General features: G+C 43.4%; 1 protein-coding gene across 1 annotated transcript; it reads right to left on the reverse strand.

Annotated features, from left to right (window-relative positions):
- Positions 1 to 31,766: 31,766 nt before the first annotated feature.
- CACNG6 (calcium voltage-gated channel auxiliary subunit gamma 6) lies at positions 31,767 to 208,265 on the reverse strand. The gene is made up of 4 exons (XM_077457417.1): positions 207,334 to 208,265; positions 53,955 to 54,029; positions 47,131 to 47,268; positions 31,767 to 32,865 (listed from the first exon to the last, which is right to left on the reverse strand). The coding sequence occupies exons 1-4, from the start codon at positions 207,650 to 207,652 to the stop codon at positions 32,639 to 32,641; spliced, it is 759 nt and encodes a 252-aa protein (XP_077313543.1). The 5' UTR covers positions 207,653 to 208,265; the 3' UTR covers positions 31,767 to 32,638.
- Positions 208,266 to 288,358: the final 80,093 nt, after the last annotated feature.

The raw sequence follows: 288,358 nt of genomic DNA on the forward strand, positions 1-288,358 counted from the left end.
CATGCTGACACAATCATCCTCCTCCTCCTCTTCTTCCTGTGTGCTTGGCGGGCCCGAAGGAATGCTATCTGGATAAAGGGGGCCTTGAGAGGTAAGGAAGTCCTCCTCTTCCTCCCGCTGTTTTGCCTCAAGTGCCCTGTCCATTATTCCATGAAGCATGTGCTCCAAAAGGAAGACTAGAGGGACAGTGTCACTAATGCATGCATTGTCGCTGCTCACTCACCATCCTTGTGGCCTCTTCAAATGGTGACAGGACAATGCATGCATCCTTGATCAGTAGCCACTGGCGTGGCAAAAAGAAGCCAAGCTCTCCTGACCCTGTCCTGGTGCCATACTCACACAGGTACTAATTGATGGCCCTCTGCTGCATGTGGAGCCACTGCAGCATTGCCAATGTTGAGTTCCACCTGGTGGGCATGTCACAAATGAGACGGTTGGTGGGCAGGTTGCATTCCCTTTGAATGTCAGCCAGCAGAGCACAGGCATTGTATGACAGGAAGAAATGACCACAGACTTTTTTGGCAAGCCTCAGGAGATCCTGTAAGCCTGGGTACCTGCTCAAAAACTGCTTCACCACCAAATTCAAGACCTGTGCCAAACATGGAACATGGGTCAAGTGTCCCTGTCAGGGGGCGGAGAGATGGTTGGTGCCATTGTCGCATACAACCATTCCTTGCTGAAGCTGGTGTGGGGTCAACCACCTCTGAGCCTGCCCCTGCAGAGCTGACAGAATCTCTTCCCCAGTGTAGCTCCTGTCCCCTAAGCAGACCAACTTAAGCACCGCATGGCATCATTTTGCCTGACTGCTTGTATAGCACCTTGAACGCCTATGGCACACCACTGGTTCAGAGGACAAATCTGCAGAAGAGGCCATAGAGGAAGAAGAAGAAGAGGGGGTGGAGGAGAGAGCTGTGGCAGAATCACCACGAGGCGTGGTGGCGGAACAAGCTCCAACAATACTGAACCCTGACCTGCATCCTTCCCAGCTGCCAGCAGAGTTACAGAGTGTGCCGTGAAGGACATCAGCGGTAATATGCACCTTACTGCTGACCGCCCTGTCCAACGAGGCCAAAACATTGCTTTCCACATGCCGGTAGAGAGCCAGAATGGCCGTCCATGAAAAGAAATGGCGTTTTGGAACCTGACAATGAGGTACAGCACATTCCACAAATTCACGAAAGGGGGCAGAGTCTACCAGCTGAAATGGCAGCAGTTGCAGTGCTAGCAATTTGGCCAAGCTAGCATTCAGACGCTGAGCATGTGGATGGCTGGGACCGAATTTGCGACAGCTATTGCTATACCTTCATTCCTCTCATGTTTTTGAGAGGACTGCAGGTCCCAGATAAGGAGCAAGGAGAAATCCACCTTTTTCTTTGATATGGTTCTTTCAAGTGCAGTTGCCAGTGGACTGCATGGCAGGTCGACATATGTCTGGTCAAGCATGTGGTGCCCAAGCGGCTGCTGTTCTGGGCATGCTTTATCCACTTCAGACAGGTTGCAAAAAGTAACAGTGCGATCTGCTGCACATGTGTCAAAAAAGGTCCACAACAAGTCAGCAAGGAGTCAGCAGCGCCTTGCACCTGCGGAGCTCGGAAGTGTAATACAATAGCTGCCCTTAAGCTGCCCCCTAGAGGACATCCTGCCTCGGAGTTGTGCCTCCTCCTCTCTTCTCTCAGGCACCCACGTAGAGTTAGTGACCTCATCATCCTCTCCCTCCTCATCACTGGAGCAGTAATTGGCAGTATGCTGCAGCTGGGGGAACATGACTGCCAGTTTCTTTTCCTTCTTGGATACCCCTCTCTCTAGGCTCACGTTACTCCCTTCCTCAACATAGGAACCAACATTGGAGCCTTCAAAACGCTGCGCATCCTCTAGCAGCATGTACCCAACACTGTGGTTGAATAATTCTGGGGACTCCTCCATGCATGATGGTGGGTCTTTGGAAGGAGTGACTGTGGACAAGGAGCCGGTGGAATAGGCCACTTTGGCAGCTGCATTGGAAGGCAAACTACTCTGAGCCTGGGTGATAGAGGATGAAGAGGGTGACGACTGTTTTGTTATCCACTCCACCAACTCCTCTACATGTTCTGGCTCAATAACAGGGCCAGCAGCAGAAAAAAGGGACAAGCGTGCCCCACGGCCACCTGCAGAGGACGCACCATGTCTACGACCAGCACTGTTGACTGTAGACCCAGAGGCTGCTTGCCCTCTTTTAGTGGCCTGTGAGCGTCTGTCTCTCCTTGGTGGCCTTTCGGACATGATGTATATTTTATTTCGCAACACTACACTACACTTTATTAGATACTGTGTACACCACCAGAAGTGTAGTATAAACTCTACACACTGTATTAGATACTCTGTACACCACCTGCACTGTATTAGCAACTGTACTGCGGCTGCACTGTATTTTATACTGTGTACACCACCAGAAGTGTAGTAGACACTGCACACACTGTATTAGATACTGTGTACACCACCTGCACTGTATTAACAACTGTACTACAGCAACACTGTGTACTTTGTACACCACCAGAAGTGTAGTAGAAACTGTACACAGTGTATTAGATACTGTGTACACCACCAGAAAAGTAGTAGAAACTGTACTATGGCTGCACTGTATTGTGTACTGTGTACACCACCAGAAGTGTAGTAGAAACCGTACACACTGTAGTAGATACTCTGTACATTGCCTGCACTGTATTAGCAACTGTACTATGGCTGCACTGTATTTTATACTGTGTACACCACCAGAAGTGTAGTAGACACTGTACACACTGTATTAGATACTGTGTACGCCGCCTGAAGTGTATTAGAAACAGTACACCACAGAATGCACTATGACCGATACGTATCCGAACAATACAAACTTATCATGAGATACCCTATATGAAATGGACCTGAAAGTGTGCCCTGGTCTAATGGAAGGTATACCAAAATAAGGGGGCATACCCAGTTATTAGAAATGAATGTGTTTGAAGAGAAATGTTTTCATAAATGCCCTAAAAAAGGGGATGGGAGGGTGGGTATTGCGCACAGGAAACCGACAAAGACCACAGGCGAGTGGGCTGGTTAAATACCCCCCGGGCTCCTCCCATAAATTCAGGCCACCATACTGGCCTTCTTACTTATGGCTGAAGCCCTATGACCGATACCTATCCGAACAATACAAACTTATCATGAGATACCCTATATGAAATGGACCTGAAAGTGTGCCCTGGTCTAATGGACGGTATACCAAAATAAGGGGGCAAAACACTTAGGTAGGGATAAGAGAGTTTTATTGTTTCCAGCTTAACCTTTATTGAGCAAGTTGAGTAAATGCTCGAGACATCTCTACCTGTGGGTTAGGGATGTACCGAGTGAAGCAGGCCGATTTCCACCTGCCCAATCTTTTGATGACGTGGTCCGGGACCCCATGTCGGGATGCGGATGAAGCTGCTCCGATGCGGAAGGAGTGGCCGGAATACTCACCGGGATTGAGGAGCAAGTTGCGGAGGAGAATCCTAACATGTTTAATGAACTGGCAGTTCGTTAATGGTTTGACCGGGAAGGGCAAAAGAGGGCTAGAGTCCGGGAGCTCGGGTAGCCGAGAGAGTAACTGTGTAAGCACAGCGACCGGGCACCAGGCGTTGTTGGTTTTGTAGAGGTGGATATCTACGCCGGTGCCTGTTTGCTGGGTCTTGGTTACCGAGAGGTGGAGGATGAAGTGGTCCTGGTGACGGAGCAGATGACGTCTGCGAAGGACTGGAGTGTGTGGGCTGTTATGAGTGAACTCGCTGGGCCGTAGGAAGCCATAGTAGGCCAGGTAAATGGCTGCCTGTATGACCAGACTGGGGAGAACACCGAAGGGGTAACTGGTAAGCATGGTGGACATGTCCCTGAAGATGGAACTGGTGATGGGGAGCCGTTTGACTTTTATTGGCGGCTGTTGCTTCTGGATGCCGCGCAGGATGGCTCGGATCGCGTGGGACGAGAAGATGGACGGTTTGGTAGGATCCTGAAGTGAGAGGAAGTGCTGTATGCCAGCTAAGTATAAGCGGATGGTGTTGAATGACAAGGCCAGTTGATTATGGCAGTATGAGGTGAAGGCTAGTATGTGCCTAGCATCTGTGGGGGTGCCTACTGTGGAGGCAAGCAGAAATGTATTGAACGCCTTCCAGGCTACCCGGTAGGCTTTCAGAGTATTGTCCGATAGTGAACGGTTGATGAGCTGAGCGGCTCTATGTAGATGTGGCTCTAGTCCAGGGTCAACTGAGACCAATGCGGGATAGGGGCTGAGACCGTATCTGCACTGGGAACCTGCTGGAAGAAGGATAGGAAATTAAAGCGGGACAAAGCGTCAGCTGCACAGTTGTACTTTCCTGGGATGAACGTGCAGTAAACATTAAACTGATGCTGCAGAGACAGCTGCACCAGCCTGCGTAGGAAGGACATCACGGAGAGAGATTTGGACCTGCCCTTGTTGACAATTTCGGCTGTGGCCTGGTTGTCGGTGGTGAAACCTACAGTTTGTCCTGTCCAGGTATGACCCCAGAGCTGGGCGGCTGCTACCATGGGGTAGAGCTCGAAAAGGGATGAAGACTGACTAAACCCAGGGATCCTGAGTATTTGAGAAGGCCAGGGTCCGGCGAACCAATGGGGGCCAAAAATTGCCGCAAACCCTGTGGAGGCTGCGGCATCTGTCACTACCTGTGGCGAGAGAGGTGAGATATACGGGATGAACAGAGAGATACCGTTCCAGGTGGACAGGAACTCGTCCCAAATCGACAGGTCTGCTAAGGCTGCGGTATCTAGGCATAGGATTTGATCCGGGTCTTGTGCCTGAGAAAGGTAGACCAACAGGCGTGAGACAAAGGAGCGACCTTGTGGAATTATACGCATGGCATAGTTGAGCATGCCCAACAGCGACTGTAGCTGCCTCTTTGTACATCCCCTGGTGCGGGTGAACTCGTGGAGAACTGCCCTGATGCGGGTCAGTTTGTCGAGGGGCAGGCTGGCCTGCATGGAGCTGGTGTCTAGATTGACTCCGAGGAAGGTGATTGATTGCGCGGGCCCGTCCACCTTATGTTCAGCGATGGGAACATTGAGGTTCCCAAAGACGGTCCTTAATTTGTCGAGGTCCCTTGGAGGTGTGCCTGGCTGTTCGATCAACAGGAAGTCATCCAAGTAGTGGATAACTTGCTGACAACCAACTTTGTGCAAGAGAATCCACTCGAGAGACTGCGCGAACGTGTCGAACAGCCACGGGCTGCTTTTAGAGCCAAACGTTAACTTCGTGGCAAAATAATATTGATCTCTCCATTTAATTCCGTGCCAGCACCAGAGGGACGGGTGGATAGGCAATAGTTTAAAGGCGTCGGATATGTCGGCTTTGGCCAGCCACGCACCTGTGCCTACTTTAAGGATGGCCTAAATCGCCATGTCCACAGAGGCGTATTTTAATGAGAACTCTTCGGAAGGAATCAAGGAGTTTAAGCTGGGAATGTGGGAAGAACGAGGCGCAGACAGGTCGTACACCAAACTATTTTTATTAGAAAATTTGCCCTTGACAAGCCCAATAGGGCTAACTCTCCACGTATTGAAGGGGGGCTGTGTGAAGGGACCTATGACAAAGCCTCGTTCCACCTCGTTCTGCAGCAGTTGGTCAATGGCTTGCTCGTCAGAGGCTGCTGAGCGGAGGTTTCTGCACTCGTAGCTCTGGTGGGGTAGGGAGATGAGGCCGGTGTGGAAGCCTGTCGTGAAGCCACCGATAAGGAAGGTGGCTAGTGAAGGAGTGGGGTGCATAGTGAGGTAGAAGCCCAAGCATAGGACGTCTATGCGGCTCAGTCATGAGCCCTTGTGTGCTTTGACCTCGCACAAATTTCTGGGGTGCGTTCTGTGACATACGACACAGATGTGCAGTAGGCGGCACTGGCTAAAATTGCACGAGCCATAGTTATAATTATTGCAGATGGCCGCTCCCCCTACGGTTCGGACCGTACGTCCAAATTTGTCTACTTGATTCTTTGGCGCAGGGCCTGATTGACCTAGGGCTGCACTAGAGGTGGAGGGGAACTCTACCGGGCGACTAACCGGTATGTTGGCGCACCAGGAAGCGGTATGGGTGGAGGACTGGCAGATGGCACACAGGGGTGAACGAAGGCATGCAAAATGCCGGCAGAACAGCTCGGTGTCCATAAGGCTCCAGTCTGTGGGTGACTGGAACTGTGCCAGTTTAGCGGCTGCCTTGGCTGAGAATGACCGATGATAGTCGTAAAAGGAGAAGCCTCCGTATTTGTATCCTAGGTCCACTACCGTGTGGAGGTACAAATCTAGCTCTTCCCTCCTGGCAGGGGATGCTGAGCAAATGACGTCTCTCAGCATCCCAAAGGCTAGGGCAAACTCTGGGATGGAAAGTTTACGATTCAGCCTGGGGTCCTTAGCTTTGAGGACTACGGAGACATCTCCCCAGGAGTAAGCCTTGTTCTCTGCAAGGTCATGTACCGAAATAAGCAGGGAGGCCAGGTTGACATCCTTGCCGTCCAAGATGTCCTTCCTTATGCCGGCCGGCACCAGATGTGCTGGACAGACCACGGGACATGTTCCTTCGTTACCTGTCGGCAGTGGTGACGGGACTGTAACCGGAACAGGGGTGGTTGTGGCTGGGAGAGTTTCTAGGAGCGTCACTCTGGCCTGGAAGTCCGTGACCGTATTGGTTAGGGACGACACCATAGCATGCAGTTGGCCTATAGCCGCTGAGATGGACTGGAGCGTAGCCTGAGGCGGGGTACTAGGCCCGGCCGTAGCTGGTGGGGTAGAGAGGAGCCTGAAAAGCTCTGCCTTCCTAGCCGTAGTGGGGAAGGGAATGCCCCTGCGTCTCAGCTCTGCCGTCAGCCTGGGGATAGTCCAACCCCTGAAGGACTGTACGCTGCCGCTCACTGAAGGCGGGCGAGGAGACAAGGGGGCGGTAAGGTCTTCGCTGCCGAGTTGGGACGTGGCTCCAGGTGAATTGTGCCCTAGGAGTGATGTCCTATCTCTTTGGGGACGAAGGATGGACGACCGGAACCTATAGAGGGTGACATAAGTCAAGACTGTTTCTCTATTTTACCAAGCGAATCCACTTATTGCTGAGCACTAAGGCGGGAGCGAACGTGTATACATATATATATATTGTCACAAGCCTTCACATACATATATATGTATGCCAGCATGGTTGCTGTCGCATATTCCACGCCTTCCCTTCTCTCCCCCTTTTTTTTTTTTTTTTACCTGGGAAGATAACGTCCAAGCTGGTGCAGGGTGGACCTACTGAACTTGACTGACCTGGAGAGAGAAACAACAGATGACAATTGGTGAGGAGCCTAACTAGTAAACTGAAGAGTGACGTAAACGGCTGGCTAACACGACCGAAGTGCACCGTTGAGTAGACATTTTTTCGCCACCACTCCTTTTTTTTTTTTTATCACCGCCATTTATTTATCATCATCATTTTTTTTTTTCCTTTTTTTTTTTCCTTTGCTGTCCCAATCCGACGTATCATTTGCGTAAAGGACGAAGTGTGAGATGACCCGTGTCCAATGCGGGAGCGTGAATAAGTGCTGTAATTGCGACCGTACAATAAGGCAACCTGTTGGAAAAAGTGAAATGTGGCCGTTCCCTCTGGGGCACGCCGAACCGAATCGATGCATCACGGATGCTACTGGATTCGAGTCGGAGTGCTGTAAGTGACAGTGAAATGAAGCATGATTGCCATGACAGAGGCACGAAATGGTCATGTCGCAAGTGCGACTGACAACAAAGAGGACTCTGGAGCATGTACTGAAATGTGGGAAATAACCTGGGGCGAACCGGAACGAATCGGTGCATGTGTATGTGCGACTGGATTCGAACCGGAGCGCGGAGCGTGACAGTGAAATGAAATGAACAACTTCTGTCATGACAGAGGCCTGGATCGGCTGGCCACGAACTGCGACTGGAACCGACCAGTCTCTGGAGCATGCACTGAAATGAGGCTGAAAAATACCTGGGGCCGTCCGGACGAATCGATGCACAGGGATGCGACCGGATTCGAACTGAACGCACTACGTGACAATGAAATGTTTCCCATGATAGAGCTACGAATCGGAGAGGACGCAGCCTGCGACCGTCAACGAGCGGGCTCTAGAGCATGTACTGAAATGAGGCCAACGCAACTGGGACACGTTGATCGAACCCGTGCGTTTTGAGAAATGCGACTGGTTTCGATTCGGAACGTAATAGGTGACAGTGAAATGATTCCCATGACAGAGACCCAAACGATTAGCAACGAGCGGGCTCTGGAGCATGTACCGAAATGAGGCCGAGCAACTGGGGCACACCGGAACGAATCGGCGCATTTAAGCAAATGCGACTGGATTCGAATCAGGGCGCAGTGAGTAACAGAAATGAGTGAAATGATGAAATGACCTACGTGAGCCAGCTGTGGCAGAGGTACGAATCGTTGTGCCGTGTGATGCGACTGGCAATGATTTGTCTGTGGAACACGGTGATGAGGCAGATAACACAACAATTTACGAAAACAGTGCAGATTTTTCTTCGAGCAATTCCTACTGAAATGAGGCCCGTGAAATGAAGGGCGCTGCGAAAATGGTGCGTTTTGAGTGATAAACGACCCGGTTTCGTAACGAACGACTCGAGATGTTTCAAGTTTTATGATACTCAACAATGAAACGTTTTAGTAAAGGAAGGTCAATCGAGACCCTTACCTGCGGCAGTCGAGCCAGAGACGTTGTACAAAACACGAACGGTAATGAAAACCACGAGACTTCTGGTAGAGAGAAGTTTCCGAACGGCAACGAAATTCGAGTAGTCGGCCTAGTGACGTAGTATTGCGCACAGGAAACCGACAAAGACCACAGGCGAGTGGGCTGGTTAAATACCCCCCGGGCTCCTCCCATAAATTCAGGCCACCATACTGGCCTTCTTACATATATATATATATATGTGTGTGTGTGTGTGTGTGTGTGTATATATGTATGTGTGTGTATGTATGTATGTATGTATGTATATATATATATATATATATATATATATATATATATATATATATATATATATATATATATATATATATATATACTAGACTGACTGTATATCTACATCAAATACACTGCCACTAACTGAATAATCTGCCTGCTTAATCGAAATTAAGCTATCTCTCCATCCACACCAAAAACACTACACAGGGCCGCCGTGTAGGCAGCCTTATATAGCGTGGGGCATGAACTTAGTCCCCCTGAGCCATGATTGGCCAAAGGCACCCTGCCTTTGGCCAATTATGGCTCTCTTAGCAGAGGGCCCTAGGATTGTCATATCATCATACAGCAATGCACTGCGATCTCGCAGTGCATCATGGGGCATTGCTCAGCGCTCTAATTTGCCGCTAATGCCCCATAATGGTCTCTCTTCGGGGAACAGGAAAACACCTGATGTTTGAGTCGAAATACACAATCAGATGTCATAGTGCATCTTTATACAAGTACATAGGAGGGAGTGGACAGAAACATTCAGCTGTCAAGCACCTTTCACATCTCTGCAAAGTGGGAACTCGCATTCCCAACATGTGTTTTTTTTTTCTTTTTAGTGAGGGGGGAGGTGTTTTGGAGCATTTTCACTCATCACACATAGGTCAGCCCATCCACCTGATTTTTTTTTAGATTGGAGTTTAGTGCATTTTTTACTGTGATTTTTGGTACAGCGCGTTTCTGAAATGCAAGGAAACACACAGATTCTTGTGTTACTGCACCAATTTCACTTCCAGGTCCTATTCACATCTAGCATAGTGGGAGCGCACATTTTGTGTCTTGTTTTTCCTGCGACACAATACTACATGTAGTTAATAGGAGATTTTGGCGTTTTGTGGGTTGCGTGTTTTGCAGCATTTGCCCCTCATTTTGTTCACATGGCAAAATATGTGTTTGCTTCTGTGTTTGATGTTCTGTTAACAATTAATGGCACTGAAAGCACAACTAGTAATTTTAGGTGAATAAACATGGCCATACACTATACAATCTGATTGTATATTGTGTATTTAGTGAGAAGGGTGATCACTGATTGATAGCATTTCATTTAAAAAATGTGCACCTGGGAATGGGAGGGTGGATGATGCAGGGTGTTTGGTAATGAGGTAACCAGGTCAACTTCTTCCTGTGTCATGACCTACAGTCTGATCAGGAGGAAAGACATTACTAATGAAAATGTGGATTAGTACAAGAAAAGTAAGTGACTGTAGATTTAATGGAAAGTGTTGATATTTTTGCAAAAAAAGTACATGAGTGCTATATTGGTGCACAGGGGAGATGGAATTTAGAAAAGAACAAAGCATACAAAGGTGAACTTACCCTTTAAGAGCTAGTTTGAGTGTAGAGAAGAACAAGGAGTCCTGGAAGTGATGGGTTGGCCCCCACAGAGCCCTGTTCTCAACATCAACAAGTCTGTCTGGGATTACATGAAGAGAAAGAAGGATCTGAGGCAGCCTACATCCATAGAAGATCAGTGTTTAGATCTCCAAGATGTTTGGAACAATCTGCCTGACAAGTTTCTTCAAATACTGTGTGTAATGGCGTGTACACACGATCAGAATTCTTGTTGGAAAAAGCTCTGATGGTTTTTCCGATGGAATTCTGCCGGAATTCGGCTGAAGTTGTCTTGTCTACACACGGTCACACCAAATTCCGATCGTTTGTAACGCGGTGACATACAAAACGTATGAAGCGACTAGAAAAAGGAAGTTCGATAGCCAGTAGCCAATAGCTTCTGTCTCGTAGTTGAATCTGAGAATGCGTGATTTTTGGCGTGTCGGAATTGCATACACATGATCGGAATTACTGATAGAAAGTTTTTCTGTCGGGAAAATTGAGAACATACTATCAAGTTAGTACGCAGCATAAGGCCCCTTTCACACATGCGGACAGTATGTCCGTATTTCATCCATCCGTTTGCGGATGAAATACGGACATACATGCATCCCTATGGGATAGCGGGTGTCTGCGGATGAACATCTGCAGACACCCACTATTGTCCGCCTCCGCAACTGTCCTCAGACGGAGGAAAATCCTATTTTTCTATCCGTCTGCAGAGCGGATCGGATGAACACGGACAGACGGTCCGTGCTCATCCGATCCCCCATAGAGGAGAGTGGAGAGCTGACAGGGCGGTCCCTGCACAGTGTTCCGGGACCGCCCTGTTATCCGCCGGCTCAGCGGGGACAACGGAGCGATCCCCGCTGAGCAAGTGGATCATCACGGGGCGGATCATTACTGATCCGCCCCGTGTGAAAGGGGCCTAAGTGTACCTTGAAGAATTGAAGAATCAACACCATTGGAAGGCAAAGGGTGGTCACAATAAATATCGATTTGGATTTCTCTTCTGTTCATTTACTTTCCATTTTGTTAATTCATAGTTTCATAGTTTCATAGTTAGCAAGGTTGAATAAAGACACCAGTCCATCCAGTTCAACCTGAGTGAGTGGCTACAATTGTCCCTATCCCTGTACATTGGACACTCACATCAGTCCCTACCCTCAATGAGCCCACAATCCAAGGTCCCCATTCATATACTAAGGCCAATTTTGGACAGAAGCCAATTAACCTGCCTGCATGTCTTTGGATTGATAATTGATAAAAATAAACTATTAACACTTTTATTTCTGAAATAATTCCTAATTTACAGCATTTTTTCACACCTGCTTAAAGACCTTTGCACAGTACAGTATGTTAACATTGCCAAAATAACACTTGTCATTTGTACGTATAGAGCCATCTAAATAAGTGATAACGCCTAAAGTTGTCACACTAAATAGCCTCTCACTAATCCCGCATGCTAACACCAGTTAGTTGTTGAAAGAATAACCTATAGAAAGTGCAGCAACTCTGTATGGTTTATTTACTAAAGGAACAAAAGCATATCTTCAAAGTGGTTGTACAGTGTTTGTAAAGGCAGAAGATTTTTTTATCTTACTGCAGTCTATGGAGTAAGGTGAAAAACATTCTGCATGCAGTTTCCCTGGGAGCCCCCTCTAAATACTTACCTGAGGCTCTCTTGGCTCTCTTGCTCCTCCATTGCTCAGATACAGCAGCCGGAGCCACTGGCACTGGCTGCTGTAAATCAAAGCCAGTGACACTTCCGGTTCCGGCGCCGCATGAGCTAGCTGCGCTCCCGCCTAGCTCCCGCTGCAGAGCCCCCCAAATCGGCCTAAAAGACCTGCCACAGCGGCCCCAGTGCCCCACCTTGGATCCGGGTACCCCCTCACGATCCCCGCTCCTATGGATCGCTTCGTGGAGAAAACGGGAGCCCGTTCGCACGCGGCCGCGGCGGCGCCCGCCGAACGGCCGCAAATTGAGCCCCCGGCTTCGGCCTACTCCGCTCCAGCTTTGCAGGCCTCTGCCACGGATCATCCGGAAGCGGCTATGGAGGTAAGCGGGGTCGCCTCGTCAGCTTCCCCAGTGCATCCCGGACCCCCCCACTCCCGTGGGCACGCTATAACCGCCCCTCACAACCAGACTGGGGATGTTCACCAGCCATCCCTTGGGGATGATGGACACACGGACCGCATAGCACAAGCGGTGGCGGCCCTGCTATCTCCCATGATCACAGCCTCTGTGGAGAAAGCCATTCAGGCCGGGATGAAACAAATTAAGACCCAACTTACAGAGCAAGCTGCAAGGCTCAATGAACTGGAACACAGAGTCTCTGAGGTGGAAGATGACCTCTATCAGTCCCAAGCCACAGAGCAGTCCTGGGAAAAAATGCTTCAATATGCTCTCCAAAAGTTAGATGATTTGGAGAACAGATCCAGACGCTCCAATTTGCGATTCGTTGGTGTCCCCGAATCACTACCCAATGCTAATTTGAGTGACTTCTGCGCAAAACGCATCCCGGAAGCCCTGGGTCTCACTGGCCCCTTCACGGTGGAAAGGGCCCACCGCATAGGTTTATACAACTCAGACCGCAAGACCCCCCGCCCCATCTTTGCCAAATATCTTAACTACGCGGAGAAAGCTGCTATACTACAAGCATTCCGGCAGTCTCCCCCTGTGCAAGTCGATGGGGTCAAGATTTTAATCTTCGCGGACTACTCTATTGAGGTTTCAAAAAAACGTAAAGCCTTTCAACCGATATGCTCGGAACTGTTTAAACTACAGATCAAGTTTTCACTGGCTTTTCCCGCCGTGCTTCGTCTTAAATCCCCCAAAGGGGAACAACTCTCCTTCCAAGACCCATCTGAAGCGGAAGCATTCTTACGCTCTATTCGTTCAGACTCCTCACCGGCTACACCTTCCAAATCTGCCTCTACCCTTAGAGCCCTGGATCAAAGGAGCCCTAGGAAAGACTCCCCCAAACGCTTCCGAGCTTCGGATCCAGACCACAGGCACCGTACCTTTCCTCACTGAGAACTCTACTGTCTTCCTATGACGGTTCTGTGTTCTTTTTCTTTTTTGCTCCCTCCTTCCACCTGGCTTGCCAGCTAGGTTGCACCGAGTAGTGGCTCTCCGCTGCCATTACACCCTTGGATTTTCACCTCATCTCTCCCTCCCATCTATACCGGCTGCTCAGTTTTCGCCACCAGCTAGTACCGGGAGCTGCTACTCCACCGGACTCGGAGGTTCTGGACTACAGATGCCGTAAGCCTTCAGTATTTGTCTATCTTCTTTCAGGTTACACGCCTGTGTCCACAGACAAGTGTTCAGGTTTCTTTTTTATTATATTTTATTATGCTGTGTTTGTTACGTAGGCTCGGCACAATGTTCTGAGTTAATGTTCACAATCTTATTGCCTTGCCATGCTTTATCTTTGTTCCTACATTTTTTGTCAGGTCTCAGCATGACTCCACTGTGTACGTTACCCCCCCTTCCGCTGACTAATCGTTATGCTGTGACGCATATCCTAGCCCGGCGGGCCCTATAGGGTCTCACGGCACTACCCGCTATTTCCTCCATCCCTCGCGGGGCTCTGCTGGGGAGCCCCCCCTCTACACAGTGAACTCATGCGGAAAAAAGAGAAGTATATGCTGTTTTTTTCTTTGTTTGGTTATTTATCCTCTATTTTTATTTACCCCTCATGTCCCCCCTTTCCTGCCCCCCCCCCTGGCCCCCCTCCCATGCTCCCCGGGGTTCTCCCCTTTGTAAGTCAAGGATCTCTGGACTGAACCCCATACCTTATACCCCTACTGAGCTCGGTCTAAGCCATCTAAAAACTCACGCCATTATATGTCTCACACCCGGTCATTTACACCCACAGATTCCGCCCCTCTTAGAGTAATCTCCTGGAATGTCAAGGGTCTTCGCTCTCCTCAAAAGAGAGTGAAGGTCCTTTGCCATCTTAAAAGGCTCAAGGCGGACATTGCTCTATTGCGGGAGACCCACCTACATGCATCCGATTTTCCACGCATGCAAAAACGGTGGGTGGGATCGGTACATGGAGCCGCATCAGTGGGTCGTAAAGCAGGGGTAATACTCCTAATTCACAAAAACCTTCCTTGTACGGTCCTATCCACTCTCTCAGATAATATGGGTCGTTTTTTCACCGCAACGGTACGGATAGGCACTAAAGAAATTTATATCTCCAACATCTATGCCCCTAATAACCCCACTAAGCAATTTTACTCTGAACTTTCGTCGTGGCTGCTTCAATCCAACCACTTGCCTCACTTGGTAGGGGGGGATTTTAATGACGTTATGCATCCCTCGGTTGATAGATCCTCCCCCAACAAACATTCGCACAGCGCCACCACTCCGAGCCACACTACATTTGCCTCCACTATGAACTCCCTACATATGACGGATCTATGGCGTCTCGCTCATCCTACAGACAGAGAATTCACATTCTATTCCAACCCCCATAGATCCCTGGCCAGACTTGACCATTTTTTTGGTTCGGATGATTGTATACCCCTGGTCTCTGATTCCGAGATACATGATATAGCGGTCTCAGATCATGCCCCAGTAGCTATCGCCTTGGACAGACTTGACCTCCCCCTCACCCCAACCTTTGGCACTTTCCAGCCTTTTTGGCTAATAACTCGGATTTTATTACATACATGGAAAAAGCCTGGGCGGAGTACACCTCCACGAATGCCATCCATGCAACAGAACCCAACCTATTCTGGGATGCAGGGAAAGCGTACCTTAGAGGTTGCATTATCTGCTACGCCACATCTTTTAAACGTAATGCTCTCAAGCATTACAAATCCGCTAGCGCCAGACTACACGCAGCCCAACGGCAGCTCTCCCTATCTGACTCCTCCATTCATCATGATGAATGGGTTTCAGCCAAGGCAGCTTTCAACAATTGGGCCGACACCCTTGAGCGTACGAAAAAGGCTTTCTTGGATGCTACCCTTCACAAGTACGGCAATAAAGCCGGAAAAATTCTCTCCAGACTGTGTAAAGGGGGCCATCGCCCCACTCACATCACCTCCCTCTGTGATCACATGGGCCACACACACTCTTCTCCGCAAGCCATTAATGAGACTATGTTGAAGTATTACACAGATCTCTACGCACCAGACCCCATCATACGAGAAAAAGCTTGGTCCTTCTTAGACAAAGTGTCCCTTCCCACCCTTTCAGCGCAGCAATTAGAGTCCCTCAATGCACCCATTTCTCTAGCTGAAATTGAAACTACCATTCGCCATCTGCACCCTCACAAAGCGCCGGGCCCCGACGGCTATACTAGCGATTTTTATAAAAACCTCATTCACCTCACAGCACCCACACTCCTTTCAGTCTACTCCTCTATTTGGGCGGGGGGCCCTTACCTTCTTTCTGGGAATCAAGCTATCATTAAGCTTCTCTCTAAAAAAGGGAAAGACCCGTTACAACCCGGTTCGTATAGACCCATATCCCTCCTCAATCTAGATGTGAAAATCCTCTCAAAGATTGTGGCCTCGAGATTAGCCGATATCCTTCCCCACCTAATCCATCCAGCCCAATCGGGATTGGTCAAAGGTCGGACAGCCACACTGAACATCCGCAAAGTTCTACTTGCTCTCGAATCTGCCAAACAGAACCCCAAGGGTACCTATGCCATCATCACCTTAGACGCTGAAAAAGCCTTTGACAACGTCAGTTTCGATTGGCTATCCATGACCCTCTCCAAGTTAGGATTTTCAGGCCCATTTAGCCACCTCATATCTTCGATGTATGCCTCCCCCACCGCCCGTCTAGTAGCGGCAGGCCTTCTTTCACCCAATTTCCCCCTACCTAAAGGTACCAGACAGGGTTGCCCCCTTTCCCCCCTCCTCTTTAACATAGCCTTGGAACCCCTCTCCAGATACCTATCCCTCTCGGCTCCCTTCCAGGGTATAAAAATAGGAGGCGTGGAACTCCGCACATCCCTATTCGCAGATGATATCCTTATATTCTCCTCAAACCCCCCATCAGACATTCTCACCATCAAAAATACTTTCGATGAGTTCAGGTTGTGCTCAGGGCTACGCATAAATTACTCTAAAAGTGAAATTTTACCTATTGGCTCTCACTTCTCCCCTTCCTGGTTTGGTGACTCCCTATTCTCTGTAGCACCCTCATACATCACCTACCTGGGAATTAAAATTGGGAAACTGCCTTCTTCTTTGTATCAGCTGAACTATCCCCCTTTGTTGACTAAGATATCTCAAGAATTGACCAACTGGATGGATCTGCCCCTCTCGCTCCTGGGAAGGTGCCACCTTATAAAAATGGTCAGCTTTGCCAGACTTCTATATCCTATGCAAACTCTCCCACTCTTGCTCAAGCACAAAGATGTTACTTCATTAGAATCTGCTATCTCCAAATTTTTATGGCACGGCAAACGACCACGTATTGCTCTTAAAAAATTGCACCTTCCTAGGGGTGACGGTGGCATCAGTTTACCTAATATTAGGTTATATAATTTAGCTTGTTTACTTAGAACCAGCCTTGACTGGATCACCCACTCGTCCAGGTACTCTAATTTTGATTTGGAATCCGCTATGGCCCACCCCTTTTCGTTGTCTGCTCTGCTGCATTCCCGCTGGAAATCGGTACCCCCCCCCACCAACACAATCTTGTCTTCAGAGACACTGCAATAGCGTGGAGAGAGTCCAGGAAACTGGCCGGACTTACCCCTTTTTATCCGTCCATCTACCTATCCAAGGAAATCCCTGTTTCCTTCCAGGACTTCACTGTAAAGCCTTCTCTGAGTGGTCGGCACGGGGCCTGTCCCTTTTTTCCTCCCTATGCGACCCGCTCACTGGCAAACCGCTTCCCTTTCAAAAAGTGATGGACTCATTCTCAATCCCCTCCTCTCACTTTTTTCATTACCGACAGTGCATCAGTTATATCACCCAAACTTGCAAGGAGGACTCCCGGCGATTCCGAACCAGCTTCATGGATCAGCTGATTTGCGATGAAGGCTTCAAGATCTCAGATATCTATAAACCTCTTCTGCAACGGTCGAAGACACCTGCCTCCTCTACCTCCATTGCAAACTGGTCCTCAGCCTTCCCGGACACCGATCTTGTCTATAAGATTCTGCACGGTCTCCACAAGGTTTTACGCCTGACGCCTAACGAAATTTGGAGGGAAACTCAGCTTAAGATTGCCCACAGGGCCTACATTCCTTTCCTTTCTCCTAAATCCAAGTGCGATGGAGCCTCCTGCCCTCACTGCCATCACTCGAAGCCGCCCCTCTCTCATCGATTATGGTCCTGCCCTATAATATCCACCTTCTGGGACCAGGTCTTGGCCTTCGTCTTCGACGTCACCTTGCTGAAATTACCTAAGGAACCTCTACTCCTCATTTTTGGTTATTGGGACCCCATTCTGTTACCATGGTCTATCTCTACAGGCGCTGGACCCTCTCCAGGGTCACCCCCAAGGCGAGCTATAGTGGAATGGATCCTGTTATGTTTACTTGTGGCCAATATACTATATACCTCATACTACGATTCTGGCTACAGCCGTCTGGCCCTCCAGCCTCCCAACTACACAAGGATCTTCTATCCCTTCTACACACTGAGAGACTCACGACAGATTTCTCCCATGCTAAACAAAAAGCAGCTTTCCTCGCCAGGTGGCAGATGTTCATGAACGCTACCATGTCGCTCCAGGATCAACGCGCTTTGGACCAACTCTCCTTCATCTACGATGATTCGCTCCACTCCTGATACCACTTCGTGACTTTTCTACATAGGCCGACTCTCCTCAACTCTCCTCCTCACCAGGATCCTTTTATGTGGACATTACCTTTGTACCCCCCCTTCCCATGTCCCTCCCTGTTTTTTGCTCACCCCCCCTTCTTCTTGTTCTTTTCTTTTTTTTTTTTTTCACTCTTTCTTAGTATTGTATTATTATACTGCTTTGTTAGTTACAGCTAGGCATTTGGCCCTTAGAGAGCCGGATTTATCGTCTGTTCTATCTGAGGTTCAAAACAGTCGCTGATCCATCCAGTATGGTCTTTATTACCCTCGGTTTTCATAATTTTACTGTCTTTGTACGTTCCTATGTCCTGCGGTTCTCATTTGCCCCAGGGATTTACCTGGATATATACCTCTTCTGTACTGAATGTGCCTTATCACGAGACTATGTATCTTTTTTCTTTTCCTAATAAAATTTATCTTAAAAAAAAAAAAAAAAAGCCAGTGACGAGGGAGCAGGGTCCGAGTCCAGCTCTGTGTGTCTTATGGACACACAGAGCGGGGGATTCGGGAGAGTGTGGCACGAAGTGCCCGAATTGCAAGCAGCTTGTTATGGGGGCACTCAGCAGGGGGTGGAGCCAGACTGCCAGTGGGGGACTGCAGAAGAGGAGGATCAGGACTTCTCTGTGCAAAACCAGTTACACAGGGTAGTTCAGTATGACATGTTTGTTATTTTAATAGAATAAAAAAAAGCTTTACAATCAAGTAGTATGTAATGCATTTTATAAAACGCCAAATTTCCATGCAAAATAATTGTGCCGCTTTCAGCACCTAAAACCAGAACTAATCATACTGCCAGGGAGGTTAATGTCAAATCTTTTCTCTCTATGTAGAATAATCTTGCACTAATAGAGCAAAGGTTAGGCACATTCGACCACAGGTTCAATGGACACAGATCGCTATTGTCAGAATCACGTCGAATCTCTTATCTATAATCAAACTTTTGTCCCAACGAAATAAAGCATTTGTTTATGTCGGATCTTTCAGTTTTTGGATTCTGCACAAAATACCCAAAATTCGGACAAAAATGCATTCAGACAAAAATGAATGCACATGTCTATAAGGTATAATCTGCATTTTTTTTATATAACACAGGCACTGGGACACATATTGTTATGGGAGGTTTTTTATAGTAGTGGCTTAATGAGTTTAATATTAAACAATATTAAGTAAATAAATATTATTTATGTATAAAGTAAAAATATACATAAACAATCAATAAATAATATAAATAAATATTGTTTATGTAAAAAAAAAATGAAAAATACAATAAAAAATGTAAATCTGTAAATACTATTTAACAACTTGCCTATCGGCCAATTCTGACAATTCTCTCATGCATGTAAAAATCTGTATTTTTTTTGCTAGAAAGTTATTTAGAACCCCCAAACAATATTTTTTTTTTAACCAGAGGCCTTAGAGAATAAAATGGTGGGTGTTGGAATTTTTTACTTCATACAGTATTTGCACACTGGTTTTCAAATGCAATTTTTTTTTTTGAAAAAATACGCTTTAATAAATCTTAGTGAACACAAACACAACATAATAATCCATTTTCTTGTAACATTAAAATTTTGATGTTACACTGAGTAAATAGATACCAAACATTTCACGCTTTAAAATTGCTTATGCTTGTGAAATAGTGACAGACTATGGTACATTAAATTATACATAGGCAAAGCTTTAAAAGCCTTTACAGGTTACCAGTTTAGAGTTACACAGGAGATCTGGCACTAGCATTATTGCTTTTGTTCTGACGTTCACAACAATACCTCACATGTGTGGTGTGCTCACTGTTTACATATGCGTGCAGGACCTTTGTGCATGTTCGCATTTGTGCGCATGGGGGGCTCTGAACAACATCCCTTGTCATACCATGGACTGTGATGGGTGCTAGTTTTTTGGAGAGATCTGGGGTCTATTAACACTCTTTTGTGTATTCCTTTTCTGCCTCCTGTTACCTCAGTGCATTCCATATGCCGTTTGAAAGGTAGGGATGGCCTTATAGGCAAAAAAAACACTGGAGAGAGAATGACCTTCTGGCAGGGCCATCTTTAATACTGATTGGGCCCTGGGCAAACATTTTCTTGGCCCCCCTCCCCCATTCTGAGACATACAAAAAATAGCAGGTGGACTCAGAATCAGTTTACTGCAGAAAATCATGCAGCGATTGCAATTGGTTGCCAGAGGTTATAGCCTATCCTTACTGCTCACTAGCTGGTTGCTAGAGGTTACAACACATAATTTCTTCTTGCCAATTGGTTTCTAGAGGTTATTGCTCATTATTAGTGCCCACTGATCTGTTGCTAGGGGTTACAGCACATCATTACCACTCACTGATTGGTTGCTAGACATTACAGCAGATCACTATTGTTCACTGATTGGTTGCTACAGGTTAATGCACATTATTACCACTCACTGAGAAGTGGAGAAATCCCAAATAATTGAGCAAGTAAAGCGACACATTAATATATAGACTACATGAGATTATCAGAGACTGCAAATATACTGCAGGAGGGCATCAGAGACTGCAAATATACTGCAGGAGATGACCAGAGACTGCAGACATGCTACAGGTTAAAATCAGAGACTGCAGACATGCTACAGGTGACAATCAGAGACTGCGGACATGCTACAGGTGACAGTCAGAGACTGCGCACATGCTAGAGGTGACAGTCAGAGACTGCGGACATGCTACAGGTGACAGTCAGAGACTGCAGACATGCTACAGGTGACAATCAGAGACTACGGACATGCTACAGGTGACAGACAGAGACTGAAGATGTGCTACAGGTGACAGTCAGAGATTACGGACATGCTACAGGTGACAGTCAGAGACTGCGGACATGCTACAGGTGACAATCACAGACTGCGGACATGCTACAGGTTACAATCAGAGATTGCAGACATGATACAGGTGACAATAAGAGACTGCAGACATGCTACAGGTGTCAGTCATACACTACGGACATGCTATAGGTGACAATAAGAGACTGTGGACATACTACAGGTCACAATCAGAGCCCTCAGATGATGTTATGTGATGATGAAACACGTCTAAATGTGGCTATACGACTACCAGCTTTTGATGTGATCTTGCCATCTGGGGATAACGCTAACGTTTGTAAGTTGCACTGCAGTGGGCAGGAGACACCGCCACGCTCCCCGCTGGCCCTAAAGATCCATGTTATATGCCAGTCTTTTAGGCTATGTACACACAATAGGATTTTCCAACAACAAAACGTGGATTTTTTTCCCAAAGGATGTTGGCTCAAACTTGTCTTGCATACACACGGTCACACAGATGCCGGAAATTCCGAACATCAAGAACGCGGTGACGTACAACGAGCCGAGAAAAATTAAGTTCAAAAGCCAGTGTTGCTTTTCTGCTTGATTCCGGACTTTTGTGCATCAGAATTGTGTACACACGCTTGGAATTTCAGACAAGTCTTGTGGGAAAATTTGAGAACCTGCTTTCAAACATTTGTTGGCGGAAATTTCCGACAATAAATGTTCTATGGAGCATACACACGGCAACAAGCTCACATCCAACATTTGTTGTCGGAAAATCCTGTCGTGTGTACGGGCCTTTATTGTATTTCTGTAAGTGTATGTCCTACAGGGGGGAATTATATTTAATACATTTATTTGAAACGGAATCATGCTATGGAGCTTCTTTCTTTCCCTACATGTGTATGAGCTCATGAGTGGATGACCCGCACTACCGTCTGCTAAAGGCTATGTGATCAACTTTCCAAGGTGAAGATTGAAATTACGATCGGGTGCTTTGTGCTTGTTATCAGCACAGTCTGGTAAGAATCTGACCTTACCTTGTCTCTTTACCCCCAAGTCTACACAGGTGGAAGTGATTATGTGAGGATTTTTTATCCGGGATGTAATAAAGCATTTTATCTTTGCTGAACTCTATTCCACCTTGTATGTGAACACATTGTTACAACATTGTATCTTTGACTCACCTTTTTATGATAACACATCCGTAAAAGCTGAAGTGTATTCATTAATGTAGTGCTGCCTGGATGAATTTTTTTGGCTAGTTTTGATATATTTTAGTCTGCCAGTGGTAGACTTATGTGGTAGCTGCTTCGCCCTTAAATTGGACATTTATCCATGACTTATTTATCTATTGTATTAGTCTCCCTTAATCCATAAACACAGTTGAATAACAAAGCTTAAGGTTTCAGCAGTCAGGCATTTTATGGGTGTAAGGACATACCTTGCCAGCCGAGCTCACTGCATACATTCAGAGGTCCGGGGGCGGGGCTTCCACTCTCTACTCTAACTACAACTGCTCCACCCTGAGCATACATGCATGGGGTGGGATTAGAACATCAGTGGAGCTCCCGACCCCATCCCCATCCCCTGACCTCTGTATTCCCCAGCCAGTATGGAGGGGGCAGGGCCTGAAGCTTCACTGACGCTCCCACTCTGATCACTGCCCTCGCTACAGCCGCTGTGCTCTTTTCCGAGCATACAGGCTGCATAGGGCTGGGTCAGAGCATCAGTGGAGCTTCTGGCCCCGCCCCCTCTCTGCTGGCTAGCTCAGGAATACAGCCTCCCGTGTCTTCTGTGCACTCTGCAAAGGATCATCGGGCCCCAATTCGTGGGTAGGGCGGGCTCAATGCTTTTGGCCCTCCAACAAATATTGGGCCCACAGCAGGTGCCCCATTTGCCCTGCCTTCTGATGCCTGGTGTAGAACAGGCCATAAACTTGCAGAATGAGGTTATTCCATGAGCTAGATTGGGAGCAGTCACAAAGGCAGCAGTTTTGCCAAGCTAGCATTATGATGCTGAACATAGGGGCGATTTGTGGGTGCTTTTTTTCTTCTGCTACTTTTCTGCAAAAGTATGTGGTTGTGCACTGCACACAAAGAGCAACTTTGCCTTTGTCAGTAAAAAGCTTACCTTGCTTTTGTCCTGAAATAAAAAAAAGAATACCTTAGTGTAGCACCCTGGTATTAGGCAGGGTTGCTAACAAAGTTAATTATGCTAGGCAGTAATTAGCCTGGCTAATCCACTGATTTTTTTTTGTCCTAAGCCTGCTGCCTATGACATTAGAATGACAAGACCAGAGCGATTTCAGGTTGTGAATAGACATAATTTCTCAGCCAATCGTATTTGTGGCTCAGCATGCTGGAAGAGTCTATTTAAGGGGAATGAGCCAGGTGATCAGAGTTCTTTTAGCCCCAGGCTGAAGCCTGGGGGCTGTATATTAAGCAGCAGCTGATGGTTAGGCCTAAGTCTGAGGCCTAGCCATGTGTGTAGATGCTCATCCTGAGGGGAGCCTGATCATTGCAGAGGTTCAGGCGGACAGTGAAATGAGTGTTGCCAGAGGTGAAGGAGAAGCAATTGCCACATGGGACAACCACTCCTGTTAACAGAGGCAAGTGAGAACCAGAGGTCAGAGATAAAGGGGACACCATTGCCAGTAAGGGATAATTATTCCTGTTATCAGAGGCCAGATTTGTGAAGTCTGAAGAAGTACCAGAGTAGCCTTTTTCACTAGCCGTGGACGGTGAACATGTCAGGGACCCAGCTGGTGAGCGTGGTTGACACTTTCAAAGGATTTGGTGAGTTAAACCATAGCCAAGCCAGGGACCTAGCACGTAGCGTGGATGACACTTGGAATGTACAGCGGGCTACCTGTGGAAGAGCTCAGGGGATCCAGCGGGCGGCTGGAATCTGAAGGTCTGGTGAGAGTACTGGGAGCTCAGTGAGAAAAAACTACATCGGGAGGCTGTGAGATGGAGGCCAGATCCTACACAACATGGATACCAAGTCTGGTATGTGTATAGATCTGTTGAAGTCAACCTACAAGTTCAGTTGCCATAGGAGACAGCCGTTCTACAAATACAGTGCTACAACCAGCTTAAAGGCCCTCAACCTGTATAGCTGTCTGCCTATTTTGTCTCAAAATCTGCCAATTGCAGAAGGGTGTTTAGGCCCTAACCCTCTCTCCCCCAGTTCACATTTAAAAAGTGACTGGTGCCAAATCATTCTATCTTGCATTACACCCACTATGCCTAGAAACCCACTCTACAAAGAAGGATGTCAGCTCTCCCTGACTCTGGAGGTCACCATTAGGCCTCTAGGGGTCGGGGGCCCTTGCTACACTAGTAAAAATATACCTCCCAAAAACCATAAACCCTAATTTAACCACTTGTCCACCAGCTCACGCACATACACTGCGCGAATCGCAGAACCTGTATGGCTGCTCGTGCAGGCACAGTTGCGAGAGCACGCCGACGGGTCGCCTGGACTTTATGTCCGCTGGTGACCCGCGATTGCTAAGTACAGAGGCAGAACGGAGATCTGCCAGTGTAAACAAGCGGATCATCGTTCTGACAGGGGACATGTCAGAGATCTTCTGTTCCCAGTGATCGGGAACTGTGATCTCTGTCATGTCCCAGTGAGCCCCTCCCTCCTACAGTTAGAACACACCTAGGGAACACACTTAACCCCTTCATTGCCCCTAGTGTCCCCTTCCCTGCCGGTGCATTTTTATGACACTGATCAAAGTAATAATGTCACTGGTCCCCAAAAAGTGTAATTTGGGGTCAGATTTGTCTGCCACAATGACGCAGTTCCACAAAAAATCGCAGCTCACCACCATTACTAATAAAAACAATAAAAAATAAAAGTCAATAATTCTATCCCATAGTTTGTAAATGCCATAACTTTTGCACAAACCAATCAATATACGCCTATTGCAATTTTTTTAACCACAAATATGTAGAAGAATATATCGGCCTAAATTGATGAATCAATGTGTTTTTTGTTTTTTTTTGGATATGTATTATAGCATGTATTTATAGTGCAAAAAAAATAATAAAAGCACAGAGGTAATCAAATACCACCAAAAGAAAGCTCTATTTGTGTGAAAAAAAAGGACGTCAATTTTGTCTGGGTGCAGTGTCAGTTAAAGCGCTGCAGTGCCGTATCGCAAAAAATGGCATGGTCATTAAGATGGCAAATCCTTCCATGGCTGAAGTAGTTAGACCCCATTCACACTGAGGGCATTTTGCAGGCGCTATAGCGTTAGAAATAGCGCCTGCAATCCACCTTCAAACTGCTGCACCATTGTCTCCAGTGTGAAAGCCCGAGGGTTTTAACACCGGAGCGATGTGCTGGCAGGACGTCAGGAAAAGTCCTGCCAGCAGCTTCTTTGGAGCGGTGAAGGAGCGGTGTGTTTACCGCTCCTCCACCGCTGCTCCCTATTAAAATCATTGCTATTGCAGCGTATTGCGGGCGGTTTTAACCTTTTCATGGCCGCTAGCGGAGGTAAAAGCGCCCCACTAGCGGCCGAAATGCGCTGCAAATCCGACGGTAAAACGCAGCTAAAAATAGTGTGTTTTACCGCCGACACTATGGGCACGGCAATGTGAAAGCCCTCTTAAAGAAGGATGGGCATCATATGGCAGTAAGATTATACACTTTTGCTGCCTACCCTTTCCTCTAGCTGTAAGATTTCCCCTTCCATTTGCTGTTGCCTGTACTTCCCTATAGGAAAGGTTTCAGCACAAAGCGCTTTGACAAAGTACGGCTCAGACTGCCGAACTTGGGGCTGGTTATAGTGTAGCTTTTTTTGCAGGCCAGATTGCAGCTGATGCCTGCTGCCATCTGGAGCAGCATTGTCCAGCCTCTGTAAAACATTTGTGGCTATTGTCTCTCAAATAATATATTCTAATGTTTATTTATTTCAAGATAAAGCCTGTCTCACCTCTCCCTCTTATATTGGAGCTTAACCAAGATGCTTACAGTACGTACTACCTTAACACTAAACAATATTTATGTCTATGGTCTCTCTAATTTTCATTTCAACATAAAACTTTGAATTTCTATTTGTTGTCTATTCAAGTGCATACGTAGTGTCCTGACGCTTGCCAGTTTATTCAAAATACAGGCTTTAGGTATGTGTTTGGTAGATTTTGGGAATAATTAGGGACAGGGGTTGGGAGGGATATGAAGGAATGTGGGGTTGTGGTTTAAGACAATTTTTCCACACCCTGTTTGAACATTATTATTATTTTTTTAACAAAATCAAAGTTTGTCATAAATTTAGGCCAAAATGTATTCTGCTACATGTCAAATTCCCAATAAGTGTATATTAATTGGTTTGTGTGAAAGTTATAGGGTCTACAAACTATGGTATATATATTTAAAAATTGATCAGTTCTGATGTACTGACGGCCTATCTCACTTCTTGAGGCCCTAAAATGCCAGGACAGTAGAAATTCCCCCCAGATGACTCCTTTTTGAAAAGAAGTCTGAGGCAATTTAGTAAGAGGCATAGCGAGTTTCTTAAAGTTGTAATTTTTTTGTCAGAATTCTTTTTAAAATGAAGAAAGAGAATAAATGTGTTTTTTTTTTTTTTTACATTTTCTTCTTCTTTTTTTTTTTTTACATACTGTCACTTGTGTGTGCAGTACAGTGTCATCATATGACTGATGTGGTGGTGATCAGGGACACTGACCAGTGACAGTATGTTAAAAAAATAATAATAATTTTTTTATAAAATTTTTCGAACCTTTAAATTTTTTTTACAAATTTTCTTTTTTCAGATTTTCTTTAGAGTAGTTCAGAGTCACCATAGAGGCAAAGGATCGGGGATTTCTTTTTAGCATAGACATTCAGCTTTTATGACAAAATTCATATGAATATGAAAATGAATGCATAGCCCTCAGATGAACACCAGGCCCCGAGTACCAGACACATCGGTCGCAGAGGGGCTAGAGAGGTATGTATGCAGCATGCCCCTAAATCAGAGCAGGCAAAATCACGTACATGTATGTAATTTTGCCTGCATGTGCCCCCCCCCCCCCCCCGCAGTATGTGTACTGCATCTGGTTGGCAAGTATTTACAGACATTATACTAATAAACGGTTTGCCACTGATTAAATGAAGTTACTAAGGCTTTGGCTTTTTTTGGCTTTTTTAAACTTTTATAAACTTTCCATAGCTTTTGATTTGCTGTGGCTATTACTTTCACCATTCAATTCAGGCCTATTACCCTGAATACATTTTTTTTTTCCAAAATTACCTAAATAAGCATTTTTTCAAGTTGATTTGAAGTGGATTTAGGTGTTACAAGGGGCATACCTACGGGGGTCACATGGGTTGAAATTGCAACCTGGCCCCATGCTGCGGTGGGCCTGTGTGGCCCCTTTGTACGCCTGGATAGGAGGAGCGGTGTGGGCGGCTGTATAGAGAGGAATCGATCTCTCCATCAGAATGTCCGCTCCTTCACCTCTCCCTCCCACAGGAAAATGGAGGGATCAATTCCTTTCTTTACAGAAATTGATTTTCAAGTGCAAAAGACAAAGTCTTCCTAGCAAATGGGAAAAGTAATACTGCAGAAAGTAATGGTCAAGGGTTTACAATTTACATCACACCATCGGGGGATAAGCAAAGCATTCCTGAGAAAAATGTAATGTATGTGCTAGACCTTGAAGGAAGCCTTCTATCAGTGAAAACCCTTGCTAACAATGGTCGCACAGTTCAATTCCAAGATGATGAATGCACAATGCGAAATAACAAGCAATTCCTCAGAAAAGGAACACCTACACAGACTCATCGCTGCAGACAAGCAAGCCAAGACTACCACTCAGAATTCCCACAATCAATGCAGAGACACATGTGGCACAGAACATTGGGGCACCAAAACCCAGAAAAACAAAATTAGAAAGAGAGGTTTATCAGAAGATATGACAATGCTGCCTTGCAAAATGCTGATAAAATGAAAGTGTTATATGGAAGAAAAGGCTACACATGCTACACTTTCACGGAAACACTCAATTAATACTCCCACATTAGGTGGGAATAGATATCTTCTGACTTTCATTAATGATTATTTCAGGTACACAATAACTTATTTGATGAAACACAAGAATGAAACATCAGAAAAACTTTAAGATTTTGTAGCCATGTCCAACAACAAATTCCAGAGGAAACCAGCGCTAATATGCACCGACAACAGAGGGGAATATATGAGTAAGGAAATGTAATCACACATGAAGATTCAAGATATTGCACAACAGACAACTACAATATAAACTCCCAAACAAAACAGTATAGCTGAAAGGGAAAATAGCACTCTTATTCAAATGACCAGTTGCATGCTGTAATATGTCAACCTACCTAACAAGTACTGGGAAGAAGCACACATGACTGCAACATACCGGCAGTATGGACTATCATCAAAAGCCATTGAAAGCATCCAATTTGAAATGCTGTATGGATCAAAGCCTAGCAAAGGGCACATTAAAGTGTGTAAAGCATATGCTTATATCCCAAGCGAGAAGTGATCCAAGTTGGAGAGCACAGCCATGCAGGCATTTTGGTGGGCTACAGAGACAAAGTAAAGGATATAGAATCCTCGATTTAAAGACTGACAAAGTGACAATAAGATGCATCGTTTATTTTAATGAGAGCCCATTATGAGAAATAATGCAAGAGAAACTGACCAAAATGAGGCCACGCAGGAGTAAGAATAAGAGGTGGAACTCCTAATAGATAAGTTAAGTTCCCCACTAGATCCAACAGGACAGTCTGAAATTAGAACATCCACTTTGGAAGACAAAGGGATACCACCCCCCAAACTGTTATATGCTGCTAAGACACATAACGTACTTAAACCAACATCCTGGGAAGAGATAAAAAAATTACCAAAAAGCAAAACCAATAAATGGAAGGCAGTGGAAGAAACGATATTATTGACTCAGGGAAACAAAACCTGGACACTCCTGGAACTCCCCCCTAACCACAAAACTATAGGAAGCAAGTGGATTATTAAAGTGAATCTCAATGCTAAAGGAAATATCCACAAATATAAAGCCAAATTAGTTGCCAAGGGAAACTCCGAGAAATTTTAAAAAGATTACAATGAAATATTCACTCTTCTCATAAATCACTCCACCATCAGAACGTTCCTTAGCATTGCAGCTGGGAAGAACATGCGAGTGAAGCACTTAGCACTGTTACAACTGTGTAACTGAGACACCGGATGGACACGTCACCAACTCTTTGAAAAAGTCACGTTGGGAGGAGCTGGTGACGTGTCCATCCGGTGTCTGTTACATGGTTGTAACAGTGAAGAGGAGAGCAGTGTCTCCCTGATTAGCCTTACATAATACAAGCTATATACAAGATGATGTAACATGTGAGTGGGATATCGCTACCCTGTTTCCCCTAAAATAAGACCTAGCCTGATTGTCGGTGTTGGCTGCAATATAAGCCCTACCACCCAAATAAGCCCTACTCTGTTTCCTCAAAAATAAGCCCTACCCTGAAAAGAAGACCTACAAGGACTTTAACTAGGGCTTATTTGGGGGGTAGGGCTTTTATTGCAGCTATCACCGACCATCACACTAGGTCTTATTTTAGGGGAAACAGGGTATATGTTTTTATCTATGGCCCTGATGTAATTACACTGCTGTGCGATGAAAGGCTGTTTTTCTTTTCCCAAGTCATCCTAGAAGCCGGCTGGACCATCTCTTAAACGTATTATTTAGCTTTGCATGACCCTAGGGGGGTCTCCTAAGGAAATGTTTGGACCACCTTAAACTTTGTCTTTAAAGAGCTGTATATGACCCACGGGGGTCACCTCCGTAGGTGAGCAGGCATTGCACCTGGTAGTGGAAGTGGTGACACAGATTAAATAACCGACTATTACACTTTGTGGAGGAGCACTTTTATTAATATTTATATTAACTATAATTTTGGTTTTATCATTTTTTTTTCTATGTTTGAAATTGTTTCTGTATGTATTTTTTGATTGAATTATGCACATTATACACAGAGCAAGCGCTCCAATTTTATACCTTCATGCTTGAAATCATTTGACTGGATCAGCTGCTTTGTGTTTCACCTTATTAGTCTTTTTACACATAGCAGCGCTTCTGTATTTTTGCATATATTTTTGCATCTAGATAGCGCTGTTTATGTATTAAATTTCATTGGTAAAATAATGAATTAGAAAGAAAAGAAGGATAGGAGTGTGGTCATGTGGGTAACATAGCAGAGGGACAGCTATCAGCATAAAAATCAGGCTGTAGGTCATTTAAAAAAAGACAGATTTTCAACTGGCAAGTGGCATTTTTTGCAGGTTGAGACTAAATTGTAGACGTTTATCACAGAAAAAAGATGCTGAAAGGTTAAACTTCAAAGTTTCTGCATTATTCAATGGCTAAGGCAGGCCATACATGATTCATTTTTTTCATTCAACCAGCAAGTTTAAGGAAAAAAACTAAACTGATTCTCCCTTCCATACATTCAGTGTGAATAGGGGAATCGGTCCCACTGAGATCTTGTATTCTCCGGACGGGGAGCAGAATATAATGATCAGTGTTGCTGGCTATAACTGGCAGCACTGATTGTTCAGAGAAACCTGGCAGGCCATCAATCCACTTGTGTACAAGAAACTAGCCCATACATGGATCAAAATCTGTCTGGTCGCTGCTGAACTGGCTGAATTTTTAATCATGTATGGCCAACTTAAAGGAGAAGTACAACCAAAGCTCGTTTGGCTGTACTTCTCCTTTGGATCAATGGAATACAGTTCATTCTGCCCTCCTGTGACCCATTTTCATCAGGCAGTTGGCTAAAGATCTCGGCGAGCTGCTGAAAGCCTGAGCTGGCCACTTCCACCCCTTCCACAGCCCAGCGCCCCAGCGAGTGTGGGAGGGAGGGGGCAGAGCAGAGAGCTGGTGACTGACAGTCACCAGCTCTCTGCTCAGGAAACTCTGAGAACCACATGATCGGCATTGTTTGATCGCTCAGTTCTCAGTGTTAGAGCCAGCAGGGGGCCGATGCTGCACCCAGTTAGGTAGGTATGAATCTGAAAAAAAAAAAAAAACTAACCCCCATACTTCTCTTTTAATTGTAAAGAAGATAAAGGAGTAGTAACAAGAAAACAAATATATTGGTAAAAATGTGATTATGTTACATTTATTACTGGACATATCTTCAAACTTTGATTTACACTTTACGCTTTGGGATAGATATTTTTGAGGCCTTTAGCTTTGCATTATAGTTTTATTAGCAGTTTTTATGTTAACATACCATTTAAAGCTGAACTCTGGCCAGGTGTAAAAGACCCACATTAAGGCAGCTCTGTAATATAATATCATTAAACATGTTTTAAATAGTGTAAGAACCTGAATTTGGCCTGGTATCAGCCGTTTCCGTCCCCTGTACATCAGCGCTCAGGGAAAAGTAGCATAATAAGTTGGTCAATTGTGATGCGGTGCTCAGGTGCCAACAAGGGGTATAATGGTAGGTAAGCAGGAAAATGCAGGCAAGACAGAGATGAGTTTTTCAGTCAATTCTACTCTGATAGACATGAGTGTGCTGTGCTACATAGCCCAGCCATTACCTTCAGAATTGACTGAAGAACTCAGAGCTGGATGTATAGAAATGTAAATCATTTGGCAGTTAAAAAAACTCCTATATTTGTATTCCATTTGTGTTCTTATCTGTTTGCATGGAGTTCAGCTTTAAGAATTTTGCTTCTGCTTTTCCAATTGTTGCATAAAAATAATTTGTATATTTAATGAAGAAAACCATAAAAGAGAACTCAACATAATTAACTTTAATTTCTGAAATACACTTCAAGTTTTGGCATAGGTATGTTGGGGGCTTATAGTTTTGCCTCGTGTTGATTTTTTAGGTTAATGTACCATTTAATTAACCTTTTTTTCAGATTTTTTTAGTTGTTGGGTTCAAAATATCTTATATATGCAATGAAGACAACTGTAAAAGAGAATTAAATAGAATTGAATTTGGGGTCATCAAATTGTTTTTAACATTTAAAAGAGGTACTTTTGTTGCTTATAAACCCACAATCTATGCACTTGACATGCACAATGCGTAGCCAGTCCACAAAATCATACTTTTTTTCTTGTGATTTCCATACAAATTGGCTCATAACATCCATTGCAAACAGCATCCTTGGTCAGCTTTCCATAATGGATTTTCACAGTATTTGTGATTCAAAAGTTACAATGCCAATGCATGAAATATTTTTTTTTGCACGTTCAATGCAAACACTCACCAGAATAAAAATAACCTTTAATAGCACAATATAATATAACACCAAGATAACATTTTTTTTTTCTATACAGTGGCCCTCCCCAACCCCAGTAAAACACATTAACAGAGTTCTGGATGCTACAAAGCTTATTTACAAAAGGGAAAAAACATCCGGTCCAAAATAGGATATAAATAGGTTGTCCATATATCAAAGCTTATTCCTTTGCAAGAATCGCCACAACTTGTAAAGTCTAAATACTGACTGTAAATCTGGATCAGGTGCATAAAATGACAATGACGTAAACAAATTGTCCTCATTTTGCAAAGGACTTCAGTGTTGAGAGCCCGGCCATGTTTGATCGGTCTCCAGTTGACTGGCTAGAAAATTAAGCGCCAACGGTCTGCACTTTTTTTTTTTTAAGAACTGCTTCCCTTCTTCATGCAGTATTCCCAAGGTTTCTTGGGCAGAGATGGCAGTACCAAAAACAAGCAACATATTCCTCCAAATACCAAGATGGTTCCTGCTGCTGCTGCGCATGCTAAAGACCATGAGTATTCATATTGTAGATGTATGTTCTGATTACTTGCCATGAGCAAAATGACTGCCTGACGAAATACTACCATGGTGACCATGACAAACACACCTGTGGAGAAAAATCATAAGAAGGAATTAACAAGGGCTTTCATAAAACTCATCTGACCTATGACTAGCATAGAATGCGTCTGTGTACAGTGAAATATGTGAACCAAAGTCCTGTGATTTACAATCCCTTATGTTGGCCTTTTAAAACTGAACTACAGCCAAATATTAAAGAAAATGTAATGTTGTTGTATATTGCTTTATATAGCAGAGTACCTGAATCTGTCTTGATATTAACGTCCTGTTATAACTTGTACAGCAGTGCTCAGACCAATGGAGAGGGGGCTGCATTAGGAGCAAATAAGCCCTGCTAAAATCCAAGTAGTTCCCTGTAAAGAATAAGTTCCCCTCCCGCTGCCTGTGCCAATAAATGTAGAGAATGTTAGGAGTGGCAAGATTGACCACTGGGAGTGGTGGGAGACCAAGGGATTGGAACTTCTGGAAGTGTCATTTTCTGAAGAGTCTTTAGACAGTGCTTGGGACATAAGCAGTGGGAGAGATACGTTTTATTATCTCCTTTACTGGGAACAGTTTTTTCTCCCACTTTAGCAACCTTTAATTTAAAGTGATATTAAAGTCTGTTTATTTATTTTTTTTAATAAATAACAAACATTTTATACTTACCTGCTCTGTGCAATGTGTTTGCACAGAGCAGCCCGGATCCTCCTCTTCTGGAATCCCCTGCCTGGCTCCTCTTGCCTTTGAGTACCCCCAATAGGAAGCCACTTGCTGGGGGGTACTCATGCAGGCTTGCTCATGAGCCGCATTGTGTGCATCTGTTGAAACACAGAGTGAGGCTTGGCCCCACCTCCGCCCCACTCCCTTGTCACTGGATTTGATTGACAGTAGCGGGATTCAATGGCTCCCACTACTCTCAATGAATCCAGCAAGGAGGAAGAGAAAGAGCAGCGCTGCTGCTCTCGGGCTCAGTGCTGGGCCGAGATTGGGCTTAGGTAACTAGTTGGGGGAGGGGGAGCTGCACCTAAAAGGTTTTTTACTTTAATACGGAGAATGCATTAAGGTAAAAAAACAAAGCAAAAAAAAACCTTTAGCCTTTACAAACACTTCAACAGAGAATATGGGGGTTATTTACTAAAGGCAAATCCACTTTGCACTGCAATAAAAATAAAAAACAGCATTTTAGCTTGCACATGATTGGATGGTAAAATCAGCAGAGCTTCCCCTCATTTTAGATCTACTCTTTAGATGTAGAGCGACTGCACTTCCAAGTGCACTTTTAGTGCAAAATGGATTTGCCTTTCGTAAATAGTGATGGACGAACTTCCGACGGGACGTTTCGCAAACGCGAACCGCGAACGTGACGGTTCGCGGCGGACCCCATTGACTTTAATGGCAGACGAACCTTAAAAACCTCCAGGTCATATTTTCAGCCACAAAATACTTACTAGCTGTGCACACATAGTCCCACAACATGGACACTGACAAAACAAAAGTATTAAGTGAATCTGGGATCGACAACGACAAGCATTCTTTTTTTATCTGTGAAATTTTGACAATTCAGGAGCGCATGAAGGCCATGGAGGAGAGGCAAGGTCAGGCAAGGCTATGAAGGGGGTGCAGGAGATGATCAGTGCCACAGTCAGGGCAGCACAGTCCTGTGCCAGTGTGCCAACCTGTGCTTGAGCCCCTGACCCCTCCTTCTGCCTGGCCCTTACCCCCACCTATGCAGGGCTCCACTTCGGTGGTCCGGAGGTGCCAGTCCAGTGCTGATCCTCAGCCATGGTGCTGGCACTGCCTGCTGATTGGCTTCTCCGCTGCTATCTCCCTCACTGACACCAGCACTGAGATAGAACACTTACACCAGCACCGTGATAGAGAGCACTGACACCAGCACCGTGATAGAGAGCACTGACACCAGCATCAAGATAGAGAGCACTGACACCAGCACCGAGATAGAGAGCACTGACACCAGCACTGAGATAGAGAGCACTGGAACCAGCACCGTGATAGACAGCACTGACACCAGCACCGAGATATAGAGCACTGACACCAGCACCGAGATAGAGAGCACTGACACCAGCACCGAGATAGAGAGCACTGACACCAGCACCGAGATAGAGAGCACTGGCACCAACACCGTGATAGAGAGCACTGACTCCAGCACCGAGATGGAGAGCACTGACACCAGCACCGTGATAGAGAGCACTGACACCAGCACCGAGATAGAGAGCACTGACACCAGCACCGAGATGGAGAGCACTGGCACCATACCAGCACCGAGATAGAGAGCACTGACACCAGCACCGAGATAGAGAGCACTGACACCAGCACCGTGATAGAGAGCAGTGACACCACACCAGCACCGTGATAGAGAGCACTGACACCAGCACCTTCTGCAATTTCCCACTTTAGCTCAAGCCGGTTGCTCCTGCCCTACCCCTACCACCCCTGCGGAAGGGCCTGCCTCTTCCTCTGCCTGTCATTTTCTAAATGACCCTGTGACAAAAGTCTCTAGAGAAGTGCAGTATATGTGGAAGAAGGTATATAACACCCCGCTTCATTCTGTCGTTTTGGGGGGCCACTGGTCTATCACACCAGTTATAATACTTTTTTCTAATTGCGTTTGTCACTCTTTGTAGTATCGCTGCAGAACCGCTCAGCAGTCACAATGCTGCACAGTGGAAATGCACTATACTATGCTTTCTATATTTGAAAGTATTTTATACGTGTATTACACCCCTATATACTGCACACCAAATAGTACACCTATACCAGTCCTTAAAAGGACCTTTGTGGACCTAGTAGTAGCTAGCTAGTAGCTAGTGAATTGCAGACTGTCCCTGCTCCAAACACCAAACTGTCCCTCCCTACAATGAGAAAAGACAGCTGCAGAATCGGTCAGCAGCACTGCATGCAGTGCACTATAATATGCTTTCTATATTTGAAAGAAAGTATATTATACGTGTATTACAACCCTATATACTGTACACCTATACCAGTCCTTAAAAGGACCTTTGTGGACCTAGTAGTAGCTAGCTAGTAGCTAGTGAACTGCAGACTGTCCCTGCTCCAAACACCAAACTGTACCTCCCTACACTGAGAAATGACAGCTGCAGAATCAGTCAGCAGCACTGCATGCAGTGCACTATATTATGCTTTCTATATTTGAAAGAAAGTATATTATACGTTTATTACAACCCTATATACTGTACACCTATACCAGTCCTTAAAAGGACCTTTGCGGACCTAGTAGTAGCTAGCTAGTAGCTAGTGAATTGCAGACTGTCCCTGCTCCAAACACCAAACTGTCCCTCCCTACACTGAGAAAAGACAGCTCCAGAATCGGTCAGCACTCAGCTCAGCAGCACAGCAGTGCAGTATAATATGCTTTCTATATTTTGAAAGAAAGTATATTATACGTGTATTACAACCCTATATATTGTACACCTATACCAGTCCTTAAAATGATTTTTGTGGACCTAATAGTAATAGATAGTAATTAGACTGACTGTCCCTGCTCCAAACAGCGTCCTTTCCCTACACTGACAAAAGACAGAATGTAAAATGGTCGCCAGATCAGGTCTATTTATAAGTTGGGGGCATGTCCATGTGCTGAAATGTCTCAATTGGCTGTCCTGTACCCCATGATGGATGTGTCATGGGTCAAAGTTCTTCACAATGTAAACGCATATGTCCGCCGTGAACAGCGCCAGAAGTCTGCCAGTTTGGCGAATCGCGAACGAGCAAAGTTTGCCGTGAACCGACTGCCGGGCGAACTGCAAGGCCATCTTTATTCGTAAATAACCCCCATGGTGTCTCTTCCTAGCTGATAGGCAGAAGTATATGTATTGTAAGGCCTCATGTACAGAGGACAGCAGTGTTTTTGCAGAAAAATTCCTGACACTTGTTAAAGTATCTAAAGCTTTTACAAGCTTTTAGGAGCTTTTACAGATGTCAAGCCCTTGAGCGTTAATTAATTTGATTGGCCAGAATAAATAATTTATTCTGGCCGTTGAAATGAATTAACACTCAAGCACTAGCGTTTGGGCTCATTAAGGCCCCTTTCTTTCACACTGGGGCGCTCAGCGCGCTGGCGGTAAAGTGGAGCTATATTTAGCGGCACTTTACCGTCATTTTAGTGGCGCTGATCGGCCGCTAGTGCGGCAGTTTTAACCCCCGCTAACGGCCGAAAAAGGGTTAAAACAGCCCGTAAAGCGCCACTAGAGCGGTGCTTTGCGGGTGGGTTTGGAGCGCTGCCCCATTGTTTTCAGTGGGAAGGGGTGCTTTAGGATCGGTAAATAAACTGCTCCTACAGCGCTCCAAAGATGCGGCTTGCAGGACTTTTTTAACCGTCCTGCAAGCGCACCGCTCCAGTGTGAAAGTCCTCAGGGCTTTCCCATTGGAGTGCACTGAGCGGCTCTTTCAGGGCGCTTTGCATGTGCTATTTTTAGCACTTTTGCTCCTGCAAAGCGCCTCAGTGTGAAAGGGCCCTTAGCAGCTTCTAGCTGCTTTCTGTAGCTTCAATCATTTTTTCCACCTAAACTCTGCTCCTGGATGCACTGGCATTTTTTTTTCCTGCCTCTAAAAGCCTTTAAAAGCTCCTGCCATTTAACACTGCTAAATGTGTATGTGTGCATGGACACATAGGCTAACATGGAGGGGAGTTTAAAGGCAGGAAAAAAAAAACCCACTAGATTCCCCTAGAAGCAGCTGTAAAAACGTCCAGTGTGCTTGAGGCCTTAAAGTGACCTGACAGAATTAGGCTGGCATGCAGATAGACGTATTAAAATAATCCCATTTATGCTGGATTTTTCTGCCAGGAGCTGCCAGGAAAAATCCGGTGTGTAAAATGCTCAATTTGGGGAAATTTTACATGCATACATGTGCATTAATGCCCACTTGCTGTTTGTTCTAGCCACTAGAATTAAATTTACATGCATACGAGGGTGTTATGCGTGCAAGCTGTCTTCAGATTCATAACAAAAAAAATAAATAAAATTGTTTCTAAAAGCAGCATTTTTTCTGCCCATTTGCAGGAGGCCTTACAGTTCCTTTGACAGATAAGAGAGTTCACTAATACTGTATTGATTTCATATGGGTATTTAGCTGATTTCATGGAATTCAGCTTTAATGTAATGCATCTAAAGCTTTTTATTGTTTTTATGTAAAAGTGACAATCTTCCTTTGCAACACTAATACCAAGGAAAACCCTTAGAGGACAGAAGCCACTGTAAAAATAGGAGCGGCTCAGAACAAGCCCACAGTGAAAGTTAAACTAGGCATTAGCATTAGATCAAATGCAGATTTACAGGTGTGATCCAATAATCTTTTCTGGAAGGCAGTACTCTTGTATCACCCTAGCCTGCATGTATATTCACTATGCAGACATATCCAGAAACAGCCTACACTGCAGTTATTCAATTACTGTTACTATCTCAGGAGAACAATAGAGATCAGTCTAATATTTTTTTCCCCCATATTACGCTGCATATAATGGCAATAGTAGTGCCATTAACAACTTTCAAGCAACTAGCAAATTTTGGGACTGGCAGCGCATGGTCACAGTGCGCACCACAAAATGGCCCCTGTAAATGATGTGGTCGCTGCTGGTGCACCGATTCATGTGCTATCACGGATGGGGTAGACACAGTCATGGTCGGATATCACTTCCTACTTAATGGTGTCACCCAATGCCGGGATAAGGTCATTCAGTGCCCAGGATGAATATGTCATACTGTGCCCCCCCCCAACAACAACCAGGATGGGGAAGAAGGATGTGGGATACAGCACCCTGCACTGAAACATGTACCATTCTATCCCACTTTAAAATATAGAGTTATGATAAAAGAATGTAGAAAATAAGGGGCCCTGTGTCCAGGATCCTAAATTGGGCCCTTCTGGGCAAGAAAAAGAATGTGTGGCCCAATTGGGTGTGGGTTTTATTATGCTGAATATTGGCCATGGTTAAAATAAAAGCAAAGAACAGAGGATCAGTGAGACGGAGTTCAGAGGTCAGTAGTAATTGAGGCAGAGTTCAGAGATCAGCAAGGCATGCCGCAGCAAAAGTTGGGTGGGGTTTTTATTGTGCTGAATATTGGCCATGCCTAAAAGGGATGCAGAGTTTAGTAGTAAGTGATGCAGAGTTCACAGGTCAGTAGTAAGTGACGCAGAGTACAGTAGTAGGTGATGCAGAGTTCACAGGTCAGTAGTAAGTGACGCAGAGTACAGTAGTAGGTGATGCAGAGTTCACAGGTCAGTAGTAAGTGACGCAGAGTACAGTAGTAGGTGATGGAGAGTTCTGAGGTCAATAGTAAGTGATCTAGTGTTCAGAGGTCAATATTAAGTGATGCAGAATTCAGAGGTCAATAGTAAGTGATGTAAAATTCAGAGGTCAATATTAAGTGATGCAGAGTTCAGTAGTAGGCAATGCAGAGTTCAGTAGTAGGCAATGAAGAGTTCAGAGGTCAATAGAAAGTGGCGCATTCAGAAATCAGTAGTAAATGACGCAATATTAAGTGATGTAGGGTGGACGCCGGCAGGGCATGCACACGCCCGTCGTGTACAGAGTGACTGTGCCCGTGGGTCCTGTGGAGTCAATGCCCACTGGTGTCCCACGATCATGTCACTGAGAGGCAGAATGGGGAGATGCCTATGTAAACAAGGCATTTCCCTGTTCTGCCTAGTGTGATCCTAGTGTCTCTGACAATTCCCAGAGGAAGTCACGAGATTGACCAACTGTTGATGTGGAAGAAAGCAAGGAGTCTCTTGCAGCACAGGCTTAGGACGGGGTGAATGCCGGGAACCAGGGCCGCAGATTTGGCCTCCAGGTGATGTTATCACCTCTCTGTCTATAAGTATACCAAGGCGTGTTTTTATCATGAAAATGTGAGTGTAAATATATGTGGAATTTAAGTTGCAATAAACCTGTTTTAAAAACATGATCTCACTATTGCAAACCTCTATTGTTTCCGGAGGAAGCAGTGGCTTTTGATCTGCACTTTAATCAGGAGGAAGGAGTGATCCTTGTATCAGCATTTAAGCCAAAATTTGCCACCACAGTAAAGAGGAATCACAGGAGGATTTTTCAAGCTGATAATATTTACTACAGGCTTTTATATAAAGCTCTTAAAGAGAAAGTAAACCCTGATGAGTTTACTTCCTCTTTAAATCCCTTCAAAGGTAAAGCATAATGGATTACTATGGGTCAGTGGGTCTCGCTGCTCTGCCGCTGTCATTCGACGAAGCCGCAATGACGTCACTCCCGCGCATGCGCACGGGAGCCGCCACTCATGGCATATCGCTGATGACAGCGGCACGCTCAGTGCGCCTGCACGCCGCTGTCTACGGCGCATGCCTGTCTTTCGGCAAATATCTCCTAAACCGTGTAGGTTTAGGAGATATTTCTTGGACCTACAGGTAAGCCTTAATCTAGGCTTACCTGTAGGTCAAAGTGGTTTGTAAGGGTTTACAACCACTTTAAGGTGAGGGTACATCTGGGGGAGGATGGATGCACACTGCATGAAGATATCTGCATATCTTATATATCTTCTGCATGAAGAAGGATTTTTATGCAATACACAGAGCATGTGCACTTTACTTATTTTTTGGACATTTATTAATTACCTTTGTATCACTGGATATATTTTCTAGTTACCTATTGTATTTGTGCTACATATGTTATATAGTTAGTTATATAGTTATTTAATCTTTCTTTTTTAGCGCCGCACGTTTAATATATCAATGAATGGGGAAAAGGTGTGTTAAATTTGGTATTATCACTGTCAGTCGCTCATACTGGTCACTGGAGGTTCAACATGGCACCTGGCATCAAAGAACTTTCTGAAGATCTGATAAAAAAAGAATTGTTGCTCTACATAAAGATGGCCTAGGCTATAAAAAGATTGCCAAGACCCTGAAACTAAGCTGCAGCACAACGGTCAAGACCATACAGCGGTTTAGCAGGACAGGTTCCACTCAGTACAGGCCTTGCCATGGTCGACCAAAGAAGTGGAGTGCACGTGCTCTGCATCATATGCAGAGGTTGTCTTTGAGAAATAAACGTATGAGTGCAGCCAGCATGGCTGCAGAGGTTGAAGAGGAGGGGGGTCAGCCTGTCAGGGCTCAGACCATATGCCGCACACTGCATCAAATTGGTCTGCATGGCTGTTGTCCCAGAAGGAAGCCTCTTCTAAAGATGATTCACAAGAAAGAATAGGGACATGGTTTACTGGAACCATGTGTGGCAGAAACCAGATGAGGATTACAAAGACAAGTGTGTCTTGCTTACAGTCAAGCACGGTGGTGGGATTGTCATGTTCTGGGGCTGCATGAGTGCTGCCGGCACTGGGGAGCTACCGATTTCAAGGGAACCCATGAAAGCCAACATGTTCTGTGACATTCTAAAGTAGAACATGATCCCCTCCCTTTAGAGACTGGACCACAGGGCAGTATGCCAACATAACAACCTCAAACACACCTCCAAGATGACCACTGCCTTGCAGAGGCTAAGAAGCTGAGGGTAAAGGTTATAGACTGGTCAAGCAGGTTTCCAGACCTAAACTCTATTGAGCATCTGTGGGGCATCCTCAAACGGAAGGTGGAGAAGCGCAAGGTCTCTAACATCCATCAGCTCCATGATGTCATCATGGAGGAGTGGAAGAGGACTCAAGTGGCAACCTGTGAAGCTCTGGTGAACTCCATGCCCGAAAGGGTTAAGGTAGTGCTTGAAAAATAATGGTGGTCACACAAAATATTGACACTTTGGGCCCAATTTGGACATTTTCACTAAGGGGTGTACTCACTTTTGTTGCCAGCAGTTTAGACATGAATGGCTATGTGTTGAGTTATTTTGAGGGGACAGCAAATTTACACAGTTAGACAAGCTGTACACTTACTACTTTACATTGTAGCAAAGTGTCATTTCTTCAGAGTTGTCACATGAAAAGATATAATAAAATATTTAGAAAAAAAGAGAGTTGTACACACTTTTGTGAGATACTGTAGACTCTTTATTTTACTGATCAGTAATGGATATCCATCATAGCCTACGATTTTTTCCTCCTGAACACAATTGTCCACAGAGTCTGCTGTAGTCATGAACTTGGAGAATACTTACCCAATCGTGTGAAAACTGGATGGATTGTATAAGAATATTTGAATGCAGTCTCTCACACCTTTAACCTTGGGGGTACACTTGAAATAATTTTTTCAGGCGTCATATATATATGATGAATTTTATATACATCTCACTGTATATTAGAGTGGTCAGTAAGATGTAGTTATAATAATACAACAAAGGAAAAGGAATGTGGGGCACCTAGCATATTTGAAACCCAGCATGCATTACCTCCTGATCTGAATGATAACATGATTTTAAATAATAATTGCAAAAAAAAAAAACTTATAATAAAATGGTGAAAAGAAAGCTGTATAAATTGTAGTATTCCTTTCAATTAGGGGTCAGTTGAGAAATGTCATCTTACATTAATGGTCAAGGTGGGGCTTTCTTTTATTACTGTTTAGTGAGTAAGTGTCCATGGGGGCGTCCGCAGGTAGGGGCAAGGGAGGTCAAGTGCCCCCCCCTGGAATCAGGGATTGGATCTTAAATTCAGCAGAGTTGCGTTGCTATCGGGGTGCGGGCAGCCCTCACCCGGGTGCCACCCGCCAGTGAGGTGACACCATCAAGGTGCTACCAAGCCCCCCATCAGTGTAGTGGGACTTTGGCTCTTTTCCCTGCTCAGTCCAGCACAGAAGTCTGCGGCATTGTGACAGGCGGGCTGCGGGCTGTCAGAGGTTTCCCCCGCTCGTTCCTCCTTTCTCCTGTCAGGGAGAAGAGATGGTGGCTCTCACCAGGTTCCCGCCTAGCTTCCTGCCCGCTCCTTCCCTACTGGCCATAACTGAGGGCCAATCGCAGGAGACTAGGAGAGGAGAGCATCATGAGACATGTAGTCCCAAAGATTGGCGGCCCCATTTTCCACAGGGAGGAGACTACAGCTTTATCAAGAGAGAGATTGAGAGACCGCAGCCTGGATAAAAGCTGAGGGAGAGAGCTACAGGACAAAGAATAAGGAGTGTGCTGGGCGGAAACCAGAGAGAGAGCCACACTGCCCAGCGCAACCAGAGAGAGAGCCAGACTGCCCAGCGCCACCAGAGAAAGAGCCACACTGCCCAGCGCCACCAGAGAGAGAGCCACACTACCCAGCACCACCAGAGAGAGAGCCATACTGCCCAGCGACACCAGAGAGAGAGCCACACTGCCCAGCGCCACCAGTGAGAGAGCCACACTGCCCAGCGCCACCAGGGAGAAAAAGGCTGAGCCACTACCAGGGTAATGACATACTAAACTACTGACCAAAGTCGCCCCCGGGGGGAACCAAGAGTGAGCGATCGTCCAGCCGGAGGGATCACTGCTGTAGTTTTGCTGGGTCTGGTAAGAGGGCCTGTTGGCCATTATCCATTACTTATCCTAAGGACTGTACTCTGTCTGCAGACTCTGACCATGATAATGTGATAATGACATTGTTGAAAAGGGGCTGTGCATGAGTGACCCTAAAATTATGCCCCCCCCCTAAAAAAAGTTCTGCGGACGCCCATGTAAGTGTCCCCTTACTTTGGGTGATCCGAGAAAGAAGGACCTCCCATATTTGTAATCAGAGAAAATGATGTCTCATTACACTTGGGGTGAAAAAAAAAACAAAAAACAGAATGCCCCTTACATGGGTGGTCATTGGGATAAATGCCCCCTTACAAACAACTAAAAAGATCATTGGTATCAGTGGTAACCTCTCTGAGTGTAGAGGCTCCACTAATCCCATGATGCTGGCTCTGCTGCATGACGTCAGTGCCAGAGCATTGTACGCAACACAAAAAAAGTCTCTAAAAACGTTTTAGGAACCCTGTTTGAGAAATACTAATCTAATGAACCTGGCTACCTTTATATTATAAGATGCTATCCATCCAAAAAATGTTTACATAGAAGACTCAAAAATAATGAGAGGTGAGAGATACAGTATCTGATCTGCCATCAACTTTTAATATTGACCTTTTTATGTTCAAATGCATTGCATGCACAATAAACGGAATCTTCCATTTTAAATATACAGATGATTAGTACTTTGCGATCACAAATTGTTTTCCCAATTTGCATTAAAATATCTGAATGCATTACAAAAAAATTCTTGCTGGGGGTTTTTTATTTGGCCTGCATTTTTTACATTTAGTTCAGTTAAGATGAGCTCCCGAAAACAGACCTTCACTTTATAGTGAAAGAAACACTAATCTCCTTCCCCAACATTTTGAATGTCTTTTTATGTTTTTGGGGAGCGAGTACCTCTTTCTGCCCTTCTCCCACTTACGCAATTCTTTCCTAGGCAAGAATTATGTAAGCTTGGTGAGACCCCACTTGTAGTAGTAGAAGGAATGAGACTCTAGGGTATGTGTGTAGATAGGGTAGAGATGAGAAATTCTGTGTGGAAATGTACCAACTTGAATCTACTAGCCCTTGTACACACGGTCGGACATTCCGACAACAAAATCCATCTGATTTTTTCTGACGGATTTTGTCTGAAACCAGTGTTGCATACACACGGTCGATCGTTCAGAACGTGATGACGTTCATTTGTTGTGATGGTACTATGTTGTGGCTAGTAGCCAATAGCTTTGGTCTCGTAATTTGATCTGAGCATGTGTAGCACTTTGTCCGATCGGAATTCTCTACAAACGATCAGATCATGTTGTCAGAAAATTTTATATCCAGCTCTCAAACTTTGTTGGTCGGACATTCCGATGGAAAAAGTCCGATGGAGCCCACACACACACAGTCAGATTATCCGACAACACGGTCCGATCGGACATTTTCCGTCGGAATGTCTGACCGTGTGTACAAGGGCTTAGAGGTATACAGTGCCTTGAAAAAGTATTCACACCCCTTGAAATGTTCCACATTTTGCCATGTTACAAGCAAAAATGTAAACGTATTTTATTGGGATTTTATCTAATAAACCAGCACAAAGTGGCACACAATGGTGAAGTGGAAGGAAAATGATAAATGGTTTTCAAAATGTATTACAAATAAATATCTGAAAAGTGTAGTGTCTGTGTGTATTCAGCCCCCTTTACTCTGATACCCCTAACTAAAATCTAATGGAACCAATTGCCTTCAGAAGACACCAAATTAGTAAATAATTGAATCTCAGTATAAATACAGCTGTTCTGTGAAGCCCTCAGAGGTTTTTTGGGGAACCTTAGTCAACAAACAGCATCACAAAGGCACAGAAGCACACCAGACAGGTGAGGGTTAAAGTTGTGTAAACGTTTAAAGCAGGGTTAGATTATAAAAGAATCTCGCGCTTTGAACATCTCATGGAGCACTGTTCAATCCATCATCCGAAAATGCAAAGAGTATGGCACAACTGCAAAGCTACCAAGACATGGCCGTCCAACTAAACTGAGAACCGGGAAAGGAGAGCATTAATCAGAGAAGCAGCCAAGTGGCCCATGGTAACTCTGGAGGAGATGCAGAGATCCATAGGTCAGGTGGGAGAATCTGTCCACAGGACAACTATTAGTCATGCACTCCACAAATCTGGCGTTTATGGAAAAGTGGCAAAAATAAATCCATTGTTGAAAGAAGGCCAAAGGAAGTCCCATTTGCAGTTTTCGAGAAACCATGCAGGGGACACAGCAAACATGTGGAAGAAGGTGCTCTGGTCAGATGAGACCAAAATTGAACTTTTTGGCCTAAAAGCAAAACGCTATGTGTGGCAGAAAACTAACACTGCATATCACCCTGAATACACTATCCCCACTGTGAAACATGGTGGTGACAGTATCATGTGGGGATGCAGGGACAGGGAATCTGGTCAGAGTTGATGGGAAGATGGATGGAGCCAAATTCATGTCAATCTTAGAAGGAAACCTGTTGTCAGAGAGGTTACCTGGCTGGACGACTTGCTGGCCGATGCGTCCTGTGGGCACTGGTGTGCATATTCTGGCTGACCCTGGTGTGCACGCTGGTACGCGGATGCGTGCGCGTGTGCATGATGGTGCACGTGTGTGCAATAGCGTGCGTGTTCCGGTGGACACTTGTCTGCATGCTCCTATGGGCGCCGGTACACGCACCGGTGTCCAGCGTGCGTGCATGCGGATGTGCGTGCCTGTGCGCATTGGCGCACACACATGCACACTGTTTGGTGCCAATCAGGCTATTTAGTTCTGCAGCACCCCTTGCTCGGTGCTGCCTGATCATCAGCTTCCCGTGATCTTGCTCCTGTACCCATATCTGTATTCTGATCTCCTTACGACTCGGCTTGCCCCTCGGACTTCCCGGATTTCTGCCTGCATCTGACCTTGGCCTGACTGACTCTGCTTTTGCCTACTCCATTGTACCTCGCTGCCCGCCCGTTGCTGAACCTGACCTGTACCCGGACTTGCCTGCTCCACTCCTGTTCAGCACCTGTTGCCTGTGTTCCTGTCTACCATATTTCTGTCTGAAGTTTCCCTACTTCCAGCATCAGGACCCTCATTACCAGGCTCTCATACCACTCTGTACTCCCGTGCTACCTGTCCTCTCTACCAGGGGCCGCGAGTCGGATACGTAAGGGAGACCACCCTCTGCCCATGCGGACTCACCGGTCTGATACCTGTCTGCAAAAGACTTGAGACTGGGGCGGAGGCTCACCTTTCATCAGGACAACGACCCTAAACATACAGCCAGAGCTACAATGGAATGGTTTAGATCAAAACATATCCATGTGTTAGAATGACCCAGTCAAAGTTCAGACCTAAATCCAATTGAGAATCTGTGGCAAGACTTGAAAATTGCTGTTCACAGATGTTCTCCATCCAATCTGACAGAGCTTGAGATATTTTTCAAAAAAGAATGGGAAAAAATGTCACTCTCTAGGTGTACAAAGCTGGTAGAGACATCCCCAAAAAGACTTGCAGCTGTAATTGCAGTGAAAGCTGGTTCTACAAAGTATTGACTCAGGAGGGCTGAATACAAATGTACTCCACACTTTTCACATATTTATTTGTAAAAAAAAAATTAAAATCATTTATTATATTCCTTCCACTTCACAATTATGTGCCACTTTGTGTTGGTCTATCACATAAAGTCCCAATAAAATACATTTAAGTTTTTGACAAAATGTGGAAGATTTCAAGGGGTATGAATACTTTTTCAAGGCATTGTATTTAATCAGTGTTTGAATCATTTCAGCATAGTCTACTAATAAGAGAAATATAAGCTTTGGGTGTACTGATTCTTTGAAATGCTCTGAGCAACAAACAGTCTATAAACTTTGCTTACCAGAAAGAATGAAGAAGAATGATGCCGGCTTAAGGAGGAATTCCACACCTTTGCTTAAAACCATTGTTATGCAGATTGATCCCATTACCATCAGAGTTATGCTCAGCAGAGAGAGAACAGCTGCTGTGATATTCATATCTATGAGAGGAACATATTGGTGAATGGCAAGAAGGAAAGCAGAAAAATCAAGGCTATCTGTAAATGACTAGACATGAGTTTTTATACACATAAATACACATATTTACAGCACCAAGGAATCAATATAACTGTTGTACATTAGAATCCAGGTAACAATAGCTCTTTATTCCACTCAATTTCTATTTATCATGTTCCCAATCCCACCTACCCCTGGTCAAAGTGCAAGGATTTTTGTTTTATATTTGTGCCTTCTAAGAACCTTAAAGTGGGCCTTAATGAAACAAAAACAGTTTACCTCATTGTATCAGACATTTTTTGTGTATTTACTTTTTGTTTTGCTCCCCCCGCCCTCCTGCTCCTGACAGTGATGGGGGAGGAATGGGCAGACCTTGCTCCACATCGGAGGCTGGCTACAAGAACCTCAAGAGTCAATCGGCTCCTAATAATGTTTGAGGAAAGAAGATGGCAGCGTGGGACCTGACAAGTGGCAGATCAATACTAGATTTGCTGGGTGGGGGCAGGGTTGCTGATAAGGCAGTACAACTGGTCCTGTTGTACTGGGCCCAGACCTTATCAGCTAAATAGGGGGACCCAGGACAACTTTATTGTTCATTTCTTCCTGAATGAATACATGGATTTTACTAGACCACACTCTCGCTCCTACTTAACCAGGGCTTAAATAAAATTTTCCTGGCCCCATAATTTCAACAGAGGGGCCCAGGAAGTGGGACTGTTTTTTTTTTTTTTTCAGGGTTTAGGGGGGTAAAGGCAGTGTCGCTGTTTCGCTGCATGGGTGGATTGTAGGTTGGGTTGGAGGGCCCAGTCAGGATAGCTGTATAGGGCCCCATGATTTCTATGAGAAGCCTTGGGTGGGGGAATATGTTTATTGAGCATAAAGTAAGAAAACATTGGAAAAAACATGACCAGGGGAGTGGCGTTCCTCTTTAATTATGCTGTTGATGTGGCAGTAATGTGACTATTACAGGAGATTGTTTCTGGCTGGGCTCTGGGTGGAGGGTACCCATGCTTCTCTCTCGCAAAATACTGCAGGGCACATTAGAGTGTGGATGTATCTGCTTTTAATTAAAAATATTAGGCACCTATGTGATGAGGACTGCAAACTGAATTACTGTTTGCAGTTCACAGCTAGAAATGTATACTATTTTGTCCCTATAAAGTGCATTCATGTGGGTGTATTTTGACCCAGTGGCCAAAGAACAGCTTGCTGGCTGATGCTAGAAATATTTTAACAGAACATCAATTCAAATAATTGTTTTGTGTGTAAGTAATGAGCAGTTATAAAACATCTTTTCCAAATGATAAATGTATTCAATTACAAGTGTGTAAAGGACTGAAATGCTTTACCATTTTGAATATTATCCTTTGTTTAAGGGCCTGAAGGCATCAGGGTTGATTTACTAAAGTCAAATAGGTTGTTTGCTTCATGAGGTGAAGCTCCACTGAATTCCATCATTCAACCAAAAAGCAAAAAGTACTTTTTTTTTAAAAATTTTCCTTACACATGATTTGCTACAGGCATACTCCACTTTTAAGAACACAATGGGGTTTATTTACTAAAGCTGAAAAGTGCAAAATCAGGCTCACCGCTACATAAAAACCAATGAGCTTCTAACCCCAGCTTGTTCAATTAAGCTTTGGTAATAAAACCTGGAAGCTGAGTGAGCCTGATTTTGCACTTTCCAGCTTTAGTAAATAAACCCCACTGTGTACTTAAAAGTGGGGTATGCCTGTACTCTTTGCAAGGTGAAATTGAACCACATTCACTAAGCTCTGGGACAAATTCTCCTGCAAAGTGAACAGTCCATGGGTTTGATTTACTAAAGGTAAATGGACTGTGCACCTTGCAAAGTGTGGTTGCACTCTGAAAGTGTAGTTGATCCAGAACTTGGTTAACCCCCCTGACGGTATTCCCGAGTCTGGCTCGGGGTGGAATTTTCATACCAAAAGCGGTATCCCCGAGCCAGACTCGGGACTGCATCGCTGGATCCAGGAGGACGTTTACTCACCTTCTCCCTCGGATCCAGCGTTGTCTCCCCGCTGTACGAGCGAGCCGTGTCTCGCTCGATGCATCACATCGCCAATCTCCGTGCCCTGCGAGCGTTGCGACGCACGGGGACAGAGATCGGCGACAAATTCAAAAAGTAAAACAAACAGTAAACATACAGTATAATGTAATCTTACAGATTACATTGCTGTATGTAAATATTTCACATCCCCGTTGTCCCTAGTGGTCTGCCCAGTGTCCTGCATGCAGTTTTATGTAATAAAAACTGTTCTTTATGCCTGGAAACTGGAGATTGTCCATAGCCACCAATACTGTCCCTTTACATCAAAAATGGTTTTAGACCAGCTAGAAAACAGCGATAATAAATTGGAATCACTCGCAGAATTGAGCGATAACGATTTGTGGGGAGATCCGTCATCAAATACTGAAAAGTAATGACAGTGACAATTCTGCAACTGAGCAAAAATCAGTGTTTTTGATTTGATTACATTATTGAATAATTTTTATTATTGTTATATTATTATTTGGTACAATTATTTATAATTATTTATTATATTATAATTTATGATTTCATTTTTCAAACTTTATCATACCCGGGATGTCTGCTAGACTCTGGTTTGGACAGATTTAAGTGAGTTATTCCTAAGAATTGCAGGACTACAATATAAAACGCCAAATTTTCATGCAAAATAATGGTACCGCTTTTAGCACCTAAAATCCGAAATAATCATACCGCCAGGGAGGTTAATGAGCAGAAGCTCTGCTGATCATCCAAATCATGTGCAAGCAAAAATGCATTTTTTTTCTCGCACATGATTGGGTATTTTTTGAAAAGTGAAGCTTTACCTCATTTAATAACTTTGCAAAGTGCACACTCTATTTGCCTTTAGTAAATCAACCCCAATGCAACTATGGAGAAAGCTGGCCAAGTAGGCGAAACAGACTTTAATCAACAAAACAATACTTTATTTAAAAACGGTCAAATTTCCTCTATGCAAAAGGTTTTGTATGGCAATTCTAAAACTGGACCAGAATACACATGTATGTATAAATTATGTTGCTACATGTAGGGGCTGATTTACTAAAGGTGATTTGGGTTTTATGTTGCAAGTGAACTCTGCAAAGGTATCTTCTCCAGAGCTTAGTAAATGTGATGACATTTCCAGTACGTTGCAAAGGGAGAAGTTTTTGTTTTTAACCTTAATGCATTCTATGCATTAAGATAAAAAAACTTCTGCAAGCAGCCCCCCCCCCCCCCCCCCATCCAGAGATGTGCACGAGAGCAGAGGTTCTCCCCCTCCTCATTGGCTTAGACACAGCATCGGGAGACATTGGTTTTTGTTGCTGTCAATTACTGTGCACACTGTTCTTGCACTTTTTGTTTACTTCCAAACTATGCTGTGGTGTATTGTGAACAGATGTCCCGTTACAGGTAGAAACTGCACCATGAGCATCCCAAAAGTAAAAAGAAAGGTCCTATCAACCTAAAATAAAAATTAAAAAAAAAATTCCCCTGAAGCAAAAGGCCATTTCTTTTATCTTCTCCAGCCTTTTTAGTCACTCCCTGTCTATAGTCACTTGCTCAGCTGTACATTATTTCTCTGGCTTCCAACTAAGTGGCAACTAATGACCATACCTGCTCAATGAATGTTGGCATGGCTATTATTAGTTTCCACTAGGGGTACATGTGACAAGGTGAGAAAGCCTAGACAAGGCCCTTCATTTTAGGATCACCAGTTATTTGATTAATTAAAGCTGCATAGTTAAAAAGATTACAAATGACTTCTGAGATTACATTACAGTATAACTCAATGTTTGTTGAGGAAAAAACAATCAGAATGTTACATTCACATTACAGGGTTATTAACCTCCCTGGCGGTACGATTATTTCGGATTTTAGGTGCTAAAAGCGGTACAATTATTCTGCATGAAAATTTGGCGTTTTATATTGTAGGCCTGTAATTCTTAGCAATAACTCACTTAAATCTGTCATCAATCATCCCGGGTATGATAAAGTTTGAAAAATGAAATCATAAATTATAATATAATAAATAATTATACCAAATAATAATATAACAATAATAAAAATTATTCAATAATGCAATCAAATCAAAAACACTGAAATTTGCTCAGTTGTAGAATTGTCACCGTCATTACTTTTCAATATTTGATGACGGATCTCCCCACAAATCGCTATAGCTCAATTCTGAGAGTGATTGCAATTTATTATTGCTGTTTTCTAGCTGGTCTAAAATCATTTTTGATGTAAAGGGACAGTTTTGGTTGCTATGGACAATCTCCAGTTTCCAGGCATAAAGAACCATTTTTATTATATAAAATTGCATGCAGGACACTGGGCAGACCACTAGGGACAAAGGGGATGTGAAATTATTACATACAACAATGTAATCTGTAAGATTACATTATACTGTATGTTTAGTGAGTGTTTCACTTTTTGAATTTGGCGCCGATCTCTGTCCCCGTGATGGGCTCAGTGATAAATCGAGCGAGACACGGCTCGCTCGTACAGCGCGGGGACATCTCTGGATCCAGGGGAGAAGGTAAGTAAACATCCTCCTGGATCCAGTGATGCGGTCCCGAGTCTGGCTCGGGGTTACCGCGTTTGGTAAAAAAATTCCACCCGAGCCAGACTCGGGAATAATGCCAGGGGGGTTAACAAACTTTCCTGCAGATTTTTACCTTTTTCCAGCCATAAGATATAGCCGTTTTTTTGGTCATTCAATTTTAAATTGGAAGGACTGATTTATTATAATCATCTAGTACACTCTAAAGCCTCAGACACATGATCGGATTGTTGGCCAACAAAACCGTGCACTTTCGTCCGAAGGGCGTTGGCCCAAACTTGTCTTGCATACAAACGGCAATGAATTGTTCGTCAACAAATACTGGGCTCCTTCTGCTAATTTCGTGTTAGTAGAAGTTTGGTGAGTTTTGATTCACGCTTTTCATTTTGTGCTTTTCATTTCCCACTTTTAAATTTGCGCTTTTTAGCTCGTGCTTTTCAGTTTGCGCTTTTCAGTTCATTTTTGAACGGCCGTTCATCAACCAGCCATGTGGCAGAATCGGAGGAAATAACATGTTATTTATTTTTGGCCATGGAGTTATTGCTTTGACCAGTCTGGGAACAGGAGGAGGAGGATTTCTTGGACCAAAAATTGGTTGCTTTATTATTCGTGACAAATTATGCCATATGCCTTTGCTGCGGGAGATCCAGGAGAATAATCCAGATGTTTTTCGGAATTATCTCCGGATGACAGACCCCTGCTTTGGCCAACTCTTGCCATTGTTTACCCCTATATTAAGACGCAGGACACATGCATGAGACTTTTATTTTATTGTTTGGTTGAATAATAATGATTTGATTTGTTATATTTTATAAATAAAAAAATTGGAGAATAATACTTGGCTATGTGTTTTACTTCAAATGACAGTTTGGGAGTTGGCAGTTACATTTAAAAAAAAATACAATGTAATATTGACAAGGGACACCAACATAGTTGTATTTTTGATCTTAAAAACTACAGAATAACGGTGTTGTGATAACTTTCCCAAATAATAATAATAAAAAAGCATAATAATATTATTGATATCACTAGAAAAATAAAAGCCTTTGAAAATTTGTTTGCAATAACTCCATCAGTATCACCAGCAAAGCAGCTTCCTTATTATCCTATTAAAGAAGAAGAGAATGTGCGCTGTATTTCGAGATTTCATAATTTGCCATGTCACGAATGTGAATTCTCCATTACAAACGCTAGTTTACAAGACCGACCATTTTTGGCTCATCCTTACGAGCATGCGTGTTTGTATTTTGGACTTTTTTCCAACGGACTTGTGTACACACACTTGGAAAATCCAACAACAGACATTTGTCCACGGAAAATTTTAAAGCCTGCCATCCAACATTTGTATGCGGAAAATCCAACAACAATTGTCCGATGGAGCATACAAACGGTCGGATTTACCGCCAACAGCCTGTCATCGAACGATTTCCCGTCGGAAAGTCCGATTGTGTGTACGAGGCTTTCGATTTTCTCTGGAAAATTACAACTGTGAGGTGTAAAGGGGCAAGGCAAAAAGTTTTTTCAATGACTTTCCCCATTTAGACCCCTTTCACACCACACCACCCATAGAATCGGTGGTAAAACGCTGCTTTTTTTAGCGGCGTTTTACTGCCAGATTTGTGGCGCATTTCGGCCACTAGCGGGGCGCTCTTACCCCCCGCTAGCGGCCGAGAAAGGGTTAAAACCGCCAGCAATACGCCGCAACAGCGGCGTTTTGCCGGCGGTATTACAGAGCTGCCCATTGATTTCAATGGGGAGCAGCGGTGGAGGAACGGTAAACACACCGCTCCTTCACTGCTCCAAAGATGCTGCTGGCAGGAATTTTCCCTGACGTCCTGCCAGCGCTGCAGTGTGAAAGCCCTCGGGCTTTCACACTACAGACAATGGTGCAGCTTTTTTAGGGCGGATTGCAGGCGCTATTTCTAATGCTATAGCGCCTGCAAAATGCCCTGGTGTGAAAGGGGTCCCTACTTGTTTGTATTCAGCAACAGGAGAGCAAGAGCCAGAGTGACCTCATTTTATTTGGAGGGGATACCCTCCTATGAACGAGAAAAAAGGTGCAAAAATTAACTCACCTTTGTGTGTAACACGTTGAAATATGTACGCATTTTCTCCAGTAGTAAAGAACTTGAAATATGAGCAATTAGAATCTACAATAAGAGATACAAAAACAATTAAAGGATTAATATCACAGAAACAGACAACTGGCATTACATGGATTGATCAAAAAGAGCAAAAAAACAATACTGTGCTTGTGTTAAATATATGAATGTGAAACAGCTACAACAAATATTGTGGGATATAACACAACAAAACAGTAAAAATGAAAAAAAGGTTGCACTCAAATCTCAATGGATATCAAAAACACAAATAGTCATAAAAAATAATCATGAAAGTCTGTCCAGCAACAAGCGCTGAATGAAGAAACAGATGTAAATAAGTAGACAAGAGACATCAATCAAAGAGTGCTTGTGCAAACAGATCCGCAGGGGAATCCTCCACCTTGTGAAATCACCAACAGAAAAATCAGGATGTACTCTTACCCAGCCCAGAGTGTGGACCCTCTAGTTATGGAAGGTCACATTGGATATTTCCAATTGATAGGTATCCACGGAAGATACAGTGCGGATGGTGTGCGTCCCACATACCATTCCTCCTGCACTGAACTCAGTGCATTACATAAATCAAGTTAACAATAAAAGTATTGCTGCTACAAAACCAACTTTTAATTGTAATTGGTGTTAGTATTTAGAATGATGATTCTGTACTCTATTCATGTTTTATTAAAATTATGCCACCAGCATTGGTGTAGAACAAGTAAGGAGAATTGTTAAGTGGTAGTCAGCTGTGACCTGTGACCTGAACCATGTTCTGTTATCCAGTGATTGACCTGGACTGTGCCCTGATTTCATTGTATCCATATTTTCTGCTGATGACCTTGACTTTTGTCTCTACTTTACTTAGTGACTCTAAGTAAGGATGCCTGTGGCCAATTACAGCTCAGGGGGTTTAGTACACGCTCCACACTATATAAGGCCGCCAGTGCAGCGGCCTTGTGTAGTGTGTTCTGGTGTGCAGGAAAGAGCAAGATAGGCAGGGACAGTGTTCTTTTCTCAGGCATCTGCAGGAGTTAAAGTGGGTGTTGTGTGTCTCCAGCACAGTATACACCTGTATCTACCCTTTATTGCTGGTGTGCTCTAATACAGGCATCTGCAGGAGTTAAAGTGGGTGTTATGTGCCTCCAGCACAGTATACACCTGAAGATACCCCTTATTGCTGGTGTTGTCTGTTGCATACCTTGCATATTGGCCTTTAAAATTAGCACTTTTGATTTTGAACGTTCGAGTCCCATAGACTTTAATAGGGTTCTAAAGTTCGTAGAAATTTTTGGACCGTTCGAAGGTTCTGGTGCGAACCGAACCGGGGGGTGTTCGGCTCATCCCTAGTGCCTAGTACACACTTTCAAAGAGATCTTACTATAATCTGATTGTTAGTACACAGCTTTCGAGAGCCGATAATGTCAGTTATTGTGAAATTATTTGACGGGACAAACAAGAACATTTTTCTTGTACGATACCAGAATGAACAATTTTCATTATAGTACAGTATGCTTCCAAAAAAAAATTGAAAGACCAAGAGCACGCATGCTTGAAAACGAAAGAATACATTACAATACAATACAACACATTACATCGCTTCCGAAGTTGTATTCCATTGTACAAGAATTTTCTGAACTATAGTAATCTATTGGTTTTCAAAATGAGACTAGCATGCAAAAAGAACCAGATGATCATTCGTCCAATATTCTCATTGTGTGTATGATGCTTTACATTGACCAGTTATCACAACATATGCAATACAACAAAAGCGTGGATACCATTAAGGTATCATAAACTAGCAAATCCGGTTTATGTAACCCTGTTGCCTTGTTGCAAAAATTTTAAAACGGTCAACTTGAAAACAAAATTGATACTGTACTTACTTGTCTGGCAGTTGGTAAGTTAAATCCTGTTTTCATTAAGAGATACTGGCACCACTGTAGTGACATAGCAGTCAGTGGGAGGAACCACAGTGGGTGGCAGGGGACATTCTATCCAACAGACCCAGAAGTGTCAGATAGCAGTGGCTCTGGTATCTCTTGAAGAGAATATTTGACTCACCACCCACTGGACTGTTTTACTCTTTGCAACAAGGCAAAAATAAAATGTGAATATACAATATCTCACAAAAGTGAGTACACCCCTCACATTTTTGTAAATATTTTATTATATCTTTCCATGTGACAACACGAAACACGAAATGAAATTACACGTTGCTACAATGTAAAGTAGTAAGTGTACAGGTTGCATAACAGTGTAAATTTGCTGTCCCCTCAAAATAACTCAACACACAGCCATCAATGTCTAAACCGCTGGTAACACTCCTAAGTTAAAATGTCCAAATCGGGCCCAATTAGCCATTTTCCCTCCCTGGTGTCATGTGACTGGTTAGTGTTACAAGGTCTCAGGTGTGAATGGGGAGAAGGTGTGTTAAATTTGGTGTCATCGATCTCACTCTCTCATACTGGTTACTGGAAGTTTAACATGGCACCTCATGGCAAAGAATTCTCTGAGGATCTAAAAAAAAAAAAAAAATGTTGCTCTACATAAAGATGGCCTAGGCTATAAGAAGATTGCTGAAACCCTGAAACTGCACTGCAGCACAGTGGCCAAGACCATACAGTGATTTAAGAGGACAGGTTCCAGTCAGAACAGGCCACGCCATGGTCAACCAAAGAAGTTGAGTGCACGTGCTCAGTGTCATATCCGGAGGTTGTCTTTGGGAAATAGATGAATGAGTGTTGCCAGCATTTCTGCAGAAGTTGAAGGGGGGGTCAGTCTGTCATTGCTCAGACCATACGCCGCACACTGCATCAAATTGGTCTGCATGGCTGTCATCCCAGAAGGAGGCCTCTTCTAAAGATAATGCACAAGAAAGCCCGCAAACAGTTTTCTGAAGACAAGCTAACTAAGGACATGGATTACTGGAACCATGTCCTGTGGTCTGATGAGACCAAGATAAACTTATTTGGTTCAGAGGGTTTCAAGCGTGTGTGGTGGCAACCAGGTGAGGTGTACAAAGACAAGTGTGTCTTGCCTACAGTCAAGCATAGTGGTAAGAGTGTCATAGTTTTGGGCTACATGAGTGCTGTCGGCACTAGGGAGCTACAGTTCATTGAGGGGACCATGAATGCCAACATGTACTGTGACATACTGAAGGAGAGCATGATCCTTTCCCTTTGGAGACTGGACCACGGGGCAGTATTCAAACATGAGAACAACCCCAAACACACCTCCAAGATGACCATTGCCTTGCTAAAGAAGCTGAGGGTAAAGGTGATGGATTGGCCAAGCATGTCTCCAGACCTAAACCCTATTGAGCATCTGTGGGGCATCCTCAAAAGGAAAGGTGGAGGAGCGTAAGGTCACTAACATCCACCAGCTCCCTGATGTTGTCATAGAGGGGTGGAAGAGGACGCCAGTGGCAACCTGTGAAGCTCTGGTGAACTCCATGCCCAAGAGGGTTAAGGCAGTGCTGGAAAATAATAGTGGCCACACAAAATATTGACACTTTGGGCCCAATTTGGACATTTTAACTTACGGGTGTACGTACTTTTTTGCCATCGGTTTATACATTAATGTGTTGAGTTATTTTGAGAGGACAGAACATTTACACCTTTATACAAGCTGTACACTCTCTACTTTACATTGTAGCAAAGTGTAATTTCTTCAGTGTTGTCACATGAAAAGCTATGATAAAATATTTACAAAAATGTGAGGGGTGTACTCACTTTTGTGAGATACTGCATATTACTGAAAAACAAGTCCTGCTATATGTATTTTTTAAACAGGTGCTAGTTATAATTTCAAAGACAACTACAGTTGTGCTCATAAGTTTACATACCCTGGCCGAATTTATGATTTCTTGGCCATTTTCAGAGAATATGAATGATAACACAAAAACTCTACTTTTACTTATGGTTAGTGTTTGCTGAAGCCATTTATTATCAATCAACTGTGCTTACTCTTTTTAAATCATAATGAATACAAAAACTACCCAAATGACCCTGATCAAAAGTTTACATACCCTGGTAATTTTGGCCTGATAACATGCACACAAGTTGACACAAAGGGGTGTGAATGGCTATTAAAGGTAACCATCCTCACCTGTGATCTGTTTGCTTGTAATTAGTGCGTGTGTATAAAAGGTCAATGAGTTTCTGGACTCCTGACAGACCCTTGCATTTTTCATCCAGTGCTGCACTGACGTTTCTGGATTCTGAGTCATGGGGAAATCAAAAGAATTGTCCAAGGATCTGCGGGAAAAGGCAGTTGAACTGTATAAAACGGGAAAGGGATATAAAAAGATACCCAAGGACTGGAGAATGCCAATCAGCAGTGGTCAAACTCTAATCAAGAAGTGGAAAATGAAGCGTTCTTTCAAAACCAAACCACGGTTAGGTAGACCAACTAAAATTTTAGCCACAACTGCCAGGAAAATAGTTTGGGATGCAAAGAAAAACCCACAAATAATTTCAGGTGAAATACAGGCCTCTCTGAAAACATGTGGTGTGGCTGTTTCAAGATGCACAATAAGGAGGCACTTGAAGAAAGATGGGCTGCATGGTCGAGTCACCAGAAGAAAGCCATTACTACGCAAATGCCACAAAGTATCCCACTTACAATATGCCAAATAGCACAGAGACAACCCTCAAACCTTCTGGCACAAAATCATTTGGAGTGATGAGACCAAAATTGAGCTTTTTGGCCACAACCATAAACGCTTCATTTGGAGAGGAGTCAACAAGGCCTACGATGAAAGGTACACCATTCCTACTGTAAAACATGGAGGTGGATTGCTGATGTTTTGGGGATTTGTGAGCTACAAAGGCACAGGAAATTTGGTCAAAATTGATGGCAGTATGTTATAAAAAAATATTGGAGGAACATTTGCATTCATCAGCCAGGATGCTGCGCATGGGACGTATTTGGACATTCCAACATGACAATGATCCAAAACACAAGGTCAAGTCGTCCTGTCATTGGCAACAGCAGAATAAAGTGAAGGTTCTGGAGTGGCCATCTCAGTCTCCTGACCTCAATATCATTGAGCCACTCTGGGGAGATCTCAAACGTGCAGTTCATGCAAGACAGCCCAAGAAAGAACAGGCTTTTTGCCAAGAGGAATGGGCAGCTTTACCATTTGAGAAGATAAAGTGCCTCACCTACAAATACCAGAAAAGATTTCAAGCTGTCATCAATGTTAAAGGGGGCAATACACGGTATTAAGAACTGGGGTATGTAAACTTTTGATCAGGATCATTTGGGTAGTTTCTGTTGTCATTATGATCTAAAAAGAGTAAACAGTTGATTGATAATAAATGGCTTCAGCCAAATACTAACCATGAGTGAAAGAAAAGTTTTTGTGTTATCATTCATATTCTCTTAAAAATGGACAAGAAATCATAAATTCTGCCAGGGTATGTAAGCTTATGACCACAACTGTAAATATGGAAATTAGAGATAAGTGAACCAATAAATATAGGCTTTGATATAAGCGCATTCAAATTAATTACTGTGTCAGTGGATTGCCAATGTCAAACCGATCCAGCTGAAATTGTTTTTTTTAATCTACTTTTAGGCCTGGTTCACACCTATGCATTTTTTTGTGCATTTTCAGTTTTGCACAAACACTACAGTCCATTTAACATGGTTTCCTATGGATGTAGTTTACATCTGTGCATTTTATGGAAAGGGCCAGGTTTTTTTTCTGTTTTTTGGTTCCATAGACTTCAATGGTTTAAAGATGTGTACTGCAAAATGCAAAATGCACCTGCAACATGCAAACTGCAAACTGCACAAGTGTGAATCAGGCCATAAACTGCTGGCTTCAAACACTGTCCCCACAATATTGGCTTACAAAAATGTCCTCACAACATTGGCACTTTCCCCATAACACTGACTTTAAAAACTGTCCTTATATAATTTCAATGGAAAAGCAGCAAGTGATGTTTTCATAGCTCTGCCAGTTGTGCAGTATTTAATCAGTAATGCCGGCCATACACGGTTCGAATTTCGAAAGAATTTTCTTTCGAAAATCGTATCTAAGAATTTTCGGATGAATTTCGCACCATTAGTGGGCTGCAGCAACAGCCGATTTTCGTGCGGAAATAAAATTTGAGGAATCGGACATGTTGGAAATTTTTAGAAAAACGAACGATTTTCTGATCAATGATGGGAGAATCGTGCGAGAAACGTAAGAAAATGTACGGAGATAAAAGAAAATGTACGGAGATAAAAGAAAATGTACGGAGAGAAAAGAAGATTCCCAGCCAAGAAAATTCTTTTCTGTAGCAACATGAGGTGAAATTGAAGGCTTGGTCGGCGGAATTTCGAAAATCAATGGTGGCATCATCGGATCACAAAAAAAACGAATTTTCTGATTTTGAAAAGAAAATTCGTTCGAAATTCGACCGTGTATGGCCTGCATAAGGTAAACTCCCAGCCAATATTTTTTTCTTATAGTTGTAGACAGAACGGAAAGAGTTAGAACTCCCGCCAGGTTTTTATTACCTTCTTGATTCCTCTTGGGAGATCCTCTTTTCTTACTGTGTAGTCAATGATACATGATGTGAGGGGAGAAGTCTCCAATTAGGACACAGACAGAAACAACAGGGGTTCTAACTTTTTTTTTTCCCACGCTGATTTAAACCAAAGAAAAAATTGGCTGAAGCCCTTTTAGTTCACAGTATTCAGGAAAAGTGTTCCCACATATCAGATAATTGTTCTAGCAGAAGCACACCCCATGCATTATTCTGTGTCAAAATGAGTTCTCTATGCACCACCCTTGTCCATATATTTACAAGTAAGGTGCCATCATCTTTCCCTGAGAATCACGTTGGTGGGTCCAATTTGTCAGTTTCACTAAAGAAATCCCAGATCTGCTGATTTGTTGTATTTATGAATGAACTCAGAGCAGCCATGGAAGATGTGGCCAGCACAGTTATACATACATGCATTTTTCAAGCATGATCCTGATCCGTGCGTTTTACTACGTTTTATGTGTGTTTGGGACTTTCTGGGGTAGAGCAAGAAAGGCAGGAGAGCTACAGTATATCAGGAGGTAGACCGCAAGGCCAAGGATGAATAGTTACATAGTTAGGTTGAAAAAAGACACAAGTCCATCTAGTTCAACCAAGGAAAAAACAAACAAACAAAAAAAACATACAATCCCACATACATAATCCTATACCCACAGTGGATTGAGAGGAAGGCAAAAAACCCCAGCAAAGCATGATAAAATGTGTTCCAGAAGGGGAAAAAAAATCCTTCCTGATCCCCCGAGAGGCAATCAGGTATTCCCTGGATCAATAAGATGGAAAACTATAGCCTTTGACATTAAAAGTCAATATTTGCATACCAATAACATTCCCTACAACGACTGATTTAGCAAACACGTTTGCAATGGAACCATCAAAGGTACTAATATCTTAAAGAAATCATGATGATACCAAAAATCTTCAGTTTTTTCAGTTTAATGAAAATGATATAATAGCTTTCCACTGGACAGCATATTGCTCTTTCTATCTGTAATCTGCTATGGTCCAGTACTTCATTTCCACAACAACAAGCTAAAACAAGTTTTCAGCCTTACTTCAAGACCTTGTTACGGGGTGAATTAAATGGAGCAGCTCTAGTACTGCTAACAAATTATCTTCCTAAAGAAGAGGGAGCATCATGAAGACAGGAAGAGCACAGGAGAACGTTTTTGGAATCCTGTAAATCAGTGATTTTGAATTATTTCATATCAGATAATACATGACTAATGGAATGCAAAAGAATTTAGAAATAAAAAGACATTACAGCTGATCATAGTGACACGAGAACAAATGGATAGTCATAGGAAGCTTATCCACCACTTGAATGGTTACACTTAGAAGTTCAGCTATACTCTTCTGTGATCTATTTTGTGATAACTTCAGGCTTACCATTTGACAGAACACCATGAATAATGAAGCATCTTGCCAGTCACTGTCTATGATGTATTTCACACTCTCTGATCTCATTATCTCCGACTCTAAAGCCGACACACATTTTGTAGCTCCTGTTTTCATCAGGTTTATGGTGGAGCCAGATGGATTAGCATTCAAAGCAGATGATCTGTGAATTGCCGAACACATTGACCACATCTATTTGTATATCTATGTTTGTATCCATTGTAGCTGCAAAGATTTAACTTTAATCTTTAATGTAGTTTCATATCTCATGTTTTCTTTGTTTAGTGACTGTATAAGCCTCATTACATTGTACGTAATGCCAGCTGCATCTTCAGATAATCTACAAAGAGCAATTGTGAAGTTTGATTAACCTCATATAGTGGAGCCTGGGTTTCTTTACAGATGAAAGAAATATCTTACAAAGCACTCCTGTAAAAATAAAAAACAGGATGTTTACAATGTTTTATCATCATCCTGTATGTGTGTTGAATGTTTAGTGGTTGTTGAACAATTGCCTCTGGCTAATTTTTGTGAACATGTAAAGTGTGACCCAGAATTACTCATGGCCTGCTCCACCTTCATACATTTGTGGTATGTATTTGGTGGACTCTTTATGATATTTTTAGAGCAATGGAACATTTCTAACAACACCTATTGTGACAGGAGGTATAACTTTGCCCTGCATCCATAGTGATGCCATTTTTCCTGGAGCCATGCCAGTCCAGGTTTATTTCCAAACAGCCCATCTCTAGAAAGTCAGCAGAGGACCATAATAAATCAGCCACATTTTTCAATGACATTTATAGCACTTTACGGATATATTTGTAAATGTTGTCACCTCTTGTATCACAATCATTTGAATTATACAAACCAATAACTGCTTTGGGTACTCATCTAGGGCCTTGATTTCCCATGTATAAATCACATCATTCAACAATATTCATCCAGAATCTGCATTCCCTCACTTTTAATAAGAAATCAACATTGTGTCTATACTGTTTATGTATGCTTTATTTGATCATTTGTATGACTATTGTCCATTACTTTGATTGAGATTAGTATGTAAATGTTTTACTGCTTTACCTGGTTATTATATACCAGAACCAGCTGCCATTAATTTTTCTATTATTTGTATGGAAATTTTAATAAAAATTCTTTAATGATTAAAATAAAAAAAATAAAACAAAAAAGAAATCAACATTGTGGTAACATTTTTTAAAACACTCCTTAATCTACATTTTAACATTTAAAGCCCTACAAATGACAACTGAAATTGCAACTAAAGTTAAATATAAGAACATTGTTAGCATTTACAGTTTGTTGGTAGACAAGACTTGAAGTCCCTTCTACAAAAAACTGCTATTTTTGTGGTGTTTGTGTGGTGCTGTGTACACTGACGGCCTATTCCTGGGATCTGTAAGATGCAGAGAATGTAACTGGGAGTGAGATGATGTAACTTCAGTGCTAATCTATGGGAGTTACCTCATCAGGAGCAGCCCGATGGCAGATTTAGAAGCTGCCGGACCCAGATGAAGACATGGACAAGTTGTCAGAGGCTGCATATGGAGCAACAAGGGGGTACGTGGACCTTACATCACTAAAAGAGGATAAAATTGGAGGGTAAATGTTTCATAATGTGCAAATAAGCTGTGCATACTTGAACTTTTTTGCAAGAGCTCTGGTGACCTGCAGACAATTTAATTCCACGTTAAAACAGAACCAAACCCTGCTATCCTTTATAGCAGTTACTAGTCTGATCTGCAGTTATTAGAGGTGTATCAAATGGAAATTTTGGTGCCGAAACCAAAAATGTATTTAGTTCCATCTTAACCTCCCTGGCGGTATGATTATTTCAGATTTTAGGTGCTGAAAGCGGTACAATTATTTACCGTATATACTCGAGTATAAGCCGAGATTTTCAGCCTCTTTTTTGAGGCTGAAAGTGCCCCCCTCGGCTTATACTCGAGTCATCGCTGTCTGTCTGCCCGATCAGCGTGTCGAGCAGACAGACAGCGGCCATTCTAGGATTCAAAGGCCGCGCCTCCGTCTCCGCCTTCGCCTGTGATAGGCGGAACACTGAATTTCCCAGCAGTCTGTGTTCCGCCTATCACGGACGTCCTCTCATCCTCGTCCGTAGTATGAGGATGAGCGGACGTCCATGATAGGCGGACCACTGACTGCTGGGAAATTGAGTGTTCCGCCTATCACGGACATCCGATAGGCGGAACACTCAATTTCCCAGCAGTCAGTGGGAAATTGAGTGTTCCGCCTATCACCGACGGAGGCGCGGCTTTTGAATCCTAGAATGGCCACCGACGAAGAGCTGCGGGACGGGCCGGGACGCAGGCCGGGACGGGACGCAGGCCGGGACGCAGGCCGGGACGGGACGCAGGCCGGGACGCAGGCCGGGACGGGACGCAGGCCGGGACGGGACGCAGGCCGGGACGGGACGCAGGCCGGGACGGACACAGGCTGGACGGACACAGGCTGGACGGACACAGGCAGGCTGGACACAGGTAGGCTGCACGGACACACACACACACACACACACACACACACACACACGGATGCATGCACACACAGGGATGGATGGACACACACGGATGCATGGACACACACACACACACACACACACACACGGATGCATGCACACACACAGGGATGGATGGACACACACACACACGGATGCATGGACACACACACACACACACGGATGCATGGACACACACACACACACACACGGATGCATGGACACACACACACATGGATGCATGGACACACACAGGGATGGACGACACACAGGGATGGACAGGCATGTCTCACCCTCGGCTTATACACGAGTCAATAATTTTTTCCAGTTTTTTGGGGGTAAATTGGGGACCTCGGCTTATATTCGGGTCGGCCTATACTCGAGTATATACGGTAGCATGAAAATTTGGCGTTTTATATTGTAGGCCTGCAATTCTTAGCAATAACTCACTTAAATCTGTCCAAACCAGAGTCTAGTAAACATCCCGGGTATGATAAGGTTTGAAAAATGAAATCATAAATTATAATATAATAAATAACTATAAATAATTATACCAAATAATAATATAACAATAATAAAAAAATATTCAATAATGTAATCAAATCAAAAACACTGAAATTTGCTCAGTTGCAGAATTGTCACTGTCATTACTTTTCAGTATTTGATGACGGATCTCCCCACAAATCATTATTGCTCAATTCAGTGAGTGATTCCAATTTATTATCTCTGTTTTTTAGCTGGTCTAAAATCACTTTTGATGTAAAGGGACAGTTTTGGTTGCTATGGACAATCTCCAGTTTCCAGGCAGAATTTTTTTTATATAATATAAAACTGCATGCAGAGCACTGGGCAGACCACTAGGGACAAAGGGGATGTGAAATTATTACATACAGCAATGTAATCTGTAAGATTACATTATACTCTTTGTATACTGTGTTTTTTACTTTTTGAATTTGATGCCGTTCTCCACCCCCGTGCATCGCAATGCTCACAGGAAACGGAGTCCGACGATGTGATAGATCGAGCGGAGGACGGCTTGCTCGTACAGCGCGCGGGGGGGGGGGGGGGGGACATCGCTGGATCCAGGGGATAAGGTAAGTAAGCTCTTCCTGGATCCAGCGATGCGGTCCCGAGTCTGGCTCGGGGTTACCGCTAATGGTACAACATTTTCCCCCCCGAGCCAGACTCGGCAATACCGCCAGGGGGGTTAAGCCAAATGATGTATAGGGTTAATAGAGAAAATTGAGTACTGTCCATAATACTTTTTTTATTTGCACTAACATACAATTTTTCAGGACAAGCTTTCGGGGTATGTCCCCTTCTTCAAGGTCACTGCTTGGACCTTGAAGAAGGGGACATACCCGAAAGCTTGTGCTGATAAATTGTATGTTAGTGCAAATAAAAAAAGTATCATGGACAGTGCTCAATTTTCTCTGTCACAATTGCACTAATACGGCTACAATCACATTAAGTATAGGGTTAATGAAAGAAAAAAACACAAATACTCACCTCTATGCTCCAACATCAGTGTGATGCTGCAGCTGTCACAGGTCAGCTCTAAGACTGAGTCATCACATGACCATTTTCTCAATTCTTGGTCTACTTAGAGAGGAGAGCAGTTACTAAGTCACCACTCTCTGCTCTGTTCCTCCAGCTCTCACTGGGCTGGTAAGGGAGCTCACACAGCTGGATTCTGCTCTCAGTTGCACACTGAGAGCAAGAGACAGCTGTCAATCAGGCAGCTGGGTGGATCCCAACAATATTGATGAGATTCTTTCTAAAGCCTGCAGTGGCTCTGCCATGTCAGCTGACAGCAGGCAATAGCCTACTATAAGCAAGAGAGAAAAAGTAAGTGCACTCTTATAAGTGACCTATAAGAGAAGTATGGCCAGGGAAGCTTTGGCCATATTGCTCTTTTAAATGCATTTGCAGACATTTGCCCTTATCATTGGCTATAAATACCTAAAGTGAATCTAGAGCTTGAATCCAGACATACCAGTATTTTATATGATTAACATTACAATATATATTATTAGATAAGAGAAAAGGATTTTTTGGGACTTTATATGAAGCAGGAAACAAAGGGGTAACTGCCTCCATCCCTATTGTTGATTAGAAATGGGAGCAAGTGGCGGGACTTTGTATGAAGCACACAGCAGCATAAATAAAGTCAAATGACTGGGAACATAGTTTTATTATATCATCGTATATAATATAATGTTCTGGGCATACGACCTCTAAGAACATGAGCCCATAATGTTCTTAGAGGTCGTATGCCCAGAACATTATATTATATATACGAAGATATAATAAAACTATGTTCCCAGTCATTTGACTTTATTTAGGCTGCTGTTTGCTTCATGCAAAGTACTGCCCCTTGCTCCCATTTTTAATTACAATATATATTGTTATTACATTTTATAAATATACCTCTTAATCACTGATATGTATCTGTACACTGCAGACATTCCCAGACACCTACAGAGTTATGCACTGATATACAACTGAATACTGCATATATTTCAGATATCTGCAAAGCCTAGCTGTATGCCTATCAAAGACAAGCTGCCCAACCCATTTGCGGACTTATCTGTGTTAAAGAAAAACATGGCTGTGAAAGCAGTTTGTAAACATTCCAAGGCTGTGTCCACGAATGAATGAATGAAAATCAGGCATTGAGCTGTTTCCACATTTACAGGACTTGCAATAGCCTTGCTAAAGGCATCTCCATCCTGCAGTGATTCTGAATTTGTGTGGGCGTCCTGCATAAGCTTCACCTGCAACTGGTACAAGAGATAACAGCATGCTGCTGCAGTGAAAAGTCTACGGAGGAAAGCCTTCCTCGGAAAAGGAGAAAATGGAAGAGCAAGCCAGTGTTTGTAGCAGCAAGAAAAATCACAATACCTTCCCAATCCTTATCTCTTACTCTGCCATGTACACATTTTTCTGCACGCTTCAAAGAAAGCTGTGCATTATTTTCATATTAACTATAAAAATGACCACCTTTCCCTTCTTCCTCGAGACATGTACATATCTACTAAAGTCACGATCTGCCTCTGCACAGAACGTATTTTACATTCTTAATAGCTACTTCTATTGTGTTCTTCTTGAGATTTGATTCTCAATGCTGCAACCTTAAACAACTTTAAAATGATCATGATGTACATACAGTGGAGAAAAAACTCCTGACAAATTCTAAACTTGCTGAGAAAGCCTTTGATAATGTCAATTGTGTGCTCCTTTAGGACTCATTCATACTAGCCATCAAAAATTAAATTTTTTGTCTCTAAATGCCCCTCCATGTTAGCCCATGGGGGTTATTTACGAAAAGGCAAATTCATTTTGCACTGCAAGCGCACTTGGAAGTCCAGTCGCTCTAAATCTAAGGCCGCGTACAAACGGGCGGACTATCCGTCCAACTAAGTCCGTCAGACAATCCGACAGACAGTCCGTCCTACTTTTGAATGAACGGACTTGACCACACACGACGAACAGACAGTCCGCTGAAAGCTTGCACGATGACGTGTACGGCACGTACGACGGGACTAGAAATTCGACGTCCAATACACTGCAATGCAACCTTCGGCCGTGTAAATCCTTTCTGAGCATGCGCCATACTTAGTCCGTCGAACTAGCCTACTCACGAGCGGACTGTCCGCTGAAACCAAGTTTGGACAGACAATATTACGGAAATTCCGAAAGACTTAGTCCGCCAGACTGTCCGCTGAAAAAGTCCGCTGAAGCCCACACACGAGCGGATTGTCCGCTGAAACACGTTTCAGCGGACTAAGTTGGACGGACAATCCTCTCGTGTGTACGCGGCCTAAGAGGTAGATCTGAAATGAGTGGAAGCTCTGCTGATTTTATCATCCAATCATGTGCAAGCTAAAATGCTGGGGTTTTTTTTCCTTGCATGTCCCCCTCGGATCTACAGTGACTTTACTTCCAAATGCATTTGCAGTGCAAACTGGATTTGCCTTTAGTAAATAACCCCCTATGTGTCCTTGCACAGATAAGTGTTTATAGACATTTAGAAGCAGGAGTAAAACACCAAAACAACATTTGCACAACCAGGAAAATGCAGATCAAGCATATGTGAGCATAAACACATCAAAAAGCGCCTAAGTGCTAGGCGCATTTAGTGCTTGAGTGTTCATTTTTTTCAATGGACAGAATAAATTAATATTTTAGCTAATGAAATGAATAAACATCCAACTGCCTAACACATCTGAACGTGCCTAAACGCATGTAAACACACTTGAAAATTGGGGCTTTAGGCTCATTTTTAATGCTGCTTTTCTCTGGCCAGGAAAAAAGGTGTTTCGGAAGAGCTGGGCAAATGTCCAGTGTAAATGAGGCCTTAACCATATCTTCTTTCACACCTGTTCACCCCTGTGGACCAGGGCAATTTTCACAATTCTGCTATGGACCTGCTTATTCAGCAATAACTTTGCCATTACTTACAGTTGTAAGATAATGAGGCAATAGATGTATTATATATACATGTACATATACTTTATATATACATATGTAGAGGCGACACTTTTAACAAGGTGTCCACTATGTACAAATTTAGTTTTTTCTTCAGAACAGTAAAGGTGTTCTGAGGGTTGATTGTGCAGGTTTAACTTTGGCCTCAGTTTGGCTGGGCTGTGTTAGGGTTCTGCCTGGTCAGGTGTACAGTTAGGTGCACATGATAGGACCAGAACCAGGCCTGGTTGGACGCTTTGGGTATCAGCATTCCTCGGAACCAATCAGTGGGTGTGTCTGGCCCAGCTGAGGAGTCTGGGGATGGGTACTTAAGAGGCTGAAGTCACGTGTTTAGGCTTCGTTAGTGAGGCTGGAGCTACCTGTTCCTGAAGCTGGACCGGGGTAGCCCCGTGAGGTGTCCCAGTCACGGGAGCGCATGCCGCTCCACAACATGGTCAGTTTGACTAGCCCCATTAGACCCGCATGGTCTGGGATAAGGATCCATCTGTTCCCGAGTCTCGGAACCGGCTGGTCCGAGGTGCAGTAGCTGAGGGGGGATTTAAGGCGTCTGGGTGTGCTCTCAACTTGGAGGGGCAACGCAGCCCATGTAAGCGATCGGGGAGGACTCTTCGGAGGAGGGCCAACAAGCTGGCATCCCAAGAAGTGCCTGGTTGCTGGGTTGTCAAGGACACTGACGGATCCACGCTTTTCCAGTACTGCCAAGGAGACAGAGAATGTTCCACGTACTGAGGAAAGGTTCCTGTTCACTTTTGGTTGCAAATTTGTTCAAGGTTAGAGACTTTGCAAGTTCCGGATTAAAGTGCTGACTGCCATAATCTCTGGCTAGAGATTTGTTCAGCTTTGAAACGCCCAGCTGCAAGTGGCTACTCTCTGGGTTGTATTAGAGACTTTCTAGCGACTAGCAGTTCAAGGTGCCTGAGTTTCTTCACCCTTGCCCTCTGTTCCCATATGAGACTGTGTTTGTTGGATGTTACCCCTGCAAATAAAAACCTTTCTAAAGGATTTTTATGGTGTCAGCGTCCAAAGTCGTTGGGTACTAACCCTGGAAACCCCTAGACATGGAAGAACAAGCCAAGCGGAGGTAACCGGTAAGCCCAAAAGTCAAGGCCGCCCCAATGAGGGTTATGGCCGCTACACATATAAAGACAAATAAGGCTTTATTTTCATGATATTGTCTTGCATCAATATATTTTTTTTTTACAAGAAAACATAACAAAACTGAACAAAATTAACCTTTTCTGTTTTTTTGACCAGTGTCGGTTCAAAAATAAATACTGTTCTGATAAAAAATATTATTTTTTATTAGAAATCAAAAGTGTATATTTTATTAATAATTTTTTATAGTCCTGTTTAAAACGGCTCTAAAACTATGATTCTGGTACAAAACATTGTACATTATTACAAATGGAAAAATTTCCAGTTTTCAGTTTTTTAAATGTGAAATCTTAAACGTGTAAAAATATTAACGCACAAAACAAACAAAAATAAAAACATTTAAATATTAATTACCAAACTGAAACAAACAATAAAAGAAATCAGCACGAAAATAATGATTAATACATACAAAAGTAGCAATATTACTTTGTATCTTTCTATTTTGTATGTGAACAGTGAACAACTCAGGCTGATATATGCTATATATAACCCTCTACAGCTATGCTCCCCCAGGCCTCTAGAAGGATCTGGACACTCCAAGTGTGTAGCTTTGTCTTCTCGTTTGGTCCTATATCTTTTCAGTGATGCCACTTCCGCTGTGCGTTTTACGCTGGTCAATGTGGCTTGCCGAGGCTCCCAAGCGGGCCTTCCTCCTCTCCCAGCAGCTGGAACATCTCACAGCAGTTCTGCAGGTCACATACATGGAGGAATACATCTACATACTCAGCACCAGATGAGCATTTTATCTTTTTTAATCTTGTGAGTGTAATTGATCCATTGTTATTAAAGCATTTTAACTGGGATACTACACTTAGTTCATTGGAGAGGAGTTAGACCATACATACTTTCCTCAGCCAGACTGGCCACTATGCATGCTGGGAGAAGGTATTTATCTAGGGAAGTTCAGGTGATCTGGGTATTCTCCACCCTGACTGCAGTCTGAGTGGGTGTGTGAGAAACATCTCCAGCTGGGTAGACCTGAAGCCTAGCCATGTGCTCAAGGTTCTGCAACGAAGAGCCTGCTCACTACCTGGAGGCAATGCTGAGAGGGATGGAGTTCTAAGGAAGCACTAGCAGTGACTCTTCATGAGCTGGGCCTATGAAGTGTCTGGGAGGACTTCAATAGAGAACTCCAAATAATTCTGCGTATGGTGCCGTGAGTTAAGTTCAGTTGCCATATTAGACAGGTTATGCTACAAAGTACAGATTGCTGGTTCCAGCTTAAAGGCCCTTTTCCTGTACTGCTGCCTACCTTACCACATATTTTTGTTTAAGGAGTCTGCCGGTCTGTTAGTTGCTACTGTTTTTGATTAAGGTTGCCCTGTGCCTTACCCCTCTTTCCCATATTTTTCCTGTTGTGAGAAATAAACTTCTCTTTGTTCAAGCATAAAAGTGACTGCCACCCATCTCTCTATCTTGAACATCACCCACCATGCCTATTAACCTGCATCCTGAGGAGGAATGTCAGAAATTGGGGGGGGGGGGGTCATCACATTAAGATAATCAAATGTAAGTTGCTGAGTGTGATGTTTGCTAAATACATTGGGGTTGGTTTACTAAAACTGGAGTGGAAAATCTGGTGCAGCTCTGCATAGAAACCAATCAGCTCCAGATTTGTTTTTGTCAACGTTTAATTGAACAAGCTGAAGTTAGAAGCTGATTGGCTACCATGTGCAACTGCACCAGACGTTACACTCTCCAGTTTTAGTAAATCTACCCATTGTCTTTCTGTATCAATATAAATGGAAAGAATGGGTGGGGGTTGAAGGTGCCACTCAGCTGGTACACACAGGGAGGCAAGCTGTACACACTGACACAGTGTCAAAAGGGGCATACCTTTTCCCTTGCTTATACGACAATATTTGTCTGAACCCCAATATTAGGTCTTCCCATACGAGATAAGTGCTATACTTATACACTTAAACATGCCATCGGTCTTTATATTTGAGGGATTCTCATTTAACCACTTGAGATCCGCGCTATAGTCAAATGACGGCTACAGCGCGGATCTCAATTTCCGGGACGACGTCTATCGACGTCGTCCCCTTTAAGAGCTCTCCGCGTGCTCCCGGGAGCGCGCATCGGGGAAAATCTGTGTTCGCGCATCGGGGAAAATCCCCTGGACACAGCCAATCACATATCGCTGTAAACGGCCAATCACAGCGGCCGTTTACAGCGCGATCGCCGCCTCCAATGGGTGATGATCTCAAATGTAAACAAATGAGATCATCACCCATTGCCGAATCTGTCTCCTCACACAGCGATAGCGTGTGAGGAGAGAGATAGTGTGAGTTACAAAAAGTTAACTGTTTTGTGCCATCTGTTGCCATATATACCCTGCCAGTGCCCATATATACCCTGCCAGTGCCCATATATACCCTGCCAGTGCCCAGATCTACCCTGCCAGTGCCCATCTCTACCCCACCTGTGCCCACCTGTGCCCAGCTGTGGCCACCTGTGCCCGTCAGTGCCCGCCAGTGCCCACCTGTGCCCACCTGTGCACCGCCAGTGCCCACCTGTGCACCGCCAGTGCCCCATCTGTGCACCGCCAGTGCCCGCCAGTGCCCGCCTGTGCCCGCCAGTGCCCGCCAGTGCCCATCTGTGCACCGCCAGTGCCCGCCAGTGCCAATCGGTGCCCATCTGTACCAATCGGTGCTCATCTGTGCCTCAGCAGTGCCCATCTGTGCCGCCTCAGCAGTGCCCATCTGTGCCGCCTCAGCAGTGCCCATCTGTGCCCATCTGCTGTCTCATCAGTGCACATCCGTGCAATAAATCAGTGCACATCTGTGCCGACCCATCAGTGCCCATCTGCCGACTCAGCAGTGCCCATCTGTGCCGACTCAGCAGTGCCCATCTGTGCCGACTCAGCAGTGCCCATCTGCCGCCTCAGCAGTGCCCATCTGCCGCCTCAGCAGTGCCCATCTGCCGCCTCATCAGTGCACATCCGTGCAATAAATCTGCACATCTGTGCAATAAATCAGTGCACATCTGTGCCGACCCATCAGTGCCTATTTGTGCCACCTCAAAAGCGCCCATCTGTGCCACCTCAAAAGCGCCCATCTGTGCCACCTCATCAGTGCCCATCAGTGCTACCATGGCTAAACGTGTCTTTTCCGCTGAGGAGGCGTACCAAATTATTTCCACGGCCGACGAGAGCAACGGGGAGCTCTCCTCTTCAGATTCCTTTTCAGATTCGCATTCTGAAGCCGATGTAAATTATGAGCCAGTCCTCAGCAGTAAAACACTGACTGAATCCGAGGAGGAAGATATCCGGCCCATCAAGCGAAGGCGTTCTAGTGAGGCAGTGCCGTCCACCAGCACCGAAGTGCCGTCCACCAGCACCGCAGTGCCGTCCACCAGCACCGCAGTGCCGTCCACCAGCACCGCAGTGCCCCAGCAAGAAAGGCCAAGTACCAGTGGGGTGTCATCTCAGCCCCAAAGGGTTAGGAGCCATGCTGGCCTTCCCTATGCCCTTCACAACCCCTTGTGGCTTCCTCCTAATTCAGGAGAGGCCAATGTTCCCCCTTTCACCGCCCAGCCAGGAGTCCAGGTGGACACGGAGAATATTACGCCTATAGATTTTTTTTATTTAATTTTTACGGAGGATATGTTATTGTCAATTGTGGCCCAGTGCAACCTGTATGCACAACAATTTATTTTTCAAAATCCGACCTCTTATTATGCCCGTCCCTACGAATGGAGAGACCTAACGGTGGAGGAGTTCAAGGTTTTTTTAGGCCTTACATTTAATATGGGACTCAACAAAAAAAATCAATTACGTACCTACTGGTCAACCCACCCCCTCCACCACTCACCGCTCTTCTCTGCGGTAATGCCCAGAAGCAGGTATCAGATGATCCTGAGGTTCTTACATTTCAGTGACAATTCCCAGTGCCTTCCACGAAATGATCCAAATTATGACCGGCTTTACAAAATTAGACCAATACTTAATTATTTTTCAGAAATATTCCCCAAATTGTTTACCCCGGACCAACACATATGTGTGGATGAGTCCCTTATTAAATTTAGTGGCAGGCTTAGAATGAAGCAATTTATGCCCAGCAAAAGGGCCCGCTATGGGGTGAAGGTCTACAAATTATACGACCGAGCCACAGGATACACATATTCATTCAATGTGTACGAAGGGAAGGACACCCAGCTGCAGCCCCCTAATTGTCCGGACTACTTGGGATCCAGCGGAAAAATTGTTTGGGACCTCATATACCCCCTACTGGATAAAGGCTACCACCTGTATGTAGATAACTTCTACACATCTCTGCCCCTGTTCCATAACCTTCACCGGAAGAAGACGCCAGCATGTGGCACCGTAAAAAAGAATCGGACGGGCTTTCCTCAAAGTCTGGTGAACAAGAAGCTGCGAAAAGGAGAAACCGCAAGTCTGAGAAACAAGGAGGTTCTGGCAGTGAAGTGGAGGGACAGAAGGGATGTGTATATGTTATCTTCTATCCACAACGATACCTTCGTGGAAATCCCCAGAAGGAATGGCCCCGTAAAGAAACCCAAATGCATTTCCGAATACAATTTGTTCATGGGAGGATTTTTTTCAATTGGCCATTTATAATTCCTATGTCATTTACCGCAACGCCACCCAAAACCCCAAACGTTTCTTTGGCTACCAGGAGGAAGTTTTCACTGCCCTTATTTTCCCAAACGGCCCACCAGAAAATATCCGATCAGATGTTGTTAGTCGACTCTCCGAGCGCCACTTTCCCGATAAAATCCCCCCCAAACCAACAGGCCAAAGACGTAAAAAAAGATGTAAGGTGTGTACCAGAGCAGGAGTCAGAAGAGACACATCTTATTATTGTGCACAATGTCCTTCCCAACCAGGCCTCTGTATAGGCGACTGTTTTCGGCGTTACCATACTTCAATACATTTTTAGTGAAGTATGGTAAACATAATCCTCAGTTCCTGCCTTCATACACCTTCACACCCCTTATGCCACTGCCTGCTCTGTAACTGACCCTGGCTTGTTATTTGACCACTCTTATGCCTGCCGATTCTGTACATACCACGGCCTGATCTGGAACTGACCCTGGACTGTTATTCGACCATGCTTCTGCCTAACGATTCTGTACATACCTCTGCCTGATCTGGAACTGACCCTGGACTGTTATTCGACCATGCTTCTGTCTAACGATTCTGTACATATCTCTGCCTGATCTGGAACTGACCTTGGACTGTTTGACCACGATATTTGCCTGCCTCTTGGACTGATCTTGTATTCTGCAACTGGACTAGTGGGATTCAACACGGGGTCTCACATATGTGAGGGGCTCCAGTATAGTTTTTCTGGAAGAAGAAAACAATTTTCTTTGTTTTCTTATTCCTAGATTAGGGTCTGGAGACTCGGAGGCTTCAAAGAGATTTGGGAGGGAGAAGCCTCTACCCCTATCCCCATTCTGTCCTGAACGAGGCTCTACTTCTGTCTGCTGCCTGTAGGACTTACTGCCATCATGCCGCACTGACCACACCACAAGGACCTGCCTACTACCAGGACCAATATTTTTGGCACTGCTGACATCTCTGCACTGACCCTGGACTGTAATATGGACAGTATCCCTGCCTGCTGCCTAAAAAACTGTGTTCGCTGTTGCTGACCAAGTCCCTGCCTGCTGCCTGGACCAGTGATATCCTCCTGTGGATAACTGCACTTCTAAAACCACAGGTAATCTTTTCTTTACCCTTTGCTCAGCATAATGTATTTGGGGGTGTAATTCTTGGTATGTGCAGGCTATGTGTCCCTGGAACGCCGACGGTGTTTCTTGCATGTTGCGCCTCTGTATGTGGCCAAGCTGTGTAAACGTCTCACACATGTGGTATTGCCATACTCAGGAGGAGTAGTAGAATGTATTTTGGGGTGTTATTTTTGCTATGTAAATGCTATGCGTTGGAAATATCTTATAAACGGACAACTTTGTGTAAAAAAAAAAATGCGTTTTCATTTTTTTCCACATTTTCCGAAAACTTCTGGAAAAAAATGAACCATTGAAAAGACTCATTATGCCCCATAGATTATACGTTGGGGTGTTAGCTTTCCAAAATGGGGTCATTTTCTGGACGTTTCCATTGCCCTGGTGTTCCAGGGCCTTCAAAACTGTAATAGGTGGTTGAGAAATGAAATGTGTAATTTATGCTCCTAAAATGCCTGAAGGTGCTACTTCAAAATTAGGCCTCTGTATGTGGTCAGGCTGTGTAAAAGTCTCACACATGTGGTATCGTTATACTCAGGAGGAGTAGGAGAATGTATTTTGGGGTGTTATTTGTGGTATGCACATTCCGTGTGGGAGAAATAAGCTATTACAATGAAAATTTTGTGGAAAAAAAAAAATCGTAATTTTGCAAAGAATTGTGGGAAAAAATGACAACTTAAAATAACTCACCATGCCTCTTACTAAATACATTGGAATGTCTACTTTCCAAAAAGGGGTCATTTGGGGGGCATTTGTACTTTCCTGGCTTGTTAGGGTCTCAAGAATGGAGATAGGCCTTAGTACATCAGATGTGATCTTTTTTTGCAAATCTTTATGATTTGCACCATAGCTTGTAGACTCTATAAATTTCACACAGATCATATAATATGCAAAAATTTGGGTTATTTTTACCAAAGATGTGTAGTAGTATAAATTGTGGCCAAAAATTATGAAGAAAAATTGCTAATTTGCTAAATTTTGGCACAGAAACGAAGAAAAATTCATTTTTTTTCAAAATTTTCGGTCTTTTTTCATTTATAGCGCAGAAAATAAAAAACCGAGAGGTGATCAAATACCACCAAAAGAAAGCTCTATTGGTATGAAGAAAAGGACACAAAAATCATTTGGTTACAGTGTTGCATGACTGAGTAATTGTCATTCAAAATGTGAGAGCACTGAAAGCTGAAAATTGGTCTGGGACTGAGGGGGGTTTAAGTGCCCAGTAAGCAAGTGGTTAATACCTTGCTACTGTATTTATGGGCCATTTCTGGTACTATTTATACTCTGTTGGAAACATTTATACTAAGAATCTTTGACCGCTTACCTCTATGTGTGACCTACACTTTAATATTTTTACATCTTCAATCTATATGACTGCTATATATCAGTGGTACCTACTATAGACCGAAAAAGCCGCCGAGAACGGCCAAGTGCGGCCGAAAATAGCAGAGAATGGCCGAAAATAGCCAAGAGCGGCCGAGTGCGGCCGGAAATACCCGGAAGCCACAGAGAACGGCAGAAAGGGTGAGAAACAGCGGGGGATCGGTGTATAACACGCACCCCCGATTTCCCCCTGATTTTAGGAGGAAAAAAGTGTGTGTTATACGCTGATAAATGCGGTATATAAATAAAATCCCCAAGCAGCTGAATGAGTGTGATCATTTAAATTGTGCAGGGAAACCAGCACCAGCCACCACTGAGTGAATTGGCCACTCACCTTGCTTATGATGACCATTATGGTCACAAAACACCTTAAATAAGTCTGTGAAGGGTCTTCAGATCCCCATGGTGCGATGTAGTCCATCAAAAAATTCCCTCCTGGGTTACTCTGGGTCCACTCCTCTCTCTTTAATCTTGCTCAAGATATAAAAGGAAAGCTCATGGCGTAATAATGCTAAAATAATGCTAAAAGTGGCCCGGTCTTCTTTCCTCCTTCTCTCTTCTTTCGATGTTGACACGGTGCTCTCCCGCTGAAATGGGGTGTGAATATAGGCATGGGGCGTGGTCACCGGGTGATGTCACATGAGCATGTCCCGGGGCATGCTGGGACTGTGACATCATAAGGGGTGGGGTCACCGTGTGACTACGCCCCATGCCTATATAAGTCATTACTCACCTCGCACACGGCATTACAGTGGGAGAGAGCGTCGTGTCAACATCAGAAGAAGAGAGAAGAAGGACGGAGAAGACCGGGCCACTGCTAGTAGAAGAGCTGGAAGAGGATAGCGGAGGAGCCCGGCAAAAGAACCGGAGAGTGGGAGAAGAGGCCGGAGACAGGGAGAAGAGGCCAGAAAGAGTGGTGGAGTTGGAAGAGACCCCCGAAGTCAGAAGAAGACCCCCAGAGCTGACTAATAAATTACTTTAAAAAACTGTAGTGTGTTTTTTTATTGACACTTTTTTCCCTAGGTGAATGGGTAGGGGTACGATGTACCCCATACTCCTTCACATAGGGTGGGGGCCGGGATCTGTGGGCCCCCTTATTAAAGGGGGCACCCGGATTCCGATAAGCCCCCCACCCGCAGACCCCGACAACCAACAGCCAGGGTTGGAGTGAAGAAGCCCTTGTCCTCATCAACATGGGGACAAGGTGCTTTGGGGGGGGCCGCAGGGCGCCCCCCCTTCCCCAAAGCACCCACCCCCATTTTGAGGGCATGCGGCCTGTTACGGTTCAGGAGGGGGGGCGCTCGCTCGTCCCCACCTCCTTTCCTGACTGGCCAGGCTGCATGGTCGGATAAGGGTCTGGTATGGATTTTGGGGCGACCACCACACAGTTTTTTCGGCGTTGGGTTCCTCTTAAAATCCATACCAGACCTAAGGGCCTGGTTTCCCCCTGGAAGGAGAACCCATGCCAGTTTTTAATATTAGAGAGGTAACATTGTTGCTTCAATATAGATGGAGATCCGACTTGAACTTGAAATCAGTGGGTACAAGTTGCCTAGAAGTTGGTTTGAAGTCGTACAGGAACCTTTTTTGAAGTCAGAGTGACTGCTGTAGTGTATATTAACCCCCCTGACGGTATTCCCGAGTCTGACTCGGGGTGGATTTTTTATACCAAGAGCGGTATCCCCGAGTCAGACTCGGGACTGCATCGCTGGATCCAGGAGGAGGTTTACTTACCTTCTCCCTCGGATCCAGCGTTGTCTCCCCGCTGTACGAGCGAGCCGTGTCTCGCTCGATGCATTACATCGCTGATCTCCGTGCCCTGCGAGCGTTGCGACGCACGGGCACGGAGATCGGCGCCAAATTCAAAAAGTGAAACAAACAGTAAACATACAGTATAATGTAATCTTACAGATTACATTGCTGTATGTAAATATTTCACATCCCCGTTGTCCCTAGTGGTCTGCCCAGTGTCCTGCATGCAGTTTTATATAATAAAAACTGTTCTTTATGCCTGGAAACTGGAGATTGTCCATAGCAACCAAAACTGTCCCTTTACATCAAAAATGATTTTAGACCAGCTAGAAAACAGCGATAATAAATTAGAATCACTCGCAGAATTGAGCGATAGCGATTTGTGGGGAGATCCGTCATCAAATACTGAAAAGTAATGACAGTGACAATTCTGCAACTGAGCAAATTTCAGTGTTTTTGATTTGATTACATTATTGAATATTTTTTATTATTGTTATATTATTATTTGGTACAATTATTTATAATTATTTATTATATTATAATTTATGATTAAATTTTTCAAACTTTATCATACCCGGGATGTCTGCTAGACTCTGGTTTGGACAGATTTAAGAGAGTTATTCCTAAGAATTACAGGACTACAATATAAAACGCCAAATTTTCATGCAAAATAATGGTACCGCTTTTAGCACCTAAAATCCGAAATAATCGTACCGCCAGGGAGGTTAAGACAGCTCCATTCACTACCATTGATTTTCTCAACTGTGTGACTTGGGGCGACCTGGAGTCGGATCCCGGGTCTCCCCTGTGTGAACCGGCTCTTAACATAGAGCCTGATTAGACACATGTCCATTCCAAACACTAATTAGTCACAAAATGGAAAAACAAGATTATTTCCCAATCTTGTAAACTGCAGGTAAATTGCCACTTGGCACTGAATAAAAAGAACATTGCTTTTTGTAAGTGTAGTTTACTATAATCAATGCAGTGGTGGAGCGGATACAATTAGTATAATGCAATATGTCCGTTTTTAGTCAACCTCAAAAATAAAGCATCTGTTCTTTTCCTATTCCTGAAATAATTTTCATGTCAGAAATATAGCCCAACGTTTTTAGGCAACGTAATTTAATTCCCACCAATTCCTTTCTCCACCCTCTAAAATAAGAAACATAAATATTCACACCCCTTCCAGCTTATAGTAAAATAGCTGTACCTTATATTCCACAGTATGTCATGTCATTGACAGGAGGGATTAGGAAAACTACTGTGTAATATGTGTTGTATGAGAAGTGTTTTAACAGTTTGTCACTTGCTTATTTCTTCGCATGTGGTGTGCACTTTCAAATTCCTGTCTAGGTAAAGTGTGGAAATACATTACCACATGCAGAGCCTATATATGTTTTCTGTTTTGAATGCATCCATATCTTGTGCATGCAAAGAAAAGGTTTCACTGCTAAGTTTGAGTCTGCTGGCGTTAGCAAGATGTCTGGGCATCGTGTGACAAGAGATGGAGTTGTCAGAGAGAGATTCATTGCATACCCTCTTTCCATTCCTTGGTGTAGAAAACAGTGGTATTGGAATGCGCTCCACACTGGCGCACGCACATCAGCTGCTGTAACATCAGAACAAAACTACAGGCTCCAATGCTAAAGTATAAATTCATTATCGCTAAAAATCAATTCCTATATCATTTTAGTTACTTTTCTTATTTCTTCCCTTACAAATAACATTGCACTTGTGACATGTAAATTACTTTTGTGTCATTCAGCATCCTTTCCTTCCAAGAACTTTGATTGATAGCAAAAGAGTAAAAGAAATGGAGCAGAAATGAAGGAGCAGGGATTAGATTGTGTCTTCTCTTGCTATTTATGATTGATGCCGTTCTGAGCGTAGACCTTTCTTAAATAAAAATCGTAGCCTTTATTTCCTGTGCTCAGCTAAAAATCTGACAAATCCTGTCTCACATCTGGGGATAAGTGATCCGCACTGCAAGATACCACACCATTTTCTGTTGGGAATAAAAGCTGTAAGTATTGCACAGATTACAGATAAAATACATACAAAGCAGGATTTGTATTTCTGTCCATGAAGTCTTGAGATTTACACAGCCCCATCACACAACACAACCGGGAGGATGACACCACTTACAGACAGTTTAGGAACACAGTGATGCCCCCCACTCCCACCCCCTGCTTATTGAATGTACATATTTGTATTCAGCACTTCTGATTGGCTACTAGCTTAGTGATTCCCTTTCCCAGAGTGCTGATGTTTGGTTTAACAATAATAATTTTTTATCGGACACAAATTTTATTTTGTCTTATATCTACTTGGAGTTCAGTTTTAAGGAAATAGCATTATGTAAGGATGTTTGTGTGTCCTTTTTCATACCTTGATTCAGGCTGCCAACAATCCCCTTAAGTCTAGAGCAGCCTTTTTCAACCAGGGTGCCCCGGCAACCTGGGGTACCTCCAACAATCCCCTTAAGTCTAGAGCAGCCTTTTTCAACCAGGGTGCCCAGGCAACCTGGGGTACCTTCAGGGGTGCCTTGGAAAAACACCTAGAAACTGCCAAAAATTGTATACAAGTCAGCGGGTGGATCAAGCCTGCCTATTAGTTACACAAAGCCCCAGGTTTTCGCTGTACACCATTACAACCTTCTAGCCACCAATGTCCTAAAAAACAATCATGTCATCAGTTGATAAGGAGGACGTTGGGAACCTGCATAGCATCCTTGTTTTCCCATCCCCTTCCCCCTTTCTCCAGCACTGGAGTCACCTTACCTGAGTGAGGGAGAGAAACCGAGGGAGAAGAGACACACTGGAATACTAAGAATAATTCAATGCCACTGTTGGGTGTCCTATGCATGTGGATGTTGCAACATTGTGCAAAACTATTCGTTTCAATTTTTACATTTCAGAATGGGGTGCCTTGAGATTGATGTTGAATTTTAAAGAGTGCCTTGACTGAAAAAATGTTGATAAACCCTGGTCTAGAGGGAGGATGTGTAGCCCTTATGCCAGGTACACACGAGCGGAATGTCCGACGGAAGCTTTTCATTGTATATTCCGATCATGTGTATGCCTCATCAAACTTTTATTTTTTTTTTATTCTGACGGACCTATAAATAGAACATGTTTTAAATATTTCCGACGGAACCAAATCGGGAAAGCCGCTCGTCTGTATACGGACCAAAAATGATGCATGCTCTTAAGCAAGTACGAGATGGAGGCTATTGGCCTATTGGCTACTGGCTATTGAACTTCCTTTTTGTAGTCCCGTCGTATGGGTTGTACATCACTGCGTTCTTGACGATTGGACTTTTGTGTGTACTCAAGACAGTTTCAGCGGAACTCCGTCAGAAAAACCTTCAGAGTTTATTCCGACCGGAAAACCGGTCATGTGCACGTGCCATTAGGTTGTCTCCTCCCCATGCATTGGGAGTCTCTTAGGTTCCTTCTTCCCATGCCTTGAGGGTCTCTCTTTGGAAGAACCCCTAACCTAGAACTCAGTGGTCGGCCTTGGTTGATCACAAGGAGAATAGTCTGGCAGGCCTTGTGCTTTGCCCCCTTCAGAAGTCTTGCCTTTCTCTTTGGGAGCGGACCATATGAAACACCCCAGTGCATTTTTTGTGTGAGTTCACATAAACTTTTTTATTCATTTTGGTGTTTGCTTTTTGCACACCTCAAAAAAAAAAAAATTGTATTGATTTTGTACTGTATTTCCTACCCTTGTGAACAGATCTGCCATGTGTATAGGCTAACAGTAAGTTATGCTTTGTCTTTTGTTTTTGCTGCTAGGTCTTTGGGTAGCAAATCAACAGTTGCAGCCAGAAATGACCATTTGAACTGAGGAAACAACCAATATATTGACAAAGACACCTGCCACTTTATCTGGACTCTGTACAAAATTATAGCCTGGCTGTCACCATGGAGTGTATGAAGCATCTCAGAGTGATCCCCTGTCAGTTGTCATACAAAGCTTTTGGGAAGTGTCATTATAAATAGAATCTGTTGGGGGTATGTACACGACTCTTCTTATCCCACGGCAGCTTTTCTCTCTCAAGTTATTTTAGCTGTCTTGCCATCTATAATTTTTGACGGATGCGCGTGTTATATCTTATGTCTGCAAGTATGACTGGGATTAACAAATGATTAAAGATGCACTTCAACTAATAAAAAAAATCTTTTGCAGTGATTGTGAACCTATGCCTACCTGTAATATTTTATTTCTGGTTGATTATTGGACACAAGCATTTTCAGGGGGAGTTTCAGGTCTGAAGCCATGATTTCTTTTTTTTTTTTTAGCTGAAAGTTAGTTAAAAATGTTTTGGCGTATACAGCACCAGGGGAAGAAATTGCTATTAATGAAGTGTATCCGATGTCCCACTGGCTGTTGATTATTGTAAAATTCATACTTAATGATACTGGATCCTCCTCACAGTGGTGAATTTTTCCACACTGCATGGGTTAATTGCCTTGGTATTATTAGTAAAAGGATTGCTGCCCACCCCCCCCCCCCCCCCCCCCACACACACACACACACACACACACACACACTCATCCATTCACAAACCCTGTGTATTATTTTCACTGAATGCAAAGCGTTCCGGGAATGGAGAAGACTAGATATCCCTTCAAACACTCAAGGTATGCCAAATTCCCTGAGGCCTGAAAATTATGTCAAGGGCTCCTCTAGGGTAAAACATTTAAAAAGGGATGACTTACAGTCACAGGCTCCCCTCTTCATAAAAAGCATATGAACAATATGTGCCATGGTAAGGTAGGCAGCAACAATCCTAAAGTTCCTGGAAGGAACCTGATGCACAAATGCCTACCTAAGAACAAAGGCTTAATTTGCGTGACTGCAGGATTTTTGAAAAGAAGAAAGATGGTGGCAGCATCAGAAAAAAGGAGGACATAGAGGGTCAGCAGTAAGCTGTGTTTTTTCCCACTTAGATAATGTATCCACAGTCACAAATTTACACTATGCAGTTTAGAGCTTTTCATTGACGCAGTACAATTCCACTTAGATTTTAAAATACATATCAGACAAATATTACAATTCCTACAGGGTTCTATTTTTTATGTTAGGCTATTCACAGTCCTGCCTCCCCTTTCACAGAAAGAGTACATCTTCCTGTCACCTCGTCCTATAAAAGTAATAGTGGTTGTAAATTTTTGAAATTAAAAATTAACAAATCATACTTCTATAGTGTGTACTTGCCTCAATCCAAAGCCCCTAGTGTGGTTCCTCTCTCTGCTATCTGCATGACTCAGAGAATCCAGGGTGATGGCCCTGTGCCCCTTGAGCACACAGAAAGTGACTGACAGCCTCTGCGGTGTATGTTTTCCTATTATTCAGTGTTGAGGAGGCATGTCATTTCCTACATTCACGTATCATATTACACTGATCTCTCCTCTCTAGTCTGTGTAGTGTGTGACATCAGATCCCTGCCCCCCGCCTGTTTGAGCTGAGAAAAATCCCTTGATCTGCATGCTTTAAAAGTATGTAAAGGGGAGATTGCTGCAAATAAACAGGTACAACTTATGTAGGAGGATTTGTTTAATCTCTGCGTATCACCTGAGAAATGTCACTTCACTTGGTATATGTAAGGGTTAAAGTTACCTGACAGTATGATTATATTAGACATGAAATCATAAATTAGAATACAATAAATAACTATTAATAATTATAACAAATAATAATATAATAATAATAAAATATATTCAATAATGTAATCAAATCAAAAACGCAGAAATTTGCTCAGTTGCAGAATTGTCGCTGTCGTTACTTTTAGTGTTTGATGACGAATTTCCCCACAAATCACTAACACTCAATTCTGCAAGTGTTCTAATTAATTATTGCCATTTTCTAACTGGTCTAAAACCGCTTTTGACGTAAAGGGACACTTTTTGGTTGCCATGGGTAGTCTCAAGATTCCAGGCAGAAAGAACAGTATATATATTATTAAAATGCAGGCATGGCACTGAACAAAGCATTAGGGACAAAGGGAGGTGAAATGATTTGATACAGTAATGTAATCTGTAAGATTGCAGTGTACTGTATGTATTATGTTTTATTCACTTTTTGAATTTGGCGCCGTGCTCCATCCCTGTGCTTTGCAACACTCGTAGAGAACGGATCCTGGCACAGTAATACATCAGGCGGAGTACACGGCTCGCACACACAACGGGGAGACATCGCAGGATCCTGGGGACAAGGTAAGTAACTTTGCCAGGATACTGCAATGCAATCCTGAGAGTGGCTCTGGGTTAGTGCTTTTGGTAATGCAAATTCACCCAGAGCCACACTCGGGATTACCTCCAGGGAGGTTAAACCCACTTTAACATATATTACACTTTGATAGCTCTGGTACCTTTGTACTGTAGTCAATCTCTAGCTTTATCAAGCCTACCTCCGAATACCCACCCTGAAGCCGTCCAACACCATACATTAAAAATTATTAAGTGCACATACAAAGTACCCTAAATAAGCTCATCCAAATAGGACAATACAGACACCTTGGGGTTGATTTACTAAAATTAGAGAGTGAAAAATCTGGTGCAGCTTTGAACAAATAACTTTCAAGCTGAGTGGTTTCTATGCAGATCTGCACCAGATTTTGCACTCTCTAGTTTTAGTAGATCAACCCCAAGGTGTCTGTATTCTCCTATTTGGATGAGCTTAGTAAGTTAGGGTGCTTTGTTCAGTTTTAGTAAATCAACCCCCTTGAGCCAAAGCTATCATGGATATTGTCAAAATTCTCATCAAAGTACTTTTCATTTTACCAGAGGATTGCACCTCTGTGGGTCCAACTGCAGCTTACCTGCTCCCTATTTTTTCTTCAACCAGCCACATAGTTCTAACGGGGGGGGGGGGGGGGGGGGGGGGTTATGCAGGGACAGGATGGGACCACATGACAGCTCCAATTATGTTTTAGTCACTGGGGGGAACTAATAAAAAGTGTCTGAGACATTTCCTATCTCAATTGGTGTTGTTGTCCATAGCAGGCAAACAACTTATATGTTTCATTTTTTCCACACAGCTTAGAAAATAAAAAAACGTTAAAAGCTGAGACAAACTTTGTCTCAAACACTTTTAATGGAGTTGTATGCATTAAGATAAAAAACATTTTGTGTGTAGCAACCACCCCAGCACCCCCCTAATTACTTACCTGAGCCCCATCTCTCTCCAGCGATGTCCAGAGATGTCTAAGCCATCTGGGACATTCCTTCTGATTGGCTGAGACACAGCAGCCGCACCATTGACTCCCATAGTTATCAATCAACATCAGTCAGCCAATCGGGAAAGAGAGGGGACAGGGCTGGGCCGGGTCAGTGCTCCATGTCTGAATGGACACACAGAGCTGTGACTCAGCTCCAGTGCCCCATAGGAAGCTGCTGACTGTGGGGGCACACAATCACACAATAGGAGGGAGGGCCCAGGAGCAGCAAAGAGTGACCCGAGAAGGGGAGGAACCAGGCTTTTTTAAACAAGACTTTACAATCAATTTATTGTTTCCCCACTGTGCCTGAAGAAGTGGACTTTGATCAGAAAAACAAGAAACACCACCAATTATCCTCTTCATCCAAATGGTATTATACAAATAGGACTTTAGGACAATGTGAAATTAAAAATAAATATTGAAGGGTTATTTTTGTGCAATAAATGACCTGAATATACATTTTACTATTATGCTTCCTTTGATATCATGTAAAGTTTTCATATTTTAAGATATTTTTAAATCTCTGAAAATGAAAAAAAAACAATAATCTGCATGGCTTTACAATTAAAAAGTCAAAAAAGTCAAAACAGTGTGAAAAAACATGAACATGACTAGGATTATTGTATAATCACGGTCACATGATATTTTTAGTTCTTTTGGGGTTGATATTATTTATATATATATTATATATGCAACAAGAGATCACACAAATACTTAAAAGTATAACATTTTTTAAAAGTAATTACAGATACAGATAAATAAAATATCAAGAATACTTGAGGTGCTTTTTCCCCGCAATGGGGTCCCAACATGGCACAGGTGATCAGGACCAGACACTTGCCTCATGGCTGTTCTGGGTGAGACTACCCTATTCCAGTTTGGGCTATGGTGGCTAGTATGTGAGTAAATGACCAATCAAAGTTGTTTGGACAGTGATATCACCTTTTAAAGTGGTTGTAAACCCCTACAAACCACTTTGACCTACAGGTAAGCCTAGATTAAGGCTTACCTGTAGGTCCAAGAAATATCTCCTAAACCTATACGGTTTAGGAGATATTTACCTGAAGACAGCCACCGCTGTCTACGGCGCATGCGCCATAGACAGCGGCGTGCAGGCGCACTGGGTAAGCCGCAGATCGCGGCGATATGCCGCGAGTGTGGACGCGGAATATGGACGCTTGGAACTACAGGGGACAGCGGTGACTTCGCTGGCTCCTGTGTCAGGTAAGTGACACATAATGGACTACTATGCGATGTTAGTTAAGGTTAAAGAGGAAGTAAACCCTGATGGGTTTACTTCCTCTTTTTTTCCCTGCAAAGGTAAAGCATAATGGACTACTATGCATCGCATAGTAGCTCATTATGTGTCACTTACCTGACACAGGAGCCAGCGAAGTCGCCGCTGATCCCTGTAGTCCGCCGCGTCCATCTTGCTGGTGGCGTCTCGCAGCTCCGACCAATGACAGCGGCGCAACCGCGATGACGTCACTCCCGCGCATGCGCACGGGAGTCGCGCCTCGCAGCTCCGTTGCTGTCATACGGCGAAGCCGCGATGATGTCACTCCCGCGCATGCGCACGGGAGTCGACAAATTTGGCAAATCCATTCTTGGATTTGCCGCATTTAGTGCGCCTGCGCGCCGCTGTCTACGGCGCATGCGCCGTAGACAGCGGTGCCCATTTTCGGGCAAATATCTCCTAAACCATATAGGTTTAGGAGATATTGCTTGGACCTACAGGTAAGCCTTAATCTAGGCTTACCTATAGGTCCAAGTTGTTTGGAAGGGTTTACTTCCCTTTTAAGAATTAATACTTTTCACCCATAATTCTAGACAATTCAGTACCCGTGTATTTTACTAAAGTACTTATCAGCCAATTATCATAGGGTCATACCCCTTTAAACTGCTAAATTCCTTAACAAAATAATTGCATTATTATCTACCAGAAGGTTCTAAAATGAAACCTGGTCAAAAATATCATTCTGGTTCATGCTTTATAAGGAAATGCTTCAACATTTTTTCTACAAAAAGTCCCGTTAATGAATGAGGTCTGCGTTGACAGACTGCACTGAATGTTCACTCTTTTGCCAAACTGGATTACAACTTGGGCCCAGCCGTCAAAAGAATTCTAACTGTTTGCAGAACCACTGACTTCCAGCTGCCCAGATTCATTCATCTTTGGCATGTGGATGTTAGGGGATTAACTGGGTCATCGTTCATGCCCATGCCACATTAAATAAACACTCTGATCAAACATGAACATTTACTCAGCCGGCTTGCCGAGTGATTCAAACTTTTATCCTCGCATTTGACTTGTTCAGTTGGCAGCCCTAGTTTGTGAATCTGTAAGACTGTCAGTTTTTTTATTTTCTACATGACCCTGATTCTGATACTGAAAACGTACGGGCCAAGTGACACAAGATTCTCAGCATTGTCTTCTATAATTCTCTGAGAAAGAGGGTGTACATATGTTTCTCTCATTTTTATCTACTACAGCAAATGCTTACTGTCTATTTCACAGCTTATTGTTATAAAATAAAGCACATTCAAAGTGATACAGGCCTTTAAGGTGCATTAAACTACCACCCCCCATGTGAACGGGGTTTTTTTTTTGATTGTTACTGTATCCCCCATGGCAGAGTCTAGCTACACATGCCCTTCTATTAAGCTGTGTACACACGATCGGATTTTCCAACGGGAAATGTTGGATCTCAGGCTGTTTGGGGAAAAATGTGACCGTGTGTAAGCTCCATCGGACAACTGTTGTCGGATTTTCCGCCAACAAATGTTGGCTAGCATGTCTTCAAATTTCCCACCAACAAATGTGTGTTGTCGGATTTTCCGATCATGTGTACACAAGTCCATCTGACAAAAGTCCAAAGTACAAACACGCATGCTCGGAATCAGAAACGGTCGGTCTTGTGTTTGTAATGGAGAATTAACATTTGTGATGTGGCAAATTATGAAATCTCCAAATGCAGCGCACATTCTCTTCTTTACTGGGATAATAATAAAGCTGCTTTGCTGATGATACTGATGGAGTTATTGCAAACTAATTTTCAAAGGATATCAAGAATATTATTATGTTTTTTTTTTGTTGTTGTTTTTTTGTGCAGGTTACCACAACACCATTACCCCATAGTTTTTAAGATCAAAGATACAACTATGTTGGTGTCCATTGTCAATTTTACATTGTATTTTTTTAAATGTAACTGGCTTCTCCCAAACTGTCATTTGAATTAAAACACATAACCAAGTATTATTCTACACAGTTTTTTTATTGTGCATTAAAAAAAAAAAATGCCAAGAGAACTTAACCAAAAAGTGCATTCTATGCGCCCAAAAATATAGAAAATATACCAAATCAAATCATTATTCAACCAAAAAAATAATGCCAAAGCAATAACTCCAAGGCCAATAATAAATAACACGTTATCTCCTCCGATTACGTAACATGTCTGGTTGACGAACGGCCGCTCAGTAACTGGAAAGCATGAAATGAAAACCGCTAAATGAAAAACGCAAAAAGAAAAGCACAAATAAACGCTCACCAAACTTCTACTAACACTAAATTAGCATTAGGAGCCCAAAGGGTGGCGCTAAAAAGCTGAAAAAAACACGTAGTACGTCTAGTAAGTCACTACATTAATAATTGTTGGCCAAAATTTGTGTGACTGTGTGTATGCAAGACAAGTTTGAGCCAACACCCTTCAAACACAATTCCACAGTTTTGTTGTCGGAAAGTCCAATCGTGTGTACGAGGCTTAACAAAAGCTTGCAAACTGGCCTTGGGAAAAGCCAGAAAAAATACTAAGATTCAGATCCCATGCCTGCTGAGCATTGAACCTGTTTGACTACTATAGGTTCACTTTAGGCACAGGCACTGCTGTAGTTCACAGCCAAATAAAGAAACAGAAATAGTTTTTAACGTGATCAGCTCTCTTGCATTGCAGCTCTAGGATTCTGTGTTTAATATCAAACAACGACAATATGTGCATAGGGTGTCTGTAGTGTCTGTTTTCTCTGCGTGTGGTTTACTCACTCCAAAAACATACTAAGGGCTCACGTCAACTGGTATATTTCTGTGTTCTGCAGGTCGGAAAAATCATTGGCTTTACAGAAAAAAGAAATCATGTAGGTTCAGAGACTGTGTTTTACCTGCTTTGTGTTTCCTTGGACATAGGATGTCCTACTGAGGTGTGTGTGTACTGCAGGCAATGCAGGGGTCAAAGGCAGTCTTTTCTTGTAGCACACTGTGGGGTTGATCTACTAAAATTGGAGAGTGCAAAATCTGGTGCAGCTCTGCATATAAACCAATCGGCATCTGGGTTTTTTGTCATAGCCGGGAAGTGTTATGGTTTGCTTCTGTGGAATACCAGGCTACAGGTGAGGTAAATTCAAAATCATGGATATTGCTATGGTGGCCGTGAGGAATTCATGGGTAGTCTAACCAACATTTGAGAAGGTAGATGACTGTTCTGTTTTAATTGCTGCTTAATGCATTAATATCTTGATCTGTTCAGCAAATATAGTCACCTTCTGATTCAGCACCCTTCACAAAAATGTAAACTCTCCCAATAAGATGCGGAAATTGAATCCAATTCAATTCTACTTTACAAAGCATGTTTTTCCAGTCTCTTAAAGTGCAAAAATACAATGGGGTTTATTTATTAAAACTGGAAAGTGCAAAATCTGGTGCAGCTCTGCATAAAAACCAATCAGCTTCCAGGTTTTTTTTTTGTCAAAGCTTGTTTAAACAAGCTGAAGTAAGAGCCGGTTCACACAGGGGCAACTCAGATCCGACTTCAGGTCGTCCCTAGTCGCCTCAGGTCGGACAACATGTAAAAATCAATGTAAGTGAATGAGAGCCGTCTTAATGCACACTACTGAAGTCGCTCCAACTTCAGAAAAGGTTCCTGTACTACTTCAATATGACTTGTAGGCGACTGGTACCCATTGATTTCAATGGAGGTCGCCTCCAAGTCAGATCTCCATCTATACGGAGGCGACTCTCAGAGAATTATCAGCTCTGAAGGGGGAACTCCACGCCAAATTTATGAAAAAAATTTGGTGTGGGTTCCCCCTCCAAGAGCATACCAGGCCCTTAGGTCTGGTATGGATTCTAAGGGGAACCCCCTACGCCGAAAAAACGGGAAAGCCGGGCTCCTCCGCTAGCAAAAGAGCTAGCAGAGGATAGCGGAGAAGTCCGGCGAGAAGACCCCCGAAGATGGACAGAAGACCCCCGGAGCTGTGCAATAAACTATTTTGACCCTTGTGTGTTGTTTTTTTTTACTTTTTTTTACAGGTGAATGGGTAGGGGTACATTGTACCCCATACTCATTCACATAGGGTGGGGGGCGGTATCCGGGGGCCCCCTTATTAAAGGGGGCTCCCAGATTCCGATAACCCCCCCCGCCCGCAGACCCCGACAACCAAAGGCCAGGGTTGTCGGGAAGAGGCCCTTGTCCTCATCAACATGGGGACAAGGTGCTTTGGGGTGGGGGGGCCGCGCAGCCTACCCCTTCCCCAAGGCACCCCCCCATGTTGAGGGCACGCAGCCTGGTATGGCTCAGGAGGGGGGGCGGTCGCTCGTCCCCACCCCCTTTCCTGGCCGGCCAGGTAGCGCACTCAGATAAGGGTCTGGTATGGATCTGGGGGGGACCCCCACACCGTTTTTTCGGCGTAGGGGGTTCCCCTTAGAATCCATACCAGACCTAAGGGTCTGGTATGCTCTCGGAGGGGGAACCCACGCCAATTTTTTTTCATAAATTTGGCGTGGAGTTCCCCCTTCAGAGCTCATTCTCTGATTGGCCACGGCAAAAGTCGCCTTGCCTGGGGCGACTTAAAGTCGTGTTGTAAGTCGCCCCAGGCCGTGTCTAAGTCGTGTGTAAGTCGTCTCCAAGTTGCCTCACAAAGTCATCCTGGAAGTCGTGTCGCCCCTGTGTGAACTGGCTCTTAGAAGCCGATTGGCTACCATATACAGCTGCACCAAATTTTGCACTCTCCAGTTTAAGTAAATCAACCCCAGTATTTTTAATCTGAATACAGCCGCATGCATTTGAATGTTAAATGCAGCATTTGACAAGCATGTTATCAACTTAATCCCTAAATTGGACTAACACAGTGTATGTCAATGTAAATGACTATGCTGCATTTAATATATATCGAAAAAATAGAAAGAAAATTATTTATTTACACGGTATAGTCATTATTTTGTCTTACATTTATTGGTCCTTTTAAGGAATAAGCTTTGTTGACAATGTTAACTTAACCTATGTGACATGTAACTTTCTATTAAAGTGGGTGTTAATTCTCTGGTATGAATAAACAGTATGTGTTGTTAAGAAGCACGCTGAACATTTTAATATACATTGCTAGCATACTGCACCAATAAGATAAAAGTCACGATCAGGGCAGGACTTAGGGCAGTCAATTTTGGGCCCTACCTTCTATACATTACCGTATTTATCAGCGTATAACATGCGCCCCAAGTTTAGGAGGGAACTTTAAAGGAAAAAAACTTTTAGGAGGGAAGTTTAAGGGAAAAAAAATTACATTTAAATGCCCATCAATGCAGCCTTTTCAATGTCCATCTGCAGCCTTGCCCATCCATCTTCAGCCTTGTCCAGTGTCATTGCAGCCTTGTCAGTGTCATTTTCAGCCTTGGCATTGCAGTCTTGAAGTTTAAAAATGGGTCCTCTGGCAGTCCCGAATGGAGCTGAGAGTAGCCGAGTGTACTTGGCTCGGCTCATAGTCACGCCCAGTCCCTGTGTTATGTTCATCATAGGGCGGGACTGGGCATGACTGTGAGCGGAGCCAAGCCGAGTAGACACGGCTATGTATCTTGGCGGGGCCCGTGGGGCCCCTAATTGGGTGGGGCCCATGGGCTTGAGCCCAGTCAAGCCCAATGGTAAGTCCGGCCCTGGTGACGATAATGTATTCTACTTAGGAACTTCTATTACTTCCTCTGCCTTCCACCTGCAGGCAATTGTTGCACAGACAGATAAGTAGAGGTAAGTCAACATTAAGGAGAGGATATGGCTGGGTAATGGAGAGGTGTGGCTGCACTGGGGGGTGGATATGGCTGCAATACAGGGGGGTAGGCTGAGTTATCTCCTCTTCTATTTTTACCTTAACTTTGGAAAACTTCTTTGGATGTCCACTTTACTGCCTGTGGGACATTCACACTTCCAATTGGATGTTTGCCAGCAGGGTCCTCTCAGAAGACTGACATCAACACAGGAGGACAGTAGTGGGACCAGTGGTCACGAAGCACTGGATTATTGGTCCCCCACCATGGACCCAGCGGTGGCAAGGGACCTGGGTGGGGGATTTAGGTAAGTATTGTTTGTTTCTCCAGTGTAGATTAGAAAGGGGTAGGAGATAGATGTGGTAAAATTTTTGTTTTATGCCATTATGGGCTTTAAGGCTATCATGTATGAATATATGACTGCATAATATTTATAGACATTAGTAATAAAGCGTACTAAAATTTATATATAAATTATTAGTTAAATGTTAATTAAAACATTCTATATATTGCTGCTGGAGAAAAAGAAACAGAGGTGCATGTTATATTCCATTTTAAAAGCCAAGACAATAGAACACATGGTGTAATGCAATACTAGAACTTTAATCATATATGAAGCAACACATTCTTTTGTATCATTGTACTATTTTTGTAAGTATTATTTTTCTACTTTGGTGTGTACAATAAAACACACATTTTGATTTACGCTGACTCAGAAATAATTAAGGAAATTCATCTCACAATCGTAATTGAAAGCCTTATACAATATAAGCAATTTTTTTACAGTGCATGTAATACAACAGGAAGCAGATTACATGTGCCACTGTTTTTTCCTTCCCAGTAGCAAAACACCTGTAAGACACACAGTACCCATCACCCGAGCACCGACACCAGCACCGTTGACAGCCACTAAACTGGAATTGCTCCTCCTCTGTTCAGCAGCCCATCCCACCTACTCCGCATTGCTGACTTATCCATCCCACCACCTTTATGTACTGATCTGGCCCATCTAGCCTCCTCTGCATTGCCAGCTGCTTTACCCACACCACTTCCCCTTTAGATTGATCCAGTCCATCCAACCTCCTTTGCACATTGCTACCAACTCCTCTACTCACACCCACTGCAAAGAATGCCTATCCGCTGCACCTTCACCCCTGATGCCCTGCGCTCCTGGCTCCCCTGGTAAACTTCCCTTATGCCTTCCAACATCAGAAGTTGAGAAAAGGGGACAATCTAGAAAGGAAAAAACATGAGGCATGCTCCTCCTGCCATGGCGAAAATGCTAGTCTGGGCAGAATTTTGAACTTAGCCACAATAGACATGGTTAAAAGTAACTCCAGTTTTGTTGAGAAAAAACAATCCCATCTGAGTGATCTATGTACTGTACATTGCAGGGGTTTTAACAAGCTTAGTTTCAGATTCCTAACTGTTTCTGCTGTGAAGAAAAAGCTGTTTGTTGTACTTTTCTGGAGTCATTCTGTACATCAACTGTGTATAGAACGCCTTCAAATTGCCATATTACATTGAATGTATATGGTCTGTGTAGAAACTGTATATGCTTTATTAATATTTTTTTTATTTGCTATATTTTTGCCATTTTTTTTTCTGTGAAAGTGTCTGAATCTGAGCCTTTTTGTAGTACACTTCACATAAATGCTATAGTCTTTGTACCCACAAAATAATAATAATATTAATAAAATATTAATGTATAAAAATAATATTAATAAAATAATAATACGAATAATAATAATAAATTGGCTAAAACTTTATCTAAACCTATCTAAAAGAATAACTTAATTTAAAAAGTATTAAGCAACCAGTAACTGTTGAGACAATAAACATGTTGGTTAGGAGCATATATTGTACAACGGTAAGAACTTTGTTCTGTACAACACAGTGCACATTCACCCGACACTTTATTATGTGCACCTGTTCACTTGGTTGGTAACACAAATTTCTAATCAGCCAATCACATGGCATCAACTCAATGCATTTAGGCACCTAGACGCAGTGAAGATGACTTGCTGAAGTTCAAACTGAGCATCTGAATGGGGAAGTAAGGGGATTTAGGGGACTTTGAACGTGGCATGGTTGATGGTGTCAGACGGTCTGGTCTGAATATTTCAAAAACTGCTGATCTACTGGGATTTTAACACACAACCATCTCTAGGGTTTACAGAGAATGGTCAGAAAAAGAGAAACTATCCAGTGAGTGTCAGTTGTGTGGATGAAAATGCCTTGTTGTCAGAGGTCAGAGGAGAATAGCCAGACTGGTTTGAGATGATAGAAAGGCAACAGTTACATTAAATAACCACTCGTTACAACAAAGATATGCAGAATACCCTCTCTAAACACACAACACATTGAATCTTTAAGCAGATGGGCTACAGCAGCATATGACTACACCGGGTGCCACTCCTGTCAGCTAAGAACAGAAAACAGGCTACAGTTCACATAGGTTCACCAAAATTAGACAATATAAGATTGGAAACATGCCTGTTCTGATGGGTCTTGATTTTAGTTGCGACATTCAGATGGTAGGGACAGAATTTGGAGTAAACAACATGAACCATGATTCCATCCTGCCTTGTATCAATGGTTTAGGCTGCTGGTGGTGGTGTAATGGAGTGGGGGATAGTTTCTTAGTACCAACTAAGCATCATTCAAACATCATGGCCTACCTGAGAATTGTTGCTGACCATGTCCCTCCCTTGATAACTACATTGCACCCATCTTCTGATGGCTACTTCCAGCAGGATAATGCACCATGTCACAAAGCTCAAATATTCTCAAACTGGTTTCTTGAACATAACAATGAGTTTACTGTACTCCAATGGCCTCCACAGTCATCAGATCTAAATCCAATAGAGCACCTTTGGGATGTGAAGGAAAGGGAGATTCGCACCATGGATATGCAGCTGACAAATCTGATGCAACTGTGTGATGTTATCATGTCAATATGGAACAAAATCTCTGAGGAATATTTCCAACACTTTGTTGAATTAAGGCAGTCCTGAAGGCAAAAGGGGTCCAACCCGGTACTAGCAAGGTGTACCTAATAAAGTGGCCAGTGAGTGTGTATGGTGCAGTAGTCAGCAGTATGTATCATAATGCTCCTTATAGTACTGATCAGCGGGAGGAAAAAAATGGATGCTGTCTGTGGTCATTCAGAGGGGGAAAAAAGGCTGCTGTTGGTGGTCAGTGGGTGGGAAATATTTCTAGAATCAGTGGAAAATGGGAGAAAATAATGTCAGTGGTCAGTAAGAGGAAGATATACCAAGATATACCAAGAAATACCAAGTGTTAGCGGTCAGTGAATGGAAAGATGCCCCAGAAGGGAGAAGGGAACCATTGGTGTTCTGTAGGGAAGAGGGGCAATGATGATTTGTGAAGGGAAAAAGGGAACAGTGATGCTCTGTGAAGAGAGAGAGAGGGCACTGGTAGTCTATGGGAGGCGAGGGAGGGCACTGGTACTCTATGGGAGGCGAGGGAGGGCACTGGTACTCTATGGGGAGCGAGGGAGGGCACTGGTGTCTTCTGAGACAAGGGTGGCCTATAGTGACACTGCACTACTCTGTATGGTCTTTTTTCCCTTTATAAAGTAAAAAATAAAAAACCAGGAGGTGATTAAGTCCCACCAAAAAAAAGCTCTATCCATCTAAAAAAAATGACATTAGGGTACAATGTTGCCTGCCAGAGAAATTCTTAGTCAAAGTATCACAGCACTGAAAACTGAAAAATGCCCTGGGCAGGAGGAGTATTTAACCACTTCAGCCCCGGAAGAATTGTCAGCCTAAGGACCAGAGGTCTTTTTACAATTTCGCACTGCACTGCTTTAACTGGTAATTGCGCAGTCATGCAATGTTGTACCCAAACGGAAATTTGCCTTCTTTTCTTCCCACAAATAGAGCTTTATTTTGATGGTATTTGATTGCCTCTGCGATATTAATTTTTTTACGATATAAAAGGAAAAAGACTGACATTTAAAAAAAAAGATATTTTCTACTTTTGTTATAAGAAAAATCGAATGAACTAAACTTTAGTCATACATTTAGGCCAAAATGTATTCAGCCACATGTCTTTAATAAAAAAAATGTCAATAAGCGTATATTTATTGGTTTGCGCAAAAGTTATAGCGTCTACAAACTAGAGTACATTTTCTGGAATTTACACAGCTTTTAATTTATGACTGCCTATCTAATTTCTTGAGGTGCTAAAATAGCAGGGCAGTACAAACCCCCCCCCAAATGACCCCATTTTGGAAAGTAGACACCCCAAGGAAATTGCTGAGGGGCATGTTGAGCTCACTGAATATTTTTTTTTTTGTCCCAAGTGATTGAATAATGACACAAAAAAAAAAAAAGTTTACAAAAAGTTGTCAATAAATGATATATTGCTCACACATGCCATAGTTATATGTGGAATTGCACCCCAAAATATATTCTGCTGCTTCTCCTGAGTACGGGATACCACATATGTGGGACTTTTTGGGAGTCTGGCCACGTACGGCACCACGAAAACCATTTACTGCCTTCAGGATTTCTAAGGGTGCAAATTTTTGATTTCACTCCTCACTACCTATCACAGTTTCGAAGGCCATAAAATACCAAAATAGCACAAAACCCCCCCAAATTACCCAATTTTGGAAAGTAGACACCCCAAGCTATTTACTGAGAGGCATGTTGAGTCCATGAAATATTTTATATTTTGCCACAAGTTGCAGGAATATTACAATTTTTCTTTTTTGCACAAAGTTGTCACTAAATGATATATTGCTCACACATGCTACGGGCATAAGTGAAATTACACCCCAAAATAAATTCTGCTGCTTCTCCCGAGTACGGGGGTTCCACACGTGGGGGACTTTTTGGGAGGCTAGCCATGTACGGGACCCAGAAAACCAAGCACTGCCTTCAGGATTTAAATATAAAACGCTACCAAAAAAAACTGTTGGCAATCGCAGGGATCAGGCCTGACTCTGCAAACGCTGCAGTTATGTGTTTAGTGTTTTGTAAGTGACAGTGATCAATTGATACTGCACTTGGGTGGGCTGGGCGGAGGGGCAAAACGCAGGTGCTAGCAGGTATCTGGGCTGATCCCGCTAACAATGCATTTTTTTGGAACCCTAAACTGCTGGGAACGCTAGTATAGATCTGATCAGATCAGATATTGATCTGTTCAGATTATATACCACTACGGGAGGTGTATGCTTTGCGCATGGGTGTTAGCGGTACTGGCACTAACCTAGTGCTGCCTGGGGCGACGCAGACCCTGACCCTAAAACCTAATTGATATCACCCGCTGGGTGATCAGGGGGTTAAACCTTTATTGGGTAATAAATGGTGGGTGCCCTGATGCTATAAAAAGCAAACTAACTAACCAGAGTCACCCGTAACACTTATACGGTGATCACTGGTGAAAAGGTTAACTAGGGGCAATCAGGGGGTTAAAATCTTTATTAGGTAGTATATGGGGGTCCCTGACGCTATAAAAACCTGGCGGTGAACCTAAAAAAATAACTAGCTACCTAGCGGCTCCAGTGACACTAATGCAGCGATCAGAAAAACTATTGCTTAGTGACACTGGCAAAAGGGGGTGAAAGGGTTAACTAGGGGCAATCAGGGGGTTAAAACCATTATTGAATAGTATATGGGGGTACCTAGCGCTATAAAAACCTGGCGGTGAACCTAAAAAAAATAACTAGCTACCTAGCTGCACCAGTAACACTAATGCAGCGATCAGAAAAACGATTGCTTAGTGACACTGGCAAAAGGGGGTAAAAGGGTTAACTCTAGGGGCAATCAGGGGGTTAAACCTTTATTGGGGGGGTAGGGGGCTACCCTGGACCTAACACTAACTGCCCTGACAGTTTTTACTGTCACAACTGACACTAAATGCAGTGATCAGTAAATAAATGATCACTGCAATCAGTGACACTGTGACTGGGAGGGGGAGGCGATCGGGGGGGGGGGGGGGTGATCGGGGGGGGATTTGTGTGCCTATGTGTACCTACATGTCAGTGTAGTGTTTGGTGCACTTACTATTGTGTTCTCCTCGCAGTCCGGTCAAAAAGACCCCCCCCCCGAGGAGAATGACATCACTTCCTCCCTGCCTGTGTTTACACTACACAGGCGGGGGAAGCTTCTCATTCACCAGGAGCGATTGAGAGGGGATGGCCAGAAACCAACGGCCATCCCCTCATCCCAGATCGCTCCTGAAGCGAAGCGGACCGCCTCAACCAGCGGGAGGGGGTCCGATCGGACCCCCCACCCGCTGGAAGGCAAGCACGTACATGTACGTGCTTGTGACTGTCGGTGCCATTCTACCGACGTACATTGCCATTCGGTGGTCCTTAAGTGGTTAACATGATGGTCTTCAAGTGGTTAAAGAAGAAATAACTAATTTAAGTAGGCATTAATATAGCACAATATTGTAAAGCACTGCACAGTATGCACAGTATGCAATGCATTATAATAAAATAAGTGGATGTGACAATACAAATTAAAAAAAAAAACAACAAAAATAACCGTTAGAGCTTAGATTATAACATAATGAAGACCATAATGAGTTCCACAGCAGAGTCTGGAGTATCCATACATAGGAAGACAATAAGCTGTATGCTCCATAGAGTTGGGCTTTATGGCAGAGTAGCCAGAAGAAAGCCATTACTTTCAGCAAAAAACAAAATGGCACAATTTGAGTTTGCGAAAAGGCATGTGGGAGACTCCCAAAATGTATGGAGAAAGGTGCTCTGGTCTGCTGATGAGACTAAAATTTAACTTTTTGGCCATCAAAGAAGACGCTATATCTGGCACAAACCCAACACATCACATCACCCAAAGAAAACCATCCCCACAGTGAAACATGGTGGTGGCAACATCATGCTGTGGGGATGTTTTTCAGTAGTCGGGACTGGGAAACTGGTCAGGGTTGAGGGAAAGATGGATGGTGCTAATTGCAGGGATATTCTTGAGAAAAACCTGTACCACTCTGTGTGTGATTTGAGGCTAGGACGGAGGTGCACCTTCCAGCAGGACAATGGCCCCAAACACACTGCTAAAGCAACACTTGAGCAGTTTAAGGGGAAACATGTAAATGTGTTGGAATGACCTAGTCAAAGCCCAGACCTCAATCCAATAGAAAATCTGTGGTCAGACTTAAAGATTGCTGTTCACAAGCGCAAACCATCCAGCTTGAAGGAGCTGGAGCAGTTTTACAAGGAGGAATGGGCAAAAATCCCAGTGGTAAGATGTGGCAAGCTCATAGAGACTTATTCAAAGCAACTTGGAGCTGTGATAGCCGCAACAGGTGGCTCTACAAAGTGTTGACTTTAGGGAGGTGAATAATTATGCACATTGACTTTTTCTGTTATTTTGTCCTATTTATTGTTTGCTGTGTTCTGTGTCCTGTTCCTGTGCTTCCTTCTTTACCTTAGTGACAGTGTGCACTGTGTGTACTGTCCCTATAACAACAAACCAACCATGCAGGTGTATGTGGCTAATGACAGCTACATACAGTACAGCTCTGCTCACATGCCTGTCTCTCCGGCTCCCCTGAACCTGCACCCAGAAGTGAAAGCAGAGCTGTATGTAGCTGTCATTGGATAGCCCCTTATAGCTGCTGCCAGGGCACAGGGCTGTGCCGGGACTACATACCAGAATGTTTCTGGTACATAACTCTCTCTGTGTGTTTTGTTAGACCCCTTTCACTCTGAGGCGGTTTTCAGGCATTTTAGCACTAGAAAAGGCGCCTGAAAGCGCCTGAAAACCGCCTCCCATTCATTTCAGTGTGAATTTCCACACTGGGGCGGTGCGCTTGCAGGACGTTAGGAAAAGTCCTGTAGCAGCATCTTTAGGGCAGTTTGAGAGCCCTATATACAGTGCTCTCAAAATGCCCTGCCTGAAAAGCGCTTCGGAAGTGCCGCAACACGATCACTTTTAATCCCTTCTTCGGCTGCTAGTGGAGGTTAAAAGCACATCGCTAGTGGCCGAAAAAAGCACCACCTAAACAGCGCTAACGCATGTGCAGCCCCAGGGTGAAAGTAGCCTTACTGTCTGTCCAAGCCTAACCCCTCTCCTTACCTCCCTACATAACCTATATGTAGCTGCTGGGGCAGGAGTGAAGGGGAATACTGAGTGACAGCTCTAAATCTGCTGGGGTTGTAGACATTATGGATGTTTCCGACAGAAGAATGTGTTTTGTTTTGGATTAATTTGTTAATTAAATCATTTCAATTCGTCAATCATTATGTTAGAATTATTTGTTTTCGGAATTTGTTTTGTATATTCGGATTTGTTTCATATATTTGGATTTGTTTCATATACTCGAGATGCATTTACAGAAGTTTTGGAAGATTGGCTATATTTGTTTAATGTGTTAATTTATTATTTCAGGAGATCACTTATGCACTCGGGGTCATTCCTGCTAGTCGATCCCACAAAATGGCAGTACTTTTTTATATTTTTGGAGGAGGATGATAAACAACAGCCCCCCGGTTGGTCGGTCGGTCGACAGCACCGCCCTACCCCGGCACTTAGTTTATTGGTTTCAGGCAGACGGGCTCCTATGGGTGGTGGGCAGCTGTGGGGATCTGGGCTCCTATGGGGGGTTGCGGGCTCCTATGGCCGACGGGCAGTGGCCAGGTTGCGAGCCCCTATGGGTGGGTTGCAGGCTCCTACAGGCGGCGGGTTGCATCTCCTGTGTCCTCTCTGCATCACGGCGGATTCCGCCGTGCAGCTCCTCCCTCCTCCTAGGCATCCAATAGGATTGCCTGTCCTTTCAGCCAATTGGGTGACCAATGTCAAAACCAGCTTCCTGATGGTCAGGAGGTGGAACATACAACTGAGTGGACTCGGAGCGCATACTTTGTGACCCAAGCCTCTGGCTCTAATCTGTGCTTCAAAAAAATAGCCCCTTCACATTGGAATCCATGCGCCAGTGTCCTAAAAGAGGCTGGACGCATGGATAAGGGAGGCAGTGATGGGCAGGAGGGGGGCGGCACTCCTGTCAACTGGAGTCTTGTACATCCGAAAGTAACTAATGGAAAAAAATTATTTTCAATTTACTTTTTTATGTTATAATTCAGAGATTATGATGGATCCACCTCCATCCAACCCAAACACAATACAGTAAGTAGAAATTATTATTTTATTTCATACCTTACTCTATGTATTGCAAAATGTTTTCATTATATATTAATTAACTTATTTATAATGAAAAATGCTAATGCAAAATAAAAACAAAATGGACCTGAATCAATTCGGATCATTCGTTATTTTGTTATGTTATTTTGGATGCTTCAAACATTAACAAAAATACCCAAACTTTTTCATTATGTAATCCAAATGAAACACATGAATACAAATCAATTTGCTGTTTTGTTATAATTTGTTTTGGATTCCTTGAAATTTGTTATCATTGTGAATTGAAGATGTGGATACTGTACATCCGAATTTGTAACAAAATGAATCACACATGACTAGTAGACATCAAATTCATGAGGATGGCACCCAGCACCCATCTCGGTTCTTTTGGATGTCTATACAAGGGATACTTTTACAGGCATCCCTAATTAACAGGCATAAAACATTATAAATGTGCCATTACTATTTTTGAAAATTTTGTTAAAATCACCAGTCTGGCAGCAGGGTCTCTTTAACCACTTAAGGGCCGGAAGATTTTTCACCTTAATGACCAGGCCCTTTTTTGAGATTCGGCACTGCTTCAATTTAACTGACAATTGCGCGGTCCTGCGAGGTTGTACCCAAACAAAATTCACATCCAATTTTTTCCCACAAATAGAGCTTTCTTTTGGTGGTATTTGATCACCTCTGCGGTTTTTATTTTTTGCACTATAAATAAAAAAATAGCAACAATTTGAAAAAAAAAACAATATTTTTTTGCTATATTAAATATCCCCCCCAAAAATAGAAAGAAAATAATTTCTTCATCAGTTTAGGCCAATATGTATTCTTCTATATATTTTTGGTAAAAAATAAATAAATAAATCGCAATAAGTGTATATTGATTGGTTTGCACAAAAGAGAGAAGCCTATCCTACCGACACCTAACAACTGTCCATCTGCTCATCCCCCACAGCTACTCCCCTTTGTTCCACTTGACCCTCCCTTCTAGATTGTAAGCCCTAACGAGCAGGGCCCTCTGATCCCTCCCATATTAAATTGTACTGTAATTGTACTGTCTTCCCCGATGCTGTAAAGCGCTGCGCAACTGTTGGTGCTATATAAATCCTGTATTATAATAATAATAATATTGCTAGGCAGAACAGGGAAATGCCTTGTTTACGCCTTGTTTCCACGGTGTGTGTGCCGCCAGCAGCGTGCGCATGCCCGCTAGCTGCCAATGACAGAGTGACGTACGGGTACATGGTTTTATGCACCCGTGCCACTTTGCTGAGGTATATCGGCGTGAGCCAGTGGGCAAGTGGTTAAATTACTCAAATGACTTAAATGATGATCAAACAAATGTTATTATTACACAAAGATAACCCAAGTAAATACAAAATGCTGTTTTTAAACGATGGTTTGATTTATTAAAGCAAAAAAGCTGTCCAAACCTGCCTGGCTTTATGTGAAAAAGTAGTTGCCCCCTAAACCTAATTGGTTGTGCCACCCTTTGTGGAAATAACTGCAATCAAGCATTTGCGATTACTGGCAATGAGTATTTCATGTTGCTGTGGAGCAATTTTGGCCCACTCTTCTTTGCAGAATTGTTTTAATTAAGCCACATTGGAGGGTTTTCCAGCATGAACGGCCTGTGCAAGGTCATCATGATACAGCATCTCAACTGCATTTAAGTCCGGGCTTTGACTAGGCCACTCAAAAAAAATTTTTTTTGCTTTGTTTGAACTATTTGGTGTTGTGTTTCGAATCATTGTTCTGCTGCATAACCCAAGTGCACTTGAGCTTGAGGTTACAAACTGATGACTGGACATTCACCTTTAGGATTTTCTAGTAGAGCTCAGAATTCATGGTTCCATCAATTATGGGAAGTCGTCCAGGTCCTGAAGCTGCAAAGCAGCCCCAGACCATCATGCTACCACCACCGTGTCTGACTGTCGGTATGATGTTCTTGTTATCAATTGCTGTATTCGTTTTATGCCAGATTTAGTGGGACGCACACCTTCCAAAAAGTGATTTTTTTTGTATCATCAGTCCACAGAATATTTCCCTAAAAGTCTTAATCAAGATGTTTTTTGGTAAATGTGAGATGAGCCTTTGTGTCCTTTTTGTTCAGCAGTGTCTTTAGCTTTGGAACTCTCCCATGGATGCCATTTTTGCCCAGTCTCTTTCTTACTATTTATATTTAATCATGAACACCGATCTTACCTGAGGCAAGTGCGGCCTGCAGTTCTTTAGATGTTGTTCTGGGTTCTTTTATGACCTCCTGGATTAGTCGTCGTCATGCTCTTGGAGTAATTTTTGTAGGCCGGCTACTCCTGGGAAGGTTCACCACTGTTCCAAGTTATCTCCATTTGTGGATAATGGCTCTCCCCGTGGTTCACTGGAGTTACAAAGCCTTAGAAACGGCTTTGAAACACTTCCTAGACCGATGCATGTACATTCATTTGTTTCTAATCTGTCCTTGAAGTTTTTTTAGATTGTGGGATAATGTGTGGCTTTTTGTGATCTGTTAGTGTGCTTCACTTTGTCAGACAGCTTCTTTTTCTGTGATTTCTTCATTCAACGGGTGTGACAGTAATCAGGTCTTGGTGTGGCAAGTGAACGTTAACTTAGCTTTCCAGAAAATTGTGGTTAATCACAGTTCATTCACAATTCTGCATGGGAGGGGGCAATTACTTTTTCACATAGGGCCAGGTGGTTTTGAACAGCTTTTTTCCCTTAATAAATTAAATAATTTAAAAACTGAATCTTGGAGTTACTCAGCTTATCTTTGTGTAATATTAAAATTAGTTTGATGATCTGATTCATTTAAGTGTGAGAAATATGCAAAAAAAATCAGGAAGGGGGCAAATGCTTTCACCGAACTGTATATTACTAATCAAATGCTAGTGTCCTTAGGCCCCTTTCACAGGGGCAATCGGATCAGGTTCACAGTCAGTTTTTGCAGGTAGACCTCATCGGATGGTCCATGCATTCCTATGGATAGGCAGGTGTAAATGGACTTGTGTCTATTTACACCAGCCTACTTCTTGGTCTGATCCGGCCGACCAAAAAGTAACAGAAGGGGATCTGTCCTCTTTCATTTAGGTGGATCAGAGAGGAGGGTGGTCGGGTGTAAAGGAGACTGTTTACTCCAGGCTACCTATAGAGTAGAGCATGCTCTGACCATGCCCGCTTTGCAGAAACTGAGTGGACAATGGTCTCATCTGCCTGCCCTGCTCCAATCAGCAGGGAATCTGTGAGCTGATCCCCTGCTGATCAGAATGGAATCGGCCCCAGTGTTTCATTTTGAGCTTCAGCTGCAGTATTTGGCAATAAAGGTTGCTAAACATTCTCCCCCCCAACTAATTGCAATCTTCTATTTCATCTTATTAATGCTTAGGAATGCTGGAGGGCTTACTGAAACAATGTATTTTCATTCTCTAAAAAAAGACAGACTGACTTTATTTTTTGGTGCCAACCTTGGTAAGCCCAATATTCTTTTACAGAGTATTCTTTTTTTTATTGTAGTAAAGCGCAAAAAGGAGACATGGGAATATAGAATTCACTTTACCTGTTACTGTATTGTATATTACTTTTGTATAGTGCTCATCCCCCAGGAGGTGCAGCTGATAATGGCACAATAGTACAGAGGCTGTCAGTGACAAGCACAGTTCCATGCATACCAACAACAATACAGGCTCAGTCTAGAGAATGTCTTTTTAGCATGTATTGCTGAATAAAGTGAAACAGAAGTGGGGTTCAGGATACTCCAAAACGATTAATAGGACAACCTTCTAGTACAAATGCTTATAGCTGCAGACAAACAGTAGATCTTACTCACAATGTCCCATGAGCTGAATGGCACCAAGCTTCCATGGGTAGTTCGCCAGTGAGGGAGAAAAAAGATCCTACTCCAGACCAGGATTTCAGGACAGTGCCTTCAGCAAAAATCCATTATTGATCTTTTCTAGGTCCTCACCTCTGCACCTGCCGAGTCCAAAACTGCAATACTTGTTTCAGTATAGCTGCCTCCCATGTGCAGCATCCCCAGGAGAACTAGAACTGAAACTCTCAGCAGAGGAAAAATCATCTGGAATGGCCTCCCCAAACATTTATCACTGCCCCAGCCACCTTCTGGATACTCCTTTCCAGGGATTGGCTGAGACATAATAAATATTCATAACTGAATATCTGATTCTCTCTCCCGGTAGCAGGTAGAAGAAATCCATAACCAGCAAGGAAGTCCTGACAAGACAGAAACAATAGATCACTGCTCCACTGACTACAGTGAGGCCAAAAACACAATTTATACTAACAGCCTAACTAGAGGAAAGCACTACACTTGGAACCCTTCTTTGACAAGTTATTGCAAAGAACCATGGGTTGCAAAAAGTAAAAGCAGCCAATAAGATTCTACTTTGTCAGAATACGGATAATAATGGCTAATTGGTTGCTATAGGTAAATTTGCTTTGCTGGTTGTCCTTTGTCTTAGGAATTTATTGTTCTTTTATTCACTAAATAAAACGTATTATCTGTTTAATGTTAAACATTTTTTTAAATATATCTTTATTGAAGATTAGTATAAGTGTTAGTATATAATATGTTTTTTTTTTACATTGAACATAGCTTGTAAAACTTACATCTACTATTTTGTTACATAATAGCTTGTTCTTAGTGCATAGACTAAGCTTACTCTAGTAATTACACCTTGGAAGGAAGCAGAGTAATAAGCAGTTAGTGACTAAATAACCTTGAATGCTTCTCTACGTATAATTAACATTTTATGTTGAATTTCACCTCCAGAGAAACGTATAGCATTTTCTAGGCATTCCAAAGAAAAGTTGGACTGGTTCATAAAGGTAAATGTGCACCATTCGGCTTTTTTGAAGGAGTGCATTACCTAAAACAATGTGATAAAGTATGCAAGCAGTGTAATATGTAAGCAGGAATATAGTAGATTTTATATTTCATATTTTAAAGCTTTACTCCAGAAAAAGTATTCATATGGTATTAGTAAACTGATTAATAAGGCTCGGTTCACACAGGGGGCGACACGACTTGCCGCGCCGCGACCTGCCGCGACCTCAGCGGCTACTTGCAAACGACTTCTGTATAGAAGTCAATGCAAGTCGCCCGAGGTCGCCCAAAAGTAGTACAGGAACCTTTTTTCTAAGTCGGAGCGACTCGAGTCGCTCCTCTTAGAACGGTTCCGTAGTACAGAACGGGGGCGACTTGTCAGGTCGCGGCACGGCAAGTCGTGTCGCCCCCTGTGTGAACCGAGCCTTAAGGGTGTATTTGAATGCAAGAGATGGTGAAAGGCCTGCTGTATCTTTCTTGAGAAACAAAACACATACTTGTTCTTTAAAAAAAGAATAAGGGTGCTTTCACATTGTTCCACGGAAGAAAAAACACTAGGTTAACCACTTGCCTCCTGCCCAGACCAATTTTCAGCTTCCGGTGCTCTCACACTTTGAATGACTATTACTCAGTCATGTAATACTGTATTTAAATTCATTTTTTGTCCTTTTTTTATACAAATAGAGCTTTCTTTTGATGGTATTTGATCACCTCTGGATTTTTAATTTTTTTGCGCTATAAATGAGAAAAGACTGAAAATTTTGAAAACAAAACACATTTTTCTTACTTTCTGTGATAACATTTTGCAAATTATTAATTTTTCTTCATAACTTTTGGCCACAATTTATCTTTGGTAAAAATAACTCAAATTGGTGGATATTATTTGGTCTGTGTGAAAGTTAGAGTCTACAAGCCGTGGTGCAAATCATGTGGTGCTTCTCCTGAATTAGGAGGAAGCCACAAGGGGTTCTGAAGACAATAGGGAAGGCTGGCATGGGACCTAACCCTTTGGGACTGAGGTGACACCCCACTAGTACGTGGTTTTTGCTGAGGTACTGCGGTGCTGGTGGAGGGCACTGCGGTGCTGGTGGAGGGCACTGCCGTGCTGGTGGATGGCACTGCCTCCTCACCAGAACGCCTTTGTCTGGTGGGTGGACGCTCATCCTCCTCTGAGACTGTCAGTGTTCCACTGCTTAGGACAGGCTCGTAGTCAAAGTCAGACTCTGAATATGAGGAGGAATTCGAAGCAGAGATCCCTGTTGCTCTCGTCGGCCGCAAGAATATTGTACGCCTCCTCGGCTGAAAATAATCTTCTAGACATTGTTGGTGATGACAGAAGGCACTGATGACACGTGACACTGATGGCAGATGGCACTGATACGTGGCACTAATGTCACGTGACACTGATGGCAGATGGCACTGATACATGGCACTGATGATACGTGGCACTGATGGCATGTGGCACTAATACTTGGCCATGATAACATGTGACACTGATGACAGATTGCACTGATATGTGGCACTGATGGCACTGATACGTGGCACTGATGATATGTGACACTGATGGAAGATGTCACGTGACACTGAAAGGTGGCACTGATCACAGATGGCCCTGACAGGTGGCACTGATATCAGATGGCGCTGAGAGATGGCGATAACAGAGGGCATTGACAGATGGCACTGATGACAGATGGCACTGATGACAGATGGCACTGATGACAGATGGCCCTGATGACAGATAACACTGACAGATGGCACTGATATGTACTGTGGGCACTGTATTCACTTTTTTTATACTGTTGAACTGATGCTGCAGCACAGGTCACTCTCCCTCCCCACACGCGGTCTATGTGTGAGGAGGGAGAGCCGGCAATAAGAGATGATCTCATATGTTTACACTTGAGATCATCTCTCATTGGACACTCCGAACGAGTGCTAAATGGCTGCTGTGATTGGCCATTTAGCACAATCTGCGATTGGCTGTGTCCAATGGACACCTCCTAAGCCCCATACACACTATCAGATTATCTGCTGAGTTTTTCCTTCAGATTTACCAAAACCATATAATATGAGGACAAACCTTAGGAGTTTCAATGTGTATGCAATCAGGCAGGCCCTCCTACTACATGGTTTTGGTAAATCTGAAGGAAAAACTCAGCAGATAATCTGATAGTGTGTATGGGACTCAACACAGAATTTCCCTGATGCGCGCCCATGGTGGCACGCGGGGAGGGAGTAAACAGGAGGACATCCAGGGATACCCTCCCGACAACTGAGTGCCGCGCTGTAGCCATCTTTTGGCTATAGCGCGGGCGCCTAGTGGTTAAGAATGCATGTGTTTTGATTCATTTTTGGTGTGTTTTTTGATTGCCTCGCTCCAATAAACAGTGAAACAGGGACATGTGATTCAACTGTGGTGCCTTTTTGATGCGTTTTCTAAACATTTCAATTGAAAGCTGCAATCTTGGTGAGCCTTTGAAAAGGGCACCAAAGATCAAATGCACCAAATGCAGGACTTTTTAAAGCACATCATACCTGCGGCACAGTGGTGTAAAGGGCCCGATACAATTTAACCACTTGCCTACTGGGCACTTTTACCCCCTTCCTGCCCAGGCTAATGCCCAGCTTTCAGTGCTGTGGCATTCTGAATGACAATTGCGTGGCCATGCAACACTGTACCCATAAGACATTTTTATACTTTTTTGAGACAGCTAGAGCTTTCTTTTGCTGGTATTTAACCACTTCCCGCCCACCGGCCGTCAAATGATGGCTGGTCGGCATGGCTCTCATTCTGGGTGGACGTTATATGATGGTCCTCCAGAACGACACTCGTGGCGATCGGTGGTGCTGTGTATCAGTCTAACACACAGCTACACTGATCTCGGTAAAGAGCCTCTGATGGAGGCTCTTTTTCTGTGTGGTAAAAGACAACCTTTTACCACACAGAAAGTGAATACAATTCTGCAACAGGGAAAATAAAAAGCTCACAAAATTCTAGCACTCCCCTACATAAAGTACAATTAAAAGGAAAATATTTTTGTCTTTCATTTTGAAATAAGGGTTATAATCCCCGTCAGTTTTCTTTTTTTTAAATTCCCTTTACTCCCTGTCCCATAGCCAGAACAAGAAATGAAAAGAAATCCCTTCAAAATAAGGGAATCCTTGGTTGTCACCAGTGTCACCAGAACCAGTGCTCCCTTTTTCAAGATTTCCCCTTTATTCCTGTAATCCTGTTCTAATGACAACCCAAAATGTGTGACTTTCTGTCACTTACATTCTCAGTGATAATGGTAAACAGGACAAATAGAGAGGGTGAATCTCCCTAACAGGGGCACAGTCAGCAATTAAAGCAAGACAGGTGTGATCGACTGTCACAGTGGCCACTGGACTGGTCCAGTGGCCACTGTAGATTAACAGCTTGGCCACTTTGCTAGAAGCGTGCAGTGAGCATGCTCCCACAGAAAGCTCTGTCCCTCATGGGTGCATATGTACGATGTGTGGGTGTTAAAGCCCATCCTCTTTTCCAATGCACATAAGCGTTGCGTGAGCAGCAAGAGGTTGAATAAATATGTGGCTATACATTTATATACAGCTATATACAGCTAAACATTCATTGTTTTTTATACTATCTGCCTGGAGTCCAGTTTTGAAACATTAGAGCAAAATATTGTATAAAAAAACTAGTTTAACAAAAAAGGAGCCCAAACCAACATACAGATACAACACAAAATATGCTCATATAAAATTATGCAAGACAACTCACTACAAATTTCAAAATGATACTGAAAATATATTACAAGTTGAAAAGACCAACATAGCATTTTTTAGGCTTTCATTCCATACTATGTTTGTTTTTACACCAAGCTATGTATTCCTAGCAACAAATGAAACAAATCAATGAGCTACTATTACTGTCCAAGAAACACTGTAGATGCATTAAAATCAGTAGGTTTACCCAGTTGACCTTAACCTAAGGGTTCTCTAATCTGTTGTAACCAGATTCCAGAACTCACCTTAAAGTGGCTGTAAAGGCAGAAGGTTTTTTATCCTAATGCATTCTATGCATTAAGATAAAAAGCTTTATGTGTGTAGCAGCCCCCCCCCCCTCAGCCCCAATAATACTTACCTGAGTTCCATGTAGATCTAGCGATGTTGCACGAGAGACTCCCCTCCTCATTGGCTGAGACAGCAGCGGGGAGCAATTGGCTCCCGCTGCTGTCAATCAAAGTCAGTGAGCCAATGAGGAGAAAAGGGTGTGGGGCTGGGCAGCGGCTTTGTTTCTGAATGGACACAGGGAGCTGCAGCTTGGCTCGGTGCCCCCATAACAAGCTGCTTGCTGTGGGGGCACTCAACAGGAGGAAGGAGCCAGGAGAATCGAAGAAGGAACGGAGAAGAGGATCTGGGCTAAACCACAGTACAGAGCAGGTAAGTATCTGATATTTGTTATTTCTAAATGAAAAAAAACCCCCAAGTCTTTAGTATCACTTTATATCAATCGCCTGTTTACGTATATTTATTCTGCACATTTAGGAAAATCAGAATACACATACTTTACAGTTTCTTGAAAAGCCTCAAGTGAGATACTACGAAGGTCTTTATACAAGAACAAGATGCCAGCATAGCTGAGCAGGTCATATCTATGGATAAGGGGGGAAAATTGATTTCATGAGTCAATGGAAGTCTCTATAAGCTGGATTACAGTCTGATATGGTACTTGGTGGGCATAGACACATTTTTTGAACTATCCAGTTCTGGACAGCATATTTGTTTCTTTTTAGTTAAAAGAAAAGGAGACTGGAAACAATATCCTAAAACAATCTTTTAATGCCTTTTTTGTTTTTTTAGTTACCTTTTTTAAATTACATTTAGATATGTCTTTTCACTCATCTTTTCTTCTGTTAGACTTTAAATAATTATTAAAGTGTCCATTAAGTACTGTTGGCTGTCTCTCATTATACTAAAATGTGCTGGCAACTGATAGGTAAATATGGGTCTTATTTTTAAGCTATACTTTAAACCTAATAGCTTTTCAACCACTCATCATAGCATTGGCAAGCTTGATTTAGTGCTTTATTAAGCCATTCACAGGAGGAAATTTGTGAGTCATTGTTATCAATAATGCTAAGCTACAGAACTCTTTCAAGTCCCCGCTGTTCATTTTGGTAATCTCGTGTGACCTCTTCGCTAACCTTGAGAAAGGCTTTATGTGAATGTGTTTGGCTAGTCCTTGTGCTCTAAGCAAGTTATTTTATTATATTTTTAGACATTTAATAGAGTACGTATTGTGCACATAGCATATATATTGTATGCCCTACTGACATCACCTTGAATTTTACCCAGGATACTGTGGAATCATCTCACGTTGTCATGGCAGCCAGAATATTAAAGAAGTGCATATGCTGCTTTAGAAAATTACAGTAAAGGAGGGACAAGTTAAAAGCAAATATGAATTTCCTGTTATTTTCTGCTATGACGCTTGTTCAGAAAGATGATTCTATTACTGTTTCCATAAAGTGGATGGTTTGGTAGGATAAACAGCAAACAAGTTTGGCAATTGTTTGTTAAAGGAACCACCTGAAAAAGTTACACTGGCCACAGGTGGGCAAATCCCTCCCCAGTAAGTGACATGTGTGGATAGATCTTCTAGGTGTATCCAGAGTTATGAAATACTAAGACCTGTCAACTTCCCTTGCAAACTGAACAACCTTTTTGCCTTTATTAAATCAACACCTTAGTGTCCATACAAAATGTCTTAATAGGGGCCCATAAACCAACAAGAATATCCAAACATCCCCAGTGGGATCTATAAACTTCATGTACACCTTCACCCTGATGACTGGACAAATACCTACCCACTCCGAGACCGTCACTTATATACAGTAGGTCATAAATGTTGGGGGGGGGGGGTGAGGGACATTCTTTTACATCAGGTCTCCAACAGTAGATACTTAAGCTCCATATACACTATCAGATTTTCTGCTGATTTTTGTCTTCAGATTTACCAAAACCATGTAGTGTAAGGGCCTGCCTGACTGCATACAAATTGAAACTCCTAAGGTTTGACCTCATATTATATGGTTTTAGTAAATCTGAAAACAAAAATCAGCAGAAAATCTGATAGTGTGTATGGGGCTTTAGAAGTAAGTACTCATGAATGGCCACCCAAACAATTCTCCTGTCTTGAACCGTGTGTTGCCAGTCCATAAAAATAAAGTATTAGTGGAGTGCATTTTTCATGAACACCTCCTGTTCATTGATTCTTCGTGCATTATGCAAAGGGAGAAGAACATTCAAAACCATTTTTTTTTTTTTTATAGTTCAGGTAACAGAACATGATGCATGTGTATTTGTCTGTTTACCATTTACTCTATCGGGCATGCCTAACAAGTATTATATTACAAATCATTTTAAAACATATTGTACAGTGTGACCAATTTCTACTGAAATAAGGACTTGGACTAAAACTTGAAGAACTATTGTTGTAGACGATTATATAAGTGCATTTTTTCTTAATAGAGAAGTGGATCCTATAAAAAGTACAATTTCAATTTGAAAGGCTCACGGTGGAAGTATTATTTAAAAGAATTATAATGGACTACTGAAATCATGGATATAGGTCTTTCATAATGAATCAAGACATTTTATTTCATCTGGTACGTATTTATATTTTCACAAAAGTTGGCTATTATTTTTTTTACATTTTTCATTAATGCATGTTATGCTTGGTTGTTTATTGATTATTTTGTGATGCTTGGGTTAGTCTTTGATCATTTTATATAAAATTATCAATCCTTGTTTGCATACCTTATTCATTCAGATTTTTTAGGGCGGTGGAGCTGCTTATTTTTGTAGACTTCATTCAGGAAAAATCTCAGCTTCCATGAAGCAATGACATTATTTCTTGCTCTGATCTTGAAAGGAATATGAGCAGAGGGAAGACAAAAGAGATTTAATATACTAGGACTATAATAATGCTCCACTGTCAGTTCCTAAGGATGCACCAGTGCTGGATTAATTTAACAGAGCAAACTATGCTCCATTTAATAATGGAGCTCCATATTCATGCTAACTCCTCCTGACAACAGCCCATCGACCCAAGGACAATACATATCATATCCCAAAACTATTTTCTCATTTTGATGATTTGTAAATTACGGTGGCTTTTAGGATGAGAAATATGTAATTGCATTAATTAATAAATAAATCATCATTAGGGTTGAGCTTAGTGTTTGTACCAAACTTAAGTTCTGACTGAACATTTGCTATTTGAATGTCCATCTGAATGTTTAAGGTCTATTGTGGATGAACATGGCAGACTCCTGCTGTCAAAGGTTGCTAAGAAAGCAATGGGTACCTACACCCACCACATCCTTAGCAACAACTGATTTCATACACTTACATTGCTGGGAATCCCCACCCATGTAAAAAAAAAGGTCTGGGATAGGGAGTGATCACTTAAATATTGCAATATGGCCATATTTGGGCTATAACCATGATCAAATATGGCCATAGCCATATATAGGCAATGATCTCACCACTATCCATACCTCTTCCCTTTATATTGCTGATGACAGTTGTGGGAGTGTTTATTTGGCTTGTGGCCATTGTCGCATTAATCTCACTACATGTGTTAGGAACGTTGTGTTTTTTCTTTTGGTGGGTGTCATTCATAGTGATTGACAAGGGAGGATCTACATATTTGGTCGATATGACTGATGATGGATATATATCCTGGACTTTCTTTTCTCAATATAGGTCTTGTCAAAGACTGTTTGTGTGTGTTTACTTTTTGTGTATGATTATGGAAAAATTAAAACAAAAAAGTGTGGCGCTTAGGTGGCAACAAACCACATGAACCAGTAAGGCACTAATTCAAGCAAAGAAAATTACATACACTTCAAAAAAATAAAATATGTGTAAATTCCGTTATATATCAAGAGATTTTACTCCCAGGTGGAAGAGTGCGTGAACCTCATGCACACAAAAGGTTACAGTTAATAAAATTAATTTAACATATACAGTCCATCAAGTGAACGTCTAACAGTCCTTGAAATGAGTAATATCAATCACAATTCCAAACTTGAGGTGACCTAAAAAAAGATGAAATTCAACTTCTGATGTGTAGAATAATACCACCACCACCGTGATAAAGAAGGGGAGAGGAGGCTTACCAAATGACGTGGACTCAGAGGAAGGCTTACACCTCTCAAGTCATATGGGCCTGTAGGTTAGCAATCCAGATAATCATACATCTAGTGTGTAATCTCCCGCAAGTCTTCAGGTCATGAAATAATCCGTAGCGATCCTCCTATAGTGCTCATCCTACGAAAATAGGGGGCTCAGGTATCAAAGACCATGGAAGTAGAAAACTAGCATAGCGTGATACCATTTTAATATCCAATTTATTAAAAAATAATAATAAAATTACACTCACATTTGGTTCAAACGTAATAACATAGTCAGAAAGTAGCGATGTCTGTAAGGGGGTAGATTATTATTTTTTAATAAATTGGATGTTAAAACAGTATCACACTATGCTAGTTTTCTACTTCCATGGTCTTTGATACCTGAGCCCCCTATTTTCGTGGGATGAGCACTATAGGAGGATCGCTACGGATGATTTCATGACCTGAAGACTTGCGGGAGATTACACACTAGATGTATGACTATCTGGTTTGCTAACCTACAGGCCCATATGACTCGAGAGGCGTAAGCCTTTCTCTGAGTCCACGTCATTTGGTAAGCCTCCTCTCCCCTTCTTTATCATGGTGGTGGTGGTATTATTCTACACATCAGAAGTTGAATTTCACCCTTTTTTACGTCACCTCAAGTTTGGAATTGTGATTGATATTACACATTTCAAGGACTGTTAGACATTCACATGGACTGTATATGTTAAATTAATTTTATTTACTGTAACCTTTTGTGTGCATGAGGTTCATGCACTCTTCCACCTGGGAGTAAGATCTCTTGATATATAACGGAATTTACACATATTTTCTTTTTTTGAAGTGTATGTAATTTTTTTTTGCTTGAATTAGTGCCTTACTGGTTCATGTGGTTTGTTGCCACCTAAGTGCCACACTTTTTTGTTTTAATTTTTGCATGTTACTGTGTAGTCTTCAGTAGTGTTGGCAGCTGGGTAGAACACATCTTCTCACAGCGCAGTATTTTTTTTACACTTTTATTCCTGTGTATGATTATGGGTCTTCACCCACAATTTAAATCCCACATCAATTGCATAGTGCAGTGATGCAGATTCACACCAATCATGATGTTTGATGCCCCACTAAAAGAAAAAAAAACAATTGCCTTCTGATACTGTACGTACAAACCCCAAGGGCCTTGTTCCCACAATCCTGGGCTGATGATTGTGGATGTGTAGTTTATTGGAATCTGGAAGCCTTTTTAACAATAAGGGGCCACCCAGAACCCAGATACCCTCCTCAAATGAATGAGTAAGGACCTCCTGCCTTTTTAATGTGTGGGGGTCCCCCATTAACATCTTTACCAGTCCCTTATCTAGGATAAAGGCCTGGTAAAGAAGAAGAGAATCCCAGCCACTGTGCTTTTTTCTTTGTAAATGTGAGTTTTACTGTAGAAGGTTGTATATATCACACAGAAGTACCACTTTACAGACATGGTCACAACCTCCCCCAGTCATGGTATTTAATGAAAATAAAATTGCTGCTCTCCGCCAAATGGAGTATTATTTATGTATTTTTTCTTTGTTGTGTTCATCAGGGAAATGCTTAGCCTCCTATGCCATTTGTTTGACAATCCCTTACCTATTGGCCTAGAAAATGGGCATTACTGTTTTTGTTAACGTTCTCCCATTGATTTCAGTAGGGTTTGGATTTGGCATTTGAGTAATGTTTGCCGAACTCTGCTTGAATCAAACCCAGGTATGTTTGACTCATCCCTAATAATGATTGTTTTTTATTTCATTTTAGGTAACTTCTAAAGTAAATAAATACTGTAACATTGGATAGAACTTTGCTTTCCTGAGTAGCATTGTCACAATGTTTGCAATGACTGAGCCACATATACTACCCTGAAATTTCCCCGAAAATAAGACCTAGCGTGATTGTCGGTGATGGCTGCAATATAAGCCCGACCCCCCAAATAAGCCCTACCCTGTTTCCCCGAAAAAAAAGCCCTACCCTGAAAATAAGACCTACAAGGACTTTAACTAGGGCTTATTTGGGGAGTAGGGCTTATATCGCAGCCATCACCGACAATCATGCTAGGTCTTATTTTCGGGGAAACAGGGTATCAACAATACTTCACGTTCCACTGATCTGCACTGCAGCATTTGACAGTCAAGATCTTCTCCAAAATGTCTACAGGAAAATATACAAGCCCACAAAAAACTGGACCACTATACTTCCTGTAGTATCAGCCACTTGTAGCTGACCATACTAGAAATACTACATGAGTACAGGATCAAAGTATTTTCAAATTACTTCCCCAGTGATGTGAGGGAATGATCAGACTGTAAAATGTTCAGCGACCAGCCATGAAATGCCTTTATGTAACTCTGCCATGAAAGTGAACTCATATTTCGCCCATGCAGGGAAAAGCAAGTGGTTCACCTAACTGTCACCCTTCCCAGCTGCTTATATTCACCTTTGCTTTACTTACCCAGTATTCCATTCAGCCACTGGAAGCAAAGAAAATTAAATTATTTTTCCTTTTTTTAACTTCACTAGGCTTTATTTGTAACTTCAAATGTCTGTTGACTCTTGCATTTACCGTATGTGTTTTGCAGTGTGTTTACATGCATTCACACGTGTTATGTTGAAAAAAGTATGGCACAATCTACTTTTCTTTTCAGTGCAGGGCAGGACACATGAGTGCAACAAGCTGGTGTGAACTGCTCCTAATGAAATACATTGCTTTTACAATGTACACTCACCGGCCACTTTATTAGGTACCCCTGTTCGCTTGGTAGCACAACTTGCTAAACAGCCAATCACATGGCAGCACCTCAAGGCATTTAGGCATCTAGACGTAGCGAAGATGACTTGTTTAAGTTCAAACTGAGCATAAGCATAGGGAAGAAAGAGGATTTAAGTGACATTAAATGTGGTATGGTTGTTGGTGCCAGACTGGTTGGTCTGAGTATTTCAAAAACTGCTGATCTACTGGTATTTTCATACACAACCATCTTTAGGGTTTATGCAGAATAAAAAAGAGAAAATATCCAGCGAGTGGCAATTGTGTGGGCAAAAATGCCTTGCTGATGTCAGAGATCAGAGGAGAATGGGCAAACTAGTTTGAGATGACAGAAAGGCAACAGTAACTTTACTGATTTTTTGGCACTGATGGGAACCAATAGGAGTCACTTATGGGCAATGAGGAGGAGCCACTTGTAGGCGGCACAGATGAGCACTGATAAGCTGCACTGATGGGCATTGATACGCTACACTGATGGGCACTGATGGGGCTGCACTGATAATCAGGGCACTGATTATCAGTGTAAACGACGTGCTGACAGGCTTGACGGTAACGGCTCTTCTTTCCTCCCACAGAAACATCCCGTGAGGAAAGGACTGCTGAAAACCAGCAAGTCTGTTTACACGTGATCAGCTGTGATTGGAAACAGCTGATCACATGGTAAAGGGCTGCTATGATTGACCCTTTACCCTGATCTGTGATCAGCTGTGTTCAAAGGTCACAGAGCGTTCCCTACACCTGCCACAGGAGGTGCGCAGGGGAGCTAGGACGACAAGTGGTTCAACTGCATGAAAAGACCCTCTCCATGCTGAATAATATAAAAAAATATATATTTTATTGGTACGTGTCCACTATTGCAGTGCCCTTTTTTAACATAAGGATGTAAATTAGCCTAAAAAGGTCAGATTTGGCTCCTATAGGCTTCTATAGAATTTGGAGCTATGTTTTAGGTTTACTATCTATCTGCTGGGTTCTCCAAGTGTTGCCCTGTTCACCTCAGTGTAGCTGCTTTCCTTTTTTGACTGGACAATACCTCTGAACGTACTATACAAGACCACCATATAGGATGTCTCTTGCTTACCTATTTACCTGTCCTGCATTCCAACCAACACTGATTCTGCAAATTAAATACTATAGAATGGCTTGGCAGGTAAGGTTAACAAGCCCTTAAAAGAAACCTTTAATTTCCAGAATTGCTTCCAAAGCCTGCATTTGACAGGCAAGATTCTACTCCCCTCTGACTCTGATATAGAACCACTGAGTGCCCAATTATGCCTGCCCTTTCCACCCAGCTCCTTCATTCATAGAAACTGAAGTGAAGCTTCTATGAATGAAAAACGATTATGAATGGAGGACAGGTGGATGATTGAAAGGTGTGCCCACTCCACTCATAGATTGTAATTATTTATAAATGCATAGGTATTAATTTAGACTGAAGATTGCAATGCAGGAACCCAGCACTGCATTGGTTCAAAAGGGAGAAAGAGTGGCATGACCCCCCATACCCAGAAGTACCAGGAAGTACTTGATATTTTATATCACTCTGGTGGGTGAACTAAGCTGCAGGGAGTAAAGAAAAGGAGTATTTGTAACTTGGAGTAGGAAGGGGGATTAGGTGAAACTGTTGCTGTTCCCTTGGATGTCTACTTTAACTTAATTTATATTAGTCAATGTCTGTTTCACTTTTACAGTACTAGGTTTGCATGTATAGCAGCCCCAGTTCATCTTTATGGTGAATGCAGATTGTAGACAGTAGACTCTGTCTGTAAATGCGAGAGCCGGAATTATATTGTGCTGCACGTATATTACAGGCTGTGCTCCCAACAGCGATGAGTAAGGGCTATTAGATGTGCCCTCCTGGTCATCTGCTGGAAACACAAAGTAGGTGTCAAGCTGTGTCTTCAAGGACGCAGTTTGGCTCCGTGGGCATGGACTTAATGCAGTTATTTTATAAGGCAGCACTGACAGATCTAAAGAAAAAGAGTTTACAGGTGAGCAGCAATTATTGGATTTGCTTAAAAGTATTCTCTTTCTTTTCCTGGTGTTCCCTCTCAAAGTGACCCTTTCACCGAAAAAAAAACAAAAAAACAGCCCTGTAAAGAAGATAGTCACCTTTCCAGCGGACTGCGTCTTGAAACGCTCCCACTTCAATATTCCCTTACCTGAGAGTAAGGTAAATCTTCCAAACTAGACACAGAAAAGGGCAAAAAAATTACAATAATGTGTGTATGGATTGTGAATGTGAATGTGATTGGGTATTCTTTGCTCTACCTCATTTAATGAAGCTCTACCTCATTTACTAAGCTCTGGAGCAAATGCAAATTGCACAGTCTATTTACCTTTAATAAACCAACACCATAGCATTTGTGTCGTGCCCTTTTTTTTTTCTAAACTATGAAAACCCTCTTACTCCACAACACAGGCACTAAGTTATCTTTAGTTCAAAGTTAAGAGCTAGGGGGGGTTAATTACCTTCCTTGGGATAACACAGGAAGTGTGCGCAGGACAGCTTTGGTTTTCTGACATAATCAACAGGTATTTTTCTCACTTATCAAACAGAAATACTGTAACTAAATGTTTCCAGTACTATTTTTAACAGCCAAAAAAGGTGGCAAATAAGGGAGGTTAGATTTTGGGGTTTACATACACTTTAACCCCCCTGGCGGTATTCCCGAGTCTGGCTCGGGGTGGGAGTTTTATACCAAAAGCGGTAACCCCGAGCCAGACTCGGGACCGCATCGCTGTATGCAGGAGGAGCTTTACTTACCTTCTCCCTTGGATCCAGCGATGACCCCCCCCCCCGCGCGCGCTGTACGAGCAGCTCGTCCTCCGCTCGATTCATCACGGAGCCGATCTCCGTGCCCTGCGAGCGTTGCGACGCACGGGGACGGAGATCGGCGCCAAATTCAAAAAGTGAAACACACAGTATACATACAGTATAATGTAATCTTACAGATTACATTGCTGTATGTAATAATTTCACATCCCCGTTGTCCCTAGTGGTCTGCCCAGTGCCCTGCATGCAGTTTTATATTATAAAAACTGTTCTTTATGCCTGGAAACTGGAGATTGTCCATAGCAACCAAAACTGTCCCTTTACATCAAAAATGATTTTAGAGCAGCTAGAAAACAGCGATAATAAATTGGAATCACTCGCAGAATTGAGCGACAGCGATTTGTGGGGAGATCCGTCATCAAATACTGAAAAGTAATGACAGTGACAATTCTGCAACTGAGCAAATTTCAGTGTTTTTGATTTGACTACATTATTGAATAATTTTTATTATTATTATTTGGTACAATTATTTATAGTTATTTATTATATTATAATTTATGATTTCATTTTTCAAACTTTATCATACCCGGGATGTCTGCTAGACTCTGGTTTGGACAGATTTAAGTGAGTTATTCCTAAGAATTACAGGACTACCATATAAAACGCCAAATTCTCATGCAAAATAATTGTACCGCTTTCAGCACCTAAAATCTGAAATAATCATACCGCCAAGGAGGTTAACAAGGCAACGTGAGTGTGAGCTGACTGCGAGAGTATATACAGTCCACTAACAATCTCAAGAGCAGCAACTTTCTAGAAAATAGAAAATACCCAATTACCAGAAAAGGCTTCACTGCAGAGAATTGCTTGGATGAAGAGGGAGGTATTCATTACTTCTCTAAAATTTAATATTCATGAAGATAAAGTGGGTGTTTTATGTCCAGCTAAATATCCAATTGCTGATAGACAATATCAGAGAGAAAGAAGGAACAATAAAACACAGCATGCTCATTCCACATTGACAAGTCATTTCTTCTAGGCTGATTCCGTCATTACTAAATGTACACTACAAGGCTATTGTAATAATGACTTCTAGACTTCCAGCCGAAGTCTAATCATCTAATGAGACAAATCATCCACTGGTTCTCATTTTTGTGTAAAGCACAATAATAGTGGTTTGAATCTATTTTAGTTTAACAGTTTTTTTTTTAAGTTTCTAAACTGTTTTCTGATTGCTTTAACTTTTGTATACAAATAAACATGTAATACCTGACAAGGGATTTCCAGATAAATGTGGGTTAGCTAAAGAGATAGCACAGCAGTAACTTCCTGCTTCAAAGCTGGCCTTTCGGATTTAAAGTTTGTAAACCCAAAAGCAAACATTTATGATATTGCAGCTTACCAATTCTTTATTTTGTGGCTGTATTCATTTTCTTTACAATGCTTGCTTTCTTTGATTTGGAACTGGTGATCTGGCCTTGCAGTTCAGTTGACATTTCCTATTGTGAAAATCCTATCACTGCACTCAACAATATTTCCTGAACCCCTGACGAAGCCACAACTGTGAAACACATTGGGTCAATTATCACCCTCCCTGTGTGATCCATATATATGATCATTTTTTATCTGTTGTTACCTTTATCAAACATGATATAAATATATAGGAGGATGATATATCAGGAAAGCTGAGCTGTTATTAAACTATTTTATGTATGCCTTAGGGGGATTTGTTTCCCCCAAAGAATTTTAATGATTAAATTGTAACAAAAAATTTTGATTTTAAAGATATGACTTCTTGAAATTCACTTTGAGGAGGGAGATCTTGGCACCACTAAAAAATCCCATTTATTTTTCATTTTTCTGTAATTAGTTCTCCAAGATGTTTGGAACAATCTACTTACCGAGTTCCTTCAAAAACTGTGGGCACAAGCACTGTGAGTATCTAGAATTGATGCTGGTTTGAAGCCAAAGAGAAGTCATACCAAATATTGATTTGATTTGGAATTTTCTTCTGCTCACTCACTTTGCATTTTATAAATTGATAAAATTAAGCAATTAAAATATATATTTTTTAAAGCATTCTTACTTTACAGCATTGCATCACACCTGCCCCAAAAATGTTTGCACAGTACTGTATATTTAATGAAAACCTTCCTAAATATATTACAAAATATTGTAAAGCAACAACATTAAAGTAAATACATTATCCTCAGGTGCCTGCATATACTTTTACATTTCAAACTTTATGGTTTCTTCTCAGTAAATACTGACTTTACTAGCGAGGCCACCCCTTACCACACTTAACGGGGCATTCTTATGCATTATGAACAGGCCATCAGTGACCAATTCTTAGGTTCGGAAGGCATCTAGGCAGTGGTGTATCTTGGTTTTGTGCTGCCTTAGGCAAGACTAAACTTGGGCACCCAAACTAAATTTGCTCCACCCTTTTCTGTTTAAGACCCACCCCTTCATCTATAAACCCCAAAAGAGGGGGGAGAAAGAGAGGGGGTACAAGGAGGGGAAAAGAGGTGGGGGAGAGAGAAGAGGGTAAGAGAGAGGGGTGAAGAGGTGGCATGAGAGAAAGGGAAGGTGGGAGAGAGGTGAGTGAGAGAAAGAGGGGAGTGAGAGGGGGGCTACCCTATTCCCCCATACTACACCAGGAAGTTCTCCCATTCCCCAAAACAATTTCACCGGACTCTCACCTTCCCGCAGACTGCTGGCTTCTTTTTACCAGCTGTGTGTAGCCAGGCTTGCAAGGCATGATCACAGCCTGGGAATCTGACCTACTCTGCCAAGTGAGCTACTTCTGGGATCGGAGGCTGCAGCCACTGCCGCATCCTGCTTCTGCTTTGCTCCCCTGTCACTGAACAGTCAGTCCACGGCTGCCCTTTGTGTCACCCCTCTGGCGGGTGTCACCCAGGTGCGATCTGCACTCCCTGCACCCTCGACGCCACTGCTCATAGTGTCCTTTCCACCTGGGGAAAGAGTCGCCCCCCTGAAAAACACCGCCCAAGCAAATGCCTTGTTTACCTTGTGGTAGATACGCCCCTACACCTAGGTGGTTAGGGGTCAAGCCTTGACTTTGAGAAGCCAAGTAAATATTGGCATATGAAAATATCAAAGCTCCCAGCTTTTATATATATATATATATATATATATATATATATATATATATATATATATATATATATATATATATATATATATATATACACAGTATATATCAAATCTTTTTTTTTGTACATACCTTTCTTTTTCACCCCATTGACATTCAATGTTTTTTCTTTGTACAGTAATTGTGATCTCTGGCAAAGGTCAACACACAATACACTTCTCTTGTTCTGTATGCTCAGTGTAACTCCTAATATCTGTTTGTATTCTGTATGTACTGTATAAACACTACACAGTACCACTTCTCTTGATCTTTAATGCTGGGTGTAATTTAGTATCTTTTTTTCTGTACGTATGGGCATTGCATATTGCCATTTCTCTTGTTTTGTATGCTGGGCATAATTCTTAGTATCAGTTCATATTTTGTATGTATGGGCATTGCATAGAACCACTTCTTTTGTTCTATAAATTGGATGTAATTCTTAGTATCTGTTCTTAATTTGTATGTTTGAAAGCTTCAGAGTACCATTTCTATTTTTTGTTAGTTGGGTTTACCGTGTTATTATTCTGCATGTGTGGGCACTGCACATTAACATTTGCTTTGCTCTGTATACTGGGTGTAGTTATTGGTATCTCTCCCTATTTTGTAGGTATGGATTGTGCATGCTGAGTGTAATTTTTCCCTATATTACCAGGTAGAGTACATTATGATTTAACCAGGTCCTAATTTTAACTACTGCTAGCAATGTTGGTGATTTCAAGTTGACTTCTCCAAGACTGTTGGAAGTGCATGGTAGCATTTTAGATGACACATATAGTATGCTTAGTCAAGGACACTCCGGCTAGATTCACAGTTGTGCAGCATGGTAATGTGCATTATGCCAAGCATTAACAATTGTTGTGCTAAGGTAGCCAACAGAGTCAATTCAGTATGACTTGGCATCAGACCTAAAAACACACATGATCCATGTGGCATGTTCTTTATGATGTTCTGCTGTGTGTGTGTGTGTTGTCCGCTACTGTATAGTGATCTGAGTGCCATTCACAATGAATTACAATGCAACAAACCACAATTCAACACATCGTTCATTGTAATAACGTTAAAATATTCACTGTGGTAACCCACAATTAAGCACATATTTTAACGGGTGTTACTGAAATGCAATAGTCTGAATTAGTCCTGACTCCTGACAAATATTTTGTGCTTATTGTGTCACGGAAAATGATGACGCTTAAATCTAGTAGTTGGAATTCAGTGACTATGTGCCAAGTGCATTCACAAAAGGCAATTACATTTCAGGATAATGTATTCAGAGGATGAACAAACCGACATTGCCCCTTGCAGAATTTTATAAAGTAAACCAACCAACCTATGCTCTTTGTAGAATACATAATACAATTCAATATAATTATACACATGCTAGATAAACAACACCTTTGCAGCAAAAAAAAAGACAACTAAGTGCTACAATTTACTAACTCAAAAATTAGAGAAAAAAATTTCACAGAAAGACTCTGAGTTTATAGTCATCACCCCCACTGTGAAAGCAATGGCTGAAGATAAAAGAAAAAGACAGCGCGCTGAGTTAGGTATGAGGATTATGCATTTGCTACTTAATTGTTAGAACAATAAAAGTTTATTGAGGCTTATATGAGTGCAATAAGGCTACAACCCAGGGCAAAAGCACTGCACATATATCTGTAAAGCATAAATGCACGTTTATTACCATGTAGCGTATGTACAGTATATTGCGTCTTTAAATAATTGGTCTCATAAATCTTGATGATCACAGAAGAGTAGGATCCAGTGGAGTTTCAAAATGAGTTACCAGAAAATTAGCCTCACAAATCTCCCCTCCTATTCTACTCATACAGCGTAATTGTTTTGGTACTGCTTTATTCAGATGTAGTAATGGCTTTGGAGGAACCTAGTGAATACATCATATTTAATAAATATTTTAATTTAAAGGGAAATTACACCCTTGAATATAACTACTGTCTAATTACCCTTACAATGAAATGCTTGTACTTCTTTCCAGTTTTTTTGAAGATCTCAGAGTATCACTCTCCTGTTCCAGGATCTTGCGCTGGGTCTTTCCATTTGGCTGGCCAATCCCAGAGGGGTGCTGTTTTAAAAGACTAGTGTGTGGATTGCTCAGTGTTCGAGCAATGTGTCTACTCGCTAGTAGCTGGATCCCTTGTATTCCCCAGAATTTAATTTAGGCCTCATGTACACTACAGCTGCTAAACTGAAGTTCAGGAGCAGTTGGGTTTTTTTTTTCAGCAGCCTCTGAACTTTCCATGTTATCTTATGGGTACATGTACACTCAGTCATTTATAGTAGTTTAGAGGCAGTTGAAATTACAGGCATTTTTTTGAAAGCAGAAGGGATCGTAGTTTATTGCCATTGAAAAATGAAAAATGCTTGTAGCCGTGTGTAACCTTGTGTAACCGCTGTAAACTGAGTTTATGAGTGTTTGCGTTTATAAGCGTTTTTAAGGCGGAAAACACTTCTGATAATTTTTGAACATACAAAAATGTTGAGAAAACACAAATTTCACCACATGCTGTTGGCTGCATTAATGGAGGAGTCCAGTAGAGACAAACTCTGGTCCTCTCATAATTTTCAACGTCTTCGGAGCCTCACCAACAGCAACATCAGGAACATTTCCTCACACATGCTCATGATGGGATCCATAGTGAAGTCAAAAAAAAAAAAGATCAATCAATGGGTATTTGGGAAGGTCTCCTGAGGTTATCTTTATAAAATGCTTCTAACCTCAAATGCTCATAACCGCTGCTAAACTTGCATAAACGTGGTATGAAAAAGCTGTAAAACGGAAATTTTTCACTGTCGGTTTCCAGGTGTCAAGTTTTAAGCGTTCAGCAATAGTTTTCAACTGCCCTGTGTACATGATCCCTTACTGGTTCCTCTGTGCTTCTTTGTGTAGCTACTGTGTACTTTGTGCTACCAGTCTTGTGTATTATTTTCTAAGACCTGTGATTGTGCCTGTGTCCCTCGTGTTCCCTTGTCTATCCCATGCATTTCTGCCAGTGTCTTGTCTCTCTTCCTCCGCTTTACTTCAGTTAGTTTCTGCTTGCCTGCTTTGCTCTGTTTCTCTGTGTGTATGTCAGTTTATAAATACCTGCATCTACATTCACAATCTGTGTTTCTCTGTGTATCCATTCACTCATGTTTGTACCCACTACCCCAGTTCTGCAAGAAAATCTCACCCACTCTTGGATGTGGTAGGATCACAACCTGGACACCATCTGCAGTGTAACATCTACACCTCTAGGAGCTCTAACAAAGGCCAGGTGATGTTTTAGACTCTGCACTTTGCTCCTGCTAAGCGAGGCCAGCCAGATCCGTGTCCATGCTGTGGTTTTTGCTGCCATCCACCTAGCTGCTGTTAATCCTGGTTAGCCTATGTGTCCTTAGTGGGGGCAGAACCTGATCTGTGCCACAGAGAACTGGATGACAGAAGTTAAGTATCAAATCATTCAGAGCTAGACGAAGGAGTGAGAGTAGTCAGAAAAATATGTCTGATCTCAATTAAGTATTAGGCCTACCCCTCCATAGGCTATCCCCTCTTCAGTCTATCATGAATGCTGCTGCCAGACTCATCTACCTTACCAACCAACCACTGAGTATCTTCCACCCCTCTCCACCAATCCCTACAATGGCTTCTGACTGCCCTGCAAATTAAATAAAAAATACTAAAAACAACAATGTACAAAGCCATTAATAACTCTCTAATTCATCACCAATCTTGTCTGCAAATTTAACCGAAACCATCCTCTCCGCTCCACATGAAATCTTCAGCTCTCAAACTTGTCTCCAGGATTTCTACAGAGCCTCTCCTATCCTCTGAAACTTTCTACCTTAATTTTCTGGCTATCTCCTACTCTAGCTGCCTTTAGGAGATCCCTGAAAACTCATCTCTTCAGGTAAGCCTATCACACCTCCAACTAATCTTTTATCACTTCCATCAGCTCATTCCTCACAGTTACAACCTTTTGTACCACTTGCCCCACCCTTTTAGATTGTAAGCTTTTATGAGCAGGGCTCTCTTAATCCTCTTGTATTTTATTGTATTGTAACTGTACTGTCTCCTTTGTTATACTGTAAAGTGCTGTGTAAACTGTTGGCGCTATATAAATCCTGTATAATAATAATACAAATAATAATAAAGTATGATCTTTAGTAATAAAGGACAGGTGGGGTTTACCATTATAATTTTCACGGGCTGGAGACTTCATAGGCAGCAGGGACTGACCAATACATATAGATACTTCAAGCTGGCAGTATATTTTTCATACATGTCTTGTATACTGGCTACTGTATTTCTCAAAGGCACTTTATCGCACAAAGTATTTATTGGGTTTTTAAGTTTGTTAGAAAGCTGTACCAAACAATCATGCGCACAATAATACTGCAAAAAAGTAATAACAGAGGCAAGAACATGACAACATTGCCACCAAAGATGTGGAGGTGGTGCAAAAGAATCACTTCTTGAGCTATAAAGGTTCAGATAAGTGCATTTTACAGCCTCAGTATGACTCAGAAGGCATTCCAGTATCAACAAGGGCTACCAATGAAGGTCGTTGCCTCGGCAAATGTAAAGAAAGGGGAGAAAATGTTCTGAAGCCTGGAGGGGAGCACAGTGGTGAAAAGGAGGAGGTGAAGAACGAAAAATAGTCACATAGAAACCTCAGTAGACAATAGAAAAGAAAGAATAGGAGAAGGAGAAGGAGATTCACTTGGGATAAGGGAGGGGGTCAGGAAAAGTTTGTGTGCAGTCCAGTCCGATACACAGCACAAGGACGGGTTGTCCAAATGGTCATATGGAGAGTAAAGAGAAGTCCAAATTTGACTGCCTTTGGCCAATTATGGCTCTCTCAGCAGAGTACACTGTGATTGGCCAAAGCATGCAGATCAGGTGCATGCTTTGGCCAATCATCATACAGCAATGCACTGCGATCTCGCAGTGCATTATGGGGCATTCCACAGCACTCAGATTTTCCATGAACGCCCCATATGTTATGTTTGTTTTAGAACAAACAAACACCTGATGGTCAAGTCGAACTTACATTTGACTCGAACCGCAGGCTCATTCCTACTTGTGAGTATAGAGGTGAGCTTCTTGTGAAACACTGCAGTGGGTTTAAATGACAAGCTTACCACTGTAAAAAAAAATATAAATCCACATCTTTTTGCAGGTAAAAAAATGAGCATTTATTTATTTTCTTACTAGGATGCTGCTAAGTAGTGATGGACGAACTTCCGACGGGACGTTTCGCGAACGCGAAATGCGAACGGACCCAAACGTTCGCGAAACCGACCGTTCGCCGCGGGCCCCATTGACTTCAATGGGAGGCGAACTTTGCAAACCTTCATGTCGAATTTGCGGCCACGTGGTAATTATTAGGGGGTAAAACGTAGTCCCACCATCTGGACAATGACATAATACATGTATGAGGTGAATTTGGGATCGATAACTACAAGCATTTTTATTTTATTTGGGAAATTGTTCTAACAATTCAGGACTATGGAGCTAATGAAGGCAATGGAGGAGAGGGAAGGTCAGGGACCAGGGTAGGCAAAGAAGAGGGTGCAGGAGATGATCACCAGCAGCGTGACATACCGGAATGACACATGCACCGTGATAGAGGCATCTGACAGCAGCACCGTAATACAGAGCACTGACAGCAGCACCGTGACATACAGCGCTGACAGCAGCACCGTGACATACAGCGCTGACAGCAGCACCGTGACATACAGCGCTGACAGCAGCACCGTGACATACAGCGCTGACAGCAGCACCGTGACATACAGCGCTGACAGCAGCACCGTGACATACAGCGCTGACAGCAGCACCGTGACATACAGCGCTGACAGCAGCACCGTGACATACAGCGCTGACAGCAGCACCGTGACATACAGCGCTGACAGCAGCACCGTGACATACAGCACTGACAGCAGCACCGTAAGCAGCCCCAGGAGGAAGTCAGCACAGCACAGGGATGGTGTGATCCCCTCATAATAAGAACCCCCAGGAGGAAGTCAGCACAGCACAGGGATAGTGTGATCCCTTCATAATAAGAACCCCCAGGAGGAAGTCAGCACAGCACAGGGATATCATAAGCAGCCCCAGTAGAAATATGACACCGCTCAACCTCTTCAAAGAGGAGGGTAGGGGCATATAGTACGGTGTGCTTTTTTGGGTCAAGGAAGTGAGCCAAATGAATTAAGAAGGTCTGTGTGCTTGATTAAAAAAATAGTTTATAGACATATACATGGTCTACTGGTCACATGTGTTGAATTCCTCCGAGATCCATGCCTCATTCATTTTTAGAAATGTGAGGTAGTTAACACTGTGGTGAGCTAGGCGAGTACGCTTATCGGTCACAATCCCCCCTGCTGCGCTGAACGTCCTTTCGGACAGGACACTGGATGAGGGGCAAGCCAACAGTTCGATTGCAAATTGGGCAAGCTCTGGCCAGAGGTCAAGCCTGCCCACCCAGTAGTCTAGGGGTTCATCACTCCTCAGAGCGTCCACATCGGCCGTTAACCCAATGTAGTCGGACACCTGACGGTCTAGGCGTTCCCTGATGCTGGATCCGGATGACACCTGTCGATGGGTCGGCTGAAAGAATGACCTCATATCCGAAGTCACCAACACATCTTCAAACCGGCCTCTTCTTGCAGGCGCTGTTGGATTGGTACCCGCAAATCCTTCTCTGGGAGTGGGAATTGCTCCTCTGCCAGCGCACGCAAAAGCAGAATGCAGCATTTCTCGAAGCAAGGCCTGGAAGTGCTGCATTCTGACAGCCCTCTGCGACGGCGGTAACATTTCCGCCATTTTGTGTTTGTACCAGGGGTCTAAGTACGTTGCCACCCAGTACTGGTCCTTGACCCTCATGCTTTTTATACGGGGGTCCCTATTAAAACACTGGAGCATGAAGGCCCCCATTTGCACTAAAGTGGAAGCGGTGTGGTGGCCTGGCTCCTGCTCATCATCCAGGATAATGTCGTCCTCTTCATTCTCCTCTCCCCATCCTCGCACAACAGGGATCCCAGAAAGGTTTAAAGCATGCTCTTCTTGCTCCTGCTCATCCGCCCCGGCACCATCCTCCTCTGACTCCTCATCCGACTCCTGTTGTTGACTTGTCTCAGATAGAGTAGCCCCCCCTGGGAATTCATCCAGCATTGCGACTTCCTCATCTTCCCGCTCCTGCTCCTCCACAGCCTGATCAATGACACGACGCAATGCACGCTCCAGAAAGAAGGCATAAGGTACCATGTCACTGATGGCGCCATGGCTGCGACTGACCAGTTTGGTGATCTCCTCAAATGGCCGCAGAAGTCTGCATGTGTCGCGCATGAGCAGCCACTGGCGCGGTGAAAAAAAACCCAGCTCCCCAGAACCGTTTCTTTCGCAGAGTTCATACAGGTAGACGTTAACTGCACGTTTCTGCTGGAGCAGCCTATCAAGCATATAGAAGGTTGAGTTCCATCGCGTCGGGCAATCGCAAATAAGACGTCTGACCGGCAGATGGTGTCGCCGCTGAATGTCAGCAAGGCGAGCCATGGCCGTGTAAGATCTTCTGAAATGGGCCGAGATTTTCCTTGCCTGCCGCAAGATGTCCTGGACCCCAGGGTATTTGACAAGGAATCGCTGCACGACCAAGTTTAAGACGTGTGCCATGCACGGCACGTGCGTGATTTTGCCCTGTTTCAATGCGCTAAGCAGATTGGCACCGTTGTCACACACCACTTTACCAACTGTCAAATTGAGCGGTGTTAGCCACTCATCTGCCTGTGAACGCAAAGCTGAAAGGAGTGCCGGGCCAGTGTGGCTCTTTGCTTCCAGGCACAACAGACGCAGCACGGCATGGCAACGTCTCACCTGGCATGTGGAATAGGTTCTGGGGAGCTTGGGCGGTGCAGTGGAAGAGACGCTAGCAGCGGAAAAGGAGGAGGCAGCTGAGGAGGAGAGGGAGGAGGATGGAGTAGGAGGAGGAGAAGAAGAGTCAGGCCTGCATGCAATCCGTGGCGGTAAAACCAAATCTACACGGGTGCCACGGGTTACATGCTTGACGGCCGTCAGAAGGTTCACCCAGTGGGCAGTAAAACTGATATACCTTCCCTGCCCGTGTTTGCTAGACCACGTGTCTGTGGTCAGATGTATCTTGGCACCGACACTGTGTGCCAGAGATACATTCACTTGCCGCTGAACATGGCCATATAGCTCTGGGATGCCCTTCTCTGAGAAATACTTCCTTCCTGGGACCTTCCATTGTGGTGTTCCAATGGCCACAAATTTGCGAAAGGCCTCCGAGTCCACCAGTTTATATGGCAGTAGTTGGCGGGCTATGAGTTCTGACAAGCCAGCCGCCAACCGTTGGGCAAGAGGGTTATCCGGCATCATCATTTTTTTACGCTCAAACATTAGGCCCACGGAAGCCTGCCTTTTTGCAGAAAAATGTGAGCTTGGCGTGATGGAAGGTGGAGTGGAGGACAATTGTGAGGAGAGAGGAGAAGGAGAAGTAGAAGACGAGGCTGGACGGTGAGAGCCTGCAGTGTGGCTTTGTGTGTTCCGTTGCTCCCACTGGGCTCGGTGATGGCTGCTCATGTGCCTTCTTAAGGCGGTCGTCCCTAGGTGAGTATTGGGCTTACCGCGACTAACGCGTTGACTGCAAAGATTGCAGATGGCAACGCTATTGTCAGCAGCGGACACGTTAAAAAAAGCCCACACTGCGGAGCCATGTGCCGGTGTCCTGGGAGCGCCAGATGTGACCGTACATGGTCGATGACTCGCTCCTGATACATTTGCAGTCTGCTTTGTCCCTGCTGTGCAATGTAAGTCATTGCTGCTTCTCCTCCCTATCTGCTGGTCCATATCTCCCTCTGAACTCCCCTCCTCTTCCTCTCTTGTGGGCACCCACGTGACATCACTAGACACGTCATCATCAACGTCACCTTCCCCACCGCTATAAGTAGAGATCTCGGAGTAGGCAGCAACACCGGGGACCAACCTCCTCCTTGGGCTGATCTGGGTACTGGCGTCAGACTGCTGAGTAGCGCTTGTTGCTACCTCCTCTTCCTGATCCAATACCAAGAGTGGCTGCGCATCAGAAATGTCCTCTTGATATGGATCGGAAAATAATTCCAGTGACTCAAGCGGAAGGTATGTGGTGGTGGTGGTGGTGGTCGTGTTGTTGGTGGTAGTGTCTTTGGGGGTGCACATAGCAGAGAGTGAAGAAGAGGGTGCAGATCGAGAGGATGAGGAGGGTGCAGAAGAGTAAGGCTGAGCGAGCCACTCAACCAAGTCTGGTGCATCCTTTAAAGTAATTGAACGCACCTTCTGCAACTTCCCACTTTGGCTCAAGCCTGTTGCTCCTGCCCTACCCCTACCACCCCTGCGGAAGGGCCTGCCTCTTCCTCTGCATGTCATTTTTTAAATGACCCTGTGACAAAACTCTTAGTCCCTATACCGCTGAAGGACTGCTGCAGTATAGGTGAGCGGTCAGCAGTGGTGCACGTCAACCCTATCTATTGTGGACCTATAGCGGTCCTTACAGAACAGCAGACTGTACCGCACTCAAGCCTATGTACCGTAGCACCCTATACCAAGTTACCAGTCCTTATAAGAACTTTTGTGGACCAAGCAGGTTGTGTATTAGTGTTTAGCAGACTGTACGTCAGTCCCTATACCGCTGAAGGACTGCTGCAGTATAGGGCAGCGGTCAGCAGTGGTGCACGTCAACCCTATCTATTGTGGACCGATAGCGGTCCTTACAGAACAGCAGACTGTACCGCACTCAAGCCTATGTACCGTAGCACCCTATACCAAGTTACCAGTCCTTATAAGAACTTTTGTGGAACAAGCAGGTTGTGTGTTAGTGATTAGCAGACTGTACGTCAGTCCCTATACCGCTGAAGGACTGCTGCAGTATAGGTGAGCGGTCAGCAGTGGTGCACGTCAACCCTATCTATTGTGGACCGATAGCGGTCCTTACAGAACAGCAGACTGTACCGCACTCAAGCCTATGTACCGTAGCACCCTATACCAAGTTACCAGTCCTTATAAGAACTTTTGTGGAACAAGCAGGTTGTGTGTTAGTGTTTAGCAGACTGTACGTCAGTCCCTATACCGCTGAAGGACTGCTGCAGTATAGGGCAGCGGTCAGCAGTGGTGCACGTCAACCCTATCTATTGTGGACCGATAGCGGTCCTTACAGAACAGCAGACTGTACCGCACTCAAGCCTATGTACCGTAGCACCCTATACCAAGTTACCAGTCCTTATAAGAACTTTTGTGGAACAAGCAGGTTGTGTGTTAGTGATTAGCAGACTGTACGTCAGTCCCTATACCGCTGAAGGACTGCTGCAGTATAGGTGAGCGGTCAGCAGTGGTGCACGTCAACCCTATCTATTGTGGACCGATAGCGGTCCTTACAGAACAGCAGACTGTACCGCACTCAAGCCTATGTACCGTAGCACCCTATACCAAGTTACCAGTCCTTATAAGAACTTTTGTGGAACAAGCAGGTTGTGTGTTAGTGTTTAGCAGACTGTACGTCAGTCCCTATACCGCTGAAGGACTGCTGCAGTATAGGGCAGCGGTCAGCAGTGGTGCACGTCAACCCTATCTATTGTGGACCGATAGCGGTCCTTACAGAACAGCAGACTGTACCGCACTCAAGCCTATGTACCGTAGCACCCTATACCAAGTTACCAGTCCTTATAAGAACTTTTGTGGAACAAGCAGGTTGTGTGTTAGTGATTAGCAGACTGTACGTCAGTCCCTATACCGCTGAAGGACTGCTGCAGTATAGGGCAGCGGTCAGCAGTGGTGCACGTCAACCCTATCTATTGTGGACCGATAGCGGTCCTTACAGAACAGCAGACTGTACCGCACTCAAGCCTATGTACCGTAGCACCCTATACCAAGTTACCAGTCCTTATAAGAACTTTTGTGGAACAAGCAGGTTGTGTGTTAGTGATTAGCAGACTGTACGTCAGTCCCTATACCGCTGAAGGACTGCTGCAGTATAGGGCAGCGGTCAGCAGTGGTGCACGTCAACCCTATCTATTGTGGACCGATAGCGGTCCTTACAGAACAGCAGACTGTACCGCACTCAAGCCTATGTACCGTAGCACCCTATACCAAGTTACCAGTCCTTATAAGAACTTTTGTGGAACAAGCAGGTTGTGTGTTAGTGATTAGCAGACTGTACGTCAGTCCCTATACCGCTGAAGGACTGCTGCAGTATAGGGCAGCGGTCAGCAGTGGTGCACGTCAACCCTATCTATTGTGGACCGATAGCGGTCCTTACAGAACAGCAGACTGTACCGCACTCAAGCCTATGTACCGTAGCACCCTATACCAAGTTACCAGTCCTTATAAGAACTTTTGTGGAACAAGCAGGTTGTGTGTTAGTGATTAGCAGACTGTACGTCAGTCCCTATACCGCTGAAGGACTGCTGCAGTATAGGGCAGCGGTCAGCAGTGGTGCACGTCAACCCTATCTATTGTGGACCGATAGCGGTCCTTACAGAACAGCAGACTGTACCGCACTCAAGCCTATGTACCGTAGCACCCTATACCAAGTTACCAGTCCTTATAAGAACTTTTGTGGAACAAGCAGGTTGTGTGTTAGTGATTAGCAGACTGTACGTCAGTCCCTATACCGCTGAAGGACTGCTGCAGTATAGGGCAGCGGTCAGCAGTGGTGCACGTCAACCCTATCTATTGTGGACCGATAGCGGTCCTTACAGAACAGCAGACTGTACCGCACTCAAGCCTATGTACCGTAGCACCCTATACCAAGTTACCAGTCCTTATAAGAACTTTTGTGGACCAAGCAGGTTGTGTATTAGTGTTTAGCAGACTGTACGTCAGTCCCTATACCGCTGAAGGACTGCTGCAGTATAGGTGAGCGGTCAGCAGTGGTGCACGTCAACCCTATCTATTGTGGACCGATAGCGGTCCTTACAGAACAGCAGACTGTACCGCACTCAAGCCTATGTACCGTAGCACCCTATACCAAGTTACCAGTCCTTATAAGAACTTTTGTGGACCAAGCAGGTTGTGTATTAGTGTTTAGCAGACTGTACGTCAGTCCCTATACCGCTGAAGGACTGCTGCAGTATAGGTGAGCGGTCAGCAGTGGTGCACGTCAACCCTATCTATTGTGGACCGATAGCGGTCCTTACAGAACAGCAGACTGTACCGCACTCAAGCCTATGTACCGTAGCACCCTATACCAAGTTACCAGTCCTTATAAGAACTTTTGTGGACCAAGCAGGTTGTGTATTAGTGTTTAGCAGACTGTACGTCAGTCCCTATACCGCTGAAGGACTGCTGCAGTATAGGGCAGCGGTCAGCAGTGGTGCACGTCAACCCTATCTATTGTGGACCGATAGCGGTCCTTACAGAACAGCAGACTGTACCGCACTCAAGCCTATGTACCGTAGCACCCTATACCAAGTTACCAGTCCTTATAAGAACTTTTGTGGAACAAGCAGGTTGTGTGTTAGTGATTAGCAGACTGTACGTCAGTCCCTATACCGCTGAAGGACTGCTGCAGTATAGGGCAGCGGTCAGCAGTGGTGCACGTCAACCCTATCTATTGTGGACCGATAGCGGTCCTTACAGAACAGCAGACTGTACCGCACTCAAGCCTATGTACCGTAGCACCCTATACCAAGTTACCAGTCCTTATAAGAACTTTTGTGGAACAAGCAGGTTGTGTGTTAGTGATTAGCAGACTGTACGTCAGTCCCTATACCGCTGAAGGACTGCTGCAGTATAGGGCAGCGGTCAGCAGTGGTGCACGTCAACCCTATCTATTGTGGACCGATAGCGGTCCTTACAGAACAGCAGACTGTACCGCACTCAAGCCTATGTACCGTAGCACCCTATACCAAGTTACCAGTCCTTATAAGAACTTTTGTGGAACAAGTGAGTTGTGAATGTTTAGCAGACTGCAGCAGAAGGGCAGCAGTCAAGTATAATATCCTTTCTATATTTGGAAGAAAGAATATTATACATGTACAAGCCTATTACTGTACCACTGATACCAGTCCTGAAAAGAACCTTTGTGGAACTAATAATAACAGCAAGTCTTTAAAATTACCCTCACTGCCTGACAACACTGCTTCCTTCCTGTCCCTATACAAATTGGCAAAAAAAGAGAACGATTAGTGGTTACTGGAACAGCTCTTTTGTGGACCTTGATAGTAACAGCTAATGATGATGATGATGATGATGATGATGAAAGACTAATCTGGCTGTCCCTGTAGCATACACCGTCCTTTCCCTTTCTCTAAACTAACAAAAGACACTCAGGCTGCTGCAAGAATCAGCAGCACAGCAAACCTATCAACACCTAACACCTATACCAGTCCTGAAAAGAACTTTTGTGTACCAAATAGCTAGTGGTTTATCTCTCCCTACTCCACACAGGAACCTGTCCCTATCGTAACAGAAGAAAGAATGTAAAATGGCCACCGGATCGGGTGTATTTATAGGTTAGGGGGAATGTACAAGTGTCCATGTGCTGTCATGTCTCAATTGGCTGTCCTGTATCACATGATAAACGTGTCACCAAAGGTTAAAGTTCTTGTATACATTAAACACGTAAGTCCGCCGCGGCGAACGACGGAAAAAGGCGTTCGAACGTGCGGACCGCGAATGTCGGAAATTCGCCGCGAAACGACCGCCGGGCGAACCGTTCGGCCATCACTACTGCTAAGCATTGCACCCACCTTTAGCAGATCATGGGTGAAATGCAGGTCCCTGCAGACAGCCTATGTAAGCTGGCTACATGTTATGAGCAGGCAGTTACACACTGACTGACAGTCGGTGAATTACCAGAGCGCTCAACAGCCGCAAAGGCTGTCGGTAATTGTAGTTTTCACATTCACAGAACTCTGTGAATAAATGGGACCGCTGCATTTTTTTAAATTGTAACAGTGAGTGGGGGGAGAAGATCTCCCACTCACTATCAAAATGGGGGATTGGAGGGGATTGAGGACTGCTGCATCTGTAACATGTTACATGTTACACCCTGATTATGGGTGTAACATGTTAGGTAGGAAAAGGGAACATATCCTCTAAGGAACGGTTGGCATCAGGCCCTGTCCAATGCCTGCGGGGCTGCTACCGATATAAACCCCACAAGCTTCCTCTGGGCTCAAAGGCACTTTAGACTGCCACAGAGATTGCGCGATGAGCTGAATTATATTTTCCTTTTAAACATTTTATTGAAGATAATACAGTACATATTATTAGTGCATATTTTATAATAAAATACGATATATAATATGAATAGAGAAACTTCTCAAATAAACATATAAGAGTAAAAATAATAAATTCCTGTCTTAAAGAAGGTAAAGGTATATGAGTATGTGTAGAGCTGAATTATATTTTATACAAACATCAAAAGCCTGGGTATTTTTCTTTCCACAGAGGCAAAGTAGCAGCACACCTTTTTTTTTTGGCCTTGCAAGCTGGCGACTGTTACTAGTATATTAGACTACTATATTACAAATCCTTGACAGCCCCCCTGGTATATTAGATTATCACAAACTTTATTGCAGGAGTATATTACATCAAAGGCTATTATCAATTATTATAAAGCTAATACTTACCACAGAGACTTTTAGCTTCATTTCTGGGTTTCTGTCTATCCAATTCTAACAATTTAACATAATAGCCTTGTCTGCATCAATGCTGCACTATATTACCAAAAGTATTGGGACACCTGCCTTTATATGCACATGACCTTTAATGGCATCCCAGTCTTTGTAGTGTTCAATACTGAGTGGGCCCACCCTTTGCAGCTATAGCAGCTTCAACTCTTCTGTGAAGTCTGTCCACAGAGTTTAGGAGTGTGTCTATGGGAATGTTTGGCTATTCTTCCAGAAGCGCATTTGTGAGGTCAGGCACTGAAGCATCCACTCTAATTCATCCCAAAGGTGTTCTATCTGGTTGGGGTCAGAACTCGCTCATCCATGTCTTTATGGACCTTGCTTTGTGCACTGCTACAAATCATTTGGTGGAGGGGGGATTATGGTGTGGGGTTGTTTTTCAGGGATTGGGCTTAGTTCCAGTGAAGGGAACTCTTATGGCATTTGCATACCAAGACATTTTGGACAATGTCATGCTCCCACCTTTTTAGGAACAGCTTGGAGATGGCCCCTTCTTGTTCCAACATGACTGCATACAAAGCAAGGTCTATAAAGACATGGATGAGAGAGTTTGGGGTGAAGGAACTTGACCGGCCTGCACAAAGTTCTGACAACACAACCCAATAGAACACCTATGGAATGAATGAGAGCGGAGACTGTGAGCCAGGCCTTCTTGTCCACATCAGTGCCTGACCTCACAAATGCACTTCTGTATGAATGGTCAAACATTCCCATAGACACACTCCTAAACCTTGTGGCCAGCCTTCCCAGAAGAGGTGAAGCTGCTGTAGCTGCAAAGAGTGGGCCAACTTAATATTGAAGGCTACGGACTAAAATTGGAATGTCATTAAAGTTCCTGTGCGAGTAAAGGCAGGTGTCCCAATACTTTTGATAATATAGTGTATTTATGCTATACATTAAAGCATTACTAGGCCTCGTCTAACAATACAGTGGAAAGGAAGCCGACCCAAGAGACAGTTCAGTGCTGAGTATTAAAAACCTTACCAATGGACAAGGAACCTTCTACATTTGTCAAGCAAAGTTTAAGTTGCTGACATTGGGTCTGTCTCACTAAATGAGAAGAGCATGTTTATGTGCAAGGTGAATTTTCATTTAGTTTAGTCAATAGGGAGAAGCTAAGGGAAAATGTATTTTGCAAAATATAACCAAATCATGTACAAGTAAAATTGAAGAAACAAGATTTTTATCCACACATGATTGGAATCGGAAGTTTCACATCATTCGCAAAGCTTAATAAAATTATTTTTGCAAAGTTAAAGTGGTTTTAAAAGCAGATTTTTTTTTTTGATCTTTTTTACCTTAATGAATTCTATGCATTAAGGTAAAAAACCTTTTGGGTGCAGCTCTCCTCCAGCCCCCCCCCCCCCACCTATAATTAGCTGAGCCTCATCTTACAGGTCTCTCTTCTCATTGGCTCACACAACAGCAAGAGCCAGTAAGGTGTCAACTGTCAAACACTTCCAGTGAGCCAATAAGGTGAGAGCGGGGGCGATGCCAAGGCCAAGCCATTATCTGTGAGGGAATGACCAATGCCCCCAGAGCAAGAGGCTTGCCATTAGGGGCACTCAGCAGGGGGAGGCATGAGGGCCACCAGCAGGGGACCCAAAAAGAAGAGGATTGGGGCTGCTCTGTGCAGAACCATTGCACAGAGCAGGTAAGTATAACATATTTTTTTCTTTTAATTATTACCTTTTTAGAATCACTTTACAATTCACTTAACTTAGCAAATGAGGTCAAATTGTGCCAACTTCAATCATCCAATCTTGCGCGAACAAGTCATTTTTAGATTAATTTTCCTTGCACATCATTGGATATTTTCAGCCTAGCGAATTAAGTCAAATTGTGCTAGCTTCAATCTTTCAATCATGTACAGGCAAAAATTATTTTTCTAATGAATTTTCCTTGCACATCATTGGATATTTACACAAATTCACCTAATTTACTAAGCTAAGTGAACATTTACTTGGTTACTAAGTGAACATGCTGTTGCAAAATTTTGTAAATAAATCCAATTGTGTTTAGAGATTCACTTAGGACCTTCTCCTCGTTCATAACAGGCAAATGTGAGTTGAATGTTAAAACACTGATTATGCCATCAGTCTAAGTTTCTATCCTAACCACTGATCATGAGCTATAATGAATGAAAGAACAAGGTTGCGAGTATAAGCTGCAGAAAGGAGGTTTCCTCAGAGGATTGCTTGGCCTAAAGCATATCTAAACCCCAAAACAAAAAATGTAGTATATTGCAGCTTATCAGTCCTTACATGTGGTGGCTGCATTTTTTTTTTTTTTTTTTTACCAGGTCTTTTTACCTTTTTTTTCTCATAGTGATCCTGAAAATAACACACTTCCGGTCACTTCATGTTTACACACATTTCTCCACTGTATCTACAGAGGCAGCCACAATTGTCACCCAGACTGGACTTCAAACATGTCTGTCTGTTCATCTGCATTACGTGGTGGATTGCTGGGTATAGTAGTTTACACGAGAGAGATAAAGATGTTTGTGCTTCCGTTTCAGCTCATAGGAATTGGAAGAATTGCTGCATTTTGGCAAGATCAACAGGCATTATCTGTACTCGCTAAAATTTTTATTAGCCTGAAAAGAAAATGAATACAGCCATCACATAAAGCTGAAATATATAAATGTTTCATTTTTAGGTTTAGATCCACTAGAAGTATGGGGTTTATAAAAGAAACAAACCTTATACTCACCTAGGTGAATGCAGCATCGATCCAATGCTGCATCTGCCCCCCGCTGCCTCTGTAGTGAGAGATGAGAGATCAAACACTGATGACCGCTCAGTTCTCCCTACTGCTCTAAACAGAGGACCATGACTGTCCATCAGCAGATCTCTGCTCTGCCCCTCCAGCGCTTACTGGAGTGCTGGGCTGTGGAGGGAGCATTTGGTTTAGTCCCCAAGAGGTGTGGCTTAGAGGCTGAGCCAACTTCCAGTCCAGGGATCTGGGTGGATTCTGATTGTAAAGTTGTGATTTTTCCACAGCCTGGACTGGCACAGTGGTGCCAGCTGATGGGACACAGGAGTGCAGAATATGGACTGCACTCCTATGATCCATAAGAGAAGTATGGCCAAAAAAAATCTTTGGCCATATTTCTTTATTAATAATGATAACAGGGAAAGGCAAGTGACAGTCCAGGAGTGTCTCTAAAGCCCCGTACACACGAGAGGACTTATGTCCGACAGACTTCCGAAGGAGTTCTGCCGGAGTTCTGCCGGAGTTCCGACAGAGTTCTGACGGACTTTTTGACTGAGCGGACTTGTCCACACACAATCACACTAAACTCCGACGGATTCGAACGTGATGACGTACGACTCGACTCGAATAAGGAAGTTCATAGCCAGTAGCCAATAGCTGCCCTAGCGTCGGTTTTAGTCCGTCGGAATAGCATACACACGAGCGAATTTTTCGAAGGGACCGGGTCCGGCGGAGTTCCGTCGGAAAAATTTGAAGCATGTTCCATATTCTAAAGTCCGTCAGACTTTGGCGAATCAAAAGTCCGTTGCAGCCCACACACGATCGAACAGAATCAGTCCTGTCGGACTTTGGATGTTGAAAAGTCCGCTCGTGTGTACGCGGCATTAGTGTCTCTGAATAAAGCTACAGGAACTTTGTGACATGTCCATTGTCTACCCTGGGAAGACACTGAAAGGCAGATTCAGACTAAACTGGTAGGTTCATACCTGATCACTCACTGACATCATCCTCAGTTCTCCACTTGCAGCCCATTTTACCTACCTGCCCTAGTAGCCCTGGTAGGAATTGGTGCTGAGCAAGGTGCTAAGCTTGACTTCTTCAAAGATGTTGGACCATGAGTTCAATTATTCCTCTGCCCCTTGAGTCCAGTGTGAAGGCTGTGTCTTTGCCATTTTCTGCCATTTTCACAGTCCCCACAATAGGCATTGCTAGTATCAAACTTAAAACATCTACCTGTTATTCAGGGGAACTATAAGGGGTGTGGAGTGCTACAGGCACAGGGTGTTCAAACCTCCAAGGCTGGTCACAGCCTGGTGTTTTTTGATGCATTAAAGCAGGGGTCAGACACCTTTTTCCACTTAAGGGCCGGATTCAATGTATGTGAATGCATGGAGAGCCGCATTTACCAGCTAATAAATTAAGATAATAATCTGGACCCCTTTACATTACACAGCCCCCCACCTCTGGATGTGCAGCTGCAGGCATCACCCTGGTACAACGCCTTCAAGCCAAGGCCACATATTTGCATGCGATTAGCATGAAGTGGTTAAAATGCCCCCAAGCTGGGTGCACGTAAATTCATCACGTGCACTGACAGGCCGGACATTTAGTGGCGACGGGCCGGGTGAGGCCCGTGGGAACATAGGTTTCCAACCGCTGCATTAAAGCAAGTTAAATGCTTTAGGGGCTTTTTTAAGGGGTGGTATTTGTTTTTGTTTTTTTCTTTTTGGAGGTTTATTGGTTTTTATTTTGAGTAGTTAGCGAAAATTTGAGAATGGCAGAACATCAGAGCAAAGGACGTGTAGCACCCTCTGAGTCTTAGGCCTCATGCACACTGGGCATTATAAACAAATGCCAGTAGCATTAGCTGTAGAACGCTGTAGAATTAATTTTTCAGTGTTTTTGCAGTAGCGTTTTGCAGCTTTTTTAGCAAAAGTTTATGGCTCAAAAACGCCCATAAAAAGTAGCCCGATTTTTTGCGTTTTTCAGATTTTTTCAGATTTAAAGTGTTTTCACAGCTGAAAAAACTTCTCAAACCCACTAGTTCTGGGCTTGTTTTCCCACACAGAAAATGCCCCTGCCAAAAAATGCTGATAACAGCCTATGTGTGTGGACACATAGGATAACATACTGGAGAGTTTACTGGCTGCAGAAAAAAATGCCTGAAGCCAAAAACAGCAGCTGTAAAAATATCCAGTGTGCATGAGACCTTAATCTGAGTCAGAGTTACTAAAGATCAGGGCAGCATGACTCATACATACAGCTCTCTGGTGCTTCCCCCGAGATCTAGAAAGTGGGAGAACATTCTAGAGACTAGAGGGCAGAGGCTAGGAGGGGTTTCTCTGCATATTTAGGGGAATTTAGCTAATCCCCAAGGCTTGGGCAAGAAAACTAAGTGAGCCCTTAAAATGTAAATTAGTCATGCTGGGAGGGGAGTCGTGTGCAAGATGGAGATGCAGTGCTGAGGAGGGGCTCTACCTTGGGCCTGGGCTCAGGGGCCTTCCTGGAAGGATCCTACCACAGGAGAAGTTAAAAGAAAGCTTTCCTAAAAGGCAGCAGGAGTAATGAGAGGACAGTGTGAGTACTACAGAACGGTGCAGGGACTTACAAGGGGAGAGATTACCACATGTAGCAGGTCTCTCTGGAAGATAGCAGTATGCTTCAATCTTCTCCACCTTGCCCTGGAAGATTTCCAGAGTATCAGCTGGGTTGCCTGGTGAAGAGAAGCAGCCAGGTGGGCTTGCGAAGAGGCAGCCAGGTGGGCTAGTGTTTCCTGCAGTGGTAGAGCTGGGACCAGTGTCGACAGGGGAGTGGAGGTACTCCAGGATGTAGTTCACATCACATTGTGTTACTTTCTAAAGGGACTGAGAGTTACTAAGGGCTGTTGCTGATCTACCAAAGACTGTTAGCTAATCAATCAGAGCTGTACAATCCAAGGAGGGGGAATCAATTGGAGTTGTACAAGATAAAGGAGAAGAATAAAGCAGAGCAGTGTAAATAGAGAGGAAGTTGTTCCTGATTAGGGATGAGCTGAACACCCCCCGGTTCGGTTCGCACCAGAACTTTCGAACGGAACCCTAATTCGTACGAACTTTAGAACCCCATTGAAGTCTATGGGACTCGAACGTTCGAAATTAAAAGTGCTAATTTTAACGGCTAATATGCAAGATACTGTCCTAAAAAAAATGTTTTTAAAAATGGCCTGTTTTGGCGGGAGCACTGATTTTAATGACAATTAAAGTGAAAAAAAAGTGAAATATTCCTTTAAATATGGTGCCTGGGGGGTGTCTGTAGTATGCCTGTGAAGTGCCACGTGTTTCCCATGTTTAGAACAGTCCCTGCACAAAATGACATTAAACGGAAATAACATCATTTAAAACTGCTTGCGGTTTTAATGTTATATCTGGTTCCTGCAATATGGTTGAAAATCATTGAGAAAAATGACATGGGTAGCCCTCCCTGCCCATTACCAGCCCCTTTGGGTCTTGTACGCATATTAAGGGGAACCCTGTACCCATATTAAAAAAAGGAAATGCGTGTGGCCCCCAGGCCCTATATACTCAGAACAGCAGTATACAGGCGGTGCAAACAAGACAGGGACTGTGTAGGTTTGTTGTGTTAAGTTGAATCTGTTTGTAATTTTCAACTGGTACATTTTTAAAGTGTAACTCCAGTCCAAAAAACTATTTTTAAGCTTTTTGGAAAACATAGGGAAGGGTTATTACCCCTGTATAATTTGTTTTGTCGTCCATCTTTTTTCATCTCACTTGCTGTTGTCTCCTTCTGTTTGCAAGTAGGAGATGTTTGTAAGTTGGATGTTTGAAAGTAGGGGCCTGCCCTATATGCTCTGCAGAAATGGCGGAACAAGGTGTTGGTTTTGCCATAACATTGTAAGCCCTCAAAGTGACTCTTGGTTGGCGCTGGAGCACCCTGCTGTGAACAATTATATCAAGAATTGTAATTACATGCCATTGTTGAACAGTGGTAGAAAAATTGACCTTTGGTGGTTGTGGTGCTGGTGCCACAACACTATAAGTCCTCACAGTTACTCTGGGTGGGCACAGGAATGGGCCCTCCTGTGAAATATTATATCAAGAATTGTAATTACATGTCCCTGTTAAACAGGGGCAGAAAAATTGGGCCTTAGGCACTGGTGCTGGTGCCACCACACTGCAACCTCTCCCATATACTCTAGTTTTATTGCAGGAATTAGCCCTGCTGCAAAGCATTGCATCAAAAATTGTAATTAAACGCCCCTGTTAAACAGGGGCAGAAAAATTGGGCCTTAGGCACTGGTGCTGGTGCCACCACACTGCAACCTCTCCCATATACTCTAGTTTTATTGCAGGAAATAGCCCTGCTGCAAAGCATTGCATCAAAAATTGTACTTAAACGCCCCTGTTAAACAGGGGCAGAAAAATTGGGCCTTAGGCACTGGTGCTGGTGCCACCACACTGCAACCTCTCCCATATACTCTATTTTTATTGCAGGAATTAGCCCTGCTGCAAAGTATTGCATCAAAAATTGTAATTAAACGCCCCTGTTAAACAGGGGCAGAAAAATTGGGCTGATGGCATCACCCAGAACCAGAAATGTTCTTCCAACATATCAGCGGAGGAGGAAGAGGATAGACAATCAACATAACAGGACAGTCACTCAGCATCAGCATAGGCAGTCTTGAAGGGATGTGATATTTCAAAAAAAATTATTCGGTTACATCAGCTTCAGGTGCTTGGTAGCTGTGGGTGATCCAAGACTGATTCATCTTGATGAAGGTCAGTCGATCAACTGATTCGGTGGACAGGCGCACCCTGTGATCGGTAACAAAGCCACCAGCAGCACTGAAGGTGCGTTCCGAAAGAACGCTGGATGCAGGACAGGTCAGTAGCTCAATTGCATACTGTGCAAGCTCTGGCCAGTGATCCATCCTCAAGACCCAGTAAGCCAGAAGATTTTCGGTGGGAAAGGTGTCCAAGTCTGACCTTGCCCCTAGGTATTCCTGCACCATGTAAATCAGACGCTGGTGATGGTTGCTGGAACCGATCATACCTTGGGGCTGCGGACTAAAAAATTGTCTGAAAGCATCAGTCAGATGGCCACCTTCTCCACCGCTCCTTCTGACCGATGCCTCAGCAACACCTTGTCCAGGACCAGGAGTTTGTAACATCCCAGTCTCTGGGAACGCGTTGCACAGACCTTTCTGCAAGGCCTCCCGGAGATGTCTCATCCTCTGCTCCCTCTGCGATGGCAAGATAAGGTCGGCAACCTTACCCTTGTACTGTGGATCAAGGAGAGTGGCCAGCCAGTAATGGTCCCTCTCCTTGATCCGAAGAATACGAGGATCCTTCCACAGGCTTTGCAGGATCAGGGAGGCCATGCAGCGTAGGTTAGCTGAGGCATTCGTCCAGGGTGCTCTGGGTCACTAAGGACAACATGATCCGCAGCTACCTCCTCCCAGCCACGTACAAGTCCACGTGTTTCTTGGGACTGTAAATCATCCTTACAAGACTGCTGCTGCTGATGCTGAGTGCCAGCCTCCACCTCCATGCTGACACAATCATCCTCCTCCTCCTCTTCCTCCTCCTCATCCTCTTCCTGTGTGATGGATGGCACAGCAGGAACACTGTCTGGATAAAGGGGGCCTTGAGAGGCAAGGAAGTCCACCTCTTCCTGCCTCTGTTCTGCCTCAAGTGCCCTGTCCATTAGTCCACGCAGCGTATGCTCCAAGAGGTGGAGAAGAGGTACAGTGTCACTGATGCATGCACTGTCACTGCTCACCATCCTTGTGGCCTCCTCAAACGGTGACAGGACAGTGCATGAATCCCTGATCATGCCCCACTGGCGTGGTGAGAAAAAACTGAGCTCCCCTGACCCTGTCCTGGTGCCGTAATCGCACAGGTACTCATTGATGGCCCTCTGCTGCGTGTGCAGCCGCTGCAGCATGGCCAACGTTGAGTTCCACCTGGTGGGCATGTCACATATAAGGCGGTTCTTGGGCAGGTTCAACTCCTTTTGGAGCTCAGCCAGCCGAGCACAGGCATTAAATGATCGGCGGAAATGCACACAGACTTTCCTGGCCTGCTTCAGGACATCCTGTAAGCCGGGGGGACCTGCCCAAGAACCGCTGCACCACCAGGTTAAGGACGTGAGCTACACAGGGCACGTGGGTCAGTTGTCCCTGTCGGAGGGCGGAGAGGAGGTTGGTGCCATTGTCGCAAACCACCATTCCTGGCTTAAGCTGGCGTAGCGTCAACCACCTCTTGGCCTGCCCCTGCAGAGCTGACAAAACATCTGCCCCAGTGTGGCTCCTGTCCCCCAAACAAACCAGCGCAAGCACGGCATGGCATTGTTTTGCCTGCGTACTTGCGTAGCCCCTGGAACGCCTACGGAGCACCACTGGTTCTGAGGACAGAGCACTGGAAGAGGCCATGGAGGAAGAAGAAGAGGAGGGGGTGGAGGAAAGAGGCGTGTCACAACCAATAGTAGCATTTTGGAGGCATGGTGGCGGAACAATCTCTAACACTACTGCACCTTGTCCTGCATCCTTCCCAGCTGCCAGAAGAGTGACCCAATGGGCCGTGAAAGACAGGTAATGTCCCTGTCAATGTCTACTGGACCATGAGTCAGCGGTAATATGCACCTTACCCCTGACCGCCCTGTCCAGCGAGGCAAGTGACACACCTAATTCTACACCTTCATTCCTCTCAGAGCAGGTTTCAGAGAGGACTGAAGGTCTAGTGGGGTTGGAGATGCCAGCTGATGAAGAGCAAGGAGAGGTCTGCTTTGTTCTTTGGTGTGGGTCTTTGAGGTACGCTTGCCAACGAGCTGCATGGCAGGTCAACATATGTCTGGTCAAGCAGCTGATGTTTTGGCCACACGAGATACGCTTGAGACATATGTTGCAAATAGCAGCGGTGCGATCTGATGCACTCGTCTCAAAAAAGGCCCACACCAAAGAACTTTTAGAATAACGCGCAGAGGCTGCGCCCTGCACAGGCGGAGCTCTGCGGTGTGATTCAGTCGGTGTGCTGCCCCTAAGCTGGCCCCCGGAGGGCATCCTGCCTCGTTGGACATGTGCCTCCTCCTCTTCTCTCCTACCAGGCACCCACGTGGAGTCAGTGCCCTCATCATCCCCTCCCTCTTCATCGCTGTAGCAAACCTGGCAATATGCTGCAGCTTGTGGAACATGACTGCCAGATTGCTGTCCTTCTTGAGCATCCCCTCTCTCTGCATTCACGCTACTGCCTTCCTCTAGCTGAGTGTCATCATCAGAGCCTACGAAACACTGGGCATCCTCCTGGAGCATGTACCCAACACTGTGCTCAAAGAGTTCAAGAGACTCCTCAGGAGGACGTGGTGGGTCTAGGGAAGGAGTCACTGATGATGACATTGAGACGAGGGAAGACGATGCGTTAGCAGCTGCTTTGCTAGTACCCTGAGACTGGGTGAGAGAGGATGAGGAGGATGACGAGGGCTTGGTCATCCACTCTACCAAGTCGTTGGCATGTTGCGGTTCAACATGTCCAACTGCCGAAAAGAAGGACAAGCATGTCCCATGGCCACGTGCTGATGACAATGCACCGCGTCCACGACCAGCACTGTTGTCTCTAGACACAGAGCCTGCTTGCCCTCTTTTATCGTCTCGCGCCTGTCTGCCTCTCCTTGCTGGCCTTCCAGACATGGTAATGGCCTGAAGGGAGTTGGGTAAAACAGCAGTTGGGTAGTGTATATTGTGCTGGAGGCACACAACACCCACTAACTCCTGCAGATGCCTTTATTATAGAACACCAGATATAAAGGGGTATACTGTAATGGAGTCACACAACACCCACTAAGCCCTGCAGATGGCTCTATTAGAGAACAGCGATAAAGGGTAGATACAGGTGTATATTGTGCTGGAGGCACAAAACACCCACTAACTCCTGCAGATGACTTTATTATAGAACACCAGAGATAAAGGGGTATATACAGATGTATACTGTGCTGTGCTGGAGGCACACACAACTTCCAATAACTCCTGCAGATGGCAAGTGGGCTCAAATAGAGAAGAGCTATGTAGGTGGATATAGCAGTGTGTACTGGGTACAGAGCACGCAGACAGCACGCATAAGCTCCTAACACTACTGACTGCAAGCTCTATTATAAAAGATAGATCACTAGCTATATAGGTGAGGTGAAAATAGCGGTGTATACTGCGGTCAGGGCCCGCAGACAACAACCACTACAGAAGAGCAAGATCGAAAATCAGCCGATAACGATCGGCGTATACTGTGTTGAAGGTACACAGAACACCCACTAACTGCCTCAGACGCCAACACACTACACAAGGCCGCCGCGCTGGCGGCCTTATATAGTGTGGGGCGTGTACTACACAGCCTGAGCTATGATTATCATGGCTCTCCTCGCTGCTGGCGCTGTGATTGGCCAAGCATGCGGGGTCACAGTGCATGCTTTGAGCAATCATGAGCCAGCAATGCACTGCGATGACGCAGTGCATTGTGGGCCGTGAGCACCACACGAATTTGGCGCGAACGGCCCATAACGTTCGGAATTCGCCGAACGGGCGAACAACTGATGTTCGAGTCGAACGTATGTTCAACTCGAACACGAAGCTCATCCCTATTTCTGATTTTGTTGGGCATCCCATAATTCCTATCCATATCCAAGTTATTACACCCCTAATAAAACATAAAAACTAAACTCGAGGACTGGTCAATGTATTCGGATTCAAGCTGAAGTTGATGTGTGCCTTGTTGTGCAGCAGTGGAGAACCTTGCCATCTGCAACCTCTACAGAGGTAGTGCTACAGACAATTTTAAAGGGACGGGAAAAGATTAGAGAAGATTTGAGGGAGCAGCTCTCTTAATCTTTTGGAGGACACTGACACACAGGTACAGGCCACTGTTATCCCCAAGGTCACTCTGTAGTCTGGACCTTTTTTCACACATCCGTTGCCAACAGTGTTGTGGTTTGCAGATTGTGCTTGCAGTGTATCAGCTTTGGTAAACAAATTATTGGTCCTTTGGGAACGATATGCATGAGGAGTTGCCTGAATCTGCAGCACAAAGCTTTGTTGGAGCAGTGCTTCAATTATATTGGTTGGCAGCAAAAGGCCTTCACTCCTCCTCCTCCTCATCATTCCTAACTTTCCACCTCATTCCACTACACAAGATTCTACTTCTGCATCCACTGCAACATCTGCAATCTCAAGCAATAGGGAGTAAAGACTGACAAGGAGTTTGAGAGGCCTACCTTACAGCACATTGAGTGAGTAAGAGGGCTATCATGGAGACATGCTGAGTGTACGTTTGAACCTAAAAATGTCCCTTAACTGGTTCCAGACCGGCTCTTGTACTTTTACTGCTGCAGAATGGCTCTCCTGGGCGAAATACCGAACGGGTACGGCTTTGCCCAGGAGAGCTGCCAGAGGGCGCCCGTGCTGAACTACAGGGGACCCGATGGGCGTGGCCGGCGGGCACAATCGCTGCTGGCCATGCGCGATCTCATGCACGAGAACCAGCACAGGGATTTGTGTGTGTGAACACACAAATCCCTGTGCTGTCAGGGGAGAGGAGACAGATCGTGTGTTCCTACTAAGTAGGATCACATTGATATGTCTCCTCCCTAGTCAGTCCTATCCCATACAGTAAGAACACGCTGAGGGAACACACATTTAACACCTTGGTCTCCCCCTAGTGTTAACCTCTTCTCTGCCAGTGACATTTACACAGTAATCAGGGCATATTTATAGCACTGATCACTGTATAAATGTCAATGGTCCCAAAAATGTGTCAAAAGTGTTCGATCTGTCAGTCGCAATACAGCTAAAAATCGCAGATCACCGCCATTAGTAGTAAAAAAAAAAAAGCCATAAAATGCTATAGATTTGTAGACGCTATAACTTTTGTGCAAACCAATCAATATATGCTTATTGCAATTTTCTTTTACCAAAAGTATGTAGAAGATTACATATTGGTCTAAACTGACTAAGACATTTTGGGGATATTTATTATAGCAAACAGTAAAAAAAACATTTTTTTCCAAAATTGGCTCTCTTTTTTTGTTTAAAGCGCAAAAAATAAAAACTGCAGAGGTGATCACATACCACCAAAAGAAAGCTCTATTTGTGGTAAAAAAGGACGCAAATTTAGTTTGGGTACAGCATTGCATGACCGTGCATTTGTCAGTTAAAGCAAGTGCTCAGGAAGGGGGTAAAACCTTTCGGGGCTGAAGTGGTTATTAATCAACCCTATGTCCAATGTCTCAGTGCTTTGGCAAAACTTCTGGTTTTACAGCTACTCCCACTCCAACTACTGGACACAGCCCCATTTTCAGAGTTTATGGCATGTGCTGTACCACAGTGGCAGGGGCTTAGCTGTCACTTTTTTAATCCAAAGGACTATCCTTGCTTTGAACTAGATCCATTTAATTTGTTTTTTCAAGACAGACCTGGCTACAAGCATCAGTCAAAGGTGACAGCTAAACCAAGTGACATGACTGTAGACAACTTGGGATCAAGGGCTGATGCAGACACTCTTTAAATTGAGGACCTAATAGACTACTGTCTAGTCAACCATTGGCCAACATTGTAAAAAAATGTATTGGGACACTTTGTCTGTAGGCAGAGTCTTATTATAATTAGGGGGCGGGGAATCCTATTGTGTGACGTAGCAGGAAAAGAAAATTGCGGCCTGGTTTAAACAAAATATTGGGCATGGCTTAAAGGGGGTGTGATTCAAAGGGGGTGTGGTTAGAGTCTGAGATGAATGAGGGATGGTGGGAGAAAGAGAGGAAGAGAGAGAAGGAGAGAGAGAAGGAAGGAAAGAACGAAAGAGGGATGGAGGGAAAGCCGGCCCAGCTCCTACACCACAATAGAAATATGTGTTTTTCAGAAAGTTTAACACTCAGCAGATAAAGATATTCCAAACACCTGGTGTTAGCGCTTCAATCGATCCCGACACCATAGTTGTTATGGTGTCAGAATGATTGAAGCGCATTTTTTCTATTATTACATTGTAATATAAAATGAAATAGTCCAACTCACCATAATGCAGATTTATTGAGCTGCAAGCATGTCATATGCCACCGTTGCCTGCCACCAGGTGTCCCCACTGGAGTCTCTTCTTACATCGGGCATTCCCAGCAGAGTCCCTCCATACATCAGGCATTTCCAGTAGAGTCCCTATTTACACCAGGCACTCCCAGCAGAGTCTCTCCTTACATCAGGTGTCCCCCAGCAGAGTCCCCCTTACATCAAGTGTCCCGAGTGGAGCCCCTCCTTTCATCAGGTGTCCCCAGTGGAGCCTCTCCTTACATCAGGTGTCCTCCAGCGGTGTCCCCCTTACATTAGGTGTCCCCCAGCAGTCTCCCCCTTATATCAGGTGTCCCCCAGTAATGTCCCCTTACATCAGGTGTCCCCCAGTGGAGTGTTTCCCAGCTGAATCTCCTTACATCAGGTGTCCCCCAGTGGAGCTCCTACTTATATCAGGTGTCCCCCAGCGGTGTCCCCCTTACAGCAGGTGGAGCCCCTACTTACATTAGGTGTCCCCCTTACAGCAGATGATCCTGTGTCCCTCCCCCTTACATCAGGTGTCCCCCAGTGGTGTCCTCCTTACATCAGGTGTCTCAGCAGCGGAGTTTCCACCACCATTAAAGTAGATAAGCTCTTGTGTGACACAGGTCACTTGCCGATGGGAACAAACAAGAGACAGAGCTGGCCGGGTGGCTGCCAATAGAAATTGAGCTGCCGTCAGTCCCCTGCCCTGCTACCTTTCCCACAACAGGTCACAGACCAGCAGCAGGCCGTGGGACAGTGGGGTTGGTGGCAGCTCAATTTCTATTGGCAGCCACCCGGCTGGCTCTGTCTCTTGTTTGTTCCCCTCTGCGAGTGACCAGGCTATACGAGAGCTGGTCTTCTGTAAATTCGGATGAGATCATTTACTACCAGGCCGCAGACCTCTAGTGGTGGCGGCGGAGAAATGGGAAAACACAGATTTCACTGGACATTTCCCGGGAAACGCTTAAAGCGAGACAGGGGTCTAAATCCCAGGAATGTCTTGGGAAATTCGGGACAGTTGGCAACTTTGCACTACAAGCTGAAACTTCTGGACTGCACTGCTGCCAGTGTGCTGTCTGGGAAGGCCTCTAGATTAGCATGCAGTTTTGTTACAGAGAGACAAATCTGTCTGTCCCCTGACACTGTGGATCAGCTTAATTTCATAAAAACAAACCAGCAGTCCTGGATCAACAATGATTCCAAAATCCCTGCAGCTGATGCTACCAAATAAACTGCTTGCTTTTAATCCAGCCCCCCCCCCCCCAAAAAAAAACGGTACATTCCACCATTACCAGCTTGTGCCACCTCTTCTGGCCTGTCACCAATAACTGCTCCCATCACCTCTGCTTTCCTGCTGCCATTTCCAGCTTCTGCTACTTTTTTGGCAGTCATAATTGCCAGCTCCTGCCACCTCCCCTGGCCTGCAACATTACCAGCTCTTGCCACCTCTTCTGGACTGTTCCAAGCTGGAAAGTGGGGTCCCCCAGGGTTCTGCCCTGGGACTGATCCTATGTAATTTATTTATAAACGATTTGGAGGATGGGATAAACAGCTCAATGTCATTATTTGCGAACAATACAAAGATAAGCAGGGCAATAACTTCTTCACAGGATGTGAAAACCTTGCAAGAAGATCTAAACAAATTAATGGGGTGGGCAACTACATGGCAAATTATATTTATTGTTGAAAAATGCATTGGGATGCCAAAAATATGAATGCAATTTACTCGCTAGGGGGAGGATCTCTGGGGGAATCTAGGATGGAAAAGGACCTGAGGGTCCTAGTAGATGTCAGGCTCAGGAATGGATGCAATGCCAAGCTGCTGCAAGAAAAGCCAACAGAATATTGACATGCATTAAAAAAGAGATTCACTCCAGAGATAAAACTATAATTCTCCCACTCTACAAGACTCTGATCCGGCCCGCACCTGGAGTATGCCATTCAATTCTGGGCGCCAGTTCTTAGGAGGGATGTGCTGGAACTGGAGAGGATCCAGAAAAGGGCAACAAAGCTAATAAAGGGACTGGAGGATTTCAGCTATGAGGAAAGACTATAAGCATTGAACTTCTGGAGAAGAGACACGTAAGAGGGGATATGATTTCAATGTACAAATACTATACTGGTGACCCCACAACAGGGTAAAAACTTTTCCGCAAAAGGAGATTTAAAAAGACCCATGGCCATTCACTAAAATTAAAAATTGTGTGGAATTCTCTTCCCCACAAGCAGTCGTTTCAGTGAGGAGCATCGATAATTTAAAAAAACTATTAGATGGGCAGCTTAACGACCAGAACATACATGGGTATACAATGAACTATTAACATATAAGCCCACAAAGAGGTTAAACTGGTTGGACTCGTGTCTTTTTTCTGCCTCACCAACTATTTGATTACCATCTCCTGCCACCTTTGCTGGCCTGCCAACATTACCAGCTTTTGTCTCCTCTACTGGCCTGCCACCATTACCTATTTCTGTCACCTTTGCTGCAATGCCATGATTACCAGATCTTAGCATCATTACCAGCTAATGCCACCTCTGCAGGCCTGCCACCATTACCAGCTTCTTCCACCCCTGCTGGACTGCCATCATTTTATGTCTTTTGATAAAAATGTTTTCACTCTATGGTCAGCTATTTTTTTTCTCTTTCAGTACTCATTTTAACTTTGTGAATTAAGAAGGATATATCAGTCTTGAGGTATAAGGATTTAAGAGCTGTGACAATATAGTTGATCTAACCAATTGGAACATATACAGGATAGGAGCTGATAGTGGCAGATATTTATGGTGGTTGGTGAGAATTTGTAATCTTCTCTTCACACAAGGACACTCATTCAGAGGTTACCCAGCAGTTATAAATTAACAATAAAAGAAAATGGAAACCAAAATAAGTACAAGATAGTACCACTTAATATTCATCCGCTCACTCCATATTTGGGTGGGGCTCAGTGGCCAAGCAGGCTTATGAAAAAATATATTATACCAACAGAAAGGTATAGTGCAAAGAGCCACGCGGAAATAGTATCTAGATGTAGCCAGACCAATAGTCAAATTTGAGAAATTTATTGAAAAATACAAAAATTATAACAAAATTACATAAAATTAACGACTCCTACACTTTAACCATCTAAATGACAACATTTTCTATAAAAATAAACAGAGCATCTACACACCATGCATGCATCCACAATTCAAACCATATGAATACGCTGCAAAATAGGCAATAAGCAAAATAATGGGGTGGCGCCACCAGACCGGGCAGTCCTGATAAACTGGTGTATATAGAGAAAGTAGCAGCCACTACATAGGTCAAAGTTCCAGAGGACTGCAGTCCATGACAAGAAAGGACACTAATGGTATGAAACTGTGCTGGGAGGATACATGTATGGTACTAATGTCTCAAATCTGTTACCGCTGAACTGATTGATCCAAAGGATAGGGGATGAAACAAATAGTAAGTATTCCATTAACTGCACAATAAACCATGAAAGGATATTCAACACAGTTCAGTCTGCTATGCAGAGTATAGTTACGTGTCTCAATGACATCTTGGAAATAGATAGCAGCAGTGTGCTATTGAAGTCAATGTAGCTAATCCAGGCTCCCGGCGCCTTTCCTCGTGGCCGCACACAGCACGCCAATCTCAGGATCGAATCACCCAGAGTGTGTAGGGAGTGACTCAGCATGGCTGGGGTATGCCAACTGCTCACTGTTGTTCACAATGGCACCAAATCCCGTGTCCTGTGTTCTAATAATGGTGTCCACACCATGGAGACTGGACGGTGGTGTCAGGGGAATGCACAGAGGGCTCCCAGCGAAATGCGTTGACTTCATCCCCCTGTGAGTCTGACACCGCTCTGTGTATTCCCCTGACACCACCATGTGGAGTCACCCTCTACACACTCTGGGTGACTCGATCCTGAGATTGGCGTGCTGTGTGTGGCCACAAGGAAAGAGGGCAGGAGCTTGGATTAGCTACATTGACTTCAATGGCACACTGCTGCTATCTATTTCCAAGCTGTCATTGAGACACGTAACTCTACTCTGCATAGCAGACTGAACTGTGTTGCATATCCTTTCATGGTTTATCATGCAGTTGATGGAATACTCAATATTTGTTTCATCCTCTATCCCTTGGATGAATCAGAGGTCAGCGGTTACTGATTTGAGACATTAGGACCCATTCATATATCCTCCCAGCACAGTTCCATACCTTTAGTGTCCTTTCTTGCCATGGACGGCAGTCCTCTGGAACCTATGTAGCAGTTGCTACTTTCTCTATATACACCAGTTTATCAGGACTGCCTTGTCCGGTGGTGCCACCCCATTCTTTTGCTTATTGCTTATTTGGCAGCATATTCATATGGTTTGAATTGCGGATGCATGCATGGTGTCTAGACGCTCTGTTTGTTTTTATAGACAATGTTGTCTTTAAAATGGTGAAGGTGTAGGAGTCGTTAATTTTATGTAATTTTGTTATAATTTATGTATTATTTTTCAATAAATTTCTCAAATTTGACTATCGGTCTGGCTACATCTAGATACTATTTCCCTGTGGCTCTCTGTGTGGCACTTGTCACTATACCTTTCTGTTGGTATAATGTCCAGCAGTTATATCCTGATGCTTGTGACAATGTGCTACTTACTTACTTTTAAATGTGAGTTCTTTCCTTTGGTTTTTATGCTTGTTTGTTTTTTTATTCACTAAAACATTACTACTCTGTGGAAAGTTATTTTTCTTTTTTGGGTACTTATTAAATTTTTCTTAAATAAAATGAATATACTGTGTAAGTCCTATTGTATAAGAATCTAATAGCTGTGACACATACTGTATAGTCAGTCCAACTAAATTAGAAAATACTGTACAGTTATCCAAGAAATTCTTTAAGTATGTAAACAGGAGAAAAGGGAAGACAGACAATATTGGCCCCATAAAGAATGAGGAAGGACATCTGGTTACAAAGGATGGTGAGATGGCGAAGATGTTAAATGTATTCTTCTCCTCAGTCTTCATGAGGGAATTGGGGGGCTTCAGTAACCAAAACTGCAGTGTTTATCCTCATGACACATCACAGAAAGCACCTCCATGGTTAACAGAGGACAGAATTAAAATTAGACTTGGGAAACGTAACTTTAATAAATCACCGGGACAAGATGGCTTGCACCCAAGGGTACTTAGGGAACTCAGTCAAGTAATTGCCAGACCATTGTTCCTAATTTTTACTGACAGTCTACTGACTGGAATGGAATCAGGTGATTAGATAAAAGCCAATGTAGCACCAATATTTAAAAAGGGCCCAAAATACATCCCTGGGAATTACAGACCAGTTAGCGTAACATCAATAGTTTGTAAACTCTTGGAGGGGATGATAAGGGACTATATACAAGATTTTAGTAATGAGAATGGTATCATTAGCAGTAATCAGCATGGATTCGTGAAGAATCGTCCTTACCAAATCAATCTATTAACCTTCTATGAAGAGGTGAGTTGCCATCTAGATAAAGGAAGGCCCGTAGACGTGGTGTATCTGGATTTTGCAAAAGCATTTGACACAGTTCCCCATAAACGTTTACTGTACAAAATAAGGTGAGTTGGCATGGACCATAGGGTGAGTACATGGATTGAAAACTGGCTACAAGGGCGAGTTCAGAGGGTAGTGATAAGTGAGGAGTACTCGGAATGGTCAGGGGTGGGTAGTGGGGTTCCTCAGGGTTCTGTGCTGGGACCAATCCTGTTTAATTTGTTCATAAACGACCTGGAGGATGGGATAAACAGTTCAATCTCTGTATTTGCGGATGATACTAAGCTAAACAAGGCAGTAACTTCTCTGCAGGATGTGGAAACCTTGCAAAAAGATCTGAACAAATTAATGGGGTGGGCAACTACATGGCTCATGAGGTTCAATGTAGAAAAATGGAAAATAATGCATTTGGGTGGCAAAAATGAATGCAATCTATACACTGGGGGGGGGGAGAACCTCTGGGGGAATCTAGGATGGAAAAGGACATGGGGGTCCTAGTAGATGATAGGTTCAGCCTTGGCATGCAATGCCAAGCTGCTGCTAACAAAGCAAACAGAATATTGGCATGCATTAAAAAGGGGATTAATTCCAGAGATAAAAGGATAATTCTCCCGCTCTACAAGACTCTGGTCTGGTCACACCTAGAGTATGCTGTTCAGTTCTGGGCACCCGTCCTCAGGAAGGATGTACTGGAAACAAGTACAAAGAAGGGCAACAAAGCTAATAAAGGGTCTGGCGGATATTAGTTATGAGGAAAGGTTGCGAGCACTGAACTTATTCTCTCTGGAGAAGAGACACTTGAGAGGGGATATGATTTCAATTTATAAATACCGTACTGGTGACCCCGCAATAAGGATAAAACCTTTTTCGCGGAAGGGAGTTTAACAAGACATGTGTCCATTCATTAAAATTAGAAGAAAAGAGGTGTAACCTTAATCACTTGCTGACCACCAAACGCCGATATACGTCCTTAATTTGAGGATGGATATCGTTGCTATGGCAGCAGCTAGCTGCCATAACCCCGGTATCCTCGCGTTCGGCCGGCGGCAAGCTACAAGATAAAAGTAGTCTCTGCAGCGGATTCACAGCAAGATCAATTTTATCGGCGGTGGGAGAGGTCCCTCGACACTCTCTGGTGCCCTCCGTCTCTTACTGGAGCCGACGGCAGCGTCAGAGGTGATCCGGTCCTCTCGGTGGCTGTGTATGGAGACGAGAGAGGGGAAGATGGCCCCCACCCATCCCCATGAAAATGCAGGGCGGAAGCGATGTTAAAACTCCACATCGGCCCATAGCTCTTAAAGGGCCATTTTTTTAAATGACAATTTTTTTTTATTGCATTTTAGTGTAAATAGGTCTTTTTAACCCCAGATCTCATAATAATAAGGAATAAAAGTGACACATTTTTTTATTGTCAGTGTAAAAAAAAAAAGTAAAATAAATAAGAAAAAAAAATGTAAATGCGCCCCGTCCCGCCGAGCTCGCATGCAGAAGCGAACGCATACGTGAGTAGGGCCCGCATATTAAAACGGTGTTCAAACCACACATGTGAGGTATAGCCACGATTGGTAGAGCGAGAGCAATAATTTTACCTCCTCAGTAACTCAAAACACGCATCCTGTAGAATTTCTTAAACGTCGCCTATGGAGATTTTTAAGGATAAAAGTTTGTCGCCATTCCACGAGCGGGCACAATTTTGAGGCGTGACATGTCGGGTATCAATTTACTCAGTGTAACATTCTTTCACAATATAAAAAGAAAATTGGGCTAACTTTACTGTTGTCTTATTTTTTTATTCAAAAATGTGTATTTTTCCCCCAAAAAAGTGCCCTTGTAAGATCGCTGCACAAATATAGTGTGACAGAAAGTATTGCAACAACCGCCATTTTATTCTCTAGGGTGTTAGAAAAAAAATGTATAAGGTTTGGGGGTTCTAAGTATTTTTCTAGCAAAAAAAAACAGTTTTCAACTTGTAAAAAACACATCTAAAAAGGATGCTCGGTCCTTAAGTGGTTAAACTCCGTAGAGGGTTCTTTACTGTAAGAGCCGCAAGGATGTGGAATTCCCTTCCACAAGAGGTGATCTCAGCAAGAGGCATCGATAGTTTCAAGAAACTATTAGCCCTTGTACACACAGTCGGAGATTCCGACGGAATGTGTCCGATCGGACCGTTTTGTCGGATATTCCGACTGTGTGTGGTCTACATAGGACTGTTTCCGTTGGAATATCCGACGGACCAAGTTTTCCAACATGTCGGTAAAATTTTCCGACAAAATGCTCCGATCGGACATACTCCGATCACGTGTAGAGAATTCCGATCGGACAAAGTGCCACGCAGGCTCAGATCAAATTCCTATATCAAAGCTATTGGCTACTAGCGTGAACATAGTCCCGTCTTAACGAAATTACGTCATCACGTCGGATTTTCCGACAACTTTGTCTGACCGCGTGTATGCAACAATTTCGGACAAAATCCGTCAGACAAAATCTGACGGATTTGGTTGTCGGAATCTCCGACCGTGTGTACAAGGGCTTAGATAAGCACCTGAACGACCGCAACATACAGGGATATACAATGTAATACTGACATATAATCACACACATCGGTTGGCCTTGAAGGACTTGTGTCTTTTTTCAACCTCACCTACTATGTAATTATGTAGTACATAGGAAGTTTGATTGTATGAAATAGTGGCATGTATGTTGATTACTACATAAGAAGAAAGTCTGCATTTCAAGTAACATGGGGGAGAGGTAGAGCAGCGCCGCTCTAAGAGTAGTAAATCGGTTTAAAAGTTTGACTTTTAACATAAAAAAGTTTGCACTCACATTTGAGTAGGTAAAACCAGCGCTATAGCCACGTCCCCTGCTCTCAAGCCTCTGACGTCTCCCGCTGAAATGCTTGCTGACAGTATCCATCATGGGAAATACACACTCCGGAGCTACGGACTACATCAGAAGAGACCGGGGTTGACCCCTCACCGCAGCCCAGCAGGAACCAGGAGGCCAGCCGAGGACGCCTTAAAGGGAACTATCCCATGCCATGCAAACTTTTTTTATGTTAAAAGTCAAACTTTTAAACCGATTTACTACTCTTAGAGTGGCGCTGCTCTACCTCTCACTCTCTCTCCTACACTACAGAGTCCCTTCTGCTCTGAGGAGCCGGCTGCCATTTGCAACATATACCAGAACTTATAAGTCTGGACTGATAAACCTGTTTTCAATTACCACAAGGATATCCCTTTGCCCCCCCCCCCCCTTTTCTACAGCTTTATCATTGCCCTATAATTTTTCACTAACAGCTCTCATCAGCACTCCATTCCCCCCTTTTTTAAACTATTTCAAGTAACATATTTGACACAATTGTACACTCTATATGACTTATAAGGGCTATTTTATTTATTTATAAGCTTTTTTATTTTTACATTTATTGCACTGGATGAAAACTTTTTATAGAGGAATGCTGTATATGTGTTGGTTGATTACCAGCGCTACCGTTGATTACAGGCCCCTCCCACATCTGCTGGCCTGCCACCATTACCAGGTCCTGCAACCTATACTGGCCTACTGCTGCCACCTTTATCAGCTCCTGTCACCTCTTGTGGCCTGCCACCATTACTTCCTCTTGCCCCCTCATGTGGCCTGCTATGATTTCTGGGTTTTACAATTTATGCTGACCTGTCAACATTACCTGTATCTGCCATCCTTTCTGGACTGCCTCCATTATTAGCTCCTATACAAACTCCTGCCACCAACCCTGGCCTGCCACCATTACCGATTTCCTCCACCTCTCCTGGCCTGCAGCTGCTACCATTACCAGCTACTGCCACCTTTTCTGGCCTGCCACAATTACCTGTACTTGTCACCTCTTCTGGTCTGCATTTATTTCCAATCCTGGTACATATTCAGACTGCTACAGCCACCGTTACCAGCTCTGCTGACTTTCCTGGCCTGCCACTATTACCAACTCTGCTGGCCTGCCAACAATACCTGTTTCTGCCATCTCTACTGGACTACCACCATTACCAGCTCCTGTCACCATTACAAGCTCCTGTTATCATTCCTGGCCTGCAACCATTACCAGTTCCTGCCACCTCTGCTGGCCTACCATCATCTCCAGATCATGCCACATATCCTGATCTGCTAATGCCACCATTATCAGCTTCTGCTGACTTTCATGGCCTGCCACCATGTAAAACTATTGCCAAACTATTGCCCCCTCTGCTGGCCTGCCACCATGACCTGGATCTGCCACCTCTGCTGACCTGTCATAATTACCAGTTCCTGCCACCTCTGCTGGCCTGTCACCATTAACAGGCTCATGTCAGTTCAGCTAGCCTGCTAACATCACTAGCTGACTGCCACCATTGTCTCCTGCAAATAACACTCCAAGTTTTATTTAAATATAAAACTGTCCTTGTCCTCTGCCCGCCCTCTGCTACTGTTGCCTTTTACCATGTGTGTGGCTGAAAATTTATAATATAAGGTCTAAAGCTGGACATACAGACACATTTTTTTGTTCAGACTGTAGGTGGAGTGAAAAATATCTAAGAAAAGAAATTAACTGTGCCCTACCAGGTGGATCCAATATCAGTGTGCATATGATGGTGCTGAGGTTTCCATAACCATTTCCAACTAATGCAAAAAGTTGCCATTGTCTGTGGGCTGTACAATCTTCTTAATTCACAGATTAAAAGCTCAACATGATAATGCTAATGTGTTTCAGCCAAAGAAGGCCTTTTTGCATTTTTTGGAACAGAACATATCTAACAGATCCATTCAGCCACACAATACAGCATGGACAGACAAATCTGCTTATTATCTGCTGAATATTTCCTCCCCAGTGCCCCTTCCCCTGACTGTCAAGATCAATGGCACAACTATCAGTCTGTCCCCACATGCCAGGGCACTAGGGGTAACCCTAGACTCTGAAATGTCCTTTCAAGCCCAAATCAAATCCCTGTCCAAATCATACCGCCTTAGCCTCTGCAATATGTCTAGAATACTCCCCTTTTTAACCAATGACCACCAAGCTTCTAATTCACTCCATGGTCATCTCTCGCCTTGACTACTGCAACTCACTCCTCATTGGACTATCTTTACACACACTATGCCCCCTTCAGTCCAAAATGAATGCTGCTGCAAGACTAATCCACCTTACCAACCGTTCAGTGTCCTCCACCCCCTCTCTGCAAAGCCTTTCACTGGCTTTCACTCACCCAACTAATAAAAAGTACTAACAATAATTTACAAAGCCTTCCACAACTCTGCCCCAGCTACATCACTAACCTAGTCTCAAAATACCAACCAAGCCGCTCTCTTCAGTCCTCCCAAGACCTCCTGCTCTCTAGCTCCCTTATAACTTCCTCCCATGCTCGCCTACAAGACTTAGCCAGAGCTTCTCCCATCCTTTGGAACTCCCTACCTCAATCTGTCTGACTGTCCCCTAATCTATCCATCTTTAGATGATCTCTGAACACCCTTCTCTTTAAAGAAGCTCATCCTGCTTCTAACTAATACACTGTTTTACTTTCCCCATCAGCTAACCCCCCATAGCTATTACCTTTTGTATCAATTGACCCTCCCTCCTAGATTGTAAGCTCTAGTGAGCAGGGCCCTCTGATTGTACCAAATTGTAATGTAACTGTAATGTCTGCCTTCATTTTGTTAAGCGCTGCGCAAACTGTTTGCGCTATATAAATCCTGTATAATAATAATAATAATCTGCTATTATATTCAGGCAGCTGGTGCCAGCAGCTGTCAGGATACCCGAACAGCATGTGGGTCACTTACCCTACACATGGGGTACATTTAACGTGTACACTTTACCAAATAAACTGGACTCCATGCAGGCACTTAGTTAAACTCTTCCTCTTCCAAACCTGTGCACAGGCTGGGGAACTCTGCAGCGCTGATCTGCTCCCATTGCGGTCCGCTCATAGAGAGAGTGCCGACAGCAACTCCTCCTGCAAGAGGCTATCCCATCTACCACATGTACACACTTACAGCCTGCTACATGTAAAACCTTTGTTACCCTTGCTGTTTTCTGTACAGCATTAACTCTTGTACTGCTGTCTTCATACTGCAATGTGCTTTAAATGACCCATGCTGTAAACTATGCATGCTGGTTACTTGCATTACACCCCTTGAGTAATTTCCGTCAAGGACAACATTTCAGAATAATTTTTGGAAACTCTCAGCATAACAGTTCCAAAGCAAAGCGCACAGTCTTTCCCTTAAACTGATCCCTAACGCAGGCTTGTAGCTGCCCCAGCATACCTACACAATCAAGGGTCCATGCAAAGCAGAGTCCACAGTGGCAGATTTTCAGAACTTCTTTTTTGAGGAAGGACTGCAAGTCCCAACAATCCCTCTTCTCTATTCTCTGTAAGCAGCTGGAGATTACATGCTGTGGCTTGTCTGTGTCTTTCCTTCCCATGCATACTGAGCGATTGGGCAGAGCCCTCCCCCTTTTATTATCAGCACAGGGAGACAGGCAGAGCTCAGTAAAAAATATGAGAAACCGGGTTAACTGTTTCCCTTCCAGCTGGGGCAGAAGCTAATCTCACTAACCAACATTTCAACCTACTTACAAGCAGCTGCATCTGATTGGATGAAGCCACTGTTCAGCCAACACTTTTCTGCCTGGTTCTTTGCCTTTTCACTCAAAGAATGTCAAGAGAGAGAGTGGTAGCAAGGCAGCCCACGAAGAAAATTTTGACCAGGAAGCAGACAATATTTACTCAGTGTATGGCCACTTTAAAGTGTATCTAAACCGAAAGTAAAAATATATAGCTAACCAGCTTACCAATCCATAGATGTGGTGGGTGTATTTGTTTCTTTTTTTATGTTTTTTTTTCGATTAGCACCCAGTGAACTTGTGATCTTCCTGTAACAGACCAAACTGTCCAATAAAAGCGCATTATTTTCAGGATCACTATGCGAAAGAAAAAAAAGAGAAAGAAAACAAATGCAGCCACCACATTTAAGGATTGGTAATCTGTAATCCATTTAATGCTTGTTTTTGGGTTTACTACTGCTTTTAGTGATGACTGAGGGAGTAGAGGTCAAGGAATGATTCCTCCAGTTTGCAACAGATTGATAATGTGACGTCATTCTTAAATTTCTCCTCCTAAGCAACCTTTGGTAGACTGTACATTTTCACAGTAAAAGCTACAGTGTTGCTTAATTATACTATTGCTGTATATTATAACATCCATGCAATTTTTTTAAAGCTATATATGTGTTCACTTTATTATTGTTTCCCTTTAATGTGGATGCCTTACTTGATATACATCATTGAATATTTAATAATGCACAGACTACGATATACAAAAAAAAAAGTGAGTTTTCTGATGCGTTAAAATCTCATCCTAAATGCCACATGAACTGTAAAACGTGACAAATTTGCCCTGCAGAAGGAACAGGCTTTTTTCTGTTTCCTGTGGATCAATACGGTAGCCATATATGGTAATGACTGAATGAATTCTGTTTTATTTGTGTCTCCATGGCAACTATTAAATGTGCGGATACTGTACTGCAAGATTAGTATGTTGGACTATGTGTGTTCCATTACCATGGAGACTAAAATGGAAGAAATCCGGCTCAGGCTTCTGGAAGGAAGGGGCAGACGTAGTATGTGTTTGACAGAACGTCAAGTTTTTTTTTTTCTTTACACCCAGAATATCTAGTGTTTACCTCCAGCTGAACAGGTTTACACTAAGCTTAACTTATTATTTTATCCCACTAACAAAAAAAATCATATAATCGCATGGTATGCAATTTTCAGTACGTTTGGCTTGAGTCATCCAAGCGTGTCAAGCCATTCTTCATTTAAGAACCACCACCTCCTCAATACCACATTGAGAGTCATTGTATGTTTGCAATTGCAACACTTAGAAACTCAAGCTCTTAGCTGTGCCTTGCATTGATTATCTCATCTTTCTCGAGTTAATTTCAGAATCATTGTTGCCAAGGTAACATCAGTGAGCCCTTTATATAGCACCTTAGCAAATGACATCATCTATACAATTTAGTCTGCCTTGCATGTTCGTTTAAGCTTCCAGGAACCAGTGCAAGGAGTTGTGTGCCACAAACTGTATAATCTGATGTGAGCCCTTGAGAAAATAAGAGCACAATCATTTCGATGTGTAAAGCTCTCTCCCTTCAATTTGTGTTGACTCTTAAGATACAGTTAGTTGAGCAATAAAATCTTTCAACTGTGAAGGTCAAATGTAAACCAATTTGCATTTAGATTTCATGGCTTCTAAATTAAATATGAATTTGTATTAATATTCTATTTTTAGAAAATAGAAGGGAAGTAGTTACACAAGTAAACATTTTAAAAGCCAAAAAATGTAAGCTGGTAGACTGTCTAGGTAATTAATTGGTTTTAAATTTTATCTAAACCCCGTTACAAAAATTTTTATATATTGTATATATTGTAGCTTAGCAGTTCTCAGATTTGGTAACTGCAATCATTTTTCTTTTTAGTTTTTCCCATTTTTCTTATCTGGTGATCTTTCAAGTAACATAATTCTTGTCTTAGGATGGCAACACCCAACATAAAGTATCAATGGAAGAACAACATTGTTACCTTAGGACAGGACTACAGAACCCACACCACCCCCTTTTCTCTATCTAGCATTGATTTAAATAGATTTAAATTTGATGTGGGGTTCCCCTTAATATCCATACCAGACCTGAAGGGCCTGGTAATTGAATTTGGGGGAACCCCAGGCTTTTTTTCAGCTTTTTTTTAAAAAATCACTGCTCCCGAAAAAACGGCTGTTTTTAAAACTTTTTTTTGCATTGATCCATGTCCCCTGGGGCAGGACCCAGGTCCCCAAACACTTTTTAGGACAAGGACTTGCATATTAGCCTTTAAAATTATCACTTTAGACTTCTCCCATAGACTTGTACAGGGTGTTTTCCGCGGCTTTTCGAATTTGCCATGAACACCCCAAATTGTTCACTGTTTGGCGAACAGGCAATGTTCGAGTCGAACATGAGTTTGACTCGAACTCGAAGCTCATCCCTAGTTCCTACACTAAAAATATATACATTCAAGCAGTGCAGTGTTACTTTATAACCTCCTTATGTTCAATAGACATGTGCATTCGTTTTCGTCCGAATGCATTTTCACCTGAATTTCTGGGATTTTCGTGTTCATTTTAACAAATGATAACGAACGTGCAGAATGCGAAACCCGAAAAAGATCCAAAATAAAAAATGCTTTATTTTCGTATCCATTATATTTTCGTATCGTTGCGACAACAGTTTGATATATAGATAGAAGATTTGACATGACACTGACAATAGCGATCTTTATTTTCGTATCCATTATATTTTCGTATCGTTGCGACAACAGTTCGGTATATAGATAGAAGATTCGACATGACGCTGACAATAGCAATCTGTGTCTATCGAACCTGCGGTTGAATGTGCTCAACCTAACTCTATTAGTCCAAGATTATTCGACAGAGAGAAGAGATTCGACATTATAGAGACACGAAGATTTGACAAAGCAACTAAAAATATACGATCGCCACGAGTGGACATTTACGGTCAAATGCTCGGTTCATAGGCTATAGAAGAATTCTAATATTGTTTTACTAGTAATAATAATTATTAATTATAATTATTACTAGTCGAACAACATTAGAATTCTACTATAGCTTGTGCGTGGAGCATTCAACCGGAAATGTACGATCACAGCGTCGTACAGTTTAGCTGCTTCGTCCATTCTTAGAACATCCGACAGACACCATAAGCCTTCAATTGACAGATTCAACCTTAACCACTTAACAACCGCCCTATAGCCAAATGACGGCTACAAGGCGGTTTCTTATCTCTGGGAGGCCGTCATATGACGTCCTCCCAGAATTCCTCAAAAATTCCTCAAAAACTCATAGCGGCCGTTTACTACGTGATCGCTCCGTCAAATGACGGAGTGATCACTTGTAAACAAACCGGCGTCATGTCATGACGCCGGTTCCTCCCTCCCCCTCTCTGTATCGATCGGAACAGCGGAGGGGGAAGAGATCGGTGTCAGCAGCGATGTGGGCTGCATCTGCAGTGCCCACATCGCTGCTCACCGAAAATTAACCCCTCAATTCCCTGCCAATACTCTGCAATACCATGCAACACTCTGCATTACTCTGCATTACCCTGCAATACCCTGCAATACCCTGCAATACCCTGCAACACCCTGCAACACTCTGCAACACTCTGCAACACTCTGCAACACTCTGCAACACTCTGCAACACTCTGCAACACTCTGCAATACACTGCAATACACTGCAGTACTCTGCATTACACTGCAATACACTGCAATACTCTGCATTACACTGCAATACCCTGCAATACCCTGCATTACTCTGCATTACTCTGCATTACTCTGCAATACCCTGCAACACTCTGCAATACCTTGCAACACTCGCCAACACTCTGCAATGCTCTGCAACACCCGCCAATACCCTGCAACACTCTGCAATGCTCTGCAACACCCACCAATACCCTGCAACAGTCTGCAATGCTCTGCAACACCCGCCAATACCCTGCAACACTCTGCAATGCTCTGCAACACTCTGCAATGCTCTGCAACACCCGCCAATACCGTGCAACACTGCAATGCTCTGCAACACCCTCCAATATCCTGCAATGCTCTGCAACGCAATACTCTGCAACGCCATACTCTGAGATACCCAGCCATACCCAGCCATAGTCGGGGATACCCTGCAATACCCAGCCATAGACACCCCCCCCTCCCGCTGCCCTCCGGTGCTTCTACCGACTCGCCAATACGATCAAATCCAGAATCTTTTTTTTTTTTCAGGCTTCCCAGCTTAGAGGTGAGATGCGGGGTCTTATTGACCCCATATCTCACTGTAAAGAGGACCTGTCATGCCATATTCCTATTACAAGGGATGTTTACATTCCTTGTAATAGGAATAAAAGTGATCAAAAAATTTATTTTTGGGTAAAAAAATGTCAAACTAAAATAAATAAAGTAAAATGAACAATACATTTTTTTTTTTTTAAAGCGCCCCTGTCCCCATGTGCTCGCATTCAGAAGCGAACGCATACGTAAGTCCCGCCCACATATGAAAACGGTGCTCAAACCACACATGTGAGGTATCGCTGTGAACGTTAGAGCGAGAGCAATAATTCTAGCCCTAGACCTCCTCTGTAACTCAAAACATATAACCAGTAAAAAAAAATTAAATCGTCGCCTATGGGGATTTTTAAATAGCGACGTTTGGCGCCATTCCACGAGCCTGTGCAATTTTGAAGAGTGACATGTTAGGTATCGATTTACTCAGTGTAACTTCATCTTTCACATTATGCAAAAATTGGGCTAACTTTACTGTGTTTTTTTTTTAAGCACAAAACTGTTTTTTTTCCAAAAAAAAGCATTCGAAAAATTGCTGCGCAAATACCGTGCGAGATAAAAAGTTGCAACGACCACCATTGTATTCTCCAGGGTGTTTGCTAAAAAAACATATATCATGTTTTGGGATTCTATGTAATTTTCTAGCAAATAAATGATGATTTTTACATGTAGGAGAGAAATGTCAGAATTGTCCTGGGTGCTCCAGAACGCCTGATGGTGCTCCATGCATGTTGGGCCTCTGTATGTGGCCACACTGTGTAAAAGTCTCACACATGTGGTATCGCCGTACTCGGGAGTAATAGCAGAATGTGTTTGGGGGTGTAATTTGTGGTATGCATATGCTGTGTGAGAAATAAACTGATAATATGACAATTTTGTGAAAAAAAAAAAAGTAAAAAAAATCTTGATTTTGCAAAGAATTGTGGGAAAAAATGACAACTTCAAAAAACTCATCATGCCTCTTACTAAATACCTTGGAATGTCTTCTTTCCAAAAAGGGGTCATTTGGGGGGTATTTGTACTTTTCTGGCATGTTAGGGTCTCAAGAATTCAAATAGGCCGTCAGTACTTCAGGTGTGATCAATTTTCAGATATTGGCACCATAGCTTGTGGACTCTATAACTTTCACAAAGACCAAATAATATCCACCAATTTGTACATATTTTTACCAAAGATATGTAGTAGTATACATTTTGGCCAAAATTTATGAAGAAAAAATTACTAATCTGCTAAATTTTATAACAGAAACAAAGAAAAATTCATTTTTTTACAGAATTTTCTGTATTTTTTCTTTTATAGCACAAAAAATAAAAAACCCAGCGGTGATTAAATACCACCAAAAGAAAGCTCCATTTGTGTGAAAAAAAGGAAAAAAAATTCATATAGGTCCAGTGTTGCATGACTGAGTAATTGTCATTCAAAATGTGAGAGCACCGAAAGCTGAAAATTGGTCTGGTTATTATGGGTGTTTAAGTGCCCAGTGGTCAAGTGGTTAATTAATTCAGATTTTCGGACAAATGCATTTTTAAATGAAACAAAATAAATAAAAACGAATTTCAGGAGTAACTAAATACATTTTTTGGGCGAAACCGAAATTCCGAAACAAAATATTTCAGTGTGCACATGTCTAACGTTCAATACATAAATTGTACTTGTGCAATTAAAGTGATACTAAAGTCTTGTTTTTTTTGTTTGTTAAAATAACAAACACGTTATACTCACCTGCTCTGTGTAATGGTTTTAGCACAGAGCAGCCCTGATCCTCCTCTTCTCGGGTCCCCTTTGGTGCTCTTGGCCCTTCCCTTCTGTTGAATACCCCCACAGCAAGCAGCTTGCTATAAGGGCACCCGAGCCGAGTCGCTGCTCTGTGTGTTTATTCAGACACAGAGTTGCGGCCCGGCCCCCTCCCACCCCATTGGCTCATTGATTTTGACAACAACGGGAGCAAATGGCACTTCACTGCTGTCTCAGGCAATGAGGGAGGATGGAGATGGGGCTCAGGTAAGTATTAACGGGGGCTGACATGGCTGCTGCACACAGAAGTCTTTTTAGCATTGTTATTCATAGTATGCATTAAGATAAAAATAAAACCTTTTGCCTTTAAAACCACTTTAAACCATATACGGTATGCATACATAAACCGCATCCTCCACCACTATATCCAAAATAATCTAAATAAATAATTTTCCATCATGATGGAAATCATATCAAGTGTCCGGGTGATTATGCTAACCTTTGCAAACTGTGTATTCTGTAATATTCCCAGTAATGCACTGAAAATCAAGCCTTGTTCTCTACCTTGTGCACACATACTATTCCAGTTGTGCCCTCACCTCTGTTATGAGATCTTATGACTAGTTCCTGAGGAAGTCATGTGATTAAGGACATAAAAAATAGGGCAGAGCATTGATCTAATCAGGAAGTGACTGGGAATATTGGAATAGTGCAAATTGCTGCATTATCAGGGAAATATCAAGCTGGGCAATGGACTAAAGTGCATATGAAAATGTGAGATTTTAATGAGTTTTATTAAAAGATTTTACGTTAAAGTGGATGTAAACCCTCACATATACCCAGTGAAGTGGACAGCCTCAGATAATACACAGAGATGAAACAAATCTCCCTACATAAGTTTTACATCTATATCTGCTGTCTTTAGCTGTTTATATCCTTTAGAAAGTGCTCTTTGGGTTAAAGTTTTTCTCTTCCTAGTTAGCACTGGGAGTGGATTATTGGCATACAGCCAAGCCCGCTAATTGGAGGAAAGGCACACACCTCCTCTCCTCATAGGCAGAGGAAGAAATGTGCCCGAGCTCTGCTCTTAGACGGCAAACTGACTGCTAATCTATTTATAGCAACCTCCCCGACACACACTTCTATCTCCTGTCTCTGAGAACGTGTGAGAAGTTATCAGGCTGATAACAGAGCTACTAAGCAAGAGACAGTTACGGAAAAGAGTGCTTTGTAGAGAGATGAAAAAACACTACAGATATATGTGCCCAGCTCAAATTTCATGAATCGGGTTTAGATACACTTTAATATGGGAAGCACAATTAGGCATTTGTGTACTTTATTTTGAGCTTATCCATGGCACAAGAAGCAAGAAGAGAGAGCTGAAGATTGTTGCTACTATCCCTTAAAGGGAAGAGGCTGTTGTTAACCTTTATATTCAAAAGGTCATATAGCAGAGGTGAGGGCACAACTGGAATATTATGTGTACACGAGGTGGAGCACAAGGCTTGATTTGCAGTGCATCACTGGGATTAGCACACAATACACAGTTTGCAAAGGTTAGCATAATCAAAAGGAAACTTGGTAATTGTCCATCACATTGGAAATCATATCAAGTGTCCTTGTAATTATGCTAATTTTTGAAAACTGTGCATTCTGTAATAATCACAGTGATGCACTAAAAATCAAGCCTTGTGCTCCACTTTGTGTGCACATACTATTCCTGTTGTGCTCTCACCTCTGGTATATGACCTTATGACTAGTTCCCGAGGAAGTCCTGTGATTAGTGATATAAAACATAGGGCAGGGCCAGACGACATCATTATGCTAATCGAGAAGTGACAGGGAAGATTGGAATAGTGCCAATTGTTAATTGAGTTAATTGAATCACCTATTGTTTCTGTCTGTTGGCTTATCCTCTTGGAGGTTCCTACATGATGGGATTAGTCTTGTGTCAACTTTACCCTGTTATCTAACCAGTGTGTGATGTTTTTGGTAATATTTGGTTTTATTGTTCATGTGGTGACTGCCCTACTTTTGAAGTGTAGAAAAAAATGCATTTATGTTCAATGGACAGCCATTCTTTTGGTTTTACCTGAACATCTTGTCTGTGTATGATGTTTGGGGCAAAGGAGCTGGTATTAGCTCTAAGTCTGCTGGAAGGGTTTGGAGGGCAAGAGGCACTGTTTGATCAAAGCACCAAAGTAGAGTGCCAAGTTGTCCATCTCAGTATTTATATATGATTTAATTGCGCAAGTACAATTTAGGTATTGAAGGTAATGAGGTTATAAAGTAGCACTGCACTTTTTGAAGTTAATTTACTAAAACTGGAGAGTGCAAAATCTGTTGCAGATCTGCACAGAAACCAATCAGCTTCCAGTGTTTTTTTTTTTTTTGTCTAAGCACTCTCCAGTTTTAGTAAATCAAGCCTTCTGAATTTATAGTCCACAGAGAAATCTGGGAACAATAAAGGGTGCAGCCCACACAGAGAGCACAAAAACTCATCAACTCACAGGCTTTCTGCACTTATTGACCAGATATTACAAAACACCTTTAATGAACAAAAAAAAATAAAGTTCAATTTCAGTTTGATGGGCTGCCCCTGGAAATAAGGCTGATATTCATTAGAGTTGGGGGACTCATAAGTTCAAAGGTGGAGGTATTGAACTTTGGGCAGTGCTTATTACATTTTGCATTAAAATTTATGTCAATGCATATTGTGATGTTATTTGATAGGCTGACTACTCAATCATGCTTTGCAGCCCTCCCAGCTGACCATGTATTTTCGTAACCCCATATATTAGAACATTGCAGAAAGACATATTTCCCAATCCGGGCACACATTGTTACCAGACTGAAACTGCACAAGTCAGTTAAAAAAAATGCTTGCCTGTCATACTCATTACCATCCTTCATATATCATCAGTTTTACTGGGAGCATGCACCTCAATTTTAATGAGGTCACATACCTTAAATAAATATTTAGTTAGATAATTGTAACCACCACCATGATAAAATGTACATATATAAAATTTTCATAGTTTTACCTCTACTTTTCTGTTATAGAGGTGTGTTGAAATATGACGGCACAATCTAATAGGCACTAGTAATTCACATTGAGCAAAGAAAATTCCAGTATATAACATATCTGATCAGACTCACCTTTCTCTTCCTCAGCACTTCAAGTAAAAGAAACTAGAAAAAATACCCCATTCTTGGAGGGAGATCCATTATGTAACTGGGAGAAGTTCTGGTTGCAGGGCAACACCTCAAAGCACTATCCTGCAGTTCTGTTGATTCTGTAACAAGAGGGCACTTTTATATGTACACCCTTTGCTGTTTGCTCACCTTGCTTTTGGGGTACATGACACCATATTTTGTACAGCAATAAATAAATTTTTGCCCCATCAAATGTTGGGTCATGCTAGGGGATTTAGTGGATGGCTGTCTCTGGAATTTCCTTCCATCACCACACACTAATATACATTATTCATAAGAGTATATTATTGAAAGCAAATTTAGATATTGTGCAAAACACACTGCTGTCAATGGAGTGGCGTATTGGTTAGGAGTCCTGGAGTTTTCACGTTCTCTTTGTGCTTGTGTGAGTTTCCACTAGATACTCCAGTTTTCTCCCACCCATCAAGGATATGCTGGCAGGATTGCTGTTCCCTAAATTGATCCTAGTATGTGTATGTGAGATAGGGACCTTAGACTGTAAGCTTCTCGAGGGCAGGGACCAGTGCTTTTTTTCAGCGGGAACGTGGGGGGACCCAGTTTTGGCACCTCCAGCACTGAATGCATATGCCAAGGGTGCTGGGATGTGCTGGGGATCTATTGATGTTGGCTGCTAAGGACTCTATTGTCGCTAGGGGGATCTAATGTTGCTGGAGAGCTCTATATCTGCTGGTGGAGTTAATTGTTGCTGAGGGGAGGGGGTATTGTTGCTGGGATCTATTGTTACTGGGGGGTATTGTTGCTGGGGATCTATTGTTACTGGGGGGTATTGTTGCTGGGGATCTATTGTTACTGGGGAGATTTACTGTTGCCTGGTGATCTATTGTTGCTGTGAAGGATCTATTGCCGCTGGCTGCATGGGACCTATTTTACTGCTTTTCATTAGCAAATTCAATACAAACTAATTTGTGCTCAGAGGTGGGTAGGGGCAGAGACAAAGGGTGACTTGGAAAGGTGGAGTACCTGCACCTATTCTATCAGAAAAAAAGCCCTGGCAGGGACAAATGTAAACGTACAGGATGTAAAAGTGCTGCGTAAATCGTCAGTGCCATATCAATAGTTTCTCTGCCTCTTCTTCAGGAATAAGGGCTCATTTAGACTTGTGTTTGGGGGTTTTCAAAAATGTACAGCAGTGCCGCATTTTTAATGCTCCCAACTGCCCCTTTTCTTAAACTGCAAAGGCGGTGAACAGGGGTACTCACTTGCTACATTGGTAATCTTTTGCGCCCATGACAAAAACTACTGTTCATGTCACTTTGTCACTGAAGATTATCTTTTCAAGCAAACAAGCAAATAGGGAAGCACCACCAATGCCCCACAATTATCCACGGCCACACTGTGGCACAGAGAAGCGATACCAAAGACATCAGTAGTGGTGTAGTCTCCAGTGGGCAAACCCAAACAAACTGGTTATCATGTCTCCCTTTCAAATTGAAGGTAATGTACAGTTGGTTATTCACTCACCGGGCTTGTTTGACACTCTTTCATGTCTACACCAATTCTATTTTGGGTTCTGTTACTCATTGCTTTTACTTTCTATCTAACCTTTTGCACTTTACATGCCCCTTAGGCTGTAGTCCTCTAGTCTGCCTAGGTGCAATTTCACATATATTTATACATGTCTTCTTTCACAGAAACCTATTGGAACTGTCACTGAATTTTTACCAAAATTTAACTGCCCAACTACACCACTACTGATTCCTTTGGTATCGCCTCTGCGCCACAGTGTGGCCATGGATATGCGGCCACAACTCCCAGGAGATGTTTTCCCATGGTGCCCTCAGCGGCCTATATCACTTCTTGTATACTTAACTTTCATGTAGGTAAGAGTGTTTGGTAATTACCCTATCCCTCCTCCACAATTCCCCCCCCCCCCATGCCAAACACCAGTTCACCTTACATTTTTTTAAATTATAGAATTACCCATATGATCATTTCTCCTGAACAATTTATTATATATCCATGCATTACATTCCCATTATATTGTAAATCATGTTGTTACTGTATACACTAATTATTAAAGAGTTATCATTGCCTACAATGCTTCAATGTTATCCAATTATGTATATGTGTTTTAGAATCAATAACGTGGTTGAAAACTTAACTTCTTAGCTGTGGTTGATATAAAGTCCCAACCACCCCACCTCTTTTAATATATACATTAGAGATGGAGGCAGATGAACCTACCCCCTCATTGCCTCATATAGAGTCCCAAATTTCCTTTCCCCCTCTTTTTGCTGCATTACTGCATATAGTTAGACGACACATAATGTATGTGAGTTAATTAATTTTCAATTGAAAGATAACTGTGTTTTTTAGTGATTTCTATTCCTTTAGCAACCCCACAAAGTTTAAAGCTGGCTATAAGCTGATCGAATTTTGATCAGTGTATGGCTGTCCCAGCTTGTCAGAAGTTGATTCCTTGATCAACTTCTGTTGAAGGGACTTGCTGGAAATTTTTGCTGCAGCCACTCTATTTTAATTCTGATTGCTAGCTCTTTGGGCAATCACTTTTAATGGCTGTCTCCCTCCATAGCAAGCATTTTTTTTAGTGCAAAACACCCCTAAACAAGGGCTTTTGTTTCAGGAAGTGGTATTTTGGGGTTTTCATTTACTTTGGCTTTTATTGGTTTATACTGTATGTTGATAGGGCCTTTTTAGGTTAAACTACTTTTTATGGTTTAAGTCTTCCCTTTTAAAAAAAATAGTGGTGGGCTTTTGTTTCTTTGGTTAAATTTTGAGTTGTTTGGGGTACTTAAAGCAGAGCATTCATTGTTCTGACCATCTGTTCTTGGAGCTGCCTTTTGTTCGCAGCATACCATTAAATTGAAAAAAAAAATAAAGTACAACTAATTGTGTATCTGCACAACCTCACATTAGGTAACCCACTTTCACTGCATCCCACTATTTCCTATAGGTAAAAACCAACTAATGCTAGATACTCTGGGCTGCAGAAAGACTGAGGAGTTTACTAAGTAACCGATATTAGTACAGCAATCTCCCCGCTGAGCCATTGTTTTCTGACAGGTGTACTGCCCCCTTGCCAGAACACATCAGTCAGCACTTAAAGCCATTGGCTGAGAATACTGATCAGATGCCGATCGCCCAATGTTTTTCGGGTATGCTCCTGCAACAGAAGCCGAATGTTTCTGTTGAACTGGCCGTTTGTACCAGGCTTTAGACATGCATCAGTTAGGCCAATTATCACTGATAAACTGTCCTGCTGCTGGCCAATTTTACACTGCTATATCCTCTGCAGTATCTTAATGCTTGTAGTCTGCTGGCCAGTTTTACATTACTGTATCATCAGTCTCCAAACAGTCCCCCCTTCCCTGATGTGAGGCATTTAACCACTAGCCAACCAGCTACCGCAGTTGTACTGTGACAACATGGCTTGGCTGCACGAATATGTAGAATACATATCGGCCTAAACTGAGGAAAAAAAAAATGTTATATATATTTTTGGGGGATATTTATTATAGCAAAAAGTAAAAAATAATGTGTTTTTTTTCAAAATTGTCACTCTTTTTTTGTTTATAGTGCAAAAAATAAAAACCACAGAGGTGATCAAATACCACCAAAAGAAAGCTCTATTTATGGGAAAAAAAGGAAGTTGATTTTGTTTGGGAGCAACGTCACACGCGCATTTGTCAGTTAAAGCAATGCAGTGCCGAATCGCAAAAAGTGTTCTGGTCTTTGGCCAGCCAAATGGTCCGGGGCTTTTTTTGACAGCAGTTTACCTATTAACCCAGCATCTAACGAACCAACATTCATTTGCCTCTAAGTTCAAGTTTGCTGAATTTCCTTGAGCCCTTGGTGAATCAAACCAGAGCACAACCAATTAACAATTATACTAAATTCTAAATCCAAGTTTACATTGTGTGCTACATGCATGCAAATGGCACGATTTATAAAATATCTACTTTTTTTAAAATACATGTACCATTCACCCAACAGAGTGTCCTATAACAACTTCTATATAAATAGCTTCAATGCCTCAATATTGGCATACCTCCCAACATTGTGAGATGAGAAACAGGGACACCTTTTAGCAGAAAGTATGTAGGCATAGGATAAACCCCCTTTACGCAGACCAGGAATAATTTATACACCAAAAGTAACTGATTAAACCCACAAGTGTAATTTTTTTCACCACTACTTTTCTTTATGACATTTAAATGTAATAAATGCAGTAATATAGGGGCTAAATAAAAGATTTTTTTGTTGTATAACCCTTTAAATATTGCATTTATAGTTTATTGCGTTCATTTATAATGCATTTAGACTTTAGAGGTCTATAGATGAGACCAAAAAAAGGGACAAATGGAGGAGGAAAGAAGGTCAAAGGGATTTGGTTCCAAAAGAGTGACAGTCCCTACAAATGAGAGACAGTTGGGAGCTATGACAAAGGATTCCAGAATATTATATTAGATACATCAAATTGTTAGGAGTGTATCAGTTAATGGTTTCTTGTTCTCTGCAAACAAAAGTGCTGTGGAACATTTTTCATCACTTCATTGATGAGTACAACAAATACTGACGACATATTCCTTCATTCAGAATTACTATTTCTTTTTTCTTTTTGTTAAAAAGAGTTTTATGTTTCTAAACTTGTTGTCTGTGTCCTTTCTCTATCCTATACCGTGGAATAAAGCTTGGCGTTTGCTACCACATAATAAGTACTACCTATATTGCAGCTGTGTTTACTGGTTACACTCCTACAATGTCTTAATAAGTCTCTACTCTTACTGGATGAATCTCTGCAAACAGATTAACAAGGCAGTTCCTTCAGTGAAATGTGTATCTTAGGTTTCATCTTTATTGCTTGTCAAACAGATTAAGAGATAGGATACTGTCACCTTCTGGTTATATATAGGTCTAGAAAGTTGCTTTGGGTAAGGCTTACTACTCTGTCTCAGTTAGGGTGCTCATACATACTAATTTAGCCCAGCTGTTTAAAGTGGAAATCCAGTCAAATACTATCTAAGCTTAAACCTGCTCCCACCTGCATTCTAAGATCTATACTAACTACCCTGCCAAGAAAAAACGATGTCTATACTTACCTATCCTGAGGGCACTTTGGTCCAGTTACATGATCGGCTCCCAGCGCCAGCTTCAGCGTAGAGGGACAGCCAACAACAGACGCCCCATAGTAAGCCTTTGGGGCTATGTGAATGCATAGGCATAGCAGCTGCTGATCTCTCCTCTTGTCTAAAGCTGGCTGCTGGGGAGATTATGTGATCCTTAGATTAGGTAAGAATACATATCTTTCCTTTACAGGGTAGTTAGTATAGGACTTAGAATGAAGGTGGGAGCCATTTTAAGCTTAATTAGTATGTTTGGACTTCTACTTTAACCACATTTACCTGTATGTTGCAGTGCATATGCACACTGGCATACCCCCTGGGGTGCATGGTGGCGCTACCTGCGACCAGCTGTGTCCATCAGACACAGCAGATTGCAGTGCTCGGTATCGGAGCCCTGCTGTGAGTGGCCTATATTTCACATGATTGCTGTGCCATCAAATGATCTAATACAGGCAATCCCCACTTTTAAGTACACAATGGGGTTTATTTACTAAAGCTAGAAAGTGCAAAATCAGGCTCACTTCTGCATAGAAACCAATGAGCTTCCAGGTTTTAGTACCAAAGCTTAATTCAACAAGCTGGGGTTAGAAGTTTATTGGTTTCTATGCAGAAATGAGCCTGATTTTGCACTTTTCAGCTTTAGTAAATAAACCCAATTGTGTACTTAAAAGTGGGGTATGCCTGTAAATAACACTCATAAATTGAATTCATTTATGACATCATTGTTCACTAGTGTGCGTAATCTGTGATTGGTCACTTGTGATCACATGGTACTTGGGCCAATCACAGCACCTTGTACCATGTAAAAGCTCTGGGCCTATCACAGCATCACAACAGTAAATGAGTCATGAATGAAAACCATTCCTGACAGTTAAAGCAATTGCTGTTACATTGAACATCACCCTAACAAGCAATCACAGTGTCAAAAAAAAAAAACACGTGATCCTTGATCACCCCCCCAGAGTGGTACAGTCTCACTACGGTGGCCCTGAACTACTCTGATGAGAGTATGTAAAAATAAAAAAACTTAATAGAAGAAAAAAGAATTGAATAAAAAATGATTTAATTGTTTTTTTTTTTTACATACTCTCAGTATCCCTGATCACAGCCACACCAGTCATATGATGATGCTGTACTGCACTGGTGATAGTATGTAGAAGAAAAATTGTGAGAAAAAAAATTATTTTCATTTACTAATTTTCAAAAAAACAGTGACGAAAAAATTACAACTTCAAAAAACTTGCCATTACTAAATACATTGGATTATCTATTCCCCAAAAAGGGGTTTGTGTGGGGGGTATTTGTACTGTCCTGGCACTTTAGGACCTCAAGAAATGATAGGCGGTTGGTATATCAAAAATGATCAATATTTAAATATGCATACCATAGTTTGTAGACTTTCATACAGACTAAATATACACTGATTAGGGTTGTTTTAACTAAAGAAATGTAGTAAACTACAATTTGGCCTAAATTTATGAAGAAACGTTTTTTGTTGGCAACATTTTTGAAGATTTTTTTTTCATTTTTGGTATATGTTTATTTAGTAAAAAATAAAAAACCCAGAGGTGATTAAATACCACCAAAATAAACTATTTGTGTGAAAAAAGTGATATTAATCTCATTTGGGTACAGTGTTGCATGACCACACAATTGCCGGTTAAAGTAACACAGTGCTAAAAAGCAAAAAATGCCCCGTTCATGAAGAGGGTAAAACCTTTTGGAGGTCAAACTGGTTAAGACTTTACCAAAGAAAGTAGAAAAAGTAAAGAATAAATATCTCTAAAGAAACTAAAAACATAAGCTATATGAACATATGGCAGAGGTTCACAATAGTCAGAATGTCTGAAGACCAGAAGGTATACAATAATTAAGTCAATCTAAATAAATGCTTACTAGCTCGGAGTGTACAGATATCCTGTTTCTGTATGGCTCTGGTTCTCGACCTGTGGATCCGGGGTGCATACAACCTTTTTCCACTTATTGTGCATCCCTTGCAGCCCACCCAGACATGAGTCTGTGCCACTGAAGGAAAAATATCCTTTAGCCCTTGTACACACGGTCAGACATTCCGACGGAAAATGTCCGATCGGACCGTGTTGTCAGATAATCCGACCGTGTGTGGGCTCCATTGGACTGTTTCCGTCGGAATATCCGACCGACAAAGTTTTAGAGCTGGGCTATAAAATTTTCCGACAACATGATCCGATCGGACAAAGTCCGATCGTTTGTGGAGAATTCCGATCAGACAAAGTGCCACGCATGCTCAGATCAAATTACAAGACCAAAGCCATTGGCTACTAGCCTGAACGTAGGCCCGTTGTAACGAAATAACGTCATCATGCTCTGAACGATCTGATTTTCCGACTACTTTGTCCGACCGTGTATATGCAACACCAGTTTCGGACAAAATCCATCGGACAAAATCCAACGGATTTGGTTGTCAGAATGTCCGACCGTGTGTACAAGGGTATAGACTTTAGTCTAGTAGACTGCAAGAAGCACCAATCTAGGGTTAATTTGTAGAGGATCTGTAAAAGTAGTGGTCTCTAGAAGTCTCATACAATGTGGTACTAGTCTATGATTGTCTCCTAAACTATACACCTAGTTTTTAACAGATATGTGCGATTAGTTTCGTACGAAACGAAAATTCGTATGAATTTCCTGAATTTCGTACATTTGCATGAATCCGAAATACAAATTTTTATGCATACGAATTCCGTACGAAATTTCATTTACGAATTTCAGATCCAAATTCATAACGAAAATTTGTAATTGTTATGAAAAGTTAAAAACCCAGGAATTCAGCACAGCACAGGAATGATGACATAATGATAAATTCATCATTACGAAAATTTGTAATTGTTACGAAAAGTTAGTGAACCTAAATGTTAAAACCCAAGGAAGTCAGCACAGGGATGGTGGGAACCCTATGGGAATTTCTATGCTTACGAATTTCATACGAAATTTTCTTTAACGAAATTTGGATTCAAATGAACAGAATTGTGACAGGTGTTTTGTTCACCAATGAGAGGAAGTCAGCACAGCACAGGGATGGTGGGAACCCCTCATAATGGGCACAGCGGATGTACACTCAGACCTGGGAACTCAGCACAGGGGTGGTGGGGACCCCTCATAATGATAAATTCATCATAACGAACATTCGTAATTGTTATGAAAAAGTTAACAAACCTAAAAGTTAAAAACCCAGGAAGTCAGCACAGCACAGGGATGGTGGGAGCCCCTCATATTGATAAATTCATCATAACGAACTTTCGTTATTTTAATGAAAAGTTTACAAGTCTAGCAAAAATTAGTATTTCGTACGAATCTGAATTTAATTTTGTACACAAATTACGATTTTTTTTTTCGTACGGAAGCCCATGTCTAGTTTTTAACCTATTATATAGCATGTTTGCCATCTTTGATAACTTTCTGCACCACTTCTGCAGTCTTTGGCCATCTCCTTGTTTCAGGTTTGCAGTCTGTGACAGTTTTCTGTAGCATTGCATTCATTTACTATTATGTGCAGTCCTTTTAAAGTTAAGGTCTACACTTGAGGCCCCATATTATAAAGTTGACCTCCACTGCTTTATGGGGTTTAAGGCTCACAACTGTTTGTATTCATGGATTGATTAACTTAAAGATTTCTGTGTTTTGGATTCTACCTTAGGGTGGTTACAAAGCCTAAACTTTTTACCTTAATGCATTCCTTGCATTAAAGGGGTTGTAAAGGTTTATTTTTTATTTTCTAAATAGGTTCCTCTAAGCTAGTGCATTGTTGCTTCACTTACCTTTTCCTTCGATTTCCCTTATAAATTTTTTTTTCTTTGTTTTCTTTGTCTGAATTTCTCACTTCCTGTTCCTCCTCAGTAAGCTGTTCAGTAAGCTGTTCTGGCTGACTAACCACCAGCTCGGATGATGGTGAGAAGTTTACTGAGGAGAAACAGGAAGTGAGATATTCAGACAAAGAAAAAAAACATTTAGAAGGGAATTCGAAGGAAAAGGTAAGTGAACCAACAATGCACTAGCTTAGAGGAACCTATGTAGAAAATAAAAAACAAACCTTTACAACCCCTTTAAGGTAAAAAATGTTTACATAGTAGTATCCCTCTTCAACAACCTGAGCCCTCATTCAAGTCATCACTGTGCCCATCTGCAGCAATTCTCACCTCCCAGCCTCACAGGCTTTGTGTCAATCAAAGCCAGTGACGAGGAAGCAAGGGGTAGAGCCAGGTCCTGCTGTTGGTGTCAAAAGACACAAAAAGTGAGGCTCAGGAGCGAGCCTGAACCAGTAACCCCATAGAAAGTTTCTACGGGGGGCTTAACGGAAATGGAGGTTTGGGGCCACTCTGCAATTCCATTGCACAGAACAGGTAAGTATAGACCTGTTTTTGTTTTTTATATATAACTAAGTATTTACAATCAGGCTTTTAAACTCTTTTTCTTCCTTGTTGCTTACTGGTTTATTATGACACAAGACGGTGCCGAGACAAGGTCCTTTAGCACCCAAGGAAAACGCCAAAGGGAGCATCCCCTCTCCCCTTTTATGAACTTGTGATTTGCATTGGTTACAGATCTTGCCCCTTTTAAACCCCTTCCTCCTGAAGTGCCCAAGGCAGCCATTTCTTCTGCCCATCCCTTGGATTGGCTCTGCCAGTAGAGAGTACTGGGCACCCTGGCAGGTGATGCTATGACTAATTGGCTGTTACAGGTCTTGTAAGTTTGATGATCACTGAAAAGTTTAGATGAAATAATCGCTACATGTGGCATGCAGGGTAAGTCAGTTTTATACATTTTATCTCAATCCAACTATCCTGGGAACTTTTTAGTGTCATTACTATATTTTTATTCTGTCATATTTGTAAAACTTTAGAGTATACAGTAAGTATACATTATTAACAATAACCTGATGCAATAACAGTAGCTACCTGTTCCATTATCACCTGGTTGTATAGAGTGCTTGTTTTTATAAAACAATTTTCTTCAGTCATTTGGCACTATTATGGCATATAAGCTTCAATTCAGTCACAAGACACTATAACAAGAGCAAAGTTTATTGTATAATGCAAACATGAGTATTTCCTGTGTCTGCAAAGCAGAAACACAAAACCCAAATTTTGAGATATACCAGGAACATAGATACAGGTACATACAAATGTCATAACAGAATTCACAGTCCATAAAACAAACATGGACCAGGCTTACTATAAAATGTTAATGCTCCAGTGGTAAAAAAAAACACTAAATCTAAAAAAGGTAAAAAGACCAAAGGGCACATCCCCCCTTCCCTTCATAAACTTGTAATAAACTTCAGCAGCATAGGTTGCTGGTTTTACCTTTTATAGTACCCCATCCTGCTGAAGCTTCACAGTTAGCCGTATTTTCTGCCTATTTCTCTTGGTTGCTTGTATCTGCCAGCAGACAGTACTGGACAGGGTCACCCTGGAAGGTGGCATTGTCTTTTATTGCTATGACTTATTAGCTGTTCCAGGTCATGTATGGTTTAACCCTTTTTACAGCCACTAATGTTCTCATGTACACAGGCAGGGGAAGGAGCAGCTGGGGAGAAGGGACATTGCACTGCAAGAGCCATTCTGATGATCTGAGGTCTGTTCAGTTTATGGATGTATACAGTGGAGAGGGACACAGTAACTGGGGGAGGAGAGGTAACAAGGATATACACCTGGAGGAGTGTGATGTGGTGGAGGGGATAAGGGGATAAGAGGATATGTGTTGGGGGGGGGGAGGTGTGCTTTGAGAGGGAAGAGGACTTGTGATGGGGGGTCAGACTTCAAATATCCCCCAATCCATTTTCTAGCACAAGTCCTGTCCTCCCAAAGCACAACCCCCCCCGCCAGCACATATCTTCTTACCCACCTCCCCTAAATCAGAGTTGCCGCCTGCCACAGAGGGGGTAATCACAGTGTCTGGGACCCCTGCCATCCCCTAAGAGATGCAGAACAAGTGCCCCAGGAGTTCATTCTGGCACGCCCATGTCAGGCAAGTTACTGGAGCCAAGTGCCAGAATTTGCTTTAGCACTGGGTTCCAGGACTCAACGTGGATTCATAGGACATCAAGATTTTGTTCAAATTTCTGGAAGGTCCCTTCAAAACCAGGGCAGTTAGGAGATATGGATTTGTACTAGAAGGGGGGAGAGGATTTGTGTGTCCAAACAACCAGCCAATCCTCCCCACCACCTCACCTTCTAGAAAATGTCCTCTCACCTCCCAAAACACCCCCCAACACATGTCCTCTTCTACCTCTTCCAGAGGGAAGGGCCTTGGGCTAGGGGGGGGGGGGGGGGCAGGACCAGAGGAAAGGGCCCCAGGACAGATGAAAAGGGCTTTGGCGGTCAAGAGGGCCCTTCATGGTTTCTTGCACCAAGGCCCTGAAGGTTCTTGTTATGCCTCTGATCATGAGTATATTTATACTGTCATATTTGTAAAAGGTTACAGTAGAATACGAAGTACCGTAATCACACATTATTAACAATATCATGATCCAATAACAGTAACTACACCATTATTACACGGTTGTATAGCGTATGCATGTGTTTCTGTAAAAACTATTTTCTTTAGTGATTCAGCACTATCATGGTATATGACACATGGTACATTCACAAGACACTATAGCAAGAACAACGTTTATTGTACGAACCAAACATGGGCAGAAACACATAAATCCCAGCTTTGAGATGTACCGGGAACTTATATAAAGGTACATAAAAAGTCATAAAAGCATTCACAGACCATAAAACAAGCCGACTAGGCTTACTATAAAATTGTAAAGCTCCAGTGCTAAAAAAACAACTAAATGTGTTACACTTTAAGAACTACTTATAACACTGCTGCACCTATTACTGTGTAAGCTGCCATAGTAGGCCAGGAAAAGGCATAAAAATATGAAAATACCAGTAGCAGTATGTATTTTAAAAAGTATTACCCCTCCTCCTATACCACCTTCATTGTAAAACACCTCTTCCAAAAGTCTGCAGAAAAAAATCATGTTTTACTCCAATAATGTTATTAAAACACCTTGCACAATTCTATTTAAGAAAAGATTGGAGCTCTTTAGTAAATCAAATAGGACAATGGCTGTATATTCTGCAAAACAAACATACAATTAAAAGTCACTTACACACCCATCATATTGTGTAACATTTCCCAACACTTACCAACATTTGTTCTTCAGTGGGAAAAATGTACTTATTCTGATATTTCCTCTACCTACAACACAGTGAATGTCAGATTTAGCATGGTTCCTCAAATGCACGCGATCGCTCAGTTGTTGGGTTTAGAGTCGGCAGGGGACAGCTGCAGCATCTAACAATGCTGCAGCATTTATGTAAGTATGTATGTTTATTTTTTTAGTACTCCCCCCTTTTCTCTTTAAAGTGTATTTCCAGGTATTACCCAGATCTACCCCCAAGCTCCCCTTACCTTGTTCCTGTAATGAGATAAAACTGTATTTACTTCCTAGAACATGATCACCAGGCTTCTAAAATTAATGCATGGGCAGCTGCTGGGAAGTCAGTTCCTGTTAGTATAGGAATGCTCTCAAAAGCTACATCTTCCAAAAGCCCTTTTCCTACACTGTGTGTGGACAGGTTTTGGGAACCATCAAAGCAACATTGTTTTCCTGAGCAAGAAATCAATGCATGTAGGGACCTGATGAAGGAGGCCATGCCCTCTGAAACGTGTTTCCCTGGCAACCACACAGCGTCCTCTGTCAGTCTGATCCATCAGAAACTCCCCCTGGATTATGTTGTGGAGGCTTCCAGAGCCTTGCATCGATCGTCCAGTACCTGGAGTCAGTGAGCGGTTTGCTCGCAGCCTGTTGGCAGCTGCTTGGTGAGCCAGCGCTTGTGGAGGCATTCATCCATCTATCTTGTGAACTATCCATCTACTCTGGTGCTCCGATGTGACCCTGTTCAGGACTCCATACAGGAGGATCTTAGACGCTTATGTTTCATCTACACTTGTAAGCGTTTTGATTTTATTTCTTTATTTGCACCATGAGCCTGTGAGCTCGTATCTCTCTTTATAAGAAATCAATATATACATGTGAAATGGGTAAAGAGGGGGGAGAATAGACAAAATTATGTAGTCCAGCAGGTAGGGCTACTTGGGATTTAAGAGCTACACAGACAGGGGTTGTCAGCTAACATGACACAGGTAGTAAAAGCACACTGGATTTGTGGCAGACGAGCTGATATTTTTCTGTACTTGTAGCATGTTTAAAATGGATAAAACATTAAGAAATATTCATGTACTACAGAGATGTTCTAATTATGTTTTTTGTTATTTTGCCCAGACATATACATAAAAAAAAAAATGTGCTAAAACCATGCTAACATTACCTCTTTACCAGTGTTATCATATGCCATTTAGCACTATTTATTGCTTTTTAAACTGTGTATAAACCCCAAAAATGAAAATGTTTTATTTCCTCACTTTTGAAGTGTTAAATAGGTTGTTGAATGTTTTTTGTTATATCTGTATATTAAGTGCAAAAACATCTGTTGAAACACCTGTCAGAAATCCAGTACCTGTCCTTTGCACTGTGCAGTCTTATCTATTTTTTATTTTTTTTTCAATAGAGTAAGGTAGGTTCATAATCCATGTAGGGTTGATTTTTGCCATCTGTGTCCCATTGGGGAGATTTCCCTTCACTTCCTGTCCCTGGCCAAAATGGGAAATGAGAGTAAATCCCTGTAAATTTAGAGAATCTCTTGGGGTCCCTCGGGTCACCATAATTATATTCCCCATTGAAAAATTTCCCCTCTATTACTTTTCTGGGGACAACCCAAAATGTGGGATTTTCCTTTACTTTCATTTTCAATAATAATAGTAAACATGACAAATAGGGAGGGTGAATCTCCCTAACGGGGGCACAGACGGCAATAAAATCTGACAGAGGGTCTAATCAATAAGAAAGTTTTGCCTTTAGTGGTACTTTAAGTATTCTAATCAGCTCTTCTAGTTCTCCACTTGGACTCCAGAACATTTCTCCCATATGATGAGCAATAGAGGGATGTGTTTTTTACTTTGGCAAAAGACATCTCGGGTGTCATTGCATTGTCAGCTCACAGCAAAAAAACTGGAAGCTGAATGCATTTCTAAAGGTATGAAAAGGTATTGCTCTGTACTTACAGAATATTTAGGGGGTTGAAACATGACGGCATGTGCATGTATTGTAGAGATGTACAACATATCTTTACATAACATTTAAAAAAGGGCAGAAATATATACCTGGGAATTACAGGTCAGTCAGCCTAACATCAATAGTATGTAAGCTATTGGAAGGGATGATAAGGGACCATATCCAAGTTTTGCTGATGAAAACAGTATCATTAGCATTAATCAGCATGGATTCATGAATGATCGTTCATGCTAAACCAATATATTATCATTCTAAGAGGAAGTGAGCTGTCATCTATATAAAGGAAGGCCGGGGGGATGTGGTGTATCTGGATTTTGCAAAGGCATTTGATACAGTCCCCCACAAACGTTTACTTTACCAAATTAGGTCTTTTTGCATGGACCATATGCTATCCACCTGGATTGAATACTGGTTACAGGAGCATTACCAAAGGATGGTGATAAATGGTCCGGTGCAGTAAGTAGGGCCCCCCCAGGGATCTGTCCTGGGGCCAATTATGTTTAATTTATTTATTAATGATATAGGGGATGGGTTAAATAGCTCAATCTCAGTATTTGCAGATGATACAAAGCTAAGCAGGGCAATACATTCTGTGCTGGATATGGAAACCTTACAGGGAGACCTAATCAAAATAATGGGGTGGACAACTACATTGCCAATGAGGTTTAATGTTGAAAGATGTAAGGTGATGCATTTGGGTGCCAAAAATACGAACGCAAGTTACTTGCTAGGGGGAGAACCTCTGGCGGAATCCAGGGTGGCAAAAGATCTGGGGGTCCTAGTAGATAACAAGGACAGCAATGGTATGCATTGCCATGCTGCTGCAAGCAAAGCCAACAGAATACTGGCATGCATCAGAAAGGGGATTTACTCAAGGGATAAAACGATAATTCTCCCACTCTCTCTCCCAAGTCTCTGGTCCGGCCGCATCTTGAGTATGCTGTCCAGTTCTGGGCACCAGTCCTCAAGAAGGATGAGCTGGAACTGGAGAGAGTTCAGAGAGGGGTAACAAAACGAATAAAGGGACTGGAGGACCTCAGCTATTGGGAAAGACTACAAGCATTGCATTTATTCTCTGGCGAGGAGACGCTCAGCAAGGAGCATTGATAGTTTTAAAAACTATGAGATGGGCATCATGGTGATCACAACATATAGATATATACGTTTTACTATTGAAATAAACACATTCACACACACCACACAGGTTGAACTGGATGGATTGGTATCTTTTTTTCAGCCTTACTAACTACTGTATACTGTATCACTAACTCTTCTGTTATCTTTATTGCCATTGATTTGTATGTGTTTTTTTTTTTTGTCTTCTTTCCCTCAGAGGTTTTTTTTTTACATTCTGTTTAAAAATTTGTAAATCAGTACTGCTTGGACCTTGAAGAAGGGGACATACCCGAAAGCTTGTCCTGAAAAATTGTATGTTAGTGCAAATAAAAAAAGTATCACGGTAAGTACTCAATTTTCTCTGTCACAATTGCACTAATACAGCTACAATCACATTAAGTAACTACTGTATGTAACTATTTATTTTGCCCTGACCTACAATTTAAGAAATATGAATCAGGGTCAATGTGTTTTAAAGATAGTGTTGAGAGGACTATGGAAAAGTGTCCATCCCCTGAAATCACATTTGAATTTAAAGGGTTAGCTCACTTTGCCAAAAAAAAACAAAAAAAAACCTCTCTATGCAGATAAGGGTTGTCTGCAGATAAAAACAAAGTGTGTAGCTTTGACCAAAATTGAATAATGCTTTTGCTATAGCTGTAGGGAATTTACATACCTCATGAAGCCTGACTGTAAAACTTCCAGGAGATTGCTATGATGTTGCTAAGGGGGCCCAGCTATCACTGTTCACCATCACAGGAGAAAGCTCTCATACTCTGAGCTCAAAGCTCTTGCATCAGGAGAAAAAAAAAGCAGGTGTGGAGCTTTGAATCAGAGAAAAAGCTCAGTCCTTTGATGGTGAAGGTGAGCAGTTATAGCTTGGCTTTCATTAGCAAAATCCTAGCAATGTCCTGGAACTTTTTACAGGCAGTTTTTATGAGGCATGTAAGTGGCCTACGCCTATAGCAGGGGAGTTATTCAACTTTCATTGTCTATACTAGATAAGATATGCTCTCTAATAAGGAAGTAAAGAGCTATTGGTGCTCTATTCTGCAGTACAGATGATTTTAAAAGTATCTTCAGCTGCAGAAAAAGGGGTTTGACTGCTTTGTGAAAAATGTTGGTGGTTTTGCATCCCAGGGTTGATGCTGCTACATTACGAATTTTCACTTTCCAAAATGTAAAAGCAGGCATAGGAAGCAATCTTCAAACACAAACATACCCTTATACATTTCCCTCACCTCTAGCAGCATGGCAAAAATTAAAGCAGGTCTTTTACCTAATGGGAGGGGGGGGGGGGGGTTGTCTAATTTTCTGGGTCTCATAGACTGCACTCATATTGTACTCTTGTCTCTTGCATATGCTTATGCTTATATCTTGCAGGTGATATGAAATTCTAATATATACCGTATATATATATTATATATAAGGTATTGGTCTGCCCCTTTCAACAATATTCAAGAAAAAAAACTTTGTAACTAAATTTTATTTGTTTACCTTTTTTTTATATTTGTTGGATAATGCCCTAGGGCAGCGTATTCTTTTATTCACATCAGAGCATCATGAAGACTTAAAGCGAAACTAAACCCATCAATTTAACAGCACAACTTCAATGTGATTTGAGGGGGTAAAGTCAAAGAATGCAATGGGCAATTTTTATTACAATGCAGTTCAAAGAGGAATTGAACTCTGGAAGCTGCTCTTCAAAAAAGGCAGGCAGGAGGCAGAGGAATAGTCCCCAGTATTGCCTGTGGTTTACCTACAGCTGATCTTTTCCCATTACTGACTTACCATCCCTTGTTCTGCACTTAGTCTTTGCATAGAGGCAGCCATCTTGGTGGAGATAGGACTTTGTTTCCTTATGTCATAAATTGCAGCAAGGAAAACAGTGAGCAGCACAGTAGTAACCAAATTGCACATTGGCAACAGATCAGGCAAAGCTGTACAAACTCACAATCCAAAGAATGGTCAGGCAGGCAGAGGTCTTACATGAGCTGGTGTTGAAGTACCAAATCAGCAGAGTGGAGTGGAGAGTGGTCAAGAATTCAGGCAGAGGATCAATACTCAGTAGTCAAACTCACAGAGCACCCAGGGAGAAAGTCCAAACAAATGAGCACTGAGTAACAGGAAGTGCTGCTATTTATGGGCTGCTTGATTGTACATTGTCCGCAGCTGGCAGCAGGTGGGGCTAGTGAGTCCAAAGCAATGCATCAAGCTGGGAAAACATTGCAATAACTCCAGAGCTCCTCTGTGACACAACAGGTAAGACCGCAGCTTTGGGACCAGGAACATCCCGGTTCAAAGACACCCAGGTAGGTGACAGGGGCCTTTCCCCAGTACACCCCCCAAGGGGCCTAGCGGGGCTTAGCCAGAAAGGAGGCATGGACGTCTCTGTGACAGGATATCCCTTTCAATAAACCAGATACTGTAGACCACGACCCTGCCCTCTAGAATGCTAAATCTTAGAGACTTCAAACTCCTGTTGTCCATCAACAAGAACAGGAGGAGGTAGCTGTTGAGTTCTGAAGTAGCGATTGGAAATTGCCCTTTTAAGGAGAGAAACGTGGAATACAGGATGTATCCAGAGAGATAAAATCCAGACTCGAGCAATAATTCTGTAAGTAACGATGAATCGCGGGCCCAATTTGGTAGAAGGTTGTTTCAATCTTACGTATTTGGTTGATAGCCAAACTCTGTCCCCCAACACATATGGAGGTATATGGCATCTTCGTTTGTTGGAGAAAAGCACATATTTGCCTGTTGACTTCCGTAGTAATAAGCAAATCTTTTTCCAGTGTAGCAGAATAATTTTTCACCCGCTGAACTGCTGCTTGTACACCAGAAGAAGATTGAAGTAGGGGAAGAGACTGAGGCCGATAGCCTAGGGATGCGTAGAATGGTGAGGTACGAAGAGGAACGTATGTGCCAACGTATGTGCCGACGGGAGTTAATGGTGAATTCAGCCACAGGCAAATACTCAGACCACTTGGAGTGTAAAGCATTGACATAATGTCGAAGATAGGTTTCCAGGGTCTGGTTCATGCGTTCGGATTGACCATCTGTTTGATGGTGATGTGAGGTAGAGAGTGAAAGTGATACTCCCAGTTTCTTACAGAATGCTCTCCAGAATCGGGAAACAAACTGGGAACCATGGTCTGAGACAACATTGGTAGGTATGCCATGATGTTTCACAATATAGGAAAGGAAGAGGGTAGACAGTGCTTCCGCAGTAGGTAATCCAGGGAGCTTTACAAAATGAGACATTTTGGAAAAGCGATCCGCTATAACCCATATAGCAGTCATGCCCTCGGACTTGGGTAACTCTGTAAGGAAGTCCATAGTCAAATGGGTCCAATGCTGGCAAGATGCAGGAAGTGGTTGTAACAGTCCAGTAGGCAATGTGCGGGGTACTTTATTAGCAACATAAGTTGGACAGGCAGCCACATAGTCAGTAACATCTTTTTTCATATGAGGCCACCAGACACGATGCTGCAAGGTCTTAAGAGTGATGGTGACACCAGGATGACGAGAAAACATACCATCGTGTGCCCAGAGAAGTACAGGTTTTCGGAGGCTAGAGACTACAAACAGGCAACCTGGTGGTATCTTCAAGCCTTGGGGAACACAATTCTGTTTTGCTTGTAGCTGTTGGGAAAGAGCCATAGAGATCTGTGCAACAATTTTGTGAGGTGGGATTATATACTGCTCGGTAGGTTGATCTTCTTCAGAAGTAGCGAACTGTCTGGAATGAGCATCTGCTTTTTTATTCTTATGCCCAGCGACATAACAAAGAACAAAATTAAAATAGAAGAAAAACAGAGCCCATCGAGCTTGACGTGAATTCAAACGTTTAGCAGTCTGAAGCTACAGTAGGTTCTTATGGTCAGTCGGGATAGAAAAAGGCTTGAGAGTCCCATCCAGAAGATGTTGCCATTCAGACAATGGCAATTTGATGGCCATTAGTTCTCAATTCCCAACATCATAATTCAACTCCGCTAGAGAAAACTTTCTAGAGAAAAATGCCACTAGATGGATTCTATCAGACTTAGGCTGTCTCTGGAACTGCACGGCATCTACTCCTTTCAGCGAAAAAAAAAAACAAAGCTTGTAACAAATCAAACTTGATATGTGATGAGAAAGATTCATCACTAGAGGTTACGGTCAGTGAGATTTGCATATATCAAAATGATGACTAGACCCAGATCTATAGGCCATTGCAATTTCCCACAAAGCATAAAATAATGGTGCAGCACAAATAAATAAATGTAATATCAACAGTAAAACCAGACTATTAAAGATTAACCCCCCTAGCGGTAATCCCGAGTCTGGCTCGGGTTAGGAATTTACTGATAGGAGCGGTAACCCCGAGCCAGACTCGGGATCGCATCGCTGGATGCAGGGGAGGACACAGGGAGAGTTACTTACCTTGTCCCCTGGATCCAGCGATGTCCCCCGCGCTGTGTGATCGAGCTGTCCTCCGCTCGATTCACAGTGCTGAATGCCGCCGAGCTCCGTTCCCTGCGGCGTTACGGCGCACGGGAGCGGAGAACGGCGGCAAATTCAAAAAAGTAAAAAGACACAAAACACACACAGCACTGTAATCTTACAGATTACCGTGCTGTATTAAAAAATACACACCCCCTTTGTCCCTAGTGGTCTGTGCAGTGCCCTGCATGCACTTTTATATTATAAATACTGTTTTTTCTGCCTCGAATTTGGAGATTGCCCATAGCAACCAAAACATGTCCCTTTTTCAGTGTTTTAGGATTTGATTACATTATTGAATAATTTTTATTATTCTTTATTATATTATAAACTTTATCATACCCGGGATGTCCGCTAGACTCTGGTTTGAAGAGATTTAAGAGAGTTATTCCTAAGAATTACAGGACTACAAAGTAAAACGCCAAGTTTCCATGCAAAATAATTGTACCGCTTTCAGCACCTAAAACCGGACTGAATCATACCGCCAGGGAGGTTAACTAAAGTGGCTAGTGTTCAATTATAAAATTGGTATTTTTTTTATGACTGACACTAGTCACTTTATTTGATTTTTAGTAGTCTTATTGTATTGATGATATCACTTTTATTTATTTATAGTGCTGCATCATTGTTTTATGCTTTGTATAATTTGGTGTATTGTTACTGCACTAAGGAGTGTTAAATAATCACAGGATGTTGATATTTTTTATTTGCAGTAGTTTCCTGCAGAGTTTTACTATTTATACAAAAACTGACCTTGGCCTCCGCTTCTCCCCCTCTCTAGGCTCCCCATTGGCCCTTTTATGTGTTTGGCCACCTTACTGATTAATAGGAATGCTTGCAGGGTCTTTAGAGCAGTGGTCATCAACCCTGGCCTCAGGGCCCACTAACAGGCCAGGTTTTATGTATTACCTTGGGGAGATGCAGACTAGAATACTGCAATCACTGAGAAGCAAGTTATATCACCTTTGATGTATTTCAGTTATCTTGCAAAGCTGGCCTGTTAGTGGGCCCTGAGGACAGGGTTGATGACCACTGCTTTAGGGGAAAGAAGGATGGAGTCTTGTTCAATATCCTGAAATTTGCATATAATTTACACTGCCTTTATTTCTGCATTGATTGATTTGACTTAATGGAAAACTGTTTAACCACCTCAATACAGTGCAGTTACACCCCCTTCCTGACCAGACCAATTTTCAGCTTTCAGCGCTCTCACAGTTTGAATGACAATTACTCAGTCATGCAACACTGTACCCATATGAAACTTGCGTAATTTTTTCCACACAAATAGAGCTTTCTTTTAGTGGTATTTAACCACTTGCAGACCGGACCATTTTGCTGGTCAATGACCAGACCACTTTTTGCGATTCGGCACTGCGTCGCTTTAACTGACAATTGCGCGGTCATGCGACGTGGCTCCCAAACAAAATTGACGTCCTTTTTTTCCCACAAATAGAGCTTTCTTTTGGTGGTATTTGATCACCCCTGCGGTTTTTATTTTTTGCGCTATAAACAAAAATAGAGCGACAATTTTGAAAAAAACGCATTATTTTTAACTTTTTGTTATAATAAATATCCCCCAAAAATATATAAAAAAACGTTTTTTTCCCTCAGTTTAGGCCGATACGTATTCTTCCACATATTTTTGGTAAAAAAAATCGCAATAAGCGATTATTGATTGGTTTGCGCAAAAGTTATAGCGTTTACAAAATAGGGATAGTTTTATAGCATTTTTATTAATAATTTTTTATTATTTATTTTTTTACTAGTAATGGCGGCAATCGGCGATTTTTATTGTGACTGCGACATTGTGGGGGACCCATCGGACATTTTTGACACATTTTTGGGACCATTGTCATTTATACAGTAATCACTGCTATATAAAGGCAGTGATTCCTGTGTAAATGACACTGGCAGTGAAAGGGTTAACCAGTGGGTGGCAGTGTAGGGGTTAAGTGTTCCTAGGGGTGTGTTACTAACTGTGGGGGGGTTGGGCTTTCATTTAGTGAACACTGATCTCTGCTCCAATCACATGGAGCAGAGATCAGCGTCACTAGTTGCTAGGCAGAATGGAGAAATTTTGTTTACACAGCATTTCCTCCATTCGGCCGCTCCGTGAGACGATCGCGGGGATGCCCGCGGCGATCGAGTCCGCGGGTCCCGCGACCGGACTCACGGGGGTCCCGACCAGCGCGGGAACGCGCCGCCATCGGCGCGCTCCCGATGGCAGGGCGGCATTGAATATTGGACGTACCTGTACGCCAATATGCCTGCCCGTGCCATTCTGTCGACGTACATCGTCGTGCGCTGATCGGGAAGTGGTTAATCACTAGTGGGTTTTTTATTTTTTGTGCTATAAATAAAAAAAAAAACTAAAATGTTGTGAAAAAAAACCTTTTTCTTTGTTTCTGTCATAAAATTTTGCTAATTAGTAATTTTTCTTCATAATTTTTTGTCTAAATTTATACTGCTACATATCTTTGGTAAATAACCCACATTAGTGTATATTATTTGGTCTTTGTGAAAGTTATACAGTCTACAAACTACGGTGCCAATCACTGAAAATTGATGACATCTGATCAGGCCTTCAGTACATCAGGTGTATCTCATTTCTTGAGACACTAACAAGTCAGGAAAGTACAAATACCCCCCGTATGACCCCTTTTTAGAAAGTAGACATTCCAAGGTATTAAGTAAGTAGCATGGTGAGTTTTTTTAAGTTGTAATTTTTTCCCACAATTCTTTGCAAAATGAATATTTTTTTATTATTATTATTTTTTTTTTTTACAAAATTATATAGTCATATTATCAGGTTGTTTCTCACACACAGCATATGCATACAACAAATTACACCCCAAAATACATTTTGCTACTCTTCCCGAGTATGGCGATACCACATGTGTGAGACTTTTACACCTCATTTTGGAAAGCAAACACTCCAACGTATAATCTGTGAGGCATAATGAGTCTTTTGAACTGTTCATTTTTTTCCAGAAGTTTTTGGCAAAATGTGGAAAAAAATTAAAACGCATTTTTTTTTACACAAAGTTGTCAATTTATAAGATATTTCTAACAGATAGCATGCATATTCTGCTCCCGAGTATGGCGATACCACATGTGTAGGACTTTTACACAGCCTGGCCACATACAGAGGCCGACCATTGAAGTAGTACTTTCAGGCATTCTAAGAGCATAAACGACACATCTCATTTCATTCCTACCCATCACAAGGTCCTGGAGCACCAGGATAGTGAAATTACCCACAAAATTACCCCATTTTGGAAAGCAAACACCCCAACATATATTCTATGAGGCATGGGCTGCAAATAGGTACTCGGATACTCTGATGGGCTGGTGACAGGTACTTGAGTACTCTAATGGCCTGGTGACAAGTACTTGAGTACTCTGATGGCCTGGTGACAGGTACTCGGCTACTTGATGGCCTGGTGATAGGTACTCGGGTACTCTGATGGCCTGGTGACAGGTATTCGGGTACTCTGATGGCCTGGTGAGGGGTACTCGGGTACTCTGATGGCCTTGTGACAGGTTCTCTGATTGGCTGGTGACAGGTACTTGAGTAGTCTGATGGCTTGGTGACAAGTACTTGAGTACTCTGATGGCCTGGTGACAGGTACTCGGGTACTCTGATGGCCTGGTGACAGGTACTCGGGTACTCTGATAGCCTGGTGACAGGTTCTCTGATGGCCTGGTGACAGGTTCTCTGATGGCCTGGTGACTGGTATTTGGGTACTCTGAAGGGTGGTGATAGGTACTTAGGTACTCATATAGACTGTGACAGGTACTCGGGTACTCAGATGAACTGTGACAGGTATTCAGGTACTCAGATGAACTGTGACAGGTACTTGGGTACTCAGATGAACTGGGACAGGTACTCGGGTACTCAGATGGACTGGGACAGGTACTCAGATGAACTGTGACAGGTACTTGGGTACTCAGATGGACTGGGACAGGTACTTGGGTACTCTGATGGACTGTGACAGGTTCTCGGGTACTCTGATGGGCTGTGACAGGTACTCGGGTACTCTTATGGACTGTGACAGGTACTCGGGTACTCTGATGGACTGTTACAGGTACTCGGGTACTCGGATGGACTGTGACAGGTACTTGGGTACTCTGATGGGCTGTGTAGGTACTCAGGTACTCTGATGGACTGTGACAGGTACTTGGGTACTCTGATGGACTGTGACAGGTACTCGGATACTCTCATGGACTGTGACAGGTACTTGGGTACTATGATGGACTGTGAAGGGTACTCGGATACTCTCATGGACTGTGACAGGTACTTGGGTACTATGATGGATTGTGAATGACAGGTACTATGATGGGTGGTGAGAACTGGACCTGTATTTTTTTTTTATATGAAACGAACTGCATAACAAGAACAAGCATGTATGGTGCAGCATGAGTTATTTGGCTTTACTGTACTTGTGTGTTGAAAAAAAATACACTTTCTGTGTACAAATAAAAAAAGCTGGCCTTACTCTCAGTCAGGCATGTGAGGAAATTAAAAATGGAAGCTTTGTGTGGCCACAGCTCCTTGCAGCCATTATGATGCAATGGTGGCAATGATACAGATCCAATATAGCTCCCAATGACTCTCAATAATCTTAAAGCAGAGTGATCATAAATATCAAATTATTCCGGGTGCCTGGCTTAGAAGATCAACCAATATTAGCAACAAAATAATTAACAGGTTATATTTAGAGATTTAAATGGATCTGTGATTTGAAGCTATGGTAAATTTTTTTTTTAGACATGTTCTTTCATGGGAAATTCTGGCTCACAGTATGTTGTTTTCCAACTAAACAAAAGAGCCACATTTTTTAAATAATATTGTATTTGTTGTATTTATGCAATTTAAGCTACATAAAAAATATACTTATTATGGATATCTGTAGTTTTGTATACAAACGTGGTTACTTGGTGATATACATACATGTTACATTCCTACCAACATTCCTTATTAGCACGTTTTACCAAATTCCTAAGCTTGTTTGATTCAGAGGGGATGAGTGACAGCATTAAAAACAACCAGCTGGCACTTTTATCCAATAACTATCCATTGGTTGTACAGAAGGATGCAAAAAATCTATAAGTAACGTTCTAAACCTTATTAGATAAACGTCTGCACAACCGTACAACCATAGTCAGGGGCGTACCCAGAGTGTTTGGCACCTGGGGCAGATCCTATACCTGGCACATACACACTTTAAAATGTAAAAACAACCACAAAACAAAAATGTGTAATGTTTATAACTTCGGCATAAACAGATCGCTAATACTAATAGCAATGTGTTTAGGGTTAAGTAAGAGATTGCAGACACACTACAGGACATGGTTAGAGACTGAAGACATAATACAAGAGATGGTCAGAGACTGCAGACATGATACAAGAGATGGTCAGAGACTGCAGACATACTACAAGAGAGATGGCCAGATACTGCAGACATGATACAAGAGATGGCCAGATACTGCAGACATGATACAAGAGATGGTCAGAGACTGCAGACATGATACAAGAGATGGTCAGAGACTGCAGACATACTACAAGAGAGATGGTCAGAAACTGCAGACATGATACAAGAGATGGTCAGAGACTGCAGACATGCTACAAGAGAGATGGCCAGATATTGCAGACATGATACAAGAGATGGCCAGATACTGCAGACATGATACAAGAGATGGTCAGAGACTGCAGACATGATACAAGAGATGGTCAGAGACTGCAGACATACTACAAGAGAGATGGTCAGAAACTACAGACATGATACAAGAGATGGTCAGAGACTGCAGACATGATACAAGAGATAGTCCGACTGCAGACATAATACAAGAGATAATCAGAGACTGCAGACATACTTAAATCCAAAAACACTTAAAGTACTAGTGTTGTACTTACAGAATCTGTCTTGAGGGGTGGAATGCAGCCTGGCTGGCCCAAGCCCAATTGAGGCAGTATCCAGAAGGATGGAGTGTTCCTATCTTTTCCCTACTAGGCTGGGTCCTCTCCTTTCCACTAATCATTGTCCCTGTCAGATGGTTGACCTGCCCCTACACTAGCCACAGGTGAAATGCGTGCCTAGTCTGGGAGCCAAAACCTTAAATAGGCTCTGCTACCTAGGAATGGCTGCTAAAGTCACATGGGGTGGCAGCATTCAATCAGATAGCTTCTCTAGTGACCCTGGAAACCATAGAGGAACCATGTTCCTCTTGACTTCCCCTCCCTCTACTATGCCGCTCCAGTTGAGCAACCACCTGCAGTGAAGAAAGTAGACTACACCTGCCTACACAATGGAAATAAAACTTTGAATATGAGTTTTTTTAGTGCAATGTCTATTTCTGTAACCTCTGCTGGGCTTTAAATAGGGCTGGTAATCTTTACACACAGGGCTTACTAAAAGTTTACATGTTTGACATTTTGTAAAGCTAAACATACTTTAGTTACAATATACTGTATATACCAATGGGACTATTTACATAAAGCAAAGGGGTAGTGGAAAATGCACATGCCATGACTGAATTATTTAAAAGATCATCTCTCCCGAGTGAACCTTTCATAATAGTGGTAAAAAGTTCACATATTGTACATCCAAAGAGAACCCGGGATCTGAGGGGCATGGTCATTTTTGTGTTTCCCTCCACAGAAATCTGTAGTAAAAAGGGATTTTTTTATTCCATCTTAAGAGAAAAAAAAAAATAATTGTATGAAGCAGCTTGAAATTAACCTGCACCCAAGTACAAAGTATACAAAAGGTCAAAACATTTTTTTTTAACTTTTGGATAGAGTAAGTCTTCATGTATCAACATCAACGACGTTGTTCAGCCTCTCCTGAACAATTTAACTTGACAGCTTGAAACCGGCGTCTAAAAACGGCTGTTTTTAGACGCCGGTTACGTTTTTATTGCTATCTGTGTACCTGATGGGGAGATTCATCCTCTCTGTTTGTTCTGTTGATTGTTGCCACCTAAAAAAAAATGAAATTTAAATCAAAAATGCTATGGTTAACCGCTTGCCAACCAGCGCACGCCGATTTACGTCGGCAGAATGATGCTGGTGGGCAAAAGGGCGTACAGGTACGGTCCCTTTAAGAAATGGTTACTGCGGGTGAGTGTGCACCACTGGTGGCGCGTACCTGCCGTGGTCTCCGTGACCGCGGGTCCCGCAGACTAGATGCCCGCCGGGTGCCCGCGATCATGTCACGGAGAAATAGGACGGGGAGATGCTTTTGTAAACAATTCTGCCTAGTGACAGGACAGAGATCACTGTTCTGTGTCATCAAAAGCAGTGATCGCTGTCATGTGAGGTGTAGCCCCTCTCCCCCACAGTTAGAATCACTCTCTAGAACACACTTAACCTCTTGATTGCCTCCTAGTGTTTAACCTCTTCCCTGCCAGTGTCATTTACACATTAATCAATGCATTTTTATAGCACTGAGCACTGTATAAATGTCACTGGTCCTAAAATAGTATCAAAAGTGTCCGATGTGTCCACTGCAATGTCGCAGTCACGATAAAAAACGCAAATCGCCGCCATTACTAATGAAAAAAAATTATAATAAAAATGCCATAAATCTATCCTCTATTTTGTAGATGCTATAACGTTTGTGCAAACCAGTATATGCTTATTGTGATTTTTTTTACCAAAAATATGTAGAAAAATACATATTGGCCTAAACTGAGAAAGAAATTTGTTTTTATTTTATATATTTTGGGGGGATATTTATTATAGCAGAAAGTAAAAAATATTGCTTTTTTTTTCAAAATTGTTGCACTTTTTTGTTTATAGCGCAAAAAATAAAAATCGCAGAATCAACTACCACCAAAAGAAAGCTCTATTTGTAGGGAAAAAGGACGTCAATTTTGTTTGGGTACAATGCCATACGACCGCGCAATTGTCAGTTAAAGCGACGCAGTACCGAATCGCAAAATGTGCTCTGGTCAGGAAGGGGGTAAATTCTTCCAGGGATGAAGCGGTTAATGTCATGCCAATAGGAGCTGATAGAAAATCTTCCAAGGGGGAATGGATGTTCTTGTGACAACAAGAGCACACTTGCAATTATTTTGGAAATATTTTTTTTTATTGTGTCTTTGAGACAGGAAGTGAGTGTAATACTTTTCAAAAGACACAGACAGCAGAAAAACAAGCATGGGGTTTAATAATTTGATTAATTTATTCAAAATTTGAAATCCGTTTATAGCTTTAACCACTTGCCAACCAGTGCACGATGATGTACGTCGGCACAATGGCATGGCTGGTCAAATTGGCGTACCTGTACATCCCCTTTAAGACACGGCTTAGTGGGTGTGCATGCGTTGCGTACTCTGTGAGCGTGCCCGCGAGTCCTGCGGACTGGATGTCCTGAGATCATGTCATGGAGAGGCAGAAAGGGATGGGAAAAAAAGGACATCAATTTTGTTTGGGTGCAACGTTACGCGACCGCGCAATTGTCAGTTTAAGCGTCACAGTGCCATATCGCACAAAGTGCTCTGGTCGGCAAGGGGGTAAATTCTTCCGGGGCTGAAGTGGTTAAATACACTTTACACCATGCATTATAAATTGTTAACCCAACTTTCTAACATTCATTTCCTTCAGAATGCCTAGGGAGCGAAACACCAACTCCAGTTAGGAAACCACGCATTGAGCCACCTTTCAATTGCCACCTTGCTACTGGTTTCCAAATGGGATACTTGGCTTTACAGACCATGGGTAAAGCAAAGAGAATGGAACATCCAGGGTGTTCTTAAAGATGCATGCAGGCCCCTTTTTAGATGGCTGATTATAAGATCCCTGTGCTATATACATGCTTTTCCCTGAAGAATGTGACCACCATAGGTGTGTGCAGCCTGTTACATTAGGGTGTGCACCCCAAAGCTCAAACACACGTGAATGCAGGAGCGGAATGCAGAGCATATGACAGCAGGGATAATGTACAGGAGAGAAGTGTGGAGTGTATGACAGTGGGCAGTATGTAAAAGAGAGGAGTGTGGAGGGTATGACAGTGGGCAGTATGTACAGTAGAGGAGTGTGGAGTTTATGACAGTGGGCAGTATGTACAGGAGAGGAGTGTGGAGGGTATGACAGAGGGCAGTATGTACAGGAGAGGAGTGTGGAGGGTATGACAGTGGGCAGTATGTACAGGAGAGGAGTGTGGAGGGCATGACAGTGGGCAGTATGTAAAGGTACTCAATTGCAGAGGCAGTGCAGATGGAGAGGAAGGCAAGAGGAACCTGGTTCCTCTATAGTTTCCTGGGTCACTGGGGCAGCAATCTGGTTGGATGCTGACAGCCCAAGAGATTCTGGTGATAGTGTATGGACAGGTCACTCATCTGTCAGGGACAGTAATAGTGGCAGGGAAAGGTTCCAGATACAGTCCTCTTCTGGCTGGCAAGGTCCAGTACATTGGAGCCCAAGGAGGATAAGATGGGGTCACAGAAAGTGCACTTGGCAAGGTATAGATTCCAGGGAAGATAAGGGCAGTGAATCGCCAGAGCCTGTGAGAGACAACACTGCAGCTTCACAGTTCCTGTCCGATGACTGCAATGATGGAAAACTGCCGTGCGGTGAAGATCCAGAATGAGGCTTGGACTGCCTCGCTGTTTGCTGTCCAAGCCTCGTTCTGAATACATGTTGCATATTATTGGTTATAACATGACAAAATGTGGAAAATTTCAAGGGGTGTGCATACTTTTTGAAGGCACTGTAAATGGAAAGATTAGCTTACATTAGCATCAATGTACATATGGAAACTCCACAGATGTTTTGTTGATGAGTTACAAAGTTCCAGATGTTTGAAAAAGAATTGTTTGTTCAATCATTTTGATTCAAACTTAATTTTGCAGCCGTCAATTTCTAGGGAATGATTATGGTCATTATTGGGGCAAACAGTTCTCACTTCAAATATTTTGATAAAAGAAGCAATTCTTTGACATATATGGTATAAAAGTGTTGCATCTTGTGAATTGGACCTTCATAGCTCAGGACAGATCTAATCATACACACATTATACAACGTCATACTTGTCTGATTGCCTCTTTGGCTGCCAGAGCCACCATTGTAGAGGTACTCTACACAGCACATTTGAAATTTTGGACGACATTTGAAACATGCCGAGCTTGCTTCCCTGTTAACCCTTGTACCTTAAGTCACAACCATGCCTTCTTTCCACCACAATGTTACTGCAGTAACCTGTCCCACACAACATATATGAGGGGAAAAATAAAACAAATATCAACAAAAAATGTTTTTTTGATCTATAGACTAAGCTATAATTTATTCTGCTTTCGTCAACAAATCATGATTTTAGCCTAGGTTCACCTTGATGCTATTTGGCATGCAATTTGACAAGTTGAATCGTGTGCCAGTGTTCTATCGAGAAAAATGCCTGTGGTGGGTCTGCCCATGCGCAGTACACAACGTCACTCCAGCTGATATGTTGAACAGCTGGCGTGACGTCAACACTGTGCATGCGCAGATCTTCGGAGGCAGTATCTGATGTTCTACTAAGCACTAAGAGAGAATGAAATTGTCAGATTCTGCCTCACTGTTGTGGGGCGAGTTTTGGCTGTATTGAATGGTGTGTTATCTGTCTGATGCGCAGCGGCTTGATTGTGTTAAACGGCAGGTTTTGGCTCTGTCTAAGGGTGGGTTAAAACACACACAAAACCTGCCCTTCAACACACCCACAACCCGCCCGCAATAGTGAGGCAGAATCTGACAATTACATTCTCCCTCGACGCTTAGCAGAACGTCAGATACTGCCTCCCATGATCTGCGCCTGTGCCGTGTTGGCGTCATGCCAGCTGATCAACATATCAGCTGGAGTGACTTTGCATACTGCACATGCGCAGACCCATTGGAGGCATTTTTAGACAGAGGATATTTCTTGATAGAACACCGGCAATGGCACCATCCTAATCGGAGCAACGCCAACAATGCTGCGCCCCACCGGTTCTCAAAAGTAGCTCCTGTACTACGTTTGGCAACTGACTGACATGCAGGTATGAAATTGTGTGAGTTCAGCTGAACTCACACAATTTCTATCCCTCTGTCAGTGTGAACCTAGACTACATGTGTATTTATCAGTAGCAGCTGCTAACAACTAAATAAACTATAATTCATCTTAAAAAAAAAAAAAAAAAAAAAAAAAGCTTACTGACCCAATTAATGATACACTTCAAAGTGGTAGCCCAAGGCAGTCAATGAGAAACACATTACAGTATGTTTCTGCAGGAAGTGCTTTTCGATCATTAGTGATCGAATGATTTCCATGTAGATAAAAATAATTTGTAGATCTTGATACTTTAATTAAAGTTAAAGCTTGAACACTTTTACTGTATTTCATTTGGAATTGGTAGATATTGTGTTTTCCGCATTTAACTCTATTAACTTATTCACAAATTAACGATGTAAACAATAACATAAATTGTACTTATTTACAGCGAAAACAGAGTGATATTTGAGCTCCACTTTACCCTTAAATATAAACATTTAAATGCATTTTCAATTTCTTAAAGTCGTGAAATAAGGTTGCACAGTTTTGATAAATCACGTGGATAGTAAAATCGAAGATCACATGATTTTTGACTGGCGCAGGACAAGACAAGGCTGATGTTGTATGTATTTCAAGTTATTTAGGTACACAATTGTGTAATGTCCCTGATAGGTTTTTAATCTATACTAATGCCGCGTACACACTACTGGTCTTTCTGGCAGAAAAGGTCCGACGGTCTTACCAACGGAGTTCTGACGGATTTCCCACTGAACGGACTTGCCCACACACGAACGGATCAAAGTCTGTTCGTTTTAAACGTGATGACGTACAACAGGACTAGAAGAGGAAGTTCAATAGCGAGTATCCAATAGCTGCCCTTGTGTCGTATTTGGTCTGTCGGACCAGCATAAAAACGGTTTTCCTGATATAAATTGATTCCATCGGACAGATTTGAAACATGTTCCATTTCTAAGTCCGTCAAAATTTTTGAAGAAAAATGTCCGATGAAGCCCACACACGATCGTAATATCCAACAGAATCATTCCGTCTGACGTTTTATGCCGGAAAGTTTGGTCGTGTGTACGCGGCATTACAGTTAACTATTGAGGACAAGTTTTCAGGATCCTACACCCTTCTTTCAGGTCCATTCAGTCACTTGGACCTAGAAGCTTGTCTTAATAAAATAACTGTTATTGCAAATAAAAAAAATTATGACAGTACTTAAGTGTATTGTTGCAACTGTGCTAATACAAAGTTATTTAGGAAAGGCTTATTAATTACAAACATTCCATGATATTTACTACATCAACAGCGTCATTAGACTTTAATCACATTTAGAAAAACTATTCAGATCAGCGGCGTGAAACTTTTTGTTTGGTAATTTATCAGGGTATTTATGTGTTCAGAATAAAGTAGATCACAGTTAAACTTTTTTCTGATTTAAGAAAAAAAAAAGTAGATCACAGCCATATTCAGGTTTTGTTTTTAAAAAGTTAAGTCAAGGAGATGTAGCTAGTCACTAACACAACCAATAATTTTTGATTAGTCTGATTGCTTTAAACTCATAACAGCTGAAATTGCGTACATGCACATCACTGATCATAGAAGTTAATTGACAAAAAGTTTAAATGTTTATCCTTTATACTTCTGTAGCATAAAACGTGCTTTGGCAATATACGAACAATTTAATCTGGCCTATAATTCTGTAGAAAAGGCCTACAAAATTATCAAATCCTGGTAAACTATGTAAGCCATCCCTATTTTCTATAAAAATAAGTATTCCAAAACTAACATTACATTCAAAATAACTTTGAAACATGACAAGCCCATTTGTTTTAGCAACTTACCAGCATACAAGTGTCGCCAACAGATAATGCTGACATATGTGTAAAGTTTTGAAAATTAACTGTGCTGTTAACCCTTCAAATACTATAAAATTGATACACCCTTATTAAGCTTTGGATGCAATTATATATATAGATTTATTTTTATATTTATATCTAGTAATTTTATCTATCATAGTTTCAGAAATTGAATATTTGAAGGGGAAAAAAAAAGAGAAAAAAAAGTGTTACATTGATAACATCTACAGGTTTTCTCAATTAATCTAAAATACATCCTTAAAAACATGTAAAAACTCTTCATTAGACATGAGACATGACAAATAAACCAAAGAAGATAAGCTGCATTTTCCAATAGGTACAAGGTACAGAAGTCTACCGCTTAATTAATTCTATTTCATGGGCAAACACCTTTAACACAGTTACTTCCGCGTGTATTGTCTTTTTGGCCTCAGGCATTTAGGATGTTACATGGTCCTGCTGGATGTCAAGCTTGACACTAACGCTAGAAATAAATCTTTTTTTTTTTTTTTCAATATAACCTAGAAACTAACAAACCATTCATTAGGGAACAAATGGAAGCTTAAAGCCTTTTTGTGATGAACCCTGCAGCTTTATGCATGCCCTGTATGTATGAAGCATTCAGTTCTGAACTTTGCTATGCCCTAGAGCAAGTTGTGTTCAGTGCCAGCATTACAAGCACAACATAAAACAAAAGCACTATACCTCCAGGCAGCTCCGCGGGGCCACAGGTGGCTCGGTATTCATCCACATCTCCAATCCACAGTTTTTTGTAGCAGAATTTCCATAGCCCGAAATGGGCTGCCTCGCAGGTCATGCTGTTGTTCTGTTTATACGTGTTCACCTCCACCCAGAACTCTGTTCCGACGGCTAGCACACAAAGTGTCACCCCTACCAGGGACACAAAAAAGGCCAGCTTGATTTTGCCCTCTTGTGCATCAGTCAAACCTTTTCCACGCTGTCCTCTACCTCTTCCAGAGAAACGCTGCTCCTCCTCTTGCATGAAAAAATTAGGCCACATCATATTATGGATAGTGAGGCTTCTTCCTTCGCCTACGAGAATTGATTTAAATAGCCCTTTTGCTTGATAGCCTCTTCTTCTTCTCTTCTCCGATCTTCCTCGTCTTTTTCTTCAGAATTTAGGTCGCTGAAAGGCAATCTGCTGTAAGTTTCACAGGCTAGAGAGAAACGCAGCAGGGACATCAGTGTGCTCTCCCCCTTTCTGCTTTCTCTCTCCCCCTCTTGCTGTTACACACAGACGCACACACATGGCCTGGAAATAATCTCTGCACCTGTTACATTCATCAGATCTCCCAGGCAGAGCTGTTATTTTAAGGTTCCCTTAAAGGCACTTGCTTTATGCACAGGCGCCAGAGATCAGAATGGGGGTAAGACAAAATGAAGCTAACTTATCCCAGTTCAGTTTGTGATAATATATGCACCTGCCCTGGCTCTCGCTGTATCTTCTTCGTTGCCGTGCTGTGTGTTTGGATGCCAAGCCATGCCATCTATCATGGATTTTTATTATGCTCTGATGCTTTGATTTCTGCTTCCTTCCACACAACCCATACTTAGAACAAATCCCAGAGCCACTTATGCATTGCTGTCACTCTTACTGTTACTTCTTCAGGGCTCAGTCAGGCCTAATTTAGTTCACGTTTTCCATTCTGCTTTGGCCTGACTATTGATCTACATTCTTAGGCACGAACATCTAAGCGTTAGCGAGGAAGCGGCGATGTACGAAAACACCCAGCTTCCAAAGAAATGCAAGCAATATCTTGGCTCATTGCTTCCAAGATGTCTCTGGGCAAATTATTTATTGATTGAAAGGAAGGACATGCAGAATGCTTTATGAAGAACTGGAACAACACACTGTGTATGCTTTTTTTTTTTTCCTCTTGCAGAAGGAATTCTGCAGGGAAAACCTCCGCCTGCAAGTAGAAAGAAATAGCTTTCAGTGTGTGTGGTTAGGAGCGTATGTACTCTGACAAACTGGCTAGGCAACCCAGTAATGCGCTGTCAGAAACAAAACCGCCTCCAGCTCAACCCAGTCTGCTTACAGAGAGATGCAAAGCAGAATAATTGGAGATGTTTTCAAATCCTGCAGACTTATCTATAGCCTTCTTGCATAGATAGCCAAATGTATTGCTATGCTGATTCTATAACAAGATTAATAATCAAAATAAACACCAGTTCTTGTTGAAGCCACACACCATGGTTACTATGGCAGATGTATGCGAAGGATGAAAAAAGGTTCTTATCTGCAAGTGAATCTTGTTTATTACATTCCTTAGAAAAAAAAAAAAACTACTCATGTTGTCTTTTTGGATGTCTGATTATTCTGTTCCTTATATGAACAGTTCCAGTAATCAAATAATAGGCATTACTTCTGAGGCCATCTGGAAGTACAAGTGTATTGTGTATAATGTATGTAATGTGTATTGTCCAGGTCAACCAATCAATCCACAGATCAATAATTTTCAGCACTGTAAGATAGGCATTATTTTGCTTCAGGGACTGTCATGCTGCGTACACACGATCAGACTATCTGGCGGACAACCCCGCTGGACTTTGCAGCGGAGGTCCGATGGACTTTTCGAACGAGTGGACTTGCACACACATGCCCATACACGACTAGACCTTTCTGCCAGACTTTTGAAATGAACGTACTTACCCACACAGGGAGTAAATTCCGTTAATTTTGAACGTGGCTCCAGGTAGACGGAACTAGCGAAAGGAAGTGAATGTCGCCGCCACCATTGGTGAGAGATTGAAACCTCGCTAGCCCTGTCACATGGTATGGATTTAAAGGGGGCTGGAATCTGGGGGCCCCCTTATTACAGGGGGCTCCCGGATTCTGATAAGCCCAACACCTGCAGATCCTGACAACCAACGGCCAGGGTTGTCGGGAAGAGGCCCTTGTCCTCATCCTAATGGGGACAAGGTGCTTTGGGGTGCCGCAGGGCCCCCCTTTCCCCAAAGCACCCCCCATGTTGAGGGCATGCGGCCTGATATGGCTCAGGAGGGGGTCACTCGGTCGTCCCCACCCCCTTTCCTGACCGGCTGGGCTGCATGCTTGTATAAGGGTCTGCTATGGACTTTGGGGGGACCCCCACGCCATTTTTTTTCAGCGTAGGGGTTCCCCTTTAAATCCATACCAGGTGACGGGGCTAGCAAGGTGTCAATCTCGCCGATGGCGACATTGACTTCCTGCACTAGTTCCATTTACCTGGAGCCACGTTCAAAATTAATGGACTTTACTCCGTGTGTGGGCAAGTTCGTTCATTTCAAAAGTCCGGCGGACTAGCACACAGACGGGCGGATTGTCAATGACAATTTTAAGTCAAGACTTCTTTCAAAGTCCGCCAGACTTTTGGGAAGAAAAAGTCCGCCGGAGCCCACACACGGACGGTTTTGTCTGCCGGACCAAGTCCACTGGATAGTCCAATCGTGTGTACGCAGCATCAGAGTTCACGCCCATGCAAAAAGAATTGTACATGCGGGCACACCTGTCTACAGACCTGTGCACAGAATCAGGATCATGTGTGATTGTGCACATAAGCGTGCTCGTTTAAATTGACTTTGGCACCCAGAGGCCTATTTAAAGCACTGAAAGGCTCAAGATCATTGCTGAGTGATTGCTTCTGTATTTAACCCGATTTGTTCCAGACTTCACTTGATCTTGATCCCTCCATTACCTGACCTCTGACTTGTTGCATGTTACTTGATGCATCCTGCTTAGCGCTTTGGTACAGCTTTCTGCCCGTGTGATACTGACCCTGTCTTAGCTCCCATTTATGTTCTTGTTTTCTGAATCTGTTCCTCTGCTACCTGCGTGTTGCCAAGTTCTGCTCACTTGAACGCTTTGCTGCATGACCCAGATCTCCACCACAAGTTCATGTTTATCAACTCCTGCCTTACAGCATGATCCAGATCTTCAGCACAAGTTCATGTTTATCAGCTCCTGCCTTACAGCATGATCCAGATCTCCACCACAAGTACATGTTTATCAACTCCTGCCTTACAGCATGATCCAGATCTCCAGCACAAGGCCTTTTCTACAGCTCCAACCTTGCTGCAAGATCCAGATCCCCTTCTGACCAGGAGGACTTATCTCAGGTGCCAAAGCCACTCCATCTCTTGTCATACCCTGTCACCAATCTTGTGGAAAGAACAGAACCGGAGGTGTAAGGGACAGTCCTCAACTTAGCTCAGCCTCTACCAGCCTCTACAAAATATGTAAAAGGGTGAAAGGTTGTTATTCTTCAGAGGAGGATAAGGTAAACATACTGCAGAAGATGTTCCTTTAATGTTAGATTTTAGTTAATTGGTTATTTTAGAAGTTAAGCTTTAGAAGTTAACTTTTAGATTGTTGAAGTACGGTTAAGTGTTGAGGACCCTTTTCAGATGTTAGTTTAAAGTGAACCTTTCCCACTAGCTTCTATAAACTTAAATACACTAATGCAATATCATTATAAAAAATAAAGTTAATATTATGTCCTTACCTCTTACTTTTACCTTTTGCCCTAACTGAGTGGATTGCACCCCTGCTGTTTGGTAACCTGTGCCACCAAAAAAAAAAAAAAAACATAATTAATGGCCAACTTCTTTTCCATATTCTATGCTAGTCCACCAATGACATCTGACCACCATGTGCTGTATATCAGCTGTGGAGACTACTTTCTTCGCAAAAACATGATTTCCCAGGAAGGCACGGGTGATGTAGTCTTCCTTGGGGCAGTTTTGAAGCCCTGGCTCAGTGCCTCAATATACCCAGAAGCAAAGATACAGCAAAATGTAAGTAAAAAAAAAAATAATTTGACCATAATAATAAGCATGCAAAGCAGCATGCACCATGGAATTTTAGGTCTGGGGGAAAAAAGGTCCAATTTAAGTGTTTAGGGTAAACATTACATGTTATTGTTTGTTTATGCCTAAAAAGGGGAAATAAACCCAAAATTGAAATCTATTATATTGCAGTGTACCAGTCTTTTAGATGTGGTGGCTATGTTAGTTTTATTATTTTAGGCTCTTTTCCTTTATTTTCAGCTGATTATCTAGTATCTTATTTTTCAACTTCCTTTAGCATACTAGGCTGTCCTGCAAAAATGGCAGTAAGAGGGCAGAGACAAATATTTTTTTTAAATATAATCTTTATTTAAAGCTAAACTCCAGGATTTTTATTCCAATGCAGTGGGGCTGTGCCTGCACTGCATGAGTTAACTGTTTGTTTTTGTCTAGGGGATTGGAGAGAAGATATGCTTACCTAATCCCAGCACAAGACCAGTAGGGATGAGCTTCGTGTTCGAGTCGAACATACGTTCGACTCGAACATCGGCTGTTCGCCCGTTCGGCGAATTCCGAACGTTATGGGCCGTTCGTGCCAAATTCGTGTGTCGCTCACGGCCCACAATGCACTGCGTCATCGCAGTGCATTGCTGGCTCATGATTGGCCAAGCATGCACTGTGACCCCGCATGCTTGGCCAATCACAGCGCCAGCAGCGAGGAGAGCCATGATTGGCCACAGGCAGGATGCCTGTGGCCAATCATAGCTCAGGCTGTGTAGTACACGCCCCACACTATATAAGGCCGCCAGCGAGGCGGCCTTGTGTAGTGTGTTGGCATCTGAAGCAGTTAGTGGGTGTTCTGTGTACCTTCAACACAGTATACACCGATCGTTATCGGCCGATTTTCGATCTTGCTCTTCTGTAGTGGTTGTTGTCTGCATGCCCTGACCGCAGTATACACCGATATATTCACTTCACCTATATAGCTAGTGATCTATCTTTTATAATAGAGCTTGCAGTCAGTAGTGTTAGGAGCTATAATAAAGGCATCTGCAGGAGTTAGTGGGTGTTGTGTGCCTCCAGCACAATATACACCTGTATCTACCCTTTATTGCTGTTCTCTAATAGAGCCATCTGCAGGGCTTAGTGGGTGTTGTGTGCCTCCAGTACAGTATACCCCTTTATCTCTGGTGTTCTATAATAAAGGCATCTGCAGGAGTTAGTGGGTGTTGTGTGACTCCAGCACAATATACACTACCCAACTGCTGTTTTACCCAACTCCCTTCAGGCCATTACCATGTCTGGAAGGCCAGCAAGGAGAGGCAGACAGACGCAAGCCGATAAAAGAGGGAAAGCAGGCTCTGTGTCTAGAGACAACAGTGCTGGTCGTGGACGCAGTGCATTGTCATCAGCACGTGGCCATGGGACACGCTTGTCCTCTTTTCGGCAGCTGGACATGTTCAGCCGCAACATGCCAATGACTTGGTAGAGTGGATGACCAAGCCCTCTTCATCCTCCTCATCCTCTCTCACCCAGTCTCAGGGTACTAGCAAAGCAGATGCCAACACATCGTCTTCCCTCTTCTCAATGTCATCATCAGTGACTCCTTCCCTAGACCCACCACGTCCTCCTGAGGAGTCTCCTGAACTCTTTGAGCACAGTGTTGGGTACATGCTCCAGGAGGATGCCCAGTGTTTTGTAGGCTCTGATGATGACACTCAGCTAGAGGAAGGCAGTAGCGTGAATGCAGAGAGAGGGGATGCTCAAGAAGGACAGCAATCTGGCAGTCATGTTCCACAAGCTGCAGCATATTGCCAGGTTTGCTACAGCGATGAAGAGGGAGGGGATGATGAGGGCGCTGACTCCACAGGGGTGCCTGGTAGGAGAGAGGAGGAGGAGGCACATGTCCAGTGAAGCAGGATGCCCTCCGGGGGCCAGCTTAGGGGCAGCACACCGACTGAATCACACCGCAGAGCTCCGCCTGTGCAGGGCGCTGCCTCTGCGCATTATTCTAAAAGTTCTTTGGTGTGGGCCCTTTTTGAGACAAGTGCATCAGATCGCACCACTGCTATTTGCAACATATGTCTCAAGCATATCTCACGTGGCCAAAACATCAGCCGCTTGGGCACTACATGCTTGACCAGACATATGTTGACCTGCCATGCAGCTCGTTGGCAAGCGTACCTCAAAGACCCACACCAAAGAACAAAGCGGACCTCTCCTTGCTCCTCATCAGCTGGCATCTCCAAGCCCACTAGACCTTCAGTCCTCTCTGAAACCTGCTCTGAGAGGAATGAAGGTGTAGAATTAGGTGTGCCACAGCCAAGTTCTTCCGGGCACTCTGCTAGCAGTACACCCACGTCCGATTATAGCAGGCAAATGTCCCTGCCCCAGCTGCTGGACCGGCGAAAGAAGTTCACTCCCAGCCATCCACATGCCCAGCGGTTGAATGCTAGCTTGGCTAAATTGCTAGCACTTCAACTGCTGCCTTTTCATTTGGTAGACTCGGCCCCCTTCCGTGAGTTTGTACAATGTGTGGTTCCTCAGTGGCAGGTCCCCAAACGCCACTTTTTCTCACGGAAGGCGATTCCGGCTCTCTACCGGCATGTGGAAGGCAATGTCCTTGCCTCGCTGGACAAGGCGGTCAGTGGTAAGGTGCATATTACCGCTGACTCATGGTCCAGCAGGCATGGACAGGGACGTTACCTGTCTTTCACGGCCCATTGGGTCACTCTTCTGGCAGCTGGGAAGGATGCAGGACAAGGTGCAGTAGTGTTGGAGGTTGTTCCGCCACCACGCCTCCAAAATGCTACTATTGGTTGTGACACACCTCTCTCCTCCACCCCCTCCTCTTCTTCTTCCTCCATGGCCTCTTCCAGTGCTCTGTCCTCAGAACCAGCGGTGCTCCGTAGGCGTTCCAGGGGCTACGCAAGTACGCAGGCAAAACGATGCCATGCCGTGCTTGCGCTGGTTTGTTTGGGGGACAGGAGCCACACTGGGGCGGATGTTTTGTCAGCTCTGCAGGGGCAGGCCGAGAGGTGGTTGACGCCACGCCAGCTTAAGCCAGGAATGGTGGTTTGCGACAATGGCACCAACCTCCTCTCCGCCCTCCGACAGGGACAACTGACCCATGTGCCCTGTGTAGCTCACGTCCTTAACCTGGTGGTGCAGCAGTTCTTGGGCAGGTACCCGGGCTTACAGGATGTTCTGAAGCAGGCCAGGAAAGTCTGTGTGCATTTCCGCCGATCATTTAATGCCTGTGCTCGGCTGGCTGAGCTCCAAAAGGAGTTGAACCTGCCCAAGAACCGCCTTATGTGTGACATGCCGACCAGGTGGAACTCAACGTTGGCCATGCTGCAGTGGCTGCACATGCAGCAGAGGGCCATCAATGAGTACCTGTGCGACTACGGCACCAGGACAGGGTCAAGGAAGCTCGTTTTTTTCTCACCACGCCAGTGGGGCATGATCAGGGATGCATGCACTGTCCTGTCACCATTTGAGGAGGCCACAAGGATGGTGAGCAGTGACAGTGCATGCATCAGTGACACTGTACCTCTTGTCCACCTCTTGGAGCATACGCTGCGTGGAATAATGGACAGGGCACTTGAGGCAGAACAGAGGCAGGAAGAGGAGGACTTCCTTGCCTCTCAAAGCCCCCTTAATCCAGACAGTGTTCCTGCTGTGCCACCCATCACACAGGAAGAGGATGAGGAGGAGGAAGAGGAGGAGGAGGATGATTGTGTCAGCATGGAGGTGGAGGCTGGCACTCAGAATCAGCAGCATCAGTCTTGTAGGGATGATTTACAGTCCCAAGAAACACGTGGACTTGTACGTGGCTGGGAGGAGGTAGCTGCGGATCATGTTGTCCTTAGTGACCCAGAGGACTCCGGACCGAATGCCTCAGCTAACCTATGCTGCATGGCCTCCCTGTTCCTGCAAAGCCTGCGGAAGGATCCTCGTATTCTTCGGATCAAGGAGAGGGACCATTACTGGCTGGCCACTCTCCTTGATCCACAGTACAAGGGTTAGGTTGCCGACCTTATCTTGCCATCGCAGAGGGAGCAGAGGATGAGACATCTCCGGGAGGCCTTGCAGAAAGGTCTGTGCAACGCGTTCCCAGAGACTGGGAGGTTACAAACTCCTGGTCCTGGACAACGTGTTGCTGAGGCATCGGTCAGAAGGAGCGGTGGAGAAGGTGGCCGTCTGACTGATGCTTTCAGACAATTTTTTAGTCCACAGCCCCAAGGTATGATCGGTTCCAGCAACCATCGCCAGCGTCTGATTTACATGGTGCAGGAAAGGTCAGACTTGGACACCTTTCCCACCGAAAATCTTCTGGCTTACTGGGTCTTGAGGATGGATCACTGGCCAGAGCTTGCACAGTATGCAATTGAGCTACTGGCCTGTCCTGCATCCAGCGTTCTTTCGGAACGCACCTTCAGTGCTGCTGGTGGCTTTGTTACCGATCACAGGGTGCGCCTGTCCACCAAATCAGTTGATCGACTGACCTTCATCAAGATGAATCAGTCTTGGATCACCCACAGCTACCAAGCACCTGAAGCTGATGTAACCGAATAATTTTTTTTGAAATATCACATCCCTTCAAGACTGCCGATGCTGATGCTGAGTGACTGTCCTGTTATGTGGATTGTATAGAGTATATGGGAGGGGTTGCAGTGTCGTGGCACCAGCACCAGTGCCTAAGGCCCAATTTTTCTGCCCCTGTTTAACAGGGGCGTTTAAATACATTTTTTGATGCAATGCTTTGCAGCAGGGCTAATTCCTGCAATAAAACTAGAGTATATGGGAGAGGTTGCAGTGTCGTGGCACCAGCACCAGTGCCTAAGGCCCAATTTGTCTGCCCCTGTTTAACAGGGGCGTTTAAGTAAAATTTTTGATGCAATGCTTTGCAGCAGGGCTAATTCCTGCAATAGAACTAGAGTATATGGGAGAGGTTGCAGTGTGGTGGCACCAGCACCAGTGCCTAAGGCCCAATTTTTCTGCCCCTGTTTAACAGGAGCGTTTAACCACTTTCAGACCGGACCATTTTGCTGGTAAATGACCAGAGGTCTTTTTACAATTTGGCACTGCGCTGCTTTAACTGGTAATTGCGCGGTCATGCAATGTTGTACCCAAACAAAATTTGCGTCCTTTTCTTCCCACAAATAGAGCTTTCTTTTGATGGTATTTGATTGCCTCTGCGATTTTTATTTTTTGCGATATAAACGTAAAAAGACGGCAAATTTTGAAAAAAAATGATATTTTCTACTTTTTGTTATTAGAAAAATCCAATAAACTCAATTTTAGTCATACATTTAGGCCAAAATGTATTCAGCCACATGTCTTTGGTAAAAAAAAAGTCAATAATTGTATATTTATTGGTTTGCGCAAAAGTTGTCACATCTACAAACTAAGGTACGTTTTCTGGAATTTACGCAACTTTTAGTTTACGACTGCCTATCTCATTTCTTGAGGTGCTAAAATGGCAGGGCAGTACAAAATCCCCCCAAATGACCCCATTTTGGAAAGTAGACCCCCTAAGGAAATTGATAAGTGGCATGTTGAGCCCATTGAATATTTTATTTTTTTTGCCTCAAGCGATTGAATAATGACAAAAAAAAAATTTTTTTTTTTTTTTTACACAAAGTTGTCACTAAATGATATATTGCTCACACATGCTATGGGCATATGTGAAATGACACCCCAAAATAAATTCTGCTGCTTCTCCTGAGTACGGGGATACCACATATGTGGGACTTTTTGGGAGCCTAGCCGCGTACGGGGCCCCGAAAACCAAGCACCGCCTTCAGGCTTTCTAAGGGCGTAAATTTTTGATTTCACTTCTCACTACCTATTACAGTTTTGAAGGCCATAAAATGCCAAGATGGCACAAAACCCCCACAAATGACCCCATTTTAGAAAGTAGACACCCCAAGCTATTTGCTGAGAGGCATTTTGAGTCCATGGAATATTTTATATTTTGCCACAAGTTGCGGGAAAATTACAAACTTTAATTTTTTTTTATTTTTTTTTCACAAAGTTGTCACTAAATGATATATTGCTCACATATTCTATGGGCATATGTGAAATGACACCCCAAAATAAATTCTGCTGCTTCTCTTGAGTACGAGGATACCACATATGTGGGACTTTTTGGGAGCCTAGCCGCGTACGGGGCCCCGAAATCCAAGAACCGCCTTCAGGTTTTCTAAGGGCGTAAATATTTGACTTCACTCCTCACTACTTATTACAGTTTTGAAGGCCATAAAATGCCAAGATGGCACAAAACCCCCACAAATGACCCCATTTTAGAAAGTAGACACCCCAAGCTATTTGCTGAGAGGCATGTTGAGTCCATGGAATATTTTATATTTTGCCACAAGTTGCGGGAAAATTACAAACTTTTTTTTTTCTTTCACAAAGTTGTCACTAAATGATATATTGCTCACGCATGCCATTGGCATATGTGAAATGACACCCCAAAATAAATTCTGCTGTTTCTCCTGAGTACGGGGATACCACATATGTGGGACTTTTTGGGAGCCTAGCCGTGTACGGGGCCCCGAAAACCAAGCACCGCCTTCAGGCTTTCTAAGGGCGTTACAGTTTTGAAGGCCATAAAATGCCAAGATGGCACAAACCCCCCCCCAAATGACCCCATTTTGGAAAGTAGACACCCCTAAATTTAGGGGTACACTAGTGAGACTAGGTAATAAATGGCGGGTGCCCTGAAACTATAAAAAAATAACTAACCAACCAGCGTCACCTGTAACAGTTATATGGTGATCACTGGTGAAAGGGTTAACTAGGGGGCAATCAGGGGGCTTTATGCGGTAGTATATGGGGGTCCCTGGCCCTATAAAAAGCTGCGGCGAACCTAAATACCTACCTGCCTAACTAGCGTCACCTGTGACACTAATACAGCGATCAGAAAAACGATCGCTTATTAGGCTGGGTTCACACTGGAGCGATACGGGAACGCCACAAATCCGCGGCGGGTTCCCGCATCGCATGCCTCCCGGCGGCAGTTCACACTGCCCTATGCGAACTGCTGGGAGTGTCAGTGAAATGTTAATGACACCCCCAGATCAGTTCGCATATCGCAGTGCGATCTGCAAACTCGGATCGCATGGTGTGAACACCCATGCGATCCGATTCTGCTGCGGGCCAAAAAAAGGGTCCCGTGCGAATTTGCGGCGGGTGCGGCGGGTGCGGCGGGTGCGGCGGGTGCGATGCGAATTCAGCCATACTATCTGTATGGCTGAACTCGAATCGCACAGAGATCGGATGTGATTTGCACTGCAGTGCGGTGCGAATCACATTCGTTCTCATAAACCGCTGCAATGTGAACCCAGCCTTAGTGACACTGGCGACGGGGGGTGATCACGGGGTTAAACCTTTATTGGGGGGGTTAGGGGGGTACATTAGAACTAAAGGGGGCTAACCCTAACTGCCCTAACAGTTATTACAGTCACAAATGACACCAATGCAAAAAAATAAAAAATGACATTGGTGTCACTGTGACTGGGGGGCAGGGGTAATTGGGGGGGTGATCGGGGGGGTGTGAGTGTGCCTGGCATGTTCTACTGTGTAGTGTCGTGTTGGTGCAACTCACCGATCCTCTCTCCTCGGTGTCGGAACGAAAAATACCGACACGGAGGAGAGATTACATCACTTCCTCTCCTGTGTTTACATTACAGGAGAGGAAGTGATGTGACAAAGGATTTCTATTCGTCGGGAGCGATCGCGAGGGGGTGGCCATGAAAGAATGGCCGCCCCCTCATCCCGGATCGCTCCCGAACGAATACCGGCCCCCGACCCGCGGGAAGGCAAGGACGTACATGTAAGCCCTTATGCCTGCCCGTGCCATTCTGTCGACGTACATCGTCGTGCGGCGGTCGGGAAGTGGTTAAATACATGCAATGCTTTGCAGCAGGGCTAATTTCTGCAATAAAACTAGAGTATATGGGAGAGGTTGCAGTGTTGTGGGACCAGCACCAGTGCCTAAGGCCCAATTTGTCTGCCCCTGTTTAACAGGGACATGTAATTACAATTCTTGATATAATATTTCACAGGAGGGCCCGTTCCTGTGCCCACCCAGAGTAACTGTGAGGACTTACAGTGTTGTGGCACCAGCATCACAACCACCAAAGGTCAATTTTTCTACCACTGTTCAACAATGGCATGTAATTACAATTCTTGATATAATCGTTCACAGCAGGGCGCTCCAGCGCCCACCAAGAGTCACTTTGAGGGCTTACAATGTTGTGGCAAAACCAACACCTTCTTCCGCCATATCTGCAGAGCATATAGGACAGGCCCCTACTTTCAAACATCCAACTTACAAACATCTCCTACTTGCAAACGGAAGGAGACAACAGCAAGTGAGATGAAAAAAGATATACAACAAAACAAATTATACAGGGGTGATAACCCTTCCCTATGTTTTCCAAAAAGCTTAAAAATAGTTTTTTTGACTGGAGCTACACTTTAAAAATGTACCAGTTGAAAATTACAAACAGATTCAACTTAACACAACAAACCTACACAGTCCCTGTCTTGTTTGCACTGCCTGTATACTGCTGTTCTGAGTATCTGAGTGGGCGGCACAGTGGTGTAGTGGTTAGCACTCTCACCTAGCAGTAAGAAGGGTCGCTGGTTCAAATCCCAACCACGACTCTACCTGCCTGGAGTTTGCATGTTCTCCCTGTGCCTGCGTGGGTTTCCTCTGGGTACTCTGGTTTCCTCCCACAAACCAAAGACATGCAGGTAGGTTAATTGGCTCCTGTCCAAAATTGGCCCTAGTATATGAATGGGGACCCTGGATTGTGGGCTCCTTGAGGGTAGGGACCAATGTGAGTGTGTAATGTACAGGGATAAGGACAATTGTAGATGCTCAGGTTGAACTGGATGGTCTTTATTCAACCTTACTAACTATGAAACTATATAGGGCCTGGGGGCCACATGCATTTCCTTTTTTTAATATGGGTACTGGGTTCCCCTTAATATGCGTACAAGACCCAAAGGGGCTGGTATTGGGCAGGGAGGGCTACCCATGCCATTTTTCTCAATGATTTTCAACCATATTGCAGGAACCAGATATAACATTAAAACCGCAAGCAGTTTTAAATGATGTTATTTCCATTTAATGTCATTTTGTGCAGGGACTGTTCTAAACACGGGAAACACGTGGCACTTCACAGGCATACTACAGACACCCCCCAGGCACCCCCCAGGCACCATATTTAAAGGAATATTTCACTTTTTTTTCACTTTAATCGTCATTAAAATCAGTGCTCCCGCCAAAACGGCCATTTTTAAAAACATTTTAGGCATTGACCCATGTCCTCTGGGGCAGGAGCCAGGTCCCCATGCCCTTTTTAGGGCAGTATCTTGCATATTAGCCGTTAAAATTAGCACTTTTAATTTCGAACGTTCGAGTCCCATAGACTTCAATGGGGTTCTAAAGTTCGTACGAATTTGGGGTCCGTTCGAAAGTTCTGGTGCGAACCGAACCGGGGGGTGTTTGGCTCATCCCTAAAGACCAGTCCCCTGCAGCTCCTCAATCCCCCTGCAGTTCCTCAATCCCCCTGCAGTCTAGCAGTTTTGTGCAGTAGACTGTTCCTGACATCATCACGCCCACAGAACTTCTCTGGACTTGCATACGTCAGGAACAGTCCACTGCTGGATTGTGGTGGTGTGTTGTTTGCTGCTGGATTGGAAGATTGGGTGAGTATACAGCTTTCTGCTCACCCCTTTACAAAACAAGCAGTTAACCTATGAAATGTGGGCATAGCCCCACCGCATGGGAAAGAACATTTGCCCAGAGTTCAGCTTTAAGATATTTACAATATAACACAGTCACGTTATATGCAAGAATGATCCAGGTCTTACATCGTCTTAAGCAAACAGAGTACACCTATGCAGAAAAATTGGAAACTCTATGCCCTTGCACACACAGTCAGACATTCCGACAACCAAATCCGTCGGATTTTGTCCGACGGATTTTGTCCAAAACTTGTGTTGCATACACGCAGTCGGACAAAGTTGTCCGAAAATCCGATCGTACGTAACGTGATGACGTTATTTCGTTACGACGGGACTACTTTCAGGCTAGTAGCCAATAGCTTTGGTCTAGGAACTTGATCTGAGCATGCGTGGCACTTTGTCCGATTGGAATTCTCTACACACAATCGGACAAAGTCCGATCGGATCATGTTGTCGGAAAAAATTTTCAGACATTTTCCGTCGGAATGTCCGACCGTGTGTACAAGGGCAGTGGCGGAATTATAGGGGTCACCAAGATCACCATGGCGACTGGGCCCTTGCTGCAGGGGGCCCTTGAGGGCCCCCTGTACTCTTCCATAGCAGGGGAGGCTGAGAGGAGCTCCCCGATTATCAGCCGAACTGAAATCGGCACTGTGCGGGAGCTCCTCACATTAGCCTTTAGTGAAAGCACAGTGTGTGCTCTTTGTCTCCCCCTAGAGTGCAGTACCCGGCAGGAAGAGCCAAGGTAAATGTCTGCCATTTTTTTTTTATAAGACTATCTACTGTATGTGTTTATATATGTGTGTGTTAGCATGCTTGTATGTGTGCATGTTTGTGTGTGTGTGTGTGAGTGTGAGCATGCTTGTATGTGTGTGTGTGAGCATGCATGTATGTGTGCATGTGAGCATGCTTGTATGTGTGTGTGATCATGCTTGTATGTGTGTGTGAGCATGCTTGTATGTGTGCATGTGAGCATGCTTGTATGTGTGCATGTGAGCATGCTTGTATGTGTGCGTGTGAGTATGCTTGTATGTGTGCATGTGAGCATGCTTGTATCTGTGCATGTGAGCATGCTTGTATGTGTGAGCATGCTTGTATGTGTGCATGTGAGCATGCTTGTTTGTGTGCGTGTGTCATGAAAATCGCATTAAGAGACTGACCCCCAGGACTTCTGGTTTACGATCGCGGGCATCACCACGGGTGAGCGTGATCGTGCGTTCATGCGCGGGTGCGCGGGCACGTGCGCGGTCGAGTGCGCGATCCCGTGTTGGAATTGGAACTGGAATGATGCTGCCCTTCGTCATCAGTTCCGCATGGGACTCTCTGATTCCTTCAAATGAGCTTGCTAGAGTCGGTGTTCCACAGACCTTAAACGCACTAATTGACTTGGCGATTCAGATCGATTGTCATCTGAGAGAGAGAAGAGCCGAGAGGGCCACAGGTTTCTCTCGCCCAACCTGGATGCTTCCAAAGGCCCCAAGCCATTTACATCCAGCACCTGCCGCCCGACCCGGGACCACGTCTGACACACCTGAGCCTATGCAACTTGGGGTCTTGCGACCATCTCTTACCCCCGAAGAAAGTCAACGTCGGCGGAATAACAATCTATGTCTCTATTGCGAGTAATCTGGACATTACGTCAGGAATTGTCATATTAAGCTCCATAAGTGTCCATCTATGCCTCCTGATCTCCCAGACTCTTCAGTAAAGTTTTCATCTCACCTTATCATTTCTGTCTCCTTTCAGTTCCCAGGAAAGACTTTACAGACGCCCGCCATTACTGATTCCGGGGCATGCAGCTGCTTTATGGATTCATCCTTTGCTGCCCAACATCAGATTCCTCTCCTACCTAAGACCCGTGGACTCTCTATCCATTTGGCCGATGGCTCCACTATTAAATCTGGTCCTGTAATTCAAGAAACTGCACCTCTATCTACTGTTATCTCTGGTTCGCATCGAGAACTTCTCCGTATGGACATTATCACCTCTCCACTTTTTCATGTAATACTTGGGATGCCCTGGCTACAGGCCCACAATCCAACCATAAATTGGGCTACAGGAGAAATTACTTTTTCTTCACCTTATTGCCAGAAGTTCTGTGGTTCCTCCAGTTTCCTGAGACCAGCAACCTTATTATCTATTGACTCAGAGATCGAATTATGTCAGGCCATTCCCGAAGTTTACCATGAATTCCTAGACATGTTCAGTAAACAAAAGGCAGAGGTGCTCCCGCCCCACGAGCTTATGACTGCCCCATTGAGTTACTTCCTGGAGCCAAAATTCCGTTTGGAAGGGTTTTTCCCTTAACAGAGGTAGAGCAGGAGAAACTCAAAGAATACCTCGAAGAAAATTTAAAGAAGGGGTTCATGCGCCCGTCTACGTCTCCAGCAGGTGCGGGTATTTTGTTTGTTGAGAAGAAGGACCACATTCTCCGACCCTGCGTAGACTACCACGAATTAAACAACATCACTATAAAGAACCGGTACCCTCTTCCTTTATTCCCAGAGTTATTCCAAAGACTGGGAACTGCTATAGTTTTCACTAAACTCTATCTCCGTGGGGCTTACAACTTGATCCGTATCAAGGCCGGGGTTGAGTGGAAGACAGCTTTCCGTAACCGATTCGGACACTTTGAGTATTTGGTGATGCCCTTCGGTTTGTGTAATGCCCCCGCCACCTTCCAATACTTTATCAATGATGTGCTACGGGACTTTCTGGACTTATTCGCTGTCGTTTACTTAGATGATATTTAAATTTTTTCTTCCTCTCTTGAAGCCCATCGCAAGCACGTCAAAAGCGTGTTGGGTCGGCTCCGCCAACACGCACTATATGCAAAAGTAGACAAGTGTTTATTCGAACAGGAAAGTATACCATTCTTGGGGCTGATTATTTCTAGTAAGGGTATAAAAATGGACCCCCAGAAAATCGCTGCGATTTTGGACTGGCCAACTCCTGTAGACAGGAAAGGAATCCAACGTTTTATTGGATTCGCCAACTTCTATCGCAAATTTATTAAGGGTTTCTCGGCTATTGTCGCACCCATCACACAACTAACTAGACAAGGTCAAGAAGCATTCGAGACTCTCAAGGGACTTTTCACCTCCGCACCTATTTTAAGACATCCAGATTCCTCCCTGCCATTTGTTTTAGAAGTGGATGCTTCCGAAAACGCCGTAGGAGCTATATTATCCCAAAGACAAGGAACTAGGGCCCTGCTCCATCCTGTGGCTTTCTTTTCGCAGAAACTATCAGCAGCCGAGAAAAATTACGATGTTGGAGACCGGGAGCTGTTAGCGATTAAATCTGCATTAGAAGAATGGCGCTATTTGTTAGAAGGAGCTTCTCATCCAATTTTAATATTTACCGATCACAAGAACCTGGAGTACTTAAGATCTGCAAAAAGACTAAAACCAAGACAAGCCAGGTGGGCACTCTTTTTCTCCCGGTTCTCTTTTCATGTAACTTATCGCCCAGGGTCTAAGAACTTAAAACCAGATGCCTTGTCACGGATGTTCCACAAGTCCCAGGAAATTTCTCCTCCAGATACCATTCTCGCTCCTGGGAATTTCCTTCTGCTTCAGGAAGACCTTCTCTCCCGGCTTAGACAAGCCTCCATGGGACAAAGACTCTTTTCAGAACCAGAACTACAAACCAGAGGTGGGTTACTGTGGTATAAAGACAAGATCTACATCCCCGAAACTCTGCGGGTATCTATCCTAGAGCTGTGTCATGACCACGCACTCACCGGACATTTCGGTATCACTAGAACCATTGATTTGGTACAGCGTACTTTTTGGTGGCCTCAGTTACGGGAGGATTGCAAGAAATACGTAAACACCTGCACTACGTGCATTAGAAGTAAGAACTGTAAAACTAAGGCCTGGGGCCTCCTTAAACCGTTGTCTGTTCCGGACAGGCCATGGAAAATGCTGTCTCTAGACTTCATTGTTGAATTTCCTCCTGCAGACGATCATACCACTATCTTTGTGGTGGTTGATCGTCTATCAAAGATGGCACATTTTGTTCCCATGAAAGGTACCCCCTCAGCCTCCGAAACTGCACAAGTGTTCATCAAGGAAATCATTAGGCTCCATGGGGTACCAGCCAATATAGTTTCGGATCGAGGGGTACTGTTCACCTCTCGATTCTGGAAGTCCCTCTGCAAGGCTTTGAATATTGAACTGTCTTTTTCATCCGCCTATCATCCTCAGTCCAATGGGCAGACTGAGAGGACAAACCAAACTCTCGAACAATATTTACGCTGTTTTTCCTCTTTTGCACAAGATGATTGGATCTCCCTGCTTCCAGTAGCTGAGTTCGCGTATAATAATTCTCTCCATTCCGCCACCAAACAGACACCCTTTTTCGCCAATTATGGCTTCCACTCTTCATTTTTACCCAACTCCCTTCCTGAATGCTCAGTACCAGCAGTCCAGGAAAAGATGAACTTTTTCTCTACCAACAACAAACTGCTGCAAGAAACAATGACTAGAACTCAAGAGCACAACAAGGCAACCTTTGACAAGAAGAGACGAGGAGAGTTTGTACTGGTACCCAGTGATTTGGTGTGGCTATCCATGGTATACTTGAAGATGGCGTGCCCTTCAAGGAAACTAGGTCCCAAATTTTTAGGACCTTTTTCAGTCAAAAGGAAGATTAACGAAGTTGCTTTCGAACTAGAACTTCCAGACTCACTAAAGGTCCATCCGGTATTCCATGTGTCCTTATTGAAACTTTTCACTCCCAATCCATTTCCTAACTGAAATACCACTCCTCCTGATCCGATCTTGGTTGATGGCAAAGAAGAATTTGAAATAGAAGCCATCCTAAATTTCAGAAGAAGAGGGAACCAGAACCAGTTCTTAATCAAATGGAAAGGATATGGTCCCGAAGAGAACTCCTGGGAGCCTGAGGACAACATTCATGCAAAAAACTTGATTCAATCCTTTAAAAGGGCCCATCCAGAAAAATTTGCCCGAAAAGGGCATCCGGAGGCTGCCCCTTGGGAGGGGGCAATGTCATGAAAATCGCATGAAGAGACTGACCCCCAGGTCTTCTGGTTTCCGATTGCGGGCGTCACCGCGGGTGAGCGCGATCGTGCGCGGTCGCGCGCGCGATCCCGTGTTGGCGCCAAACGGCCTATTTAAACCAGCCTTTTCCTAATGGTCTCTGCTGTCTGCTCTACAGCGTTATACCTGTGAGACCTGATCCGTAGTATTCATTCCTGTTTGACCCGGCTTACCTGTGACCCATCTGCTATCTGCCTGCACCCGACCCCGGCTTGTTGTGACGATTCTCCTGCCTGTTCCCTTGTACTTTGCTTCCAGTCTGATATCTGACCCGGCTTGCTTTGACCATCCGTCTGCTAAGGTGAACCTGCTTATACTGAACTGTGTCATCTGCTGCCAGTAACCTGCTTGTATTGAACTGTTCACCTGCTGCAAGTACCTGCTTATATTGCACTGTTCATCTGTCACAAGTTACCTGTCTTATTGAACTGTTCACCTGCTGCAAGTACCTGCTTATATTGCACTGTGCATCTGCTACAAGTTACCTATCTCATTGAACTGTTCACCTGCTGCAAGTACCTGCTTATATTGAACTGTGTCATCTGCTACAAGTTACCTATCTCATTGAACTGTTCAACTGCTGCAAGTACCTGCTTATTTGAATTGTGTCATCTGCTGCAAGTAACCTGCTCATATTGAACTGTTCACCTGCTGCAAGTACCTGCTTATATTGCACTGTTCATCTGCTACAAGTTACCTATCTCATTGAACTGTTCACCTGCTGCAAGTACCTGCTATATTGCACCGTTCATCTGTTACAAGTGCCTGCTTCTCTGCACTGCTTTCATCTGCTGAGATTACCTGTTCCACTGAACCTCACCTATCCATCCTTCTCATCTGTTGATCCTGCCAGGCACCTGTACCCCTCCTTACTCCTGTGTTCCCTGTTACATTGCCAGGAAACCGGTAGTGGGAGTCGTAGGGGAGGCCTCTTTCCGCAATCCGGGCTCGCTACTAGAAGGTACGTGACAGCGTGTGAGCATGCTTGTATGTGTGTGTATGAGCATGCTTGTATGTGTGTGTGTGAGCATGCTTGTATGTGTGCATGTGTGAGCATGCTTGTATGTGTGCATGTGTGAGCATGCTTGTATGTGTGCATGTGTGAGCATGCTTGTATGTGTGCATGTGTGAGCATGCTTGTATGTGTGTGTGTGTGTATGAGCATGCTTGTATGTATGTGTGTGTGTGCGCGTGTGAGCATGCTTGTATGTGTGCGTGTGAGCATGCTTGTATGTGTGCGTGTGAGCATGCTTGTATGTGTGTGTGAGAATGCATGCATGTGTGTGTGTGTGTGCATGCATGTGTGTGTGTGTGTGCATGCATGTGCGTGTGTGAGCATGCTTGTATGTGTGTGTGTGTGTGTGTGTGAGCATGCATGTGTGTATGAGCATGTGTGTGTGTGAGCATGTGTGGTCCAGTTTATTGAGGCCCCAACTAGGAATGAAGCTCTGTTGGACCTGGTAATCTCAAACCATGCAGAGCTTATTACTAGACATGTGCATTCGTTTTCGTCCGAATGCATTTTCGTCCGAATTTCAGCTATTTTCGTTTTCGTTTTGACAAACGATAACGAAAGCACAAAATCCGAAAAACGAAAGATCCGACATAAATAAATGCTTTATTTTCGTTTTCATTGTTACAACAGTTCGATATAGAATAGGAGATTCGACATGACTCTGACAACAATCTGTGTCTATAGAACCTGTGGTCGAATGTGCCTAACCTTACCTCTATTAGTCCAAGATTATATAGAGAAAATATTCGACAGAGAAAAAAGATTTGACAGAGAGAAAAGATTCTGCAAGTTACTGTCCTAAAAAGTGTTTGGGGACCCGGGTCCTGCCCCAGGGGACATGTATCAATGCAAAAAAAAGTTTTAAAAACTGACGTTTTTTCAGGAGCAGTGATTTTAATAATGATTAAAGTGAAACAATAAAAGTGTAATATTCCTTTAAATTTCGTAGGGGGGGGGTTGTCTATAGTATGCCTGTGAAGGGGCGCATGTTTCCCGTGCTTAGAACTGTCCCTGCACAAAGTGTCATTTATGCAGGAAAAAAAGTCCTTTAAGATCACTCGCAGCTATTATGAATTGTCGGCTCCGTAATACAGAGAACACTCATTGAAAGTCATTGATAAAAAAAAAAAAAAAAATAAATAAAAAAAAAGCGTGGGGGTCCCCCAAATTCAATTACCAGGCCCTTCAGGTCTGGTATGGATATTAAGGGGAACCCTGCCTCAAATTTAAGAAAAAATTTGACGTGGGGTTCCCCCTAAATATCCATAACCAGACCCTTCAGGTCTGGTATGGATATTAAGGGGAACCCCACGTCAAATTTAAAAAAAAATTGACGTGGGGTTCCCCCTAAAAATCCATACCAGACCCTTTATCCGAGCACGCAACCTGGCAGGCCGCAGGAAAAGAGGGGGGGACGAGAGAGCGGCCCCCCCTCCCTCCTGAACCGTACCAGGCCACATGCCCTCAACATTGGGAGGATGCTTTGGGGGTCTGTGACCCCTGAAAGCACCTTGTCCCCATGTTGATGAGGACAAGGGCCTCATCCCCACAACCCTGGCCGGTGGTTGTGGAGGTCTGCGGGCGGGGGGCTTATCAGAATCTGGAAGCTCCCTTTAACAAGGGGACCATATCCATACCAGACCTGAAGGGCCTGGTAATTGAATTTGGGGGACCCCCACGCTTTTTTTTATTTATTTTTTATTTTTTATCAATGACTTTCAATGAGTGTTCTCTGTATTACGGAGCCGACAATTCATAATAGCTGCGAGTGATTTTAAAGGACTTTTTTTCCTGCATAAATGACACTTTGTGCAGGGACAGTTCTAAGCACGGGAAACATGCGCCCCTTCACAGGCATACTATAGACAACCTCCCCCCTACGAAATTTAAAGGAATATTACACTTTTATTGTTTCACTTTAATCATTATTAAAATCACTGCTCCCGAAAAAACGTCCGTTTTTAAAACTTTTTTTTGCATTGATACATGTCCCCTGGGGCAGGACCCGGGTCCCCAAACACTTTTTAGGACAGTAACTTGCAAATTAGCCTTTAAAATGAGCACTTTAGATTTTGAACGTTGGAGTCCCATAGACTTTAATAGGGTTCTAAAGTATGCTATATACTAGCTCCGTCGAATCTTCTTTATACATTCGACAGACACCATAAGCCTTCAAAGACTTATTCGACCGTAATTCATGTGGATTTTCGGACGAATGCAATTTTTGAACGAAAAACGAAATAAATAAAAACGAATTTCGGGAGTAACTAAATAAATTAAGTTTTCGGACGAAAACGAAATTCCGAAACGAAATATTTTACTCTGCACATGTCTACTTACTAATGTCCAGATAAAGGAACACCTGGGTAGCAGTGATCATAACATGATTTCCTTTAATGTTAGCGCTAAACAAGAAATACATACGGGTAAGATAAAAACACTTAACTTCAAGAGAGCAAATTTTCCAAGGATGAGGGCTACTCTCCAGGACTTAGACTGGGAGAGAATATTCGCTTCAATGGGCACAGAACAGAAATGGGAATTCTTCAAAAAGACTGTTTGGGACCTCACTGCAAAGTATATTCCCATGGGAAATAAGTTTAAAAGGCTAAAAACAAAACCTATGTGGCTCACGGCCAAAGTTAAAAAAGCTATAAACTATAAGAGAAGAGCTTTTAAAAAATATAAAAATGAAGGATCACTAGTGTCATTTAAATGTTGCAAAGAAATTAACAGAATATGTAAAAAAAAAATCAAGGATGCAAAAATTCAAAACGAACGACAGATTGCAAAAGATAGTAGGACAAACCCCAAAAAATTCTTAAAATATATTAATAGTAAAAAGGTCAAGTCTGAGCATGTAGGCCCTTTACAAAATAATCTAGAGTTGGTGACTGGGGACAAAGAGAAGGCTAATTTATTAAACACTTTCTTCAGCTCTGTGTACACAAAAGAGCATGGGGGAGCACATGCTCATAATGGGGGTGATAGTGACACAGCCCCAAATGATCCATCAGAGCCATTGTATCAAATTTTTAGGGACTCATTAATGACGGGAATAGTCCCACTGGATTGGCGCAGGGCGAACGTGGTGCCTATATTTAAAAAGGGATCAAAGTCTTTACCGAGTAACTATAGACCTGTTAGCTTAACTTCTATAGCTGGGAAGATACTGGAGCGTTTAATAAAAGACCAAATTGACGAGTTCTTGCTGAACAAAAACACTTTAAGCAACAGACAGCTTGGATTCATGAAAGACAGAAGTTGTCAGACAAATCTGATTTCTTTTTATGAGGAGGTAAGTAAAACCTTGGACAGAGGGGTGGCGGTGGACGTGGTATACTTGGATTTTGCAAAAGCGTTCGATACAGTTCCGCACACACGACTCATGTGTAAGGTAAAATCTAAAATATCAGTTTGTAAATGGATAGAAAATTGGCTAAAAGACAGAATTCAGAGAGTAGTGGTTAATGATTCTTACTCTGAATGGTCTAAGGTTATCAGTGGTGTACCCCAAGGTTCAGTGCTGGGACCCTTACTTTTTAACATCTTTATAAATGATATTGGGTCTGGGATCAAAAGTAACATTTCTGTCTTTGCAGATGACACCAAGATATGCAGTGGAATAACGTCCTTACAGGATGTCTCCAATTTACAAGCCGACCTCAATACACTGTCTAATTGGGCGACTATGTGGCAGATGAGGTTTAATGTTGCTAAATGTAAAGTTATGCACTTGGGGGCTAAGAATATGCATGCATCATACATGCTAGGGGGAGTACAACTGGGGGAATCCATAGTGGAGAAGGATCTGGGGGTTTTGGTAGACCATAAGCTCAATAACAACATGCAATGCCAAGCTGCTGTTTCCAAAGCGAGCAAAGTCCTTTCCTGTATTAAGAGAGGTATGGACTCCAGAGAGAGAGATATCATTTTGCCCCTGTTTAAATCATTAGTAAGACCTCATCTGGAATATGCAGTTCAGTTTTGGGCACCAGTTCTCAAAAAGGATATCGGGGAACTGGAGAAAGTGCAGAGAAGGGCAACCAAACTGATAAGAGGCATGGAGGAACTCAGCTATGAGGAGAGATCAGAGGAACTAAATTTATTCACTCTTGAGAAGAGGAGAATAAGGGGGGATATGTTATATTAGGGGTCCATATAGTGAACTTGGTGTTGAGTTGTTCTCTGTAAGGTCAACCCAGAGGACACGGGGGCACTCTTTACGTCTAGAGGAAAAGAGATTTCATCTTCAAGTACGGAAAGGTTTCTTCACAGTAAGAGCTGTGAAAATGTGGAATAGACTCCTGCCAGAGGTGGTTCTGGCCAGCTCAGCAGATTGCTTTAAGAAAGGCCTGGATACTTTCCTGATGGTACATAATATAACTAGGTACTAACATAGGTAAAGTTGATCCAGGGAAAATCCGATCGCCTCTTGGGGGATCAGGAAGGAATTTTTTTCCCCTGCTGTAGCAAATTGGAGCATGCTCTGCTGGGGGTTTTTTTCGCTTTCCTCTGGATCAATTGTGGGCATAAAATTGGGTATTTGGATCGTACGATTATTTTTTATTTTATTTATTTGTTTTTAAGGTTGAACTGGATGGACTTGTGTCTTTTTTCAACCTGACTAACTATGTAACTATGTAACTATGTGTGTGTGTGTGAGAGAGCATGTGTGTGTGTGTGTGTGTGTGTGTGTGTGTGTGTGTGTGTGTGTGTGTGTGTGTGTGTGTGTGTGTGAGCATGCTTGTATGTGTGTGTGTGAGCATGCTTGTGTGTGTGTGTGTGAGCATGCTTGTATGTGTGTGTGTGAGCATGCTTGTATGTGTGTGTGTGAGCATGCTTGTGTGTGTGTGTGTGTGTGAGCATGCTTGTATGTGTGTGTGTGTGTGTGAGCATGCATGTGTGTGTGAGCATGCATGTGTGTGTGAGCATGTGTGTGTGTGTGAGCATGTGTGTGTGTGTGTGTGTGTGTGTGTGTGTGAGAGCATGTGTGTGTGTGTATGTGTGTGTGTGAGCATGCTTGTATGTGTGCATGTGTGAGCATGCTTGTATGTGTGTGAGCATGCTTGTATGTGCGTGTGTGTGTGAGCATGCATGTATGTGTGTGTGTATGAGCATGCTTGTATGTGTGCGTGTGAGCATGCTTGTATGTGTGTGTGAGAATGCATGCATGTGTGTGTGAGAATGCATGCATGTGCGTGTGTGTGTGAGCATGCTTGTATGTGTGTGTGTGTGAGCATGCTTGTGTGTGTGTGTGTGTGTGTGTGTGAGAATGCTTGTATGTGTGTGTGTTCATATATGTATGTATGCATGTGTGTGTGCATGTATGTGAGTGTGCATGTATGCATATGTATGTATGTGAATGTGCATGCGTTTATCAGTGGCGGTGCATCCAAAAGGGCGCACAGGTGCCGCCCCCTCTCTCCATCCACCCCCTCTATGACCAATGGATAGATTCATGCTTAGCATAGCATGAATCTATCCATGGCCACCGCTGACACCCCCATATTTAGGTGTCTGGTCCCTTTTGGTGTGCCGGGCACCTGAATTACAGCGGCGGGGGTGTTTTTGCAGCACCTGATTAGAGCCATGGGCTCTAATAGGCTTCAAAATAGGTGAACTGCGAGCGCCATGCTTGATGCTCACAGTCTACCCAGGTGTGTTAGAAAAGTGAATTAATATTCACTTTCCTAACACTGAACCGCCTCTCCACCAATCAGGTGTGCGGGTCTGTTACCCATCACCTGATTGGCTGAAACGATAGGCGCAGCTATTGGACGCCTATCAGGAGGAGAGGATGGGAGATGAGGATGGCAGGAGATGCATGGAGGACCCCGCTCATGGCCGTTACCTGCTGCCCCACCAAGACAGGGTAAATGGCGGGCAGACAGCGAGCGGGTGGTGGGGATTCACAGTGGCAGCATTTGATGGGCACACCAACAGCATTTGATGTGCACAGTGGCAGCATTTGATGTGCACAGTGACAGCATTTAATTGGTACACTGGCAGCATTTGATGGGCACAGCGGTGGCATTTGATGGACACAGCGGCAGAGTTTGATGGGCACAGCGGCAGAGTTTGATGGGCACCGCGGTGACATTTGAAGGTACAGTGGTGGCGTTTGATGGGCACAGTGGTGGCGTTTGATGGTACAGTGGTGGCGTTTGATAAGCATAGTGGCTATAATTGATGTTTTTTAAATCACTTCCTTTATAGACATGCCAAAGTACAATAATGCTTGTAGAAGTGTCCATTCTATCAGTAGAGGTAACATAGGGAGGCAAAAACAATTAACCAAATAACTAAGATGCAGACCCACATGATATGCTGCCAAACATTACAGTTCCCAACAGTTTGCAATATCTAAGCTATGCATGTAAAAGGCTTTACCTCTATGTGGAGGATGAAGGATCATCTTTTAAAGGGTCTCAGTAGGAGAAGGATTTTGTGGAGCCTCAGCTGAGGAGCTAGAGTGAATCAAAGGTGACCCAACCAATAATAAACTTTCAAATTGTCCCTTACAAGTAGACAGCCATTGTTTTGAATACATTATATTCATTACCATCCTACTCCAGTCCACTCTATTAGGGACACAGGCCTTTTTCCAGCAAATTGGTACTTTTTGTTTACAAACGATTTTTATTATTTGTAAGGTCAGAGTATAAAACAGTTAAGCGAAGGTACAGGTATAAAAGTATATGATAATAACAATAAATGTAGTACAGGAATATAACAAGGATTATGGTTAAATTAATAATAGAAAAGAATCTGTAAATTTGCACATTGTTGTATTGTTGGCTATATATAAGTGGTAGAGGTGGGAAGGGTTATATAGCAATTGATACTTGAATGTTGCGGCGGGGGGGTGGAAGATAGTAAAAAGCTGAGCCTAGGTTCCCCTTTTCTCACCCCATACCTCCCATTCTCTCTTAAATTAAAAGAGCGGTATCCCATGGCATCCACTTCTTTTGGTAAAGGGGCATTGAGTCGTATAGCATGTGGTGAATTCTTTCTGAAAGTTTGATGTTCATCATGCGGTTGAGGATTTGTGGCCAAGGTACCGTAGTGGAGCGCCAATTAAAGGCTATGGCCCAATGTATTGTGCTTAGGAATGTATGGATTAGGGTAATGTTGTTCTTTGGGATATCTTGTAAAGGGAAGAATAGGAGACATATTTGGGGCGTAAGAGAGAGCTTTTTACCGGCTATTTTTTCTATAACTTTGCTGGCCTTATGCCAAATGTTTTTTATGTGAGGGCAATCCCAATAGATATGTAATAGGGTTCCCTGGGAGGGGCAACCCCTAAAGCAGAGAGGAGAAATTGAGGGATAGAAAGTGTTAAGTTTGGCAGGGGTAAGGTACCATCTATGTAACAATTTGATGGAAGATTCTCTAATTGAGGTTGTTTTTGTGCATTTATGTAGGTTTGTAAGGATAGAGTCCCACTGCTCAGAAGTATATGTGGTATTTAGATCAGATTCCCACTGTAGCATGGGGAGTGTTTTCTCAGGCATATTGGACTCGTTTAAGCACTTATAAATCTTGGATATTATGCCCCTATCTCGAGGGAAGGAAATGCAAATTTGCTCGAATTGTGTGTAAGGGGGGTGGAGTGTGAGTGAATAAAATTTCTGATAGAAGTGTTTTATATTGGTATAGTTCTCTAATTCCGAGGGTGGGAGATCATATCTTATTTGTAGACTAGTGAAGGTGAGAAATGAGTTATTGTGAGAGAGTGATTTTAGGTGCGTTAGATTATGTAGCTTCCAATGAGATAGAGAATTATGATCTTGAGCTCTTTCTGGGGGGGAAAAGCGAGGGTCGCCTAGAAAGGAAGCAAGGGGGGGAGTATCAGAGGATAATTTAAATTTAGTGACCTGTTTATTCCATAGTTGAAGAGTGTTAGTGACGATAGAGTTTAAATGCCTTAGTTTCTGTGGAGGAATAGATTTGGACCAGAGGAGTCCTTGTAGATTATAGGGTAGGATAGATTCTTCCTCAAAGCGAAGCCAAGGGATATGAGGTGAATGTGCATACCATTGAGCTAATTGGGTGAATCTGGCCGAAAGATAATATTGCCAGAGGTTAGGGATACCTAGACCTCCCTTTATTTGGGGTCTAAACATAAGAGAATTGCTAAATCAATTTTTTTTGTTAAGCCAAATAAATTTATTGATGTCCCTTTGTAGGGAGTCTAATGTTTTTTTAGCTAATGCAATGGGAAGAGCTCTAAAAAAAAACAATAATTTTGGTAAAATCATCATTTTCACGGCAACTATTCTGCCCGAGAATGAGATGTGGTATGACGACCAAAGTTTAAGTAGATTTTTAATCTTGTTGATTAATGAGGGGTAGTTTGCTTGGTATAGTGATTTATATAATGGTGTAATCTGTATACCTAAATATCTGAATGAGTCCTCATTCCAGTTAAATGAGAAATTGTCTTTAAGCAAAGAAATTAAGGTTGGGGGAATATTAATCAGTAAAGCCGAGCACTTGGACAAGTTTACACAAAGACCTGTCAAGTCATGAAAGATGTCTAGGGTTTTTGTAAGGTTGGGAAGAGAGATGAGAGGGTCGGTTATAAATAGAAGCACGTCATCAGCATAAAGACTTAATTTATATTCTCTGGTTCCTTTGGAGTATCCTTTAATATCTAGGTTGTTTCTGATAGCGCAGGCTAGGGGTTCTATTGCAAGTGCGAAAAGTAGAGGGGAAAGGGAACATCCCTGTCTTGTGCCTTTGGTCAGGGGGAAGAATTCAGAATTGTTGTTTGTGTTTGTGTTTGTGGGTTGTGGGTTTGTGGGTTGTGATACAGAGCCTTAAATCCATGAACAAAGTTATTGTTAATGCCATATTTGGGAAGTAGAATGTCTAGATATGACCAGGATACGCTATCAAAAGCTTTGTGTATATCTAGGCTAAGTAGTAGGGTGGGTTTGGAATGTAAGTTGGAATCTTGAATAATGTTTGAGGTCAATCTTATGTTATCTGTAATTTGCCTGTTTGGAATGAAGCCTGTTTGATCAGGGTCGACTAAAGGAGAGATAACTCTGGATAGTCTATCTGCCAAGATACAACCAAATATTTTCAAGTCATTATCTATCACTGATATTGGGCGGTAGTTTTGGGGGCCGTATGGTCTTTATTTGGTTTGGGAAGAAGGGACATGTTGGCTAAGAGCATCTCAGATGGAAATTGGGCGCCTTGTAAAATATTGTTATATAGTTTAGTAAGGTGTGGAGTAATAATAGAGGAAAATTTTTTGTAATATGACGTGGAAAAGCCGTCTGGGCCAGGGGCTGTGGATATCTTTAAAGTGCCAATGATTTTATTGATTTCAGTGTCAGTGCAAGGGGCATTGAGAAATTCAACTTGTTCCGCGGAGAGGGTAGGTAGTGTAATGTCATTAAGCCAATCTAAAGAGGTTTGATTAGGAGAGGGTTGTGGAGTAGAGAGGAGATTTTTATAGTAGTCTAAAAACAGTTTCATGACTTCTTTGGGGTGAGACACTGTGTTTCTAGATGTATTTCTTAATTTATATGTGTGGGGTGGTTTCATGGATTGATTTAATTTTCTAGCGAACATAGTGGAATATGAATTACTGTTAGGTAGAAATCTAGCTTTAGACCATCTAAGGGCTTTTTCAGTATCAGAGGTTAATAATGAGTCTAAAGTTGTGCATTTCTCCTGGATTTGTTTAAGAAGGTCGCTAGACGGGTTCTGGTTATTTCTATGATATAGATGGTCTAGATCCTTTGTGAGGGACCTGATGTCTGCTAGCTTGGACTTGTTTTTGAATGAGGCGATATTAATCAAATGGCCTCTAATCACCGCCTTATGTGCCATCCAAACATTTGAAGGAGACATGTCCGGTGTTACATTATTTGCAAAATATTGCTCAAGGTGAGATCGAATTTGCTGGATGCATGAAGGGTCAGTAAGTATAGAGTCGTTAATTCGCCATGAATGTGTAGTTTTGGCTAGACCTATGCAAGAGGTGTCAAAAGAAACTATGTGGTGATCCGACCAGGAGCATGTGTGGATGTCAGCCTTGGAGGAGTTGGCAAGTAGGATTGGGGAGCAGAAGATATAGTCTAGACGGGCGAAGCTGTTGTGTGGGTGGGAATAAAATGTGTAGGATTTGATGCCAACATTGTGTGCTCTCCAAGAGTCTATTAATTGGTGGTTATATAATAATTTATTAAGAGACTTGGGGAAGGCTTTTGAAGATGGGAAAACTCTACTTCTGTCAAGGGCAGAATGGGCAGCTAGATTGAAATCACCTCCCACAATTAAGTGCGTGGAGTGATATTTATCCAGAGTGTCAAAAAATGTATTGAAAAAGTTTGAATGGGCGTTATTGGGAGCATAAATCGAAGTGATGGTGATGGAGCAGCCCTTAATTGAGCCTTTCAGAATTAGATAACGACTATCAGGGTCTTTATAGAGACTCTGAATTTCAAAAACTACTGAGTTTCTAATGAATATGGCGGCTCCTCTAGATTTCGTGTTGTAAGTAGTACAGTAATATTGACTAAAGCTTTTGTCAAAAAATTTGGGGTGTTTTTCTGTAGCAAAATGGGTTTCTTGCATTAAGATTATGTCCGCCCCCAATCTTTTGTAGTGGCGAAAGGCTTTCTTCCTCTTATGAGGTGAGTTAATGCCCTGGGCATTGTGAGAGATCACCCTGAGACCCATTGTGGAGGCATTAATAGGCTACAGAGGTTATTAAATAGTGGCAGGGGGTCATGGGGCCCAGGGATTGATCTGAGGCTGAGTTGATTTGATATTGGTGATGTGGTTGATTCCTTCAACAAGGTGTAAAGCAAGATGGAGATACTACCTAACGAAGGGAGGAATTCTGTGGTAACTATGTGGCCGACTGTGATATCAAGTGTATATATTAAATACTTCATCAAAACCTTGTGTATGTATATTCTAGTTATTCTTTTAGTAAGAGATATATTGTACCTATACCCGTAAACAATGTACATAGGGGTTCTTAAAGTGTAGAACCAAACAAATTCTAAGATCCTGAACAGTGTGAGTGCTACCCAGCATAAAACCTCACCATCATATTGCATTAAATAACGTAGAGAATATTTGTTTGACCTAATCAAATGTATCAGAACATAAAGTATAATACTGTAAATAAATGAATTATAGTCATTAAGAACATGGGGGTCAGTGTGAGAAGCACTAACTGACCAAAAAGAAAATTGCTGTGGACAATAATGTCCATAACTCACAAATGGAGCATCCTCCAAAAAAAAAAATGGAAAGCAGGTTCATTAGTAGAAGCGTATCCACCAGGTGAATCTTGCTTATGGAGTCCTTTGTGAGTAGGGGAACAAACTAGCAGAGGCGGAGAAGAACAGCCTCAGCGAGGATTTTATAAACTATAAAAAGAATAAACCAAGAGTGTGCTATTACCCTATGGAGAGAGGAAGAAAAGGGGAAGAGAAAAAAAAAAATAATAATTATATTTTTATCTTTAGGAAATTCCCCTTCTCTTTCACCATACCACGGGTGCACAGTGTCATATAGAAACATGCATAGGGGGTTATATAAAACCAACTCGAAAAATCTTAACGGTGTGTAACTGCTAAATATAGATCATAATAATACAAATATTAAAATTTAGAATCATTTGGGCTATAAAGGTTATGTTTTAGGGACCAGTAGGGAATGGGGGAGAAAAAAAAAAAAAAGGGGGGGGGGAAGGAGGGGGATGTGATAAGTGTATACAAACACATGAAATCCCATAGAAAAGATTATGTAAATACCGAACTGATAATTTCTGAAGGAATAGAGCTGCTAAGTACCAATCGCAATAAGTCAAACTTTAGTACTTGCTGAATAAAAAACTATAAAAGTTGGTCTTAGGATCAAGCGTAGGAAAAAAGAAAAAAAAAAAAAGGGGGGGGGGGGAAGGAGGAGGATGTGATAAGTGTATACAAACACATGAAATCCCATAAAAAAGATTATGTAAATACCGAACTGATAATTTCTGAAGGAATAGAGCTGCTAAGTACCAATCGCAATAAGTCAAACTTTAGTACTTGCTGAATAAAAAACTATAAAAGTTGGTCTTAGGATCAAGTGTAGGAAAAAAGAAAAAAAAAAAAAAAAAAAAAAAAAAAAGGGGGGGGGGGGGGTTTCCACTGCTCCTGTAAAAGAATGGAGACAAAGCAGTCGGCAGAGCGCAAATATAGCTTCAGGGGTCTAAATTTCTGAGTGAGGGGCGCCATCTTCCTTGTCCTCGACGTGTGGCTGGGGTGGCCCAGATAGGTGAGGTATGAGGAGTAGAAGGTGGTCTTGCAACTGTGCCCGGGTCCAGGAGTCCCAACTTTACTAGAAGATCTTTGCCTTCTGAGATGTTGAAGACTGTGTAGGTAGTACCATTGTGAGGGACTGTTAATTTAAATGGGAAACCCCACCGGTACCTGATATGAGCTGATTGTAATACCGATGTTATCTCTTTCATTTTGCGTCTCCTCTCCAGGGTGGCTTGTGAGATATCTGGGAATATTTGGATTCTTGAGCCATCTAATTCAATATTTTGCATGTTCCTAGATGCTCTAAGTATACTTTCTTTTACTATGAAGTCTTTCATGCAAAGTATAATGTCCCGTGAGGGTTTATCTGGGGGAGGCTTGGGACGCAGGGCCCTATGAATCCTATCACACGTGAATGAGGACGGAGGTAAATCTGGGAGGAGGTTGTGGAATAGCTTGGACACAGCAGGTAACAATTCCGTGACAGACTCTGGGATGCCACGAATCCGCAGGTTATTTCTGCGGTTGCGATTGTCCAAATCCTCCACTTGTGATTGTAAGTAAGAGTGGTTTTCTGCCAAGAGTTCAAAGTCCCTTCTAAGATCGTTGTGCGCGAGTGAGAGTTCGTCGTGTTTGGTTTCTAGAACATCTGTGCGATTTCCTAGAGTAGCAATTTCTTGAGTAAATGTGTTTGTAGTCTTTTGGAGTTCGCACTGTATTTTGTCTACAAGTTTTTCGTAGATCTTGGTTAAACTGGAATCTAGGTCAGCCTTTGTGATCTGGGAGGGGAGATCGCTGATATTTTGTTTTGAAGGAGACTTTACTTGAGGGCCAGAAGCGGCCGTGCAGGGTTGCTCCTGTGATGAGCTGGTGCCTTTTTGAGCCATATTCCTTTGCTCTTTATTGCGTAGTGGGTATGTGGTTAATAAGTGCTCTTGTGCACGGCGATTGTTCGCCTTCCTGCCCGACGGCATGCACTAGTATGAAATGTATGGATTTTTATATGAAATATGACTATTAAAGGCAATAGAACACTATCTTTCGTATTGAATCCTCGCTGAATCAATGGGGTTATTGGATACGTATGCTGAACTGCATCGCGGCTCGCAAGCGTCCCCTATTGTATGTGAGTATATCTTCAGTTCATTTTATTTCACGGTCTCAGGGTTATAGCCTGTATCCGGATCATTGTGCGGCTACATTTTGCCTGATGAGTATAGGGTAAGAACCAGTAGCCAGGGTTTGTGGTAAAACAGTCCGGGAGATGTAGAGTAATAGCGGTCACTGGTCGCAACACAAAAGGGAGTTCTCTCCAAGAAGATAAACTTGGGGGTTGCTCTTGGGGACCCACAGAGAGCAATTCCGGACTGTTATGGGGTAGAGAGGTGGTGGCTGCAGCTGGTAGTGGGGATAGGGTAGGGAGGGGGTGTGGACTTGTCTGCGCCTTGGCCCGGGAGAGCCCCCAAGGTGATGTATTGCTGTGATATATCAGGGAGAGGATCCGATTGTGATGGGGCAGAGGGGCTACAGGTGGATCAGGGTGTACCAAGATGGCCGCCTCTCACCTTGATGTTCAGATGTGATGCTCTGCTGTTGATCCTCCAGCCGACCTTGGGGTTCAAGGGAGATGAGATGCTGGACCTTTGGTGCGGGAGAGTAAAGGGGGGCCGCCGCAAACCCCACGGAGCACAGCAAATAGGCCTAGAGGAGGCCTGGTAGGCCGCAAAATGGTGGACGGCGCCTGAAGGCCTGATGTATGAGCGTGTCAGCAGCCTTAGGGCGCAGAGCCCCCTGATCACCTGCCGTAGTGCGGGCGCTGTTAGCAAAGGGTAGCTGTAGGTCCGGATGGTGGCTACAACAGGCTTGGAGTCTGCAGTAGGCCCCGATGGCCGCAGGATGGAGGCCGTGTGTTGGGGGATGGATCCGGCCGCGAGCCGGGGCGTAAAGTGATTGTGCCGTCCGGTGCCAAGAAGACCGTCTGTCGTCAGGGGGCCGCCGCTGATGATGGAGATCCCCGATGGTCCAGCCGAGCGGTGAAATCTAGCCCGGTGGACACAGAGGCCTCATAGGCCGCAAGATGGCGGCCGGAGGTCCGGAGAAGGCGCCGGCCGCGGGCCGAGTTAAAATGCGGGGCGGTGGATAATTTGGCACTTATCCGGTCAGGGGAAGCCCGGACTACAGTGCGGTGGGTCTGTGAACTCGCAGGGCTGTCCGATGGCGCTGGGTGGCTCTGGATTAGGTCCGGGGTGAGGGAGCCTCTGCAAGGTGCGTCTGATGTCTTCTCCGTCCGGACACGCCCCCCCCAGCAAATTGGTACTTAACCCTTGGCAGCGTTGAGGAGGTATGGTAAGACACACTTCATATAGTGGTTAACTAGGATAGTGGGAGCATGGAGTAAAACGTGTGGTGGAGAATATACAATATCTAGTATTTGTGTCATTTCAGACCTAATACCCGTGCAGCACGGCCCCCTAGAGGGCTGCATCGCTCTGACCCTTTGAACACTCCAACCCACCTGGCACTCTGGATTCAGACATCTTTTTGCAGGCACCTTTAAATGACACTCAACACAACTGAGTTCTGGATAACAGCCAAACTCAGTAGGGGAATCCCCTTAAGAAAACAGCTTAATTACGATTCAACAGTGCAAAACACAATATACATATATGTACAGAGGAATACCCGCTAGAGAGTAAACTGGAATTATTGTGCAGAATCCATTATTTAATATAACATATTACCATGCTAAAGGGGAATCCCAGGCTGGCCTAATAAACCTTTATATCCTAATGAGAGACCAGATAGAATAGGAGCAGGTCATGGGGCCATCTAACCAATAACAACAGCAATGTCCAGGATGTAGACATGTGCATTCGTTTTCGTCTGAATACATTTTCGTCCGAATTTCAGGTATTTTCGTTTTCATTTTGACAAACGATAATGAAAGTGCAATCCGAAAAATTAAAGATCTGACATAAATAAATGCTTTATTTTCATTTTCGTTGTTACAACAGTTCGATATAGAATAGGAGATTCGACGTGACTCTGACAATAACCTGTAATAATAATCTGTGTCTATTGAACCTGTGGTCGAATGTGCCTAACCTTACCTCTTTTAGTCCAAGATTATATAGAGAAAGTATTCGACAGAGAGAAAATAATCGACATAGAGAGAAAAGATTTGACAGAGAGAAAAGATTCTAAAGTGCTAATTTTAAAGGCTAATATGCAAGTTACTGTCCTAAAAAGTGTCTGGGGACCTGGGTCCTGCCCCAGGGGACATGTATCAATCGGGAGCAGTGATTTTAATAATGATTAAAGTGAAACAATAAAAGTTTAATATTCCTTTAAATTTTGTACCTGGGGGGTGTCTATAGTATGCCTGTGAAGGGGCGCATGTTTCCCATGCTTAGAACTTAGAACGGAAACCTGCGTTACATCAGAGGGGGGCGGGTCACCCATACGTCATTGGGGAAGCCCAGCTTCCCCATTCGCGTCAGAGGGGGAGGGGTCAGGTGACGGGTGGCCCCGCCCTCCGCATATAAGAAACGTCAGGCCGCCGGGATCCCGCAGTGTCTCCTCCGTGGAGACAGAAGTTGGATGGATGCTCTGCGCTGGATCAGATCAGCCATCGCTGGACCCGGAGAGATGATAATCCGTTGCTGGATAGCAAGAGTGGACTACTACCGCTGGAATATTTTTTTATTTTTAATAAAGGACTTTTTCAAAAGTGTGTTTGTCTTATTTAACAATTTTTTACACTTTCTTTGTGAAATGGCAGGGGTACTTTTGTACCCCCCTTACCATTTAAAACGGGGGGGGGGATCTGGGGGTCCTCTTGTTAAAGGGGCTTCCAGATTCTGATAAGCCCCCCACCTTCAGACCCCCACAACCACCGGCCAGGGTTGTGGGGATGAGGCCCTTGTCTCCCATCAACATGGGGACATGGTGCTTTGGGGGGGGCCCAAAGCATCCTCCCAATGTTGAGGGCATGTGGCCTGGTACGGTTCAGGAGGGGGGCGCACTCTAGTCCCCCTTCTTTTCCTGTGGCCTGCCAGGTTGCATGCTCGGATAAAGGTTCTGGTATGGATTTTTAGGGGGGCCCCCACGTCAATTTTTATTTTTATTTGACGTAGGGTTCCCATCCCATACCAGACCTGAAGGGCCTGGTAATTGAATTTGGGGGAACCCCACAATTTAAAAAAAAATAAAAAATTTTTTATCAATGACTTGATGAGTGTTCTCTCTGTATTATGGGAGCCGACAATTCATTATAGCCGCAAGTGATTTTAAAGGACTATTTTTCCTGCAGAAATGACACTTTGTGCAGGGACAGTTCTAAGCACGGGAAACATGCGCCCCTTCACAGGCATACTATAGACACCCCCCAGGTACAAAATTTAAAGGAATATTACACTTTAATTTTTTCACTTTAATCATTATTAAAATCACTGCTCCCGAAAAAACGGAAGTTTTTAAAACTTTTTTTTGCATTGATACATGTCCCCTGGGGCAGGACCCAGGTCCCCAAACACTTTTTTAGGACAGTAACTTGCATATTAGCCTTTAAAATTAGAACTTTACATTTTGAAAGTTGGAGTCCCATAGACTTTAATAGGGTTCTAAAGTTCACACGAAGTATGCTATATACTAGCTCCGTCGAATCTTCTTTATACAATCGACAGACACCATAAGCCATCAAAGACAGATTCAACCGTTATTCATGTGGATTTTCGGACGAATGCAATTTTTGAACGAAAAACAAAATAAATAAAAACACGTTTTTGGGAGTAACTAAATACATTTATTTTTTGGACGAAAACTAAATTCCGAAACAAAATATTTCACTTTGCACATGTCTACCAGGATGCAGTCCTTCAATAGTCTTCACCGGCAGTTGAAGCTCATTAAATTATATCCAAATATGACACAGTGATTAGATGACAAGCAAGACAGCTCAAACAGGCTAGTGATATTCCTTGAAGTAGTTTAAGGTAAGGATGTCTATGTACAGTATCTTATGTAATGCAGTAAAGTGTTTCCATGGGGGGGCGTGGCCGGCCGGAACCGAGGACGGACGCTTTTCAGCAGAGCTCCGTCAGGCCTCCGACGATCTGGAGCCATCCTCCGCTCCAGACTGCCCTAAGTGCCCACCAACTACCTCACCCTGTTCCTCGGACGCTTCTCCACAGGTCTGGGGGCATTTGAACTAAATTCTCCACCCGGGGACCACAGGATTCAGTCCGTTCTGGCCGCCGGGGGCCGCCTCGCCGGACGCCATCTTGCGGCCTACTAGGCCTCCATAATCCCCGGACTTTCCTGCGGAGCTACCCGGCGGCGGATCCGGGCATCCCGTAGGGGGCACGCTCGGCCGCCGAATTGCTACAACCGCTGCACCGCTGCACACAGGGGGCTCCTGGGATCCCCAGCTCCGCACCCCTCCGGTCTGGTGAGTCCCCTGTGGGGATATTTGAACTTTCATCTGCCCCTCCAATTATCTCCCCCTCTCCTCACATCATCAGGAGAATTCCTTGCTGGGACGCCCCTGGGGGTTTATGAGGACTGGTTCATTGCTATCCTTATCCCACTGCACCAGGCAACAATATTATCTGGCAGCACTCTCCGGGCAAGGCCCTGGCTCCGGCCTACATTGGATCCTGGTGGCCATCTTGCTACACCCTGCTACACCCAGTCTTTCTCAGCTCCCATTGTCACAGCTCCACAGGGTGCAGGGGTTAAATCAAAAACAACCCTCCTGACACTGACTGCACCTGCCGCCAGTAATTAATTAATTAATATGACCACGATCAACTTTAACCACCGTGGCTCCTAAATGAGTTAGGGAGCCTATCTACTCTCCACGACCCCCGTTAAACAACACTAGCTACTGATAGATCCGGGGGTAAGCTTTTCTTATCTCTACAGTACCAAAGCACCCCATGGGAAAAATCGGTCAGCAACAGGAACACTACAAACATATCCCTGAACCACAGACAGGGCCTATTATGGATCGCTTTGTCACCAGATCTCAACTTGCGCCCTCTCATTCCCCACCAGATCCCTTTGCCGTTATGGATTCAAATCTGGGGATTGAGGGCTCTGGCTCCTCCTCGGCTAATGCTCTCCAGGCCCCTGACCCGGGTCCCCCTTCAGTGCAGGGAGTCCTTACCCCTGCTATTTTGGATGCCAAATTGGACGCCAAACTGCACCTTTAGCTTCAACAAATCACGACTAATGTCTCGGCCGAGGTAAATAAGCTTGCGGTGGAACTAAGAAAGGAGATCAATCAGCTGGGTGAGCGTACAGACACACTTGAAAATAAGTTTGACGAGATGGTTAGCTATGTCCAAGCCGTTGAAGAGGACAATCACAACCTCCGCCTCTCTGTCTCCCAACTACAGCTGCAACAGGAGGACCTGGAGAATAGGGAGAGACGCCAGAACTTACGCTTTAGGGGTATCCCGGAGACTGTGGGTGACTCTGATCTACGTTCTTACCTCCTGGGCCTCTTTAACACCCTGGCCCCCGCGGTCGTGGACATAGACTGGCGCCTTGATAGAGCACATCGCTCCCTGGCCCCCAAACCTCCTGCTGGAGCCAGACCCAGGGATGTTGTTGTCCGATTTCACTTCTTTGAAAGCAAGGAGGCACTGATCCGTTCCACACGCAACAAACCTCAAATAACCTACCAAGGGGTGAAACTGCAAATTTTCAGTGATCTTTCCCCCATCACTCTGGCAAAATGTAGGAACCTCCGGCCGATCACCTCCCACCTGCAACACCACAAGGTCCCATACTTCTGGGGGTTTCCCTTTCGTTTGATGGTGTCAAAAAACGGAACTCAGCACGTCTTGCGGGACCTTCCGGAAGGCGAATCCTTCTTGAAGAATCTTGGCCTTCCTCCCCTCCCTGAGGAGGACATACATCCCGCCGAAGTCCAGATTCGCCCGCTGCCCAACACTCCAAGCCGCATCTGGATGCCCGTGCGAAGCAAGACCAGGAGGCACCTCTCTACACCTCAGCGCCCACGGTTCTCCAAGCAACCTCCCTGAACCCTCTCGCCACTTCTCTTGTGGTTCAGTTTGTTTGCTACTTTGACCCTCTAATTTTTTTTTCCCTTCCTCCTGTGTATTGGAAGGGAGAAGTTCCTGTTGCTGTGGCATCATTTATTTTGTCCCTTGCCTTGACTCGTCAAGATGGGACTCTTTTTCCCCACCCCATGGGGCTCCATTTTTTCTACGAGAACTATAAGAAGTTAATGTTACTTGTTAAATCTACGAATTCATAAGGAGAGTTGATGGCCCTTCCCTTTTTTTTCAGTCCGATCACCCCTGGTGTTCGTCCGGCCATGACCCTCTTGACCTGGGTTGACTCCCTGGGTCCCCTGAGGCACATGACGCCCTCAGGTCATACTAATGTTTTTTTCCTTTTTTTGGCTCTTTTTATTTTTGTTGTTTATTTTTTATTGTTATTGTTATTGTATTTTGCTAATGTTTTATGTTCTATGTCCACTTTTAGAGATCAGTTTCATTATCCTCATATGCACTACGAAGGTTGGTTAGGCCTCAGGCTATCCTGGCTTTGGGCGCTCCTTTTTTTTTCTCATTGCTGGGGTATATCTGACGCCAAAGTCACATTTTCTTCAATGATGCTCCGGCATATTGTTGTTTACTATAGGCTGTGCCACTACTCCCTGGTACTTACCATTGCTTATCTTACTAACACACCCTTATGGCTTTAAAAATTCTGTCCTATAATGTTAAAGGTCTAGGTTCCATACGTAAGCGCTGGTTGGCCCTGAAGGAATTCAGGTCTTCTGGTGCGGACGTGATTATGCTGCAAGAAACTCATTTTAGAACGGATGGCTCCTTTAAGTTTGCCTCCAAACATTCCCCTGTCTCCTTCCTGGCCTCTGACCCCACAGGCAAGGCAGGGGTTGCAATTTTGATTAAGAAGTCGTGCTCTATCAAGGTTACAAAATCTCATGCAGACCCCCATGGCAGGTATCTAGTTTTAGAATGTCAACACTTGAGCACCTCCCTGACCCTTGTCAACCTGTATGCCCCTAATGTTGGGCAGCTTGACTTCCTTAGGGCCCTGCTTGATTCCCCTCATTGCCCATCCCAGCCTTTCATGATAGTCGGGGGGGATTTTAACTTGGTCATGTCTCCCTCCCGGGATAGAAAAACTTTGTTCTCATCCACACCCTCCAAGAGGTTGACTTCCCAAGCCACCTCATTCCGTCAGCTCATCAGGTCCCATCGGCTCTTCGACTCATGGAGGATCAAGCACCCCACAGCTCAGCAATTCACTTTTTACTCTCCAGCCCATAAAATGTACTCGCGGCTCGATCACTTTCTTATTTCCGCTCCTCTCATCCCACACGTGGTCGACTCGGAGGTGTTACCGATCACCTGGTCCGACCATGCCCCCATTATCCTAAACCTCTTGCTCACTCAGGCTTATCCTAGATCTTGTCATTGGAGGCTTAACAGCCACCTCTTACACTCTGAAAGCTCCCGCTTGGTCCTTGCAAAGAGCCTCACAGAATTTTTCCAACTGAACACAGGGTCGGTCCCGGATTTTTCCACCCTGTGGGAGGCCCATAAGGCCGTCTTCAGAGGCGCTTGTATTGCAGAGAGCTCTAGATTGAAGAGGGATAGGTCCGCACTTATCCGATCACTAACCTCTGCTCTTCTCACGGCTGAGCAGAAGCTCCTGGCCGCCCCCACGGTGGAAAGGCTCCGGAGAGTCACTCTCCTTAGGGAACAGATTAAAACAGCACAACTCAACCGGGCAGCCAAATCGCTGCTTTGGATGAGGCAGAAATTCTATGAATTCTCCAATAAACCTCATACAATGCTAGTCAACAAACTGCGTCCACGTGCATTCAATTCTTTTCCTGAGTTTCTTTCCCGGCCTGACGGATCTAGGACCTACTGCCCTCGTGAAATTTCAAACATTTTCGGTAAATTTTACCATAAACTTTACAACTGTCTTTCCCCAGAAAACCATTTTCACTTTACTCAAGAGAAATTTAAAGCCTTTTTCTCCAATCTTAAACTCCCCAAACTCTCATCGAGCGATCTAGAGGCCCTTAATAAGACGGTATCGGCGGAGGAACTTTCTGACGTAGTGCGGGATCTTACATCGCATAAGTCACCTGGCCCTGATGGACTCCCCTATTTCTACTATAAAACCTATCTAGACATTTTAGGACCTCACATGCTCACTTTATTTGATACTTTGCTACAGGGTACCCCTCCCCATCCACATTTATCACACTCCTTCATCTCAGTGATCCCCAAGCCGGGTAAGGATCCCTCCATCCCAGATAATTATAGGCCTATAGCCCTTCTGAATTCTGACTACAAAATATTTACTAAAATTCTTGCCTCCCGGCTATCGGTTCTTGCCCCCAAACTTATTCACAGAGATCAGGTGGGGTTTGTGCCTGGCAGACACGCGGGTGACAACACCCGCCGCACGATCAACCTGGTTGATCTTCTGGATAGGACCAACAAACCAGCACTTCTACTTAGCTTAGACGCCCAAAAGGCCTTTGATAGGCTCAGTTGGCCTTATATGTTCGCCACGCTTAAGGTTTATGGGTTTCGGGGCCCCTTCTTGAGGGCACTGGAGGCTTTGTACTCAACGGTCACTGCCCAGGTGCAGATGTCGTCCTTTCTGTCGCCTCGCTTCCCCCTGTTGAATGGTACTCGGCAGGGGTGTCCTTTATCTCCGCTAATATTTATTTTATGTCTGGAACCCCTGGCCAAGGCTTTATGCTCTCATCCAGACATCCGTGGGGTGGTGATGCGACAGGGAGAGTACAAATTATCACTTTTTGCTGACGACGTCTTGCTAACTATTACCAATCCACAGGTATCCCTCCCCTCATTGCACAAGCTACTAACATCCTTTGGGGGTATTTCTGGGTACAAGGTTAACACCTCTAAAACTGAGGCCCTCCCCATACACATTCCTGCCACACAACTTTCTAGATTAAAAGAATCTTATCCCTATAGATGGTGCAGTGATTCACTCAAGTACCTGGGGGTTTTTCTAACCCCTTCTTACTCCCACCTGTTCCGTGCAAACTTTCCTGCCCTGTTTCAGGATATAAATAATTCACTACTGACCTGGTCTAAATACCCTTTATCCCTGCTGGGCAGGATCAACGTCCTTAAAATGTCAGTCTTGCCCAGACTGCTCTACCACTTTGAGACACTGCCAGTCGCCGTTCCGACCCCTCAGCTTAAACTTCTCCGACGACGTTTCCTTAAATTTATTTGGGCTGACAGGTCTCATCGCTTTGCCAGCTCTGTGGTGTTTGCACCCACGGGTCGGGGAGGGTTGGGTGCTCCGGATATTGTGAAATATTATAAAGCTACCCATTTACGAATTATTGCTACCTGGTCCTCTCTTAATGCCACAAGTTGGTGGGCTGCTATTGAAAAGGGGGTCCTGTATCCGGTTCACCCATGCTCCTTGATCTGGGGCGTCCCATCCCTACTGCCCTCTACCCTTAGACGTCAATGTACGGGCCCAATGTCATTTACTTTGGACGTGTGGCAAAAGTGTAACAAAAAGTACTCCCTCTCCTCGGCTTGCCCCCCCCTCACAAATGTCTTATTTAATCCTACTATCCCTGATGGATTGTCTATGGGTAGGATTTCCCCGTGGCTAGATCCCCCTCTTTTCCAACTTAGACACCTGGTACACCCTGTCTCCCGTAGACTCCATGCCTTTGAGACCTTGCGAGAAAAATATGACATTCCCAAACATTCGTTTTACTTCTACCTACAGGTGAGACACTTTTTTAGCTCTAAGTCTCCGACTTTAACCCTTGACACTCCCACAGCTTTTGAACATATCTGCGCTCAAGGCCCACATCAACTTAATTTAATTTCCTCTATTCACCGAATCCTCCATGAGTCGACCCCTCTAAACGAATCTACGCATTTGTACATGAGCAGATGGTCTCAGTTGTTGGACAAGCCTATCTCCCTGCAGTCGTGGGATAGGACTTGGTCCTCTACTTTCAAATCCTCTAAGTGTGTCACGCAAAGGGAAACAGCAATAAAAATCCTTATGTTTTGGTATAAGACCCCCGATGTCATCCACAAATACGATTCCTCAGTCTCGTCATCTTGTTGGCGATGTGGACTTGGCATCGGGTCATTGTTTCATATCTTCTGGAAATGCCCTTTGATACGGCCCTTCTGGATAGCGGTGGGGTCTTTGGTGGTGGAGGTGACAGGGGTATCCCTCCCGATTGATCCCCTACATTGTTTGCTGGGTCTCCCTGTACCAGGTATACCTAAAAACACCAATCGACTGGTTTCCTACATTTTACTTGCTGCTAAGAGGCTTGTCCCATTGTGCTGGTTGTCCAGTGCAACCCCCCCCCTGGCCTAGGTTACTCCAACTGGTGTCTGAAATTAGGAGAATGGAGTATTTGACAGCCTCGGTGCATGATTTGGTTCCCCAGTTCGATAAAGTGTGGGAACCCTGGGATCGATCGGCATATGGGGCTCCCCCTGCCAGTACATCCATCTGACTGCAGCTACCGACCGGGGCTCTTTGTTGGTGGCTACCGTCCCCCCTTCCCTACCCAGTTCTCCGGGTATTCTGTCCCTCCCCTTCCGGGGACTAACTATGCTGACCATGTGAATGTTCGAACGTTTTGCCTTTCTCTTTTGGCCTCCGGCCACTTGTTGATCAGAATAGTTTGTTTGATTTACATTAACTGTTTGTTCTTTACAGTACGTGATACGGATACGCAGTTCACCTCTGTGCCTGCGTATGTGGACATTTTTCTCTGTCTGTTGTAACTTATGTTTTTCACCATGATCTATATCTCTCTTTGTGTACTGAATCTTCCAATGCACTAGTGTATTGTTTTTGCTTTGAAAATTAATAAAAATGACAATTATAAAAAAAAGTGTTTCCATGGGCAAGGTGTCTTTACACAGTGTTCAAGCAAGATAATCAGATAAGGATTGCAACCAACGATAGGAATGAATAGAAGCCTCTGGAACAGCGACCCTGGATGGGATGTCCTTCGGAAAGATGAACAGCGATGAAACACCAGCTGCAACATACAGGCGGTTGTTGTGTCCGTGTGGATATCTGATGAACCGCAAACACAGTTGGGCCCTCCAGGGCCAGGTAGGAGTTACTTGATTGCTGCATGGTAGGCCGAAGCCCTCTCTTTGAACAGCAGAGAGGTGTGAATTCATCGAGGTCCAGGAAGAAGAGAGCACAGGAGGATCTGCTGACACTTTTATAGTTCCTCCCAGAGGTCCTCTCAATATCACAACATCCGATTGGCTGCTCCAAAGACTACTAGTCCCACAGTCCTCCTAGGTTGGCTCACAGATATGATGACAGTTACTGGAGCCCAGCACTAGAGGGACAATGGAATAGATGGAGAGTGATGGAAGTTAGTCTGCATAACTGGTAATTGTAGTCCGCCGTTGCTACACCCATCCAAAAGGAGAGGATTTTGGAGCACTCCCATCAAATGTGAAGGAAAGTGCCAAATTCTCTCCAACAAAAATTGGGAACTGATAAGTAGATAATAGCTAGCTTAGAAGATACATGATACCACTGGGTAAGTAGTTTGTATTTACTCTTTGGCATTTTGGATTCAATAGAGCTCAAGTGTGTCAATTGGTAATTGTGATTTAGAGAATTCACATTGCTAGTCTCTCTACCCATTCCTGTATATATGCTGCAGAGTCAGTGCAGATAATGAGTGAACGTTGTGCATTCATAGGAAATCTCCCATACATTTCTCTTACATCCTCTAATGGCAGTAGTTTGTCTAGAATGAAGGATATTCACTAGGTTAAAACCACAGAAAGCCTCCAGCTGGTGACAAGGGGTGAGGCATCAACAGTTAAGCCGCAGAGTGTGTGTAAGAGGCAGGGGCATGTGAAAAGTTCCTTCCAGCCATACATTTTCCTTGGGAACCCAAAGCTTAAGCCCCATACACACTATCAGATTATCTGCTGAGTTTTTCCTTCAGATTTACCAAAACCATTTAGTAGAAGGGCCTGCCTGATTGCATACACATTGAAACTCCTAAGGTTTGTCCTCCATATTATATGGTTTTGGTAAATCTGAAGGAAAAACTCAGCAGATAATCTGATAGTGTGTATGGGGCTTTAGTTGTTATGTGGAAATGCCAATTAAGAACTCTCTGGAGGGCAATGACTTTTGCACATCTGGCAGACCCAGACCTCCAGACCCCTTTGGCTTTTTCAGGATGGATAAAGCTACTCGTGGTCATTTGTTACTTCATGTAATCTGTAAAAAAACACTTTTGATTTATGAAAAAAAAGGTTAGGTAATGCTACTGGTATCAATTGTAAATAGAACAAGACTCTAGACAATATGTGATTTTCAGGATGTTGGGGCGACCCATCCTTGTGCCAGGCATTAAGATCCCTGCATATGGTCCAGAACAGTGGGTCTGAGAGAGAAAAGAGAGGGGAGAGAGAGCGAGGGGGAGAGGAAAGAGAGAGAGGAGAGAAGAGAGAGGGGGGATGAAAAGGGGGAGAATGAATTAGAGACAAGAGAGAGGGGAGAAAGCTGGGGGGTAGAGAGAGGGGACAAATATAGAGAAAGGGGGGAGAAAGAGAGAGACAGAGGAGGCAAGAGAGAGAGGAGGGAAGAGAGAAAATTAGGGGGAGAAAGAAATAGCGAATGGGGGGGGGGGGGGCAGAGGGAGAGAAGGAGGAAAAGGAGCAGCAGAGCAAAAAAAGTAGGGGGGGTGCAGAAGGCTCACTCTCCAATTATGCCAGGATGGAAGGTGGAGCAGATACAGCTGGTCCCCTGAGCAAGCTCCGCTAAGCTGTAAGTGTCTGTGGGCTTCCGGTCTAGAATCTTACTGTTGGTAAATGCGGCACCGGCCACCTCCACAGATGTAAGTAGGAAAAGGGTGCCATGGCTCCTCCCTCCTCTTGGCCCCTTCAATTATTTTTTGGGGGCCACAGGAGCATATTATGGACTCACTTTAATTTACTCCATGTGTGCACTGTGTCTCAAGGTACAGTGGGCCCCCCTTTCCTTGGGGCCCATGTGCCCCAACCACACTGTGCACATGAATGAAAGCATTTGTCAGTGTTATCCATATAACTCTGTGGCACTGTGTGTTAACAGATTTTCAACCACGGCATGCTGCAATTCCCCACTTTTCCCAGCTGGCTCTGATGGTGCTTCAGACTCATACACGTTTGTACATTTGCAGGCTGATTTAACCCCATATCAAAGTTACACTTAATGTTGAAGGATTGCACCCACACTCTCTCACTGTATGGTACCAGCCCACTATGTTCCACCAAAGCAAACTCAGAGCTTTCCTGGAAAACCTCTGGCTCCAACAAATGGCGTTCCCATGAGATTTCCAAGGACAACTTTGCCCTGTCTATGTGAGATAACCCATGTTCATCATCATATATTATTATTATTATTATACAGTATTTAAATAGCGCCAACAGTTTACGCAGTGCTTTATAACTTAAATATATCAACAGTATCATCAGTTTTCATAGTCATACCAATAGTATTGTTTCTTTACCTCTTACCCACTGGAGCCTGTGACCTGCTTATCACACAACCCTTCCTCTTTAAAGGGACATTCTTGCCCACTAGAATGGCTCCATAGTTGTCCTGGGAAACCTTAGGCTCTGTAGCTGTGGGTTTCCAGTAGGTTTCCAGGTACAACTCTGTTGCACCTGAAGTTGTAACTAGGGAAAATGGCACATACACCTTTGTGGTCACCCCTAGTACCTTGGTCCGAGCAGTCTGCTGGATTTTTCTCAGGCACGCCCAGAGAACTGTCATTATTAGTCATCAACGTTGCTGCAGGTTGAGCAGGGCATTAAATAGCAGCAAGTCAATTTCCATACCAACAGTGGATCTTGCTAGCAGACTCACTCTCACTTCAATGGAATTAGTTTCGTAACCAGTCTCTTTTACAATGACAACAGTCTTACCCTTTCCTGAGGCAAGTGTTGTGATCTTAACCTGTCAGAGCATAGCAGAGAAGTGACAATCTCAAGTAAATTCCCTCATGCAGCCATGGGGTGGAATTGCAGCTTTTCTGGACTCTCCAGGAGTAACAGCAGACCTATACTGTACTTCTCAAGAACTTGGCTATACTGCATGCAGGGCATTGTATATTGTGCCCTCTTCTCTGGGCTGACCACTTAACATAAACAGCCATGATACAAAACTCTGTTGCTGCTTTGGCCTCCTGGTTATACCTCTCCCATTGCCATGGGTAGTGATTCTCTTGTACTAGAGCATTGCTGGTGTTCCCAGTGGGTGCTCTCTTACAATAGGGTTACTGCTTTGTAGTAATCAAAATCTTTCTAGCTTGGGTCCATCTGATGGTAGTTTACCTGGAACTGCCTCAGTAGAACAGATTGCAGCAACTCTGACCACCGTTCTCAAGGCCATGCCCTCCATGTAGTGACCCTTTCAAATTAAATCAGGAAGTCCTCAATTGACTCAGTAGGTTGCATGGGCTGCATGAAGACACCATTATCTCCACTTCTCCCACTACGCATCATGCTTTTTTCTTGTTCCTTTCAACCAGTTTTCCACCCTCTTGTACACTAACAGATTCTCTTGACTGGCCATTACAGGTGGAGACATCTTGTCAGTCACACATTACACCTGCTATACACAATACACTTTTTTTGGTTCCTCTGGACGGAACATCACCAGTTCCTGACATAAAATCACAGTTGGAGCGAAGACCTGGAAGACATCAGCGTTGATCTACTCGTCATTTGTGATATGGGGGTTGTTTAGCTCAATGGTAGATACATTTCAATGAGTCAATGCAGGTCCGGAAGTCTGATTTAAAGCGTAACTAAATGCAAAACTTTTTTTTTATAGGAATAGTGGAGAGGGATTAGAACACCTGTCAGTTCTTATTGCTGTCTGTGTCCCTGTTACAGAGATTTACCTTCTCTATTTGTCCTGTTTACCATTATCATTGAAAGTGAAAGTAAAAGAAAATCCTACATTTTGGGTTGTTCTCAGAAACATAATAGAGAGGAAATCTTCTAATGCGGACACTAGTTCTGGTGACCTGGCGGTCTCCAAGAGATTCCCTCAATTTTCAGAGATTTCCTCTTATTTCCTGTTTTGGCTATGGGACAGGAAGTGAATGTAAATCTCCCCAATGGGATAACGATGAGAAAAATAAACCTTACAGGGGTTATAACCATCCCTTACTTGATTCAAATTTAAAACAAAAAAAATGCCTATAGTTCTATTTAAGGCTAAGTGGCCCAATTTTATTAAACAAACTTAAATTCCTTATGTCAGGTTGCCCATGCATGGGTTTTTCACCAACTAAACAAGTAACCACCTGGCTCCCTCTTCAGAAGCACTGCTGCTCTTCTCACTGGTCCCTCAGGCTGTATCACACAACACTCATTGCTCTCTGGGTTCACCTGGTTCATGCAACTCACAGTTACAGCACCCTGCTGCATATGCCCACTCCTGGATTCTCAATAGGGGATCTCCTGGCACCCATGACTCTCTCACTCCTCCAAGACTTACAAATTCCTTCAGTTCCCTGGACTCGCCTAGTCACCCCAGCTCTCCCAGTCCTCCAGACTCACTTAACTGTCCTGATTTTCTCAGTCCTGTGGGTAAAAGATTTATCCTACATATTTTCTTATATTCTTGGCATAAGCTGGTGATAGCGGAAGACCAGGAAAGGTCACAGGAGTTCGTAATGGTGTCAGACCAATAGAGGTGGCAGGAGCAGGTAATGATAGCAACTAGGGATGAGCCGAACACCCCCCGGGTTGGTTCGCACCAGAACTTTCGAAGGGACCCCAAATTCGTACGAACGTTAGAACCCCATTGAAGTCTATGGGACTCGAACGTTCGAAATTAAAGTGCTCATTTTAACTGCTAATATGCAAGATACTGTCCTAAAAAGGGTTTGGGGACCTAGCTCCTGCCCCAGGGGACATGGGTCAATGCAAAAAAAGCACTGATTTTAATGACGATTAAAGTGAAAAAAAAAAGTGAAATATTCCTTTAAATATCAAGCCTGGGGGGTGTCTATAGTATGCCTGTGAAGTGCCACGTGTTTTCCGTGTTTAGAACAGTCCCTGCACAAAATGACATTTAACGGAAATAACGTCATTTAAAACTGCTTGCGGTTTTAATGTTATATCTGGTTCCTGCAATATGGTTGAAAATCATTGAGAAAAATGGCATGGGTAGCCCTCCCTGCCCATTACCAGCCCCTTTGGGTCTTGTACAGATATTAAGGGGAACCCCGTACCCATATTAAAAAAAGGAAATACGTGTGGCCCCCAGGCCCTATATACTCAGAACAGCAGTATACAGGCGTGCAAACATGACAGGGACTGTGTTGATTTGTTGTGTTAAGTTGAATCTGTTTGTAATTTTCAACTGGTACATTTTTAAAGTGTAGCTCCAGTCAAAAAAAATATTTTTAAGCTTTTTGGAAAACATAGGGAAGGGTTATCACCCCTGTATAATTTGTTTTGCCGTCCGTCTTTTCTCATCTCACTTGCTGTTGTCTCCTTCTGTTTGCAAGTAGGAGATGTTTGTAAGTTGGATGTTTGAAAGTAGGGGCCTGCCCTATATGCTTTGCAGAAATGGCGGAACAAGGTGTTGGTTTTGCCACAACATTGTAAGCCCTCAAAGTGACTCTTGGTGGGCGCTGGAGCGCCCTGCTGTGAACGATTATATCAAGAATTGTAATTACATGCCATTGTTGAACAGTGGTAGAAAAATTGACCTTTGGTGGTTGTGGTGCTGGTGCCACAACACTAAAAGTCCTCACAGTTACTCTGGGTGGGCACAGGAACGGGCCCTCCTGTGAAATATTATATCAAGAATTGTAATTACATGTCCCTGTTAAACAGGGGCTGAAAAATTGGGCTGCTGGCACTGGTGCTGGTGCCACGACACTGCAACCTCTCCCATATACTCTAGTTTTAGTGCAGGAATTAGCCCTGCTGCAAAGCATTGCATCAAAAATTGTAATTAAACGCCCCTGTTAAACAGGGGCAGAAAAATTGGGCTGCTGGCACTGGTGCCACGACACTGCAAACCTCTCCCATATACTCTATTTTTATTGCAGGAATTAGCCCTGCTGCAAAGCATTGCATCAAAAATTGTAATTAAACGCCCCTGTTAAACAGGGGCAGAAAAATTGGGCCTTAGGCACTGGTGCCACGACACTGCAACTCCTCCCATATACTCTAGTTTTAGTGCAGGAATTAGCCCTGCTGCAAAGCATTGCATCAAAAATTGTAGTTAAACGCGGTGTATACTGGGTTCAGAGCACGCAGACAGCACGCACAATCTCCTACCACTGACTGCAAGCTCTATTTAATACGAGCAAGATAGTTAGCTATATAGGTGGATATAGCGGTGTATACTGGGTTCAGAGCACGCAGACAGCACACACAATCTCCTACCACTGACTGCAAGCTCTATTTAAAACGAGCAAGATAGTTAGCTATATAGGCGGATATAGCGGTGTATGCTGGGTTCAGAGCACGCAGACAGCACGCACAATCTCCTACCACTGACTGCAAGCTCTATTTAAAATGAGCAAGATAGCTAGCTATATAGATGGATATAGCGGTGTATACTGGGTTCAGAGCACGCAGACAGCACGCACAATCTCCTACCACTGACTGCAAGCTCTATTTAAAACGAGCAAGATAGCTAGTTATATAGATGGATATAGTGGTGTATACTGGGTTCAGAGCACGCAGACAGCACGCACAATATCCTACCCCTGACTGCAAGCTCTATTTAAAACGAGCAAGATAGTTAGCTATATAGGTGGATATAGCGGTGTATACTGGGTTCAGAGCGCGCAGACAGCACGCACAATCTCCTACCACTGACTGCAAGCTCTATTAAAAAAGATAAATATAGCTAGCTATATAGGTGAATATAGCGGGGTATACTGCGGTCAGGGCACGCAGACAACAACCACTACAGAAGAGCAAGAACGAAAAATCGTCCAATAACGATCGGTGTATACTGTGTTGAAGGTACACAGAACACCCACTAACTCCTACAGACGGCAACACACTACACAAGGCCGCTGCGCTGGCGGCCTTATATAGTGTGGGGCGTGTACAACACAGCCTGAGCTATGATTGGCCACAGGCATCCTGCCTGTGGCCAATCATGGCTCTCCTCGCTGCCCGCGCTGTGATTGGCCAAGCATGCGGGGTCACAGTGCATGCTTGGCCAATCATGAGCAAGCAATGCACTGCGATGGTGCAGTGCATTGTGGGCCATGAGCGCTACATGAATTTGGCGCGAATGGCCCATAATGTTCGGAATTCACAGAACGGGCAAACAGCCGATGTTTGAGTTGAACGTATGTTCGACTCGAACATGAAGCTCATCCCTAATAGCAACCCAGAAAAGGTGTTGGGAGGGGAAAATGGTGACAGGCCAGAAGCTTTTAATGGAGGTAGGCAAGCAGAGTCAGCAGGAACTGGTAAGGAAAATGGAGCTTGTACTATATACCAATAAATGTGCCTGACTATCCAAAACAAAATGAATTACAAGCTACTGTGTGGCTATCACAACTGATAAATCAATGCAAGAGCTGTGCGTCAATCTCTCTATGATAGGGATGGGATAGATATTGTCCTAAAAAGGGTTTGGAGACCTGGCTCCTGCCCCAGGGGACATGGGTAAATGCCTAAAATGTTTTTAAAAACTGACGTTTTTTCGGGAGCACTGATTTTAATGACGATTAAAGTGGAAAAAAAATGAAATATCATGCCTGGGGGGTGTCTATAGTATGCCTGTGAAGTACCATGGGTTTCCAGTGTTTAGAACAGTCCCTGCACAAAATGACATTTAACGGAAAAAAAAGTCATTTAAAACTGCTTGCGGTTTTAATGTAATATCTGGTTCCGGCAATATGGATGAAAATCATTGAGAAAAATGGCATAGGTAGCCCCCCTGCCCATTATCAGCCCCTTTGGGTCTTGCACGGATATTAACGGGAACCCCGTACCCATACTAAAAAAAGGAAAGGCGTGGGGCCTCCAGGCCCTATATACTCAGAACAGGATTTATATAGGTGGTGCAAACATGACAGGGACTGTGTAGGTTTGTTGTGTTAAGTAGAATCTGTTTGTAATTTTGAACTGGTACATTTTTAAAGTGTAGCTCCAGTCAAAAACATCTATTTTTAAGCTTTTCGTAAAACATAGGGAAGGGTTATCACCCCTGTATAATTTGATTTGCCGTCTTTTTTCATCTCACTTCCTGTTGTCTCCTTCCCTTTGCAAGTAGGAGATGTTTGTAAGTTGGATGTTTGAAAGTATGCTCTGCAGAAATGGCAGAACAAGGTGTTGGTGTTGCCACAGCCCTGTAAGCCCTCAAAGTGACTCTTGGTGGGCGCTGGAGCGCCCTGCTATGAACGAGTATATCAAGAATTCTAATTACATGCCATTGTTGAACAGTTGTAGAAAAATTGGGCCTTTGGTGGTTGTGGTGGTGGATCTGGTGCCACAACACTATAAATCCTCACAGTTACTCTCGGTGGGCACAGGAACGGGCCCTGCTGTGAAATATTATATCAAGAATTGTAATTACATGTACCTGGTAAACAGGGGCTGAAAAATTGTTCCTTAGGCACTTCTTGCTAGTGCCACAACACTGCAACCTCTCCCAGATACTCTAGTTGGAGTGCAGGAATGAGCCCTGCTGCAAATCATTGCATCAAAAATTGTATTACATGCCCCTGTTAAACAGGGGCTGAAAAATTGGGCCTTAGGCACTGGTGCTGGTGCCACGACACTGCAACCTCTCCCATATACTCTATTTGTAGTGCAGGAATGAGCCCTGCTGCAAAGCATTGCATCAAAAATTGTAATTACACACCCCTGTTAAACAGGGGCTGAAAAATTGGGCTGGTGGCATCACCCAGAACCAAAAAAGTTCTTCTAAGATATCAGCGGAGGAGGAAGAGGATAGACAGTCAACATAACAGGACAGTCACTCAGCATCAGCATAGGCAGTCTTGAAGGGATGTCATATTTAAAAAAAAAAATATTCGGTTACCTCAGCTTCAGGTGCTTGGTAGCTGGTAGCCAAGACTGATTCATCTTTATGAAGGTCAGTCAATCAACCGAGTCGGTGGACAGGCGCACCCTGTGATCGGTTACAAAGCCACCAGCAGCACTGAAGGTGCATTCCGAAAGAACACTGGATGCAGGACAAGCCAGTAGCTCAGTTGCATACTGCTCTGGCCAGTGATCCACTCAAGACCCAGCAAGCAAGAGAATTTTCGGTGTGAAAGGTGTCCAAGTCTGACCTTGCCCCTAGGTATTCCTGCACCATGTAAATCAGATGCTGGCGATGGTTGCTGGAACTGATCATACCTTGGAGCTGCGGACTAAAAAATTGTCTGAACGCATTGGTCAGACGGCCACCTTCTCCACCGCTTCTTCTGACCGAAGCCTCAGCAACACGTTGTCCAGGACCAGGAGTTTGTAACCTCCCAGTCTCTGGGGACGCATTGCACAGACCTTTCTGCAAGGCCTCCCTGAGATATCTCATCCTCTGCTCCCTCTGCGAGGGCAAGATAAGGTCAGCAACCTTACCCTTGTAGCGTGCATCAAGGAGAGTGGCCAGCCAGTAATGGTCCCTCTCCTTGATCCGAAGAATACGAGGATCCTTCCACAGGCTTTGCAGGATCAGGGAGGCCATGCAGCGTAGGTTAGCTGAGGCATTCGGTCCGGAGTACTCTGGGTCACTAAGGACAACATGATCCACAGCTACCTCCTCCTAGCCATGTACAAGTCCACGGGTTTCTTGGGACTGTAAATCATCTCTACAAGACTGCTGCTGCTGATGCTGAGTGCCAGGCTCCGCCTCCATGCTGACACAATCATCCTCCTCATTCTCTTCCTGTGTGATGGGTGGGACAGCAGGAACACTGTCTGGATAAAGGGAGCCTTGAGAGGCAAGGAAGTCCTCCTCTTCCTGCCTCTGTTCTGCCTCAAGTGCCCTGTCCATTATTCCACGCAGCATATGCTCCAACAGGTGGACAAGAGATACAGTTTCACTGATGCATGCACTGTCACTGCTCACCATCCTTGTGGCCTCCTCAAATGGTGACAGGACAATGCATGCATCCCTGATCATGCCCCACTGGCGTGGTGAGAAAAAACCGAGCTCTCCTGACCCTGTCCTGGTGCCGTAGTCCCACAGGTACTCATTGAGGGCCCTCTGCTACGTGTGCAGCCGCTGCAGCATGGTCAACGTTGAGTTCTACCTGGTGGGCATGTCACATATAAGGCGGTTCTTGGACAGGTTCAACTCCTTTTGGAGCTCAGCCAGCCGAGCACTGGCATTAAATGATCGGCGGAAATGCACACAGACTTTCCTGGCCTGCTTCAGGACATCCTGTACGCCCAGGTACCTGCCCAAGAACTGCTGCACCACCAGGTTAAGGACGTGAGCCACACAGGGCACATGGGTCAGTTGTCCCTGTCGGAGGGGCGGAGAGGAGGTCGGTGCCATTGTCGCAAACCACCAATCCTGGCTTAAGCTGGCATGGTGTCAACCACCTCTCAGCCTGCCCCTGCAGAGCTGACAAAATATCTGCTCCAGTGTGGCTCCTGTCCCCCAAACAAACCAGTGCAAGCATGGCATGGCATCGTTTTGCCTGAATACTTGTGTAGCCCCTTGAACGTCTATGGAGCACCGCTGGTTCCGAGGACAGAGCACTGGAAGAGGCCATAGAGGAAGAAGAAGGGGGGGGTGGGGGAGAGAGGTGTGTCACAACCAGTAGTAGCATTTTGGAGGCGTGGTGGCAGAACAACCTCCATCACTACTGCACCTTGTCCTGCATCCTTCCCAGCTGCCAGAAGAGTGACCCAATGGGCCGTGAAAGACAGGTAACGTCCCTGTCCATGCCTGCTGGACCATGAGTCAGCGGTAATATGCACCTTACCACTGACCGCCCTGTCCAGCGAGGCAAGGACATTGCGTTCCACATGCCAGTAGAGAAAAAGTGGCATTTGGGGACCTGGCACTGAGGAACCGCACATTTCACAAACTCACGGAAGGGGGCCAAGTCTACTAACTGAAAAGGCAGCAGTTGAAATGCTAGCAATTTAGCCAAGCTAGCATTCAACCGCGGGGCATGTGGGTGGCTGGGAGTGAACTTCTTTCTACGGTGGGGCAGGGAAATTTGCCTGCTACAATCGGACGTGGGTGTACTGCTAGCAGAGTGCCCACAAGCACTTGGCTGTGACACACCTAATTCTACACCTTCATTCCTCTCAGTGCAGGTTTCAGAGAGGACTGAAGGTCTAGTGGGGTTGGAGATCCCAGCTGATGAGGAGCAAGGAGAGGTCCGCTTTGTTCTTTGGTGTGGGTCTTTGAGGTAAGCTTGCCAACGAGCTGCATGGCAGGTCAACATATGTCTGGTCAAGCATGTGGGGCCCAAGCGGCTGATGTTTTGGCCACGCCAGATACACTTGAGACATATGTTACAAATAGCAGAGGAGCGATCTGATGCACTCGTCTCATAAAAGGCCCACACCAAAGAACTTTTAGAATAACGCGCAGAGGTAGCGCCCTGCACAGGCGGAGCTCTGCGGTGTGATTCAGTCAGTGTGCTGCCACTAAGCTGGCCCCGGAGGGCATCCTGCCTCATTGGAGATGTGCCTCCTCCTCCTCCTCTCTCCTACCAGGCACCCACGTGGAGTCAGTGACCTCATCATCCCCTCCCTCTTCATCACTGGAGCAAACCTGGCAGTATGCTGCAGCTTGTGGAACATAACTGCCAGATTGCTGTCCTTCTTGAGCATCCCCTTTCTCTGCGCTCACGCTACTGCCTTCCTCTAGCTGAGTATCATCATCAGAGCCTACAAAACACTGGGCATCCTCCTGGAGCATTTCCCCAACACTGTGCTCAAACAGTTTGAGGGACTCCTCAGGAGGACATGGTGGGTCTAGGGAAGGAGTGACTGATGATGACATTGAGAAGAGGGAAGAGGATGCGTTGGCAGCTGCTTTGCTAGTACCCTGAGCCTGGGTGAGAGAGGATGAGGAGGATGAAGAGGGTTTGGTCATCCACTCTACCAAGTCTTCAGCATGATGCGGCTCAACACGTCCAGCTGCCGAAAATAGGGACAAGCGTGTCCCATGGCCACGTGCTGATGACAATGCACCGTGTCCACGACCAGCACTGTTGTCTCTAGACCCAGAGCCTGCTTGCCCTCTTTTATTGGCTTGTGCCTGTCTGCCTCTCCCTTTTGGGCTTCCAGACATGGTAATGGCCTGCAGGGAGATGGGAAAACCAGCAATTGGGTAGTGTATATTGTGCTGGAGGCATACAACACCCACTAACTCCTGCAGATGCCTGTATGATAGAACACCAGCAATAAAGGGTAGATACAGGTGTATACTGGGCTGGAGGCACACAACACCCACTAACTCCTGCAGATGGTTGTATTAGAGAACACCAGCAATAAAGGGTAGATACAGGTATATATTGTGCTGTGCTGGAGGCACACAACACCCACTAACTCCTGCAGATGCCTTTATTATAGAACACCAGCAATAAAGGGTAGATACAGGTGTATATTGTGCTTTGCTGGAGGCACACAACACCCACTAACTCCTGCAGATGGCTGTATTATAGAACACCAGCAATTAAAGGGTAGATACCGGTGTATACTGTGCTGGAAGCACAAACACCAACTAACTCCTGCAGATGGCTCAATTAGAGAAGAGCAATATAGATAGCTACAGGTGTATACTGCGCTGGAGGCACACAACACCCACTAACTCCTGCAGATGGCTCAATTAGAGAAGAGCAATATAGATAGCTACAGGTGTATACTGCTCTGAAAGCACATAACACCAACTAACTCCTGCAGATGGCTCAATTAAGAGAACAGCAATATAGGTAGTTACAGGTGTATACTGCACTGGAAGCACACAACACCCACTAACTCCTGCAGATGGCTCAATTAGAGAACAGCAATATAGGTAACTACAGGTGTATACTGCGCTGAAGGCACGCATACAACACCCACTAACTCCTGCAGATGGCTCAATTAGAGAACAGCAATATAGGTAGCTACAGGTGTATACTGCGCTGGAAGCACACAACAGCCACTAACTCCTGCAGATGGCTCACTTAGAGAACAGCAATATAGGTAGCTACAGGTGTATACTGCGCTGGAGGCACACAACACCAACTAACTCCTGCAGATGGCTCAATTGGAGAACAGCAATATAGGTAGGTACAGGTGTATACTGCGCTGAAGGCACACAGACAACAGCCACTAACTCCTGCAGAGGCTGGAACACTACACAAGGCCGCCGCACTGGCGGCCTTATATAGTGTGGGGTGTGTACTAAACAGCATGAGCTATAATTGGCCACAGGCATCCTGCCTGTGGCCAATCATGGCTCTCCTCGCTGCCGGCGCTGTGATTGGCCAAGCATGCGGGGTCACGTTGCATGCTTGATCACTCATGAGCCAGCAATGCACTGCAATGGTGCAGTGCATTGTGGGCCGTGAGCGCCACACGAATTTGGTGCGAACAGCCCACAGAGTTCTGGCTTCGCCGAACAGGCGAACAGCCGGTGTTTGAGTCGAACATGAGTTCGACTCGAACACCAAGCTCATCCCTACTCTACGCACATAACCCTCCCAAGTTCTACAAAATAACTTGTATTCATACATAGTTAAATATCATGTATTGTACATGTATCATGTAATATCATGTATTGTGGCAAAAATTTAAAAATCATTAACCTGCAGGTGGATATAGGGAAAAATCTGGTAGGAGTATTCAAAATCTTTCCATGAGGAGAAATATTCCCTTACTTATGTCCAAAAACTGGTCATAATAATAAGTGCCTTCTAAACCAGACTATTTTTCAATTTTACTTTAGTGAGCAATCCAACCCCAAAACTCAAAGTTTCACCCATAAAAAGGCTTTGTCAGTAATGAAAAAGCTGTCATTTAAAAAATAAGTTTTCTCAAACACAAAACAACATGCAATGAAGGCGGCCTCCATCTATAACTCTTATTTATATATTTTAGTCACCACTAGGGAGCAAACAGGAAGTCAGTTCAGATAGGATCTCCATCCTATTGAGAGAGCTCCCCCTGTGGTCAATTGGCAAACTACTATTTATTGTATCAATTGTACCATTAATGTTTAGATTCATACTGCCAATTTTATTTGCATGTTATTACCAACGTTGAACCATTTTAAGTATCTAACTTTGTTTATTAGGAAAACCCCAGAACAGATGCATATAGAAAGAAACTACAGCAAGCATAATCAATGTATTCATGTATAAATGGCAGAAATGTTAAATCTTCATTAAGGCCTGAATGGGTCCTAGATCCTGAACTAGAAATCCTCCTGGCTTCAGCTCTCAGCAGCATTCTATCCAAATCGCCCTTTCTCTGTCCTAATTTAATCTCCTGCACAACTGAAAATGTTAGCCCATTGTGTTTAGCCCCATGTTTATCCCAGAAAGACCTCACTACTGATTTATTCTTCTTCAGAAGTATATAATTTACATGTTGCAGGTCATGTCACCTTAGCTGTCTAATCATTTTCCTAACATAAAATAGTGGGCAAGGACAACTGGCAACATATATAAGCCCACTGGAAGTACAGTTGTAAAAAGACCTTATCTGTATTTTTTTTTACCATTAATGAGGCCTGCTCCGATCAACAGGGTATCTGTGAGCCAATCCCCTGCTGAATTGGAGCTGAATGGGATGGATGTCATTTATTTTACTTGTATCTGTTCAGTTTGTGTCTGGCAGACATGGGTAGACCTGTGTTACCTATATGGGCAAACAGATGTAAAAGGGCTACCTCCGATCTATCATGGTTAGGACTGCATCCATTTCCATTTTTTATTCAGGACCTGGACAGACTCAGAGATAGTCAGGTGTAAACGGACACAAGACCATTTATATCAGCCAGTCTAGCACTGCATGAAGCTTCTGATTGGGTCCTTATGAAAAACTGACCTGATGGGAAAGCCCGTGTGAAAGGGCCTTTTAAACCTAACTAAAAGGGGAGTGGTTAATTGTTTACAGGTGTATATAAGTGTCTATACAAACTCCCATTGGAGCTGGTTCCCTACTAATTCTGGCTTGCTTCTGCAATTTGTGAACATAAGTACAATTTTGAACTAAATTGGAGAGCTAATAACCAGGAGTTGAAAACAGGAGTTATGACAGGACTCTTCTAACCTGTAAGTAACATCTTAAACTTCCTATAAGTAATTATATTGCTCAGGTTTTGCTCAGTACACAGTGTGCCATATGTATGTGACAGATGTGAGCGGGTTTCCCTTCTGGAAGCTCACATTAGAGATCTGGAGGAACAAGATGCAACACTGGGCAGAAAGGACAACCTTGAAAGGGGTCCTCTGCCCACTTAGGAGGTGGTCAGTATGGTTGATGTGGAGGGTGGAGGGGCAAGTCAGGATTATCAGATAGGAAGATGGGTTAATGTAGTTAGAGGGAGTGGAAGGGGCTCACAGAAAAGGAAGGCCAGTCCTGTATTTGTGCATCAAAACAAATTTGCCAAGTTGGATGAAATTGTGGAGATGGCAAACACAGAGGTGGCAGCCCTAGATGTCACTGCTACCCCTAACAGCTGGGAGAGCAGCCCATCTAGTAGAGGTGATGAGGGGAGTGCAGGTAGGCCTAGACAGTTGGTGGTAATAGGGGATTCTATAATCAGAAGGACTGATAGAATAATTTGTCACCAGGATCACCTCAAACGAACGATTTGCTGTCTCCCTGGTGCTAGGGTTCGGCATGTGGTGGACCGGGTTGATAAGTTACTGGGAGGGGCTGGGCATGACCCAGCTGTCTTGGTTCACATTGGAACCAATGACAGAATACCTGTAAGATGGAGGCTCCATATGAATCAATTTAATGAACTAGGTGACAAAGTTGAAGGGAAAGTCCTCCAAGGTGATATTCTCTGGAAATATTGCCTGTGCCATGCGCAACACAGGAAAGGCAGGGGGAGATTAGAGAGGTGAATGCATGGCTAAAGACCTGGTGTAGGGAAGAGGGATTTGGTTTCTAGAGCACTGGGCTGACTTTTCATTGGGATGCAACCTATATGCTAAAGATGGTTTGCACCTAAAAGGAAGGGGGTCTGCTGTGCTAGAGGAGAAGTCTATGGGAAGGCTGGAGTTGTATTTAAACTAGGATTAAGGGGGAGGGTAAAGTAGAATTCAATTGAGCAGACAGGTCAGTTAAGGGTCAGATATTAATGGGGGGTGGAATAGGGATAGATGGAGGGAGGGTTATGGCAGGTGACAAGAAAATTCCCATATTGCAAACAACAATTGGAAATTATAGTGCCATTTGTACTACTAAACAAAATATGAAAATCACCAGAGCAAAATGTAATAATGCATTAAAGTGTTTGTTCACCAATGCCAGAAGTCTGCCAAGCAAAATAGGTGAGTTGGAAGCTCTGGTACACGAGGAGAGCCATGATGTAATCGGGATTTCTGAAACTTGGCTTCATTCCTCATATGACTGGGCTATTAATGTTCCTGGCTATGCACTCTTACAGAGAAACAGGGTAAAAGGGAAAGGTGGTGGGGTCTGTCTCTGGGGTATGTGAGAAGTGATCTCAAAGTAAGTGTGAAAGAGGACCTGGTTGATGGAGAGTGCGATGAGTCTGAAGCATTATGGGTGGAACTGCATATAGATGTGCATAATTTAAAGTTAATCATTGGAGTTTGTTATAGACCACCCAATGTTAAAGAGGAGGTAGAGACTCAACTCCTTGTACAGATGGAAAGGGCTGCAAGGGCTGGGATGGTGATAATAATGGGGGATTTTAACTACCTAGAAATTGACTGGAGTAATTGCACTGCTGGGACAGTTAAAGGGCAACAATTTATAAACCTATTACAGGCCAATTTTATGGTCCAGTTTATTGAGGCCCCAATTAGGAATGATGCTCTGTTGAACTTGCTAATCTCAAACCATGCAGAGCTTATTACTAATGTTCATATAAAGGAACATCTTGTTAGCAGTGACCATAACATGATTTCATTTGATTTTAGCTGTAAGCAAAAACACATATGGGAAAGATAAAAACACTTACCTTCAAGAGAGCAAATTTTCCAAGGATGAGGGCTGCTCTCAAGGACTTGGGAGGGAATATTGGCATCAATGGGCACAGAACAGAAATGGGAATTCTTCAAAGTGACTGTTTGTGAACTCATGGCAAAATATATTCCCATGGGCAATACGTTTAGAAGGCTGAAAATAAAACCTATGTGGCTTACGGCCAAAGTTAAAAAAGCTATAAACAATAAGAAAAGAGCTTTTAAAAATATAAACATGAAGGAACACTAGTGTCGTTTAAATGTTACAAAAAATATAACAGAATATGTAAAAAGGAAATCAAGGATGCAAAAACTCAAAACGAACGACAGATTGCAAAAGATAGTAGGACAAACCACCAAAAATTCTAAAATTCTTCACATATATTAATAGTAAAAACATCAGGTTTGAGCATGTAGGCCCTTTACAAAATAATCTAGAGTGGGTGACTGGGGACAAAGAGAAGGCAAATACTTTATTTAGCTTTTTGTATACAAAGGAGCATGGGGGAGCTCATGTCCATAATGGGGGTGGTAGTGACACAGCCCCAAATGATCCACAATGGCTCAAAAAGGATATGGTCCAGAAATATTTAGACAGACTAAAGGTGCATAAAGCACCTGGACCAGATGGCATCCACCCACGGATCCTAAAAGAACTGAGCTCTGTTATTTCAGAGCCATTGTATCTAATTTTTAGGGACTCATTAATGACGGGAATAGTAACATTGGATTGGCGTAGGGCCAATGTGGTGCCTATATTTAAAAAGGGAACAAAGTCTTTACTAAGCAACTATAGACCTGTTAGTTTAACTTCTATAGTCGGGAAGATACTGGAGAGTTTACTAAAAGACCACATAGACGAGTTCTTGCTGGAAAAAAATATTTTAAGCAACAGACAGCATGGATTCATGAAAGACAGAAGTTGTCAAACAAACCTGATTTCTTTTTATGAGGAGGTAAGTAAAATCTTGCACAGAGGGGTGGCGGTGGACATGGTATACTTGGATTTTGCAAAAGCGTTTGACACAGTTCCCCACACACGGCTAATATGTAAGGTAAAGTCTACAGGCTTGTAAATATCAGTTTATAAGGATAGAAAACTGACTAAAAGACAGAATTCAGAGAGTAGTGGATAATGATTCTTACTCTCAATGGTCTAAGGTTATCGGTGGTGTACCCCAAGGTTCAGTGCTGGGACAATTACTTTTTATTATCTTTATAAATGATATTGGGTCTGGGATTAAAAGTAACATTTCTGTCTTTGCGGATGACACTAAGCTATGCAGTGGAATAAGGATGTTTCCAATTTACAAGCCAACCTCAATGCACGTCTAATTGGGCAATTATGTGGCAGATGAGGTTTAATGTTGATAAATGTAAAGTTATACACTTGGGGGCTAAGAATATGCATGCATCATGCATACTAGAGGGAGTACAACTGGGGGAATCAATGGTGGAGAAGGATCTGGGGGATTTGGTAGATCTTAAGCTCAATAATGGCATGCAATGCCAAGCTACGGTTTCCAAAGGGAGCAAAGTCCTTTCTTGTATTAAGAGAGGTATGGACTCCAGAGAGAGCGATATCATTTTTCCCCTGTTCTACTCATTAGTAAGACCTCATCTGGAATACCCAGTTCAGTTTTGGGCACCAGTTCTGAAAAAAGGATACCGGGGAACTGGAGAAAGTGCAGAGAAGAGCAACCAAACTGGTAAGAGGCATAGAGGAGCTCAGCTATGAGAAAAGATTAGAGGAATTTAATTTATGATCGCCATGTATAAAGATATTCAGTTTTTGATTTAAAGATCATTTCAAAGCAAACCTTTATCCGCTCCCCCTATCTAAAATTGGCGACTTTCTATGCATTACCGAAAATTCACAAAAATAGGACTGATCCGCCAGGCAGGCCAATTCTGTCGGGCAATGGTTCAATTACTAAAAATGTATCCAAACTTGTAGACAAGCACATTAGACCTTTCGTCCTCCCAATACCTTGGTACATTTGTGACACCATCCACCTTTTACAAATTATAGAGGATGTACAATTACCCGAGAAAGGCGTCCTTGCCACTATTGATGTGGAAACCCTATATAGTTCGATACCACACTCTAGAGGGCTGGCGTGCATCCGTAAGGTGCTGTCACAGATTAGTCATCACGGAGCTTCATTTAAGGAATTTATACTTTTTTCTTTGGATTACATTTTGAACCACAATATTTTTTCCTTTGATGGAAGGCTATTCCTCCAGGTACATGAAGTGACCATGGGCACTTGCTGTGCCCCTGGCTATGCCAATCTGTACCTGGGGAAATGGGAAAATGCGATTTTTAGTGAGGAGGATCTCTCTATATACCTGTGCCACATTGTTATGTGGTACAGGTACATAGATGACATCTTCGTTGTTTGGGATGGTCCCCAATCCCTTCTGGATGAGTGTTTAACTGTGTTAAACAGCAATGAATTTAATCTTAAATTCACGATGAGTTCTGATACCTCCAAAATTACTTTTTTGGATGTTGAAATTTACAAAAATGAAATGAACCTATTATCCTGTAAATTATTCAGGAAGTCTACCGCTGGGAACACAGTCCTTCACTCATCCAGCTGTCACCTAGATCACTCATTAATTCAATCCCATATGGACAATACTTGTGTATCAAACGCACTTGTTCTAACCATCTTGACTTCAAACATGAAGCCAAGAATCTCAAGAAACGCCTTTTGGAACAGGAGTATAGTCACAAATGCCTCAAAAAGGTATTTCAGCGTACGGATGCCAACAACAGGCATTATTATTAGTCCCAAGAAAGGTGAAAACCTCCAATGAAAGCCATAGAATAATTACCACATATACAAATGATCATGAAAAACTCATGCAAATTTGCAAGAAGTATTGGCATTTGATAACATCAGACCCCACAATAGGCCCATTTATGCCCCCTACTCCGATAATCGCCTACAGACTCTGTGGGTGATATGTTGGTCCAAAGTGAGTTTCAGGGCTCTAAGAGAGGCGATCCATGCAAAACAGTGGGAACTTTCCCACGTGGATCATGTTCCTACTGTAAATATATGGATACCAGAAAAAACATTTATTTACCTAATGGCATGCACTTCATCCCCAGACATTATTGAAATTGTCAGACTATGGGGGTGGTCTACCTAATTTTGTACAGCTGAAACTGCTTTTATGTAGGGAAAACTGTACAAAAATTATGGCAGAGTCTATATAGCCATATCAGGGCTATGCAAACTGCCAACCCTGATCTCACATTAGGCAGACATGTTACCCAGACGCATGGTGGGGTATGTCCAACTGTGTCTGTTCTAGTACTGGACCGAGTACACCCAAGCCCCCGTGGCAGAGATTTAGATAAATACCTCCTGCAGCGAGAGCTTTGGTGGATATCTAATTTAAACGCCACTCTTCTACCCTTTTTGCCAGGCTTCTCATCAGGAGGTTTCGACAAGAAATTATAGGTTCATTTTCAGAGTTTCTGGATTTTTGCATCTTGTTTTTTTTTTATTATTATTATTTATTTATTTTTGTGTTTTTTTTCTTTCCTCCTCTTTCTCTTCTCTTATTCATTTTTTCTTACTCTCATCTTATATCTATTTCGAAGTTACCCTTGGTCTGGTTAAAACAGACAATACCATATTAACCACTTCAGCTCCGGACCAATAAACACCTTAAGGACCAGAGGTCTTTTTGCAATTTCGCACTGCGCTGCTTTAACTGGTAATTGCGCGGTCATGCAATATTGCACCCAAACAAAATTTGCGTCCTTTTCTTCCCACAAATAGAGCTTTCTTTTGATGGTATTTGATTGCCTCTGTGATTTTTTTTTTTTGCGATATAAATGGAAAAAGAGCGAAAATTTTGAAAAAAAAAGATATTTTCTTCTTTTTGTTATAAGAAAAATCGAATAAACTAAATTTTAGTCATACATTGAGGGCAAAATTTATTCAGCCACATGTCTTTAGTAAAAAAAATGTCAATAAGCGTATATTTTTTGGTTTGTGCAAAAGTTATAGCGTCTACAAACTAGAGTACATTTTCTGGAATTTACACAGCTTTTAATTTATGACTGCCGATCTCATTTCTTGAGGTGCTAAAATGGCAGGGCAGTACAAATCCCCCCCAAATGACCCCATTTTGGAAAGTAGACACCCCAAGGAAATTGCTGATGGGTATGTTGAGCCCATTGAATATTTATTTTTTTTGTCCTAAGGGATTAAATAATGACAAAAAAAAAAAAAATTTTACAAAAAGTTGTCACTAAATGATATATTGCTCACACATGCCATGGTTATATGTGGAATTGCACCCCAAAATATATTCCGCTACTTCTCCCGAGTATGGGGATACCAAATGTGTGGGACTTTTTGGGAGTCTAGTCGCGCACGGCACCCCGAAAACCAATCACCACCTTCAGGATTACTAAGGGTGCAAATTTTTGATTTAACTCCTCACTACCTATCACAGTTTCGAAGGCCATAAAATGCCAAAATAGCACAAAACCCCCCAAAATGACCCCATTTTGGAAAGTAGACACCCCAAGCTATTTACTGAGAGGCATGTTGAGTCCATGGAATATTTTATATTTTGCCACAAGTTGCGGGAATATTACAAACTTTTTTTTTTTTGCACCAAGTTGTCACTAAATGATATATTGCTCACACATGCTATGGGCATATGTGAAATGACACCCCAAAATACATTCTGCTGCTTCTCCTGAGTACGGGGATACCACATGTGTGGGACTTTTTGGGAGTCTAGTCGCGCACGGCACCCCGAAATCCAATCACCACCTTCAGGATTTCTAAGGGTGCAAATTTTTGATTTAACTCCTCACTACCTATCACAGTTTCGAAGGCCATAAAATGCCAAAATAGCACAAAACCCCCCCCAAATGACCCCATTTTGGAAAGTAGACACCCCAAGCTATTTACTGAGAGGCATGTTGAGTCCATGGAATATTTTATATTTTGCCAAAAGTTGCGGGAATATTACAAACTTTTTTTTTTTTGCACAAAGTTGTCACTAAATGATATATTGCTCACACATGCTATGGGCAGAAGTCAAATTACACCCCAAAATAAATTCTGCTGCTTCTCCCGAGTACGGGGATACCACATGTGGGGGACTTTTTGGGAGCCTAGCCACGTACGGGACCCCGAAAACCAAGCACTGCCTTCCGGATTTGAATATAAAATGCTACCAAAAAACCTGTTAGCGATGGCAGGGATCAGGCCTGACTCTGCGATCGCTGCAGTTATGTGTTTAGTGTTTTGTAAGTGACAGTGATCGATCGATACTGCACTTGGGTGGGCTGGGCAGAGGGGCAAAACGCAGGTGCTAGCAGGTATTTGGGCTGATCCCGCTAACAATGCGTTTTTTTGGAACCCTAAACTGCTGGGGACGCTAGTATAGATCTGATCAGATCAGATATTGATCTGTTCAGATTCTATACCACTACGGGAGGTGTATGCTTTGCGTGTGGGTGTTAGCGGTACTGGCACTAACCTAGCGCTGCCTGGGGCGACGCAGACCCTGACCCTAAAACCTAATTGATATCACCCGCCGGGTGATCAGGGGGGTTAAACCTTTATTGGGTAATAAATGGTGGGTGCCCTGATGCTATAAAAAACAAACTAACCAGAGTCACCCGTAACACTTATACGGTGATCAGTGGTGAAAGGGTTAACTAGGGGCAATCAGGGGGTTCAAATTTTTATTAGGTAGTATATGGGGGTCCCTGGCGCTATATAAAAACCTGACGGGGAACCTAAATAACTAACTGGCTAACCAGCGTCACCAGTGACACTTATACTGTGATCGCTGGTGAAAGGGGGTGAAAGGGTTAACTAGAAGCAATCAGGGGATTAAAACCATTATTGGGTAGTATATCGGGGTACCTAGCGCTATAAAAACCTGGCGGTGAACCTAAAAAAATAACTAGCTACCTAGCGACTGTAGCGACACTAATGCAGCGATCAGAAAAACGATCGCTTAGGGACACTGGCAAAAGGGGGTGAAAGGGTTAACTAGCGGCAATCAGGGGGTTAAAACCATTATTGGGTAGTATATCGGGGTACCTAGCGATATAAAAACCTGGCGGTGAACCTAAAAAAATAACTAGCTACCTAGCGACACATGCAGCGATCAGAAAAATGATCGCTTAGTGACACTGGCAAAAGGGGGTGAAAGGGTTAACTAGCGGCAATCAGGGGGTTAAAACCATTATTGGGTAGTATATCGGGGTACCTAGCGCTATATAAACCTGGCGGTGAACCTAAAAAAATAGCTAGCTACCTAGCGACTGTAGCGACACTAATGCAGCGATCAGAAAAACGATCGCTTAGTGACACTGGCAAAAGGGGGTGAAAGGGTTAACTAGCGGCAATCAGGGGGTTAAAACCATTATTGGGTAGTATATCGGGGTACCTAGCGATATAAAAACCTGGCGGTGAACCTAAAAAAATAACTAGCTACCTAGCGACACATGCAGCGATCAGAAAAATGATCGCTTAGTGACACTGGCAAAAGGGGGTGAAAGGGTTAACTCTAGGGGCAATCAGGGGGTTAAATCTTTATTGAGGGGTGATAGGGGGCTACCCTGGACCTAACACTATCTGTCCTGACAGTTTTTACTGTCACAACTGACACTGAATGCATTGATCAGTAAAGAAATGATCAATGCAATCAGTGACACTGTGACTGGGGGGGGGGGGGGGGGGCGGGGGCGATCGGGGGGGGATCGGGGGGGGGGGGGGGTTTGTGTGCCTGTGTGTACCTACATGTCAGTGTAGTGTTGGTGCACACTTACTATTAGTCTTCTCCTCGTAGTCCGGTCAAAAAGACCGCCCTGAGGAGAATGACATCACTTCCTCCTTCCTGTGTAAACAATACACAGTGGGAGGAAGCTTCTCATTGGCCAGGAGCGATCCAGAGGGGGTGGCCGAAAACCAACGGCCATCCCCTCATCACGGAGCGCTCCTGGAGCGAACCGGACCGCCGTAACCAGCGGGAGGGGGTCCAATCGGACCCCCCACCCGCTGGAAGGCAATCACGTAGATCTACGTGATTGTGCCTGCCTGTGCCATTGTGTTGACGTACATTGGCAATACGGCGGTCCTGAAGTGGTTAATTGACAATTTTTTGCTTCTAAAATGATAATGTTGTTCTGTCGTTACAATATTGCCCACGTTCATGGCTTTCCATGTTCTAATGTTATCTCTGTTCCTCTTTTTCTTTGCAGATTTTGTTGCTATTCATAAATTGCATAAAATATATGGATGGTGATCCCACGTCCTTCTCATCCAGCATCAGATGTTGTATTATAGCTTACTATTTAGTTATACATTCTGTCCATTTTTAAATATGTTTAGGGTGGCCGGATTGTGTTTATCCTCTTTCCTCCCATGATGTGGCTCGTCAGAGCCCCCCCGACACAAAGGGGCCTCCATACCACATTATCTTGTGGTTTGGAGGCATTCCCCTTGTTTTGGAGCATGACACCTGTGCAATTGAAGGGACATTTCTTGTACATGCGCATTGACCTCTCTCTTCCATCTACTAGTTGGTGCCGCCCACTTGACGTGTCGATGGCCTGCGTCGACGCCTGATGTCATTGTGTTATCAACTCGGTGACATCAGACACCGTGCCGGCCGAGGGGCTATTGTTGGAGCGTCTTGTGTAGGAATATATGGACGACAATATGACACCAATGTGCGGACATGATGTCTGCACATTTGGTGCATTGTCTTATTACACCTGCTGGCCCTTTAGATGCCCTTTATCTTTTATGAGCTGTAATTGGCTGCAATCCTCTGTCCATCTTTACTCCCTAGCTATTTAATTCTTACATGTGCAGCACATGATTGCTGCACAGCCTAGGCGGTTATTTCAACTGCATGAATTTGAGAGTAACAATATCAAAGGTAAGAGACAAGCCATGTGTTTGTCTGCCCTGTATATATGCTTTACATACTCCACCACTCTCTTTCTGTTTTTAATTCCAGCTTTTTGCTATATACTTTTGAAGTCTTTCGATCACTTTTCTGCTTTCAAGCTGGGAGATGATTCCTGCACAGCCCATTTCTGAGCACCTCATTAGATATGTATATGCACATATTTATGCAATGTGTATATATACCATTTTTTGTTGTTTTTTTTTATTTGCTAGATCTGTGCTTTCCATGCACGCTCCCCCCCTTTTTCTTGGTGGTTCCTGTGAGCTCTGACTTGCCGCCCTGCAGGAGTGGAAATTGTACCGGCCTTTAATACAGATTCATTTAATACTAAATTCTTGATAAACTTTAGTCAGTAGCACAATCCTAGTGATTAGAGCAGCATTCTATCTGCCCCTACCCCATGCTATACAACCTAGTGGATTTTTGGAAGTGGGACACCATCTGTTTGCAATGATGCTGTGTATCATTTCTTTTTTTTAAAAGGAACATGTGATTTGTGAGTATTTATTTGTATCAACATTACATGTATCTGATTTCTGAAAACAATTGTTACATGTTATGTTACTGTTTAAGTGTTGCCTGTTTATTTATACATATATACTTCTCTTGATAGAAATATATCAGCAAGCTCTTATCCAACCCCTGAAGAAGGAAGTAGATATTCTACAAAAAGGAAAAAATCATTTTTGTGGTTTCCGAAACATGTAGGGTTTTTTCTGCATTATTTACAGTGTAATAATTCTTTTGATTTAAAGTCCATGTATGCATTGTACACTGCAGTATTGAGCAAACTGTATTTCTATATTGATATCTCAGTTCCATTTCATGCTTTTAGACGTCCATATTGTTATATACTCAATACATTTATATATTTTTATACTTTTGTATTTTTCTGACTATCCTGTTCATGGTCTCTTGCCCATATTATTATCCCTTGGGGCATTCTCCTATTTCCACTTAGGCCCCTTTCACACTGGGGCGGAGCGGACGTCGGCGGTAAAGCGCCACTATATTTAGTGGTGCTTTACCGTCGTTTTAGCTGCGGTCTGCTGCCGCTAGCGGGGTGGTTTTAACCCCTGCTAGCGGCCGAAAGAGGGTTAAAACTGCCCGCAAAGCACCGCTGCAGCAGCGCTTTGCCGGCGGTATAGCTGTGCTGTCCCATTGATTTCAATGGGTAAGAGCGGTTTAGGAGCAGTGAATACACAACTCCTTTCACCGCTCCAAAGATGCGGCTAGCAGGACTTTTTTTACTGTCCTGCTAGCATACCGCTCCAGTGTGAAAGCCTTCCTGCTTTCACACTGGAGTGAAAGGGGCCAGTTTTTTCAGGCACTACACAGGTGCTATTTTTAGCAATGTAGCGCCTGAAAACTGCCCCAGTGTGAAAGGGGCCTTATTCAGTTTACGGTCAACACTGAGGACAAGGGGGCACTCTTTAAATCTAGAGGAAAAGAGATTTCAACTCCAAATACAGAACGATTTCTTCACAGTAAGAGCTTTGAAAATGTGGAACCGACTCCCTCCAGAGGTGGTTCTGGCCAGCTCAGTAGGTTGCTTTAAGAAAGGTCTGAATTCTTTCCTAAATGTACATAATATAACTGGGTACTAACATTTATAGGTATAGTTGATCTAGGGAACCAAAAAAAGAGAAAGTATCCCCAAGGTGGGGTTTTTTGACAGCATATATTACCTGTAGAGGCTAGTAAGTATATATAATTGAAATAAATGCTGACATATAGCAGATGATTAATAATACAAATGTTTATTAATAAAAAAAGAGGATTGAACAGGTGACACAATGGTCAGGGACTGGACTCCACTATGTGAATAAAAATGTATAATATTACATATGCAAACAGAGTACAATTATAACACTTAAACCCTAATATAACTGTAGATGCAATAAAAAATGGATAATATGGACCCTTTACGCGTTTCGACCCTCTCGGGGGTCTTCTTCAGAAGGTATTTATCTATTATAAGAAGGAAGACAAACATGAATATATATCCATACATAATGCACTGTAATGTACTAGAAATAGTCTGCTGTAAGCAGAATATACATTAAACATTGCATAGTTACATAGTTAGCAGTCAATTGATATACATTGCAAATAAATACCTATATAATTCACGTGGGAGATCCTCTTTAAAAGACAAAAATGAAATCCACCACTTCTCCCATATCCTTCATAGATGTGCCCAAACTTGTATAGCTGGAATTGGTCGCTAAGCTCTACCAATGAGGGAGAGCAGGGGAACGAAGTCCAAGAGGCAAATGGCTTACAAGGGATCACATCCCTATTACTACCTCCAATATATAATAGTGGAGGAAAGTATAGGTATAGGTAGACAGAGGTCAAGGGGGGGCAACCTACAATGGAAAAAGAGAAATATAACATGTATGTATATAAGAAAGTCCCTGTTTAGGGGCTACCCCCTCTATATGGAGAGACAGGAGATGCACCCACATGTAGTGTAGAGGGTATGCTAATACAGGGGTGAGACATGCTAATTCAATGTATAGTGCTACATGAAATTGAAGTATGAGCAGATGATGGTAAAAGCTCATAAATGTAAGTGCACAGGGAAAAACAGCAGCAACAAACAACAACGCCTAGTGAAAGGAAAAGGAAGATAGTAATGAGTGAAGTGAGAACACACCATATTACAGAATCCAACACAACCCAGCGTGACTAAGGTGAGTATGGAGTTAAACAATGTGTATATACCTATAGGTAGCTTCAGGTGAGTGCACGTTTGATAACAGAGCCCAAAAAAAGGCAATGTTGTGAAAGTAATAAATAAAGACTTGTAAGCTTTACAATATAGCCCCTCACAGTCTTGTATTGTAGTAAGATACGAAGAGCCTTTTATCTGCAAATAGACAAGAGGTAACATTGAGCTCCCGCAGGCAGAACTATATATAGAATAGTAGAAGGTTTCAGTGAAGTGAGCCAGTGACTTACCCTTCACATAAGGTCAGTGCAAGTAGTGTCCTGTCATGAACGGGATAGATTGCCACTATAAGGGGGTGGGATATAAATACCCCGTGCGTGGTTTGGCCAGCTGGATCGATTTGATCCCCATCAATGGACCCCTCCGGTCTAACCGTGAGCCTATTGGTCGCCATATTGGCCGACCGGATGTGGTCCCCTCGGCGTTCCGGAAGTGACCTTCCCAACATGGCGGGGAGGTACACAGTAGTGTCGCACCGGCGTGACGTCGGCACGTCACGTCGCACGCGCACAACGCGCGTGCGCAGTGAGGCGCCGCGTACGATACTGTTCCGGAATGCCGCCGACCAGACACATTATCGCAGGGGGGCGGGTGGTACCTACCCGTGTATCCCCGGGAAGATCGGGGAGAGGCATGCGCGCGCAGATGCCGGTCCCCTCTTCTGGCCAGGAAGCCATGCCCGAGAAGTCCGCCCTATGTGCAACAGAATAACAAGTAGCATCAAATGGCGCCATCTAGGGGAAGGAAAAGAGAGATGCATCCGGACTTCCTATCATAGAATATAAAAACATTTTGAATAAAATTAAATAGCAATATGTCAAAAATAGAGCAAAAACATTTAATAATTAATGTATCTTTTACAGGTAATCTGGGTGTACATAAGAAAAACATCTACTTGCTGGTGTACAGAATATGACAAACTGGTTGTAAAGTAGTGAGATCATATACGGATACTGCGTTTTTATGTCGCATGTGTATATACACACATCAGGGCCAAAGAGGGAAAATTTAATTACTCAATACGATTATCTTGATAGGTAATCAATAGAAGGCCTGCACGTATATGAGCATATACATATGTATGGTATGTTAGTTTTATGGCTGCTTTTAGGGGCTACAAGTAACACCTAGAGCAGAAAAAAATCCAAGACCAGAAACAAAGCAGAAGGATATTTATATTTTGGAGGACAGAAAAGGGGACATGTGGTAAGCTCGCACTCTATTATTGTGTTTTACCTGAAGTTAAACCCTTCAGAAATGGGGCGAATGAAATAGCTTCATTCAAACCTGGGGAGATGGTAGCATTGAGTTTAAAAATCCATCTCTGTTCAAGTTGGAGAAGGAACTTATTCCAATCTCCTCCTCGATTCGGAATATGTATACGATCGAGAGCAACGAAGGAGAATACAGGCATCTTATAGTCACGTGCAGTGACCACATGTCGTCCAAGGGGTAGATAGAAATTGCCAATCTCCATATGGTAAGTGTGTTTAGCTATCCTTTTGTGTAGTTCCAACTTTGTTTTCCCCACGTAGTACGCCCCACACTCACACTCCATGAGGTACACGACCCCACGTGTCTGACAGTTAACAAAGTGGGACGGGCGGAATGTTCGACCGTTGGGGAGGCGAAAGATTTTGTCTCGTTTGATATACTTACAAGAGGAGCAGTGCCCACAGGGAAAAGAACCCAAAACTGAGCAGTGTCCTGCTCGTTTTGCTTCATCTCTATATACACTTTGTACCAATTTATCATAAAAGGCGGCACGTCTGTAAGCAATTGAAGGATGTTTCGAAACCAATTTCCCAATTTTTTGGTCATCTTTCAAAATAGACCAGCGTTTCTGGATGATGTGACGAATCGGGACGTGTTGTCTGGAAAAACGAAGGATGATCCTGGCAGCATGCATGCCAGGGTCATCTCTCGCCGCCTTAGGGTGCAAAAGGTTACTGCGAGATTGTACTAGCGTCCTGTTGTACGCCTTACGCAGACATGATCGACTATAGCCACGAGCTAAAAGTCTTGTCTGTAATTGGGCGGCTTCAACCCTAAATAGGGCATCATCCGAACAATTCCTACGCAACCGCAGGTATTGGCCATAAGGTATGGACCATTTTAAATTTGTTGGATGGAAACTATCTGCATGGAGTATAGTGTTCCCTGCGGTGCTTTTACGGTACAAAGTGGTAAGGATTGAGTTGGTGGGAGAGCGCCCAATTTGTATGTCCAAAAATGTGATCAAATGATGGTTGTATGACATGGTAAATTTTAAGTTGTACTCATTCACATTGATATGAGATACGAATTTGAGCAACTGGTCCTCCGTTCCCTCCCATATGACGAGGATGTCGTCGATATAGCGCCGCCACAAACGAATGTGTCGCGTAAAATCGACAAGTCTCCCGTCAGATAGGAGAGATTCTTCCCACTCCCCCAGATACAGGTTGGCGTAGGCCGGGGCACAGCATGTGCCCATGGCCACGCCCTGTACCTGGAGGTAGTGGGAATTATTGAATACAAAATAGTTGTGATGTAAGATGTACTCCAGACCCTGAATGATAAAATCATTCAGGGTCTGGTCATACAACCCCCTGTGTTGTAAGATGTTTCGTATAGCTGCAATCCCCTTCGAGTGGGGTATCGAGCTATAGAGTGCTTCTACATCGATTGCTACCAACCAAGCGTTGGTCGGTAGAGTCACACTATCAAGGGTCTGCAGTAAATGTATAGTATCCTTGCTAAATGATGGCATCTCCATCACAAGGGGTTGCAGAAAGGAGTCAATCAGTTTGCTAAGATTTTCGGTTAACCCCCCCTTCCCGAAATTATGGGTCTGCCAGGCGGATGAGATAGATTTTTGTGAATTTTGGGGAGACAGTAAAAAGTAGCTTCCGTAGGAAATTTAGTATTGATGAATAGGTGTTGGTCTCTGGTAATACTACCCATTTGTAGCGCTGTATCTATCAGTTCGTGGAATTGTTGGTGGTAAGTTAATATTACCCTAGTTGGAATAATCCTTTACCAGTCAGTATTGTCCAGTATGTCCTGGCACATACTGACATAGTCGGCATTGTCCATTAATACCACATTTCCCCCCTTGTCAGAGGGTTTAATGGTGATATTAACATTATTCCCTAATGATTGAACGGCTTTATACTCTTCACTACTTAGATTGTTGGGATAAGTTTGTTTACGATGAAGTTTGGAAATGTCCCTCAACACCTGTTTGACAAAAATCTCAATGCACGGGTTTAAACTCAATGGGGGAAAGGAACCTGAGGTTTTTTTTAGAGACGAGTTATAATTCACCGGATCGGCAGTGTTTACTTGGAGAGATTCCAGATCTATCAGATCTATCAGGTCCAGAGTGTTATTTTCCTCATATAGCAATGTTAAGTCCCGTAAGGCTCTGAGTTCTCTCATGCCTAGTTTGGGCATCTCATGGTCCTCTATATCCACACTCTCCTTCGCATGCAGACTCTGAAGAAGGAGTCTACGTGCGAAGAGTTGGATATCAGTTGTCACCTCGAAGATATCAAACTCTTCCTGTGGGCAAAAGGTAAGACCTCGTGAAAGTACATTTATTTCTATTGGGGTCATAGTGTGAGACGACAGATTAATTACGCTCATGGATTCGGTAGAATTCTGGTGACAAAGGTGTCCAGATTGCCCAATCCCCTGTTGTTTGGGGGAAGGGGAGATCCCCGTATGGCATTTAAAGTGTTGTGTCTTATCTCGGGTACATGTTCTATAGCGTTTAAGTCCGCCCTAGGATGTATTAAATTTGTAGCATCCTGGGTGACTGGTCTATTATCGTACCCGTTAGGGGATTCGTTCAAGGACCTTATCCCACTGGGATTCAATGTAGGAACCTGTTTATTATCAGATTTTGTTTGGGTCTCCCCACCGGTATTGCGTTTCTTTCTTTCTTGGTCAGGTGAATCTCTGTTGTGGTTTCTCTTAGGTTTCCTTCGCCCCTTATTTGATGTAATGGGTTTAGGATGACCAGTGGATGCATTGTTGGATTGCAGCGCATCCATTTCCTTAGTGTGAGTGTATCTAGTTGTACTGCCTTTTGAAGTGGATATGTTTGTGTTCCATTTGTAGGCCCGACCTTCAGAGAAGATCGATTTATCCCTCCAAAACTTTGTTTCCTTTTTACGCAGAATGTCACGATTAAAGGCCGACAGACCTTCACCAAGTTTGGTCCGTAGGTCCAAAAAACCTGCACTGTGCAAAAAGGGTTTGAGGGCGATTTCCAAATTGTTAATCTCACTATCAAGGAGTACTATTTGTCTATTGTATTCCCTGATGAGACTAACCATCATTTGTTGGGAGCATGTTTTTAAATTGTCCTCCCATTCTATCTTACATTCTTTCCCGATGTGATCCATATTTGGGAAAATCTGGACCCGAAGTCCTAAGGGGTTAATATTGTTTTCAATGTATCTCTCGAAGGATTTAATGTGCCAAAAAAGCGCTGACTTCTTTTCCAGCACTTTAGTAAATTTAAAAAAAAGAGTAGAGATTTCTGTCTCTGCTCGATCACCATTTTCAAACTCAGTCTCATAGCTAGACATTAAATTATTCCAATCATCACCTTGGAAACTGTTCATGTTGACAACAAATGACAAAAAGCAATCGACAATTGCCAATCAATGCCAAATTCAAATAATGATACACCAAGTAGAGCTCATGTCCCAGACCTCTTGTGTTACCGAATGGAGAAGGGTGTTTAACCACCCGGGTTTTAGAGACTAGAAAAAATGGACAGTAACACCCCAATACAGGGTCAGAGGGTGCTGATCACCCCTGGTATATTGAAAACAAAAAAAGAGAAAGTATCCCCAAGGTGGGGTTTTTTGACAGCATATATTACCTGTAGAGGCTAGTAAGTATATATAATTGAAATAAATGCTGACATATAGCAGATGATTAATAATACAAATGTTTATTAATAAAAAAAGAGGATTGAACAGGTGACACAATGGTCAGGGACTGGACTCCACTATGTGAATAAAAATGTATAATATTATATATGCAAACAGAGTACAAGTATAACACTTAAACCCTAATATAACTGTAGATGCAATAAAAAATGGATAATATGGACCCTTTACGCGTTTCGACCCTCTCGGGGGTCTTCTTCAGAAGGTATTTATCTATTATAAGAAGGAAGACAAACATGAATATATATCCATACATAATGCACTGTAATGTACTAGAAATAGTCTGTTGTAAGCAGAATATACATTAAACATTGCATAGTTACATAGTTAGCAGTCAATTGATATACATTGCAAATAAATACCTATATAATTCACGTGGGAGATCCTCTTTAAAAGACAAAAATGAAATCCACCACTTCTCCCATATCCTTCATAGATGTGCCCAAACTTGTATAGCTGGAATTGGTCGCTAAGCTCTATGAGGGAGAGCAGGGGAACGAAGTCCAAGAGGCAAATGGCTTACAAGGGATCACATCCCTATTACTACCTCCAATATATAATAGTGGAGGAAAGTATAGGTATAGGTAGACAGAGGTCAAGGGGGGGGCAACCTACAATGGAAAAAGAGAAATATAACATGTATGTATATAAGAAAGTCCCTGTTTAGGGGCTACCCCCTCTATATGGAGAGACAGGAGATGCACCCACATGTAGTGTAGAGGGTTGATCTAGGGAAAATCAGATTTCCTCTCTGGGATCAGGAAGGGATTTTCCCCCTGCTGTAGCAAATTGGAACCTGTTTTTTTTTTCAGTTTTTTTTTTTTTTGTTTCACCTTCCTGGATCAACTGTGGGTATAGGATTGGTTATATGGAATTGTATGATATTTTTTATTTTATTATTTTATTATTTTTATGATTGAACTAGATGGACTTTGTCTTTTTTCAACCTGACTTACTATGTAAAAGTAAAATAAATTATAAATACATACATTTTAAATAAAAGAAAAGAAAATATAACAGCAGAAGTTGTTGACACACACACACACAAAAGGTGTCTATTGGGTCTATGCACTGTAAACAGATTGGAAAGGGAGTTCCATATTAATATAGAGCCCCCCACACTGCAATTTACAGTACACTAATGTGTTGGCCGGTACTTCTCAGATAGCAAGCAATTTAGTTGCAAGTTTGAAAATGACTTGCTAAGCCATTGCTAGACTTTACACGCTTCACAAATTTGTTGCACAATGGCAGGAAGTCTGAATTGCATGACTCCAGATGAACTTGCTTTGCAAACATTCTGAAAGTCTGCTGCCAGTTCTGATTCAGTTATGTTGTGCGATAGTTATCCCACCACAGTGGTAGACTCACCACTGCAACTTTTCACTTGCTAGAGACTTGCCGCACAAATTTGCTACAAATTGGAAAAGTGTCAACTAGAACTTGTGCTTCAAGTGCTCTGCAAGTGTACAACTTCCCAGTGAAAATGTGCTGTAAGTTAACAAGACTTACTTACTTTCTCCCATAAACTTGTATAGGGTGTTCCGTGGCTTTTCGAATTTGCCGCAAACACCCCAAATTGTTCACTGTTGGCCGAACAGGCAATGTTCAAGTCGAACATGAGTTCGACTCAAACTCAAAGCTCATCCCTAATTTTGAGACACCATTGCCTTCATTGACCCATTTGGTATAAGCTGAATCGGGTCCATATGTTCTGGTAAGCCTCCTTATATTCCATTTGGTGGCAGATTTCTTCACAGTGGTGATTCTTCCTCTGTAGGTGATTGATCATCACAATTTGGATCACGCAATTATCATATACACCTTCACAAACATATTTATTTTATTCTTGGACTTTTTTTTTTTTTTTTAGTTTTCAAAAAGCTTTATTGAAAATAAGAAATGAAGTACAGAGTAGGGCATGAAAGAAAACAAAATAATTAATTAGAGGAATACATACACAAGGGATTAGAGACATATCTCAGATAAGCTACAACAGCAATATACCGAAGTGCCAAGGGGCACAATATTTATAGAGGTGCTTATAGTTAAAGGTACATACCAGGTCCCCAATCCAGTTCCCTCTGTGCAAAGGGAGCTGAAGAGGGGAAGAGGGGGGAGGAAGAAGCGAGGAGAGGTAGAAGGAAGCAGGAAAGGTGAGTGGCAGCAAAGAAGTATGGTTAGAATAAGGTTAGTAAACATTGTTGTCTATCAGCGTGTCAATCACATCACAGTGGTTTCAGGTTATTCTAGAAGGGTGCAATTCGGTAAGGATACTGCAGAATGAAAGTTAGCACCAGTGAGGAAGAGTACAATTAAATCAGGTACAGGATTTAGCTCTAGGATCAGAGAGCCAGGGCTTCCAGTAGGTATGAAATTTACTCAGGGACATTTGCGATTTTGCAAACAGGTGTTCCATCAGCAGGTGATCATTTAAAATAATAATGACAATTCTTGGACTTTTTTATCTCACTAATGACTGATGTATTTTTTTTTTTCTGTTCAGATTTGTATTTCTGCCACAGATTGTTTGTATGATTCAACTTATAGCACTATTTTTGCACATCCATGTATTCATAATTAGTGCTGCATTATTTTTTACCTATTACTTTTGCACAGGTTGTCCATTGTGGTGCTGGCTGCTGTTTTACAATTTAGATTTCACCATTTTTGAACATTAGCGTGGTATAACACTATGGGGTCGATTTACTAAAGGCAAATCCACTCTGCACTACAAGTGCATTTGGAAGTTGCTGTAAATCTGAGAGGAAGATCTGAAATGAGGGAAAGCTCTGCTGATTTTATCATCCAATCATGTACAAGCAAAAATGCTGTTTTTTATTTTCGTGGCATGTCCCCCTCAGATCTACTGCACTTCCAAGTGCACTTGTAGTGCAAAGTGGATTTGCCTTTCGTAAATAACCCCCTATATATTTTAACATATACAAGCATGAATTGATATTTTTTTTTTGGAATTATTTGTTCACTTGTGTTTCTATGTAAGCATCGGGATGTTTGTAGAACAATAGTTTTTAATTACAATTCACAAACCTTTAGATTGTTTTGTAAACGTGATACTAGTTACAATTAGGGATGAGCCAAACAACCCCCAGTTTGGTTTTGCAGCAGAACTTGCTAACAGGCAAAAAATTGGTTTGAACGCACAAACTCCGGTAAAGTCTATGGGATACAAACTGGAAACATCAAAAGTGCACATTTTAAAGAGTTATATGCAAGTTATTGCCATAAAAAGTGTTTGAAGACCCAGGTCCTGCCCTACGGGACAAATATCAATACAAAAAAAGTTTTAAAAACTGCCTTTTTTTTCAGGAGCAGTAATTGTAAGAATGCTTTAAGTGAAACAATAAAAATGAAATAATGAAATATTCCTTTAAATATCGTGACTGGGGTGGTGTCCTTAGTATGCCTGTAAAATAGCTAATCTTTCCCATGTTTATAACAGTGCCACAGAAAAATTACATTTCTAAAGGAAAAAAAATAATTTAAAACTGCTGGTGACTGTAATGTATTGTCAGATCCTGACAACATAGATAAAACAAATCGTGTGACTGTCACTCCCAAAATCCACACCAGGCCCTTCAGGTCTGGTATAGATATTAAGGGAAAACTGGCACCCAAATTTCAGGCCCCCAGGCACTATATACTTTGAACAGCAGTATATATACTATACGGCTTGCCCTATATACTCTGCAGAAAATTGGGCCTTAGGTGTTGGTGGTGCCAGAACACTGTAAGCCCTCACAGTTACTCCTGTTGGGCACAGGTATGGGCTCTGCTTGAAATATTATATTAAAAATTGTAATTTCATGCCCCATTTAAACAATGGCAGAAAAACTGGGCCTTGGGCGGTGGTGGTGCCATAAACCAAAAATATTGTTGGAAGCTAGCATCGTCAAGATTGAGGAGGAATAGGATAGTC

The sequence above is a fragment of the Lithobates pipiens genome, unplaced genomic scaffold (assembly GCF_037356315.1).
Source record: "Lithobates pipiens isolate NorthernLeopardFrog02 unplaced genomic scaffold, aLitPip1_a1.2 Scaffold_27, whole genome shotgun sequence".
Taxonomy (NCBI): Eukaryota; Metazoa; Chordata; class Amphibia; order Anura; family Ranidae; genus Lithobates; species Lithobates pipiens.

Bases quoted from the DNA above. Each gene is read 5' to 3' on its own strand.
- CACNG6 (XM_077457417.1), bottom strand. From the start codon at position 207,652: ATGATGTGGCCTAATTTTTTCATGCAAGAGGAGGAGCAGCGTTTCTCT. The intron at 54,030-207,333 runs GTATAGTGCTTT...CTCTTATTGTAG, and splicing joins CCCCGCGGAGCTGCCTGGAG to ATTCTAATTGCTCATATTTC. The intron at 47,269-53,954 runs GTGAGTTAATTT...TTCCTCTCATAG, and splicing joins TCAACGTGTTACACACAAAG to ATATGAATATCACAGCAGCT.